Source organism: Dipodomys spectabilis, unplaced genomic scaffold (genome assembly GCF_019054845.1).
Source record: "Dipodomys spectabilis isolate Male_0828 unplaced genomic scaffold, ASM1905484v1 ptg000273l, whole genome shotgun sequence".
In the NCBI taxonomy this organism is placed as follows: domain Eukaryota; kingdom Metazoa; phylum Chordata; class Mammalia; order Rodentia; family Heteromyidae; genus Dipodomys; species Dipodomys spectabilis.
Window position 1 is genome coordinate 9,007,692 of NW_024870950.1, and position 226,613 is coordinate 9,234,304.

Here is a 226,613-nt window from a genome sequence, read left to right on the forward strand (position 1 = left end):
GCTCTCTACTGCTTGAGCCACTTCCGGTTTCCTGGTGGTTAACTGGAGATAAGAGTCTCACGGACTTTTCTGCTCAGTGTGGCTTTGAACCGCGATCCTCAGATTTCAGCTTCCTGAGTAGCTAGGATTACAGGCATGAGCCACTGATGCCCCGCCACTTTCAGCTTTTTCTGAGTCGTTTATTGGAGATAAAAATCTCTTGAACTTTCCTGCCAGGGCTGGCTTCGAACTGTGATCCTCAGATCTCAGCCTCCTGAATAGCTAGGATTACCATCAGTGCCCAGCTGTCTGTGACACTCTTATCTCCATTAAACTACTCAGAAAAAGCCAGAAGTAGTTGGGTGGCTCACGCCTGTAATGCTAGCTACTCAGGAGGCTGAGATCTGAGTATTACAGTTCAAAGCCAAACTGGGCAGGAAAGTCTGTAAGATTTATCTTCAAACACGAGGCCCTGGGTTCAATTCCTCAGGACCATATAAGCAGAAAAAGCTGGAAGTAGGGCTGTGGCTCAAGTGATAGAGCCCTAGCTTTGAGCTCAAGAGCTGAGGGATAGCCCCCAGGCCCAGAGTTCAGGCCCCACCCAGGGTCATTCATTTCCCTACCCCACCCCCAAAAAAAGTAAATAAACATTCCAAGAGCCAGGTGCTGGTTGATCACACTTGTAATCCTGGCTACACAAGAGACTGAGATCTGAAATCCCAGTTAAAAGTGAGAAGCCCCATTACCGACCAAAAAAAAAAAAAAAAAAAAAGCCAGTGAGGCTCTTATCTCCAATTAACCATCAAAAAGCCAGAAGTATGGGGGGAAAAACAGCAATCTAAGCAAGAGCAGAGCAGAAGGACCTGAGTTGAAGCTCTAGTACACACACACACACACACACACACACACACACACACACACACACACACACACACACACAAAGCCAGACACCAGTGACTCACACCTGTAATCTTAGCATTCAGGAGGCTGAGAGCTAAGAATTATGGTTCAAAACTAGCCTGGACACGAAAGTCCATGAGACTCTTATCTCCAATAAGCTACCAAGTAAAAGCTGGAAGTCATGCTGTGGCTCAAGTGGTAGAGTGCCAGTCTTGAACACAAAAAGTTTCAAGGGACAGTGCCCAGATCCTGAGTTCAAGCACCAGGACTGGCAAAAAGAAAGAGAGAAAGAAAGAAAGGAAGGAAGGAAGGAAAGGAAGAAAGAGAAAGGAAATATAAGGAAAAATCTAATTGATATTTACGTACACAACATTGAAGATTAAACTCTGCCTTCAAAACAAAATCATCGTTAACCTACACTTAGTATCTATGTTCAAGCAGTAAAGCATAGGAGGCCCTTACATAAAATTTGTGGTTTTCTCTTCATCCTGTTCTGCTCACTAATTTTTCACCTGTAGAAAGAAGAACTTTATCACATGTCAATCTACTTCCAGTCTTAACTTCTTCTGGTGCTGGGAATGTGGCTTAGTGGTGGAGTGCTTGCTAGCATGCATGAAGCACTGGGTTCAATTCCTCAGTACCACATAAACAGAAAAAGCCAGAAGTGGTGCTGTGGTTCAAGTGGTAGAGTGCTAACCTTGAGCAAAAGAAACTCAGGGACAGTATGCAGGCCCTGAATTCAAGCCCCAGGACTGGTAAAACACACACAGACACACACATAAACACACAACAAAAAACCAAATACAACAGTGCTATAAGAGAGCAGGAAAGAAATGTACTCTTATCTGACTAAGGTAAGCATAACCGCTTTGTACATCACCTTTATAATAATAATAACAAAATTTAATATAAATTGAAATAAAATTTAAAAATACAACAGTGACAAAACAAAAACAAAAGCAGGCATTAAATATAAGGTTTAAGCCGGGCACCAGTGGCTCACACCTGTAACCGTAGCTACTCAGGAGGCTGAGATTTGAGGATTGCAGTTCAAAGCCAGCTGGGGCAAGGAAAGTCCATGAGACTCTTACCTCCAATTAACCACCAGAAAACTAGAATGGCATTGTGGTAGAATTCTTGCCTTGAGCTGAAGAGCTCAGGGGGAGCACCCAGGCTCAGAGTTCAAGCCCCATGACGGACAAAAAAGAAATATAGGGCTGGGAAGGTGGCTCAGTGGTAGAATGATTGCCTTGCATGCATGAGGCCCTGGGTTTGATTCCTCAGCACCAGATGAGAAAAAAAGAAAAAAGCTGAAAAAAAGAAAAAGAAAAAGAAAAAAGCTGGAAGTGGTGCTGTGGCTCAAGTGGTAGAGCACTAGCCTTGAGCTGAAGAGCTGAGGGACAGCGCCCAGGCTCAGAGTTCAGGCCCCACGACCGAACCCTCCCCCCAAATATATATATATAACAATAAATGAATTTAATAAGTATATATAGTTTAATCAGTTATGTGAATAATTGCTTTGCACAAGACAATGCTTTGCAGACCTAAGCTTATATTTTGAACTGTTCGATTTTTATATTTTTCCATATTTGCTGGTGGTCAAACCCAAGGCCTTGTACTTGTAAATCAAGTTATCTACCACTCTTATCTCCATCTGAGGGAGTAGAGCCATATCCCGACCCTAAAAATAAGGTTTTGAACACTGGATTTTGGTAAGTGGTAGTAACCATGGAAATGTGTCTACAAAAGGTTAGCAAAGTCAGATAACATAATATGAGATACAAATGACAAAGAATATTGATAGTTTTCTTCTCGTTATTTTGGGAATCAAGAATCTAATTTTTCCTTTGAAAAAAATTTACATGGGCACAGATGACTCATGACTTTAATACTATCAGGAGACTGACATCAAGGATCAAAGTTTGAAGCCATTCTGAGCCGGAGACTATGAGAGTCTTTATCTCCAGTTAATCACCAAGAAGTCAAAAGTGGAGCCATGGCTAACCTGGAGCAGAAAAGCTCAAGGACAGAAATCTAGTTTTCCAATTTTTATTTTTATTTATTTATTTATTTATTTTGGGGGGGGGTCCGGTCGTGGGGCCTGAACTCTGGGCCTAGGCGCTGTCCCTCAGCTCTTCAGCTCAAGGCGCTCTACCACTTGAGCCACAGCGCCACTTCTGGCTTTTTTCTTTTTGCTTATGTGGTGCTGAGGAATCAAACCCAGGGCCTCAGGCATGTAAGGCAAGCGCTCTGCCACTGAACCACCTTCCCAGCTCCATAGTTTTCCTTTTTTTTTTTTTTTTGGTTGGTTGTGGGGCCTGAACTCTGGGCCTCAGCTCTTTAGCTCAAGGTTAGCATTCTACCATTTGAGCCACAGTACCACCTCCAGATTTTTCTGCTTATGTGGTGCTGAGGAATTGAACCCAGGGCCTCATGCATGTGAGGCAAGCACTCTACCACTGAGCCACCTTCCCAGCCTTAGTTTTCCTATTTTTATAACTCAATGATAAATGTCGATGTCTGTCTGAAAATACCAGATACTTTATATGTGACCTAGGAGTAGTTCTGAGAGGGGAAAAAAATCTCCAAGGGAGATTCAGAAGCCAAGTTCTAAATTGTGTTGCCATGAAAACTCGATCAGTTGTGTGGGTTGTCCATTGGTGAAACATATTGTAGGGTATCCAGCATAAACAGAACTTCTATCTTTTTCCTCCTTATGGTTTTGAAATGCTGGTACCGATGGCCTCACTTAACTACATCCCTCACTCCCGGATTGTTTTGGTTGATCGTGGGGCTCCCAGTACCTCAGCTCATTGCAAGCGCTCTACCACTTGAGCCACAGGACCACTTCCGGTTTTCTGGTGGTTCATTGGAGATGAGTGTCCCACGGACTTTCCTTGGGCTGGCTTTGAACCCTAATCCTCAGATCTCAGCCTCCTGAACAGCTAGGCTTACAGGCCTAAGCCATGGGCGCCCGGCTACCCGAATTCTTTACCAGATGGCTATAATCAACAACGTACACATATTAAAATCAAAACTTGGATAGGTGGCATATATTTGCCCAAACTTACATTCGGTAAGGCCAGACAAGCTTTGGCTTTACCAACGTTGCACGTAGCTGCGGGAAAACTACAATTCCCGTGTGCCTCTGCGGCAACATCGCGAGAATTTCCTTAAAAGCGGCGGCGGGAACGCGGAGCCAGCGGCTGTCTGGGCATTTGCTGGGGTCGGCGGCTGGGAGGATGGCGGACAGATTCAGTCCGGACAGCGAGCCCACTACACGCACCCTGCTACGGCGGGTGCTGGATACAGCGGACTCCCGCACCCCGCGGCGACGCCGGAGTGCTCAGGCTGGGTTTGTAGGGGCGCTGCTAGAATGACTGATGAGTGGGGTCTCCAATCCTGTTTGGAGAGAAATACTCTCTGGGAGGATCCGAGCCCCAGGCCCTGAGAACTGACCCAACTCCTAGCCCAGCTCAGCTTATCTGTGCCTCTAAATTTGGACGTGTGGAGGCAAAAGATCGGCATTGCGTCCTCTGGATTACTTAGCCCAAACTAGCCTAGGGTGTGGCCAGGTATCCACCCTGCCTCTGCAGGTGGCCCTACTTTCCCTTGCATAGTCAGTTCTACTTGCCCTGTGGCTTCTGACTTACGTGGAAAAAGCGTTAGGAAGCTGTCTACAAAGAAGTCAGGAAACAGAAACTGGAAAGGTGCTTTGCTTAGGAAGCAGGACTTGGTTCTGATGTTTCTGGTAGAGGTGAACTCATGGGGCAAAAGGCGCAGAAGTTGGCATCTGCCAGCCTGGTACAGTGTAGTCCTTTTCCTTATAGAGGAATGGCAAGTCATTTATCGTTGGTTTTAGACCTATGAGTGATGGAGCTGTGCTCAGGGAACCTGTAACCTGTACATGGTTTTGAGAGGAATTGGACTGGATAAATGGACTGACAAAAAATTCTTAAATATCCTTCTTGGATTATATGGAGGTGTGGAATGGATACTCTTCCATTTTTTTTCTTCTATTATGTGGCAAACTTTTATTTTTATTCTTTTGTTGTTGGTGGTCGTGGAGCTTGAACTCAGGGTCTGAGCATTTTTTTTTTTTTTTTTGGGTCCGGTCGTGGGGCCTGAACTCTGGGCCTGGGTGCTGTCCCTCAGCTCTTCAGCTCAAGGCTAGTGCTCTACCACTTGAGCCACAGCACCACTTCCAGCTTTTTTTCTTTTTGCTTATGTGGTACTGAGGAATCGAACCTAGGGCCTCAGGCATGCAAGGCAAGTGCTCTACCACTGAACCACCTTCCCAGCCTGTTCTGAGCATTTTTGCTGGTTAATTAGAGATAGCCTCACCAACTTTCCTGTCTAGTCTGGCTTCAAACTTTGATCCTCAGAGATCTCAGCCTTCTGAGTAAATACGAGCCACCAGTCCCTGGCTTACTTTTATTCTTTATGATTCTGGTCAACTCTGAAATTTTTCTCAGCCTCCATTTCTAATTAGATAGTTCCTCTCTTCTCATAATCCCTGTTGATCTAGGGCTGGGAAACAAGGAAAAGGAAGGCACAAGTTGTTTATGGGTTCCTGGCCCTGAGAGCAAAGGGCATTAGGCCAGAAATTCTGGTAAAGGCTTATATCTGCATCCCCTATCTCTTCACCCTCACTTTTTTATTTTTTTGGTTGGTTGTAGAGCTTGAACTCTGAGCCTGACACTGTCCCTCAGCTTTTCAGCTCAAGGCTAGTGTTCTATCACTTGAACCACAGCGCCACTTCTGGCTTTTTCTGTTTATGTGGTACTGAAGAATGGAACGTAGGGCCTCATGCATGGGAGGCAAGCACTCTACCTTTGAGCCACCTTCCCAGCTCTCACCCTCACTTTTGTTTTTTCTTTTTTGGTCAGTTGTGGGACTTGAACTCTGGGCTTGGGCACTGTCCCTTTGCTCTTCAGCTCAAGGTTAGCGCTCTATTGCTTGAGCCACAGCGCCACTTCCATTTTCTAGTGGTTTATTGGAGATAAGAGTAACTAGGATTACAGGCGTGAGCCACCGGCGCCCGGCCCTCACCCTCACTTTTTAAGAATCCTCAGATGAAAAAAAAGTTAAAGCAAAAAAAAAAAATTCTCAGATGCCATGCATTGGTGGCTCATACTGGTAAGCCTAGCTACTCACAATCTGAAGATTGTGGTTCAAAGCTAGCCCAAACAGGAAAGTTCATAATACTCATCCTCAATTAGCCACCTAAAACCAGAAGTCAAGCTGTGGCTCAAAGTGATAGAGCACTAGCCTTTAGCCAAAGAGCTCAGGGACAGTGCCCAGTCCTTGAGTGCAGGCCCCAGGACCAAAAAAAAGAATTCTCAGAGCTATTGGTCTTTATACAGTTCCCCGAAAACCCTGCTTGAAACACGTTCCTCTACAAGACGGAGGAGCCAAACAAAGACAACTGCCAGACAGCATTCCCATGGAGGCAGGGTAAGTGACCAGTCACGACCACTCTAGAATTCTACATAGGGTCCCGAGGTATGTTTCTGCTCTGGCTCCTACCTTGAAGGCAGAAGAACAGACTAGATTCATGGTGTTTTTACCCGTAGTCTATTGGCAGATTAGCCCATGTTCGAGCCAGTAAGAACCTGGAGGAACAGACACCTCGGACCCTGCTGAAGAATATCCTATTAACTGGTGAGCTCTGGTCTGCTAGTTAGGTGCTAGTTCAACACCAGTCCTATGGTAGTCTTCTCAGCTCCATCATCTTCCTGTTTCTGCAGCCCCAGAATCTTCCATCCTGATGCCAGAATCAGTGGTGAAGCCAGAACCAGCACTACAGGTGGTCCAGCCTTCCAGAAGGGAAAGCAGTCGGGGCAGGTGCACAGTGAACTCACTTATGAGCTACGTGTTGGACAGCTCTGGTCTGGGAGCTTCGTCAGGGGCCTAAATGGTTTCCTGGCCTGTCTGAGATAAACTGTGTCCTTACAGTCTGCAGCTGCAACTTCCTGAACTAGAGCCCTCCACAACACTAGCACCAAGTCTGCCAGCCCCTGGCAAGAGGAAGCAGAAGCTGAGATTGTCGTTGTTTCAACAAGAAGTAAATCAGGGGCTGCCTCTCCCTCAAGGTGAGGCATAGAACACTACCTGTTGCTGTCCTCTCTCTTCTGGTCTCTGGAGAGGTGGAAGATGCCCAAGAGAAGACTTTCATGGGCCTGGATAACTTACCATGATTTCTTCTTTTTTTATAACCTCTCACTGGTCACTGACAGATCCTGCAGGGAATGCTGATGCCTCATCACTTACCAGGTGCTATTACCTCTTTTGGGGGTTGATGGAACAGAGGTCTGGGAAGGGAGGAACTCACTGGGAGCCACACCAAAGAGATGAGATCCCCAGGATAGAAGGGGAATCCTTTGGCAAAAGTAGGCCTCAGGTACCTTACTTTCCTATGCTTCTTCCCTCACACCAGCTCCCTCAACCTGACATTTGCCACACCTCTTCAACCACAGTCAGTGAGGAGACCTGGTTTGGCCCGCAGACCTCCTACCCGAAGGGCTGTAGATATGGGTCTCTTGTTGCAAGATCTGCATGATAATTCCTTAGCCTTAGCTCCTCCAGGTAAGGTTGAAGTCTTCTCCATCCAACCTTTGGGGAAAACTATCCCCCTCCATGACAAAAAAGAGGTACAGCTGAGCCCAGGATTGTTCCTCTGTTGGTAGGGTCAAGGACAGCAGTCCGTACTTTTTTTTTTTTTTTTGTCAGTCGTGGGGCTTGAACTCTGGGCTTGGGCGCTGTCCCTGCACTCTTCAGCTCAAGGCTAATGCTCTACCACTTGAGCCACAGTGCCACTTCCGGTTTTCTAGTGGTTAATTGGAGATAAGAGTTTCACGGACTTTCCTGCCCAGGCTGGCTTTGAACCTCGATCCTCATATCTCAGCCTCCTGAGTAGCTAGGATTACAGGCGTGAGCCACCAGCGCCCGGCTAGCAGTCAGTACTTTAAGAAGTAGTTTCTGCTTTCTTTCCACAAGTGTCCCTGGCCTTAATGTCAGGTCTGTATCTTCTAGAACCTCATATTTTTGAGCTACAAAGCTGAGGTTAGTAGGAAAGGGGTGGAGTTTGGTGGCTAGGTTCATCATCAGCTAGCTAATTAGAATTGACCTGGGGGGCTGGGAAGGTGGCTCAGTGGTAGAGCGCTTGCCTTGCATGCCTGAGACCCTGGGTTCGATTCCTCAGCACCACATAAGCAAAAAAAAAAAAAAAAAAAAAGAATTGACCTGGGATCCTGATTGCAGAACACAAGTTCACCAGAGTAGGACAGTTCTGGGCAGGGGAGAAGTAGAGAGTAAAGGAATGGTAAATAGTTGGAGTGGGGATGAGAGGGAGAGCAAGCTGTAGAAATGCCAGGCCAAGGAGCAGGAAGGTAACATGGTCAGCTGTGGACAAGAGATAGATAAGTGCTGCCAGGCACCGGTGACTCACACCTGTAATCCTAGCTACTCAGGAGACTGAGATCTGAGGATCATGGTTCAAAGCTAGCCCGGGCAGGAAAGTCTGTGAGACGCTAACCTCCAATAAACCACTAGAAAACTTGAAGTAATGCTGTGGCTCAAGTGGTAGAGCCCTTGCTTTGAGGGATAGCACCCAGGCCCAGAGTTCAAGCCAACCAAAAAAGAGAGAGAGAGAGAGAAGTGGGGTTCAGAATCTTTCTCTGAAAGCCACAAAGGCAGGGCAGACCTGTAGAGCCCTCTATGTGGGCCCTAGAAACTCAGGGTTCAGCAGGTAGGCCTAGAATACACTGAGTTGCAGCCTGCTTTTCATCTCTAGGTGACAGTGTCAGAGCTGCTGTTGCTACTTTGCCAACGGATACAGTGTTGGAGGATACCCAGCCCTTCTCACAGCCCTTGGTTGGCCATTCTCCCAGTGTGTATCACTCCCGAGCCCACTCCTCTCACATTGGTACTGAAGATTCTGAGAGGGCTGCGGGTCATAGGACACACAGCATTGGGCCAGAGCTGCAGAACCACAGTGAGTATGTGGGGCAGGTGGTCTGGAGCCAAGGTTAGCTTAGGCAAGAGTTGGCACTGGTAGCTTTTCCTCCCAGATCCCATGTGTTTCCTAACTGGAATTCCTGGCTAGCAATTCCACTACCTAGAATCAGAATCAGTGTTGGGCCAAGAGGTTTCAAACCAGTTTCATGGTGCTGCCTCTGGCATGTTCTCTTCTCAGTGAGTGAGGCTGGCTTTACTTTGCCCTTCTCAGAGCTACAACCTTGGCCTGCTGCTTCTTCAGAGGTGTCAGAAGCAGAGAGATCCAAGGGGGCTGTGGAGGACAATGAGCCAGAAGGATCTATACAGAATGAAGACATTTCTGGCAGGCCAGGTAAAAGGCCCAGTGTAGGCATCAGCAGGTGGTTGGTGACTACTGTGTTAAGGCCCTGGCACATAGAAGGGGCTTGCCTGGGGATTGACTTGAGGATTGCTGGTATTAGTGGGGAAGAGAAACTCTGAAGAGCACTTGGTTGACTGGAGATGGGTAAAGCCCTTGACAAGGAGACTGGACCTGCATGGCTGACTGGGATGGTGAAACCTGGGTCCCCTGTGACCCTGCCTTTTCTCTACAGCAAGTCCAGAAATGGCCTCCAGCACCCCTGAGTTCCTCCAGGCCAAGCGATCCCGTCAGTTTCTTGAGCCAGCCCCAACACAGCCTGATGTTGCAGTGTAAGAACCCAGGATTCTGGGCCTCTTGGGAAGGGGGCTGCACTGAGGTTGACATTTGGCACTTTATGTCCCCCACGGATATGCAGATCACCCAGCACAGCAGCCTGAGCTGGGATACAGGGTGTTCCCCAATAACGTATTTGTCATCCTGAAGCCTACTTCCAGGGGCTTAGAGAAGGAAAAGGTATCTGGGTTAGTGTATAGTCAGAGAAGACTTCCTTGAGGATGATTAGTGGAATTGAGACAGGCAATGATAGATCCTAAAGGGGAGAGACTAGGCCAGGTGCTAAGGAAGAAGCAGAACTTCAATAGGGGCCTCCTCAAATATCAAGTCTACTTCTGCCCCCAGCTTGCCTCCAGAGCCTAAGGAGCCTGTACCAGCCAAACTTCCCCTCAGGCCCCGGACTGCTGGCCCCAGACGCCGTCAAGATCCTTACAAAGCTGGACTGAGCCACTATGCAAAACTCTTTAGTTTCTATGCCAAGATGCCCATAGAGAAGAAAGCTCTTGAGATGGTGGAGAAGTGGTGAGTGCATCTTGTACTCCTGGGTGGGTAGAGGAGCCTCTTAGGTTATGAACAGACTCATTCAGTTTGCTCTCCCTCAACCTCCATGGCAGCCTAGACAAGTATTTCCAGCACCTTTGCAATGATCTGGAGGTGTTTGCTGGTCATGCTGGCCGCAAGACTGTGACGCTAGAGGATTTGGAGCTGCTGATGCGACGGTAAGAGGGCAGAAAAGAGAAGCTGGGCAGGAGAGGGTGGAGGAGGGTGCTCATGCTAATGCTGGCTGCTCCTTTTTCTCTGCTGCAGGCAGGGTCTGGTCACTGAGCGAATCTCGTTGCATGTGCTTGTGGAGCGACACCTGCCCCTGGAGTACCGCCAGCTGCTCATCCCCTGTGCATTTGGCGGCAATTCTGTCTTCCCTGCTCAATGATGGCCAGGCCTCAACCTTTGCTCTGTCTGCACCAGGACCTTGTAATTCATATCGTTCTCCAGCTCTCTCCCCTCTTCCCTCTCCCCTAAGATCAATAAAGTATCACAAACAGAAATTCTGCTTTTTTGTACACGTCCTGGGGCCAGCCCAGATACCCCTTATCCCCCAGTCACTGACTTCCCAGCACAGCCTGGAATGAACAGTTTTATAATAAAAATGGAGTTATCACTGGAACACTCAGTGTTGCCCATCATGATCTAGCTTGTGGGCTCTGGCTCTCGAGGCCCCATGCGCTTGATGTCAGCAATGTGAAGTCGCTCCAGTACCTTCTGGAGCTCTACTGCACTGCTCTCTTCCTCTTCCTCCTCCTCCTCTTCCTTCTCTTTGTCCAAATCTGGCAGTTCTGACTCAGGAATCTGGAAGGCCTGGCTCAGATAGGCACTCAGTGTCTGTTTGTCTAGGCTGGGGTCAATGGTCATCAGGGCCTTTCGTAGCTTGGATAGTGTCACCTCCTGATTGCTGTCCCCCCCAAGGAAAGAGAGAGAGGCTTGAGCCCTCCAGTGCCCTCCTTTCTGCCCAGCTTGAGCAGTTTGTAGTGTCCAGCAGCATAGGTGGGCCTAAGATGCCACCCTGTGGGCAATTCAGTGATTGAGTGGGCCTGTGGGCTCCCAGGTAGGTCACTTACAGTTTCAGGCCCAGCTGCTGCTTTAGTTCCTGTAAGTATTCTTCCTTCTCAGCCATATACTGTTCCCACAGCTTTTGCACAAAGGGCTCACTCTGGCCCTCCTCACTCTGGAAGGGGCCACAAGGCAGGGTAAGGCCACATTGACTGGAGTCCAGTTAAGGTTAGGGTAAGGGTAGAGCAAGTTCCTGGGCCCCCATACCCACCTCCATAAACAAAAAAGGGTAATTTAACACATCTGCAATGTTGCCAACATGCCAGCCCCCTGCCTCCATCAGCTCCTGAATTGCATCGTCCTTTTTGAGGGGGAAGGTGGTCTTAAGAATGTTGCTGTGGAAGGAGACACAATAAGTCAACAGGAACCTGGTTGAGGGTGTCCACTCCTCTCTCCATCCCCTTTTGGGACGGGGAGAGGAAATCGCAACTAGTGTTCAGAAGGACTGAGCTCTGGGGCTTTCTTTTTCCCTGCATACCTGGGGGCCAGGCCAGTGGAGATGGTGGGCTGGAGTTTGGGATGGCCTGGACTGGCCTCTTACCTGAACTGCTCACTGGTTAGTAACCCTTCATTTTGACTGTCAGCATTCTTCATCTCCTTTTGCAGCTGGGCTACTGTATCCCTGTAGTTGGTATATACACTCTCGGACATCTACAGGGAAGGATGTATATTCACTAATGTGCTGCTTCCTGGATTAGTGGGTGCAGAGCTGGCCTATGCTGGGATTAGAGGTCCTTTTTGTCTCCTTAAGTGGAACAACCAGGGGCCAGGCTCACCTTGCCCATCAAGACTGCATAGAACTGACTCATGACCTCATTGGTACGGAAGAGCTTGATATTTTCAAAAATGGTGTAAGCCCAGGCTATGGCCTCACTGGGCCCAAAATGATGCTCCAAGAAACTGATGAAGAAATCTTGGAACTTCTTTTTCTGTAGGGAGAAATGCTTGGTCAGCTTGCCAGAGTTGGCTCTCCTTACTTCCTAATCCCTTGAGTTGACCCCCACATTCCCGAAGAACTCTGATCTGAAGGCCTTCCTAGACCAAAATGACTAGAGAGAGAGCTGACCTCATCTGTGAGCCGTTCCTTCCAGGCATCCTTGAGGAGTTTTACCACAAACTTTTTAGTTGGCTTCTTGTTCTCCACATTGCCTTCACACTGAAGGAAAACAGGGACATCTTCCCCATAGCCCTGGAAGGCAGAGTATCAGCTCTGTGTCCCCACCTCCAAACACAGAAGAACCCCAGGTGGTCTCCCCAAAAGCTTATCTCCTCATTCGCAAGGTCTGTGGGCTCTGGCTCTGGGTCTCTGCCTCCCACTCAGGGACTCCCCTACCAGACCCTGGAAGAAGTCTTTCTCTCGGAGCAGGCCCTCGCCAATTTCCTCCAGGAGTATATCCACCAGCTGGTCACTGTTCTTGCCCTCTGCCAGTATATGCCACCGTTCTGAGCCCCCAGCCACCACATCTGCAAGTGGGGAGAGGGAGCTAGAGTCCAGGCCAGGCCATTCAGTAAGCCCTGGATCCCCAATGGCAATAATTACTTTCACACTTGGTCCAGTCAGGTCGGGGTGTAGAGGTGCGTTGGATCTCTTGCAGCTCAGCTGAGAACTGGTCTCGCTCCTTCAGCGTCATCATGTGTGACTGCAGCAATAACTCATGTTCCTTGCACACCTCCTCATAGTCGGCTTTCAGGCTATCCAGCTGTAGGCAAGGTGGATGGATCCTGGCTACCCACTGGACTGATCCTGCCCTACCTACCATGTCTAGCTTAGCCTTGCCAGCCCACCAGCACCTGCTCTTGAAGATCCTTGTTGGTCTTCTCCTGCATTTCAAAATCTCTCCTTGGTACCACATCTCCAAAGTTGGCCTTCATGGTGTTGAGCTCCATCTGTATGCGGGTCAGGTCTTGCCGGGTCATCTTCAGAGCCAGTGTCAGCTTCACAGGGTCCTCCCCCCAGACGCCTGCCAGGGAGGCCAGCAGCCTATGTCAACCTGGCTCTGGAGCTTGTAGCCCAGCGCTGGGTTGAATAAGCTCTTGGGACACGCTCTCTGTGCTGAGTCTTCTCCACAGTACTACCAGCCTAGGCTTAAATAGAGAAGTCTAGGATATGTAATAACCACGTCAAAGAGGAGACAGTTCCTTCACCTTTCAGAAATGGTCCTGCTTAATGATCCTATGACTCTTAGTCCAGCTGAGAAGATCCCCAGCCCTGACTGGTGGCAGGGACATCTCCCACATGTGGGCACAGAATGAGTATTAGACATACTAAATGAGGCCGAGTTCTGGTTACTATAATCCTAGCTACACAGGAAGCTGAAATCTGAGGATCATGGTTCAAAGCCAGCCCAAGCAGGAAAGTCTGTGAGACTTTTATCTCCAACTAACCACTCAAAAACAGGAAGTGGTGCTGTGGCTCAAAAGTGATAGAGTGCTAGCCTTGAACAAAAGAACTCAAGGACATGGGCTGGGAAGGTGGCTCAGTGGTAGAGCGCTTGCCTTGCATGCATGAGGCCCTGGGTTCGATTCCTCAGCACCACATAAGCAAAAAGAAAAAAGCCAGAAGTGGCGCTGTGGCTCAAGTTGTAGAGTGCTAGCCTTGAGCTGAATAGCTGAGGGACAGCTCCTAGGCCCAGAGTTCAGGCCCCATGACTGAACCCCAGAAAAAAAAAGGAAATATTGAATAAACGGGGTCAATGATGAGAGTTGGACTTCTCTCCCATCCCTCAGAATAAGAGAAACTTGACTCTGGTTACCTGGAGACTGGGCTAGCGACATATCCTCCCGCTGGTACCGTAGCTCATTCAGGTCCCCAATGAGAATCTTTCGGGCATCTCTCTCACTGAGATAGTGCAAGTATTCTTCAGCTAAGCTCTTCCTCAGTTTGGATACCTGTTGCGAAGGTGGCTGTGTAGTTGGGGTCAGCTAGTCACTCCAGGGGTGGGATGAGGGCTGGGTGGTGCCCTTGGCTTAGTAACAGGAAAGGCAGAAGGAAAGTGGCCAGTCTTAGGAACCCAGCAAAGTGCCCAGGCTTTCCTCCGGGAATCTGCTAATACCAGGGCCACACTGAGTCTGTGCTGAGCCTCCCAAGCAGAGAAGAGGGTGATGGGAATATGAGCTCAGGGAGATGGAAGAGCTCTGTGTCATTCTAGGCAGAATGGAGAATGGAGTTAGGGGTTGCCTTAGTGCACAGGTGATCCCTGTGGTCACAGTGAAACAGGAATTCAGGAGCTGGCAGCATACCACTTTCATTTACCTCACTCTGCAATGAGATCTTCTCCTCATTCTTTTTGTCAATGAGTTTTAGCAAATTCATCTTCTCATTCTTCAATGTGGCGATTTCACTCTTCTCCTCAGCCCTCATAGCCAGGATCCTCTGGTTGCAGTCCTCATTCACAGTGACAAGCTTGGCCTTTAGGGGCTCTAGGGTCCGTATCTTGTCCCTTTGGTAGGCTAAGCAGGGATAAGTGGTAAAGTCCTTTTCCAGCCAGGGACAACAAACAGCCAGAAGACAGATGCTAAGGTTATGAGTGAATGGCTGTCAGTTATCAATTTCTTGTTCAAAGCCATGTCCCCTGCTTCAAGTCTTTCTGCACTTGTTTTGGGGGTCTGAAATCACAGCTATACCCTCACACTTATGCCTTTAGTCCTGAGCCCCAGCTTCTTCATACCTCCTGAACCTGCCAGGTGCTTATGCTCCTGGAATTGTTTCCTGTAAATACTACCTCTCTAGCTTTTACAATGGTGAGAGGGCATGGGGTACCCTGAGTGACCTTAAGGCCCAAGTTAGTAGCTGCCCCAGCTCTGCTATGGAGTCCCAGAAAAATCAGAAGAGACTCCTCTGTTGCCATTCCTATTTGGGCCCAGGAAAGAAGCTACCTTCTTACCCAGCATCAGCTCATATGCATTCTTGATGGAGGACAGCAATGGCTTATAGGTCTTGAAATCTTCTATGAAGAAGTCAAAGATTTCTCTGTAAGGCTGACCAGAAAAGGGAACCTGTCACCTCCTAGCCCATACCTGCCACCTTGAAGCTGTCAGGTAACCCATAGCAAAGGAATGCTCTGGGGATCACTTAGATATCATAGGTGCCATGGACTTTGGGGAGGGGGTTCTCTGAAGGGTTTCTGAGACCTGGAACACTATCATTGGCTAACTTTGCCACTGTCTGACCCTCTTCTCTGGCTGTATAAACAGCCAGCCTCTTGCTTTCTAGACCCCGTACCTCTCAGCAGCAGCACCCCCACTCCACTTCAAAGTCCCATGGGATCAGGAAATTGAAAATTCTAGCCTTGCATTCTGACCCTAAAGTAGAATTGTGGCCTCCTGTCTCCTTTGGACACAGGATGATTTTATCTTTTTTTCCTTTTGGAAGGGGTGCCTGGATATGGAGACTAGATTTGCATACACAAAAATCAGCAAGTGTTTGAGGCAGCATTGTTTGCTTCCCCAAAATTCAGCCCTATTACTTCCTACTGGACTGCCTTTAAGCTTCTGCTTCCTCACTGGTGAGGTATCTTCTGCTTGTAAGATTGTGCCCAGGGCCTGGCCCATGGACAGCTCAGTAAATGCTTCAGTCATGATCAGAAGTGAGAGATTCCCTGTTATCATCCTTGAGTCTCTCTCGGATAAACACCAGAATCTAGGATGCAGCTTCTTCCCTCCTTCTTTCCCTCCCTCCATTCTTCCCTACCTCCCTCCTTTCTTTCCTCCTTCTCTCTCCTCTTCTCTTTCCTTCCTTTGCCTCTGAACTGGTTCCTCAAGATTAGGGTTGTTATTACTAGGCTAGTGGGCTCTATTTGATTTTTGCTTTCCCAACTGCCAGATTCAGGCTCCATTTACTGATGTCTTTTTGTGTGTGCTTGCTGGTCCTGAGGCTTGAATTTAGGGGTTGGGTGCTGTCCTTGAAGTTTTGTTTTTTTTTTTTTTCTTTCCTCACAAGGTTAGTGCTCTATCACTTGAGCAGAGTTCCACTTCTGGCTTTTGGGGGTTACTTGGTGATAAGAATCTACTGGACTTTTCTACCAACGCTGAATTCAAACCACGATCCTCAGATCTTAGCCTCTTGAGTAGCTAGTATTACAGGTGTGATCCACAGGTACAAAGCTCTGATTCACTGATGTCTATGGAGCCAGCCTAGCAGCTGAAGGGACAGGAGAGAGCATCCAGTGTACATAATTTAGTGAAAAAAAAAACAAGATTCAGTATTTTTTTGTGGGGGAGGGAGTTGGTCGTGGGGTTTGAAGTTTGGGCCTGGGCACTGTCCCTGAGCTTTTTGGCTCAAGGCAAGTGCTACACCCCTTGAGCCACAGCACCACTTCTGGCTTTTTCTGTTTATGTGGTACTGAAAAATCAAACCCAGGGTTTCATGCATTCTAGGCAAGTAGTCTACCACTAAGCCACACATCCAGCCCTTTGGTAGTATTTTTGTTTGATTTTTGTGCTGGTACTGGGGCTTGAACTCAGGGCCTAGGTACTGTTCTTTAGCTTTTTTCAGTCAGGCATAGTGCTTTATCACTTAAGCCATATTCTACTTCTGGCTTTTTGCTGGCTATTTAGAGATAAGAATTTCATGGACTTTCTTGCCTAGGTTGGCTTTGAGTGATGATTCTCAGATCTCAGCCTCCTGAGTAGCTCAAACTTGGGAGCCATCTAAGACCTGGCTCACTGACCTTGTTATAGGATATGCTTTTCTTCAGGAGAGACCCAGATGAGCCAGATCCCTCAGAATGTCTAACCTGCTCAGTATCAGTGGGTGAGGTTTCTTCCTGCCCTCCCCCATATTTAATCTGTGACTCTGACCTGTAACCTCAGCTCCTGCGTGGAATCTGTGCCCAGGTCTAGCAGGAGAAGTTCTTTGCGTAGGTAGTTTTCTAGCTGCTCCAGGTACTTGGGTTTGGCTATGCCCAGGGGATGATGCTGCCAGCTATTGAAAAGAATGCAGGATGGGATGTCACCAGCACCCTTGGCCTGGGACATCACATACATCAACCCTATCTGCCTGGTATATCATTCACCATTAGACCAACCCTGTCTTACCTAGGTCGCTTCCGGTACTCATCGGAACAGGGCTTTTGATTCTGCAGAACAGTCTGGCCACTGGCGAATGTGGGCCATGGGGACAAGTGGCCACTCAGGGAGAACTGCCAGGGCTTCAAGGAGAGAATATGGTGTTACTATGGCAACATGACTCCCTCCTTCCTGATATTCCTACATCCTTCCTCCCACATTCCCATTTGTTTTCCCCACTACCATTCTCCTCTGATATTCTCTCTCTCTCTCTCTCTCTTTTTGGGGGGTCCAGTCATGGAGCCTGAACTCTGGGCCTGGTCCCTCAGCTCTTCTGCTCAAGGCTAGTGCTCTACCACTTGAGCCACAGCCCCACTTCTGGATTTTTTCTTTTTGCTTATGTGGTGCTGAGGAATCAAACCTAGGGCCTCATGCATGCAAGACAAGTGCTCTACCACTGAGCCACCTTCCCAGCCCCCTCTCTCAATCTTGACATGGTTTCTCACTATGTAGATTCTAGGTTGGCTTCAAACTTAAGATTCTCCCCTGAGGTTCTGGGATGACAGGATGACAGGTGTGTCTCATCAATCTTGGTTCATAATTAAGACTATGGTCCTTGAGTTAGGGCACATGGGTTAAAGCTCTTATCTCCCTTACTAACTGTGTGGTCATGGGTTTACTTCTCTGAGCCTCAGTCTCTGTATCCACCATCATGGAGCTAATGGTGGTCACCACTTTCCTATACTGAGGTGAGGTGCCATGACACTATGGCTCCTGCTTGGAACTCAATAAAAGTGAGCTATTCTCTTCTGTATTAAGTCAGTGAGTATTGAATACCTGTGCTGTGAAAACAGATATGAGTTACCAGAGAGCCTGGCCCTGGCCCCATGAAATAGTATGGCTAAAAACAGAGAGGAAGGCAGGCCCAGCCTCAAGCCTGGACTTACAAGACAGATGCAGACATGCAGCAGAGGGTGCTGTAAATCTTGAGAGAAGATTGGGCTATGCCACTGGGGGCAAAGGGAAGCAGGTGAGGAACCCCAGAAATGGAATTCATTTGGAACCTTGAGCAGGGGCAGGGGGCATGTAGTAATCTTTTCATGAAGTGCTCATGGCAGGGAGGCCAAATATAACCCTCTGGTCCAGAGCAGCCTTCTAAGTTTTATGTCTTTTTTTTTTTTTTGTGGTGGTGCCCCAGGGCCTCAAGTATGGTAGGTAAGCACTGTACTACTGTATACTGTATCACTTAACTACCTAGGGTTTTATTCAATCCAATCATTCACTTGTTCATCAAGCTCATCTGGGTCCTAGTGCTTATCAGATCCTTCTGGATTCTAAGGACATGTGGGAAGCTGGGGACAATGGGCATGAATTGATGATCACAAGTCAACATGAAATGAGTGAAGCCAGTGCAGGTTCATGGAGGTTGGGAGGCCCTCACTGGGATAGGCCAGGAAAGGTTGGTTCTGTAAGCGGTGGATAATGAGGCTAATGCAGCTGAAATAAAAGCAAGGGAGTAGGTGAGATCACTTAGGCAGTCTATAAGTGGTAGAAAGACACAAAGAATGCTTGGGTAGCATAAAGACTCCAGGATATAGATTTGAAGAGCTGTGAATTGGGGCTGACACCCAGGAAGAGCAGGTTGTCTGAGGTTCTGGTTTAGGCTAAGGCCTGGAACAAAGAGCCCAGGCAGCTACCCCAGAAGGAGTCAGAGCTGGAACAGCAGCAGTGTTGCTTTATTTCCTCCTCCTTCTCCTCCTCGTTTTCTTCTTCTTCTTCTTCTCCTCCTCCTCCTTCTTCTTCCTCTTTTGTGCCAGTATTAGGGTTTGAACTCAAGACTTGGGCACTGTTCCTGAGGTTTTCTGCTCAAGGCTAGCACCCTACCACTTGAGCCACACCTCCACTTCTGGCTTTTTGTTGATTAATTGGAGATGAGTCTGTCAGATTTGTCTGCCTGGACTAGCTTGCAATGGCAATCCTCTTGAGTAAAGATTACAGGCATGAGCCACTGGTGCCCAGCTAGCAGTAGCATTTCTAACAAGGGAAGTCCTCAAAGTCATACCATGCCTCTGGAAAAATTAGAAAATTTCTAAATGTTTAAGAACAGAACAGTGAGCTGAGTGCTGGTGGCTCATGCCTGTAATCCTAGCTACTCAGGAGGCTGAGATCTGAGGATTGTGGTTCAAAGCCAGCCTGGGCAGGAAAGTCTGTGAGACTCTTATCTCCAATAAACCACTAGAAAACCAGAAGTGGCATTGTAGCTCAAGAGGTAGAGCCCTCGGCTTGAGCTGAAGAGCTGAGGGATAGCACCCAGGCCCAGAGTTCAAGCCCCACGACAGACAAAAAAACAAAAAAAACAAAAAAAACAGAACAGTGTTATTCAGCCATGAAATAGTTACAAAGAAGCTCAAAATAAAAATACACTAACAGAAAAAAAAAAATACACTAACAGGGGCTGGGAAGGTGGCTCAGTGGTAGAGTGCTTGCCTTGCATTCATGAGGCCTTGAGTTTGATTGCTCAGCACCACATAAGCAGAAAAAGCTGGAAGTGGCACTGTGGCTCAAGTGGTAGAGTACTAGCCTTGAGCAGAAGGGCTGAGGGACAGCGCCCAGGCCTAGAGTTCAAGCCCCACAAGCAACAACAACAATAAAAAAATACATTAATGATATACCTATAAGAGTTAGACTTCTAAAAAAAATTTAAAGAAAGAGTTAAAGACTAAAATTAAGGAAGGAATATGGCAAGAAATGAAAAACAAGAAAAAATCATGGGCTGGGAAGGTGGCTCAGTGGTAGAGCGCTTGCCTTGCATGCCTGAGGCCCTGGGTTCAATTCCTCAGCACCACATAAGCAGAAAAAAAAAGCCGGAAGTGGCGCTGTGGCTCAAGTGGTAGAGCGCTAGCCTTGAGCTGAAGAGCTGAGGGACAGCGCCCAGGCCCAGAGTTCAGGCCCCACAACCGGAGCCCCCCCCCCAAAAAAAAAAAAAGAAAAAAGAAAAAAGTTATCAGAGATTATTATTCCCTAATGATAGGATCATGTATTATTACTTTTGTATAATTGCACATTTTCTACAATGAGCAAAGGACACCTTCAGATTGAAAAGAAAATTGAATTATTGAAAAAGTCTCATTTGTGCTCTGACCTCAACCTCCCATTCTCAGGAATGGAGAAACCAGGATGCCTGCCTGCCCCGGGTTCTTGTTCAGGCGAATGGTAAAAAGCTCTTCCAGTCTAATGGCAACTGGCTCTTAATGTGGAAAATGCCATCATTTTCTCAGACTGTTCTTGGCATGACTTTTTCTACTGCATCCTGCTAGTTTTGTACATGTTTTAACTCAATCGTGGGATCATTCATTACTTGTGAGATATTTATGGAAGGTACATATTTAGCTTAGTTGCTTGGCCCAGGGAAAACACCAGCCTTTTGAAAGGGCTCTGGGTTGACCTATCTCTGTACCTGTAGAATTTTTTTTTTTTTTTGTCGGTTCTGGGGCTTGAACTCTGGGCTTGGGCGCTGTCCCTCAGCTCTCCAGCTCAAGGCCAGTGCTCTACCGCTTGAGCCACAGTGCCACTTCCAGTTTTCTAGTGGAAATAAGAGTCTCACGGAGTTTTCTACCCGGGCTAGCTTTGAACCGTGATCCTCATATCTCAGCTTCCTGAGTAGCTAGGATTACAGGCATGAGCCACCAGTGCCCAGCTTGTACCTCCAGGATTGATGGCATCATATTTGGCACTCTTTATAGTCTCAGGTAGCACTCAATAAGTACTGTAGAATAAATAAGCTAGGTGTCAGTGAGTGACTCATGCCTGTGATCCTAGCTACTCAAGAGGCTGAGATATGAGGATCACAGTTCAAAGCCAGCCTGGCAGGAAAGTCTGTGGACTCTCATCTCCAAAAAACTTACTGCCACCACCCCTAGCCCCACAATAAAAAGGCCAAAATGGCACTGTGGTTCCAAGTGGTAGAGTGCTAGCCTTGAGCAAAAGCTCAGGGACAGTGTCCAGGTTCTAAGTTCAAGCTCCAGGGCTTGCATGCGTGCGCAAAAGAAGAAAGAAAGAAAGAAGGAAAGACAGAAAGGAAGGAAGGAAGGAAGGAAGGAAAACAGAAAAAAAGAAAAGAAAATATAGAGCTGGGCACTGACAGTCCACACCTGTAATCTTAGTTACTCAGGAGGCTGATATCTGAGAATTGCAGTTCAAAGCCAACCTGGGCAGGGAAGTCGAGACTTATCTCCAATGTAGTTACAACATAGCCGGTAGTGGAGCTGTGGCACAAATGATACAGCACTAGCCTTGAGCATAAAAACTCAGGGATAGCACTCAGACCCTGAGTTCAAGCCTCAGGACCAGCACAAAAAAGAAAAGAAAAATACAGGTGGGAAAAAAGATGAAAGAATTAGGCTGGGTGTTGGTGGCTCATGCCTGTAATCCTACTCAGGAGGCTGAGATCTGAGGACCGCAGTTCAAAGCCAGCTCAGGCAGAAAAAGCTCAGGCAGAAAAGTCCGTGAGACTCTTATCTCCAGAAAAACATTCAGAAAACTGGAAGTGGCGCTGTGGCTCAAGTGGTAGAGCGCTTGTCTTGAGCTGAAGAGCTGAGGGACAGCGCCCAGGCCCAGAGTTCAAGCCCCACGACCGACAAAAAAAAAAGATGAAAGAATTAGAGTTTAATACCCTCCTATCAAGATAAGCTACACCAAGTAGAGAAAGATGAAGAACGCTAATTTCAAGGGTAACATAATTGATGACAGGTGAACAGATTTATAACCAGATTGGATGGGTTGTGCCCTGTGCAGCCCCCTGCAGGTGAAAATGCAAAGGCAGCCACAGGGTGATGGCAGGAGAAACAGTGGCCCCTAGTGGTTAACCATGGCCATGCAGAAAAAGCCCAAATGAACCTGGCTGCAGGATCACAGAATTATGTGACCCCTGATGGGAGCAAGGAGTTGGACAGAGCCTGCCCTGCCAGGATGTGTTTCTACGGAGAATACATATTATTCTCTGGACAAGAAGTTTCCGTCCTCACCAAGTATATTATGACCCAATGTTCCCAACTTCACAAGAAACACACATCAGGAAAACCATCACATTGTCTATAGTGTTTCCACAGTAAATTGGAATTATAAATTTACTCAACTGTGTTTATTTTTGTTTTTCCTCTAAGATTTGGAAAGTATTTGTGGATTGGACTGTAGCAATCATAGCAACAAAGTGTGTGTGTGGGGGGGGTTGTAGCTCAGTGCTAAGTACTTGTGTACAGAGTGAGGCACTCTGATTCCTAGTATCAAAACAAAGAAAATCAAAACAAAAAGCAGGCTAGTGACAGGCTAGTCAAGTGGTTAGTGCCTGCCTAGTAAGCACAAAGCCCTGACTTCAAATCCCAGTACCACCCAAACAAACAAAACCCCACCAAAACAAAATATACTAAAAGTACTTAGAAGATAGTGCAATAGCTTTCTTTCTTGGGGGAAGAAAATGAAGTTGAGATAAGGTCTGGTTATGTAGCCTTGGCTAATCTTGAATTCTAGAGATATTTGTGCTTCAGCCTTCTGAGTTCTGAGGTTATAAGCACATAGCAACCTACCTCTGTGACAGTACTATTTTTATACAAAAATCTTAAGAGTGTGAATGGAGGAGGAACTCAGGGCAAACAACACAATAAAGAAATATCCCCTTCCTCTGCTTTCATACCCCTGCTTATTATGGTGCTTTTGACATGTATCAGTCTCAGCCAGGCACCTCTGGCTGACACTTAGCTCCTTAGGAGGTTGAAATCAGTGCCCCAAACAAAACATGTCAGCCACTGAAGGACCCTATTAGACATTACGGTCACAAAGAAAAAAAAGGTATAGTCACAGAATTGAAGGAACTTGGCAAAGCTGGTGTGATCATCCCAGCATCTACCACAGTGCCCACCATATGCCTGGCTGGATGAAGAAATGAAGTCCATTTCAGAATGATGAGGTGTAGTGAAGGGGGGTCTGAGGACAGCAGCTGTGTGTCTCTGCCTGAGGAGATCTGTGAAGGCTTTTTTGGAAACTAGTGTGCACTCCCTCTTCCCCAAAGCCTAGTAGGTACCTGTGAACTATATGCCCCTGATTGGGAAGAAGCCTCTTTGGTCAATTCAGGTAAATGGTTTTTTAGGGTTACAGACAGGGAAACAATTCCCAGAGCCTAATGTAGGGTTCCAAAAGGCGATTGTTACTAACCAGTGCCTTCCATTTCTGAGAATAATTACGTTTCTGGATAAATTTTGAGTCTCCATAAGGGGATTCATCATCTGAAGTGCCTTTTGAAGGTCTTGACTGTGATCTGCACAGAAAAGGAGAAACTGGTCATGCGTGACAGAGCCCAGAATAGGGAGAGCCTTTTCAACGATTGCAAAATCCAAAAGGCATGGCCTCTGTTCTCCTCAGGGTCAGGCTCTGGGTCTTCCCAGCACTGCTTCCAGATTCCCAGAGATGTTACCCAGCAAGCCCCTGGCTCTGAGCCCAATCCAATTTCATACATTCCCAGAAGCATTCTTCTCATCACATTAGTCTCACCAACTCCTACAGTAGCAGGAACCCAGAGAGTCCAGGCACTAGTGGCTCTCCCCTGTAATCTCGCCACTTAGGAGACTGAGATTTGAGGACCAATCATGGCTTGAAGACAGCATGGGCAGGAAAATCTTAAAGAGGGGCTGGGAATGTGGCTTAGTAGCAGAGTGATTGTCTAGCATGCATGAAACCCTGGGTTTGATTCCTCAGCACCACATAAACAGTAAAAGCCAGAGGTGGCAATGTGGTTTAAGTAGTTGTGCTAGCCTTGATCAAAAGAAGCTCAGAGACAGTGTTCAAGCCCTGAGTTCAAGCCCCAGGATTGGCAACAACAACAACAATCGTAAAGATTTTTCTTTTTTCTTCTTTTTTGCTGGTTATAGTGTTGTCCCTGAGCTCTTCAGCTCAACGCTAGCTCTACCACTTGGGCTACAGTGCCACTTCTGGTTTTCTGGTGGTTTATTGGAGATAAGAGTCTGCCTTGGCTGGCTTTGTACCACGATCCTCGGATCTCAGCCTCCCAAGTAGCTAGGATTACAGGATTGAGCTATCTATGCCAGACAATCTTAAAGATTCTTATCTCCAATTAGCCAACACACACAAAAAAAGAGAAGGAAATGGCTTAAGTGGTAGAGCACCAGCCTGAAGCAAAAGGGCTAAGCAGGAGGACCTGAGTTCAAGCCCCAGTGCAGGCAACCAACCAGACAGGTAAATTTTTTGCCCCTGATGGCTTTGAACCTTGAGCCTCAGCTCTCGGCCTCTTGAGTAGCTAGGATTATAGCCACTGAGCTCAAGCCTGGCCTTTTTTTTTGCTTTTGTGCTTGAACTTGGGGCCTGGTTGCTGTCCCTGAGTGAGCTCTTGTCCTCAAAGCTAGCACTCTACCATCAGCTACAGCTGCACTTCCGTTTTTTTGTTAGTTAATTGGAGATAAGAGTTCCTGCCCAGGCTGGCTTTGAACTGCAATCCTCAGATCTCAGCCTCCTGAGTAGCTAGGATTACAGGCATGAGTCACCAGTGTCTGGCGAGCCTGCCCTTTTGCTAGCACGTAACTCCATCCTCACTGGACTGACAACTGGGATTCTGATTCTGCATCACTGATTCTGTGGGATTGGAGCCTCAACACAAAGAACTGGAGGCCAATGAGCAGTGCAGAGATACTGACCAGGTGTCATCTCCCTTTCTGAAAGCGTACTTAAGCCCTTCTCTCCTCCCTCAGTTTTATCAACGCCTACCGCGGCTTGGAGAAGCTGTACAGACGCTGCTGCGCGTTATCCATGACCCTCTGGCAGGCAGGCGGCCAGCACTCGCAGAATGGGAAGCTGAGATAGTGTACAGCCTGTCGCCTTGGCAACTAAACTCCCAGCTACTCCTGCGGTGAAGGCGGGACCAGGGTTGTGCCACGCCCCTAGCCCCTCGCCTGCAGGCTGGGAAGAAGCCAAGTAGCAAAGATGTAGTGAAACACAGGAGCGGGATGCCCCGAGAGCCATTCTCTGCCGCAGATTTGGCATTAGCTTCAGAAATGAAGCAGGGGGATAAACTGAGGCCATGGAGGAGGGAGGTGAGCAGAGAATCCGGGGCCGTTTTGTCGGCGGGAGTTGTAGTTTTCGGTGTCTGAGAGTCTCCGCTGGATAGGCTTAGTGGCTAGTGGCTGTGAACTACATCTCCCGACGTGCCTTGCGGGTTGTCGTCGGTCCGCCTCTGGGGAGCTCTGCATTGTGGGATATTGAGTCTAAAATGTGGCAAGCTCAGCAATGTCCAAAGCGAGGTGCTGGACTCGGACTCGGTTTCCCTGCGGCCCCGGGAGGCTCGCGGGCCATTGGCTGAGTGGGGCGGATCTGGTCGCGCTCCTCCCCGCCCCCAGTGACACAATAGCAGCTCCCACCAAGATGGCGGCGGCGACGGCGGACCCGGGAGCAGGGAGCCCGCAGGCTGGGGACTCCTCCAGCGGGGGGGCTGGGGGCGGGCTGCCGTCCCCCGGGGATCAGGAGCTGAGCCGGCGCCTGCAGCGCCTGTACCCCGCGGTCAACCAGCACGAGACGCCATTGCCGCGTTCCTGGAGCCCCAAGGACAAGTACAACTACATCGGCCTCTCTCAGGGCAACCTCCGTGTCCACTACAAAGGTATCGACCCGTCTGGCCGCTGGGGGGACAAGTCCAGAGCGTCTGCTATGTTGTTTGGCCCCATTCCATCGCGTCCCTTGCCTTGTCTGAGTTTTCCGGTTTAGGCCTTAGCCCCCCTGTGAAGTGTTTAGAGTGGTGGAGCTGACCAGGCCGAGGGTTGACTGCCTTGCTTTGCCCTTCCCTGAGACACCCAATGGTCAGGAGAACTCCAACAGGTGTCCAAACTCTGTGCTGAGCTAACCCTTCTACTGTAGAGCCCCTCTGGGCTGGCTCTTTACCTCTGCTTAGTTTCAGGGATGTCTGCAAAAAGAGGTGATAACATCTTCCCACCATTAGTAAGACGTGAATGGACTGTCCTGCCTCCTAGTCATCCTATACTGGGCTGGGGTCGTGTGCTAAAGTTGTTGTTGAGAGTGTTATCCATGTTTGCCTCCCCCTTTCCCTGATCTCTCAGGTGGGCTGCCTGGGTTCTGAGGAGTCTGCCAGGAATGCTCAGTATCTTTTGCAAGCCCCCACTTTGCCTATACCCTGTTTTGTGATTATGAAGGGCAGTGGCTCAGGGAGGGCTATCTCAAGAGGAGGTGAGCCAGATGGGGGAGTTCTATGTGTTTACTCAGTTGTCCATTTATTCCTTGAGCTATAAGTGCTTAACCAAGGGAGGATGAAGTTGCCATGGAGCGGAGAAGAAAGAGGTTTCCATTTGCATTTACTTCTGCCGAAATTTGTTTCTTGTCCTTTCCCATTAGGTCATGGCAAAAATCACAAAGATGCAGCCTCAGTTCGAGCCACTCACCCCATACCCGCTGCCTGTGGTATTTATTACTTTGAGGTGAAGATCATCAGCAAAGGAAGAGATGGGTAAGCCCCTTTTTACTACCCTCTTTTCCCCACTCCCACACTGAGCTGTTCCCTGTGGTGAGAGTTTGAGGCTGCCTGTGATTGATATAACTCCTCTTTAAGGAGGGATATAGCTTGGTCTAAGCATTGGGCCTTGATAGAAAGTAGACACATTGTGGATAAATCAGGGACCCTTTTTTTTTTTAGTGATGTAAACAAATACTTCACAGATCAGAAACACAGATAACAGGTTTACATTATTAATTCAGTGTACAGAATGGGATTTCCCCTACTAGCCTGTGCTGTTCAAGACTTCCCCTTTTTTATACTCAAGGTCCTTTTTATGGCATTTAGTCATATAGAGTCTCTAGTAGGCTTCAAAGGGATAGTAGAATCTTTGCAGCATTCATCAAAGCTCTAGTGGCCACTGTCATCTCGGTAAACAACATAACATGGTCAGAATCAAGTGACCTTGTTGCTTATAAACTTGTTTTTCAGTCCAGGGACTTGAACACCAGTCTGACCAGCTTTTAGAAGGTCCTTATTAAAGTCAGCATAAGGGCAACGCCCTTCTTGAGGGTTATGTAAACAGACACTAAACATCAGAGTGAACATTTTTCACTCTCTTTTCCTTTTTTCTTCCAGTCATCCCTTTTTTCCAGTGATTGCAACAAAGGATGTGTTTAAGATATGAAATACCATGACTGTAACTGCTTTGGCAAAAGCTTTCTTCATTATATTTTAGGTATGGTATGAAAAGTTTGGCCATACTCAGTTCTTCTTTGATCTGAGTGTGTGTTTTTTAAGAATTTTGAGGAGTTTTTCTCTCCTAGGGACTGCTCCTCTTACAGTGTATGCAAAATACCTGATAAAGGGGTTGAACTTGGAGCAGAACTGCCAGAATCAGAAACTTCCCTGCCTTCTTTGTGTTGTTTTAACTCCTTTGCCTGGTAGGGCTCTGTGGGCTTGAGTACATCTTGTTTCTTCATCTGTACTGACAGCTGCTAGGGCCAACATCTAAGCTGCCATTAACCCTAGAATGTGATGAGTCTGAACTTCTTTTTTTTGTGTGTATGTGTGCTGGTCCCAGGGCTTGAACTCAGGTCATGGCTCTGTCCTGAGTTTTGTTTTGTTTTGTTTTTCTTTGTTGGTCATGGGACTTGAACTTTGCCTGGGCACTACCCCAGAGCTTTTTTTGTTGTTGTTGTTGGTCATGGGGCTTGAACTCAGAGCCTGGAGCTGTCCTTGAGTTCTTTTGCTCAAGGATAGGGATCTACCATTTTGAGCCACAGTGCCACTTAATGGCTTTTGTGTGTGTGCTTAATTGGAGATTAGAGTCTCACAGACTTTCCTGCCATGGCTGGCTATGAACCGCGATTCTCAGGTCTCAGCCTCCTGAGTAGCTAGGAACCAGTGCCCAGCACCTGAGCACTTTTGTCCAAGGCTAGTGCTCTACCACTTTGAGTCACAGGGCCACTTCCAGTTTTCTGGTGATTAATTGAAGATAAGAGTCTCATGGGCTTGCCCAGGCTGGCTTTGAATAGCAATCCTCAGATCTCCACCTCTTGAGTAGCTAGGATTACAGGTGTGAGCCTTTGTGCCTGGCTTATGATTCTGAAATTCTAATTGTGGAAAGCTGTTATATCTTTTACTTTCATCCCTATATAGTTCCTTTACAGACAGGATACATATTTAAGTTTCAGATAGGACTTTAAAGACTTAATAGTCCCTTTCTATGATATGATAGAAGAATATAATTTACTTGAGCTAGTGTAAATGAGAATGACTTCTTAAGGGCTAGGAAGGTGGCTCAGTGGTAGAGCGCTTGCCGTGCATGCATGAGGCCCTGGGTTCGATTCCTTGGCACTACATAAACAGAAAAAGCTGGAAATGGTGCTATGGCTCAAGTGGTAGGGTGCTAGCTTTGTGCTGAAGAGCTGAGGGACAGTGCCCAGGCCCAGAGCTCAAGCCCCATGACTGACAAAGTACAAAAAAACAAAAACAAAAAACCCCAAACACTCTATAATAGTTAGAAAGTTGGCCCAGATGTTGGTGCTCGAATCTCATATTGGTAAGAAAGCTGAGGGGCATTTCTTAAATGAGTAGGGAAGAAAATGGAGGTTTTCGTTATAAGTCTATATATATATATATATCAGCTGAGCTATTTAGAGACAAGAACAACTTTTCACAAGAGGAGTGTTTAAGAGCTCTGTATTTCTTTAACTGGCTTTTAATATTTAAGTGGATCTATCTGTGTCATGTTAGGTTGTCTGTATGTCTACAATGGCCTGCTTCAGCTGACCAGATAGTGAGTGTATTAATGGTTCTTCATGGCCACTTTATGGAATCTCTGAAAGCCTTTTCATGGTTAACATGTAGCCAGATGTTGATATGGGTCAGGGGTGTTTTTGTTGTTGTTGTTGTTTTATTTGTGCTGGTCCTGGGGCTTGAATTCAAGGCTTGGGTGCTATCTCTGTGCTCTTTTTGTTCAAGGCTAGTGCTCTACCATTTGAATCACAGCTCTACTTCTGGCTTTCTTGGGTGATCAGTTGGAGATAGGGGTCTCATGGACATTTCTACCAGGCCTAGCTTCCAACCGTGAGCCTCATATCTCAGCCTCCTGAGTAGCTAGGATTATAGACATGAGCCACTGGCACCAACTCAAGGGTGGTTCCCCCCTCCCCCCTTTTCACTTCTGGCTTTTTCTGTTAATGTGTTACTGAAGAATCGAACCCAGGGTTTCGAGCATGCTAGGCAAGCACTCTATCACTAAGCTACATTCCCAGCCCTGTCAAGGGTGGTTTTGAGGAAGCCAAAAGCAGTTACAGGCATTGACTGACTTGTTTCCTCTTTCCTGCCAGTGTTAAAATATATTTCTGACCCCAGTTTTGTTGATGATCCAAAGATTAATTGGTTCTGTAGTTTTCCTGTGTTGTCTCATTTAGCCTTACAGCATCTCTAGAAAATGGTTGGAATAAATGATGATGTACCTGTTTCGTGGGAGTGGCCTGAGTCTCTGAGATATTTGGTGGCCTGCTCTGGCTTCAGGGCTTAAAATGTTCAGTGGAATAGCTTAACCTACCCTATGTTCTTGCTTGATCCCAGATATATGTGTATATGCTGCTATTACTTTTCTCCATTGTGGCTACTATTGTATTCTTTTTCTGGGTTAAAGAAGGAACATCTTAGGTTCTTATAGGATCATAGTGTTAGGGGATAGAGCAGAAAGGGGTTCAGTGGGACTAGAGTGGGACTAGAGAAGTATGACAGTTATGTGCTGGGCTTGATCAATATATTTATTCATTGAATTTAAAGGGTTTTTGTTGTTGTTGTTGGTCATGGGGCTTGAACTCTGGGCCTAGGCAGTGTCTCTCAGTTCTTCAGCTCAAGGCTAGAGCTTTATCACTTGAGCCATAGTTACACTTCTGCTTTTCTGAGTGGTTTATTGGAGATAAGAGTCTCAGACTTTCCTGCCCGAGTTGGCTTTGAACCGAGATCCTCAGATCTCAGTCTCCTGAGTAGCTGGGATTATAGGCATGAACCACTGGTGCCCAGCTGAATATGTAGTTTTTCTGTAGATTGGTATATATCACCTTTGTAGAAGGTATTTATGAATCCACTTTTAGTGTTGTAGTTCTCCAGAAATGCCCCTGTTCTCACAACATCTTTTGTAGAAGAACACACTAAGCTACTCTGATCAGAAAGGTTTTATTTCAAGAGTTTATAGAGTATTTAGTTGTCCTTTCTTTGTTCCAGGCTGTGTGCCAGGTGCAGGAAAACAGAAGTCAAGCCAGCATAGGCCAGCCTTGTCCTCAGGGAGCCTGTGGCCTACTCAGTAACTGAGAATGGACCGAAAGGCTCTTTACAAGAGGAGGCAAAGCCTGAGCTTGCTTATGAGGAATGAGTAGGAGTTTCTTAGCAGATGGAACCTGTGGACTTATCAGTCTGAGGGGTAATTAGCTTCATGTCAGGGTGTTGGGCTTTTGGGTCTCTGCCCACGTGTTTGGGAGAACTCTGAAGGAGGGGCCATGTTTGAGCTCAGAGCTTGGCACAGACTTACTGCCTTCAGCTGTTTTTTGCCAAGTCACCAGAGCTATGAACCTTGGGAACAGGTCTGGTGGGGTGAGATGTGTGATTACTGTCAGTGGTGCCAGAAGGTAAGGGGTGATCTTTCCAAGAAACCAAGCAGGCTCTGAAGCTGAGGGTCTTTAGAGTAAGAGCAGCTTCCTCAGTCAGAATTCATGGACCTGTGAGTGTCCTGGCTCTTAGTGATGACACATGAAGGGTGTGGTTGGCCCAGCTGACAGATGCTCCAGTGTGACCCTCAAAATAGACTGTAATATCATCCCAGTGGCGGAGGCCTCCTGACATGTGATGAGTGGCTCTACCCAAGAACAGCAAGCCTAGACTAGAGTATTGGATGGTGTGGGGAGGGGTGGGGATTGTTCTTTGCAGCTAAGCCCTGAGCAGGAATCTCTGGCCATAGCCAACCAGCTCTTATTTGCTCCTGCTGCTGATTTCCTTTGGTCAGGCAGCGATGCCACCTATCCATTCATACTATATATCAGAATCAACATACATTATTTCGTCTTAGGTTGGGCTCCAAGAACAGACTTGATGCTGGTCTAGAGAGAAGAGAGATAAGCCTTTACTGGTAACCTCATAGGGGATCTAGCAAGGATCAGCCTCTGGTTCCTTTGCAGGGTAGCCCATAGCATAGACTTCCTTCTATACCCCCCAAGTTTGGGGAAAACATCATAGAAGAATTAGTGATGCTGAATAGAAAGAGAGTGTTTGAGATGACAAAGTGAGAAACAAATGCTTTCAGGCAGAAGATGGTGTTAAACATCCTGTGAAGGCACAGCTGGTCATGGCGGCACACCTGTAGTTCTGACTGCTCAGAACAGGAGTATCAGGTAAATCCAAGATTTTTGGGCTAGCCTAGGAAACAGTGAGACCCTGTCTCAAAAATATAATAATAGCACAAGGCCCTGAATTAAATCCCCAGGTCCCCTATCCCCTGTTCCCCTCCCCCCCCCCCAAAAAAAAAAAAAAGATATGGCCACTAGGGCACAAGGTAGGCAGGGGCCAGATTGAAAACCTCTTGTGTACTGTGGCCAAGGTGTATGTACTTTGTCCTGAGGGCAGTTGGAGTATACAGAGGTTATGGCTTGGAAAAAAGAGACTCTGCTGGTCTGGTTTACCATTCCAGTGTGGGCCAGGAGCTTTAGGTCCTTAACCCCGGGCATAGTTCTCACAGCTGTTGTCTTTTCCTCTTTCTACCATACGGGAGATGCAGGGGAGGGATGCTGAAGACTGGTAGGCAGGGAAGCTTCTCAGGTAAAGTGACTCTGTTTGTGTTAGAGTTCAGTATAGTTTGGCGTTACCACCTTTAATCTGAAAGTAACACTGTCCCATGTTCAGGAGTTTTCCTTCTTATGAGTCAGGATCACCCAAAGTGATTTTCCATAGAGTTTCAAAGAATCATTAAGTTCATTAAGATATCACCAGCTGCCAGGCACCGATGGCTCATGCCTATAATCCTAGCTACTCTGGAAGCTGAGATCTGAGAATCGTAGTTCATAGTTAGCTTGAGTAGACAAATCCAGGACACTCTCTTCCTTTTGTTTTGGTTGGCCATGAGGCTTGAACTCTGGGCCTGGGCGCTGTCCATCAGCTCTCCAGCTCAAGGAGAGCACTCTACCCCTTGAGCCACATGGCCCCTTCCAGTTTTCTGCTCAGACTGACTTTGAACCACAATCCTCAGATCTCAGCCTCCTGAGTAGCTAGGATTATAGGCATGAGCCACTGGCGCCTGGCTCTCGGGCACTCTTATCTGTCCATTAGCAAAAAAAAAAAAAGATGGAAGTGGTGCTGTGGCTCAAAGTATAGAACACTAACCTTGAGCAAAAGACCTCAGGGACAGTACCCCAGACTGAGTTCAAGCCCTATGACCGACAAGGAAAAAAAAGATCTCATCTGCCATGGTCCTGGTCTGGCCTAGAGAGTTACTGAGCCCAGGCCCTTACAGTCTAGAGACAACCCATGTCAGTCTCAGTGTTGTGAAAAAAGTTCATTGCTTATCTGTGGATTGCTGAAGGCTTTGTCCTGGCTGCCTGTCCTGAGAGGTAGGTGCTGTCCTTGCCCAAGGCAGGTACGGGGGTGGTTGAGCCCTGTTCTCCCTGACTGCCCCCCCCAGAGCTAGTGGCTGCTGACCTTTGGGCTGCGTCTCTCCCCAGATGACACATTCATTGTGCTGCTTCTGGAGACATGCTAATTGGACTCCAGAGCCTCCTGGGTTGTGGTGTGGCTTACTTGTGTTGAAGATTAAAGCTCTGGTCTAGTTTTGATACCCTGGGGTGTGGTATTGGCTGAGAGAACTAGAACCTGCATGCTGTCCACTCTTTGGCGAGGTCTCCCTATTCCCTGTAGGGAATTCCAGTTGTGAGCCCAGAGTGGGAAGTATGGCTGATTTTCGATATCTGATACCTTCCTTGGTCAAAGATTGGCCTATAGAGAAATTTCTATGAGTTTTCTAAGAAATTTCTAGATGCTACCTCCCCACCCCCATTTGTTTCTTCATTTTCTGGAATATTTTTATTTTCCTTAGATAGGTCACTATGTAGGAGAGATTCCCTTTTGAAAAGGAAACCAGAGCTCACCAGGTTGGAGCACTGAGATGAACTTAGTAACCCCAAGTGGTAGGTACCATGTGCCATTTCTTTTTTTTCTCTCCTTCCCCTTCCCCTTTCTACTCTCCTTCCCCTTCCCTCCCCTTTCTCTTCCCCTTCCCCTCTTCTTTCCTTCCCCTTCTCCCTTCCCCTCTCCTCCCCAACCCCCACTATTGGGATTTAAAGTCAGGTCTTCAGCTTGCTACGCAAGTGCTGTAGCACTTGAGTCACATCTCCAGCTCATCACATGCCATTTTTATTTGGGGGCCACTGGATAAGAATAAAGGGCCCTGGAGGGGAACCATCACTAAGAGAAGGATAGATGGCTGCATCTAAAAGATATCTCTCTGAAATTTTCTTCAAAGTACACATGGAACATTTTTGTAGTTCTGGGGTTGGGGTCTTGTTAATGAAATATGAAGTGAATATGTTGCAAGCAATAAAGCTGGATGACTTGGCCATGGAGCAGAGTCCAGCCCCTCTGACACCTTGGACTGGGTAGGGATGTGGGAAAAGGCTGAGGTCATCGTGTGTGTGTGTGTGTGTGTGTGTGTGTGTGTGTGTGTGTGTGTGTGTGCGTGCGTGCGTGTGCACATGTGTGTGCACGCACGCGCGCGCACCCACACCCCCCACACCCAGTGTCAAGTACTAGCCTTCATTTCAGACCTAAATGTCAGTTAGTGTTTTTCCTGAATGGTCCCTTTGGACCATTTTGTAGCCACTGTCCCAGAGTCCTCTCTGTTTTAGAGGCTGTTGATTTCTTTTATCTGGGGCAAGTTCTGATAGGAATAAGATTGCCAGCCTGCTAAGCCATGCCTGAGGTGTTAGATGTCAAGATGAAGCTGTCAGATGTGATTCTAACAGCTCCTTGAGGTCTAGGGAAGGGGGCCATGGTGACAGACTCTTTCATCTTTCATCTTTCCCCACAGACCCTAAGAACCAAGACCCATCTCCACTCCATAACTGAGGACCTTGTCTCTCTTCTTTTCTCTCCTCGTTATCACTTCCTGTCAGAGCCCTGTGGGTCTCGAGACCTCCCATTGATGGAGGTTAAATTAAAAATATTCAGGTCTTATAGCCATTAACTCATTTGTCTCACGCAACCATTATTAAAAGTGCCTATGGGTTTGCTAACCCATAAAATCCACTTTCTCTCCAAGAAGAAATCGATAGAAAGTAAAAAGAGCAGGGCTTGTGTTCTTCATTCTTCTCATTTGCTCTGTGCTAGTCGAGAGGGACTTCTTATTTCTGGCCCTGACAAGAGGCCAGAATACAGAATACTCTGATGCTTTCCATTCAGCTCTGTGCCAAGGCCCTACTTGTGTTATCAGGAAAGCCAGAGGAGGCTCATGCTGGCATGCATATCCATAGGGGTGTGACTCTGCATATGTCCTAATTATCTATAACATAAAATATGCAATTACACACATTTTAAGTGTGCAGTTTAGTGATACACATTTGTGGTGTTATGTGACTATCACCCTGTCTACTTCCAAGATGGTTCCATCACTCCAAACAGAAACTCTACTCACTAAGCAGTAACTTTGTTTCCTCTTCCTCCTAGCCTTTTATTTTTCCCCATTCTGTCTTTATGTATTTGCTTATTCTAGATAGCTTCTGCAAATGGCCTCCTACAATGTGTCCTTTTGTATCTGATTTGTTTCATGTAGGAACATTTTCAAGGATGTGTGTGTGTGTGTGTGTGTTTGTGTGTGTGTGTGTGTGTCTATGTCTATAGCTAGTACTGAGGCTTAAACTTAGGGCCTGTACACTGTCCTTTAGCTTTTTTTTTTTGCTCACATCTGGTGCTCTACCACTTGAGCTAAAGTTCTGCTTCTGGTTTTTAGTGACTACTTGGAGATAAAGAGTCTTTTTTTTTTTTTTTCTTGGGTCTGGTTGTGGGGCCTGAACTCTGGGCCTGGGTGCTGTCCCTCAGCTCTTCAGCTCAAGGCTAGCACTCTACCACTTGAGCCACAGCGCCACTTCCGGCTTTTTTTTTTTCTGCTTATGTGGTGATGAGGAATCAAACCCAGGGCCTCAAACATGCAAGTCGAGCGCTCTACCACTGAGCCACCTTCCCAGCCCGAGATAAAGAGTCGTACAGACTTTTCTACCTGGGCTGATTTCCAATCAAAATCCTCAGATCTTAACCTCCTGAGTAGCTAAGATTATCCTGATGCTTCTTGATATACAACACCTTTAATTTGGATAAAGTATAATTTTTTGATCTTTTGTTTTCATGATTTTGAAATCCACTGAACTACTGAGGTAGCTCAGTAGTAGAACTGGAAAAACAGAAGGAATCCAATGCTGCATCCAAGATCATGAATCTTCTAGTAATTTTATACTATTATATTTAGTTCATTAATCCATTTTGTGAGTTTTTTGTTTAGTTTTAAGGTCCTAGGGATTGAAGCTAGCATCTCATGCATGCTAACGAAGTGCTGTTACACTGAAAGATACCTACATCTCCTTGACTTAATTTTATATATAATTATGACTTAATTTTATAATATGAGGTATCACTTTTACTATTTTGTGTGTAGAAATACATTTGTAGCATCGCTCTTTGTTGAAGAGACTGCTTTTTTTCTCCTTTGAGAAAAAAAGTTTGTGTGTGTGTGTGTGAGAGAGAGAGAGAGAGAGAGATGGGGGAGTACTGGGATTTGAACTCAAGGCCTTGTGCTTGTAAGGCACTCTACCTCTTCAGTCACAACCTATGCTTGGTCTTGGCACTTTCATTAAAGCAATTTGGGTTTGTTTCTTGCCTTTACTTTTCATTTCATTGTTCTATATGTCTGCCTTATGCCATTAACACACTGTTTTGATTACTGTAGTTTTGTAGTACTGAAATCATGAAGTGTGAGTCATCCAACCTTGTTCTGTTTCTTCAAAAATTTTCTAGCTCCTTGGGGACCCTTGTAAGTCCATATGATTTTGGCAGTTGACTTTTTCATCCTTATGGGGGGCGAAGAATATTAAGAGTTCAAATTTAGGGCTTTGATCTCTCACCCTGAGGTTTTGTTTTCAGCTGGTGCTCTGGCATTTGAGCTATACCTCCACTTCTGGCTTTTTTGGTGGTTAATTGGAAATAAAAGTTATTTAGATTTGTCTGCTCAGCTACACATCCTATCCTGAGTAGCAAGGATTATAGGTCTGACCCACTGGTGCCCAGTTGGATTAAAAAAAATTCCAGTACTGGGGCTTGAACTCAGGGCCTAGGTGATGTCCCTTAGGTTTTTTGCTTAAGGCTGGTATCTACTACTTGAATCACAGTTCCACTTACAACTTTTTAGTTGTTAATTTGGAGATAGAAACTCACAAACTTTCCTGTCTAGACTGGCTTTGAACTTTCATCCTCACATCTCAGCTTCCTGAGTAGCTAGGATTAGAGGGGTGAGCCACTGGTACTCAGTGACCTTTTCAATTTGTATGAGAAAGGTTGTTGGAATTTTGGTAGGAATTCCATTTTTTTCTTCTATAGATCAGTTTGGAGAGTTTTGACATTTTTTTCTTTCTTTACCCTTTCTTTTTCTTTTTGAGAACAGGGTCTTATATGTGGTGTAAGTTGGCTTAGATTCACACTCATAATCAGTTTCTTGGATTTTCTGAGTAGTTTATTGGAGATGAATCTTATAGACTTTCTTGCCCAAGCTAGCTTTGAACTGTGATCTCAGATCTCAGCCTCCTGAGTAGCTAGGATTGTAGGTTGTGAGCCACTGGTGCTTGGCTTTGGTAATTTTATTTGTTTATTTATTATTATTGTGGTCTGTGGTGGGGCTTGAACTCTGGGCTTGGGCACTGTCCCTGCGCTCTTCAGCTCAAGGTTAGTGCTCTATCGCTTGAGCCACAGCACCACTTCTGGTTTTCTAGTGGTTTATTGGAGATAAGAGTCTCACGGACTTTCCTGCCTGGCTGGCTTTGAACTGTGATCCTCAATTCTCAGCCTCCTGAGTAGCTAGGATTACAGGCGTGAGCCACTGACACCCAGATTATTTGTTTATTTTTAAAGAAAAATTTCTCCCTTCTCTCCCTCCCCATATTTATTTGTTTATTGAAACAGAGTCTTACTGTATAGCCCAGGCTGGCCTCAAGGTCACAATGCTCCTGTCTCAGCCCTCCAGTTACTGGGAAGATAGATATGTGCCTTGGTGACTTTGGTTTGCCTCACACTGGGTTTTCATTTGTGTATAGCACATTTACAATATATACTGTACACATATTGATGTTATTTTGCTAAGAAATGTTTTGCTAAGCTGGGCACCAGTGGCTCATGCCTGTAATCCTAGCTACTTAGGAGGCTGAGATCTGAGGATTATGGTTCAAAGCCAGCCCAGGCAGGAAAGTCCGTGAGACTGTGCTGTGGCTCAAGTGGTAGAAAGCTGGCCTTGAGCTGAAGAGTGTGGGGACAGCGCCCAGGCCCAGATTTTAAGCCCCATGACTGACAAAAAAAAAACGAAACAAAACAAAGACCCAGAAATGTTTTGCTAAGAATTGAAGGCTGTAGGTCAGAGCTAGGAAGAAGTACAGGAGCACTTTAGTCTAACATCTCATCTTCTGATGGGCAACCTGAGATGAGGGGTTGAAATCCAAGACCTATGGTCCTGAATTAGACTGGAGTGTACAAGACCAACTTTTCAGAATCAGGGGTAGTATCTCTGAGCGCTACTGTGAAGTATTTTCTGTCACTTTAATACTCATCAGGTGCCTTCCTTCCAGAAGTAGGAAGGAAGCACCAGAACTCCTAGCTCTCAGGACTGGTGGGAAGTGGCAAAGAAGTAGGCTCCTCCCTCTAGCCTTGTACATGTCTGGAAGGTATGAAAGACAGATGGCCCCAGTTTCTAAGGTCCTATTCTTCACTACCAGGCCTGTCTGGATCACAGCAGACCTGTGCAGAGTCTGTCACATGGCAACAGGGTTTCCTGAGGATATGCTGTGGTTGTGATTGGGAGCACGAGGTGCCAAGTGAGTCTGGGTCTTACTTGCACTGTTCAGCAGAGATTTTGACTGTTTCAGCTGCTGCTTCTACTGTAGCCTGTGCCCTTCTGTCCTGGCTCAGAGAGCTGGGTGTACTGAGGAGCTGACTGAAAGCAACGTTCTCCCACTGTGATCCTACCACTCAAATGTTGCCTCGGATGATCCAGAGAGTCTGATGGGCACAGTTGGCACTAACTTTTTTTCTCCTAGATGCATGATAAAGCTGTGAACTCAAATCCCAGTACCACCAAAAAAAAAAAAAAAAAACAACCCAAAAAGCTAAAGTGATTTTTCTGTGAAAGTAATTCAGGGCTGGATATAATGGTACACATCTGTAGACCTTGCACATGGGGGGCTGAGGCAGGAGGGTTGTGAATTGGAAGTCAGCCTGGGCTACATAGTAGGGTCCTGTCTCAAAACAAAACAAAAAACTCATGCAATTAGTGTTAATTATAGAAAACTAGAAGAAAAAGAATCCAAGTTGAGTGTCTCCATGTGACTTGAGGCTCAGCAGACCGCTGCTTATCTGGTAGAAGGGGCAGGTGTGTGCTGGGCAGCCTGTGCGTCAGGAGTCACATCCATTCTTAAGGCAATGTGTGTGTGTGTGTGTGTGTGTGTGTGTGTGTGTGTGTCATTGCTACTAGTGCTTGCACTCAGGGCCTAGGCACTATCCCTGAGATTTTTTTTTTCTCTTATGACTAGCGCTCTACCACTTGAGCTACAGCCCCATTTTCTGGCTTTTTTGGTGCTTAATTGAAAATGAGTCATAGGACTTTACTGCCCAGGCTCTCTTCAAATTGTGATTCTTAGATATCAGTCTCTTGAGTAGCTAGTATTATAGATAGGAGCCACCAGCACACATCTTAAGGCAGTCCTCTTTTAGGGCCCTAGTTTGACCCTTTGCTGCTTGACAGTGGATGGTAGGACCTTCAGTGTGGACCTTTTGGGGTTGCCAATCACCTGCTTTTGGTGTTTGGCTGAGGGCCTTGGCTGCCTCCTTATGGATGGAACTATTCTTCCAAGTCACTGTCTGGTGGATTTCTACTTAGTGTGGCCTACACAATGCCTGCTTGCTGTCTGTCCTCTTTTCTATGGAGCCACACAGCTAACTAAGTGACTTTTCTTGTATCTCTAGCTTGCATTGTGGTTTTGGTAGTGAAGGGTAGAAACTGAGATGTTAAAGGATAACTCTTGGCTTTGCTGCATAAGGAGCTTATCTGTTCTTCCTTTATACTTCCTGACTGTCTCACCTGTCTGACAAGTGATATTTCCTCTTTTATGTTGCCCTTATATAGAAGAAGAATTAGAGGGCTGGGAGTGTGGCTTAGTGGTAGAGTGCTTGCCTAGCACGCATGAAGCCCTAGGTTTGATTACTCAGTGCTACATACATAGAAAAAGCCAGAAGTGGCACTATGGCCTAAGTGCTAGCCTGAGCAAAAGAAGCTCAGGGAAAGTACACAGGCCCTGAGTTCAAGCTCCAGGACTGGCCCCCAAAAAAAGATTAGAGCACTTACACTATGGGGGTAAGTACTTCCTCTTCAAGTCTCTTCAGATATATCCTGCTCCCTGAAAAGCAAGCCCAGAATTGAAGTGTTGGGGAGCTAATCTGCTCTATCTCTGTCCTGTCTTTTGCTTAGGAAATGGGAACCTTTGCTTCCTTCCTTCTTTCCAGATTGCTCCAAGGCAGCCTGTATCCTTTGTGTTCTTAGCATAGCCTGGCTCATTACCAACAAGGAAGTGAATACTCAGTTTCTTTTCCTTAGCAATCCCAGGTAAACAGGCATTTGTTTTTAGATGTACTAAGATTAGGCTTTTGAGAATGGACTACTTTACTAGATTCTACTGCTGGAAGAGCATACAATGCATAATACAGTGAGCAGTATAGTCCTTAGCCCTCCCTAAGCACCAGCCCAGTTACACCATTGTCTGAATCTGTAAGTGACGGTACTGAGGTGTCTCTGGACTTGTGGTAATTGCTGATGAAACAGACCAGGTGATGGACCATGGGCCCATGGTGCATTTGGGGATAGAGGTGAAATTTGAATCTGGGAATGTGCAGTATATTTACGCCTTGCAGGGATATTTCTCATCCAGATATTTATGTATGGCATCAATACTAGGGCTGGAACAGAACTGGGGAATTGGTGCCTCTGACTCCAGCTGAGCATCTTGGCTCTAAAATGTCCAAGTAGATCTCAGAGAATTGACCACTAGAGCCACAGTTCCACTTCCAGTTTTCTGGAAATAGGAGTCTCATGGACTTTCCTGCCCAGGCTGGCTTTGAGCTGCAATCTTCGGATCTCAGGTTCCTGAGTGTAGCTAGGATTACAGGCGTGTGCCACTGGCACCCAGCTCCTTGAGCTTTTTTGCTCAAGGTTAGCACTCTACCACTACACTTATGGCTTTTTTGGGTAGTTACTAGGAGGTAAGAGTTTCATGAGCTTTCCTGCCCAGGCTGGCTTCAAGATCCTTAGGTCTCAGCTTCCTGAGTAGCTAGGATTGCAAGTATGAGCCACCAACGTCCAGTTGTTTATTGTGTTGTAAAGTGAGCTTAGCTTTCTCAACATCACTGTGTCCCTGCTGCTCCTGGCCTTTTCTAACAGTTGTCATTCATTTTCCACAGGGATGATGGTAAAGTTCGGTTTTGCTTCTTCAATCCATTTCCCCCATATCAGCTATTTGGTCAACTGTGCCTTTGCTACACCTCTCTGTGGCTTCCCATTGACGTTCCATGAAGTTCAGACTCCTTCAGCTAGCATGTAGACTATGTGTTCACAGTTTCATTTCCTAACCCAGCTTTGGCTCTTTTTAGGTCTGCCCATCCTGTAACCCAGCCATACTGATCTCAGTTCTTCCACTGTGTGGCAGCTTCCTTGCATACTGCTGCTTCTGCATGGCACATACTTCTTTTATTCTCCCACCTCCTTCACCAGGTCTTAACTTTTACTTCCTCAGGGAACCCTTAGCTTTGAGGCAGTGAACCCTGGCTCTCTAGCTCACCCCTGACTTGACATTTTGGAGGACTGAATCCAGCACCCCACCCTCCTGTCCCTAGCACTGTTCTAACACAGAGACTCTCTGTGGAAAGCATGCATGACCTCTAGGGCTCTCTAAAGAGAAATTTACCACACCTGTTTTTACTGAATTACTCAACTTTAGCAAGGACCCACCAGCTCTGGAAAGCTCAGTCATTTCCAAGTGCCTCCTGAGATCACCAGACAAGTTGGTGTGAATCAGCTCCTCCTGTTGTACCTCTGGCTCTTTAGATATGAAGACCCTGCAGCATGGGTCCAGGAGAACCTGTTTTAAGTTTGAGTTTTTCATTCCTTTTCATCATATATATATATATTGTTTTTGTCAGTTATGGGGCCTGAACTCTGGGCCTGGGCACTGTCCCTGAGCTTTTCAGCTCAAGGCTAGCGCTCTACCACTTGAGCCATAGTGCCACTTCTGGCCTTTTCTGCTTATGTGGTGTTGAGGAATTGAACCCAGGGCCTCATACATGCAAAGCAAGCACTATACCACTGAGCCACCTTCCCAGCCCAAAGATACTGGCTTTTTTTTGGCCAGTTGTGGAGCCTGAACTCTGGGCCTGGGCGCTGTCCCTCAGCTCTTCAGCTCAAGGCTAGTGCTCTACTACTTGAGCCACAGCGCCACTTCCGGCTTTTTCTGCTTATGTGGTACTGAGGAATTGAACCCAGGGCCTCATCCATTCAAGGCAAGCACTTTACCACTGCGTCACCTTCCCAGCCCACTTTTTTTTTTAATCGGTCGTGGGGCTTGAACTCTGGTCCTAGGCACTGTCCCTGGTTTCTTCAGTTTAAGGCGAGTGCTCTACTTTGACCCACAGCACCATTTCCTATCACATTCTTGAGTATGGTATTTTACTATGGTTTTGCTTTGCATTTCCCTTATGATTAGTTGAATATCTTTTTATGTGCTTCTTGGCCATTTGTGTCTTTTTTTTGGTACTGGGGGTCGAACCCAGGATGTTGCACTTGCTAGGCAAGCACTTTGCCACTGAGCTACATCCCAGCCCTTCTTGGCCATTTGTATACCTTGGAAGTTTTCCTGTCAAGTCTTTTGCTCTTTTTGTTTGTTTGTTTATACTGGGGATGTGCAGGGCTTTGCACATGGTAGGCAAGTGCTCTACCACTTGAGTCACACCTCCAGACTTCTTTTGTGTGTGTGTGTGTGTTCTAGTACTGGGGCTTGAATTCAGAGCTTAAGCACCATCCCTTAGCTTTTCTTTTTTGCTCAATGCTGGCACTCTTCCACTTGAGCCACAGCTCTGCTTCTGGCTTTTTGGTGATTAACTGGGGAGATAAGAGTCTTATGGATTTTCCTGCCCAGTCTGGCTTTTGAACCCTAAACCTTAGATCTTAGCTTCCTGAGTAGCTAGGATTACAGTTGTGTATTACCAGCACCTGGCTGAACAGTAAGTTTGAGTTTTCATTTCTCTTGTCAATCACTACCTAGGATTAAAGTACTTAACTTTAGTTCTATCTTAAGAATAGATTTTACTTTTTTAGCTGGAGCAAGAAAGCCAGGAAGCTGGAAGTCATGATTTCAGTATATGGTACTCTGGCTAAAGCCAGTGGGGTCATGGTTATACACTACCTTGTATGTCTTTAGCTTCAAAACATTAAGAACTCTTTTCATGAGAAATCAAAATGTAAGGGCTTTCCAAGTGCAACTAGTATGTCAGAAGAGGCTGCATTCATTTTTTTTTTTCTTTGGGGGTCCAGTCTTGAGGCCTGAACTCTGGGTCTGGGCGCTGTCCCTTAGCTCTTTAGCTCAAGGCTAGCGCTCTACCATTTGAGCCACAGTGCCACTTCCGGCTTTTTTTTTTCCTTTTTGCTTATGTGGTGCTGAAGAATCGAACCCAGGGCCTCAGGCATGCAAGATAAGCGCTCTACCACTGAGCCACCTTCCCAGCCCTTTTACCATTTTTCTTGTCTTTTACCAAGAAATATTTGAGAAGGGAGATGGAATACTCATTTGATAACCAAAAATTTTGTCTGTGCTTTTTTTTGAAGGTACATGGGAATAGGACTCTCAGCTCAAGGAGTCAACATGAACAGACTTCCCGGTGAGTTTAAGAGAACTCTGTTCTCCTGGTCTCTCCTGTTCCATGAGAATCATGGTGGCAGCTCAGAGACTGAGGAGGATTTTATTTGCAGGGTACTTATATTAAGCCAAGTCACTGGAGAAAAGGATAGCAGTACAAACCATTTTGCAACTGCTGCTTCTCATTTCGAGGAGTCCATTGGCTGAGATGAAGGTTATTTGGGTTTTGGGAGTGTGATTGGTGGGCAGAGAGTAGTAGTGGCCTTAACTGTTTAGAGACTTTAATAATCTCTCTCTCAGGGCTGGGAATGTGGCTCAGTGGTAGAGTGCTTGCCTTGCATGCCTGAGGCCCTGGGTTCGATTCCTCAGCACTACATAAGCAGAAAAAGCCAGAAGTGGCGCTGTGGCTCAAGTGGTAGAGTGCTTGCCTTGAGCTGAAGAGCTGAGGGACAGTGCCCAGGCCCAGAGTTCAGGCCCACGACCGATAAAAAAAAAAATCTCTCTCTCTCTTTTTCTCTTTCTCTTGTGGTATTGATTTTAAACTCAGCACTTTGTAGGCAAGTACTCTACCACTTGAGCCATACCTCCAGCATAGTAATAACTTTTTGTTTGTTTGTTTGTTTTTTGGCCAGTTGTGGGGCTTGAACTCTGAGCCTGGGCACTGTCCCTCAGCTCTTCAGCTCAAGGCTAGCACTCTGCCACTTGAGCCACAGCACCACTTCTGGCTTTTTCTGCTTATGTGGTACTGAGGAATCGAACCCAGGGCCTCATGCATGCAAGGCAAGCACTCTACCACTGAGCCACCTTCCCAGCCCCTAACTTTTTTTTTTGGGTCTGAACTCTGGGCCTGGGCGCTGTCCCTCAGCTCTTCAGCTCAAGGCTAGCGCTCTACTACTTGAGCCACAGTGTCACTTCCGGTTTTTTTCTTTTTGCTTATGTGGTGCTGAGGAATTGAACCCAGGGCCTCAGGCATGCAAGGCAAGCGCTCTACCACTGAGCCAACTTCCCAGCCCCCTAACTTTGTTTTTTTGATTCAGAGCTTTGCTGTGTAGCCCAGACTAGTCTCAAACTCATGATCCTCTTATTTCTGTCTCCTGAGTGCTGGAATTACAAATCCTTTTAATTGTCAAATCCCTTTAATATTAACTTTAACTTTAGATGAGACGTTTGACAATTAATGTATCTCTAGGCTTGCTGGCCATACTAGAGCTTTAATTTTCTGCAGATGAATATTTCATTTGTGTCTGCTCATATAGTTGGCATAACTTTTTTTTTTTTTCCAATACTAGGGTTTGAACTCAGGACTCATGCTTGTGCAGCTTGCTTGCTTGACAAGCAACCAGCCTTGCTTTTTGCTGGTTATTGTGGACATAAAATCTAGCAAACTTTTCTAATTGAGATACCTTGAACCTCAGTCCTCCAGATCTCAGCCTTTTGAATAGTCAAAATTACATGTATGAGCTACTGATGCCTGTGCTGTGCTGGTTATTTTTGAGGTAGTCTCACTTTGGCCTGGGCAAGTGCCTTTGCAGTGAACTGCCTATTATACCTAACTTCTTCCATTGCGATAATGTCTCATGTACTTTTATCCTGGGCTGGCCTGGAACTGTGGTCCTCCTGATCTCAGTCTCCTAACATAGTTGAGGTGACTGATGTGTACCACTATGCCAGCTGTGGGTTGAGAAGGGTTCTTGCATAAATACCAAGAGGTCTTGAACTGCATTCCCTATATCTCAGCCTCCTAAGTAGCTAGAATGACAGGCATGAGCTACTGATGCTCAGCATTTGTTTGTTTTCTTATTATTTTAGTGCTAAAGATTAAACCTAGGGTCATGCATATGCTAGGTAAAGGTTCTTTCACTGAGGTATAGCCCAGCTAAGTTTGCTGTTTTTTTGTTTTTTTTTTTTGCTTCTGACATTTACAGAAGGACACTGATGTTTTATTAACATGTCTGAGCTTATAGTCCTCACATTTCTTAAAATTTATTCATTTATTTTTTGCCAGTCCTGGGGCTTGAACTCAGGGATTAGACACTGTCCCTGAGCTTCTTTTTGTTCAAGGTTAGTACTCCACCACTTGAGCCACAGCGCCACTTCCAGCCTTTTCTTTCTTTTTAAAAAAAATTTTTTTTTAACTAAATTTTTTTATTTTTAAGAAAGAGAAAGAAAGGAGAGAGAAAGAGAATGAGAGAGAGAGAGAGAGAGAGAGAGAGAGAGATTAGCCCATGGAGTATTCCAGCTCTTGGAGACACCCATACACAGTTACCTGATGTCTTTCATTGCTATCCCTTCCTGTCTTTATGTTTTTTTTGTTTTTGTCCATTGTGGGGCCTGAACACTGGGCCTGGGCGCTGTCCCTCAGCTCTTCAGCTCAAGACTAGCACCCTACCACTTGAGCCACAGCACCACTTCTTGCTTTTTCTGCTTATGTGGTGCTGAGGATTCGAACCTAGAACCTCATGCATGCAAGGCAAGCACTCTACCACTGAGCCACCTTCCCAGCCCACTTCCAGCTTTTTCTGTTTGTGTGGTACTGAGGAATTGATCCCAGGGCTTCATGCATCCTAGGCAAGCACTCTACCACTAAGCCACATTCCTAGCCCTAGTCCTCACATTTGGCTGGCATTTTGGATGTCAATAGAAATTTACCTTTAAAAAAAAAAATTATCCTGCCGGGCGCTGGTGGCTCACGCCTGTAATCCTAGCTACTCAGGAGGCTGAGATCTGAGGATCGCGGTTCAAAGCCAGCCCGGGCAGGAGAGACCGTGAGACTCCTATCTCCAATAAACCACCAGAAAACCGGAAGTGGCGCTGTAGCTCAAGTGGTAGAGCGCTCACTTTGAGCTGAAGAGCTGAGGGACAGCGCCCAGGCCCAGGATTCAAGCCCCACGACTGACAAAAAAAAAAAAAAATTATCCTATCAAACCTGTGTCAGAGGATATTACATTAGCATAGATTTTATTTAATATCAACCTTACTGAAAATTTAGTCTTCTAAGCCAGAAATTGCATATATCTGTTCACTTTTTGAAGTTTTACATTATATTTCAGTTTGACATCCTCCTGTCTCAGCCTCCTAAGTGCTGCAATTACAGTTGTATGCCACCACGCTCAACATCATTAATAGTTTCTTAGTTAGGTAGTTCATTTTTGTTTGGTGTTTGGTCATATTTTATCTTATCCTTCATTGTGGGTCAAAATCTTTTTTTTTTTTGGTTGGTTGTGGGGCTTGAACTCTGGGCTTGGGTGTTGTCCCTGCGCTCTTTAGCTCAAGGGGAGCGCTCTACTGCTTGAGCCACAGTACCACTTCGGTTTTCTAGTGGTTTATTGGAGATAAGAGTCTCATGGACAGTGGCGCTGTGGCTCAAGTGGTTGAGCACTCGCCTTGAGCTGAAGAGCGCAGGGACAGCACCCAAACCTAGAGTTCCACGGCCAACAGAAAGAGAAAATCAACTTTAAAAAAAAGGGAGAGGGGCTGGGAAGGTGGCTCAGTGGTAGAGTGCTTGCCTTGCATGCCTGAGGCCCTGGGTTTGATTCCTCAGCACCACATAAGCAAAAAGAAAAAAAAAAGCCAGAAGTGGCGCTGTGACTCAAGTGGTAGAGCGCTAGCCTTGAGCTGAAGAGCTGAGGGACAGTGCTCAGGCCCAGAGTTCAGGCCCCATGACCGACAAAAAACAAAAAAAAAAACAAAACAAAAAAAGAGTCTCATGGACTTTCCTGCCCTGGCTGCCTTTGAACCATGATCCTCAGATCTCAGCTTCCTGAATAGCTAGGATTATAGGCGTGAGTCACCGGCGCCTGGCTTCAAAATGTATTTTTGTATAAACTGTTCTGTTAATTTTTTTTTTTTTTTTTGGTGCTGGTTTTAGGGCTTGAACTCAGGACCTGGGTACTGTCCTTTAGCTTTTTTGCTCAAGGCTGATACTCTACTTCTTGAGTCACAGCTCCATTTCTGGCTTTTTGATAGTTAATTGGAAAGAAGAATCTTGAGGATATGTCTGTCTGGGCTGGCTTCAAACTGAGATCCTAAGATCTTGTCCTTCTATATAGCTAGAATTTTCTTTTTCTTCTGGTGCTGGTCCTAGGGCTTGAACTTAGGTCCTAGGTGCTATCTCTGAGCTTCTTTGCTCAAGACTAGTGCTGCACTACTTGAGCAACAACTTCACATCCAGTTTTTTTTTGGTAGTTAATGAGAGATAAAGAGTCTATCAGACTTTGCTGCCCAGGCTGGCTTTGAACCACAATCCCCAGATCTCAGCTTCCTGAATAACAGGCTTACAAGCATGAGCCACTAGCACCTGGTTCTTATTGTTTTGCAAAGAATGTTAAGCATATCACTGAACAATCACTCTAGATATTGTTGGAATTTGCACATCTACAGTAGGATTTCCTGGTTCCATTAGAAATTGTTAGGTCTGCCTGGGAGAATAGCCCCTCCCCCCCATTCCTCTTCACTGCCTGAAACCAGTAATCACCTGACTATACAGAAATGGGGTTCAGTGTATGTTTTTGGAGCAGGAGCTGCAGACTAAAGAGCAACAATCACTGAATGTGGAGAACGTGCTTCTCTCTTAGAGATGCAACCTGCTCTGAGTTGAAGAGGCAGCTTTTTCTTTCCAGACCCTTTCATTCTAGAAAATCTAAATCTCTAGTAAATGGCAAGGACCATTTGTGCCCTTGTCTGCGGGTCATCTGGAGCTGAATGTATAAATGAGGCCTAGCATACAGGAAGAATAGAGGTAAATAGAGTTTAATCCTCTCTGAGGAGGAGCCTGTGGACATCCAGGTATCAGTGAGGAGTTGCAGGCAAGTAAAAGAACTCAACAAGGGCCCAGTGTGGTGGTGGTGATGCACATTGGGAATCCAGCACATAAAAGTCTAAAGCAGAAGTATCACAAATTTCAGGCCCATTTGGGTAACATACTCCAATCCAGCTGGACTAAACAGTGAGGCCTTCTCAATAAATTAAAAAAAAAAAAATCATCATATCCCTCCTCCCTCCCCCAGTTAAAACATCAGCAGGTGTAAGAAATGAGACATGTAGGGGCTGGGAAGGTGGCTCAGTGGTAGAGCGCTTGCCTTGCATGCATGAGGCCCTGGGTTCGATTCCTCAGCACCACATAAACAGAAAAGCCCGGAAGTGGCACTGTGACTCATGTGGTAGAGCAGTAGCCTTGAGCTGAAGAGCTGAGGGACAGGGCCAAGGAGACAAAAAAAAAAGAAAGGAGACATGTAGGTGCACTGAGCCCATTGACTTGTGGGAAACATCTGTCCTGTTACCCTGGCAGCCAGCTGGATTGCTGAGTGGGGTTAGTTTCAGGCTGCTGCTTTAGCATTCAAAAGTGATGGCAGACAGCACTCTTTTCATCCTAGAAGAGGCTATAGAATGAAAAAAATCACCCTTGATCTGGGCCAGGGAAGCCCTGGGGTTAGCCCTGTGGGGTGGCCCTTCCAGTGTTACAAGGAAACTTGTCAGGGCAGGTACTGTCTCCTGGGATGTCTATCCTCTCTGGATCAAGCTTTGGTTGCAAACAGTAGCACTGGCAGTCCTACTGTGGATCCTTGTGTGAGCCTCCTGGAGGATTGTCACTAGGCAGTTGTTTTCTTTTCTTCATGGGAAACTTGGAAGGCTGCTTTCTGGCAGCATTATGGCAGAGTGAACAGTTTCTTTTCTGCTACCCAGGTACTTTGCTCCTGTTAGAGCTGTGGATGACCTAGTGCCCCTATGTTCCAGACTCTGTGCTGGATGCTTTACAGAGAACATCTCATTTCATCATAACCATATGGCCTTGGTAGTTGATTGTGTACCTGCTCTGTGTCAGGCACCAAGCCCAGCACAAGATAAACAGACTTAGCCCCAGTCCCTGTCCCTATAAACTTTTCCAGGTAGGAGAGACCTGTACTTTGTTAATAAACTTACCTGGGGTCCTATGCACTTTGGTCAGTTCCTTTACAGGACAGTAGAGAGTGCCATGAGAATGTTCTAGATTCAGGCTTTCCTGGGAAAGTGACATTTAGGCAGGATTCTGATGAGAGTCAGGTGAGGAATGATAGGATGACAGGAAGTAAGGGGAGGAATAATAGGGAGGAGGAAAGTTCTAAACAGAGTGAGGAACATTTGTGAGGAAGTAGAAAAGATCTGAAGCCAGGTGCCAGTGGTTCACTCCTGTAATCCTAGCCACTCAGGTGGCTGAGATCTGAGGATTGTGGTTCAAAGACAGCCTGGGCAGGAAAGTCCGTTCGACTCTGATCTCCAATTAACCACCAGAAAACCAGAAGTGGCGCTGTGGCTCAAGTGGTAGAATGTTCACCTTGCACTGAAGAGTTCAGGGACAGTGCCCAGGCCCAGAGTTCAAGCCCCTCAACTGACCAAAAAAAAAAAAAAAAAGATCTGAGTGCTGAGGTGCTGAGGGAGTGGATGCAGGCCAGTGGGGCTGCTCTGTGTGGCTGACAGGGCTTGGTGAGGAGAGTGTGGGTTTCCTCAGGTGTTTTGGTGGAACTACCTGGGAGGTTCAGACAGGAGTTTGCACACTACTGGGAAGGACAGAAGCAGATGCAAGAAGGCCAAGTTAGGACCTAGGCTACTAAAATGTAGTCCAGAAGAGCATGGAGTAACTTGGCCTAGAAAGACAAGAGAGGAGGGTGGAAATGACAAGGCCTCCTGGAGGTAATGTAGCTAGACTCAGTATCTTTAGGTTAGTGAGTGGTTGAACTATAAGCCACTGATGGTGTGCTGCCAGTTTTGCTGACCACTTCTTTCATGAATGCTTTTTTTGTGGTGGGTGCAGTGGTTCAGCTTCCAGCTGCTTGGTAGATGGAGATAGGAAAGGATAGTGGTTCAAGGCCAGACTAGGCAAACAGAGATATCCCATCTCAGTCAATGAGCTGGACATGGTAGTACAAGACCTTAAATACTCAGGAGGCCATATAGATGGTAGGATCTCCTATAAAAATAAAGCAAAAAAGGGGTGAGAATGTGGTTCAGGTAAGTAGAAGTACCTACCCTAAGAAACATAAGACTCTTGAGTTCAAACCACAGTACAGACCAAAAAAAAAAAAGACATGCTTTTATTAATAAAATGGCAATGTGGATGCCAAATGTCAGTGACATTAGGAGCAGAAGGGGCTAGAGAGTGTGACCTAGCAGCCCTTGTCTGAGTCAGCCAAGAAAGAGGTTAACTTAGAAAGCCCAGCTTTGGTCTTTCCAACTGCTACTGTTGAGAAACATTTGGTCTTTGGCTCTTAATTCTTCCTCTTTTGAACCCTTGGGAGAGAAGCTTGTGAGGGATGAGCTGGTCACATGTGGAAGGAAGCTACTTTTCTTACGGCCCTGATCCTGTCAAGTTTATGAAGCCAGACTGAACTGATACAGACTGTCTTGAGTCTCTTCCCCTTTCTCTCTGAGGTAAATGCTTCTCAACTGTAGAGGATTGTCTCTCTCTGCTGTCCTCCTTTTTCCTGGGCTCCTTGTTTCTCTGGTCCTTTTGAGTTCTTAATTGGAAGTGAATGGGAATGAAGATGGGAACATAGTACTTGGCTGCCTTGAAAACCTAGAGGTTCCCAGAGACTTTGGTATACAAATGGTAGGTTGAGCTTGGCTGGCCCTAACATGGTAGAGAAGGGACAGTCAAGGGGACCTCTGGCAGAAGAACTCTGCTTGCTCCAGTGATTTCACTCTACCTTAGCTATTTGCATAAGAGCCTGCGGTAAACCCTCTTGCCTTCAGGTTATTTTCCTGAAAAGGCCAGGTCCTCATGTGTGTACAGCCTTGTCATTCACTATCTCTTTGCCTTCCAAGTGAGCTGCTCTGAGAAATCTTTAGCCCTATTCATTATTCCATGGTTCTGCTGCTCTTTAATATGCCCCGTTCTTCATCCCTATTGCCATTTCCTCTCCCTTGGGCTGCTTCTGTGGTCATGATTGGTGTCTCCATCTCAGATTGCTTGTGTTTGCATTGTACTCTGCCCCTGACTCCATTGCCAGAGGACGGTTTCCTGTTCAGCCTCATCTCCAGGTACCTCTGCCCCTTGCACCCCATCATGGCTGTGTGAGTTGAGACTATTCCTTTGTCTCACTGTGCTTTATCAAGGTGATAGGCTTTGAGAAGCCACCTTTGGTCCTGGTACCTGTCTGAAGTCAGGTCTCTTGGCTGCAGCCTGCCTTCAACTTGGAGACTTCATTTGGAGCCCAGTTTCATCAAACTGATCTAACCCTGTGGTACTGACGACATAGGAAGAGGGACAATTCTGCTTTCTGGTTTTCTTTCTCTTGTTTTTAAGATTTTTGTTTGTTTTCTCTTAGTCCTGATGGAACCCCAAGGCCTCGCCCAACTAGTGTCCTGTTTCCAAATTGTATTCCCCCACTGCTTTGTTTTTTTAAATATGATTTTTTTTTTTTGAGTCATGGGGCTTGAACTCTGGGCCTGGGCGCTGTCCCTCAGATCTTCCGCTCAAGGCTAGCACTCTACCACTTGGGCCACAGCACTACTTCTGGTTTTCTGGTAGTTCATTGAAGATAAGAATCTCACACACTTTCCTGTCTGGGCTGGCTTTGAACCATGATCCTTAGATCTCAGCCTCCTGAGTAGGATTACAGGTGTGAGCTACTGGTGCCCGGCTTATCAGAAGTTTCAGTGGGAAGATGTGGAAGTTTTGTTTCCCTTTTCCAAGGTGTTCTTTGGCCTTAAGTGTGAAACCAAGGAACAGGTGTGGCCTCAAAGTAAGAATGTCAGAACCCTTGGCTAAATGACTCAGAATCAGGTCAGGATGATCTGCAGGCAGGTGACTGTACCTCAGCCTCACCCTTGTCTTGGTGAATTGGCACAGCATGGCAGAACAGGGCTGGACAGGGGCTGGGATCCCAGGGAAAGAGAGGTGGGGTTGTGATGGAGAATGGGATTTTCACTTCTCCCAAGCTGAGATGTTTACATCTTGCTCCTGTGTTTTATGCTTTAGAGCGAGACTCAGGGTCTGTTGATAAGAGGCTCACTTGTAGCAGAATTGGGTAGCTGGCATTCTCTTCCTTTCCTTTTTTTGTGTGGAAAGGCACAAGGTGTGGTAACCATTGCCTTGATTAGTACAGCCCTTCAAAGGAAAATCCTGGCTCACTGAGACAAACCTTCTTTGATTGAAGTTGTAGGAAGAGGACAGCTAGAAGAATCATAGTTGGGGATTGGGAGGACAGAAACTATCTCCTGAAGCCCCTGATACTGAAGCCTTGAGCTGAGGGAGCAAGAGGAGGGGTGAGAAAGGACTGTCTGCTTTCCTTTCATAGCATGGTAGAGATCAGGTGTGTATCTTTCCTGTTCTAGAGCCCACCTTACCAAGCCCACTCTGAGTGGGCTGTTAGGTGCCTAAGTCCAGCAGAAAATTACCTCTGTTAGGTGGATCACATTCTGCAAACAGATGATCCTTCACATCTGCACTTGCCATGAGAGAGGAACCACTGATAACAAAGATCATGGCAGAATACTAGGGTTCTGTGCCAGATTCAAGAGAGAGGGTGAATAAAGTACAGGATGTTGATTATCTTTCCTTTCTATCCTTTTTTTTTTTTTTTTTTGGTCCGGTCGTGGGGCCTGAGCTCTGGGCCTGGGCGCTGTCCCTCAGCTCTTCAGCTCAAGGCTAGCGTTCTACCACTTGAGCCACAGCGCCACTTCGGCTTTTTTCTTTTTGCTTATGTGGTGCTGAGGAATCGAACCCAGGGCCTCAGGCATGCAAGGCAAGCACTCTACCACGGAGCCACCTTCCCAGCCCTACAAAGGTTTTTTTTTTTGTTGTTGTTGTTGTTGTTTTGTCAGTCGTGGGGCCTGAACTTGGGGCCTGGGCGCTGTCCCTCAGCTCTTCAGCTCAAGGCTAGTGCTCTACCACTTGAGCCGCAGCACCACTTCCGGCTTTTTTCTTTTTGTTTATGTGGTGCTGAGGAATCAAACCCAGGGCCTCATGCATGCAAGGCAAGCACTCTACCACTGAGCCACCTCCCCAGCCCTTCTATCCTTCTAAGTGTGCAACATTTGCAGCAAAGTTGTCTGCCTGGAACAACTAGTAATACAGAGGTATTGAACAGCAGAAGTAGAGTAGTAGGTAGGTTTCTAGTAGTTTGGAAATGCTGTTTATTTATACTTGCAAACAGGGACTGCCCACTCTGTAGGCTGGGACCCTTGTTCATAGCTGATGAGCCCTGCCAGGTTGATAATTAATGCCAAGCTCTCTGTGAGCTTGTGGTTTTACTCCAGAATTTAGTGTTTCACAAGGGTCTGTCACGGTGCCACTTAGGCCTTCAATGAAGGAAGCCATCTTTTTCTCTAGCTGAGTGAATTGAACCCTCAGGGCCCCACTGGGTTTTTGTGTGTGGGTGTGTATGTCGGTCATGGGGCTTGAACTCTGGGCTTGGGCACTGTCTCCATGCTTTTCAGCTCAAGGTGAGTGCTCTACCGCTTGAGCCACAGTGCCACTTCCGGTTTTCTAGTGGTTTATTGGAGATAAGAGTCTCACGGACTTTCCTGCCTGGGCTGGCTTTAAATGTAACCCTCAAATCTCAGCCTCCTGAGTAGTTAGTATTACAGGCATGAGCCACTGGCGCCCCGCATAGGGTTTCTTTTTATTTCCATCCTCCTCTCCCAACAGAGCACTTGGGCACAAGCCTGGTATGACTGTAGGCCTGTGCAAACCTTTCAAGCCATTACCTGAGACTAGTAGAGAAAAGAAGCCATCTGGTTGTTGCCCTATGGGTCCAGTCCTATAGGTGCCTTGTGGAAGCCCTGTCTGGGAAAAGGATCAGCAAGGAGATTCTCTGAAGCCACTAGGCAGCTGCCTAGAACAGGGCACCCTAGAATAGAGCTACCATGTGCAAGAAATTGATGTTGCACATCAAAATGTGTGTGTGTGTGTGTGTGTGTGTGTGTGTGTGTGTGTGTGTGTGTGTGTGTGTGTGTGTTGGGGCTGGGGCTGAAACTCAGGTCCTCACGCTCTGACTGGGCTTTCTCACTCACAGCTAGTGCTATACCACTTGAGACATGTCTCCAGTTCCAACTTTTTTTGCTGGTTAATTGGAGATAAAGTGTCTTGGATTTGTCTGCCTGGGCTGGCATGGAGGTCCTCAGATCTCAGCTTCCTGAGTGGCTAGGATTAGATGTGAGCCACACAGGCTCCTGGCTATACCTGTTTCACAGGACAGTGTCATCCTTTTCCTTATTTCAGGGTGGGTGACAATGTAGGCAGATAGCTCTGCCAGATATGCCAGCTGCTGTATGAGCCTTGTCCTATCCAGACCCAGTTAAGACCTCTGGCCTCTCCTGGATATCAGGAATGACACGACATAACCTGCAGAAGGCTCCTTTCTATATAGTATAGGCTATGTCCTCCCCAATGCTTCAAAGCTCTGTGGCTTTAAGTAGATATCTGGATTCAGTGGAAAGGCCTGGGAGCCTGTGGGAAGGCATGGTGTCACTCCACCTGGTGTCAGCCCTGTTACCATTAACTACCCAAGAGGCAGTCTTTTTTCTTCTTTACTGTGACTTTTATTTTCTCAATTTCTTTTTCCTTTTGGTTAGTTGTGGAGCTTGAACTCTGGGCCTGGGCACTATCCTTGGGCTCTTCGGCTCAAGGCAAGCACTCTACCACTTGAGCCACAGCACCACTTCCATTTTTCTGGTGGTTATTTGGTCTTTTCTGCCTGGGCTGGCTTTGAACTGCGATCCTCAGATCTCAGCCTCCCGAGTAGCTAGGATTACAGGCCTGAGCCACCAGTGCCTGGCTTACATATTTTTTTAAAGTCACAAACACCTTTTAATCTTTATGATAGTCATCCTTATCTTAATCTACATCGCTTATTATTGTGACTTTCTTGAAGAGCCACTATTAAGAAAAAATCCTGTACCTAGAGTCCAGCCACCCTTTCTGCTGGCAGCTGCCAAAAGGTATAGCCTTAGGTTTGCCTTGAAAGCTCAGGATAATAGCACGAAGGTGCTGTGACAGGGGAACACTGTGACAAGATCATTCTCTGTTGTTTTTCAGCATCTGCTGAATGAAAAATCTCTCCTGATTTCCCATTGTTGAACTGCTCCAGGCAGTAGACCTTTTCAGTTTGTTTTTTTTTTAAAGATAGTTGGGATTATGGAGAAAGCATCTGTCTGAAGAGGTGTGGCTCAGCATGTTAAACAGCCCTGGCATAGTGTCCTCTGTGACATAGGGGGCTTTCCACAGCAGCCCCAGGCTCAGAAAGCCTCTTTGCTATCCAGCCACAGACTTTCCCCCTCCTTAGCTGGCCTTGAGGGTGACAATCTAATAGCCATTGGACATGGCCATTGAACTCTGCTAAGTGCTATAAGGACCAGGTGGCTTCCCCAGGAAACAAGGGCAAGGAAGAACAGATAGGTCAAGCTATTCATTGGATATAATTGGGAGAGGTGGATAATGACCAGCGTGGCCCAGGTCCACTCAGGTCATAGGGGTAACAACAGGAAGGTGCAGCACATCTAGGCGTCATAACTAAGTTGTTATTCAAGGTGGAGGAGACTAAAGTCCTGAATGAAGTTTAGCTAGGGAAACCCAGGAGCTAAGTGACAGAATTAGGATTTAAACTCAGAATGAGGCAGAAAGATCATGTGAGCCCATGAGTTTGAGACCAGCCTGGGCAAACTTCCATCTCAAAAAACAGAGGGGGCTGGGTGCCGGTAGCTCACACCTGTAATCCTAGCTACTCAGGAGGCTGAGATCTGAGAGCTGCAATTCAAAGCCAGCCCAGGCAGGAAAGTCTGTGAGACTCTTCAATTAACCACCAGAAAACTGGAAGTGGCACTTTGGCTCAAGTGATAGAGTGCTCACCTTGAGCTGAAGAGCTCAGGGACAGCACCCAGGCCCAGAGTTCAAGCCCCATGACCGACCAAACAACAACAACAACAAAAACAGGGACTGGGAAGGTGGCTCAGTGCTAAAGTGCTTGCCTTGCATGCATGAGGCCCTGGGTTCGATTCCTCAGCACCACATAAGTAGAAAAAGCAAGAAGTGGTGCTGTGGCTCAAGTGGTAGGGTGCTAGTCTTGAGCTGAAGAGCACAGGGACAGCAACCAGGCTCAGAGTTCAGGCCCCACGACCGATAAAACAAAAAAAACAACAAAAAGAAGGGCTGGGAACCTGGCTTCATTGTAGAGTGCTTGCCTAGCATGTATGAAGTCCTGGGTTCAATTCCTTAGTAACACATAAGCAGAAAAATCTGGAAGTGGAGCTGTGGCTCATGTGGTAGAGTGCTGGTCTTGAGCCAAAGGGGGTCAGAGACAGTGCTCAGGCCCTGAGTTCAAGCCCCAGGACTGGGGGGAAAAAACAAAGAAGAGGTGACTATGATTAAGTACGTTAGTACATGCATGGAAATATAACAGTAAAACTTCTTTGTGCAACTAATGTACTTTAATTAAAAAGAAAAAGAAACATAAAGTCTCTGATCCCTAAGTCCAGTGGTGAATAGATGACACTTATTGGGGAGATGGCTGGTTTGTATTCAAGTTAGCTTTGTGGGAAGTGGTGCTGTGGTTCAGTTGGTAGAGTACTAGTCTTGAGCACCAAGTGCCTCAGGGACAACACCCAGGCCCTGAGTTCAAACTCAACAACTGACCAAAAAAAAAAAAAAAAGAACCAGCTTTCTTTGGGGCTGGGAATGTGGCTTACTGGTAGAGTTCCTTGTTTAGCGTGCATGAAGCCCTTGGTTTGATTCCTCAGTACCACATAAACAGAAAAAGCTGGAAGTGGCACTGTGGCTCAAGTGATAGAGTGCTAGCCTTGAGCAAAAGAAGCTCAGGAACAGTGCCCCAGCCCTGAGTTCAAGCCCCAGGACTGGCATAAATAAATAAACCAATAAGGTAAGTTAGCTTTGTGGATGAGGCATGGGCTGGCCTCTTTGCTGGTCAGCCTTTGGTCAGCCATAGCCCAGGTCCCTTTTTAGGGTTTTGGTCTAACGTACTGATGATGTGGTCCAGCAGTAGAGCCCTCTCCACTCTTTTTTTTTTTGCCAGTTGTGGGGCCTGAACTCTGGGCCTGGGTGCTGTCCCTCAGCTCTTCAGCTCAAGGCACTTTATCACTTAAGCTACAGCGCTACTTCCGGCTTTTTCTGCTTATGTGGTGCTGAGGAATCACACCCAGGGCCTCATGCATGCAAGGCAAGCACTCTACCGCTGAGCCTCCTTCCCAACCCATCTCTCCACTCTTTTCTACTCCGGGACTGAGGCCCTGGATTTGTTCTGGCAAATGGGATGGTATGGGTAGGCTTCTAGGAAAAAATCATGTTGAAATCTGGGTGCTGGTGACTCACATCTATAATCTTAGCTACTCAGGAAGTTGAGTTTGAAACCAACCCAGGCAGGAAAGTTCGTGAAATTCTCTTTTTTTTTTTTTTGTCAGCTGTGGGGCTTGAACTCTGGGCCTGGGCACTGTCCCTCAGTTCTTAGCTCTTCAGCTCAAGGCTAGCTCTCTACCACTCTACCACAGCACCACTTCCAGTTTTCTGGTGGTTTATTGGAGGTAAGAGTCTCATGGACTTTCCTGCCTGGGCTGGCTTTGAACTGCGATCCTCAGATCTCAGCTCCTGGGTAGCTAGGATTACAGGCATGAGCCACCAGAGCCTGGGCTATGTTTGTGAATTTTTTTTTTTTTGGTTGTAACACTGGAACTGTGGTGAGCTTTTCAGCTCAAGGCTAGCGTTATACCACTTGAGCCACACCACCACTTCCGGCTTTTTCTACTTATGTGGTGCTGAGGAATTGAACCCAGGGCCTCATGCATGCAAGGCAAGCACTCTACCACTGAGCTACCTTCCCAGCCCTGTGAAATTCTTATCTCCAATTAACCACCAAAAAACTGAAAGAGGAGCTGTGGTTTGAGTGGTAGAGCACTAGCCTTGAGCTTAAAAAGCTCAGGGATAGTTCCCAGGCTCTAAAATTAAGCCCCAGGACTGGCACGGGTAAAACAAAAACATGTTGGAGTCTCCAGCACTCCCACAGGGAGTCTCCTACTTCTGGGTCACTTGTAACTAGGGGTGGTGTCTGGGAATGCCAAGATGATGAGCCATTTCCTCAGCCACCCTGTGCACTTCTATGCTGGATCTTCCCATCTGAATGATGATGCAGAGGAAGTGGGTGGTGCTGGAGCATCTGATCTAGGCTCTGTGGCCTCCTGCCTCCTGGCCCATACGTAGCGTAGCGTGGCTTCTCCTTGCATCATTAGCATCTGTGCCTGATGTGGCAGGGGATAGGCTTCTCTGTGTAGGTGTTTTGTCGCCTACCTATCAGTTCTCTTTGGGAATGACAAGGCCTAATCTCTTTGGAGAGGAAAGAATGTGAGTTGGGTGGCAATCTGTCGGGGTGTTGTCTCCATTGTGCAGTCCCAGCTATCCTTCTGAATCAGAGCCAGCTGACCCAGACAATAGTATCTGCCTGACTTGTTCTGGCCCTCATGTCCTGCTGCCCCTGGAGGCAGCTGTCTCTGGTCTTTTTTTTTTTTTTTTTTGGTTGTGGGGCTTGAACTCTGGGCCTGGGCACTGTCCTTCAGCTCTTCAGCTGAAGGCTAGCACTCTACCACTTGAGCCACAGCGCCAATTCTGTTTTTTTCTGCTTATGTGGTGCTGAGGAATCGAACCCAGGGCCTCAGGCATGCAAGGCAAGCACATTTCCACTGAGCCACCTTCCCAGCCCATGTCTCTGGTCTTATAGTGAGAGAGGTATGTCTCACTTGCAGACATATCTCCATTTTCACACCAGGCCCACCTAAAGAGGGATGAGTGCTCACACTGTTGTCTTCAGGGCTCAAATGGTGAAGTGGAGTGTCCCACCCACTATGAAGTGGGGGGATATGATGGTGGGGTGGTGGTGGTAGTATCCCTGCATAGCTGCAGAACCTTTTACTGGAAAGGACTTAGAACCATAGATTTCTCTCATGCTACTGGAGATATTCACATCCCTGGCCCTGTTTCATTAGTGAGAAAACTGTAAGCCAAAGAAATTCAATTCTGTCATAGCTTGGAAAAGAACACAGTTTTGCCCACACCTTGAGTCTAGAACTTGTACTCCAGAGCTATAAGATGATTACTTCAGGCCTCTACTGTAATTACAGCAGTAATAGGAAATGAATTCAGAACAGACCTAGGAACTGACTAGTGGTTAAAGAGGCCCAGTGAGAACCAGGCAGAAGAGAAAGAATATAAGCTGTATACTAGAGAGGACTGAGGAGTGTTTTGAAAACTTTAAAGGGGCAGGTATTGGGATTAGATCATGATGCATTGGTAAAAGGCTAGTAGACATCACTAACCTGTGGGTCTAGTTCTGAAAGGATCCCTAGAGTAACAAGTAGACTTTCTGAAGGACTCTCTTAGATTGAAATGGACAGTGGCTGTGCTGGCCATGTGAGTAATGGACTTGGCTTTGGGGAAAGAAGGCCGTGTTGGTGAAGTAGCCCTGAAGAGGCTCCTTACCAGTTTTCTGTCATCTGCTAGTAATGCTGGTTATAGCATTATAACCAGCAGGGTTGTGCTGTATTCTTCTAATAGTTTGCCACATTGTGGTCAGTTACCATGCATGCTTCATTTGTGGGGGAGTACTGTTGTGGCTCATGTGGCCCACAGATGTGGATCTTGAATCTCACTAATCTGGTGGACAAACGTGGGGCCATTAGGCACAATATGATCCAGACTTGAAAGGATGATTGTTATTGGTCCTCACTGGCTGCCCTTCATCTGTAGCTCTTCACAGACGAGAGGAATAGTGCTGCTGTCAGGAGCCAGAGCATTTACTGAGTTGATACCTAAGAAATGGACTTTTTTTTTTTTTGGTCGGTTGAGGGGCTTGAACTCTGGGCCTGGGCACTATCCCTCAGCTCTTCAGCTCAAGGCAATCGCTCTACCACTTGAGCCAGCCACAGTGCCATTTCTGGTTTTCTGAGTGGTTTATTTGCGATAAGACTCTCATGGACTTTTCCTGCCCAAGCTGGTTTTGAACCATAATCCTCATATCTCAGCCTCCTGAGTAGCTAGGATTAAAGGTGTGAGCCACCAGTACCTGGCAGAAATGGGCATTCTTGTACCCAGAAGAGCTGTTTACCTGAGGTCAAATGATCTGGGAACCCACCAGCTAGAGAAAGGCCTCTTCACTTTGGTCTGGTAAGCTTAGGAGTTGGGTTTATTTATGCTCAGAGCAGCACATTGTCCTCTAAGCCAGGTGGTTTCAGCATGTCTGGAAGATTGAGCATAGGCCTTGCTAAGCAGATATTCTACCACTTGAGCCATGTTTCCAATCCAGGCTTTGGTCCTTCTAAAGCCAGTCCTAATTCTCATTATAGTTTCCTTGTGGTGCTGAGAGAGTTGTAAGGAAAGAGCCACAGTTTCAACTTCATCCTAGATTTGTTTAACCAAGCGGTTGCTAGCTAAAAATACAGGAAAGTTAACCGGGTGCCAGTGGCTAACGCCTGTTACCTAGCTACTCAGGAGGCTGAGATCTGAGGATTGTGGTTCAAAGCCAGCCCGGACAGGAACATCCATGAGACTCTTATCTCCAATAAACCACTAGAATACTGTAAGTGGCGCTGTGGCTCAAGCGGTAGAGCTCTCGCCATGAGCTGAAGAGCTCAGAGACAGTGCCTAGGCCCAGAGTTCAAGCCCCACAACTGACCAAAAAAAAGAAAATAATAAGAGACAGGAAAGTTCAGGATCCTCAAGGCTTGGGATAAATGCTGTGACTTTAAGGAGCCATTTGCCTTCAACTCACTGGCCCACACTCAGGCAGAGCTTCTCTTTGGCCCTGTCTCTTCAGTCATGCCCTGGTTCCTTGTCAATCCTTGGCCCTGTTTTCTGTCTCTTCTCTCTGCTGCACCTCTGTGCCTATTGCCCCAACAGAGTGTAGCCTTGCTTTCTGAGGGCTTCAGGTCTCAAGTAGCTGGCTCTCTGACCTTTCTTCCCAGGAAAGACCATCTGGTTATGCTGGTTGTGACATGTGGAGTGTGTATCCCTTTGTCCGTAAACCATACATCTTCCTGAGCCTTGTTTAGTGGATTCACTGTATAAAACCATATCCGCTTCAGAGATCTTGCTGCTACTTTTAATAATTTCTGTGTTGCTTTTTTGTGTGTGCTGGTATTTAAACTTAAACTCAGGGCCTTGTGCTTTCACTAAATATTACAATTTTTGAGTTAAATTTTGATTTTTTTTTTTGGTCAGTTGTAGGGTTTGAACTCAGCCTGGGCGCTGTCCCTGTGCTCTTCAGTTCAAGGTGAGCGCTCTACCACTTGAGTCACAGTGCCACTTTCAAATATTCCTAATTTTTAATGCTATTGCAAATTAATTTCCAGGACTAGGGATTTTTTTTTTTTTTTGGTGCCAGTTCTAGGGCTTCAACCTGAGGCCTCCTACTCTCATTTGGCTTTTTTACTCAAGGCTGGTGATCTACCACTTGAACCACACCTCTGCTTCTGGATTTTTGCTGGTTAAGTGGAGACAAGAGTTAAATGGATGCCGGGCGGGTGCTGGTGGCTCACGCCTGTAATCCTAGCTACTCAGGAGGCTGAGATCTGAGGATCACGGTTCAAAGTCAGCCCGGGCACCTATCTCCAATAAACCACCAGAAAACCGGAAGTGGCGCTGCAGCTCAAGTGGTAGAGCGCTCACCTTGAGCTGAAGAGCTGAGGGACAGTGCCCACGCCCAGAGTTCAAGCCCCACGACCGACAAAAAAAAAAAAAAAAAGAGTTAAATGGATTTTTCTCCCTGGACTGGTTTTGAACCTCAATTGTCAGATTTCTGCCTCCTGAGCAGCTAGGATTACAGGCATAAGCCACCTACCCTGGCTTAAGGGCTGGAGATTTTTTTTTTTTTTTGTCGGTCGTGGGGCTTGAACTCTGGGCCTGGGCACTGTCCCTCAGCTCTGCAGCTCAAGGCGAGCACTCTACCACTTGAGCTACAGCGCCACTTCCGGTTTTCTGGTGGTTTATTGGAGATAGGAGTCTCACGGTCTCTCCTGCCCAGGCTGGCTTTGAACCACGCTCCTCAGATCTCAGCCTCCTGAGTAGCTAGGATTACAGGCGTGAGCCACCAGTGCCCGGCAGGGCTGGAGATTTTTATCTCACTGATACAGCACTTCTATAGTATGGGACAGGAATGAAAAGTTAGGGGAAAAGGGGGAGGGATGAAGAGTGGGGCTTCCCTGTGCTTCCATCTTTGATGGACCCAGGGCATTATCCAAACAGCTTTCCTAAGGAAATTTTAATTAGTGTGTTTAAAGTAGGCATGCTAGAGTTAATAGGATCACACTGTGAATGAGAGGTGGTCATAGTCTGACTGTGCAGTCCATGTAGGAGGTGGGGGTGTAGGTTATAGATATGTATAGTCTCCCTTAGGTAGTCACCAGGCAGAAGCAGTTGGATGGACCATGTGAAGGACTAGGGGAGCATGGAGTTGGTGCTTCTAGCCTGAGAACAAGATGAATTCTTAGGTCACATAAGTGATAAGAATACACTGTAGCACCCCAGGCAGGGGTCAAGGGCCCGCAGATAAGGACCTAGATTCTTTACTTCTGAGTGAATCTGCCATGATAGACTTCTGAGGTCAGTTCCAGCCCTCTCCCTGACTGCTTTCTAGTGAGTCCCTTCCAAGTTTTGGTTCCTGACTTGGCTGCTTAGACTTACTGCCTGGACTTATGGCCAGAATGTGCTTGATGTGTAGCAAGACACTCTATGAAGTGGCTGTGTGAGTGCTGACTTAGACTGTTGGAGAGGGAAGGTAAGGGGGGGGGGGTGGTTTCTGTGACTGACATGTTCCTCTCTCAATTACATCATTTCAGCTATTGCTGTTCTGTTCACCCACAGGTTGGGACAAACATTCTTATGGTTACCATGGTGATGACGGGCATTCCTTCTGCTCCTCTGGGACTGGCCAGCCATATGGTCCCACATTCACCACAGGAGATGTGATTGGCTGCTGTGTCAACCTCATCAATGGCACCTGCTTCTACACCAAGAATGGCCACAGTCTTGGTAGGTACATAGGAGACCTTGGAGGATCTGTCCTGTGGAACTACTTTAGTTGGTTCAAAGGCAGGCCTTGAAGTTAAACCAGTGTCACAGAGCCTCTGCTAAGTTCTGGGGAGCTACAGACATTTTTAGCCATTCAAACCCTTTTTTAGGTGAGTGGAGTGTAATAGAGGAGAGCAGAGAGGGTAGCCATTGTTGATCTGTCTAGTCACCAGGTTTAATAAGCCTGGGTGTTGAGAGTGCAGCAGTGCTCTGGTCATTGATCCTGGCTTGCCTGTGGCACTTGTTGGAGCAGGTATTAGATGAGAGGTGTAAGGATCCCATGTACATAGTTGATAGTAGTGGGTGCTTGCATTCCTATGCCCTGGCCAGATGTGGCCAAGGTGCTGGTTGTTGTGGAGTAGCAATGAGGGTTGCAGGACAGAAGGTGAAGGCAGGAATCAGATGGCCTGTTCATGGTTCATGGGCAGCAGCCTTGGCAGAATTACACTGAGGAAGTCTTTGAAATCAAGAGAGACAGGATGGAATAGAGAAAAGGCCAAAGGAAGGGACAGGTAGCCTGAAGTAACAATAGCTATGGATGTAGAAAGTGGGGTCAAACACAATAAAGGTCCAGGAGCAGCCTGGCAAGGCTTAGTGACAGATCAGGTGTGCTTTCAAGAAGGAAAGGAGCTGGGTGCCAGTAGCTCATACCTGTAATCCTAGCTACTCAGAAGGCTGAGATCTGAGGATTGTAGTTCAAAGCTGGTTCAAAATGGGCAGAAGAGTCCCCGTGAGATTCTTATCTCCAATTAACAACTCAAAAAACCATAAGTGGGACTGGGAATATGGCTTAGTGGTAGAGTGCATGCCTAACATGCATGAAACCCTGTTTGATTCCTCAGTACCACATAAACAGGAAAAACTGGAAGTGGTGCTGTGGCTCAAATAGTAGAGTGCTAGCCTTGAGCAAAAGAAGCTCAGAGACAGTGCCCACTCTAAATTCAAGCCCCAGGACTGGCAAACAAACAAACAAATACAGAAGAGGATTTATGGCTCATTTGGTAGTACACTAGCCTTGAGCACAAAGAGGCTCAGGCCCTGAGTTCAAGCCCCATGACTGACCAAAAAAAAAAAAAAAAAGGAAAGGCAGTCTGGGGACTGGTGGCTCACGCCTATAATCCTAGCTACTTAGGAGGCTGAGATTGAGGATCGAAGTTCAAAACTAGCCCAGGAAGGAATGTCTGTGAGGCTTTTATCTTAGAAAACTAGAAGTGGTACTATGGCTCAAAGTGGTAGAGCACTAGTCTTGAGCAAAAAGAGCTCAGGAACAGTACCCAGACCTCAAGTTCAAGCCCTTGACCAAGCCCCCCCCCCCCCCAAAAAAAAAAAAAAAAAGGCAAGAAGTGGCTGAATTAGTGGAACATAATACCAGAAGGAGTACAAGAGTATACCTATCAGCCTATGGAGAGGATGGGGCCTGAATGGTCCTTTGGAAGGCAGTGCTATCTAAGCACATGTAGAAACTTAGCATTAGAACTTGAATGAGGGACACTTTGATTCTTCTAATGCCTTGCCCTGGCAGGCACTGACTAGTATGTAGCCCCAAGGTAAATGCTTTAACTGTTGGGCTTACCAGCCTAGCCTTGCAGGGGTCTCTGGTTTGACCACACCCCTAGAATGATATAACAAAAAGAGGTGGCAGCACCCTGCCAGCTGTACCCTAAACCCTGCAGGAAAGAGCAGGGTATTTTCCTCCTCAGAGGCTTGTTTCTCCTGGTTTGGGGCAGTTGCACACCATAACTCAGAGCTGGCAGGAAAGGCCAGGGAGCTAGGTTGCTGAGAGTTTGGCTTGAACTCAGGGCTTTGTGCTCTAGCTTTTTGCTTAAAGCTGATATTAAAATACTTAGCCACACCTCCACTTCTGGCTTTTGCTGGTTAATTGGAGATAAGAGTCTCTTGGATTTGACTGCCCAAGTTGGCTTGAAACCACAGTTCTCATATCTCAGCCTCCTGAGGAGCTAGGATTACAGGTGTGAGCCAAAAAAAAGTACCTAGCCATAACCTAAAATTTGATAAGAATGTTTGAGTATGTTTTTATAAAGGTATTGATAAAATATTGGAAGGGGACAAGTCTAAGATTTGAGTTTGTTCAGGTAGACACCAGCCATTTATGAATCAGTTTTGTTAGCAAGAAACCTAAGTATGTGTGTAGGTTTTTTTATTTTGTTTTAATTTTCATCTGGTCCACAAGGATATTATTGAGACTTTACTAAAAAATAGATACAGCGTATCCCCTGCATTTTCTAGATCATGTAATGAAGCTGGAGTGGCAGATGCTTGCTGAATCTTCTCTTTCTTGTCCCTGTTTCCTTCTCATAAGCTACCTTATCAATAATGTGCTTCATACTCTAAGCCTGTCCTCTTTCGAGAGGCAGGATGGCCTTTCTTGCCTCTGCCCTTCCAGCTCCCTTCCTCTGTCACAGTACTCGCTTTGTGTGCCATTACTCAGTTGTCTGTGTCACGTGTCATCTCTTTCGCTGGATTTGGAAGCACTTTAAGGACCTCGCTTGCAGCTGTTTCTCCAGTCCTATTGACAAGGCTGGCTACTGAGAAGCCTCAGCATATACTTAGAAGAGGAATGAATGAGTAAATGGAGGCAGGAAACAAGTTGAGTTCACAGGTGGTTTGTGTGTTTTAAGCGTTATCACCCAGCACTGTGCTCTTACAGGGGTCCTCCATTCTCAGCCTCTATATCTGACCTTTGACCATCTGGTCCAGGTCTCTCTCTTTGTTTTGTTTTTTTTGTTTTTGTTTTTTTTTTGTTTTGTTTTGGTCAGTCGTGGGGCTTGAACTCAGGGCTTAGGCACTGTCCCTGAGCTCTTTTTGCTCAAAGCTAGTTGAGCCACAGCTCCACTTTTGGTTATCTGGTGGTTAATTGGAGATAAGAGTGTCATGGACTTTCCTGCTGCTACTGGCTTCAAACCCCAATCCTCAGATTTCAACCTCCTTAGTAGCTAGGATCACAGACATGAGCCACCAGCACCCTGCCTTTTTTTCCCCTCCCTCCCTTTCTCAACAGGCTCTCTAAGACATGAACCATACTCCAAGTCCTGGCCCAGGGCTCTTCATGTCAGTAAATTTGACTAGCCTTTGTTCTTGAATCTTGATATAGTCATTCTTCATGTGGGTCAACTTAGTTCTTGCTATTACAGTGGCTTTGCAAAGCTAACAGGGAGCTGGAGGAACACTGTTGTGCAGTGGTATGAGGAGGGAGTTCTTTTCTTATCTTGGAAGTACCTCAAGGCCTTGTTTTTCCTGAGTGCCATGTGGCAGCACTGGAAAGGCCTTAATATTCATTTTCTGCCCAGAAGTGTGACAGTTGCTTCACCCTGTGGCCCAACCACAGCTAACCTGGACCTAGACCTTATGATTTATGAAGCAGCTTTCACAGACTGTCTTGTGTTCTTTTTTCTTTCTTGAGGTGAAGGATAGGTGTTACCCCATTCTGCAGATGAACCCAGAGAAGTTGAGTAACTTATCAAAGGTTATACTACAAATAACTGATGGAGCTGGACTCCTTCCAGGGTTAAGTGAGCTTCCTCACTAAGCCCAGGAGTGAGCAAAATCCTGACCACTCTGAGATCGTTGAGGGCAGATTGGAGAGTTGCTGAGGGACTGCTTATCCTGCATGTGGGGTTCAGAAGTGACCTTGGGCGGTAAGGCCTTTGGGTTTATGATTTTCCCCTGTTAGGGAGCAGAGTAACTTAGCAAAAAAGTACATCATCTGTTTCTTGGTATTTCATCCATTAACAAGTATTAGAGGCAGTGTGCCTCTTCCAAGGCTTTTCTGAGAGAGCTATAGTCAGGCCTTATCTGTTTTTTTCTTGCTAGATTTCTGGTTCTTTTCTGGATGAAGGCTGGACTGGAGGAGTAGACTGGGGATTTCCAGGGGGTCAGCCAATTGAAGACCTTTCAGGCTCAGGAGCTCATCAGAGATGTAGACTTTATCTTAAAGGGCTATGAGGTGTTGGCAGAGGCTCCCATAGCCCTGCCCTTACATTATTTCTCAGTTTGCCAAACATGAGCATTTTGATGTATATTCTGAGGCTCTACTTCTTCCACTGACAAATCCAGCTTACAGCTCCTTAACCATAAGGACATCTGGACATCCAGCTCCTTCTCCTGGCAGGAGGTTTTTCAGGATACACAGGCCATTGTTGACTGGAGGGTGCCAACTTGGAGCCACTGAGGAATGAGTGTGGTCTATATATACACTGTCTCTACTTCTCTATCAGCGTAGCCATGACACTGGAGCATCAAACTCACACTAGAAATTCATTCAGATCCACCACTTCTGGCAGCTCTGTGACTGTTGGCAGTTCATTTAACCTGAAGCTTACTTTCCTTGTCTGTAAATTGGGATAAGAATGCCTGATCCCCAGAATTGGTATGAGGTAATGGATGACAGAGAGTCTAGCACCACAATTGGTTTTCCATAAACAGTGATTTGGTCAAGAGGAGCATCAGTCCTGAAGGGCCTGAAGAGGTAGATGTTTTAGTCTTTTCTAGTACATTTTCCTTGAGAGATTAGGGAGAGCTATGGATAGTTACCTAAGCATCTGACTTCCTCTCTGGGGCCTAAAACTGTCAGGCCAGGTACTTGGCCATTACACACCTGTAGTGGCAGAGGAGAGCAAGAGACTGGTCCTGTCTAGTGGCCTGATTACTGTTTCTTTCACCCCACAGGTATAGCCTTCACAGACCTACCGGTAAGTACCACCAGTGGGCCTGCCCCTTCCTGGGCTATTGGGGGCTGCCTGGGATGGGGTGTGGGAGTACCTGTAAGTGCACGGTGTGGAGTCTGACCCTTTCCTCAACCAGGGATGTGTGCTGTGCTGTCAGCTTGAGGGTACCAATGGGGGGTACCTGCTGGTCTTCCTCTCTCTCTCCAGCAGCAAGGCCTGGTCTTCCTCCACGACTCTTAGCAGGTGACAGAAATTTGTGGTATTTCCAAAAGCAGCTGTGGGGTGGGTAGGGTGGAAAGATGGTGGTGGAAGAGAGTAGCTCCATGGCTTAGCTGGCTGAGCCAGCTTCTTGTAGCTTACAGCCAGTGGGCTGGGTATAGAGGATAGGGAGCTATTTCTGAACTATTTTAGGAAGCCATTTCTTGAATGTGACCATCAGAAATCCCTGAGGCAACCCAAGGCCCTCAGGGATCTCCATTGCCGCCATGCTGGGTCCCCCGCAAAGCGAGAGAGAGAAGCCTTGTGGGGTTTCTCCTCTTTAAAAAGGATGGGGTTAGAGTTGCCAGGGCTTATAAGTTCGGGCTGTCTTTACCTCTTGTTGCCAGTACTTAACTATGAGTCACCAGGCACCATCTCATGCAGAGCCTCCACCCAGAATGCAGGGAGCCTGGCCTGACTGTATGTGCTCTGACTGGTTCTGGAAGGAAGGAAGGTTCACTGACTATGTTGGCTGCTGTGAGATCCTGGACACCCCATAATGCCCTAGGGAACATCTTTGTGATCTGAGGGAATCACAACCTATTACAGCATCCAGGGTCATGTTCAGATCTCCTGTGTATGGATTGGAATCCCTCTCATCCACCTGAAGACCCTAGAAGGGACCTAGACAAAGAAAGAAGGGTTAAGATAATTCTGACGCTGGTTGGGGAAGAATCTAGGTGTGGAGACATGACATGAAATGACTGGACATAAGTGAAAGCAGTATGCTGCCAAGTTCTAGAAAGTGTAGGAAATTACTGTCCCTGTGGGCAGTGATGGGTCAGAGAATGTTGCTGGAGGTGGTAGGCTTTGCCTGTGGTATAGAGGATGAGAGGGAAAGAAAGAAAGGAGAGCTCATAGAGGGTTGAATGAACCCAGCCTGCCAAGAAAAGGTACATGGTACTCATGAATGACATATGGTCTAAGAATGGGAAGGAAAGAGTAGACTGGGAGACCCTGGAAAGATGAGGTACAGTGACTTGGAGAAGGCAGTTAAGGCTCTAGGCAGTGGTGATGGGAGTCAGAGGAGGCACAAAGTAGAGTGACCTGTTTATGGTAGGGGAGAAAGTGTGGGGAGCCCCACATTTCATTGGCTGAGTGACCCCATCACTGGAAAGGCAAGAGTTTCTCACTTCCCGTTTACCAGCCTAGTACCACTCACCTAATCCTTTGTCTGCTCTTTTCTTCCCTCCTCTTTTGTTTCAATTCTGACCCTTCCTTCCCCCCTTCATGTAGCTCATTTTTTTGTATGTGTGTGGCCAACGAGTCCTTAGCCCTGGATCTTTCTGAGAGGAGCCATCATACATCCCTGCAGCCCACTTTCATGGACATGCCCGCAGGGTTGCTCAGCCTGCACTGCTGTGTCTTAGATAAGTTCTAGAAGGGACTGTTGGGCCTTGGGTACACAATGGCCTCTGATGCAAAGCAGGAGACTTCATATTGAGCCTTGCTTGCTTTTCTTTTGCTTTCTCCCTTTAAACTTCGGGGTATAGTATTTGGTAGGGAGGTGGGCCAAATGTAGCTTAGCTCTACCACCTCCTGTTTGGCAACTTTCTTCTAGCACTAGTGTTGGCTGGCAGGAGCCATGGAGGTAAAACAAGGCCCTGCTGCCCCTCAGGGCCTGACTGACATTCATTCTCCTCCTCAGGCCAACCTCTACCCCACCGTAGGCCTCCAGACACCTGGGGAGATTGTGGATGCCAACTTTGGGCAGCAGCCCTTCCTGTTCGACATTGAGGACTACATGCGGGAATGGCGTGCTAAGGTCCAGGGCACCGTCCACGGCTTCCCTATCAGCGCCCGGCTGGGTGAATGGCAGGCGGTGCTGCAGAAGTGAGTGTCAATCTCCCCCATCTGATGCTCGTGTAGGTTGCTTTTAGGAATTCTGTAGAGGACTGTGCTTCCTGGAAGCATTCCTAGGTGATTCAATGTTGCCTGCTTCCTTCTCAATGTGAGCTGCTGCTGGTTAAGCATTTGCCCCTCAGCCAGTGTTTTGAAGGCTTCTGTGTTTAACAGCAGTATCTGTGTTCCTCCCAGGCCTTTTTTGTGTGTGTGTGCTAGTCCTAGGGCTTGAACTCAGGGCCTGAACTCTTCTGGCTTTTTCTGAGTAGTTTATTGGAGATAAGAGTCACAGTGTTTCTTGCCTGGGCTGGCTTCAAACTGCTGTCTTCAGATCTCAACCTCCTGAATATCTAGGATTACTGGAATAGCCACCAGTGCCCAGCTGTCTCTCTCAGGTCATTTTGCAGGGGATGTTGTAGAACCCTTTGTAGTCTATTCCTCTGTGGATGCTATTTTCCACCATAGGAAGTATCTACTCACTCTGGCCTGAGGAAGTCATACCTGTAGTCAGACCACAGGTTAGTATTCTGGTAAGTCTTATGCATCCACATCAGTGGTGGCAAGAGGAGAGTTCCCTCAGACCAGCCTTGCCAGCTCCTTGACTGATTAATTCCCAGACTGTCCTGGAAGCTAGCATTACTGAGGCTCCCATAGAGGCCAGGTTTGAGGTTTTTCTTCAAGTAGCCAGCTGCAGTCCTAAGCGAGACAATGACCAGTACCCACTCTGCTAGGAAAGGGGGTGTTAACTTGGCTCCCGAGGGTGCGAAGGGCTTGGCTAGCCCTCATCTTTGCCCTGTAGAGATACCGGGGTGCCAGGGTTCCTTGTGTGAGATTGGGATGTACCCTGAGTTCTTTATGAAACTTTCCTTTTCTTGAGGAATTGTTATTAAGGCAACCCTGACTGAGGGCTAAGGCACAGGTAGATGGCCAGGCAGCCCAGGCACCTCTGGTTCCCAGCCCTCAGTGCAGATGAGAAATGTTTCTTCCCATGATCAGGATAGCACTACTTCCCATAGCAGGCTTGTGAGGAGGAATGATGGAGCTGCCTGGCCCCCATGTACGAGGGACGTACACCTTTAGATTTCAGGGTGCAGGTTCAGCACATGGATGTTTTTGTTTCTGTGTGTATCCATGTGCCTATATGTGTTCCTAGGCAGTATTTGCCAAAACTTGTATATAATTTGTGTTTTGTGGTTTCACATAGCTTTATTTAATAAATACTGGAAATGATTTTTAGGTTTTTAGGAGACAAATTTGCCACAAGCTTTTTGGCTAGCTTCCCCTGTTTGATATTTCCTTTTTCTCATTCTTTGTTTTTAATTTTTTTAATTTTGTGGTGCTGAGGATAGAACTCAGGGCCTCACACATGCTAGACAAGCACTGTACCACTGACCCACATCCCCAGTCCCTGCTTTCTTTCTTTCTTCCTTTCTTTCTCCCCCCCCTCCTCCTTATAGGTGACCCTTTCTTACATAAAAAAATTTCTCTAAGTAGAATTATTTTCATGATGACCTTTTAGGAAGTGGAATTCTTGGGACCAGAAAACTGCATTTTAGAGGCATCTAATAATGTTCAGCTGAACCATGTTTCTGTCAAAAAATTTCCCTTGTGTTTATAATAATAATAGTTATAATGATTACCCAGAGTGTACTATTATGTAGTATAATTTCATAATAAGAGATTTTGTTTATGGACTTTATGGCAGGTACTTTATTAGTATTTTCTCATTTACCCTTTAAAATATGAAGAGAAACATAGACAAACATCTAGGCCTTCCACAGTAGTCCTTGAAGCATTTGTTGAAAATGGCATCAGGCACATACATACCTAGTATTTACTCCTATTTTTGGGGGGAGGGGGGCTTGAACTCAGGGCCTGTGTGCTGTCCCTGAGCCTCTCTGTGCTCAAGGCCAGCCCTCTATCACTTTGAGACACAGCTCTACTTCTCGTTTTTGTGGTGGTTAATTGGAGATAAGAGTTTCACAGACTTTCCTGCCCGGGCTAGCTCTGAACTACAGTCCTCAGATCTCAGCCTCCTGAGTAGCTAGGATTATAGCTGTGAGCCACTAGCACCTGGCATATATACATCTGTTTACATCAGGCATGATGACTCATCTTTCTGCTCTCTACACGTACATATACTCTCATATGCATGCACACATATACCACTGCTCAGACAGCTTCAGGTGACATTTAATACCTACTGGACATGAAGTCCTTTTCCCAAAGATTGTGTTCCTGTTAGTCCTGCTGGTGTTTGTCCTTTTACAGCAAGATCACCCTGATATCTTCCCTTCTTGGGCCCTCCCTCTGTGGCGTATCATGGAATAACTTTGGTTCATGAATTAGCTGCCATCACTGTAGACCCAGTTCTACAAAAGGGCAGGATCCCTGGAGTATGGGCAGCCCTAGAGGAGCTCCTGTGTGTTTGGCAGGTATGCATACACCAGGCATGCTCTGTGTCTGGCAAGCTGCCATATACTTCTTGGCTGGTTGTCATTTCAGGAAGCCTTGGGTGAAACAATTGGCTGGCTCTAGGCTTGCTAGCATTTACCAGAAGACAGTTGCTCCTATGAGGTTTGGGGGCATCATGTCCCAGAGAACTGTAGACATTCCTCCAGCCTGTGAGCACAGATGTGACCAACCCCTTTCCCTGCCTTATTGGCATGAGAACTGAGGGAAATTTTCATTTTGTTCCAATCTTTTCAGTTCTGTGGGTATTGTAACCTCCAAGATGTATTTAGGGAAAACTGCATAGGGAAGTAGTCTGTTTCACCAAGAGGTCATGAGAAATATGGTTCTTGAGTGTCACCTCAAGCTCTTCCTTTCTTCTAGCATGGTCTCGTCTTACCTGGTGCATCATGGGTATTGTGCCACGGCCACGGCTTTTGCCCGAATGACTGAAACCCCGATTCAGGAAGAACAGGCGTCCATAAAGAACAGACAAAGTAAGGTTAATTCTCCACTACCCTTCTCTTTCACCTGTCCTTGATTCTAATCTCTGACTCATGCCAGCCCTGGTTAACATGTCAGGAGTCCAGTCCTCACCACTCTGGAGACTAGCCCAAGGCTAGTCCCAGACCCTGCTTTTGTTCCTCCTTCCAGACAGCACTGCCCACGTGAACAGCTAGAGGAAGGTGTCAGAGCAGCCTCATTAACCTCCACTCTGAAAGCCAGGTAGGGGTCTGGTCCTGGCACGGCTAGATCCTGTTCCTCTATGCCTGCTTCCTCCCTTCTGAGACCTGGATTCTACTCAGTCTCCTATTCATGGTCTTCCAGTAAGAGTGTTTGCGTCTTGTGATACTCATATCCTATCTTTCCAACTATTTATTCAACCTTGGAAGTTCTGCTTGTTCCTAGCCAAAGAGGACTTAATGGTCAGACAGAGCAAAGCTGATGCTCAGTGAAGATGACTCTCTTTTCTTCCTGCCCCTGGTCCTGCCATTTGCAGACAGCCTAGTTCTTTTTGGCCCAAACCAGCTTTCCTAGTATTCATATTGCCTGTGTACTGTGTGTTTGGTGCCCCTTAACTAAGGGAAGTGTTGGCCAGATATCAGAGCCTGTACAGGAGATGATAGGAAGAAGAAAGACAAGATGATATAAGTAAGTGGGTGTTTGTGGACATGTGTGTCTGAGTGCCTGACTGTGTGTCTCTCTTTATATGTGCATGTGTCTGTGTCTCCCAGAAAAACTGTGCTCAGCCAGACAGGTGGAAAGGGATCCCAGACTTGGGATCTATGGATGAAAGAGCCTCAGACCTAGAAGTCACTCCTAGTAAGATTCAGCAGGTCCCAGCACAAAACTGAGAGGGAATTATTAAGATGCTTGTGGCCCAGGAGGTGTTACCATCAGTGATACCAGTGTGCCGATGACCTCCTCTCCCAGCAAGGGAGCATACTGCAGCCCCTACAGATTGCCAGTGCAAGAGCCCTGGTCTAAATCAATGCACTCCCCTTGCCGCTCCCCTTCAGGACCTGGAGAAAGGGGAATGTTTGCAGAGAAGCCTTAGATCACTAGCTTCCTGGGTGTCTGTGTGAAGATCGTGCTGCCACAGCCAGGGTTTTCCCTTCAGTTCTGTCCCACAGGAATGAGCCTCCAAATTCCCTTTCTGTCTCTGGACTGCAAGGTCCCTTCATTTTCCTCTCTTTTTCTTTTTTTAATTTATTGTGAAAATACTGTACAGAGGGATTACAACTACATGGGCAAGGTAATAAGTACATTTCTTATCAAGCATTGTTGCCTCCTCCACCTCCTCCTTTGTTTCCCCTTCCCATCTCCTCCCCCCCCCCCGCACTTTCCTCTCTTTTTCTTGAGGACTCCTTGACACTTGGCAGAAACCATGCCCTGTTGTGGGCTTGAGCTGCCAGGTTCTCTCTTTAGCCTCTTCTGTGAGCATCTTCAGGCAGCAGGACACTCTGAACTATCTCACATGACTCTTGGCTGGCTTCTACCCTGTGGCTTGCCATGTCCCATATATATATGGCTATGAAGAAGATCTATGATCCTCACTTATGGCTGTGTTTTTGTTCTCTGCAGAGATCCAGAAGCTGGTGCTGGAAGGCCGGGTGGGTGAAGCCATTGAGACAACCCAGCACTTCTACCCTGGGCTGCTGGAGCACAACCCTAACCTGCTCTTCATGCTCAAGTAAGTTGGGTTTGTCAGTCCCACAGCCCAGCCCCTCTGCTGGTGGCATGAACCTATAGCCCGGGCCAGGCCCAGAGCTTCGCTGCTCTGCTCCCTCCACAGGTGCCGACAATTTGTGGAGATGGTGAATGGCACCGACAGTGAGGTCCGCAGCTTGAGCTCCCGAAGCCCCAAGTCCCAAGACAGCTATCCTGGCTCCCCCAGCCTCAGCCCCCGACATGGCCCCAGTAGTTCCCACATGCACAACACAGGTCAGCCACTCCCCAGAGGGCTCTGGGAAGAGCTGGTGTGGAGAAGAATGGCCACCCTACATGCTCTTCCCTACAGTGGGCTCAGGGCCGGCTGCTGGATTGGGGGGAAGGGAAAGGGACCACTGTGGCAACCCCTGGGTCCCGCTTGATGGCAAGCTGCCCCTCCTCCTCTGACCATCCCCGGCTTCTAGGAGCAGACAGTCCCAGCTGCAGCAATGGCGTCGCATCCACCAAGAGCAAACAGAACCACAGTAAATACCCCGCACCCAGCTCCTCCTCCTCGTCCTCGTCCTCCTCGTCCTCCTCCTCCCCGTCCTCCGTCAATTACTCCGAGTCCAACTCAACAGACTCTACCAAGTCCCAGCCCCACAGCAGTACCAGTAACCAGGAGACCAGGTGCCTGTCTTGCTACGCTTCCTCCACTCTGCTTTTGCTCTGTTGGGTCCACTGCAGTCTGTCCTTCAAGTGCTGTCCCCTGCACTTCACTTCTACCTCTATCATAGGTCTATGCCTGAAGTGCTAGCTGTGGTCAATTTTCTTGGCCCTGGCTTTCTTTGGAGGTGCTGACCCTGCCTGACTGTGGTTTCCTCTACGGGGACTTGTCTTCCAAAGAGGCTGGCCCTGCTATGGTATTTTATGAAGGAGTTATTATAGGATCTGGCTCCTGAGCAACCAGTCTGCAGACAGGGGATCTGAGCTGCAAACTACAGCTCCAGGTGGCTTGTATAGGTTCTCTGCATGTTCTAAGTTTTCTGAATTTGGCTCTCAACCAAGGCCACAGAGATGCCCAAGAGGCCCATGGTACTTAGTCATTAGGAATAATGAATATGTAGAAGAGACATGTCTGCTCACAGGAGAGCCAGGAAGAAAAAAATCACAGGAGCAACTGTAGAAGAATGGGAACCAAGTGACAATCCTCTGGAGATAGCTGTAGTAGGTGCCAAGTCCCTTGGAGCCTGGGAAGCTTGGTCTTTTCTTTCATGCTCCTGGCAGCCCCTGTTTATCTGCAGCCACCATAGCTAAAGACTAAATGGAGGCCCAGCCAGGCTGTTCCAACAACATCCCCTTGGCCAATTCCCCATTCTCACTTCATTTCTTCACAGTGATAGCGAAATGGAGATGGAAGCAGAACATTATCCCAATGGCATGCTGGAAACCATGTCCACACGCATTGTCAATGGTGCCTACAAACATGAGGACCTGCAGACAGATGAGTCTAGCATGGGTAAGTAAGGGCTGTGCCCCAGCATGACCCACCTGATGGCTACTGAGAGGGCAATACACAGTGCCTCTGAAGGGACTGGGATGGAAGCATTAAGCAGCTTTAGAAGCTCTAGTCAGACAAGGTCTACTACTTTCTGAGCCATTCATGGACGTGTTCCTGAAGTAGCTTCAAATGTGTAGTAAGACTCAGGCCTGCTGCCAAGAAACCAGAAGCCCTATGTTTGAGGCTGGAGAGAATTTGATGAGCACTGTACATCTGTGCAGGGTGGGAAGAGAGCAGCTTCCAGGTCCTGTCTGACCCTGGCCTGTGTGCTAGGTACACTTGAAAGCATCTGTGCTCTGGCTGCTCCCCTTATTCTCTGAGCCCTTGACTGCCAGAAGTTACAGCTTCTTAGGTCTTCCTAACTTTCTCTTCTCTTTCTTCCTATTGTGTTCTCTGCTGGCCTCTGGGTACAGATGATGGACATCCACGACGGCAGCTCTGTGGGGGCAACCAGGCTGCCACAGAGAGGATCATCCTGTTTGGCCGTGAGTTGCAAGCACTAAGTGAGCAGCTGGGCCGCGAGTATGGCAAGAATTTGGCCCACACAGAAATGTTACAGGTATAGAACGAGTCAGGCCCTCAACACAATGAGCAGGACCTCACTTGATTCTGGGGACCGGATGGCTTTGGCATATCCAGGGGCAGCAGCAATAGGGCGGAGTGGGCTCTATCAGGTCTTTTTTTTTTGTTCGTGGGGCTTGAACTGTGCACTGTCCCTGAGCTCTTTAGCTCCAGGCAAGTACTCTACCACTTGAGCCACAGTGCCACTTCTGGTTTTCTGGTGGTTAATTGGAGATAAGAGTCTCATGGACTTTCCTGCTTGGGTTGGCTTTGAACTCCTCAGATCTCAACCTCCTGAGTAACTAGGATTATAGGTATGAGCCACCTGCACCTTGCTGTGTCAGATCTTTAGTGGAAAGTGGGCGTCTGTGGTCTAGTAAGGGTGCAACCCTGCAGGCTACAGCCAGGTGTGTTGTTCTCTCCCTAGGCATTATGTTCTGTCCCCTCTAGAGGCATAGAGTATGTTTAATATGTGCCACAGTCCTCTTAAGAGTGATTTGTTCCTTAGGATGCCTTCAGCCTACTGGCGTACTCAGATCCCTGGAGCTGCCCAGTTGGCCAGCAGCTTGACCCCATCCAGAGAGAACCTGTATGCGCTGCTCTCAACAGCGCCATTTTAGGTGAGTATATCTAACCAAAGCAGATCCTGACACATGAGTGTCTAAGAGGCCCCTCCTTGCTCTCCCGGCAAAGAACAGTGAGATTGGCCCAGACCATCTCTGATGACTCACAGGGTTTCTGGGTTTCCAGGCCGAGCCTAAATCCTGACCTTCCCAACTGAGTTTGCTGCTAGATTATGACCATAAGAGAAAGCCAAGGTCCTCAGGTTGCTGTCAGGTACAGAGCCTACAGGGCCGTGGCCTGGTGGCTAGGATACTCACAAGAATTCTATTTCCCGGGCTGGGAAGGTGGCTCAGTGGTAGAGCGCTTGCCTTGCATGCCTGAGGCCCTGAGTTTGACTCCTCAGCACCATATAAGCAAAAAGAAAAAAAGCCGGAAGTGGCACTGTGGCTCAAGTGGTAGAGCGCTAGCCTTGAGCTGAAGAGCTGAGGGATAGCGCCCAGGCCTAGAGTTCAGGCCCCACGACTGGACCCAAAAAAAAAAATTCTATTTCCCCATTCCACCTATAAGGAACTTAGACCTGGCTCCAAACCCTGATTAGGGCAGTAACTGGTCCCTATATCTCCTCCACAGAGTCTCAGAACCTGCCAAAGCAGCCTCCTCTGATGCTCGCCCTGGGCCAGGCATCTGAATGTCTACGGCTCATGGCCCGAGCGGGCCTGGGATCTTGCTCCTTTGCCAGAGTTGATGACTACTTGCACTAGCTGACCATACTACTGGCTGGCCCCACCTGGCCCTCCTTCGGCTCCCAGGCTGGAGCAGCCCTGCCCTCCATATGCACCTGGCACAGGGACCTGGAAGCCATGGAAAGAGTCCATTCCTCCTGCCCAGCCTGCCTGCCCATCTTCCCTCCCTCCCTCCCTCTTTTCCTTCCTTCCTTCCTTCCTTCCTTCCTTCCTTCCTTCCTTCCTTCCTTCCTTCCTTCCTTCCTTCCTTCCTTTCTTCCTTTCTTCCTTCCCTCTTTCTTTCCTCATCTTGCTCCCTCTCTCTTTTCCTTACTCTCTCTTCCCTTTATGTGCAGAGGCCTGTGACACAGTATTGGCTGGTTACTCATGTAGCGCCTTCTCTTTTAAAGGAGCTTTTATTTTGAGGAGGGGTTGGGGTTTTTTTAATCTTTTTTCCTCCTGACTGAGCCACCAGTGTTTATCTCGGGAGAATTTGTGCTGAGCTGGTTTCTGCTAATTTAGTGATAAAACCTATCCAGGTTGGTGATAGCTTATTATTTTCATAAGTAAAAAAAGGAAAAAAAATAAATGAGATTATATATATATAAATATATATATATATTAAAAAAAAGAGACACAGTATTTATCGTAGCATTAGTGGTCCAGCACCTCTTGGGTGAGGCTGTCCAGACACTATGTGTTTTTATTTTAGTCCAACTCATTAAAAAAAAAAATATCATCTCTGTCACCTCAGCAAAGTGATTTATTTTAGGCTCCCTCTTTGTTGAGCCACAGGCCCAGCTGCCACACAGAGAAATTGCATTGACATTTGGGGTAGGGCAGGGGACTTGGTAGGCAGGGTCAGGCTAAGTTGCTTTGCAGCATCTCAGGAGATATTGGATATCCCTAAGTATGAGTGTTCCTAGGCCCCTGAGAGTTGGACTAAGCAGAGAGCTGCAAGGCCAGAAATCCAAAGAAGTGCTAAATTGGCCCAGGGCCATACAGCAAAGCAAGGAAGCAGAGGGTCCTTGGCCAGCACACTGTCTACCATTCTACCCTGCCTCTCACTACCTGCCTTGTCCCTCTTCTCTTCTCAATGTCCTGCCTTCACTTGTTATTAAGGTGGCCAAATAATTCATTTCTTCTCCATTGATTTCCTGAAAACTACCTGCCTTCAGACCAAGAGCTGCTGAGTGCCAGCCGCTAGGAGGAGCACTCATTCCCAGGAGAGAGGCTCTTGAGGACAGGGACTGCTCTCTTCCTGCTTGGGTCTTTTAACAGTCGCTGAACAGCTCTGATGGGATTGATGATGGTACCTCATGGAAGCAGATGCTGGTCCCTGGAGTAGATGTAACTTGACTGTGTACCTGGTTTTCTGCAGCTGTGCCAGGCTACTGTTTGCAGATTGGCCCAAGCCATTGTAGGGAAGAGGAAGGGACTGCTGCCACGCCACCCCCCCCCCCCAGCCCCCTATGAGCTTTACAAATGTCTTACCAGTTGTTTCAGATGATCCTTTCCAGCTGTTAGGCAAAAGTCCTGCTACCACTGGAAGGGCTGAGATGCTGCCAGGACTTGAGTGGCCATCTGTGGAGAAGACTGGCTGTCCAGGAGGAGAAACAAGGAGAGTCCTACACAGAGGAGCACCTGGAGGGGCTGGGATTACCATACCTGCTTCACAGTGTGGAGGACAGCCCACAAGTAGTTCTATAATGATTAGGGTCAGCCATGCAAAGCCAGAAGTTGAACTTAGAATTTCTGGACCTGGGCTGGTTGAGCATCTGCTCTGTAAGTGGACATGGGAGTGCCTGGTAAGGCCTAAGATACTTCCTCCCTACCAAGCCCACAGCTGGACAAAAACCAAACAATTTAGGTGAATTAGCTGCTGATGAGAGACCAGGACTCTGGCAGAGATCTTCCAGAATGTTGTCTTGGAGGATCATCCTATAGGCTATTTCTTTTTCTTAATCCTTGCCAGGGCTCCATCTGTCAGTCCATAAATCATGACCCATCAGGAGATGGGAAATTCATTGTGGAAAAACAAGCTGCAGCCTCAGAGATTGGAAACATCAGGCTGTTAAAATGGTCAGCCGGGGGGGCTGGAGGTACGGCTCATGTAATGAGGTCCTGTGTTTAAACTCCAGTTACCCCCCCCCCCCCACACACACACACACAAATAATCAGCCTGAGTCAGGTGCTGAAGGCTCACACCTATAATCCTAGCTACTTAAAGGCTAAAATCTGAGGATCAAGGTTTGAAGCCAGCCTGGGCAGGAAAGTCCATGAGACTTATCTCCAATTAACCCTCACACCACCACCAAAAAAAAAACCAACACCCTAAATTGGAGGTATGGCTCAACTGGTAGTGCTAGCCTTGAGCAAAAAAGCTCAGGAACAGCACCCAGGTCTTGAGTTCAAGTTCCAGGATTATGTGCCCACCCTCACCCACACACACATACACAAAGCCTAGCAGGATTGAGAGGTAAATCCAGAGGTATTTGCAATTACAGGAGTTTAGACAACATCTCCAATAATCTCTTACAAATAAGGGATCCAGGAGAATAAGTGACTTGTCTGAAGTCACACAGCAAATTAGTAGCTATATACAGGCAAAATAAGGACTAACCTTATTCCTAGTCCTGAGGCAAAATAACATATGAGCCCTGTAAGGGGTCAGGTTGGCATGGCTTCCAGTGGTGCCTGGTACTGGTACCTTCATGAGTGTGTCAGGGATGGGGATAGATGCCTTGACTTGAGTTGTGGAGTAGCTAAGAAAGGGCCCTGGAGGGCTCGGGACAGCTGTGTGCTGCATAGGGTTGGCTTGCACTCAGTACCCATGCCACCTCCCCGTTTTCTGTGCCTTATCTCACTGTTTCAGCTGAATTCAAGTTGTTTACTCTGTTCCTCTCTGGAGGGGCTCCCTGTCCCAGTTGGATAACTCACCTTTGGGACATAAGCCTTTGCCCCCACAAGCCATGGAGAGGTCAAAACCAAGCTGCTTGAGCTGGCTGTCTTTGCTGATAGTCCAGGCCCACCTGCAGGTAGAGGAGCCCCTTATGCACACCCAGACCGATCAGCCTATCAGCTTTCAGGAGCCCTGAGAGCACCTCAGAACAGCTCTGGTGAAGGGCTGGACCTAATCTATGGGGGCAGGAGGAAGACCTGGCACTGTTCAGTTATCCAGACCTGGGGGTGCAGCCTTCCCTACTCACCTTGCCTGTGGCACCAGATAGTTGCTCTCTCGAGAGTAGAAACTGGCAGACCACTCAAAGAAAGTCAAAACTCCCAATCCCTACCCACATGGGTCTGAGGCTGTGTGCAGGCCATCAGAACAGGGATACTACACGTAGAGGAGTGGGGACTACCTAGCCACCCAGCACCTTCCCGGCCCTTAAGCAAGCACAAAGAAGTTGAGACAGAGGACTGTTGGAGCTGAAAGGTTCCTTTGGTTGCTCACAACTCAGGTATGCACATAGTGTGGCAGCTGGACACCAGAGCCCTACTTGACCGCCAGGCACCTGGACCAATGGCCAGATGGTGGCTTCTGGCTGCCCAAGTACCCCGCTCCCTTGCAAAAGATTTCCTCCCATTATTAACTACAGCTGAAACAGAAATCCTTCACATTGGGCACACTGCTTCTGCCTTTGTCCTCGCTAGTTGGTATCTGGCATTAGCATGAAACTTAAGGGTTTGGGAGGGTCGAGAGAATTCTAACACAAAACATCCTATTAAAATTGTACTTGAGATGAGAAAAACTCCTGTTGTATTTTGACAGAATTATTTTTATTAAAATACACATCCATGAGCAGTCATGACTGTCTCGTCTCTGTTTCAAGTTTCTTGGAGGTTGGTGTGCTTTGTGTTGACACATCCTGTTCCAGAGAAATCAGGCCCTCAACTCGGCTCTAGAGTGCTCAGGCCCTGGTGCCTCTTAAGTACCTTTGAAACTTCGTGTTTGCAAGAGCCCAAAGAGGATAGGCACTGCAGCTACAGTTCTGTTCCTTGAAACAGCTTTCATATTAGACAAGGAAAACAGCAAATTCAGCCTCAAAAAGGTGAGCCACAGAATTTCCCATAAAAGTAAGATTTTTAAGGATGTAGTTATTTCTCAGTGTCTACAGGGAAATGGTTCCAGGAAACCTCCCATGTTCAAGTCCCTTATATACAAAATAGTATACTTCTATATACCTACAGACATCCTTTTATATACCGTTATCTCTATTATTCCCAGTACCTGAAAAATGCTTTGTAAGTAGTTATCCTATTGTTTAGGAAATATGACAAGAAAAAGTTATATTTGGCAGTTTTTTCCTCCTCTTTTTTCTTCGTGTGTGTGTGTGTGTGTGTGTGTGTGTGTGTGTGTTACACCAATCCTAGGCTTTGAACTCAAGGCCTGGGCGCTGTCCCTAAGCTGCTTTGCTCAAGGCTACGACTCTGCCACGTAAGCCACAACTCCAGACCAGCTGTTTACCATTTATTAACTAGGTGACCTCTTAGTTGAGATGTAGCTCAATGGTAAGGTATTAGGCCCTGAGTTCAATCCTCAGCACTGAAGGAAAAGAATGAAAAAGACCTCTCTCAGCTTGTTTCCCATCCTTTCAATGTAGCTTATTTGTGTATCCTGTGGAGGTAAGGGATGATTCAAGTTTGAGAGGTACTTGGAACTTAGAAACAAAGTACATGTGAGTACTCTTCCTTCATGATGTTCTCTGGTATGACTAATTCTGCCTCTCCTGGCCACATAAAACCAAGGAGTTAGCCAGGCACTGATGGCCATGCCTGCAATCCTAGCTACTTAGGGGGCTGAGATCTGAAGATCATGATTTAAAGCCAGCCCAGGTAGGAAGGAAAGTCTATGAGACTCTTATCTCCAGAAAACTGGAAGTGGTGGAGGGTTGGCCTTGAGCAAAAAGCTCAGGGACAACAGCAAGGCCTTGAGTTCAAGCCCCACAACTGACAAGAAAAAAAAAAAGGTTTTGTGCATAGGAGAGATAAAAATCCATCGTGCTGGTGTCTACCCAAAGGTGAGACTAGAAACAGATTGGATGCAAAGTAGGATGCTACTATAGTAGGCCACAAATAATAAGGCAAGTTAAATAAGAAAAACATTTTGGGGTGCCGCGCCCCCCGGGGGGATAAGATTTCAACAGACCTTGCTAAAATGCCATCTCAAATGGAACACGCCATGGAAACCATCATGGTTACATTTCACAAATATGCAGGGGATAAAGGCTACTTAGTAAAGGAAGACCTGAGAGTACTCATGGATAAGGAGTTCCCTGGATTTTTGGAAAACCAAAAAGATCCTCTGGCTGTGGACAAAATAATGAAGGACCTGGATCAGTGCCAAGATGGCAAAGTGGCTTCCAGAGCTGCTTTTCACTAATTGCAGGACTCACCATTGCATGCAATGACTACTTCGTAGTACACATGAAGCAGAAGGGAAAGAAGTAGATAGAATCCAGCACTTATTTCTGCCCACTGCATAAGAGTTCTGAAGGGTCAAGTAAGGGATCTACCCACAAAAGATTTTTTTGTTTTTGTTTTTGGGGGGGTCCAGTTGTGGGGCCTGAACTCTGGGCCTGGGCACTGTCCCTCAGCTCTTCAGTTCAAGGCTAGCACTCTACCATTTGGGCCACAGTGCCACTTCTGGCTTTTTTTTTTTTCGGCTTACGTGGTGCTGAGGAATCGAACCCAGGGCCTCATGCATGCAAGGCAAGTGCTCTACCACTGAGCCACCTTCCCAACCCGTCTACCCACAAAAGATTTTATGACAGATGAGGACCCTTAGGAAAAAGTACAAATAGCATCCAACTCCCATTTGACAAGCAGAGAAAGGAACGTTAATTAAATGCCAAATAAGCTTTTCATTTTTATATTGTTTGCATCCTCTTGCCCCTAACAATAAAGTTTTTTTTTATTAAAAAAAATTTTTTTGGCTCAAGGAATGTGATAATACTGAAGGTGAGAGACGAGACAAAGCAAACAGGCTTTGGTTGGAGTGAGTGACAGGATGCATAATGATGGCACAAAATGATACACAGAAGAAGCAGGTGGAGCTGGGAATATGGCTTAGGGATAGAGTGCTTGCCTAGCATGCATGAAACCCTGGGTTCAATTCCTCAGTACCACATAAGCAGAGAAGGCTGGAAGTGGGAGTGTGCCTCAAATGGTAGAGTGCTAGCCTTAAAGAGATTAGGGACAATGCCAGGTCCTGAGTTCAAGCCCCAGGGCTGGCCAAAAAGAGAAAGAAAAAGAAAAAGAAAGCAGCAGATGGTAGCTAAAAGTTACTGGGGTAGAGATGTTTGCTGAAGGACAGCATGTAGGATCATATCTCAAAGAGACCTGTAAATCAGGAAAACTATGTCTTGGATGTTTATAGTAAACATCACTATCTATTTGAAAATTCTGAACATCCTGTGTTAATGTGTTGCTTAACTACACTGATTTTTCTAAACTTTCATTACTACAGAATTTCACTTAGTAGCATCTTACAGAACTTTTTTTCTCCAGTCCTGGGAATTGAACCAAGGACCTTATACCTATAGTGTTCTACCTCTGATCTGTAGCTCACTTTACCCCTTACAAATCTCTTGAGAACTAGTGTAAAGAGTAAGGTATCATAGAGGAAGAACTAGAAATCCAGTAACATGATTTTTAAATAACCTGTCTTTGTTTTTGATGTTAAACAGTAAACAGTAGTGACTAAGAACTCAGTGATTACACATGCTATACTGGAGAGATTTCATTTTTAATTCATCTTTATGAAGATTTGGAACTCATTCCTTGTGTTTAAAGGGAATGTTTAATTGAGAAATAAACATTTGTGTATAAAATGCTAAAAAAAAAAAAAAAGTAAGGTATAAGATTAAGCACAGTAGTCCTGGAATAGGCTCATTTCCTCCAGACTAATGGAATCATTTTGCCTTTGACCCTGTCAAGGAATATTGGGCAATCAGAGATATCCTTGATAATCATAGCTGAGGTTGGGGTTGCTGCCGGCATTTCAAGGCCACAGTGATGATGCTAAATATCCCGTAGTGATTTCTCTACCCATGCCCAAAAAAGAATGATCAGATCCCAAATGTCAATATGGCTGCTTCTGAGAAATCCTGATTTTGGAAGTGTTGACAATGACCAGAAGTTATTAAACACAGGCACACTGACTCTGTTTTTTTTTTTTGGGGGGGGGGATTACAGGTGTGGGCCACCAGTGCACGGCTGCTGACATTAGTTTCAAGAGTGTTCCTCTGGGGGAAAAGAGAAGGTATGGGGTCCCGGTTGAATCATTTTATATACCTGTAAGACAAAAGAACAATGTAAGCCGGTCGCCAGTGGCTCACGCCAGTAATCCTAGCTACTCAGGAGCCTGAGGATTGAGGCTCAGAGCCACACCCCGGGGCAGGAAAAGTCCATGAGACTCTTATCTCCAGTAAACCACCAGAAAACCGGAAGTGGCTCTGTGGTTCAGGTGGTAGGGCGCTAGCCTTCAATTTTTTTTTTTTTTTTTTTTTTGTTGTTGTTGATTGTGGGGCTTGAACTCTGGGCCTGAGCCCTGTCCCTCAGCTCTTCATCTCAAGGTGAGCGCTCTACCAGTTGAGCCACAGCACCACTTCTGGTTTTCTGAGTGGTTTATTGGATATGAGAGTCTTTTTTTTTTTTTTTTTTTTTGAGTCCGGTCGGTCGTGGGGCCTGAACTCTGGGCCTGGGCGCTGGCCCTCAGCTCTTTAGCTCAAGGCTAGCGCTCTATCACTTGAGCCACAGCGCCACTTCCGGCTTTTTTCTTTTTGCTTATGTGGTGCTGAGGAATCGAACTCAGGGCCTCAGGCATGCAAGGCAAGCGCTGTACCACTGAGCCACCTTCCCAGCCCCGGAAATGAAAGTCTTACAGACTTTCCTGCCCGGGCTGGGTTTGAACTGTGATCCTAAGATCTCAGCCTCCTAAGTAGCTAGGATTATTGGCGTGAGCCACCAGCACCCAGCTAGCCTTGAGTTTAAGAGCTGAGGGATAGTGCCTAGGCCCAGAGTTCAAGCCCCACAACCTACAAAAAAAAATGTGTACCCTGTTGAACTTATTCTAGGAAGTGGGGAGGGAGGAGTCATAGAGGGATGGGTTTGATTTTTACATATAGTACAAATGTCCTTAAAAATTAAGAAACAAGAGCTAGGAATGTGGCTCAGTGGTAGAGTGCTTGCCTAGCATACATGAAGCCCTGGGTTCTATTCCTCAGTACCACATACACAGAAAAAGCCGGAAGTGGTACTGTGGCTCAAGTGGTAGAGTGCTAGCCTTGCGCAAAAAGCAGCTCAGTGACACAGCCCAGGTGAGAGGGAGAGGGAGGGAGAGAGAGAGAGACAGACAGACCTCTCAAGTTCAGATTGAAAGCAACTCCTGTCTCAAGCTCAAAGCAGGTGCAGTTCTACAGCTGGTCAGCAGATCACAGGCATAACTGCCTCAGGTCATCTGGCATGTTCTTGTCATCACTGGCTGCTGTGGAATGATAGCTGAGAGGCCCTCCTGATGCAGATGGGTGGGAGACTATGGGTCATTAGACAGTCAGACAAGCAGGGGCAGAGACTTTCCAGGCAGTAGTAACCTCCAATCCCAATTCCTACAGAGCCAGTTTCACAACAAGACCTAAGCTAGCACTGCTGAGCCCAAGGGCTGCTTTGTTACTAAATATATTTCTTTGGGAGAATACAGTAGGGCACTGAAGTCATAGTTTAGAAAACTGACATTTAAGGAACAGTCAAATAACATCCAGATTTCGAGTCGTCCAGACAGGCACCAGAGAATACACTAGTAATCAGTACACCAAACCCGGACCTGGTCTTTTACAAAGATAGGTCGTTGTGTCAACAAGACTTTTCTTCATTACCGGAAAACTCAAATCGACCACAGTTCTCAAGTGCCCATCTCAGCCTTGACGCCAATCGGTGAGCCAAGGCTGGGTCGGTTCGCCTCCCACCACGTCCGCCGCGGGAAGCCGAGGACCAGGACCACGCAGCCCAGCGACTTTAAGCCCCGCCTCCAATGGGGGAGCATGCGCAGCTCCTAGCGCTGGCCCCGCCCCGCGCGGATCCACCCCCCTCACAGAGCATGCGCCGTCCTCCCGCCGTCCCGCCCCTCCCTCCCAGAGCCCTGTGTTCCTTAGAAACCAGGCGGCGTGTTCCCGGTGTCAGCGCGCAAAAAATCTGGTCCCCGCGCATCCCCACCAGCCTCTTTCAAGACGGGCGGGTGGCGTCTGAGACCTGTCCGGACCCATGGTCTCCAGTGCGGCGCTGGACGGGCGATGCCAGCGTGCCAGGTGAGAGGCGGCCCGCAGCGGCGGGTGAGGGTGAAGGAGGGCATGGCGCTGCCGCGAGCGGGCGCCAGCCGGGCCTCCGCCGGTGCCCGAGGTCGGAGGCGTGGAGACTAAAAGCCAGGCTGGAAGGGGCCTGTGCTAAATTGCCAGCATGCGCCGTGAGTACCAGGGTCGCCTCGGGAATCGTTCTCCCCAGCCCAGAAGTAGATACACTGCGTTTGCTTATGGAATTTGGGATCTTGGAGGTCCTTGAACAGAAGCTCATCCCGTCTGTAATACAGATGCGGAAACCTAGGCTCCGCCGTCCTGGGCCCAGCAGACCCTCCTACCTGTGTGAGGAAGGGCCCTTTGTGAACGAGGATGTGAGGGGTGGAAGCCCGAGACAAAGGGCTCATGGGCTAGCTGGTCCATCCTCTTTCAGAATGAGATAGGACTTTCAGAGGGTAAATATTTATTTAAGGAACAGGTGTTAAAGTGACAAGTTGAAGAAGGGACATCCCAGAAGGGTTAGGTTGTCTCTGCCAGTCCCGAATGCCCTTTGGCCACGTCGTCCGTGGCCCTGGCCTACCTTTAAAGCTCAAGGAAGAAGCAGATGGACTTATGGAGACAAAAGGTGAAATAAAGGCTTCCTATTCACGGCTTATCACATTTGAATGGAGAGGGAAAAGAAGGTGGGGACATGAGGGTTTGTGAATGATAGGATGAAAAGTTTATGTTCCAAATTGGAACACAATTTATAAAACAGGACGGGAATTGAAAAGTTAAAAACTGCATAGGATTGACACCCAGAAATTTACAAACCATTGTATTTATGTTCATTGTTCTCACAGTGTCATGCTTAAGGCATAGCCTTGTCATGGCCTAGTGATTTATAGTGTATTCAGGCCTCCAGAGGAAGATTCTTGTGTATGATCCTTCAGGTGAAGGGAATAGTGTGTGTGTATACATGCATAGGTGCACACATATGTGCTGGTATTGAAGCTTGAACTCAGGGTCATGGGCACTATCCCTTAGCTTTATCTCACAAGGCTGGTGCTCTATCACTTGAGCTCTACTTCTGGCTTTTTTGGTGGTGGACAGACTTTCCTGTCCAGGTAGTCTTTGAACCTCAATCTTCAGCTTGCTGAGTAGCTAGAATTACAGGCATGAGCCCCAGACTTTAATTTTTTAATTAGCATAATCAGTTGTACAAGGTGAGGAGGTTTGTTTTTGGTATCTTCACACATGTATACAATGTATCCTAAGCATGGCTAGATTCCTTCTGAGAAGCTACATCAGAGAACAAAAAGGGTTTCAGATATTCATTTTTGACAACCTAAAAATATTACTGCCTTCAGGCTGGGAACTTAGACAATCTGTTTAGGCCAATGATGAAAATTTCTGCCAGGTAGTTCTGGTTGGAAAGTGCCCATTTTACAGATGAAGATTGTTATAAAGTGTTCATTGCTTACCTGATTGTCCCACTGTTTCTATGCGATGATTGATCTTGCTTTAATCTATTATTAACTTGTTATTTACAAAGAAAATTCCAGCTGGTATTGCATGCCTGTAATTCCAGTACTTAGAAGGCTAAGGTGAGCCTGAGCTACGTAGCAAGGTCCTGTCTCAAAAATTTGGAAAGGAAGAAAAAGAAAATTCAGATATATGATTTTAATAGTAATTTTAGAAATCAGTAGTGAAAGACTAAAGCCTATGGGCTGGGAATGTGGCTTAGTGGTAGAGTGCTTGCCTAGCATGTATGAAGCCCTAGGTTCAACTCCTCAGTACCACATACACAGAAAAAGCTGGAAGTGGTGTGGTGGCTCAAGTGGTAAAGCACTAGCCTTGAGCAAAAGAAGCTTAGGGACAGTGCCCATGCCCTGAGTTCAAGTCCCAGGTCTGGCAAGAAAAGAAAAGAATAAAGCCCACACCTCAAATAATAGCTTAAAAATTTGCAATCTGTGGGAGAGAAATGTGACTTTTTTTTTTGGAAAAAAAAAGTCCCTAAATCTAAGGACTGGAGTCAGGACTCCAGTGGTAGAGTGCCTGACTAGACACGTGAGACCTTGAATTCAAACACCAATACCACAGAAATGGTTTTTTTACTTCCTGATTCTACTAATCAAAGTCAGTTTGTTGGTAGTTTAATTTGTGTGTGTGTGTGTGTGTGTGTGTGTGTGTGTGTGTGTGTGTGTGTGTACTAGGGCTTGAACTTGAGGACTCTTTTGCTTGGCATTTTTGCTCAAGGCTGGCCCTCTACCACTTGAGCCACATCCCTACTTACTTCTCTTTTTTTTTTTCCCTGGGTAATTGAAATATATAGTCTCTTGGACTTAATCTGCTTGGCTATCTTTGCACCTCAATCCTCAAATCTCAGCCTCTTGAATACCGATGATTATAGGCTACTGTGCGTAGCTTGAAAAAACTAATATTCAGTGAATATTTACAGCATGTTTTCTTCCTCAGAGTAGTAAGCTATACTAAAAATTTGTTAATAGGTCAAATCAAGTTTAAGAAAGCTTTGTCTCGGCTGGCACCAATGGCTCATGCCTATAATCCTAGCTACTCAGGAGGCTGAAGTCTGAGGAACACAGTTCAAAGCCAGCCCAGGCAGGAAGTTCATGAGACTCTTAAGTCTGATAAACCACTAGAAAACCGGAAGTGGCACTGTGGCTCAAGTGGTAGAGGGCTCACCTTGAGCTGAAGAGCGTAGCGATAGCAGGACAAAAAAAAAAAAAGAAAGAAAGCTTTGTCTTAGATTGATAAGTCAATGTGATACTGTAATGATGGATATAGTGACTGCATTTCTTTTTACTTTTCTGATATATGTGGAATTATTTTATATAGGTACCTCAAGAGATACATTGAAGGGACTGGGAAGGTGGCCCAGTGGTAGAGTGCTTGTCTTGCATGCATGAGGCCCTGGGTTCGATTCCTCAGCACCACATAAGCAGAAAAAGCCGGAAGTGGTGCTGTGGCTCAAGTGGTAGAGTGCTAGCCTTGAGATGAAGAGCTGAGGGACAGCGCCCAGGCCCAGAGTTCCGACCCCATGACCAACAACAACAACAAGAAGATATATTGAAGCATTATCAGAAACTGTGTAATCTATGGGGAAAATCAGTACTGTCAATCAAGTTCTGTCAGGAAAGGTTAATGATCGAAAGCACTGTTGCTTTAGTATTGGTCCAGGTGGAAGTAGGACCAAGCTGCCAAAATCAAGGTAAGGTGGAAGGAGGAGTCACCCTCTGCCACACTAGATAGGAAGTGGTAGTACATTTTAAAAGTCACCCCAAAAGCAGGGCACCGGTGGCTCACGCCTGTAATCTTAGCTACTCAGGAGGCTGAGATCTGAGGATCATAGTTCAAAGCCAGCCCGGGCAGGAACCTCTGAGAGACTCTTTTTTTTGGGGGGGGGGTCCAGTGATGGGTCCTGAACTCTAGGCCTGGGCACTGCCCCTCGGCTCTTCAGCTCAAGGCTAGTGCTCTACCACTTGAGCCACAGCGCCACTTCTGGCTTTTTTCTTTTTGCTTATATAGTGCCAAGGAATCGAACCCAGGGCCTCATGCATGCAAGTCAAGCATTCTACCACTGAGCCACCTTCCCAGCCTTCCGAGAGACTCTTATCTCCAATAAACCACTAGAAAACGGGAAGTGGCGCTGTGGCTCAAGCAGGAGAGTACTAGCTTTGAGCTGAAGAGTGCAGGGACAGCGCTCAAGCCTAAAGTTCAAGCCCCCCGAGCAACCAAAACAAAAAAAGGCACCCCAAGTATTTTCTAGAGTCAGCTGTTGGAAAATGTCCTCTTCAAATGTGGCTGCAGTGTACCTCATAGATTTGGGTGCATTTTTCAAGCTCTACAATCAGAAAGGCACTTGTTTTCAGAGAAGAGTGGATTTATAGAGGACTCTCATAGTATCCCTAAATTACTATGACAACAAAACTTTGACCAATAATAACTTAGCATCCACTTCATTTTGGGAGCAACTAAGGACAGTTATCAAGTCTGACCTGCAATAAAGTAATCAACAGTGTTTGGCAAGCTAACCATGAGTGGAATTTATTAGCTTAACCAGTAAATGTTAACAAGATCTCCTTTCACTGAAATGATTTTCTAGTTTGACTAGAAAGAAGAATGAAGTGAGCATGCAGTATAATCTGATATAAGAAGTTGAGATACAGAGGTTGGTGTTCAGAAAACACTAGAATCAAACAGACTCCACTAACTTAGACATAGGAAAAATGCCTTTCTCCTGCGTGAAATGTCACTCTAGGAAATTTCTAGTAGTAGTCTGATTTTAGGATAGATATACAATTGAAGTTGGAAAACATTGAGGAAAAATATCAAATTGGACAGTTTGGTATTTTTGAGAATTTGTATGAAGTATAATAAAGAGGTATTACTTCTCTTGCATGCAAAAGTAGCAGTTTTGCATTAGTAAACATAAAAGGCAAAACCTCAGGGCTGAAGATGATAGAATGTTTAGTAGTATGTAAGGCCCTACGTTCAATCCCCAGCACCCACACACACACACACACACACACAATCCTTTTTGCGGGGTACCAGTGGCTCACACCTGTAATCCTAGCTACTCAGGAGGCTGAGATCTGAAGATTGCTGTTCAAAGCCAGCCTGGGCAGAAAAAGTCTGTGAGACTCATATCTCCAATAAACCACCAGAAACCCAGAAGTGGCGCTGTGGCTCAAGTGGTAGAGAGCTTGCCTTGAGCTGAAGAGCTGAGGGATAGCGTCCAGGCTCTGAGTTCAAGCCCTACAACCAACAAAAATAAAATAAAATAACCCTTCTTTTGGGAGTCTAAAAGCCTAATCACTTGAAAATTTAGGTATGTTTTTAAGAGTGGAAATGAAAGATTCTATAACTAAGCCTTCAAGTCACAAAAGTTAAGAGATGCTGTCATGTGGTGGCTCAGGCCTATAATTGTAGCTATTCAAGAGACAGAGATTGAGAGGATCACAGTTCAAGGGCAGCCTAGGCAAAACAGCAAGATCCCTCCACAAAAAAAGCTGGATATGGTGACATGTACTTATCATCCCATTGGCATAGGAGGTGTAAAATAGGAGGATCATAGTCCAGGCTAACCTGGACAAGGAAAGGAGATCCTACTTGAAAGATAAAGCGTAAAGGGCTGGGGGTATGGCTCTCGTAGTACAAGTGCAGTGTTCTGAGTTTAATCCTCCACTATGAGAGATACTGTGAAAAACAAAATTGCAAGACTTCCTTATATTTCTAACTCATAAATTGGACATTTGGTCAGAAATACAACCACTGAAATGCCATCTCATCAAACCAAGACAAAGAAAATGACAAAATTTCTATCTCTTGATGAAAAACACTTAGAAAATAAATATTAAATACACTAGTAGAGTTCCTGCTCTAAAAGAATTCAAGTAGTACCTTTGTTCTCTAGGTAACCAGTGATAAAATACTCTTGCAATGTGCAAGAGCTACTTCTGTCACATTTTCCTGTCTTTTACAGTGAGAGACTGAATACTGAATTCATGCTTCCTTTGTGGTATAACTGTTAGGATGTTTTTCCCAAACTGTCAGCTCTCAACTTCTTTTTCCTTTATAACTCCTTCCCCCTTTGTGCTGTTCTGGGGCTTGCAGTCAGGGCCCTGAACATTGTCCCTGAGCCTTTTTTGCTCAAAGTTAGTGCTCTACCACTTGAGCCACTTATGGCAGTGTGTGTGTGTGTGTGTGTGTGTGTGTGTGTGTGTGTGTGTGTGTGTGTGTGTGTGTGTGAGAGAGAGAGAGGGAGAGAGAGATTAATTAAGAGATAAGAGTCTCACAGGAAGTGGCGCTGTGGCTGAAGTGGTAGAGTGCTCACCTTGAGCTGAAGAGACAGGACAGCACCCTCCCTCCCTTCCTTCCTTCCTCTCTCTGCTAGGGATTTATCCCAGGGCTTCATCCATGCTAGGATGGTGCTATACCATTAAACTACATGCTAGGTCTTCTCTGGTGCTTATTGGTGGACAACATCTCCAAGCAGAGATGTTCCATGTGGTTAGTGATTTCTGAAGCCTCCTGGTGGCTCATGCTAGGAAATGAAATGATCTCTGAGAGGCCTCTTTAAGGGAGGCTCTGGGAATTGGGGACATGGTGTGTTTGTTCTGCCAAAGCATCCTCTGTTTGTCAGGGAAAAGGGGGATGGTAGAGAGACCAACTTCCTTTTGTTCTTTAGCTTTTTGCATTCATATTCCTGTGTCAAGAGTGCAGGAAGAAGCCTGGCACCGGTGGCTCACGCCTGTAATCCTAACTACTAAGGAGGCTGAGATGTGAGGATCACAGTTCAAAGCCAGCCCCTGCGGGAAAGTCCGTGAGACTCTGATCTCCAATTAACCACCAGAAAACCAGCAGTGGTGTTGTGGCTTAAGTGATAGAGCGCTCTCTCTGAGCTGAAGAGCTCAGGAACAGCGACAGACACACACACACACACACACACACACACACACACACACACACTACAGCCCCCCCCCCCCCCCCCACACACACACTACAGGCCGGGCGCTGGTGGCTCACGCCTGTAATCCTAGCTACTCAGGGGGCTAAGATCTGAGAATAGAGGTTCAAAGCCAGCCCGGGCAGGAAAGACCGTGAGACTCCTATCTCCAATAAACCACTAGAAAACTGGAAGTGGCGCTGTAGCTCAAGTGGTAGAGCGCTCGCCTTGAGCTAAAGAGCTGAGGGACAGCGCCCAGGCCCAGAGTTCAAGCCCCATGACTGACCAAAAAAAATACAGGAAGAGATAGATATAGTTTATATTTTGGAGCAGTGAGGGAAATTATTAACGATAGCATCCCTTATCTAATGTTAATTTCAAAATAAATATTTAAATAGCACTTTTATTTTTCTAGCCCATCCCTGGCTTAAGCCCTTGGCTAACTCTTGGTCATGGTATTTATTCTTTCAAAATTATTTTGTCTCTCCTTCAATGTTTAATACCCTTGGTATATTAAGATTGCCATTCAAAGAACTGTTTAAATGTATTTCTTTCCAAATTATATAGGAATGTTACCAAAATAGCTTGAAGTATGAATTTTCAGAGATTTATCTACCTGATACTTCAGAGACAGGACATCACTTAAAAACAATCCCAGAAAATTCGAAAATTCTCGAATGCATGGCTATTTTCCAGTAGGCACATCCTGTATATATAGCCATGTATTTTGTAGCTTGCCCCTTCATTACAGACTAATAAAGAAAACACTGGAGTAGTGTGACCACATCTGTCCTAAGATTACATTATTTTGCATTCCATACCAGAGATGATGAATAAATGTCATCACCTAGCTGGTAAGGAGATTTCTGCATATGAGGGGACTGGACATTTCCAGTTGTTGGAGAACTGCTTACTCTTTCCAGTGACAAACCACACATCACAGTTAGTTAAGAGAACTCCCATAATTGTTGTGTTACTGGGTCTCTAGGAATACCCTAGAGAAGAAAGGCAGATGGGTGACCCAAAGTGCCTTTTGCTGCAGTACAAAGAAAGAACATGGGGCTGGGAAGGTGGTTCAATGGTAGAGTGCTTGCCTTGCATGCATGAAGCCCTGGGTTTGATTCCTCAGCACCACATAAACAGAAAAGGCAGGAAGTAGTGCTGTGGCTCAAGTGGTAGAGCACTAGTTTTGAACTGAGGAGCTGAGGGACAGCACCCAGGCTGAGTTCAGGCCCACGACAAACAGACAAACAAATAAATCTGTTTTTTAAAAAAAGAAAGAACAGAACACTCCATATTATGATGAAACATATAAAGGAAATTTTTAGTCAATTAGATTTGACCATTATGGAACACTAATCAGCTAGGGTGGCTCAAGCCTATAATCTAACTACTTAGGCAGCAGAGATCAGGAAGATCAAGGTTCAAGGCCAAGTCTAGTAAGATGTTGGCAAGACTCCATCTCAACAAACAGGCATGGTGTCACAAACTGCCATTTACACAGGAGTCCTTTTCTTGCCCTGAGCAAGAAAAGTGAGACCCTATCTGAAAAATAACCTAAACCAAAAAGAGTTAGGCATGTGGCTCAAGTGGTCGAGTACTGTCTAGCAGGTGCAAGGCTTTGAGTTGAAAATCATTTCCACCAAAAATAAAAGTTAAAATTAAAACTACATCCTAGTTGGTCACCAATGGCTCACAGCTATAGTCCTAGCTACTCAGGAGGCTGAGGTCTGAGGATTAAAGTTCAAAGCCAGCTCAGACAGGAAAATCCATGAGACCCTTCAAAAAGCCATAAGTAGAGCTGTGGCTCAAGTGGTAGAGTGTTAAACTTGAGCACAAAAGCTCAGGTACAACACTCAGGCCTAGAATTCAAGTCCCAGGACCAGCAAAAACAAACAACAACAAACCTACATCATAACTTAAAACCAGGCTCTTCTTGGGGCAAAAGGTTAAAACCAAACTGTTTAACATACTTCTCTCTAGGGCTGGCTAGACATGTGCATCACAGATGAGTGTGTTTTTATACCAGTGTCTTAAAGGCAAAGCATTTGCCATGCCTGCCATAGGGAACAGCCTTTACCCATCTGCCATGAATCTTTTGTGTTCAGCTAGGCTATGGGAAGAAAAGGAAACAGTGAGCTTCAGGGATCTTATCTGTTTACTTTACTCCTGCATTCCCCAGGAGCTGGCATAATGCCTAATTCATTGTGGTGTTTAAAAATACTAGGGGCAGGGCCCTGGTGGCTCACACCTGTAATCCTAGATACTCAGGAGGCTGAGATCCCAGGGTCACCACGGTTTGAAGCCAGCCCAGACAAGAAATTCCAGGAGACTCTTATCTCTAATTAGCCACCCAAAAAACAAAAAAAGCCAGAAGTAGGGCTGTGGCTTAAGAGGTACAGCACTTGCCTAAAGCAAAAAAGCTCAGGCACAGCATGTAGGCCCAGAGGTCAAGCTCCAGGACCAGCACTCACACACAAAAATGCTAGGGAAAGAATAAGAAGGGGACTCTACTGACTGAATATTTTGCCTTTAGAGGAGGAGAAGCACAGGAGTTGGTTCATATTTGAGGGAGAGAGAAACTCTGGCTGAGAGTTGGAGAAGCTTGTAGGCACCCAGATAGGAACTTGGAAGTATGGAACTGGAGCAGGAGCCAGTTGTCAAGGCTGCAGATTGGTACAGTTGCTTACAGGGAGAGTAGGACTGAAGAGGGAATTCTCAGATTTCTGTCACTCTGGCCCTCATTATTATAGCAATATCAGAAAACTATGTTATTCTCTTTTTTGTTGTTGTTGTTCTTGTCAGTCGTGGGACCTGAACTCTGGGCCTGGGCACTGTCCCCCAGCTCTTCGGCTCAAGGCTAGCACTCTACCACTTGAGCCACAACACCACTTCCGGCTTTTTCTGCTTATGTGGTGCTGAGGAATTGGACCCAGGGCCTCATGCATGCAAGGCAAGCACTCTACCACTGAGCCACCTTCCCAGCCCTCTCATTGATTTTTTTGAGTCAGTGTGTCCTTAAGATTCCCAAGTGCCAAGATTTCAGCCTTGTGCCACTACACTCAGTTCATTACTTCTTTATGTTAGAAAACAGTAAATACCAATGGGGTATGGTGGCAAATGCCTGTAATTTGAGCATTTGGGAAGCAGAAGTAAGAGGATCATGAATGCGAGGCCAGTCTGGGCTACATCGGAAGTTCAAGGCTATCCTTGAACTACTTTCCAGACTCTGTCTCAGAAAAAAACAAATCTAATTACCTGACTCATGTAGTTGTACTCTCTCTGTACATCACCTCTATAATAACAATAAAGTAAATTAATTAAAAAGAATAACAATAAAAACAATGAAGATGTAATATAACAAACTGTTTGACCTACTCTTCTCAGCAGCTTTTTTTTTTTTTAATTTTTATTGTGAAAATACTGTACAGAGGGGTTACAATTACATGGGCAAGATAATGAGTACATTTCTTATCAAGCATTGTAGCCTCCTCCTTTGTTTCCCCTTCCCATCTGCAGCTTTTTTTTTTTGTCATGAGGCTTGAACTGTGGGCCTGGGTGCTGTCCCTGAGCTCTTCAACTCAAGGCAAGGGCTCTACCACTTGAGCCACAGCTCCACTTCTGGTTTTCTGGTGGTTAATTGGGCTGGCTTTGAACCACGATCCTCAGATCTCAGCCACCTGAGTAGCTAGGATTACAGGCATGAGCCATTGACACCCGGCTTCAGCAGAAGCTTTTTAAATCTAATCATGGTCCAGAAACTTCTGTGGGTATTAAATTTACTTCTCCTTTATGACCTAATTTAACTGACCTTTTTCAACCTTGGTTAGTTATAGGACAGGTCATTAAGCCTGTCACTTCTATTCCTCCTGGGGTATGTGTGGAGGCGAGTGGAATTGGGGACCTGATGCCTCTGCTCTGATTCCATGGTGCCTGCCCAGCACTTGCCTGCTTGTCAGCTCATAGAGCTGGAAGAGCAAGCACTTCTTTCTTTGTCTGGCTATTGTTTTTGCTTTCACTGAGAAGGCAGAAATATGTGACTCAATCAAGGATTCTGGGTATACCTTTTTGTTTTTGTTGGTCCTGGGGCTTGAACTCTGGCCTAGGCGTTGTTCCTGAGCTCTTCAGCTCAAGGAGAGCACTCTACCACTTGAGCCACAGTGCCACTTCCGGTTTTCTGGTGGTTAATTGGAGATTAGAGTCCCACAGACTTTCCTGCCCGAGCTGGCTTTGAACTATGATCCTCAGATCTCAGGCTTCTAAGTAGCTAGGATTACAGGCGTGAGCTACCAGCACCCAGCTTGCTGTGTACACTTCTAAATGAAACTAAACTTTTTTTCACTGAGCCTTTGAATTCTCAAAAGCCAGGCCCCAAATCCTATTATCATGTCATAATTCTAATTGGTAAAACTCACTTTTTTTTCATACTAGGGCTTGAACTCAGGGCCTTCCTAGGCAGGTGCTTTACCACTTGAGTCAAGTTCTTAGCCTTATCCCCCAACAGGAACATAAATGCAGGTGAAGAGTCATTCTCACCTCCATCAGAAAGCAGAGACCTATCTGGAAGCATGAAATGTTACCATTTCATGGTCTGAAGTGCAAGTTGGTTTGTGGGAGTTGTGACTGTACTGCATGCAGTCCCTTGGCCTAGAACTTGCCGTTCAGAGCTGTGAAGCTGTGCCTGCCCCTGGTTCTGGTTCTGATAATGAAATATGGTTGTCTTTGTCCTTTGGGCCCAGTTCTGTTATTTAGGTGATGCTAGCCTGTCTGCCACCGGGGCTAAATTCTGCCATATCAAAAGAACGAGAAGAAAGGCTGAGGGACAGTCAGACTCACTTTCCTAATTCATTCTTGGTATATAACTGTTGTTAAAGACCACATGGAAAGTATTCCTGCTCCTTTCCCAACTAGTTCCTGGGTTTTGCAAAATAAAAGGTTAACCGTTATATTGTTTCTTTTCATCCCTCCCCCACAGGGTTTGTGGATGCTAAACACAAACTCTACTATTGAGTTCTACCCCAACCCCTCCCCCCTTTTTAAAAAAAATCTCTTATGTCATGCTCAGGAATTATGCTGTGTTGTTACAGGTCACTTTGTAACTCAATGCTAGTTCAGGGTGCTCCTGCCTTAGGGCAATGCTCTGATGCTCTGCATATTATTAAGATAGCTTATCCTCCTCAAGTAGCTTATAGTCCAGATTTTAAACAATCAGTTATTTAAAGTTAGAAAGGGAAAGAAGAAATTAGGCAGGAGGAGCCTTCTGTCAGTGTGATCTCCACTGGAGCCTTGAACCTGAGTTGATTCTTTTCATTCTTGCCCTCATTCCTGTATTCATTCCTCAGCCATGTCTTAGCACCTATTCTGTATCAGGTGCCATACTTATTTCAGGATGCAGCAGCAGCAGCATGCGACAGAGCTGATACACTGGCCTCCTGACAGATAGATACTAGATAAGTGAAGCAGGGAACGTGCTGAGCTTCCGGAACGGCAAAGCTCAAGCTGTTGTGAGAAGAGTGGCAGAGCAGAACTACCTAACACAGCTGGGACACAGGCTCAGTGAGGAGGTGATGCTTCAGGGGAGACCTGGCAGTTCTGAGGAGTTAGCCCTCCATGGCTGACAAACAACAATGGGAGAGGAAAACAGTGAAGGCCAAAAACCCAACCTGCTTCGGGAGCACACCAAGGAATTTTGCTTTTATTCTAGGGACACTGCAAGGCTAGGGGAGGAAGCGATTAGAACCAGAAGAACCCGAACAGCGAATGAATTCAGGACATCAAGATGCGCAGGTGATGGGCATGGAGGCGGACTGGCTATAGAGAAGCAGGGAGGCCCCTCCGCAGCCTCAGGGCTCCCTGTGATCTGGTTACGTATGAGTCCAGTCACTTGTTTGATGTCAGCTGACCAGAGGAGAAGCATGACCAGAAGGGGATAAATCTCAGTGAAGACATCCTGCTGGTCTCTGAGGAAGTAAAAGACACCGGGTAGCAGCTTGTCTTCTTGATCCTAAAGCCATGATCATCTGATGCTTGTTTTTCTTCCCTGAATCATAAACCAGATTCTGCTCCAGACTTCTTATGCTAGTGACATAAGGAGGAGTCTCTTAATCATACTTTAATATATCCTATCCCTACTGAAGTATGTACATGTTCTTTTTTGGTTTTGTTTTGAGACTCAGGCTGACCTTGAACTCAGGAATCTTCTGTCTCTGCGTCCCAAGTCTTGGGATGTAGGCATTCACCACGACAACCAGCTCTATATACATACATATACACACACACACAGTATTGCTCGGTGTATGGGTCTTAGTTTATTGATGAACTATGCGAGGACATAGTTTGCAGGTCTGGGGTCTGAGTTTGCCCTTGCTAAGCAATCACTGAACTACTTGAGCCATGCTCTTAGCCCTTTGTGCTTTCATTATTTTTCAGATAGGGTCTCACATTTTTGCCCAGACAAGCCTTCAGCTACAATCCTCTTATCTATGCCTCCTGCATAGCAGGGATTATAAGCCTGTACCACTATACTCAGCTTATTTAGTAAGCCGGGGGAGAGCTCATTAACTTTTTGCCTGGGCTGGTCTTAAATTTTAATTGTCCCCATGTTTACTTCCTGAGTAGCTAGATACAACCATGAGTCACTTCATCCAGCCCATAAAATCTTATTTTTTTAAGCAACTATTTATTGAGCATTTACTATTTATCAGGCCTTGTTATAGGAATTATGATAGAGCAATGAACAAAATAGGCAAAAACAAAAACCCTCTGTTCCCAAGAAACATATATTCTAGCAGGAGAAATGGAGAAGATAATGGCATCATAAGCCTGTTTCTCTTATAAGACCATAATTAAACAGAGACCTGAAAAGAGCAATGGGGGGGGGGGGGGAGGGAGGAAAGAGTGGAAGGAGAGAACCAGACAAATAAATATCTACACAGTAGAGAGTTGCAAGTGCAAAGGCCCTGAGGCAGGAATACCTGGCATGTCTGAGATACATTGCAGTGAATCACTGTGGCTGGAATAGGATATGAGGTGAGAAAAGTAAAAAGAGGCTCGGAGGGGCATGCAGACATCATGTAGGGCCTTGTAGGTGAGTGGAAGAACTTTAGCTCTTACTCTAAGAAAGGCAGAAGCCTTTGAAAGGTTGAGCAAAGGAGTAGCTTGATCTGACATTCTAACTGAATCACCCACGGTGCTTTGTGGATTGGGGATGCAGCATGGGAAGAGGGGCAGGGAAGATGTTGAGACTAGTTCTGAGATGAAGCCTTTGTGGGAGGAAGACATTTGTGTGGCAGGGGAATCTCAGGATATTAGTTCTGGACACTTAAAAGTTTTGGAAGCCTATTAAACATCCAAATAGGGTTGCCAGATGATCATGTCTTTTTTTTTTTTTTTTTGGTCGGTCGTGGGGCTTGAACTCTGGGCCTGGGCGCTGTCCCTCAACTCTTCAGCTCAAGGCGAGCGCTCTACCACTTGAGCTACAGCGCCACTTCTGGTTTTCTGGTGGTTTATTGGAGATAGGAGTCTCACATTCTCTCCTGCCCGGGCTGGCTTTGAACCGCGATCCTCAGATCTCAGCCTCCTGAGTAGCTAGGATTACAGGTGTGAGCCACCAGCGCCCGGCGATCATGTCTTATACTAGTCTGGAACTCAAGAGATGACCTGGCTGATGATGTTGAGAATCCCCAGAGAATAGATAGTATTTAAGCCATGAGACTGAGGGGAATCACCAGGGAAATATAAATAGAAGAGAAATGTGTGAGAGCCTGAACCATGGTTATTACAGACATCATCTGGAGAAACTAGCAGAGGGGACTAAGAAATGGCCAGAGGCTGGGCTGGGAAGGTGGCTAGAGTGGTAGAGTGCTTGCCTTGCATGCATGAGGCCCTGGGTTTGATTCCTCAGCACCATATAAGCAGAAAAAGCCAGAAGTGGCACTGTGGCTCAGGTGTTAGAGCGCTAGCCTTGAGCTGAGGGGCAGTGCCCAGGCCTAGAGTTCAGTCCCCATGACTGGACAACAAAGAAAAAAGAAAGGTGACACCACTAAGCCACATTCCCAGCCCCTACTGAGGTCTATGTAGGTAGCCCACACTGGCATCTGACTTGGAGTCCTCCGGCCTCAGCCTCCCAGGAGGTGGGGTTGAAGCCACACCTAGTCTTATATGCTTTATTTCTTTACCAGAGTAGCAGTGTTAGGGCTTTTATCATAATTCAGCTGGGGTTGTGGGTAGTGTCTTTCTCACATAGAGAAACATACTTAAGTATGTTATAGATATATTATGTACTCATATACCACTTTAAGTAAGATTGATTTGTATTCTGCTGAATGTTCTGGTGGCACGCTATCCATTTCTTTTAGAGCACTTGTCTCAAATGTCATGATGTACTCGTGTGGTTGATTGTCTTCACCATGCAAGCAGAAGCTGTATCAGTTTGATTCACCAAAATATCTTGTACTTTGCCCTGCCTGGCCTGGCCTGGCCTGTAACAGGTGCTTGCCAACTATCTAATAGTGAATCATTTGCATAAATGACAAGTATCATTTTACACTTTTACATAAACACCTGAAACTCAGCCTATAATTAGCAGCTAATGTCACCATCTGTTTTAAAATTAGGTTGGAGGAGTACCTCACACACTAACCAGGGCTCAACCTCACCTCTGGCCAATGAGCTTATTTCATATTAGAATTCAGTTGCTAAAAGAGAAAAAAACACCTAATTCCCAGGAAAATCCCTAAGCAAGTTTCTGAACACTGAGCCACAGCACCACTGGTAGCTTTTTCTGTATAGTTGGATTTGATTCCTCAGCATCACATAAGCAGAAAAAGCAGGAAGTGGCGCTGTGGATCAAGTGGTAGAGCTCTAACCTTGAGCTGAATTGCTGAGGGACAGTGCCCAGGCCCAGAGTTCAAGCTCCATGACTGACAAAAGAAAAAAGAAAAAAAGTCAATCAATCAGTAAATTATATGTTATTCAAGTTTGTTTGTTCGTTTTTTTAAGAGTTTCATGGACTTTTCTGTCCAGGCTGGCTTTGAACTGTGATCCTCAAATCTCAGCCTACTGACTAGCTAGATTACAGGTATGAACCACCAGTGCCCAGCTTAAAGAGAGACTTTAAGTTCACACATATTAAGTTTGATTGTAGATCTAAATTTACATGTGGTACTAGGTTGTTCTATGCCACTAGATACAACTATTTATGTGATGCCTAGCCAAGCTCCAGTGGCACACACCTGTAATCCTAGCTACTCAGGAGGCAGAGATCTTCAGGACCACAGTTCAAAGCCAGCCCAGGCAGGAAAGTCTGAGAGACTCTAATCTCTAATAAACCACCAGAAAACTTGAAATGGTGCCCAGGCCCAGAGTTCAAGCCCCACGACCAACAACAACAACAACAAAGAGCATTTAAACAATGACTATAGCTATGGTGAGTCCTAAGCTAGACATCATAGCACTATGGCTCAGGGAACATAAGGCAAGACATGGAAATCTAGACAAACATTCTTCACAGTTTTAGAGTTTTTAGTTCATGAACAACTGGGTCTCGTTGGGCCTGTGATAGCACATCATGGCAGAGCAAAAACCACTTACCTGGGTAGGAAGCAAGAAAGAAAAAGAAGGGACTATGGCTCTACCATTTGACTCATGCTTCCCATTCCCAGCCTTTGTTTGTTTTGTTTAGTTTAGTTTTGTTTGTTTTTTATTTTTGCCAGTCATGGGGCCTGAACTTTGGTCCTGGGCACTGTCCCTCAGCTCTTCAGCTCAAGGCTAGCACTCTAACACTTGAGCTACAGCACCACTTCCGGTTTTTTCTGCTTATGTGATGCTGAGGAATCGAACCCAGGGCCTCATGCATGTGAGGCAAGCATTCTACCACTGAGCCACCTTCTTAGCCCCCGTTTTTGTTTTTTGAGACAGGATCTCTCTATGTAGCTTAGACTAGCTCCAGATTCTCCTGCTTTGACCTTTCAAGTGCTGAGTTTACAGTTGTCTACCACCATGCCAACAAACTGCCCAAAGGGCTTGAAAATATTCTGATATTCTAATTTTGTGATAGTGGCTTTTACTTTAGGGTTTTATTTCAGTTTGTTTTTGCCAGTCCTGGGGCTTGAATTCAGGGTCTAAGCTCTGACCCTGAGCCTCTCTGTGCTCAAAGCTAGTGCTCTACCACTTCAGTGAGCCACAGGGCCACTTCCAGCTTTTTTTTTTTTTTTTTGGGTCCGGTCGTGGGGCCTGAACTCTGGCCTTGGGCACTGTCCTTCAGCTCTTCAGCTCAAGGCTAGCGCTCTACCACTTGAGCCACAGCGCCACTTCCGGCTTTTTTCTTTTTGCTTATGTGGTGCTGAGGAATTGAACTCAGGGCCTCAGACATGCAAGGCAAGCGCTCTACCACTGAGCCACCTTCCTAGCCCCACTTCCAGCTTTTTCTGAGTAGTTTATTGGAGATAAGCATCTCACAGACTTTCTTGCCCAGGCTGGCTTTGAATCTCAATACTCAGATCTCAGTCTCCTGAGTAGCTAGACATGAGCCACTGGTGCCTGACTTAAATTTTAAGTTTTTTTTTTTTTTTTTTTTGTCGGTCGTGGGGCTTGAACTCTGGGCCTGGGCGCTGTCCCTCAGCTCTGCAGCTCAAAGCGAGCGCTCTACCACTTGAGCTACAGCGCCACTTCCGGTTTTCTGGTGGTTTATTGGAGATAGGAGTCTCACGTTCTCTCCTGCCCGGGCTGGCTTTGAACTGCAATCCTCAGATCTCAGCCTCCTGAGTAGCTAGGATTACAGGCGAGAGCCACCAGCGCCTGGCTTTAAATTTTAAGTTTTTGATCCTTCCCTAATTAAGTTTTAAATGTACAGTGAGAGAATCAGGGTTCGTTGTTTGCCATATGATAGCCAGTTGTTTCAATAGCATTTCTTAAAAAGTTTCTTTTGTCTACTGAATTGATTTAATGCTCTGGCTGAAAATCTATCAACTGCATTTATGTGGCTAGCAGAGTAAAGATAGTATTATGAGGCAGTGTGCTTTGTCTATAGAAATCCCTAACAACTTTTTTTTTTTAATGCCTGGCACTAAAAATATAAAGCTTATTTTGTAATTTTAGAAAAGCATAGTTACAGGATAAGTGTTACAGATACATTTTAAATAACTTGCATGGAACCACCCAGCCTCCATCCATCTGTAAATTTCTGAAGAACTGGATGCTTCTAACAGGATCGGATGGACACACTCCCAAAACAAGTAATAACACTTGAGAAAGCTTATAGATAATCAAAAGAATTGTGTGTGTCTGTTAGAGAGATTTGTTTTTAATATACTCATTCATTGGTTGATTCAGGGTGTGTAAAATATAATTTCTTTGGATGTGAACCATGTATTTTATATAGCTTTTCAACCCATTGAGCAAAAGGAGAAATGAAAGCTAATATAGTTTTCATTGTAATTACTTAACTGAGACATCTATCTAATACAAACAAAAAAGGAGGAGGAGGAGGAGGAGCAACAGCAGCAGCAGCTGAGAGCTAGTAGCTTGTGCTTGTAATCTACCTTTCAGGAGGCTGAGATCTAAGGCTCCTGGTTCAAAGCAAGCTTGGATAGAAATATCTGTGAGACACTTATCTACAATTAACCACTAGAATGGGAGAAGTGGAGCTGTGGCTCAAGTAATAGAGTCCTAGCCTTGAGTACCAAAGGTCACAGACCATGTCCAGGCTCTGAGTTCAAACCCCAGGACTGGCAACAAAGAGAGACAGAGAGACAGAAAGAGAGAGAGACTTTAGTTTCCTCATTTGTAAAGTGAAGATGTTGTAATAGTTACATAACATAATGCCAGTAAAGCACTTGGCACATAATATATAAAAGTTAGATATTACTGGCTTGAAGAAAGTAAGGATCATGAGCCCAGTGCTGGTGGCACACGCCTGTGATCCTAGCTACTCAGGTGGCCGAGATCTGAGGATCTCCGTTCAAAGCCAGCCCAGGCAGGAATGTCTGTGAGACTTTTTTTTTCCGTTGGTCCTGGGGCTTGAACTCTGGGCCTGGGCGCTGTCACTTAGTTCTTCAGCTTAAGGCAAGCACTCTACCACTTGAGTCACAGCGCCACTTCCAGTTTTCTGGTAGCTTATTGGAGATAAGAGTCTCACGGCCTAGCTTTGAACCGAGATCCTCAGATCTCAGCCTCCTGAGTAGCTAGGATTACAGGCGTGAGCACTGGCACCCGGCTGTGAGACTTTTATCTCCAATTAACCACCTGAAAACCAGAAGTGGCACTGTAGCTCAAGTGGTAGAACACTCATCTTGAGCTGAAGAGCTCAGGGACAGCGCCCAGGCCCAGTGTTCAAGTCTCACTACTGACAAAAACAAAAACAAAAAAGAAAAGATCATGAAAAAAAAATAGCCCAAGTGATCTCAACTAGTAAATAGCCATCTAAGTTACATCAAGTGAAATTGATTAGAAAAGTCCAAATACTAACCTTGAGTTAAAAAAAAAACTAACATAATTGGTAGCATTGTGTATGCGCGTGTGTGCATGCATGCACACATGTTCTTGCTGCTACTGGGGCTTCTACTGAAAGTCAAATGAAGGTCTTCAGCTTTTTTGCACATGACTAGGCTTCATTTTTAGCTTTTTGCTGGTTGTTTGGATATTAAGAGTCTCAGGAAGGTCCATGAGACTCTTTTTTTTTTTTTTTTGGTAGGTCGTGGGGCTTGAACTCTGGGCCTGGGCGCTGTCCCTCAGCTCTTCAGCTCAAGGCGAGTGCTCTACCACTTGAGCTACAGCGCCACTTCCGGTTTTCTGCTGGTTTATTGGAGATAAGAGTCTCAGGTCTCTCCTGCCAGGGCTGGCTTTGAACCATGATCCTCAGATCTCAGCCTCCTGAGTAGCTAGGATTACAGGCGTGAGCCACCAGCGCCTGGCTGTCCTTGAGACTCTTATCTCTAATAAACCACTCAGAAAAAAAACGGAAGTGGAACTTTGGCTCAGTGGTAGAGCACTAGCCTTGAGCAAAAAGAAGCTCAGGAACAGTGCCCAAGCCTTGAGTTCCAGCCCTAGGAGTGGCACAGAAAAATAAAAAAAGAGGGCTGGGAAGGTGGCTCAGTGGTAGAGCGCTTGCCTTGCATGCATGAGGCCCTGGGTTCGATTCCTCAGCACCACATAAGCAGAAAAAGCCGGAAGTGGTGCTGTGGCTCAAGTCCTAGCCTTGAGCTGAAGAGCTGGGGGACAGTGCCTAGGCCTAGAGTTCAGGCCCCTCAAACAACAAAATAAATAAATAAATAAATATTTAAAAAGAGAGACTCTCATGGAGTTGTCTGTGTGAGCCACGTGAGACTCTTATCTCCAGTAAACTACTCAAAAAAGCCGGAAGTGGCACTGTGGCTTAAGTGGTAGAGTGCTAGCCTTGAGCACAAAAAGGCTCAGGGACAGTGCCCAGGTCCTGAGTTCAAGCCCTAGTTCAAGACCTCAGTCAAGCAACACAGGTCTTGCCAGAAGCACATCCTGGAACGGAGAGAGAGAGAGCAGAGACTAAGTACCATGACCTTTCTTCCTCCTCTCAGATATCTTCCTGGGATTTCCTACTATACCCATAAGGAGGCTGGAAACCCTGGAGTCCAGGCCTTTAGCATTTGACCTTCAGACTCCTGAACCTGGTGGAGAGGATCCGAGAGGAAGACCTAAAGCACACAGCACCCCCACCTGCCAAAGTCTACCATCCTTCCATTAGAACTTGATGCCACTAGTTCAGGCTGCAACTCACCTTTCTAATACTTTGCATCTTTTTGCGTGTTCCCCCCACCATTCTGCTCCCTTTGTATGTGATACGATACATAAACTGTGTATGGTGGCACACATTTGTAATCCCAGCATTTGGAAAGCTGAGGCAGGATTGTGGGTTTAAGGCCAACCTGGTCTACATCGTGAGACCCTGTCTCAAAAACAAAAAAAGGTGGGCTGTGGATGTAGCTCAGTGGTAGCGTACATGTCATGAGGCTCTGGGTTCAATCTCCAGTATAAAAACACAAAAAACAAGATAGTGATTTACAGCGGAGTAAACAATGTGCTTTAAAATATTACCTCATTTAATCTTTTAAGTCCCCTAGGAAGTAGAGACAATTATCTTCACTTTGCAGATGTGGAAATGGACACACAGAATTATTAAAGACTTACCTAAGTTTACCCATGTGGGAAATAATGGAGGTAGAATTTGAACCCAAGCAAAATGGCTCCTGTTCCCTTCATGTAGCCTCTATCCTGTCTTCCTTTGCCATAACCAAGCATTGTTCACTCTTCGTCCTTGACCAGCATATGGTGAGGGCTGGGTTCATGGAGGTCTTTTGAGGTGTATGAAGGGTAAGGTACAGGGATTTAAGGTCAGAATAGGGAAATATTAGGGGTGAGAAAGAGTGGCCACTGAAGTAAACAAGGAAAACCAGCTGTGCCTGCTTGAGCAGGAAATACCTAATCATCAAGCCTGCCTAGCTTCATGCCATCTGGCTCTCTCAGGGTCAGCTGATGCCCTGTACAGGTGTGATGAAGCTGCTTTTGAGTCAGGGGAAGTAAAACAGAGGTTACTGACCATTCTAATCTGTTGTTTTACACAACTGATATTTAAACATGTGTATACCCAAATATAACTAGAGTCAGGAGGAATGCTGTATGAGAGGAAGACTTTCATTGGCATGGGTTACTAGTACCCTTGTATCTAGAGTAGATGATAGTGGCACTGAAGGCATATCTCAGTGGTAAAGGAATTACCTAGCATTGTGTAAAGCCCTGACTTCAAGTAATTCGCAGTTGTGTTCAGCTAAGAAGCAGCGATGTAGGATTAGAATCTAGATAACACTGATGCCTTCACTAGAGCATCTGTGCTCACCACTTCCCTTTACTGCTTCTTTGATCATGTGGCTTTTGTGGAGCTGCTAGAACAATAAAGCAGTACATATACATGAAGCTCTGCAGAGAAACTTGACTTGTGCTGCAGATCTGGAAGTCACTACACAAAAGAAGATCTTACAAAGGGGAGGGGCCTCAAGCTGTACTTGGATTGGGGACAGGAAACTGGTGGTGATGGAAGTTCAGGAACCTCAACGTTGGCCTGGGAGAAGAGTAGAAGAGACTTAAAGTGGCATTCAATAATGGCCAGAGTTGAGAATGTCAGAAAGGGGAAGATGTGTGTATGTAAAAGAATAGTTAAGTGATGCTTTTACAGAGGAATGTGTTGTCTCTGTTAAGCTCAGAAATGGGTTGACTGACCTGTGAGAGATACAAAGGAAGCATTCTATTATGTGCATACAAGTTGGTCAGCAAGTTCCCCCATTTGGGTTTAACTTGTTAAAAATTGTCAGTGCAGCCGGGCGCTGGTGGCTCATGCCTGTAATCCTAGCTACTCAGGAGGCTGAGATCTGAGGATCACGGTTCAAAGCCAGCCTGGGCAGGAAAGTGTCTGAGACTCTTATCTCCAATAAACCACTTGAAAACTGGAAGTGCAGCCATGGCTGAAGCAGTAGAGCACTTGCCTTGAGCTGAAGAGCTGAGGGACAGCACTCAGGCCCAGAGTTCAAACCCCATGACTGACAAAAAAAAAAAAAAATTGTCAGGGCTGGGAAGGTGGCTCAGTGGTATAGTGCTTGCCTAGCCTGCATAAAGCCCTAGGTTTGATTCCTCAGTACCACACAAACAGAAAAAGCAGGAAGTGACACTATGGCTCAAGTGGTAGAGTGCTAGCCTTGAGCAAAAGCTCAGGGACAGTACCTAGGCCCTGTGTTTAAGCCCCAGGATGATGATGATGATGATAATAATAATAATAAAAAGAAGAAGAAGAAGATTTAGAAGCACCTTAGAGTCCCCTAGTTTACCAATTATCTTTAAAAATCTGACTTCTGAAATTGTGCTTACTGCCCTGACAGTCTTCCTCCCTGCCACCCTCTCTTCCTTTCCCCTTCTTTTCTCCTTTGTTTTCTTTCTTTTCCTTCTCCTCTCTCTTCCTTTTTTCCTTCCTTTTTTTTTTTCCCTCCCATCCTCCCTCCCTCCCTTCCTTCCTTCCTTCCTTCCTTCCTCTGTTGCAAGGTTTAGCTCTTGAGGTCAGAGCCTCATGCCCTATTTGCTCATCATGGCTGGTACTCTACCATTGAGTCATACATCCAGTCCAGTGTATGCTACAAGATGCACTCACAATTTTTTTTTTTTTTTTTTGGGTGGGTTGTGGGGCCTGAACTCTGGGCCTGGGCGCTGTCCCTCAGCTCTTCAGCTCAAGGCTAGCGCTCTACCACTTGAGCCACAGCGCCACTTCCGGCTTTTTTTCTTTTTGCTTATGTGGTGCTGAGGAATCGAACCCAGGGCCTCATGCATGCAAGGCAAGCGCTCTACCACTGAGCCACCTTCCCAGCCCTCTCTGAGCTTCTTTTTGCACAAGGCTAGTACTCTACCACTTGAGCCACAGAACCACTTCTGGTTTTTTTCTGTGTATGTGGTACTGAGGAATCTAACCCAGGGTTTCATGCATGCTAGGCAAGCACTCTACCACTGAGCCACATTCCCAGCCTAGTGAATATTTTTATACAAAAAACAAAAACAAAAAACAAACAAAAAAAACTTTGAGCCTAAGCACCGGTGGCTCACACCTTTAGAGAACTTGTTGCTTATAATAAGCCAAGAAAGTGACCATAGCTAAAAGCGTGTCCTCCACTACTCACCAATGTATTGCTTGTCTTTCTAGGAGCCATGTTTGACCAGGACTTTGGGAAGGTCAGCTCCATGCCGGAGGCCCTTGTGAAGCGATGAGTTGGTGAGCTGAGGCCAGGATGAAGATGCTGCCAGGTGTGGGTGTATTTGGTACTGGCAGCTCGGCCCGGGTCTTGGTCCCACTGCTGAGGGCAGAAGGATTCACAGTGGAGGCCCTGTGGGGGAAGACGGAGGAGGAGGCAAAGCAGCTGGCTGAGGAGATGAACATCACCTTCTACACCAGCCGGACTGATGATGTCTTACTGCATCAAGATGTAGACCTGGTGTGCATCAACATCCCCCCTCCGCTCACCCGCCAGATATCTGTGAAGGCTCTAGGTATGTAAGTTGGATTGTGACAGGCACACTGTCCCTCTGGATAGTCCTCAGAGCCTCAGTGCTCTCCTCTGGGCCTGGGTATTCTTTCCTGGGCTGCGTTTGCAGGTGGTAGTACTATGGCCCATCTGCCACCCCTTAAGCAGAGCTCTGGAGGAGGAGAGTGGGTTGGAGAGTCTTACACCTACATTAGTAAATCCCTCAGCAAAAGCTGGGGTGGCCCACCAAGGGGCTGCAGATAATTGTATTTCAAGCAAAGTCAAGGCCTACCTCTGGGAATCAGCATTCCCTGGACACTGGGAAACTGCTGGTGATTGACACATTTGTTTTTCCCCATGGCGAGAGGCAGCACCACAGGAAGAAGAGGAGGTGGTGTAGCAGGCTGCTGTTTCCCATGCTTTGTCAGCCCTTGACTGTAGTGAGCACACGCCCTTCCTGCCAACCACAATCTTGTAGAGCCAGACGGCAGGAAAGGCGCTCTGATAGCATTGACTTTGCCCACAGGATCTGAGGTACAGCCTGCTGGTGTAGCCACTCCCACTGGGAACTGTGGGCTTAGAGACCTCTTGCGCCTCTACCCCGCTGCTGGGCCTAGCCTGCTAAGTAGTTCTGCAGTTCCTACTGGGCTTTTTCCTATCAACTGTGGACAGATTCTTTTCTTCATCCTATGCAAATCAGAATCTTATTTAGTAGGAAAAACAAACCAGTAAACATTTAGCCAGAAATTATTTTTTTAGGGCTTCCTGTGTGCCCAGACCTTCAAAGCTGTGCTGTATCACAGTCGTCCCTGCCTCTAGAATCCTAGAAGCCAGGTGAGGTGGTCCATATCTATAATCCCAGAACTCAGGAGGGTTGTGAGTTTAAGTCGAGGCTGTTGAGCCATGAGGTGGGGGGCATGCTTGTAATCCTAGCACTTCGGAGGCTAAGCCAGGATCTCAAGTTCAAGGCTACCCTGTCTCAAATGAAATAAATAGAAACACACAAGCTGAGTGACAGAAGACTTAAGTAACCATTCAAATATCATATAATCGGGGTTTGCCTTATTTTTGTTTTTGTGCTGGTTCTGGGCTTGAACTCAGGGCTTGCGTGCTATCCCTAAACTTTTGTGTTCAAGGCTAGCACTCTACCATTTTGAGCCACAGCTCCATTTCAAACTTTTTGGTAGTTAATTGGTGATGAGTCTCACAGAATTTTCTGCCTGGGCTAACTTTGAACTGTGATCTTCAGATCTCAGCTTCCTGAGTAGTTAGAATTACAGGCATGAGCCACTGGCACCCAGCTAACAAGTAATTGTTTTATATAAGGAATCAAGGATCTCAGAGGTAATCAGAGATCTCTGGGTCACGAACCTGTATGCCAGGAGACTACCACTCTTTCTGGCTGCTACCATGGCAGAAGCTCCAAGGCTGTACTGCTTATCTCTCCCTTGTTCTAAGGAAAAAAAGTCATAGAAGAGAATTTCTGTCACATTTGACCTAGTGGTTAGGGGAAGATTAATGTTGATTGAATCAAGTACGAACTTGAATACATCTGGCTGTCAACTTAGCCAAAAATTGTGGATGGTTTGTCTTTTCTGGAGAGCTCTCTAAAGATAGGTGACACTGGAAGGAGATAGTGGCTCCTAATTGAATTTAGAAAGTAGAATAAGCCAGTGCTTCAATGAAGAGTCGCTTCCATGGGAATCACCCAAGTCAGTGAATGTTGTGAATGTCGCTGGTGAGTGATGTGTTAGAGGCTTTCTGTGCCCTCCCTGAGTTTTAGTGTCTCCATGGAGACCATTTCTAAGCTATGCAGGAGAAAGAGGGAACCCTGGGATTCTCTGGCCGTGAGCCGGCTATTTTTAAATTTTTAGTCTAAGAAAACAGTATGTTTTGAGCTACTTGATAAAAACAGGAAAGAGCAGGGGTCACAGGGGCTTCTGGGGCTGTTGGTTTTCTCTTTTCATACCTACCTACTGTAAGTAGGAGGATATACATGAGCCCCAATTAACTAGCATCTGCTAGGCCTGGGTTTAATGCCAATACCCGTAAGAAAAGAGAGAAACTGAGGCCCAGGAATATTGAGGAATGATAACTTCTCAAGTCACAAAATGGAACATTGAATGTCCCTCTTCTTGCTATGTTGTTACCTCATTTCTGGGTCCATAAGAATTGTCTCTTGCCAGGTGCCAGTGGCTCACACCTGTCATCCTAGCCACTCAGGAGGCTGAGATCTGAGGATCACAATTCCAAACCAGCCCAGGCTGAGAGATTCTCCAATAAACTACCAGAAAGAGTTGGAAGTGTGCTGTGACTCAAGTGGTAGAGTGCTAGCCTTGAGTAAAAGAAGCTCAGGGACGGCACCTAGGCCCTGAGTTCAAGCCCCAGGACTGGAGGGAAAAAATTGTCTCTTGTCTTAATTCTTTTATTTTTTTTTCTGCATTTTGTTTGGTTGGTCTTGCAATGGCATCTAGGCTAGCCTCAAACTCATTAGTCTAGGCTGGCCTCCATCTGAAGATCTTTTTGCCCCAGAGTCTTGAGTTCTAAACTAGAGGCATGAATTACCACATCCTTTCTAAAATTAATTTTTAATTAATCCTACAGAGGTTTACTTGGCATCTCACAATTCTGTGGCATCTTGTTTTTCTGCCACTGCCTGACCATTTTCCCCATCTTCTATGTTTCAAATTCTATACTTAAAGCTTTCCCAGGAATTCCTTAAAGGAGAATAGAAGAATCCTTGGTACATTTTAATTCCCTATTCAATTCAGAAATAGTTTAGGAAAATGTATTTTAATGGGCAGAGTACTTCCATGTCTTTGCCACTGTTGAATCTGTCACTAAAAGATGATGCGCTATGGCTCAGCTCTTAGCATTTGTTTTCTTAGAAAAACAAATTTTCTCTTTCCCATGGGATATCATCCTAATAAAAGATCATTCCTCAAGCAGGCTGACCCAGATAATTTAATCCCAAGATCTCCAGTCCCTTCAGAAGCCTCCTGGTCTCAGGGCCAGACCAAATCCCTGCTGTCTGGTCTCATCCCACCAGTAATCTTCATCATATTTACTTGGAGTATGTTCCTATATTTATTTGTTTGATCATTTGAACCTATTAAGATTGTAAGCCCTTAGAAGGTTGAGCCCATGCCCAGTAGGGCCCCAGTTCTTGGCCAGTTCCTGGGGCTCTGGTTGGATAAGATATTCGTCAACTTGGGTCTGGGAAGGTGGCTCAGTGGTAGAGTGCTTGCCTTGCATGCATGAGGCCCTGGGTTCAATTCCTCAGCACCACATAAGCAGAAAAAGCCGGAAGGGGCACTGTGGCTCAAGTGGTAGAGTGCTAGCCTTGAACTGAAGAGCTGAGGGACAGCACCCAGACCCAGAGCTAGGCCCCACGACCGACAAAAAAAAGATATTTGCCAACTCGGGCTGGGAAGGTGGCTCAGTGGTAGAGCGCTTTGCCTTGCATGCCTGAGGCCCTGGGTTCAATTCCTCAGCACCACATAAGCAAAAAGAAAAAAGCCGGAAGTGGCGCTGTGGCTCAAGTGGTAGAGTGCTAGCCTTGAGCTGAAGAGCTGAGGGACAGCGCCCAGGCCCAGAGTTCAGGCCCCACGACTGGACCCCCCCCCCAAAAAAAAAAAAAGATATTTGCCAACTCTGTCCATACAGTAAGTCCAGTCTGCTGGTGGATTCAGGGAGCTAACATGGACCTGGGAAGGAGAGGAGATTGGGCTGTGGAAAAGAAGAATCTATTGCTTTCTTTTCTAGTATCCAAATCTTCTTCATTAGAACAGGGACTCCTGGGGCTGGGAATGTGGCTTAGTGGTAGAGTGCTTCCTAGCATGTATGAAGCCTTGGGTTTGATTCCTCAGCACCACAGAAACAGAAAAAGCCAAAAGTGCCACTGTGGCTCAAGTAGTAGAGTGCTAGCCTTGAGCAAAAGCAGCTCAGGGACAGTGCCCAGGCCCTGAATTCAAGCCCAGGACTGGTGAGGGGGCTGGAGGGCAAGGGGGAGAAGAACAGGGTCTTCCTGGACTTTATGTCTTATAAATATAAATATTAGTATTCTTTTTTTTTTTTTGGTCGGTTGTAGGGCTTGAACTCTGGGCTTGGGCGCTTTCTGTGTGTTCTTCAGCTCAAGGCGAGCGCTCTACCACTTGAATCACAACACCACTTCCGGTTTTCTAGTGGTTTATTGGAGATAAGAATCTCACAGAGTTTCCTGCACAGGTTGGCTTTGAACCTCGATCCTCAGATCTCAGCCTCCTGAGTAGCTAGATTACAGGCATGAGCCACCGGCGCCCGGCTTAAATATTAGTATTCTTCATGGGCTGCTTCTCCATTCTGCTGTGTGCAATCATTTTTCTAGTCCCTTCTGGATAAGAGTTTCCTACCTAGATCCTTCTGGGCCCAGCCTGTGAACCTGGCTGCCTGTAGGTGCTACTGAGGAACAAAGCATTGGTCTGCAGAGCCTGGAACAGTTCCTCTGGGCCTTGCTCAAGGGAGCATGTACTGAAGACAGGCTTGCAGCTTGAAACTCATCTACCCTCAGAAAATTTGAGCTAAAAAAGAACTTAAGGGACTGAGTGTGAAGCTCAGTGTTTAGTATGTTCAAAGCCTTGGGTTTGAACCCACAGAACTGAAGAACAAAAAAATTGAAAAACCACCTAAAGTTGTCCAGGATGCAAAAAGCAGCTTTCAGCTCCTGTAATCCTGGCAGGAAAGCTAAATGAGCTTATATGAAGATGTCTTTTAAGGCAACCCAAGTCTTCCTAAAGGTGACACAGTCTGTTCTGCTGGTTTCTGGGAGTCTGAGTGCCTTTGATGTCCATGCCGTAAGAATCCTGGTAGCCAGACATGGGGGGCCCATGCCTGTAATACCAGCTACTGCAGAGGCAGAAACAGGACAACCTCAATTCAAAGCCACCCAAGGCAAATTTAGCTTAAAACCCTATCTGAAAAACTAAAAGCAAAAGGATTTGGGGGTGTGGCTCAAATACTTACTGGTTAGCTCAAGGCCTTCAGAGAATCCACAGAACAGCCCTCCCAAAGGACTTCTAGGTACTGTGTTCAAAGGGTGTCTCACTAGGGCTGGGAAGGTGGCTCAGTGGTAGAGCGCTTGCCTTGCATGCCTGAGGCCCTGGGTTTGATTCCTCAGCACCACATACGCAAAAAGAAAAAAAGCCGGAAGTGGCGCTGTGGCTCAAGTGGTAGAGCGCTAGCCTTGAGCTGAAGAGCTGAGGGACAGCGCCCAGGCCCAGAGTTCAGGCCCCATGAACGGACCCAAAAAAAAAAAGGTGTCTCACTAGTCACGCTGCTCTCTCCTCTTGCAGCCCCCCCTTTTAAATTAGCATCGATTATTTGTGAAAATGAGTTTCCTTTTGACATGTACATATATTATACAATGTACCTTGATCAGACCCATCACCTTTGTTACTCTCCACTGTCTCCCCTTTCCCTTTCTTTTTTTTTTTTTTTTTGTCGGTCGTGGGGCTTGAACTCTGGGCCTGGGCGCTGTCCCTCAGCTCTTCAGCTCAAGGCGAGCGCTCTACCACTTGAGCTACAGCGCCACTTCCAGTTTTCTGGTGGTTTATTGGAGATAGGAGTCTCACGTTCTCTCCTGCCCGGGCTGGCTTTGAACCGTGATCCTCAGATCTCAGCTTCCTGAGTAGCTAGGATTACAGGCGTGAGCCACCAGCGCCCCGCTCCCTTTCCCTTTCTTAAACCAATCTGAACACGTGTCACTGTTCATTTTCACATAAAGTTTTTTGACTATATTCACACTCTTTCATCCTCTCTGTTTGCCCTCGGGCCTTTTGATCACTCACTTGTTGGACTCTGGTTGTAGAGAACAATCTGTGGGACCCTTAGATCTCCTCGGAGTTATGACTGGAATGCTAAGCCCGTCCTGTTAGCATGTAGGGCAATTATCTCACCACAAGCTGGTGATCCGATAAATGGGTAACAGTTGAACACATGTCCATGTGAATCTCCCCCTCTCCAGCCCTCGTGTTTTAATCAGGTCCTCCAGAGAAACTGAATCAATGAGACATTAAGAGAGAGAGAGGCTTATTTAAGATTTGTCCCACCAGGCTCCAGTGGCTCACGCCTGTAATCCTAGCCACTCAGGAGGCTGAGATCTGAGGATCAAGGTTCAAAGCCAGCCCCAGCAGGAAAGTCTGTGAGACTTATCTCCAATAAAACTGGAAGTGGTGCTGTGGCTCAAATGGCAGGGCGCTTGCCTTGAGCTGAAAAGCACAGGGACAGTGCCCCAGCCCAGAGTTCAAGCCCCACAACCGACCTAAAGAAAGAAAGAAAGAAGCTCTGGAATAGTGCCCAGGTCCTGAATTTAAGCCCCAGGACTGGCAAGTAGAGGTGTGGCTCAAGTGATAGAGCAAAGAAAGCTAAGAGATTGCACGTAGGCTCTGAGTTCCAGCCTCATTAGCAGCACTATAAGTAAGTAAATAAATATTTTTAAAATTTTTTGTTATTAAAGAAAGTGTGGGTGGAAGGAAAAGAAAAATAATGATTATAAAGATTCTGGCTCAGTGGTAGAACACTTGCCCAGCATTTGTTGAGGCCTGGGATAAATTCTCAGCTCTAGGGAAAACAAAGAAAAGAAAAAAAGAACTTAAGTCCTCTTTACCCAACCTATAACTTTCTCCAGTGCATTCATTGAGACTTTCCAGTCTATGCTGAGTCGCCCTTCCTCCTGGTCCATAGGAGACTCCTTCCTGGATCCATCCACCTTGGAAAAATTTCTTTTCAGCAGTTAAGATTTCCCACTGTGTCTCATTCATAGGCATCGGGAAGAATGTGGTCTGTGAGAAGGCCGCGACGTCGGTGGATGCATTCCGGATGGTGACAGCCTCGCGATACTACCCGCAGCTCATGAGCCTGGTGGGGAACGTGCTGCGCTTCCTGCCCGCCTTTGTGCGGATGAAGCAGCTGATCGCAGAGCACTATGTGGGCGCAGTGATGATCTGTGATGCCCGCATCTACTCGGGCAGCCTGCTCAGCCCCAGCTACGGCTGGATCTGCGATGAGCTCATGGGCGGCGGGGGCCTGCACACCATGGGCACCTACATCGTGGATCTGCTGACCCACCTGACTGGCCGGAGAGCTGAGAAGGTGCACGGGCTTCTCAAGACCTTCGTGCGGCAGAATGCTGCCATCCGGGGCATCCGGCATGTCACCAGCGATGACTTCTGCTTTTTCCAGATGCTCATGGGTGGGGGTGTGTGCAGCACAGTGACACTTAACTTCAACATGCCGGGTGCCTTTGTGCATGAGGTCATGGTGGTGGGCTCTGCAGGGCGCCTTGTGGCCCGGGGAGCTGACCTCTATGGGCAGAAGAACTCTGCCACACAGGAGGAGCTACTAGTGAGGGACTCGCTGGCCGTGGGTGCCGGGCTGCCTGAGCAGGGCCCCGAGGACGTCCCGCTGCTCTACCTGAAAGGCATGGTCTACATGGTGCAGGCCTTGCGTCAATCCTTCCAGGGCCAGGGCGACCGCCGCACCTGGGACCACACCCCTGTGTCCATGGCCGCCTCCTTCGAGGATGGGCTGTACATGCAGAGCGTGGTGGATGCGATCAAAAGGTCAAGTCGATCTGGGGAATGGGAGACTGTAGAGGTGCTGACGGAGGAGCCCGATGCCAACCAGAACCTGTGTGAGGCGCTTCAGCGGAACAACCTGTGAGCCCGAACACATGGGCTCCCTGCCTGCCCCCAGGGCACAGGGACCATCAGGGGTCAGGAGCTGGGATGGGGGGTGTGATTTTAGTAAAGACAGTGTGTTTCCTTTAATAAATCAGCATGGGCCAGGGCTGGAAGAAAATTGAAGGAGGCCCAGGTTAAACACCCCGTCTATCCACTCATCTCAGACTTGCAGGGCGGTGAGCCTTCCTGCTACCAGGGCTGGGTGGGTGAGCCCACTCTGTGTAGAGTGGAGCTGCTGCCAGGCCTCTTCATTGTTCTAGGGAGCAAAGCCTGCAAAAGTTTGGCCTAAGGGCTCTGATTTGTGGTCATACAGGATAAAAAAGCCCAGGCGGAGCCGGCTTGGCTGAGGCCTGAGGAGAAATGACAAGAAGCCTTGTTTCCATGCCCTTCTTGGGCTGGGGCATCTCAGGAAGAGTGAGGGCAACAAGTCACCCCTCAGGGATCCTCACCTGCCTTCCCATGTACCCAGACCCCAGGCCAAACCTTCCTGCAGAGAAGAGTGGGGCTTCTGTATTGAATGAGCTCTCAGGGGCTATTGACCTATGGAAGAGGGCCCCTGACTTGGCCAAGAGGAGATGGGGAGCTGTAGAACATCGGATAAATGTCAATAAATAAGTCAGAAAAGATGACATCGGGCTATGCGGTGGTTTGTTTGGTAGTTGGATTTCTTGAATAATAAAAGGTCGTTAATCACTGCAGATTGGCTTTCTCTTTCCTCAGGACTGTGTAGCAGCTCTACCACTGCCCACTGTCGGCTCTGGCCTCTCCCTCATGGCCAAGTCCCAGGAGTCCTCCAAAGAAGTATTTGCTTGAGGACAGGAGGCAAGGTTTCCTAATTTGCTATTTGGCAATTTAGGCAGATAAGGCAAAGCCTGGGGCTTGCTAGGCTGGAAATCTGGAGGGATCTGCTTTGTTTTTGTTTTGTTGTTATTTATGGGATTGAACTCAGGGCCTCTGGTTTCCTGAGGTGGCACTAGACCACGTGAGCCACACCCCTAGCCCTAGGGATTCTGTTCTTGAAACTATGGCTGCCTTCAAGAAATCCCTGAGAAGGGAGGAGCCTGAAGAGGAAGGGCCCCTGGCACTTTAGTGCAGGTTTGGCTGGCACTGCCTGACCCAGCCAGCCACCAGCCATACTTATTAACTAACTTGCGGATGAGGGCAGGGCCTAGGTGAGTGGACTGTTGAAACAGGACTCATCTGCCCCTTTGTTTCCCTTGCCTGCCTGCCTGCTGGATTGTGAACCTAGATGAACTCAATTCTTTTTCCTTCCCTCTCTTCCTCCCTCTTCCTACTCTTGGCTCTTTGCCAAAAGGCTCTTCCTCTTGGCATCCCTTACAAAAGTCACCAGGCCTGTTTTCCCATAGCATCCTGGTTTCAGACATTGTCTGAAATAATTTTATTGTGAGATAAAATAACAAAAGTTAATGTTGGAGTTTGCTTACAGTGTGCTGGACCCACATGGTAAATGCTTCATGCTTATTATGTGATTAATCTCCAAACCATTCTACTATTAATATGTCTATTTATATATATGTATATACATATACATTACTATTAATATATCTATTACTGGGGTGTAGCTGAGTACTCACACCTGTAATCCTAGCTACTCAGGAGGCTGAGATCTGAGGATCATGGTTCAAAGCTAGTCCAGGCAGAAAATGTCCATGAGACTCTTATCTCCAATTAACCAGCAAAAAGCTTAAAGTGGAGGTATGGCTCAAGTGGTGGAGTGCCAACTTGAACAAAATTGCCAAGCAAGAGCATAGGCCTTGAGTTCAAGTCCTAGACCAGCATACATGCACATACACGTGTGTACAGAGCCAAGGTGCCTGGTCAAGACCATCTGACTACGGTTCCTGACCTTGAACTGCCCTTATCCTAGTACTTGGGAATCCTTCTGAAAAGATGCCCTCTGAAGCTAGGAAGGGAACTAGAGAGTATTCACCCTAGGCAGGACATTAACAGTTAATAGTCTGTCCCTTGAGCCTGGAATGCTCAATTCAATTCCAGTTTGATCCTTCTGTGTTTTTTGTTTGTTTGTTTTGCTGGTCATGGGGACTGAACTCTGGGTCTGGGTGCTATCCCTCAGCTCAAGGCTAGCGCTCTACCACCTGAGCCACAGCGCCACTTCCAGCTTTTTCTGCTTATGTGGTGATGAGGAATCAAACCCAGGGCCTCATGTGTACAAGGCAAGCGCTCTACCACTGAGCCACCTTCCCAGCCCCCCTTCTGTGTTTTACACTCCTAAATTTGAGAGTGACTGAAAAAGCACAAGAGGTTCCTTCAGTGGAAAAGTCCTTCCTGCTAACTCAGTTGTACTGAGATTTTAGAAGATTGCTGGGGCAGATTGCTATTGGCCTAGTGTAGGATTATTTTTGAAACCCAGGGTCCTCTGAGAGTACCCCTGCCCCTGACATGATATCACCCCATACCCCTGAATCTTTGAACATGTGTCTCCCAGTGTCAGCTCTATGATGCTACAGTGAAAATGAAGAGAATTGGGCCTTGAAATGGCCCAGATGCCTGTGGATAATGGAACTGGGGTGTAACTGAGCATGGAACTAATTCCAAAGCTGTCCTGCAGCGCCCTCTCCTGGAAAAAGGCAGTAGTATCTTCCAGGACCTGTTTTCTAAATCTCCGGTGAAGTTTTTCAGGCCAGTAAAAACTGTAGATTTTTCCCTTTGAGACAGCAACCAGACAAGAACTTCTAATAGGGTAGGACTGTAGCTTAGTGGTAAAGTGTTTGCCACCCTCCCACTTGTGAACCTTCATGTTCCCTTGAATCATGCTGCCTAAGAATCCTCTCCCACTTAGAGTTGGCTTCTAGGAGTTGCAATGAGGTTCCTTTGTGTGATTCCTCCCATCCACCCTGCTTCTGTCCACATTTCTTACACTATCACCAAGGGAAGGTCAGTGCTGACCTTGTCTGCAACTCTAGCCCCAAAGACCAGTGAGAGGGCAGGCCATCCTTTAGGATTCAGGCATTGGCAGAACTTAAGTGAGAGCAAAGGTACCAGGGCCTCAGGATGTGGTCAATTGCAAGACTGTTTCTCTACAGGCCTCTGCTTCCCCAGTTGTAAATTGAGATCAATCTCAATCTAGCTCTGAAACAGCATCACCTGGAGTGGGCAAATCACTGCCCAGAAAAACCTGTAGGCAGAAAAGAACATGCTAACCACCCAGCTTGTCTGTAGTCTTTTAAAGTTTTTTGCTGGTGTTGGAACTTGTACTTGGCCTGGGTTCTACTCCTTAGCTTTTCTGTTCAAGGCTGGTGCTTTAACACCTGAGCCACAACTATATTTCTGGCCTTGTTTTTATGTGTATGCCAGTCTTGGAGTTTGAACTAAGGGCCTAGGCCCTGTCTCTGAGCTTCTTTTGCTCAAGACTAGCACTCTACTACTTGAGCCACAGGCTACACTTCTGCTTTTTTGGTAGCTTATTGGAGATAAAAGACTCATAGAGGGCTGGGAAGGTGGCTCAGTGATAGAGCGCTTGCCTTGCATGCTTGAGGCCCTGGGTTCGATTCCTCAGCACCACATAAGCAAGAAGAAAAAAAGCCAGAAGTGGCGCTGTGACTCAAGTGGTAGAGCACTAGCCTTGAGCTGAAGAGCTGAGGGACAGCATCCAGGCCCAGAGTTCAGGCCCCACGACCGGACCCCCCCCCAAAAAAAAAAAAAAAGACTCATAGACTTTCCTGCCCAGGCTGGCTTCAGCCTGCAATCCTCAAAACAGTCGTGAGCCACCTGCGTCCAGCGTTGCCTGTTGTTTTACCATGTCCAAGTGAACATCCAAGTGACCCCTCAAAGGAGAATGTGGCTCAGGGTGATGTCAGGAAAGGCACCATGCCTATTCTGCTTCTTTTCCCTGGGCCTGGCCACTCTGATGACCGTACAAGGCCATTATTCCAGGGGCCCTGCATATAGTTCCAACTACTCAGAGTTGGACTTGTCCTATCTGCAGCCTCCTCCATCCTTCACCTTGTTCTCCCTGCCTTGGTACCTTTGGTGAAGGCCATTACTAGGTAGATGTGTTGCAGGATATGTGACATTGAGGAATCCACAATCATGAAAACAGCTACAACCCACAGTGGTAATGGGATACAGATGCTACATTTTAACACAACAGTGGGTGCTGCATGACCCAGCAGGTAAAAGGTACCTGAGTTGTCAAAGGTACAGGTGCGCTAGCCAGGGAGAGGGGTGAAGGAAGGAAAGCATTTTAGGTAGGGAAAGCCCCATGTTTAGAAAAAAAGTAATACAAGGCATGGCTGGTTAGGGAGTCACAGGCAGCCATTAGGAAGTTCCAAGGCAGCAGAGACAAGAGGAGCAGGATGCTAGAGGGTCGGTGACCCATCAGGGGTGCAGGGGTGCATGTGGAAGGGTCACTGCATGGATCTGTGGGTGACCCCCACAGAGATGACATTATCCTGGGTCCTGAACATGGGATCTAAGGGGGTGGGTAGATTCACTGGTCTTGATGCAGATTCCCTAGTAGGAATGAGGAACAAAGGGCAGGATGTGGTCTGAGGTGAGGCCCAGCATTTTGGCTTGAACAGTTTGCATAGATATGATATGTGAGTCAAAACAGTCTGGGAGGAGAAATGATCTATTTAATGTGGAATACCTCAGGTTTGAAGTATTTGCAGAACACACAGAAGGATTTGTGTCCACAACAGCTAGCACTGCATGGCTCTTCCTAGAGACCCCTCAGGGCTGGCCACAGAGCTCCAAGGGATGCGCTCACTGATTTCCCTTCCCCCACCAACCGAGACACTGATATCCGGTCACCAGGAGCCTCTTGTGGGCAAGGCCTTATCTAACTGTGGTATGGCAATGAGTGGAAAACATTGTACAACTCTCATTCTCAGGACAAGCAAAAGAACTTTGAGGATCCTAAGTGTTGATCCCCTTGGGGTGAGACCAGAGGTAGGTCATTCATTCCCTAAAAGAGAGAGGGAGCAGGACCAAACATTTGCTTCCCATAGTCTTCTCTTTATCTCAAGTTCTTTCTCCTTATTTCCCCCTTCATCCCTTGCAGTTAGGCCATTTGACCCTCAGCCTCACCTGGGGAAACTAAATATGCAGAAAAGGCCTCATGCTTGCTTCATGCCCACTTTGGACTCAGAACTGGGATGGTACCCAGGAATCTGTTATTTGTCAAGGTCCTAACTTGGCCAATTGGTCTCAAACCTTGTATAGGTGAGTTCTCCACCCTTCTTCCCAGCCTCTTTTCACAATTTAGGCATCGTATTTGGGGAGACATGGTCTTAGAAAAGGAAATATTTATTTCTAGTGAGCTCAAGATCTCAAATAGGGGCAGAGGCCAAACTCCTGCTCCCCCTCCACCCCCCATCCACCTAATTGGCCTAGACCCATAGGCTACAGCCCTGGTTCCGGCCTGAGAGGAGGGAAGCCCCCTCTGTGTAGATGGTCACTTGTACTGAGGGGAGAGTGGGGGAACAAGGGGGGCAGCACAGACACTCAGCATCTTGTCAATGTCCACCTGGGTTAACTTATCCATCTCAGCCTTGAGGCTGCCACTCACCCTCAGGCTGGACAGACCCCCAGGCTCCTCTCCTCCAGTCTTTTCTCCCAGGGGAGGTACCAGGGGGGGAACAAGAGCTTGAGTAGGGGCCACTAACACATTGGGGCAGGAAGGCAAAGCAAGGCCTAAGCCCAGCTCACCTGCCATGGGCAGCAAGGCCTGAAGCTGCTCCACACCTGCCTCCTCAGGAACCAAGGCCAACTCTGACTCCGGCTCCACTTCAGTCTCCCCATCTCCCTCCCCTGCCTGGTTCAGCTCAGGGTTGCAGTAATTGATGTACTGGTACAGGGGTCGCAGGCGCTGGGCCTTTCCTGTAAGAACCCGTGGCAGAGCAAAGGCTGGAGCACCAGGCTGTACCCTATCAGGTTGAGCAGGTGGGGGAAGAAAGGAAGATCCAGGGACTGCCACTCACGCTCTAACCCCAAGGTCTCTGGGGGTGCAGATGCTGTGTTAGCTGCAACCGGGAGTACAGGAGCCCCCAGACTCTTGCGTTTCTTGGCTTTTTTGTGCTGTTTGGCTGATGGTGAGGGCTCCCTCTGGCTGCTCTCCTGTTCCTCCTTCTGCAGCCCCAGTGACAGTTCAGCTTCAACCCTAGGATGGAGTATGATGGCTAGGCCTTGGGAAGGGCTGGGCTGTCTAAGCCAGGGAGAAGAGGCTGGACGAGACAGCCTGAAAGCTCTGGCTCCTGTGCCTGGAGCCTAGGGATTAGCCCTGCCGTCCACCACCACAGGCTTAGAGAGCTATCCCTTTACTGGTCAGTAAAACCCAAGGCCCAGTAGGGGCCTAATGCTCCTGTAAGCTCAGTCCTCTGGAAGCTCCATCTCTCTTGGTGTTCCTACACCAGGGCTTTTGAGAAATAGGATTAGAGACTGATGGTAAGGGCAGAGCATGAGAATCTGTCCTGCCAGTGTTTACTATCTAGGGACTCCTGAGTCATGAAACCCTCCCTCTAGCCCTGCAATTCCTTCACTCTGAAAGCCCCCTCACTTGAAGGGTTTCCTCTTGGGCCCATGGCTGGGCCTGGGGGTGGAAGCCAAAGGCCTGGGGCCTCTCTCCTCTCCTGGTTCCGCCTTTGGACCAAGCCCCTCCTCCTCAGTCTTGAGACCTTCCTCCTGGAGCTCTGATTCACAGCTGTGCTCTGATGAACACTTGATTTCACCCGGGGTCCTGCAGGCATCCTGTGCTGGCACCAGGCACTTGTCTTCCATCACTGGACACTGGAGATGATACATACATAATCAGTCACTATAGCCCGGCAAAGGATATAGCAATCAGTCAATCATTGGATGCCCGCTAGCCCAGATAGAGCCCTCTCTGCCTGTAAGGCCTGGCCTGACAGGGAGTTAGATCACTCAGGGTTCAGGGTTCAGAGCTCCAATAAGTTAGCAGGCCTGGGTCACCTCAGGGTTCTCCACGACCTGGGCTGACCCCACGGTTGCCCCTTCCTGGGACCCTGGCTGTCTTTTGGCGCCGGTCGAGATCATGGCTATGCTGAGTTAGCTCATCCCTGGACAGTTGCTAGAAGAGGACTGGCCCAGAAGAAGCTTTACTAGTGGATTCTGTGTTGACAGGGGTTGCAGCTGAAAAGAGAAACTGGTGGTCGCTCCTCCAAACCATCAGCCAGAACTACAAGTCCCAGAAGTCTTTTCGAGATCATTGACTCCTGACCTCAGAGACGGAAGCCATTTGTTGCTTAGCAACAACAACTCCCGTCGGGTTGCAGCTGGCGGCAAAACTGCTGGAGTGAGATCTCCTGCCCCGGCGTTCTAGGGCGCGGGGGCGGGCGAACCCCTCCGAGGAGTGGGCGAGGATAAGGGTGGTGGAAGCAGTGGGCGCAGGCCGGGTTTCAGCGCCCGACGGGAGACAGGGCGGGGCTAGGAAAAGGGGGCACGGTCGGGCTGCGGAGTTCGAGCGGAGAGCGTGCGCGCGCGCGCGGGGCCGGGGAAGTGGGGCCGGGAGATGCCCCGCGCGACGGGCGGCGGTGCACCGTTGCAGGACGACAACCGCAGCATGTGCGAGGGCCCTTCCCGCATCTCGGGGCCCATCCCCCCAGACCCTACGCTCTGCCCTGGCTACTACAGGCGACCCGCCTCGGGTGAGTTGCTGGGGTGGGGTGGGGGAGCCCCCGCGGCGAGGCCGGAACCTTGTTCCCCCACTGAGCCTCCAATTTCTCTCCTTCCTGCCTCTCAGCCCAAGGACGCCTTGAGGGAAACGCGCTGAAGATGGACCTGCTGACTTTAGGCCGCGACCCAGACTTCAGCTCTACTCGTGGCCCCCGCACCAGGCCGGGAGCCCGAGAGATCCTGGAACGTGGCCAGCGCGGCGTGGGGGATGTGTTGCTGCAGCTAGGGGGCATCTCGCTCAGTCCAGGGGTCTCTTCCAAGAGTAAGTCCCCACCAGATGGGGCAGTGAGGCAGTTGGAAGTCAAAAGCCAAGATCAAAAGCGGTTATTCACGTATGTAATCCTAGCTACTCAGGGGGCTGAGATCTGAGGATTGCGCTGTTCCAAACTAACCAGGGCAGGGGAGTCCATGAGACTCTTATCCCCATTTAACCCACAAAAAGCCAGAAGTGGAGCTGAGGCTGTAATTATAGAGTACTAGCCTTGAGCACAAAAGTTCAGGGACAGCACTCAGACCCTGAATTCAAGTCCCAGGACACACACACACACACACACTTATTCCTTCTTTTTCTGCCCTGAGCATAGGCTTTATCTCTGTGTCTCTCAGTACCTCCAGTATAAAAGGAAAAGCAACTGTGCTCCTCTCAGAAGGTGACTGAAGGACTAAATGAGGTATTCTCCAGGAAGCTCTACCTTCAGGCATTCATGCGTCAGTGGAAGGTTTATTGCCCGCTGTGTGTCAAGCCAGAAGTGCTAGGAAAACAGAATTAAAGACAAACTTAGGCCACCATCAGTTCCTGGTGGAAGCAATAAACAAGTGAAGACAGGATCATTAATATTAAACTTTCCTATAAAAATGTAGAAAGTAATCAGGCGATACTTAGACATGAAAGGAAGGGAACAAGGTAATATGGTAGCTGTGTGTGTGTATTGTTGAACTTAGGTGAAGATGCCAGGGAGATCTTTTTATTGTTTCTGTGATTATGGGAATTAAACCCAAGGGCCTCACAGGGCAAACAACCTATCACTTTCTGGGAGCCCTTTCTGGGAAGTGAGCCTGTGTATGATCTAGTATAAGTTGTATTGCATAGGCCATATATGGGGCAAAGCCAGGCATCATTTTTTCCCCCAGGGAAGGATCCTAAAGACTATGAGAAGGAAAACCTGAGGCGAATCAAAGAAATTCAGAAGCGCTTCCGAGAGCAGGAACGCAACCGGGAACAGGGCCAGCCCAGGCCCCTGAAGGCACTGTGGCACTCACCCAAGTATGACAAGGTGGAGTCCCGAGTCAAGACCCGAATGCAGGTACCTCTCTTAGGAAGCCAACAGGCATTTATAACCCATTTATGGGGGAAAGGAAGGAGGAAATCACAAGAGGCTATAGTAACAAAAGGACTAAGAAGCTGGGCGCTGGTGGCTCACACATGTAATCCTAGCTACTCAGGAGGCTGAGATCTGAGGATCGAAGTTCAAAGCCAGCTCGGGCAGGAAAGTCCCTGAGACTCTTATTTCCAGTAAACCACCAGGAAACCAGAAGTGGTGCTGTGGCTCAAGTGGTAGAGTGCTAGCCTTGAGCTGAAGAGCTGAAGTACAGCACCCAAGCCCAGAGTTCAAGCCCCACAACCAACCAAAAAAAAAAAAAAGAAAGAAAAGAAAAAGGACTAGGAGACACTTGGCACTTCTGCAGAGGGATGTGGGATCCTTTTCAGAGGTGGTGATCACTGGGCCAATCCTGAGGAACAAATAAGAATTAGATAAAAGGAGAATGGAAGAGAATATTCCATTGAGATGGAACCTCCCTGGTAGAAGTTCTGAGGCCAGAGTGAGTATGGGTAGTAGGGATACTAGGTAAGTTCACTGAAAAGCATGAGGGAAGAAAATTATGAGCTATTTGTACCCATATCTGAGAGATGACCTAAATTATTTGTTAGCATTCTTTTTTGTTTTTTGTTTTTGTCTGTTGTGGGCCTTGAATTCATAGCCTGGGCACTGTTTCTGAGCTTTTTCACCCAAGGCTGGTACTCTACCACTTTTGAGCCACAGTGCCATTTATGGTCTTCTGGTGGTTAATTGGAGATAAGAGTCTCACAGACTCCTGCCTGGGCTGGCTTTGTACCAATATCCTCAGATCTCAGCCTCCTGAGTAGCTACGATTATAGATATGAGCCACCAGAGGCTGACTTTATTTTTATGTTTTATTTGTGGTGCTAAGCATGCCTTTTGCCATTGTGTCTTTTTTTTTTTTTTGTCTTCAGACAAGGTCTTACTATGTAGCATAGCCTCAAACTTGAGCCTCAGCCTCTGAGTGCTAGGATTACAGGCAAGTGGCACAATTCCTGACAACACTTATTTCTGAGGACAGCTAAGGAGGGTAGGGGTGGGATTATGGTGGTGACATTCTGTCTTGGGTAGTCACCATTTCTTTATCCAGAAACCCAGAAAAAGGATTTGGATTGAGAGAAAAGACAAGGTCACATGAGGCTATACTGAGGGAGAAGCATCCGTGGAATGCCCAGGGGGTGGGAATATGTCCAGGAAGCAGATGGACACTTAGGCCTGAATCTCAGGCATGAGACCAAGAAGTTATTGACAAGCAGGTTGAGACCAAAGAACAGCCCTCTGCGTTTGTGGACCTGGAGGCCAGTCCTTAGTGACCTTGGGGAACTAAAGCTAGGAGGCTTGGCTAAGAAGAGCAGTAGCTGGGCCAGAACTGAGGCTGGTAGAGAGGTGCTTTGTTTTCTTAAAAAATGTGAGAGATGCCAGGCGCCGGTGGCTCACTCCTTTAATCCTAGCTACTCAGGAGGCTGAGATGTGAGGATCACGGTTCAAAGCCAGCCCAGGCAGGAAAATCTGTGAGACTCTTATCTGCAATAAACCACTAGAAAAGCGGAAGTGGTGCTGTGGCTCAAGTGGGAGAGCACTCGCCTTTTTGCTGAAGTGCACAGGGACAGCGCCTAAGCCCAGAGTTCAAGCCCCACGACTGACAAAAAAAAAAAAAAAAAAGAGAGATGTGTGTTTAAATGTTGATGAGGAGAAGTGCTCCCAAATCCATAGGATTTAGGATAGAAAAGTCCTTAAAGGCAGGAGAGACAGAGAGGCATGGCCTTGAGGCTTGAGACCCAAACCTCAGCCTGATTCCTGTGCTGTACCCTGTCCTCCAGGAATCTGTCCAAACCTCTGTGCCACAGCCTGCCCACTTTCTGCGGGCACACTCCCGCTGTGGCCCTGGACTCCCGCCATCCCGTGTCCCTAGTCCCCAGCTCACTCTTCCAGGTCCCAAAGCAAAGGTGAGAAGACATTTGGGACTAGAAGGTGGTTGGGCAGGGATCCTGGGGGTTGGGGAGCATGGACAAAACACAACGCTGTCATGTCCCCTCCATTCTTGTTGTATCCTGCAGGGGCCAGACCTAGGTGTGGACTTCATTAGACACAATGCTCGAGCTGCCAAGAGGGCCCCCCGGCGCCATTCCCGCTCACTGCAAGTCCTCGCACAGGTTCTGGAGCAGAAACAGCAAGCCCAGGAACACTACAACACTACACAGAAGGGCCACGTGCCCCAGTAGTAGGTTCTATTGCCTGACAGTCAGGGAGAGGGGTGCTTGTAGTGGGAGCCGGTCTTTACCCTGGTGTCATCAACCCTGGGCTTGTGCATCTGCAGCTTGTTAGAACGCAGAGATCTATGGCGCCGGGAAGCTGAGGCCCGCCAGAATAACCAGCCAGACCCTGCCATGCCTCCTGGCCACACTCGCATGCCTGAGAGCCAGCGGCTGGAGACACTGAACAATCTTCTCCAGAGTGAGTACTTGGGCAGGGGTGTCTGGAGGGGAGCACTGGAGACCATTCACCCCTCCCAAGCACTCACTATTCCTGTAGGCCAGAGTCAGCTGCTACGTGAGCTGGTACTACTGCCTGCTGGCGCAGACTCACTAAGAGCCCAGAGTCACCGGGCTGAGCTGGACAGGAAGCTGGTGCAAATAGAAGAGGCCATCAAGATTTTTTCTCGACCCAAAGTGTTTGTGAAGATGGATACCTGAGCCTTTTGTGAGGGCAGTGACAAAGATCCATGCTGACGATCTCTACACAGAGCTGCACAGGGTAGGATCAAGCCCTACCAGGAGAAGTCAGAAGCAGTGGGATGTACAGTATCCTCAGAGTAATCTTTCCAGTTACCCATGGCTGCAGAAGGGCCATTCCAGCCTTTCAGCCTCTTTGTCAAAATTAAACTTTTTGCACACAATGGGGTTTGGTTCTATACAAGCTTTTCTTTATTTTGGTTGGTCATGGAGTATGAACTCGGTGCCTGGGCTCTATCCTTGAGCTCTTTTGCTTAGGGTTAGCGCACTACCACTTTGAACCACAGCTCCACTTCTGGTTCTCTTGTGGTTAATTAGAGAAAAGAGACTCAAGGACTTTTCTGCTTAGTCTGTTTTGAACTGCGATCCTCAGATCTCAGCCTCCTGAGTAGCTAGTATTACAGGCATGAGGCACTGGTGCCTGCCAAGCCTAGTGGCCCTTCTATTGCTTGATTATGGGAAAGTTGTCCCACTGCTCTGTCACTCCTGTCTTAAGGCAGAAAGCAGGTTTGTAGGATCAGGGAGGGGGCTGGAGCTGGAACACAGAAGGACCATCTCTGTATTTATAGAAAACTTTTAATGTTCCCCAAGTGAGCAAGCTAAAACCCCCTACCAAGAAGTCTTTCTGCCATGTTTCAGCAGCCTACAGTGACAAGAAACTACATCTTTGCCTGTCAGAGGCTGAAGCCACTACCATCTCCTCGAATGCCACTCCCCCAGACAGAGCTGGTCTGCTCCTGGCCATTCAGGGAAGGCAGAGAGCTACCAATACCAGGAAGTAGGCAGCCAGGTTGCAGGTCCCAGCATGGAGACCCCTGAGACAGCCCATTAGAACAGGAAGGGTGGCGATTCTCCATGACGAGGTCACTGGTGTCATCATCACTGTCCGCCTCAGCAGGCCCAGGCCCTGCAGATGGTGGCCTTGTTAGACGCCCAGATGCCCCTCGCACCACATTATTGCGCTGGTTGGCAGGCTTGACAGTGACAATGAGGTTATGGCTGTTGGCGACCATCATGTCTGTTACTTGGTCCAAAGTCTTGCCAGCCACCTCAATGCCATTAACCTCGAGGATCTCATCACTGACTGCCAGTAGCCCTGTACTCTCAGCCAGGCCCCCACGTACCAGGCGGGAGATGAAGATGCCTGGGACCCGCTCCAGGCCCTGGGGAGCCACACGCATGCTCATGCCATCTCGGATATAGAAGCCCAGGGGGCGGTCTGAACCATGCTTGTGCAGTCGCACCCGTCGATGGGTTTCAGGCAGTAGGTCCACATCTATGACTGAAGAGACCTGGCGGAAATCTTGGGGCAAGCTGATTAGCAAGGGTGGCCGGGTGCGTAGGGATGCCACTGGCCGCAGCAGGAGCCCTTTCTTACGCCGTTGCAGGGAGTTGGATGCAAAAGCCAGGCCGCTGGAGTCTGCTTCTGCAGTGAGGAGAATGCTGAGATCAGAGACTGTTGCCCCAGGGGGGCCCTTTACAGGGGTCAGCATTGCTATTTCCTGTCACTTGGAGGTCAGGCCAAGGGCAGGGACTGCAAAAAGTGCACCCTGGGGTGTGGATAACGCTGTAGACCTGCCCTGTCACCCTACCCCAAGCAAGCTCCACACTGTATCCCCCATTCTCACCCCGCTTCTGCACTAGTAGACGTAGTGGTGGGGGCCCGCTGGCCAGGGCCCGGTGCAGGCTGTCATCGTTGGTGAGGGGCAGCAAGTCACCATGAGCATCCGTATAACCAAGCAGCACGTCCAGGCCTGGGATCTGGTGTACCGCACGCAGCAACCTCGAGAACTCTTGGAAGCCACTCACCGAAGCGCGGGGCAGCGCAAAGCGTCGGAACTCAGCGTCAAACTGGAGATCCAGGGTTGGGGGAGACAGGGATTGTTTGGGCGAGAGAGAAGTCAGGACAGAGCCGGTGTCCCTTTCTCACCACTGGTCTGAGGGTGGCAGAGGTGGGAAAGAAAGGGCTGCTGCAAAAACTGCTGCAGCCTTAAGCCTAGACCTCAGCTTCAGTACAAGGGACGCTGTCCAAGGTCTTCCCCCCCTCCCCCCGCCCGCCCATACCCAAGCCACAGGAGACTGGAGACACGCAGTGGGGGAAGGAGAATGGAAGGAATGCTGCCAGAAAAACAGAATGGGACATAGAGGATGGAGGACAGAAAGAGGGATGGACACCAAGGAGCAGGGAAGGGAGAAAGAAGGAATTGGAAGCGCCGGGGGCCGGAGGAGCCCTTACTTTGCTCTTCACCTCGACGATGCTATCGGGACTGCGTGCTGGAGTCCGCTGCGGCCTGGCCATGGTGGGGACGGGCGGGCGGGGGCCCGTGCCCCAGGCAGCCCGCCGAGGCGCAGGTGCACAGCCTCGCCGGCCCGCTCGCGCCGCCCCGCCCCTGGCGGTAGCACTCGCCCCGCCCTTCCACCTCGACCATGACGTCACGGGGCCGCGACGCGGAGGAACGCGGAGTCCACGTTTCCTAGGAAACGGAGGTGGAGAAGAGTCTTCCTCTGCTCTTACGTCATTACGCTATAGCTCATGCGACCGGGAATCTGAGGGAGGAGGGGGACGACTCGGCCAATCGGAGGGTAGAATCAGGGAACTGTCAGTTATGCGCCGTTAGCTGTCATTTCCACTGGCTTTACGAGACCGCGTATTCTGTGGATGGGGAACGTCAGTATTGTTCTGAATCCCTCGGAGTCACACGACACTGGCGTGGTTTCGCGCCAACTCTCAGCCGCAGATGCCTTCTTCGCAGATGCCTTTCCTTCTGGGCCAGGCCTTGGCCCTTCCTTCCAGATGCTATAGGAGTCTTGAGCAACATCCCAGCAGCTGGGCTGCGGCTCCGAGACCTGACTCCAGCACACCGAGCAGAAACAGGCATTTCAATTTCTGACGGAAAGTCCTTCTGCGCACGCACGAGCGCGGTAGTGGGCGGGGCTTAGGCCTCAAGACCCGCCCCACCCCACGCGCTTCCTCTTCCGACTGGAGGCGGAGCCGCGGCGTCCGCGGGAAACCCTGCTCGTACGTCCCGCTTCGCCGCGGGAATGGCCAACTACGGGAGGCCGGTCCTGCGGCCCTGGATTCGAGAGCTGATCCTGGGCTCAGAAACACTCTCAAGCCCACGACCCGGGCAGCTGCTCAAGGTGAGTCTCCACTCGGGGCCCTGAGACGGGACTGGGCAAGTGTAGTAGATTGACGCCAGTCACCGCCTTCAGGTACTTTGGGACTCAGAGACGCCGGGCCCATCCAATGCCCCCGACTCCCCTGACACCGGAGCCATGCTGCTTGTATCTGACGGACTCTACAGCGTCAGATGTCTGGTGACGAGCGAGGCCCTGGACGCCTCAGACTGGTAAGAGAGGCGCCGCCGAACTCAACAGAAAGTTGAGCCTCGAGGTGGGCGGGCCCCGGAGAGTTAGGGAGGAGACTTGTGCTCCCCACATGTGGGGCTTGTGTTCAGTAGGGCCAAGCTATGAGGGTCATGTTCTCCGCCGTAGGGAGGAAAAGGAGTTCGGATTCTGCGGGAAAGAGGGCCAGTTGCTGCTATTGAAGGCCTGTGAGGTCCGCATCCAGGTCGCTGAGGGCGACGTGGTGAGTGGTGAAACTGGCTAGGGTGAGTTTCTGTGCCCGGGTTTTTCGTGACAAACTGTAAGCCTCTCTCCCTCCTCAACTCCTCCAGCCTTCAGAGTTTTACCTCCAGCTGGACCGCTTCACCATGCTGCCCACAGATCAACCCCGTGTACAGGTGACAGATTGGTAAGTGATGTCCCCAAAGGCAGGTCTGTGAAGCTCAGTAGCAGCGCTCAGGGTTGCCATGTTTGAAGTATGGGCTCTATCCTCCACCCAGTCCTGGCTGGCTGTAGCATAGACCTTTGGGTGAGAGGGCTTGGATCCTTAATAACACTGACTTCCTACCTCCTCTTCTCCACAGCAACCAGGACTCAGATGTACAGAAAAAGCTCTATGACTGCCTTGAGTGAGTCTGGGGTTGGGCTCTGAGTAGGATTCAAAGAGTGCCAAATCTGGGTAGACAGGCCTCAGAATTGCGCCTGAGACTTGTCTACTCTGCTTTTATAGGGATCACCTTTCAGAGTCCACTTCTTCCAGTGCAGGTACTGGTCAGGGTTGCCCAGTGATCCTCAGTTTTTTAGTCTCACCTCTCCTACCATCCTGTGCGTCCCAGTGAACACTTCCCACACTTCCTTCTCTTTGGGCTTCAGTCCGCTGCCTGGTCCCGTTCCCAGGCCTAACACTGTCTCAGCTTCTGGATGAAGTTCAAGAGGAACAGGAGCACCGGGGGGCGCTAGTACGCCTGGCTGAGAGCTGCCTGATGTTGAAAGGCCCTTGCCCAGCGCCCCCTCTCACCCAGTGGGCTGCCTCCCACTGCAATGCAATGGTCAGTCTGGGGTTTTCTTTGGCAGGTGTCAGGGTGAGGAGTTAGATGAGGGCCAAGTTGAGAGTTCATGTCCTGCAGGTAGAAGACATGTACACTGTCTCTGGTTTATTGCTGCACATTTCTGACAATGACCAACAAATTCTGAGATCTCTGGGTTCAAGCCAGAGGGCACAACAAGGTAAGAAAAAGGGCACAACAAGGTAAGGAAAAGTGGAGGGGTCAGAAGGGGTCTTTGGATTCCAACGCCCCCACTGTTGAGCCTCTCTAGAGTCACTGGTCCCTGAGCTCTGTAGAAATTGCTTATGCTCCTAATCTCCTGTCCTATAACCAGCTCTGTAGGAATTGTTTATGATCTTAATCTCCTGTCCATCCTCACCCAGTGGATGAGGAGCTGGTGCTCAGACTGTGAGTACTCACTGTCAGTCAGGTTCCTGGGCTACACAGTATGCTATGGAATGGTGTGGGAGTGAACATAGACCCTACCAACTCATATGAGCTCACAGGCCACTCAGCTGGTCTGGGCTGAGAGGGCTGTGCCCACAGTGAGTTCTCTTTTCTCTAGGAACTCCTACCTCACCCAGCCACATGCCACTGGAGGAAAGTGGTGCCAGCATCAGCCTTTTGCCTGCCCTGTCCTTGGTTACTCCAGAACTAGAGCAGGAAGACAGCTCCTCATCCCCACCAGCCAACTGCTCAGCCTCTAAAACCTTAACCCACAGCCCCCTACACCCCAGTTGTGTATCCGCTTCTTGTACTCCCACATTCTCACCCATTGGCCGTGCCCCTAGTCAACACCGGGCCTCTGTTACCAGAGCCCAGAAGCTGGAGTTCAAAGAAGTAGAGTTGTCCCCCAAAAATGGGCAGCGTCTTCCAAGGACCCCAGCCAAAGGCACCCAGGAGCCCTGCTCTGTCTGGGTGAGCATTTACTCTGCAATTGGAAGGGAGAAAGGGTAGGGCTTTGGATAGAGATGGGGCGAGGGGTGGGAGGGTGGAACATAGGCTTGGATGGGATTAGGGGTCCTTATTGGCTCCTCCAAATACCACCCCCATTCTAGGAGCCCCCAAAGAGACATCGTGATGGCTCTGCTTTCCAATATAAGTATGAGCCACCCTGTGCCTCCCTCCGTGCCCAAGTCCAAGCTGCCAGGTGTGTATCTAGGGCTGCCTATTTTGTTGATCATCAGCCTGGGGCAACCTTAATTCACAGACATGGTTTCTTCCCAGGCTCCCTCCTCAGCTTGTGGCCTGGGCTTTGCAGTACTTGACGGAACCACAGCCAGAGACCGAGCTAACTCAGGTGTGAGAGCTCCTACGAGTACATGAGGTGATGTAGCCACACAGGTGTATGCTGAGGTGTGGACAAACAATGCTCCCTACTCTCTGTTTCCTTCAAATTTTTTAATAAAATAATCTCATGCGGCAGGAGAGGATCAGGGATTGGGGCCGCCGCCTCTTTGGTCTGTGGCTGGGGAGGGTGGGCTCCGCTCAGGGCTTGAGGGCTCTGTGGGCTGTGGGAGCAGAGGCTCGGTTCCAAGACCAGATCCTGTGAAGGGAGAAAGGAAGGGTCAGGGCTGTACTGAGCAGTCCTGTACCCTCCCAGCTGGCCCTGGCCCCTTCTTACCTAGGCTTGGGGATGGGGGTGCCTCAAGTTTCGGCCTGCGCTTGAGGACTGGGGAGCGCTGCAGCCGCAGGGGCCGTTCTGAGGGACACAAAAATGGTTGCTGACTGTCTAGACCCAGCCTTTCCCCCCACCTTCAAGCCATGTAAAAGCGTGCACATGCTTTCCCATACTCTGTCCTCCCACCCTTGGCAAAGGTTGCGTTTCATGAGGTAGAGTTAGAGCTAGTAAGGAGAGCTTGCCAAACTCTTACACCCTGATTTCCCTAGTCTTCACGTCACTGTGGCCCCCTCCACCAGGAAGCACCAGGTAGGAAGCCCCAGAGCCCGCCCTCCCCCATTTTCTGCACTCAAGCACACGTGGAGGTATCTCCCTCACCAGCAGGGGCCTGGAGCTGGTCCTCATGCACAGACACTGCTCGTCGCCCTGCTGAGAGAGGCCGTGGCCTCAACTGGCCATCTAAGGGAGGCCAGGGTATCAGGGTCTGAGCCCAACAGCTGCTTTCCCCCAAGCCCTTGCCTCCCACCTTCAGGGTCCCCAGAGGAGCCGAGTTCCCAGCAGGGACTTTTCCAGTCCTCAGCCCATGATTGGGATAGGAGAGAGGGGTGCCTGCCTACCTTCATTCCTGGAGCCCAAGCAAGGGTCCTCTGGGAGGCCCAGGATGTCTGGAGAGGGGCTGCCTCTTCGGGGGCTTGGGCTAGGACAAGGAGAAGGGGGACCTGGACCATCCTGTTGGCCCCAACCTCGGCCTCTGAGCTCTGCGTTCAGTTGCTGCCCCAGTGTCTTCCAGGTGGTAGACTCAGGCCCATGGCCCCCTGCGCCAGGTCTGCATGAGGAGTCTGCGGGAAGGTAGGTGTTTTTCACAATCTGAGCCCAGCCTAGACATGGGTCTGAGCAATGGTCTGACCCCTTCCTGGCCCATCCCTGCAACTCCCCAACACACGCAGTGGCTCTCACTCACCAGCAGACACAGAGTGAGTGCGAGACTTGATTGAGATGGGAGGAGTCTCCGTGGAACTGTCCATAATGTCACCTGCAAGGGGGGGCTGGGGGCTCAGGCACCAGACCTTAGGGATGAAGGCAAGAAAAACCTGACCTCCCCCAGGAGAACACGTGCCTTGGAGACTACCTCGAAGGACACTAGCTCCCTGTAAATGGACTCTTACCCATGGTCCCACTTACCATCTGAGCCAGCTTTCTTGATTTCACCATCTTTGCTCTGTAAGAAAAAAGGCAGTCAAATCCAGGTCCTGCTCCCTTCATTCTAGTCTTGTCCTTTTCTTTGGGCCTTTGGTGATACTGGGGTTTGGACTCAGGACCTCTCTGTTGCTAGGCAGGCAGTCTTCCACTTGAGCCATGCCTCCAATGCCTTTTTGCCTTAGTCAGGGTCTTGCTTTATGAAGGGGCCAGCCTGGTCTACTTGTGCTTTTCTGTCGATGGGGATGGCAGGTGCATGCCACTGTGCCCAGTCACTGTGCTTTTCTTATAGCTAGGATAACATGTGCACCACCTTGCCCAGCCATTGGTTTGAGTCTCCATTTTTTTTTTTTCGGCTGGTTGTGGGGTTTGAACTCTGGGCCTAGGCGCTGTCACTCAGCTCTTCAGCTTAAGGGAATGCTCTACCACTTGAACCATGGAGCCAGTTCTGGTTTTCTGGTGGTTAATTAGAGATAAGAGTCTCACAAACTTTCCTGACCAGACTGGCTTTTGAACCATGATCCTCAGATCTCAGCCTCCTGAGTAGCTAGGATTACAGGCGAGTCACCAGCACCTGGTTGAGTCTCCGTTTTTTTTTTTTTTTGGTCCAGTAGTGGGGCCTGAACTCTGGGCCTGGGCGCTGTCCCTCAGCTCTTCAGCTCAAGGCTAGTGCTCTACCACTTGAGCCACAGCGCCACTTCTGGCTTTTTTCTTTTTGCTTATGCGGTGCTGAGGAATCGAACCCAGGGCCTCATGCATGCAAGGCAAGCGCTCTACCACTGAGCCATCTTCCTAGCCGAGTCTCCATTTTTTTAATGCCTAGTCTGGCCCCAAAATTTGATCTTCCCATCTTTGCATCCCAAGTAGCTATGACTGTAGTCATCAGCCACTGCACTCAGCATAGCTATCGTTCTTACAACACAGCTACACATGCTGAGAAAAACTAAGGCAAACCTAGTTCTTACTCCCAGATCTCAAAAGACTGGATGGCAAGCAGTTGGCACACAGAAATAGTATATGTTTGTAAATACATGAAGTGACCTCTTTGGTTCTGGGATTTTTGTTTGAAACAGAGTATTATATCTCAGGATGGCCTTAAACTTGTAATCTTGCCCAACCTCTTAAAGTTGGTAGTACAGGTTCATTACTACCTGTAGTACTTGTCTAGATAATATTTCTTAATTCTGTCATGTAATTTCCATTCTTTTTTTCTTTTCTTTTTTTTTTTTTTTTTTTTTGGTTGGTGTGGGGCTTGAACTCTGGGCCTAGGCACTGTACCTCAGCTCTTCAGCTCAAGGCTAATACTCTACCACTTGAGCCACAGCACCACTTCCAACTTTTTCTGTTTATGTGGTGCTGAGGAATCGAACCCAGGGCTTCATGCATGCAAGGCAAGTACTCTACCACTGAGCAACCTTCCCTGCTCCCATTTGTTTCTAAATTCAGGCTGCACTGTATTTCATATATATTCTACATGAAAAACTTTGTTTTTTTGATTGGTGGTGGGGCTTGAATTCAGGGTCTTGGTGCTGTCGCTGAGTTTTTTCCCTTTGAGCCACAGCACTAATTCTGGTGTTTTTGTTCTTTTGTTTAGTCGGTCATGGGGCCTGAACTTTGGTCCTGGGCACTGTCTCTCAGCTCTTCAGCTCAAGGCTAGCGCCCTACCACTTGAGCCACAGTGCCACTTCCGGCTTTTTCTGCTTATGTGGTGCTGAGGAATCGAATTCAGGGCCTCATGCACGCCAGGCAAGCACTCTACCACTGAGCCAACTTCCTAGCCCCTTTCTGGTGTTTAATTGGAGATAACAGTCTCGTGATTTCCGTGCCTGGGCTGGCTTCAAACTGCATTCGATCCTCAGATCTCAGCCTCCTGAATATCTAGGATTACAGGAGTGAGCCATCAGCACCCAGACATGAAAAGCAATTAAGTGGATGGTACATAAGGCTCTACTGGTTTTGTACTAGCACTAGGCCTTGTGCTTTTTTGATTAGCTTTTCTGCCCAAGGCTGACATTTCTACCACTTGAGGCACATCTCCACTTCTGGCTTTTTGCTAGCTACTTGGAGATTCTCGAGTCTTGGGGATTCATCTGCGTAGACTAGCTTCAAACCATGATCCTCCAATCTCCGCTTCCTGAGTAGCCAGGATTACATACATGAGGCACCAGCACCACCAGCTAGGGCTGTGTGTCTTAACAGGGCAGTTATAGAAGAGAGTCAAGGAAGGCTCAGGAAGCACTGCAGGAATGGCTGAACAGGAACCTGGTATAACCCAAAATACTGCAGGCAGGGCCCCATGAAAGAAGAGCTACTGCTCTTCCAGTCCAAGGTGACTGGAACCAAAGCCAATTAGGACCTTGGAGCAGGGTTAGGAGCCTAGACAGTCTCCAAAGAAAGCTCCCGGAGGACTTGCTGTTTCAAATACAGATGACAAGGTGAGATTTCTGTTACATATGCAGAGAAAGTTCTTTCCCAGAGAAGCACCCTTCTAGTAAGAAGTCCCAGTGACCTAGGTCAGGGCAGAAGCTGAAAGGGAAGAAAGTTCAATCACTGTTTTTCAGAGAAGAGTGGAACTGACAATTACATCTATTTATGTCATGAGTCTCCTCCATCCTGGTCACAGATGTCACCCACATGCCACCTGCCCCCTCGCTTCACACTTACTCCCCAACTCACTTGCTTTCTCTTGCCTTCGGTGCCCCCGCTGCCCCGGCTTACACCGATCCTCTGCAGCATCACTTGTACCCGCTGTTCGAAGGATGGGGCCAGTTCTGTGTCTCCTCGCTCAAGGGGCCGCCGCTGGGGACAGAGATGCTTAAATCAGGAGAAAGCCCACTGCCTTCTGATCCAGAAAAGCCCACACTCTAGTGCCAGGCCTCACCCTGTCAGGTCTGGCACCCAGTGTTGCTGCTTCCTCTTCAGCAGGCAGTAGAATCATGGAGTAGGCCTTGCTTTCTCGTGTGTAGCGTGGCCGGCTCCTGCGGGCGGGGTCAGGACTGCTGGTGCCCCCCTCGGCTCCTCCAGACTCATCACCACGGCCAGGACGGGGTGGTGGCCGCAGCAAGTCCCCGAGTGTGGTTTTTCTGGCACGAGCAGCTGCCCCAGGGCTGGTCTCTAGATCAGGCCGTGGACCCCTTGTTGAACGAGGCTTCTTAAAGGCAAAAAGGGTGCCCAGCTTCTTGCGAAGTGTTCGGGGAACAGGAGTGGCACCCCCTTCAGTGGCTGGGTCTTCCTCAGGGGCCCAGCTGTGGGGATGATCATCAGTGAGTACGGCAGTCCACTGGCATCCCTCCCTCCCCTGCCCTCTGGAACTGCCCCTCACTCACAGGGAATCCTGCTGGATCAGCCTTTTGGAGAAGAATTCCTCCACACCTTCATCCACACGGGCACTGAGCCCATTCCCTTCTTGAGGCAGGGCTGGGGGCACCTAGAAGACCACGAGAGGTCAGGGCTGGAGGCAGCTGTGGTGGCTGCTGTTACCCAGCATCGAGCCTGTTTATGCTTCATCCTGAAGCTTGGACCCGTCCTCCCGCTGTCCAGTGTGGGGCAGAGGTTCTGGCTTTTACACATTCCCTCCAGCTGCCCACCTTGGCACACACACCCAGTTTACACCCATTCTTGTCTCACAGAATATCCTATGTCCTGAACCACCTGGCCACTGCCAAGCTAGCACTCCCGGATGTGTGACCCCTGGATCACACATTCCCACTTGCCACCCCATCCGCTCCCAACAGTTCCTGCAGTACCCTCACCCCCACCCCCACCCCACCCGGCAGGCCTGCTGCCGGCTTAGTGGCGCCGGCTGCTGCGTCAGATCCTCGGGGGGCCTTGGCAGGCTCCTCCTCGCTTCATGCCAGTGCCCACTGCCCCTACCAGCACCCCCCCCCCCACCCCGGTTCCCCACACCTCCACCCGCCAGACATGCAGCAGACTCAGGATTGTTCCAGAGGCCTGGCATCTTCCAGTAACCCAGGGGGAGGGAGGGCAACACCTCTCTCCCACATCCACCGGGGTGGTGGGCCACTCCGAGGCGGAGTCCTACACGCAGGCACATCTCGAAGGCCCCGCATGGGCATGGCCTAAGGTGCGGGTGGCCAGGGAAAAGCCAGGACACTACGGTGGCCATGCCACCAAGTGGCCTTGGGGCCCCACAATTCGCCTCTCTGCCCGCCATCATTCCTGAGGAGCGACCGGGTCACCCACGACCCCAAGTCCAGGAGTCCCGGCGTGGGGGGAGGGCGCTCACCTGGGGGCCCCCCGGCGGCGGGCGGTGGTGGTGCTGGCGGCGTGGCCGCGGCCGGGCACGGGTCGGATGGCGCAGGGGCTGTCCGGACGGTGGCAGGTCCATGCGAGGCAGCGGGCCGGCCGGAGGTCCGGGGGCGGCGGGGCTCGGAGAGCCGCGCGCGGACGGCCCCGCCTGCGGCTCCGCATCTTCCCCGGGAGCCGCCAGCTCGGGGCCCCGCTCCGCTTCTTCAGCAGCACCTGAGGCGGGGGCAGGAGAAGAGCAGGAAGCGCCGAGCCCGGGGAGGTGGAAGCGGAGGCGCTAGGGCGGCGGGGGACCCGCCCAGGGCGCGGGGAGGGGCCCGGCGACGCCGCCCGCCCCTCCCCCGCTGCCGCTGTCCGTGGTGCTGAGCGCGGCCGCGAGTGCGCGCGGCGCCAAGCATGCGCGTCCCGGGGCTGGGAAAAGAGGAGGGGGAGGCAGGGGAGAAGTGTCCTGGCCTTGATCGACTCAGGTACCACCGGATGCTGACCGCAGCAGACCCCAGCTTTGCCAGTTGCATCGGGTCTTGCCCGGCCTGGCCCATGCAGGAGTTTAGGGAGAACCCGGGACAGGCCAAATGAGTGTCTAAACGCGCCCAGGTCTAGAGGAGTTCTGCCCATTTAGGTAAACTTCCCAGGGGCCCGGACTTACTGTGGAGGAAAGGGACTAGGTGAAGACAGTGGCTGGCCTCAGGCCATTTCCCAGAGGGACTGTCATCCTGGTGGGAAAGGAACGACCTCAGTTAGATTGGGCAGAGGTGAACTGCTTCTTCTTCTTCTTCTTCTTCGTCTTTTTTTTTTTTGGTTGTTGGTGGGCTTGAACTCGGCCTGGGCGCTATCCCTGAGCTTTTTTCACTCAAGGCAAGTGCTCTTCCACTTTGAGCCACGGCACCATGGTTTTCTGGTGATTAATTAGAAATAAAAGTCTCATAGACTTTCCTGCCTGGGCTGGCTTTGAACCTTGATTCTCAGATCTCAGTCTCCTGAGTAGCTAGGATAACAGGGATGAGCCACCAGCGCCCAGCTCTGAGGAACTATTTCTCATTTCCCATTCCCCAAAGCAAGAGAGAAGATTTGAAGTTTTAGACTTGGAATTGTGGGACCACTTATACCTTCCTTTCTTTCTCTTCCTTCTTCTCCAGGAAAAAAAGACCTTCCAATTCCCCAGGTCCAAAGGGGCTAAGCTCTCCACTCACCGCCGGCCGGGTAGGGGGCATCATTACTGGTGCTTGCTTAGCCAGACTCTCCACCTGCAATATAAGGCCGCACAAAGATGTACCCCTGGGCTACCTGACCCCAGAAGATATTGGAGGGTCCATGCAAGGCAGATGGCCAGGTCAGTGTGTGTGTGTGTGTGTGTGTGTGTGTGTGTGTGTGTGTGTGTGTGTGTGTGCGCGCGCGCGCACGCGCATAGCTGGTTCCCCCTCCTCACCAGTTGATCCCGGGCTGCACTCAGACCCACCAGAGCCTGAGCCACAATGCTCTCTGCCAGGGTCCCTGTGATGGACAGCCTCATGTCCCTGAGGGCAGTAGAGGCAATGTTAGTGTGATGGCTCTGCCTAGCCTTGTCCAGCCCAGCCCCACCCAGCCTACTTGAGCCTGGTGAAGGCATCTTGTAGAAGTTGCTCTGGAAGCAGTTCTGGGAGGCCACTTGAGACCACCAGGACCTTTTCTAGCTGCTCTCTCCAGCCGGGTTCCTGTAGCATCCGTGAGCAGAGGCTCTTGGTTGTGTCCAGTGTGGCCTGAGTGAAGTTCTGGACAAAGATTACAGTATGGTGAGCATGTGGCTAGGACCACGGCACCTTAGCTTGAGACTAGAAGCCCCTACAGAGAGTATCACAGACTTCTATAGGATGGGGGTCAAGTCTACATATGGAGGTGGAGTTGGGGATATAAGCATCATCTTACCTGGATGTCCTGACAGCAGATCTCACCCACCTGTTCCAGGAGGCTGTCCAGCTTTTGCTGGAGCTGCCAGTGATGGCTTGGGGAACTCCCAGCCTCATATAAAATTGGAAGAATCTGAGGGCCAAGGAGGAGAGGGTTGCAAGTTCACAGGTGACTAAGAGGGGAGAGGTCCTCCCAGTGAGAGAGGGAGTGCTCACGCTGAGAGAGAAGTTGGCATTCTGAATGGCATCCTCAGCTTGGTGCACGGCAGCTTCACCCTGGGGCCCAGCCCCACAGCCCAGCAGCTCCACATGCTCCTGAACCGACTGACACAATTCATTCACTTCCTGAGGAGGACATCAGGGATCAGTCCCAGTTTTCTCCCACTCTCTCTGATTCTGCCTGTCTCTTCCCAGGGTCTCTGACAGGATGGGTAAAGTCCTGAAGCCCCACAGTCAGGCCAGCTGTTTAGGAACCCTGTTTGTTCAAGAAGGGGAGAACAGTACCTCTTCCTTTTGGTCATTTTAGGGACTTGATACTTTCTAAGTACCCAGACCAGGAAGAAAAGAATATGTCTATGTATTATATATATATATATATATATATATATATATACATACATACACAATAACATACACATACAGATAGTGAACATGAATGTAGTTGTGAGACTGGGAAGATGAGAAAGAGGAAGAGGAAAAGACAGTGATGGAAGACAAATAATATTGAAAAATAAATCTATATATGAAGAGACAATAAAGGAAAGTCATTGAAAGCTGTTGAACAATATGAAGATAGGGGAATCAGGAAAGAGAGAGCAATAGATAAGCTTAATTTGACTAAATGATAACATATGTTCATGGGAATTATCATGGTGAAACCCTTTTACATTAATATATGTGAACAAAAGCATAACTAGAGGGGCTGGGAAGGTGGCTCAGTGGTAGAGCGCTTGCCTTGCATGCCTGAGGCCCTCGGTTCGATTCCTCAGCACTACATAAACAGAAAAAGCTGGAAGTGGGGCTGAGGCTCAAGTGGTAGAGTGCTAGTCTACAACTGAAGAGCTGAGGGACAGTGCCCAGGCCCAGAGTTCAGGCTCCACATGGACAAAAAAAAAAAAAAAAAAAAGCATAACTAGAAAGTAAAACAAGCCATGTTAAGGGCTGGCACCAGTGGGGAGAGAGAGAGGCAATGGCAGAGGTGAATGAAGTTGAGTGTGGTTCAAGAACTTCAAGAATAGTGAAACTTGTAGAAATTTTAATTAGAAACCAGGCCTGCTCGGTCTGGCTTTGAACCCTGATCCTCAGATCTTAGCCTCCTGAGTAGCTAGGATTACAGGTGTGAGCCACCGGCACCCCCCCCCCCCCCCACACACACACTCTGACAATGCATGGAGGCTCATACTTGTAGTCCCAGCTCAGAGGTAAGAGGATTGAGATTCAAGTAAAAAGTAAAAAGTTTAGGGAGACCCCTCCATCTCAACAAAGAAGCCAGGATTGGTGGTACATGCCTCTATTCTAGGTACATGGGAAAAGGATAGAGGTTTGAGGCTAGGCTGCCCCAGATAAAAACATAAGATCATCTGAAAAATAATTAAAACCTAAAAGGCCTAGGGGAATGGATTGAATGGTAGAGGTCCTGAGTTCAATCTCTAATAAACAAAAAATAGTAAAAGCTGTCTACTGTTCAAATAGTGGATTTGGGGGTGGGGAGCTAGGATCCATAGAGATGAACCTAGGAAGCAAAGGTTGGTTGGGGTGAGGAGTGAATGCTTGAGAAACAGTCCAGGGGAGGGAGCAAAGAGGACTGCGAGGACCGCAATGAGGCCAGGAGGAACTTGGAAGAACACTTAAATCTTTGCTCACACACGTGATGACTGTGGGCATCAGGGAAATTGGGTTCCGGACTAGAGAAATGAATTTGGAAGAGATGCTCACTTGGAGAGGTACAGTGAATAAAACCTCCACAGCAGGTGTGGATCTAGCTGTCTGGGCTCTGAAATTTAGAAAAGTGGGAACAGGGATGGGAATGTGGCTTAGTGATCGAGTGCTTGGCTAGCACATATGAGGCCCTGGGTGTGATTCCTCAGTATCACATAAACAAGCAAGCAAACAAAAAGTCAGAAGTGGTGCTGTGGTTCAAGTGGTAGAGCACTAGCCTTGAGCCAAAGAAACTCAGGGACAGTGCCCAGGCCCTGAGTTCCAAGCCCCAGCACTGGAGAAAACAGTAGAGGGAGGTCATGTCAGGGGGGGCCTCCTGGCTACACAAGAGGACAGCAGAGAGAGGAGAAATGGGAATGGGAAATCAGAGATGAGGCTACAATTTGGAAGGTCTGTTTTTTTGTTTTCTGTTTTTGTCGGTCGTGGGGCTTGAACCCTGGGCCTGGGCACTGTCCCTCAGCTCTTCAGCTCAAGGCTAGCACTCTACCACTTGAGCCAAAACGCTACTTTCAGTTTTTTTGAGTGGTTTATTGGAGATAAAGAGTCTCACAGACTTTTGTTCCCTGGCTGGCTTTGAACCGTGATCCTCTGATCTCAGCCTCCTGAGTAGCTAGGATTACAGGTGTGAGCCATTGGCGCCCGGCCAATTTGGAAGATTGAAAACACTTCCTTTTTATTAGGAGGGCCCGATAACAAGCTTGAAAGTAAAGCAGCCCATGGTGCTATCTGGGGAGCTATTTTAGGTGCAGCTGGTGGTCTGCGGTCCAAAGTCAGGGAATTGTCTAGCAGAGACCTCAGAGATGTTAGTCTCAACTCTCCAAGTCTCCCTGGGTACTCAAAGTTGGGGAGAGGTAACACTGACCTGTTCTAATCGGTCGGAGACCAGACCTAAAGGTTCAAGGTGGGATGTACGATTTGAGGAGACAGGGTCTGTGCGGTTGTTCCTCAAGAGGCAGGCTTGGATCTGGGGGCAAAGGATATTGAGAACTGGCAGGGGGCAGAGCCACAATGGAGGGAAGGGCAGGGGAGGAGGTGGCCCTCACTTGATTTACTGCACGTGCTGTCAATTCTGGGCGGCTGCGCTGTGCCTGGGTCACGTCCATCAGTGGCAGAGGCATGGACTTCAGGCTGTGGTTCTGTTCCAGGGCCTGAGCCACATCCAGCAGGCCCACAGCAGATGTGTGGTTCCGGTCCCAGATCACAGACCTAAGCGAGATGGGCCTTGAGTCCCCAAGAAGCCCCCTCCAGACTCCACCCAATCCACTGACCTAATGCATTTGTTCAGCTGCACTGCCTGCTCCTTCAACTCTGCCTTCCACTCCTATTGGTCCCCGATGACCCCGCCCATCCCTTTGATGACCCAGCCCACCGGAGCCTAGTGTTGACTCGCAGTGCTTTGGCTAGCATCTTGGCTCCTGCATCCCCCATGGCGTTGCCACTGATATCCAGAGCTGTCAAGTTCGGATTGGTGCCCAGAGCCTGGAGCAGGACGCTGGCGCCCAGCTTCAGCCGTGACTCAGCCACAGATAGGGATTGCAGAGGCTGGGGTTAAGACAAAGGTTAGCAAGGAGGGCAGGTCACAGGGTTGGAGGAAGCAAGAGTGAGAAAAAGCCAAAAGTGTCTATTGCTTCAGGGCCCCACAAGGTCCTGTGAACTCACACAGTCATCATCCTGCATAAGCTGGACGATCCGGTGCAGGACGTCATCTAAGGTCTCCCTGCGGGCAAGGACTGCTGTTGAAGGCAGGGGACCAGGGTGGGTAGGGTGCTATCTGGGAGGATGAGGGATGAGTTGGGGGCTCACTTGCACCGGACGTTGAAGTTCCTTCCAAGTGCCACATGTTTCAGGGATCGACTCCTCCCAATGGCCAGCACCAGAGTCACCATGTCTGAGCCGAAACCTGAGGGGTGGGGAGTGGCTAGGGCGATGCCCAAAGCAGAGGCTGTAGTAGCTGGGTGGGGATTAGCAATTGGGTGGATAATGGGAGGATGGACTCCCTGGTGGCCTCACCATTATCCGCCAGATCCAAGGAACTCACAGCACCTGCGTCGCACACTAAGTCTTGTATCACCTGCGCACCCGCTGAGCGCAGCTAGAGTGGAGGTAGGCCACACAGGTCACGATGGGGAGGGGCAGGTAGTGAACAGGCCGGCTCCCTCCCCCACCCCCACTACTTCCAATGTGCGGGCACACCAACTCACACTTAGAACACAGCACTCACCTCACAAGCACTGAGGTCCAAGTGTAGGTTGCAGATGTGTGTGTTGAGTGCGAGGCCATCTAACAGGGCCCTGAGGAAGAATGTCATGGGAGGTGGTGGGAACTGGGAAGGAGGGCCCCATGGTGCCACCAAATACCACAAAAGTCAGGACCAGGACTTAGAGGAGGTTGTGAGTGAGAGAGGAATGGGGTGAGGCCCCAGAGAACCTCAAGGTGGTGGCCACACCTGTGGGTACATGGCCAGGCCAGGGGTAAGGAGACTCACCTGAGTGCATCAGAAGGCAACTTGCAGCCTGCCAGGCTCAGGTGCTGAAGCATCCCTGCCTGGCTGAGGAAAAGCTTCAGCGCAGCAGGCTGGGCCCGGGACTTCCTAGGGTGGAAAGCAGGAGGAAGGATTGAAGCACAGGCCTTTCTCAGCAGCCTCCCCAGCTCTGGCAGTCCCAGTCGCCCTTACATGCGGGAGAAGATGTTCCTTGAAGCGTCCAGGTGGGTGAGGCTGGCACAACAGCCACAGGACAGTGCCGCAAAGAGCTGTGGGAAGAGGGTGCTGGCTACATCTGCAGAGCCCTTACTGGTTTTTTTTTTTTTGGAGAGGGGGTCCAGTTGTGGGGCCTGAACTCTGGGCCTGGGTGCTGTCCCTCAGCTCTTCAGCACTCTACCACTTGAGCCACAGAGCCACTTCCGGCTTTTTTCTTTTTGCTTATGTGGTGCTGAGGAATCGAACCCAGGGCCTCAGGCATGCAAGGCAAGCGCTCTACCACTGAGCCACCTTCCCAGCCCCGCCCTTTCTGTTCTATAAGGCCACCCTGTCTAGGCTAACAACCTCCCACCAGCTAGTCCCCCACCCCCACTCTTGACCAGCATCTTACCATGTCCAAAGCGGTGTCAGTTCCTGCAAGATTCAGGAACGCCAGAACATTAGGATGGCTCAGGAAACTATAGAGACCCTGGTGGGAGGATGAGGGCTTTGAGGAGTTAGGAATCGTCTTAGTGCTTTGGGTCACTCCAGTCTCAGATCCTGAAGACCACCACTCACCCCACTGTCCTCAGAGGCTCCCAGAGCCCCAGGATTCCCAGAAATGTCCAGGTGGGTCAAAGTAGAGTCAAAGGCAGCATTGGTGGCCAGTGCCTGGCCCAGAGCCCGCATTCCTGGAGTTGGACGAGGTCGTGTCTCAATAATCCGGCAGACCCCTTATCCCCTCTCTACACTATTATCACCCAGCTCACCTCGTGGAGTCAACCCTGTCTGTGCTAGGTTGAGTTTCCTCAAAGCTCCTGGACGACATACTAGGTGTCTGCTAAGTGCAGCCATACCTGGGGATGGGGAAGCTCTGTAAGACTCGTCTCTTCCACCTAGCTGCCTTTCTCAATCCCCAGGCTCAGCCGTATTATACCTCTGTCATCCAGCAGATTTCCAGCCAGGCTAAGCTCCCGCAACCCAGAGTTGGAGTGTCTTGTCAATATCTGAGCCAGTCTCCGGACAAAATCTCTGAGGACCAAGACCCCAGGCATGATACTCTGATCCTGGCTTTCCCAAGTGCTCCCCAGATCACTAGCCCCCAATCCCAAGCCCCACCCTTCCCTCATAGGCCCTCTTCACCCTCTCAGTCCACAGGTTTCCAGCACCAACTCCTCCAGGTGGGACGACTGACTCATCATGTGCAGAATCTGTTCTGAGACCTCGAGGCTCTGAGACCAGAAGGCCATGACTCTCAGCAGGTTGTACCTTGGCCCTCACGCCCTTAGCCCTCCCTGAACTCTACCTCACCAGCTTCATGTCCACACAGGAAAGGCGCCGGAACCATCGATTGTAGGACAGGGCAGCCACACTCAAAGCCAGATCCCTGGGTGGTGGGCAGAGCAGGGGGACAGCTCAGGGCCTCAGGCCAGATCTTAGGCCCAGCATTCCCTCCTTGGAGGCCAAGGCCAAGAAGCATGAATGTAAGAGTCCTCCTATCCTCCCAATTCTGGCAGGCCTCGCACCGGCTGCTAAGGTGGCTGAAATCTCCCAGGCAGAAATGGCGGCAGCCCTGACGATGGTAGATGGTGTCTATATCCTGGGTGGAGAAAAAAAGCGTTCATAGCTAGTGTGGAGCCATGAAGGATAAAGAGGCACAACACACATGGGAACCAGATGTCTCCAGAGTCTCCCAGAAAAGTTCCTACTCTTACCCACTGAATCTCCTCTTGGAAAGGGAAGCCATTGTAGTCACACAGAGCCTCATATGTCTTCAAGAAGCCACCTGGGGAGGTGCCAGGGATATGATGGAGGGAAAAACAAAAAGCGGAAGTTGGAAGATCAGACTAAATAGTGGCCGTGATCCAAGTGGCTTTGCTTAGCTTGGGAGCCCTCCCAACTCTAAGGGCCTTACCGCAGGGACTGCTGGGTGCTGTGGGCTCTGAGGAATTGCTTCTCTCCAGCCGAGCCAGCATTGAAGGAGGGGTGGGCTTTCGGAAAAGCTTCCTGGGGATGGAATAAAGGAGAAGGGGCAAGGGATTTCTAGAACTTCAGTGCTCCTTTGGAGTGCTTCCTGCTTCCCGCTTCCTTCCACCCCTTGAAGTAGCCAGGGCTCACCCAAGGGTCGAGTGAGGGAAGGCTTTTTTGATAGCAGCAGCTACATGTTGGGCCAGCTGTTCCACGGCAGCCACACCAGGAAACTCCAAGACCAGGTCAGGTAGGGACTCTAGCTCAAAAGTAACCTGGGGAGAGGAGAGTTGTTGGGCTTTGGCTCCATGTGTAGGGTCTGGTTTCCCTTCTAGAGCTCCATGTGTAGGAGGATGAAGACTAAACCATCCTATGGGTAAAGGTGGGGTACCACGTCTCACCTGTGGAGGTGTCTCCTGAAGCACCATGGCCTGGACTTCCAGATAGCTGAATGTACAGTCCACCTAGATTGCAACCAAGCCCCCGAGCCTCACCCTCATGGAAACCCAGGGCTTTTTGTTGTTGTTGTTGAGACATGGCTTCTCTATGTAGCCTAGGCTGCGTCCGTCAGTGGTGGAATTACAGATCTACACCATCACACTGGCCTACGAGTTCAGTTTTTGTGCAGCCTGAAGTCTAGAGCCAGCCCAACTCAGATTCCCCTTCCTGTCTGCTGCTGGGAGCCCAGAAGAGAAAGGAAACCCCCTGCAGATGGAGCCCCTTGCTAAGGAAGATGCTGGAGAGTAAAAGGTGAGGAGGAAATGGGGTGGGTGAGCAGGCCCTGGGACTCACCCTCAGTGGGAGGCAAGTGTGCAGCAGGTAGGCCCTCCATCTCAGCAGGGCCTGGGGGAGACACAGTCTGACACTCCAGACAAAGCAAGAGGCTTTGGGCTGGGCCCTCACCACCCCGCCCTTTGGGGTCTGCTCCTGCCCACCATACCAAGACATGACTTTGCTCAGCACCCTGCTGAGGTAGCCAGGTTTTAAGCAGCAGCTCCACCTCTTTGGGCCACAGGAATCTGGTGATCTCACCTGAGGAAGGACAAGCTGCTGGGAATTTGGGCCCATAAGGGCCATTCCTTGCCTACTGTCTGTGCCAGGAAAGCTGTGAGGTAGCAGGAGCCATAGGTTAGCCAGGAAGTAGATGGGGGTGAGGGGTTCTAGGCCACAGGAAGAGTAAAGAAAAGCTTTGATGAGAACTCCGGGATGCTGAGCCAACCTCTAAGGTTTGGGGCCCGTGCTGTCTCCTCACAGTCAAATGGGCAGAATGGGCTTGGGCTTACCTCGGAGCTCACTGGATATGTCGTCCGGGTTCTGGGCCATAGAATTGGCCAGGCCCGGATGGCCTAACGAGCTAGGGCGGGAAGGAGCAGCCAGCAAGGCCCCCACACACAGGAAGCTTGGCAGAGGGCCTCACGGCAGCCACCTGCTCCTCTAGCAGCGGAAAGTACACGCAGCTTCCTGCCTGCCACCCTCCTGGGCCCGGCCCCTCCCTGCCACAGCCTCTTGGGCCAAGATCTCGCCTGGGCTCAGCTCAGGTTTGTGGGAGGAAGGAGAGTCTTAGTTGCCCACCCACCCTATCATGCAGGAGCTCTTCTGCCAGCGTACATACGGAGGTGAAGAGGGGTAGGGGAGTAGGGTGGGGGCCACTCATCTTGTATGCCGCTCCCTACTTTCATCCCGCCCCGCAGGGTCTGCCGTGAACACCAGGGGGCGCCGTCCGCTTGGGGAATCCCAGCGGCCCACCCCTCCCGCGGCCAGGCTAGCGAATCGGGCAGGGGCCCAGCGGAGGGAGGGGCACAGTGGAGCACAGGTCCTGTCCTGTTCTGAATCTAGGTTCCATGACTTCGGCAGGGACTGAGTGCTGACCCTGAGCCTCTTTGTGCTAAAGGTTAGTTCTCTACCACTTGAGCCACAGCACAACTTTTGGCTTTTTCTGAGTAGTTTGAGTTTCATGGATTTTTCCCCAGCTGTGTCTCCTTAGTAGCTAGGATTACAGCTGTGAGCCATCAGTACCCAGCTTCAGTTTTTTTTTTTGTTTTTTTTTGGTCGGTCATGGCAGCTTGCACTCTGGGCTTTGGTGCTGTCCCTGAGCTCTTCAGCTCAAGGTGAGTGCGCTACCACTTGAGCCACAGTACCACTTCTGGTTTTCTGGAGATAAAGAGACTTTCCTGTCTGGGTTGGCTTTGAACTGTGATCCTCCGATCTTAGCCTCCTGACTATCGAGGATTTCAGACATGAGCCACCAGCGCCTGGCTTCAGATCCTTTTTGTAAGCAGGAGCTATTAACTTATTAAGAGTGTCGTTCCTGAGCTGGGAAAGTGCCTCAGTGGTAGAGCTTGCCTTGCATGCCTGAGGCCCTGGGTTCGATTCCTCAGCACCACATAAGCAAAAAGAAAAAAGCTGGAAGTGGCGCTGTGGCTCAAGTGGTAGAGCGCTAGCCTTGAGCTGAAGAGCTGAGGGACAGCGCCCAGGCCCAGAGTTCAGGCCCTACGACTGGACCCGTGTCGCTTCAAGGACTTTTTCTTTTTTTTGGGAGGGGGGGAGAGAGGGCGGTGGTGGTTCTGGGTCTTACACTTAGGGATTGGGTACTGTCCCTAAGATTTTGGGCTCAAGGATAGTGCTCTACCACTTGAACCACTCAAAATTTTTTTTTATTGTAGTTAACTAGAGATAAGTCCCCTGTACTTTCTAGCTCAGGATGGCTTCAAACCATAATCCTCAGATCTCAGCTTCTTTAAACTAGGATTATAGGCGTGAGCCAATGGCACCCAGCTTGCTCTAAGGATTTTATGTTTAAGAGAGTGTCCACAGTAATAGTATCTTAACACTGAGCAGAGGCATTTGCAAAATCAATCACAGCAACCCTAGGATTGGACTTCAGAGGACCCTGAAGTTCAAGAACAGCAGCAACAATAGGAAGGTCAGGTCAGCCCTTGTACCAAGTGAGCACTTGCGGCAGGCAAGAGCCACTAAGGCAACCAGGATCTACATGGAGATTGGGACTGGTGTGTGGGACAGTCAGACACCTTTTCTGATAGTGATCAGGAAAGTAGTGACAAAACCTTAACTAGCCTCAGATCTTACAATAACTCCTTCACTGAAGTGAAGCCTTCAGCTTGTTCTGGACAGCACACCACACTGGGCACTAGGATGCTGAAGCTCCCAATAAGAATCAGCCCTGCTGTCTGAGAAGTACAGGGTGAGGGGTGGTTTTAAGAGAGGATCCTGACCAAAAACCCAAGAAGGCTAAGGTGCCTGCTGGGCAATAAAAAGGGCTAAATGCCTGCAGAGGTGTGGAAGATAAAGAAAAATAAAATAAAAATGTATGCTGGTACTGGGGCTTGAAGTCAGGGTCTGCATGCTGTCTGACGTTTTTTGCTCAATGCTGGCACTCTTATCACTTGAACCATAGCTCCATTTTTTTTTTTTTTTTGGTGGTTAACTGGAGACAAGAGTCTCATGGACTTTGCTGTGCAGGCTGGCTTTGAATCAACATCCTCAGGTCTCAATCTCCCAAGTAGCTAGGATTAAAGGTTAGTTACCAGAGCCTCGCAAATTACTTTACTCAAGTCCTGTGGTTTAAAAATGAGGAAGGGAGCTGCAAACTGGTTCAGGAACTTGCTGCTCAAAGTTCAGTGGAGGAATTCAAGTGATAACTGGCCTCTGTGGAAGGATATATGGGCTATATGGATATATGGGCTGTATAAAAATGAATCACTTCCCAGCTTCCATTATGTTACTTCTCTTGCCCCCACACTAGCCAAAACAAATCCACTTTCAAACAATTTGAATATACACAAATAGAAACAAACTACATTGAAGATGCAGATAAATATAGCTTCACTGTTCTGCAGATTTACTTCTTTTAGAAAAGGATGTACCCATCTCAACAATTCTGGTAGGGGAGTTAGCCCATGGGTGGGATGAAGAATTTGTGTTCTTACAGCCTGAGGTTTACTAACATTCATTCAAATCTACAAGATTTTTTATTTTTATTTATTTTTGGTACTGGTCCTAGGGCTTGAAATCGGGGCCTGAGCTTTTATGCTCAAGCCTAGTGCTTTTACCATTTGAACAAAAGTCCCACTGTGCCTTTTTTGGTAGTTACTGGAGATAAGAGTCTCATGGACTTTGCTGTCTATGCTGGCTTCGAACCATGATCCTCAGATTTTGTCATGCTGGACCCAAATCTCTGCTCCCATGAGCCTGGGTGACCCTAAGCCCTCTGAGCCAAGATTCCAAGAACACAGTTTCTCACCCAGCTCTTTCTATTCAAGGCAGCTCTGGGGCACTTCATTCTGTACATGGGGCATACATTCCTAAGGTGGTTCGTGGAAGTTGGCAGTGGTCCGCTCACTTGCCTCTTATTCACATACACACTTTTGGGAAGTTAAAAGTTGCAGCAAGCAGGTTGCATCCAATATCCTGTCATCTGCCAAACTATCTCATCTACTGCAAAAGAAGTATGTTAGGGATAGAGAATGCCTGAGAAGAGGAGGTCTGAGCAACCTGGAGCCATGCACAGGCCCCCTTGGGCTCCCAGCAGGCAGGAATCATGCCAGATGGAGTCTTAAGCGTGCCTGTTAATCCGTTATGATTTATTAGCTGTACAGCAGTAGATCCTCCTCCTCCCCAGCTTTCAACCCCATTACATATTTTATTACAGGTCTCATGTTGGCGTCCTAAAATAATGAAAAATATCACACAGTACAGCTAAGTACAAAATGCATCAACCTAGAGTCTGATAGCTAACTGATGGCTCTCTTAAAAGCAATACACAGAAGAGAAAAGTGTTTGAAATCAGTAAGACTGAGGCTCTCTAAAAAACACATTTTAAACATGTGACAGTTCATGTGCAAGAATCACTTTTTAAGTTGGTTTTGCTTCACATTATTATAATTTTTTTTTTTTTTCAGATCCAAAGTTTAAATTACTGACCTAGTAAAATTTTCTGGCCCAGCATTTCTGGGCTGCTGTGACCCATTCATAATCACCCTTCTGGCTTTAACAGAAGATTTATAAAATACAACATTTAGCTACAAATAGAGCAAAGAAAATGTTGATGGGAAATCATAAAGTTAATTGTACAAGGTTCAAATGCTGGCTCCATGGGCTGAAAATCACCTCCACATGGGTATCCATCACTAGCAGACAGCAGTCTGGGTGCTTTTCTGCTACATGATTGTGATCCAATTCCTGGTCAACATTTACACACCACCGAGTCCGTGGTAACTTAATTTGCAAGTAATTAAATGCTGGGTTTTCTTACACTGCACTTTTTTTTTCAATCTCTTAATTAATGGAAAAGATTAAAATGTAAAAAAGTTATTTACAAGCTTGACCATACCAGAGACTTTGCCAAGAAAGAGGCAAAGCTTTCAGGACAGGAACTGATCATAGCATGCCATACTACTGGTGTGCAGCTGGCTCCGAGCAAAGGGAGTCAGGGAAAAGCAAAAGCAAAAAACAGGTTAAAAGTCTAAGTCCTTCCCAAGTCTGCATTTACAATTAAAAACTCTCTTGGGAAGAAGACTATAGAACTCTGGGAAACCCGTGGCCATTCTGGAGTGGTTTACTAAATCAAGAGAGAGGGCTCAATGTCTGTTTCCATCTCAGAAAACTAGTTAGGCATCAACACTGTCCTCAACACTTCACAGTAAACCCTCAGGAACTCAGGACATTCCATGATTTGCTAACATCAAACAGCAAGTTCTAGTTAAATCACATTTTTCTAACATCATCCTTGAAGTTTTCGTTCTCGGTATGTTTGGTAAAATGGGTGTAAAATGATGCTTTTCCCAAAGCCAAAAGAAGAAAAGGAGAAAAATTAAAATTTAGGCCGTTTAAACACAGCCTAGAACAGTCCTGGAGACAAGTAAGGCCCCGTTATCACCGGTCCATCATGCTGAGGATCATCTCAGGTGTGAGGTCTCCATTAGGGGCATCTGTGGCAGCTGGCTGGGCCTCCTCTTCCTCCCCTTCTGCAGGCTCAGCATCTGGCTCTTTTTTGACTTCAACTATAATGTTCTCAATTGCACCTGTATTCTGGTCTTCAACCTGAATGATGGCTGTTGCTGGCAAAGCAAAGCAAAGACAAAACAAACAGTACATTAAAGACCCCAGAGACTACAAGGGTCTTTTCAGATACGACAGTGAATAAGACAGTTAGCAATAAAGGAAACCCTTAGAGGTGATAAGGATAAAGTCAACGAAAGATCACCTTAAACACCTAAAATGTAGACATACATTAAAATAGAGCCCTAATACTTAGAAATTGCCAAAGGACAAAATGCTGACATTCATCCTCATATACCTCCCAACTTACATTTTGAAATCCTTACTTTTCCTTCATAGTGTGTGAAACAATTAAAACTAAATCAGAAGAAAAAACCCCCCCACAAAATAGCACATGATCTGGAACTATGAATACTTTAGAATGTATGATGTAGGTAACTTTTTTGTTTGTTTTTGGTTGGTTGGGGGCTTGAACTCAGCGCCTGGGTGCTGGCCTTGAATCTCTTTGTGCTCAAAGCTAGTGCTCTAACCCTCTAAACCACAGCACCACTTCTGTTTTTCTGATGGTTAATTGGAGATGGGTCTCACAGACTTTCCTGCCCCAGCTGGCTTCGAACTACAATCCTCAGATCTCAGCCTCCTGAGTTGCTAGGATTACAGATGTGAGCCACCAGTGCCTGGGGCTAGGTGACATTTTTAATTCTACAGCTCTTCCACACCTCTACACTGGGTGAGGGCCATTTTCCTGCTAGTTTGGTCACTCGAACATTGTGTAGGTGAAATGAGAGGGCTATATGACCTATTAATCTTTTTTTTCCCCATGATAGACATTTAAACACAGGGCTGAGGAGAATATACAAAATATGGAAAAAAAAAAAAAAGATGAACTGTAGGTGTGGCTTAAAGTGGTAGGGTACTTAGCTAGCAAGTGTGAGGCCCTGATTTCAAACCCTAGAACTGCCATACAAAAAAAAAAAAAAGCCGGGTGCTGGTGGCTCATGGCTATAATCCTAGCTCTTCAGATAGATGAGATCTGAAGATTGAGGTTCAAAGCCAGACAGACTGGACAAGTCCATGAGATTCTTATTTACAATTAACTAGCAAAAAGCCAAGCAAGAGTGTGAGGCTCTGAGTGAGCCCCAGTTACTGGCACAAAACTTCTCAAAATGAAATAGCCACTCCTAAAGAGATTAAGGAGACATTTCACACCTGGTGGTGTAAAGTGGCAGGGAAACATTTCCTCTGGGTCTTTTTATAGAACAGGAGGCCAACACTTGACTCTATGGTTCTGAACTTCTTCAGAGGGACAACATCAGACAAATTATTTTATCCTTGAAAATTTGGCTCTTTTATGTTCATTCCCATATCAACCCTGCCAAACTCGCCCACATTAACAATACCCATCTTGTAGAACATAAGTACTCTTCTACTCTGGACATTTTCTTCTTGAAATTAACAAGCTTGTAGAGACTTCCTCATATGTTCTTCAGTAAGAACTTCTAAAAAGTAATTTCCTGAGAGTTTATTCCCATTCTGACCTAACTTGTTTTCATGGCTTAGTTCCCACCTCCCTGAGAACACAGACCCGCCTGGCTCCCTCACAAGTTGGAGATGCAAGAGCAGAGGCAAGCAACTTACGCTGGTTCTGTTTGGGCTGGTTGGTTCTGCCAGGGGGTCTTCCTCTCCGCTTCTTGGCAGGTGGTGGGGCTGGGGTCACAGGTTGAGGCTCTGGCTCTGGTTCAATTTCTACCGCAGGTTCCTCATCATCCTCATTGTCATCCAGATCTGGCTCAGCATTTTCTTCTCATGGAAATGAGGAGGAACAGGTAGTAGGGCAAGGTGAGTAGTGGAAGAAAAAGAAAAAAGAGAATCATATGTCTGTGAAGTCTCATTACACATTTATTTCCTTTACTAAGTAAAGCTCCTTTAGTGAGCTAAGATTTTTCTGTCTTTTGAAGGATCATCTATCCTTATCTGGTGCATGTGATACAAAATGTTTAACGTCCCATACCTCTGCTGGGCACTGGTGGCTTACGCCTGTAATCCTAGCTACTCAGGAGGTTGAAAGCCAGCCCGGGCAGGAAAGTCCGTGAGACTCTTATCTCCAATGAACCACCAGGAAACCAGAAGTGGCGCTGTGGCTCAAATGGCAGAGAATCATCTTGTGCTGAAGACTGTAGGGACAGTGCCCAGGCCCATAGTTCAAGCCCACAACTAACCAAAAAGAAAAGTCCGTATTATACCTCTAACTCAAGCACAGTCTTTGGGATTTTCTGTTGGTTTAATTTTCTGCTCAGTAAAAATATTTTTGCTCTGTAGTTAAAAAAGAAAAGCCAGTAAAAAACATGCATTTGCAGCAGGTACCCATAGCATAGACTTGTAATCCTAACTACTGAGGAAGCTAAAACCTAGAGAATCATGGTTAAAAGCCAGCCTGAGCAGGAAAGTCTGAGTGACATTATCTCTAATTGCAAAAAGCTAGGTTGGAGGCATAGCTCAAATGGTAAAGCACCAGACATGAGCAAAACAAAAGCTTGCCAGCCAGGGGTAGGGAAGGTGGCTCAGTGGTAGAGCGCTTGCCCTGCATGCATGAGGCCCTGGGTTCAATTCCTCAGCACCACATAAGCAAAAAGAAAAAAGCCGGAAGTGGCGCTGTGGCACAAGTGGTAGAGTGCTAGCCTTGAGCTGAAGAGCTGAGGGACAGCGCCCAGGCCCAGAGTTCAGGCCCCAAGACCGCCCCCGCCCCCCCCCCCAAAAAAGCTTGCCAGCCAGGCACCAATGGTTCACACTTGTTATCCTGGCTACTGAGGAGGCTGAAATCTGAGGATCCCAGTTTGAAGCCAGCCCAAGCAGGAAAGTCCTTGAGACTCTTTTATCTCCAATTAACAAGCAAAAAAGTCAAAAGTGGAGGTATGGCTTAAATGGTGGAGCAAGTTAAGTGGGGGAAAACAAACAAAAAACAGGCAAGAACACAAGGCCCTGAGTTAAAGCCCCAATATTCACAAGAACACACACACACACACACACACACACACACACACACACACACACACACACACACACACACACACACACACACACACGTACGTTTCTAGCTATCAGCACTGATATACGGTAAACAGATACTATAATAGTTAGGCAAATCAACTAAAATGCTATTAAATGTTTTTCCCACTATTATCTCAGATCATTGTTTCAAATTCTTGCTTTTTTGGTGCTGGTCCTAGGACTTGGACTCAGGGCTGGGTACTGTTGCTGAGCTTCTTTTGCTCAAGGCTAGTACTCTACCACTTGAGCCACAGCTCTACTTCTAATTTTTTTTTCAAGTAGTTTATTGGAGATAATAGTCTTATGGACTTTTCTGCCTTGCCTGGCTTTGAAACAAGATCCTTAGATCTCAGCCTCTTGAAAGTTGCAAGGATTACAGGTATGTTTCAAATTCTTGGGAGGCAAGTCCATCTTCTTCTTCTTCTTTTTTTTTTTGCCAGTCCTAGGACTTGAACTCAGGGCTTGGGCACTGTCCCTGAGCTTCTTTTGCTCAAGGCTAACACTCTACCACTTGAACCACAGCATCACTTCTGGCTTTTTCTGTTTATGTGATACTGAGGAAACGAACCCAGGGCTTCATGAATACTAGGCAAGCACTCTACCACTTAGTCACATTCCCAGCCCAATTCCATCTTTTATTAGCTATATACAACTACAAAATAGTGTTCAAGCTGAAAATAAAAATGTCTCCTTTACTATGTAAGGATAAAGCAAGATACTAAGCCTGACCCTTGGAAATCTGCTCATACCTGGTTGGGTAGGAGTGTGTGCGTGTGTCTATCTGTGTGAGAGGGAAAACCAATGAGCAGTCTTGAGATAAAAAGCTAAGGTCCTGAGTTTAATCCCTAGGAACCCCTCACCAAAAAAAGTTCTTTTGAGACTATTACTGAATTTTTCTTTTGCTTTTTTGCCAGTTCTGGGGCTTGAACTCAGGGCCTGAGCACTGTTCCTGAGCTTCTTTTGCTCAAGGTTAGCATGCTACCACTTGAGCCACATCGCCACTTTCGGCTTTTCCTGTTTATTTGGTACTGAGCAATTGAACCGAGGGCTTCATGCATGCTAGGCAAGCACTCTACCACTAAGCCACATTGCCAGCCATGATTTTTTACATCGAAGGTCTCAAAACTTAATTATCAGTTTCAATGGGTTAATTTATAGACCCACTGATTCTAATATCTGAACAAAGGGAGAGAACTGCTAAAGAGAATACTGACAAACAGCCAGATAATACAGGTTTGAGTCCCAGATCTGTTTTGGGTTCACAGCCTGTGTGTGTGTGGGGGGGGGAAGGGGGGGACAGAGTGGGGGGAGTTGCTACATGAACTAAGACCCTCTCTCCCTTTCTTTGAATAATCTACACAGCAATCCCAACCCAATTAATAGTGACTTGAGAATCATGCTCAGGAAATTACACTTTACACAAGCACTTTTTGTATGTGTATGTGCCAGTCCTGGGTACTGTCCCTGAGCTTCTTTTTGCTTAAGGTTAGTGTTCTAGCTCTTGAGCCACAGATTCACTTTCAGCTTTATTTTTTTTATCTTTTATTTTTTTGTCGGTTGTGGGGCTTGAATCTGGGCCTGAGCGCTGTTCCTCAGCTCTTCAGCTCAAGGCTAGCGCTCTACCACTTGAGCTACAGCACCACGTCCGGTTTTCTGGTGGTTTATTGGAGGTAAGAGTCTCACGGACTTTCCTGCCTGGGTTGGCTTTGAACCCTGATCCTCAGATCTCAGCCTCCTGAGTAGCTAGGATTACAGCCATGAGCCACTGGAGCCTGGCTGCACAAGCTATCTTTTTTTTTTTTTTTTTTTTAAATTTTTTTGGTCCATCGTGGGGCTTGAACTCTGGGCCTGGGTGCTGTCCCTCAGCTCTTCAGCTCAAGGCGAGCGCTCTACCACTTGAGCTACAGCGCCACTTCCAGTTTTCTAGTGGTTTATTGGAGATAGGAGTCTCATGGTCTTTGCTACCTGGGCTGGCTGTGAACCGCGATCCTCAGATCTCAGCCTCCTGAGTAGCTAGGATTACAGGCGTGAACCACCAGCGCCCGGCTGCACAAGCTATCTTAAAACAAACATTTTCTCTGGAACAAAATGTTTAAACTTACAAAATCTGTGAGAAAATACCTTATTTTCAGGACAAAATGCCTCTGTTATCAAATGACTGAAATCCTTAGACACAGGGAACTCACTGGTAGGTGGTAGTGTGTAAAAAACAAGGTGCTTCTGAACTGAATTTATTTAAGCTCTCTATTGCCTAAGTTGGCCCAATGCCTAGAAGACTTAACAAATTCAGTTAGAACTAGGGAGGGGGCACAAAAAGAAGGTTGACAGGGTCAAAAGATTACTGGCTTAGTGATATTTTAGAAGAAAAGCCTTGAAAATAGCAGTACAATTTGCTGATGGCCAATAGGCAGAACTTCCTGGATGGGACAAGTAAGATTTGGGGCCTTTGTCAGCAGCGGGATGCATGGAGTCCATACTGATTTCCTCGTTCTGGGGGCATAAAAAAACACTAGGTACAAGGGTACAAACAAACCAGTAGTGCAAAAAGACAAAAGGAAGAAGTGTAGAAATTGATTAGGAACCATCAATAATCTCTTTAACCTAAAGAGACTTCTGGAAATGTGCAATTAGGAAGTGAAGCTGACCATGCTGAAGATGAACCATAGCTAGAAACAAGGCAGTACTAGGGGAAGAAAGGGCTTGGAGCACAGTAGCAGGAGTTTCTGCAAAAAAAAGTACAGGGAATCCCAAAGATCAAGGTCACTGCAAGCACTGGTAATATCTGGGGTCTGACTGACATTACTTGGTATCTCCCAACAGTTCACTGCAATAATTTCTTAGCCAAATCAAGAGATCCCACAAAGACCTGTAGTAAAGGCTAGTGTGCTTTTGTAGATTTTCTAACTTAAAAGGGCAGCAAAAGGGCTGGGATATAGCTCAATGAAAGGTCAAGTGCAATCTCTGTGCACTACCACCATCAAAAGTTGTTTTGTTTTGTTCCAGGTCTAGGGCTTGAACTGAGGGTCTGGGCACTATCCCAGAGCCTTTTTACTAAAAGCTAGTGCTCTACCACTTGAACCACAGCTCCACTTCTGATATGTTTGGTGCTCAGCTGGAGATAAGAGACTCATAAACAACGTTCATGCCCAGGTTAGATTTGAACCATGATCTTCAGATCTTAGCCTTTGGAGTAGCTAGGATTGTAGGCATTGACCTCCAACACCTAGCTCAAAATTAAAAAAAAAATTTTACTTTTTGAGCCGGATGCCGGTGGCTCACACCTGTAATCCTAGTTATTCAGGAGGCTGAGATCTGAGGATCATGGTTCAAAGCCAGCCCGGGCAAGGAAAGTCTGTGAAACTCTTATCTCCAATAAACTACTAGAAAACCGGGAATGGCACTGTGGCTCAAGCAGTAGAGCGCTTGCCTTGAGCTGAAGAGCTGAGGGACAGCGCCCCAGCCGAGTTCAAGCCCCACGACTGACCAAAAAAAAAAATTACTTTTTGTTATGGCCAGTAGCTTAACATTCAAGATCCATCTGACTCAGCCTCAAGTCTAGGAATGCTGGGTGCCAGTGACTCACTGTAATCGTAGCTACTAAGGAGGCTGAGGTTTGAAGATCGCAGTTTGAAGCTGGCCCAGGCTTTAAAAAGTCTGTTGGAGGGGCTGGGAAGGTGGCTCAGTGGTAGAGCGCTTGCCTTGCATGCCTGAGGCCCTGGGTTCGATTCCTCGGCACTACATAAGCAAAAAGAAAAAAGCCGGAAGTGGCGCTGGGGCTCAAGTGGTAGAGCGCTAGCCTTGAGCTGAAGAGCTGAGGGACAGCGCCCAGGCCCAGAGTTCAGGCCCCACGACCGGACCCAAAAAAAAAAAAAAAAAAAAAAGTCTGTTGGACTTATTATCTCCAATTACTCAAAAAGCCAAAAATGGAGCTTGGACTCAAGTGGCAGAGTATTAGCCTTGAAAAAAAGGACCTGATTTGAAGCCCCAGGGTTAGTGTGCACATGTACACACACAGATGACAGACGCATGCACGCATACAAATTCTTTTTGCAGGTATAAGCTACTATGCCTGAATTTCATCATTCTTCTTTTTTGGGTGGGGGGAGAGGGTTGGTACTGGGATGCTTATTGGGCAGGTACTCAATTGCTGGTCTATACCTCCAACCTCTGATTTTTTATTTTTTTGTTGGTTGTGGGGCTGGAACTCTGGGCCTGGGCTCTGTCCCTGAGCTCTTCAGCTCAAAGCTAGTGCTCTACCACTTGAGCCACAGTGCTACTTCCAGTTTTTTAGTGGCTTATTGGAGGTAAGAGTCTCATGGACTTTTCTGCCTTGGGCTGGCTTTGAACCGTGATCCTCAGATCTCATCCTCCCAAGAAGCTAGGATTACAGGTGTGAGCCATCAGCGCCTGGCTGATTTACTTTATTCTTATGCTTACCAGACAATAATATTTTGCCAGAGAAGTACTCAAAATTGAAGGTCTTAAAAACATTTTTTTAAGTTAGAGCTTTCAATGAGCAAGTTTTACAATAAATCACAGAGTGATGGAAGTTCTCGAATTGGATTACTTTCCAAAAATTCTATCCTCTCCCACTATTATCATTTTTTGTGCATGCCAGTACTGGGACTTTAACTCAGGGTTTTGAGCTCTCATTCAGGTTTCTTTGTTCACAGCTGATGCAATACTGTTTTATCCACAACTATAAATAAGCTTTTTGCTGGTTAACTAGTGATAGGAGTCTCACTGACTTCTGCCTGGACTGGCTTCAAACTGCAATCCTCTAACTCTCAGCTTCCTGAGTAGGTAGGATTTATAAGCATCTACCACAGGGCCTGATTCTCATTACATTATTTTTACTAACCAGCAATTCAAAAGACTAAATGAGGGCTAGGGGTAGTGGCTCAAGTGGTAGAGGATCTGCCTAGCAAATTCAAGGGCCCAAGATCAAATCTTAGTACTGAGAAAACCAAGAAAGAAAACGAAAAGTCCTTAGCTGAATTAGGCACCACCATTCCCCAAAACAGAGCTTTCTATGACCTTTTCGATCAAAAATTTCAGGCATATCTGACTAGAAAAGCAATTATCACACCACAGAGAACTAATGAGAGAGCAAAAAAGGTGGTTAAATGATAGGTGCAAAGATTAAGGTAGGAAGAACATGTGGCTGGCCTTCAATGATTTCATCAAGTACCTCAAGGCTAGGCTGACAAACACAGTCAAGATACTTAAGCAACTACCTTGATGTCCATTACAGTCTGCTCAAATCTGGACCACATGTAAAATAACATGGGAAAGAAACTCTGCTAGCCTTGGACTATCGCTAATTTGAAAAAGTAAATACAATAACATTAATCCAGGAAATAAATTAGCTGCTGTTGTAAATGCACATTAGGAAGATTAGAATTAAACAAGTTAAGAGTGATTTGGCCACCACTATATCTCACACACTTATCCATTGGAATTGGGTTCCAAAATCTGCCACACATAACTAAATCAATAAATAAGCCACCCATAAGCAGTAGAGGACCTGCCTAGCAATAAGTTCAATACTGGAAAAAGAAAAAAGCCACTTACCACTATCAGAGGAATCTTCTTTTTTAGAACGCATCTTTCTTTTTCTTCCACGTTTACTCTTCTTTGTTTCTCCTCCATTTTCTCCTTCTACACCATCTGGACCAGCACAATTATCAGCATGTCTTGCCATGGTATTCTGACAAAAGGAATAACTATTGTTTTACACTACTAAAAAAGCTTAAGATCAAATTGGAATTTCTAGCTTTTCTAATGAAATCAAAATCTTGGGAATCCATATTTAAGCCTGAAAGTTCTGTTATCTACCTGAGCTTTCTCCTGTCATTCAGAGGTCTCAATCCAGAGAAAGAAGAGAAGATCCAGAGAAAGAAGAGAGATTAACCCTCAGAAGATAAAGCTAGGTCCTCTAAGGGGAGGCTAAGCAGCCAGCAGAGCTGGCTAAAACAGCAACACGGAAGACCTAAGACAGACTTAAACTAGATAGAGGTGGAATGAAGTACAGGTTTTAATCCAAAGACAATTCCTTCATACATTAAACTACTCAAAGATAGTGCTGTTCCCAGAAGTGGAAGGTTCACACATGGACTGAACACCTCCAGATGGGGATGATGGACCCTTTCCAAATGATAAAGTTTCACTACATTTGTAACCTAGGAGGAAAAAAAGCCTTTCTCTGTAGTGGAAGACCAAGAATGTGATATTAAGAATATGGGGAAGGGAAAAAAAAAAAAGAATATGGGGAAGTGGGTCTAGGAAGTTGGCTCAGTGGTAAAGCGCTTGCCTTGCATGCCTGAGGCTCTGGGTTCGATTCCTCAGCACCACATAAGCAAAAAGAAAAAAGCCAGAAGTGGTGCTGTGGCTCAAGTGGTAGAGCGCTAGCCTTGAGCTGAAGAGCTGAGGGACAGTGCCCAGGCCCAGAGTTCAGGCCCCATGACCAGACCCCCCCGCCCCACTGACTCTTACCCGACGAGTAAATGTTTTCCCACACTTAGAACAGACAAAGGCCGCAGGGACGAAGTTAGGGTCATGGTAGCGCTTGAAATGCATATCGAGGAGCTGTTTCTGGCGGAAGGTCTTGTCGCAGTGACTGCAGGCGTAAGGCTTTTCCCCAGTATGGGTGCGCTTGTGCATGATCATGTGCCTCTCCTGAAAACAGAGACAACAGGAAAGAGGCCCCAGGGCCTGGTTACAGGGCCACCATCCCAGCTGCTGTGCATGTGGCCTTTCCCTTACAACAGGGGCTAACCTGACACTGCTTGTTGACATGATAAAGTTATCTTTTACAAGAATTCAAAACTGCTTCCATAAATTCTAGCACAAAGAAATCTGTTCACCTCTAGTGGGCTGTTTCTCTTAAGTCTGAACATGTCACAGAACCAGATTATGTTCTTCCCTCAAAAACTCTAACACGGTTTTGAGAAAGAAGTATAGTCAGTCTTAGGACTGGGTAAATCTGACTGAATTAAACACCAGCTGAAGACCCAGATACAACTGACAAGGAACCTTTGATTTTGGTGAAGGCCCTCATAAACCAATTTGAAAGTATTTTTCTTAGAAGTAGTCACTGTACTAGGTATATAAAAACCCTCTGAGAATACCCGACATGGATAGGGCAGGCATTAATGGCCTTGTAACTATGACAGTTCCTACCTGTCTACAAGCATAATCACACTGGTCACACTTAAAGCGCTTCTCGTTCTTGTGTGATTTCTGATGCTGAATGAGGGCGTAACGCTCATGAAACACAGCATCGCAGTAACGGCATTTCTTGCCTTGCTCAATATAGGAATGCTGCTTCCGCAAGTGGACACCTGAGAGCAAAATATAAAAAGCCAAGCTGAACTTTTGAAAACACAAACAAGCATTGCAACAAATTACTCCTACATTTATTCTACTTAAATTATTCTGTGGGCTGGCTGAGGTTGTGTAAGTTCAGCAGTCTAGCACTTAGCATCAAAAAGAGAGAGAAAGCAATTAAATTAGGTAGGTGGGAGAAGATGGCAGGCTGGACAAGAAGGCTGGCAAAGGATTTAGAAGAAGTTGAAGGGTAAACAAAGGAGGAGGCTGCAATACTTGGTAAGAAATGTACGCATTATCCTGCCCATGTCATTGTAACCCCTCTGTACAGTATGTTCTCAAATAGAAGTAAAGACCTGATGAGAAACCCAAGAAGTGAAGCCAGGAAGAGTTACTGACTATGGAAGAGATGCATGTCAGGGAAATCTACTGAAATTAGTGTGTGTGTGTGTGTGTGTGTGTGTGAGTGTGTGAATTGTGGAAAAAGATGAAGACTAAGCTGTGTGTGTCTATTTTGATGGGAAAGTGTGGAATAGTTATAGAGCTTTAGTTTCACATGTTGAATTTACAATTGCAGTGTTATTGAAGTAGAGATGATTATAGCAATGGATAAATGGCTATAAAGGAAATCTAACTCAAAGATCTGAAACAGGAAGAAGCCAAGAGCCAGTGACTCATGCCTGTGGATCCTAGCTACGCAGGAGGCTGGGATCTGAGGATTGCAGTTGGAAGCCAGACTGGTACAAAGTCCACAAGACTCTTTTATCTCCAATTAAGCACCAAAATTGAAGCTGTGGCTCAAGTGGTAGAGTGCTAATCCTGGACAGAGCCTAGGCTCTGAGTTCAAATTCCAGGATTGGTGCATATATGCACACACGTGCATACGTGCGCACATGTACGCATGTGTACACACACGTACACACACACACACAAACCTAGCCAGGTGCTGGTGGCTCACACCTGTAATCTAGCTATACTCAGAAGGTTGAGATCTGAGGATTATGGTTCAAAGCCAGCCCAGGCAGGAAAGTCTATGAGACTCTTATCTCCAATTAACTGCCAGAAAACTGGAAATGGCAGTGTGGCTCACAGTGGTAGAGTGCTAGCCTTCAGTGAAAAAGCTTAGGGAGGAGCAGAGCCCAGACTTTGAGTTCAAACCCTACAAACAAACCCAATCTCTCTCCTCCCTCCAACAAAAAAAATCTGAAATAGGAACATCAATTTTGTTTGGGGGCTTGAATGAGATTATGGAGCTGATGAGATCACAAAGGCAAATGTTAAAAGGAAAAAGGAAGTCTATGGATTAGGCTTTAAAAACAAAAATCTAAGTCAGGTATAATGGCTCAAGGATACAATGCTAGCTACTTGGGAGGTGGAGAATGGGAGATCAGTTTAGGCAAAAAGATTCTCAAAAATAAGTCAGGCACCAGTGGCTCACAATTGTAATCCTAGCTACTCAGGAGGCTGAGATCTGAGAATCACAATTCAATGCCAGCCCAAACAGGAAAGTCTATGAGATTCATCTCCAACTAACCACCAAAAAGCTGGAAGCAGCGCTGTGGCTCAAAGTGGTAGAGTGCCAGCCTTGAGCAAAAAAGGTCAGGGATAGCACCCAGGCTTTGAGTTCAAGCTTCACGACCAACAAAAAATATGTATCTATTATTTCCAAAAGGCCATCTCAACCAAGGACTGGGCAGAATCAATGGCTCTTTCCACCTTCATTATACTTTGTTTTTCATTTGCCTTTAGTAAATCTACTTACCCAAGTCACTTTTTCGGGCTATGACAGTGTCACAGTGGGGACAATGAAATTTGGCCACATTTTCTGTGTGCTTCTGTAAAATGTGCATCTTCATGGTACCACTTTGGGTAAACCGAGCATGACAAATATAACATTCATAAGGTTTTTCCCCTTAAAAGGAAATACAGAATAAACAAATTAAATGAATATTATGATTCAGTTGGGAGTAACTAATGTGGCAGACAGATATACTGGGCCATAGAAACTCTAAGGTTCTACTTAGTAAGTCTGAGACTTATTCTGTATGTCAAGCTCAAGCCTATCTTCAGAGATGACAAACCCTAAACTTCTGCTGTCTAGCTTTTCTACATAATCTTCCATGTAAAAAGATAATTTCCATGGCAAGGCCAATCTTTGGGAGAGACTAATGAAGGACTTCCAACTTTTTCTTGTCTTTAAGTATTTTTTTCCTTTTTCTTTCATGCAATGTAGACCAGACTGCTCTCAAAGTCGATACTGTAGTCTTAGGCTGGCCTCAGACTCCTGAGTCTCTTGCCTCAGCATTCCATATGTGGAATTACAATCATGTGCCACCATATACAGCATCTCAACCAAGGACTGGGCACAGTGGAGTGTACCTGTTGTCCCACTCACCAGGGAAGCACAATGGCTAGGTGCAGTGCATGTGACTACACTTTAACAAAAAAGACTAGAGTTAAAAACTCTAGATTTAAAATTATGCATTCAGAGGCTAAGCCAGAGCCTTTGTTAAGTCTTCCATTCAGGTACGCAATGACTGTATGTGGTGACTCACAGGCTATTATAGGATCATTGAAAAGAGCTCACTAATACCAGGAGGGGAGAAATCCTACCTGAATGTGTTCTCATATGTCTTTTCAGCTTGTATGTGTCCCTGCTGGCATAACTGCACAAACTGCACTGGAACGGGCGCTCTCCAGTATGAGAGCGAATGTGACGTTTTAATTTGCTGACCTGTAATATGAAAGCAATCAAACCTCTTATGCTTCTGTTAACAGACTGCTAGCATGAGCACTATAGATTAGATACAAATGCTTACTTGATTAGTTTTAGGGCACTTCAGGTAGGAAAAGTCTAAAAGATAATGACTAGGAAGGGTAAGCCCTCAGTTTAAACCCCAGTACCATGAGCACACAAAAAAGGATTAATTACTATTGGTAATTGCTTTAAGTGTGTGATAAGGTATGTGCTTTTCTCTTTACTATTTTACTTTTGTGTGTGTGTGTTTGTGTGTGGTGCTGGTGATCAAACTCAGGGCCTCATGCATGCTTGGTAAACACTCTACCACTGAGCTACATCTCTAGTAGTTAAAAGATGTAGCTGTTTTAAAGTTTGTTTGAAACTTTCCATAATCATATGTAAATCATTCATGCCTACTTATTTTCTCCAACACCAAGTGCATGTTTTTTAATTGTCCCACTCTCTTTTTTATCATTAGCATTTTTTAGCAGGCTAGGATCTAGGCATGGATAGCACCTGTTCCAAAGTGACTTTCAAACTTGGAGTACTCAGTAACTTGATTTTTTTTTTGGGGGGGGGGGGGGGAGTGTGGGAGGGAAGGGGGTCTGGGGACTTGAACTTGGCCTGGGTGCTGTCCCTAAGCTCAAGGCTAGTGCTCTACTACTTTGAGCCACAGAGCCACTTCTGGTTTTCTGATGGTACCTGAGGATAAAAGTCTCATGGACTTTTCTTTTTTGCTGATCCTAGTGCTTGGGCACTGTCCCTGAGCCTCTTTGTTCTCAAGGCTGTCACTCTACCACTTGAGCCACAGTGCCACTTCTGGCGTTTTTGAGTTTATTGGAAATAAAGAGTATCATGGACACTTTTCTGTCCAGGCTGGCTTCAAACTGTGATCCTTAGATCTCAGCCTCCTGAGCAGCTAGGATTACAGGTGTGAGCCTCTGCCTCTTTCATGGACTTTTCTGCCCACGTTGGCTTTGAACCGTGATCCTCAGATCTCAGTCTCCTGAGTGCTGGTGTGAATCACCAGTATCTAGCTTGAAATTTAAGTTGCTCTGATTTTATGAAAAACAAAAAAATTTCAGCATTTACGTTTTACACACTAAAATTTCACACTTGTTAAGTTAGTAACTATCCCAACAGCATTACTGAGCTGTTCTCTTTCTCTCTTGCAATGTTGGGAAGTGAACACTGGGCCTTGCATATGTTAGGCAAGCACCTCTATAGCTTCCAAATTTTTCTTAGCTAACCATTTACATTTACTCTTCCAGACAAAAATCTGCAGTAGTCCTGGGGCATTAACTCAGGGGCTCTTGCCCTCCATTGGCTTTTCTACTCAAAGTTGGTGCTCTACCACTTGAGCTACACTTTTACTTTTGGCTTTTTGCTGAGTTTTAAAAATAAAAGTCTCACAGATTTTCCTAATAAGGCTGGCTTTGAACCATGACCCTCAGATCTGATTTTCTTTCTTTTTTTTTAAAAATCTTTTAAAATGTTTATTATCTTCTAGTAGTTGTACAAAGGAGTTTCAATTCAACATAGAGGACTTTGAGAACTTTTATGTAAGCTATTCTTAATCACCTTCAATTTTTTTGAGAAGAGTAAATAAACATGTTTGCTCTATAAAAAAAAAGTGATATTAATCATCAAGATATTGATATTAATCAATTCATATATTGACATGTTGAATTGATTTTCTTTAGTAGTGCCAGATTACAGGTCTACCATGAAAGATACCAACAAGGAACTTGACACTCACTTCTACACTGGCATAATCACACATGGAACACTTAAATGGCTTCTCATGGGTATGTTTGTAACGACGATGCCGCACTAATTCTCCACTGGTCACAAAGGCCATGTCACAGTCTGGGCACTTGTGAGGACGAGTACCTAGATAGAGAAAAGGACAACAGAACAAGATCAAAGGCATAGTTAATAATACAGAATTCAAAGTATAGCACACAACTGTTGCCTAAGATAAGAATTCAGTCATCCTATCAACTCTGCCTTAAACCAAGACTAGTTCTACAAGATATGGGAAGGCCTAGCTAAATTTACAACACAGGATGTAAGAACACACCAAACTTTTTTGCTTACTATCTAATTTGAATCTGCTACCTTTGAATACAAAACCCCTTTTTGCCCCTATTTTGTATCCGATCACTATGGATTAAAAGTTGATAAAAACTCAGGCTGAGGGGCTGGGAAGGTGGCTCAGTGGTAGAGCGCTTACCTTGCATGCCTGAGGCCCTGGGTTCGATTCCTCAGCACCACATAAGCAAAAAGAAAAAAAGCCAGAAGTGGCGCTGTGGCTCAAGTGGTAGAGCGCTAGCCTTGAGCTGAAGAGCTGAGGGACAGTGCCTGAGCGCTTGCCTTGCATGCCAGAGGCCCTGAGTTCGATTCCTCAGCACCACATAAGAAAAAAGAAAAAAGCTGGAAGTGGCGTTGTGGCTTAAGCCCCACGACCAGACCCAAAAAAACCAAAAACAAACAAAAAAAACGACCGGACCTCCCCCCCCCCCAAAAAAAAAACAAACCTCAGGCTGAGGTTTGGGAAGGTAGCTCAGTGGTAGAGTGCTTGTCTTGCATGCATGAAGCCCTGGATTCAATTCCTCAGCACCACATAAGCAGAAAAAGCCGGAAGTGGTGCTGTGGCTCAAGTGGTACAGTGCTAGCCTTGAGCTGAAGAGCTGAGGGACAGTTCCTAGGACCAGAGTTCACGCCCCACAACCGGGTGGGGGCGGGGGACGAAGGGTGGGAGATGGGGGATGGGGGGGGGGAGGGGGGAGCCAGGCGCTGGTGGCTCACACCTGTAATCCTCACTACTCAGGAGGCTGAGATCTGAGAATCGAGGTTCAAAGCCAACATGGTCAGGAAAGTCCATGAGACTCCTATCTCCAATAAACCATCAGAAAACCGGAAGTGGTGCTGTGGCTCAAGTGGTAGAGTGCTAGCCTTGAGCTGAAGAGCTGAGGGACAATGCCTAGCCCCAGAGTTCAATGCCCATTACTCTCCCAAAAAAAACCCAAAACCCAAAAATTCAGGCTGATGATGTGTCTCAAGTGGTAGAGGCCCTGCCTAGGATTCAAAAGGCCTGAATTCAAACCTCAGTACTATTACTACCACATACATATATCGCAGTTTGAAGCCAGACCAGGGAGGAAAATCTGTAATACAACTCTTGTCTACAAGTAACCACCAGAAAACTGGAGGTGGAGCTGTGGCTCAAAGTGGTAAAGTGCTAGCCTTGAGCAGAGGTCAGGGACAGTGCTCAGACCCTGAGTTCAAGCTCAATAGGCAAAAAACCAAAACCAAACCAAACAAAAAAAAACACACAAAACTAAAAATCAAAAACAGAATGGAAGTAAATCCAGGTGCTTGTGGCTTTATGCCCACAATCCTATCTATTCAGGAGGCTGAGATCTGAGGATTTCATAGTTCAGAGCCAGCCTGGATAAGGAAAACCTGTGAGACTCTTTTATCTCCAATTAACCACCATAAAGCTGAAAGTGGGGATATAGCTCAAGTGGTAGAGCATTAGCCTTGAGCACAAAAGCTTAGGGATAGTGCCCAGGCTCTTAGTCCAAGCTGCAGGACTAGGACAAAAAGAAAAAGAAAAAGGAAAAAAAAAAAAGGAAGTACAAGTGTAACAATGTAAATGAATAGGTCCAGTCATGTGCAGAAATATTTCCTAAGAGGATGGGAAGAATTCTAGAGAGTTAAGTATAAATAGAAAATGACAGTAAGGCTGGGCACCGGTGGCTCATGCCTGTAAATCCTAGCTACTCAGGAGGCTGAGATCTGAGGATCACGGTTCAAAGCCAGTCTAGGCAGGAAAAGTCCGTGAGACTCATCTCCAATAAAAAACACTAGAAAATGGGAAGTGGCACTGTGGCTCAAGCGGTAAAGCGCTTGCCTTGAGCTGAAGAGTGCAAGGACAGTGCCCAAGCCCAGGGTTCAAGCCCCACGACCGACCAAAAAAAAAAAAAAAGACAGTAAGAAATTCTAAGGAAGGAATATTCATTTGTTCATTCACCTTCCTTCTTCAGTACTACTAAAGGTGTAGGAGGGTGTGAAGGGTAGTTCTTCTGTGGTAAGTGTACATTATGGAGGTAAGGATAAGTAAAACAATTAGTTGTATTCATTTGTTAGGACAGGTAAGCTGAAAAATAATTTTTGGTATTATTTACTCTAGTACTTCCCAGGGGGAAGAGGTTTGCCTCTGGTAGAAGTAAGCATGTCATGACATTAATGAAGTAGACACTGCTGTGGAGGTTTTCCACCAGGCTGCACTATATAACCACTGTCTCTCTGCCCAAGATCCATGCTCATTCAGTCATCTCTCATTTATTACATCTTGACATAGGCAAGAGCTTCTCTTACACAACTGCATTTAGAAAATGAAAAGATAAGCCTGGCTCACTCCTGTAATCCTAGCTACTCAGGAGGCTGAGATTTGAGTTGGTGAGACTCATCTCCAATTAACCATCAGAAAACCGGAAGTGGCCCTGTGGGTCAAAGTGGTAGAGAATTAGCCTTGAGCTGAAGAACTCGGGGATAGCACTCAAGCCCAGAGTTCAAGCCCCATGACTGACAAAAAGAAAAAAAGAAAAAAAAAAATTGTTCCCCACTATAAACTGGCACTCTGTGTATATATGTGATTCCTTCCTTTAGGTCATACTAGAATTTAAATTCAGGATCTTGCACTTGCCAGGCTGCTGTACTATTTGAGCCACACCTCTAGCCCTGTGTCAATCTCTTGCAGGCTTAGTTACTAGATGGATGAACTTCTACCTAATCAGCTCTGGGACCAGAAAGAACCAACTTCTCATTTGCAAAGCTAAAGTCTAGAACAGGAGACTGTCTACATTAAGGCACACTCATGTTGACATATCCTATCATAGGGCCAGCTTTTAGTCATATGTCCAATATATTTTCAACGTTTCAAACCAGTTCACCAAGCTAATATTAGAATATCTGAACAACTTATTAAAGTATATATGACACCTGGACAAATGAATGGTTTTACACTTGCTTGGTTTATGGTGTTAGCAATTGAGCCCAGTGCCTCACATATGCGACATTAAACGTTCTGCCACTGTTGTTCTTTTGTTTTTGAGATAGGGTGTGGGGATTGAACCTAGGAAAGTACCCTACCATTTGAATTATACCCCTACCCCTTGAACATTCAAATTGCCTAAAAAATATTTTTAAACCTTACATTCTCCAATTATTTATTACTCAAGGTTTTAATTCAATTTCTGTTCATCCTCATAGTGCCTGACAATTGTTATGTGGAACTTTTTGGACTTATCTGTAATTACTGTATAAACCTCAGTAACACAACGGTCAGATTTCTAGGAATTATTCCAAATAACAACCAGATAGCCTTTTTTTCTGGTTCATCTCCTTTAAATCATTTGGATTATTTTCCACTAAGCATTTTCTTTTGGTGCCAAAACTGTGGATTGAACTCCAGGCCTCATACTCTTGCTTGGCTTTCTTGTTTACAATTGGCATTCTACCACTTGAATGCTTTTGCTGGTTAAAGTCTCAGACTTTTCTGCCTGGGCTGGTTTTAAACCCCAGTCCTCTAACTCTCAGCCTCTTCCCCCCACACCCCCATTGTTTAAGGAATTTTATTAAAGCAAGAATTTTATAATCCAAATTATATTTCCTTGCACAGTTATTAATTCTGTTACTTAGAACTGACATCCTGAGCTATTACACAGTAAAGAATTAGAAAATTAAAGAAAGGAATGCTTTAAATTTTTGTTTGCTGAAAATTCTTTTTCCCAGGTCTAACATTGTTTTATATTCTACTATTTTTTGTAGTTTTTTTGTTGATTTTAAATCAAGTAATCTAGGACTAGCACTGTTTGCTAGATCTGGCATCTGCTCGGTACATAAGGTTCAGTTTTCTTTCCTTTTTTAAATTATTTTATATTTTACAATTTTATTTCCATTATATTTAGGTTTTTCGATGTTTAGATATTTTTCTTTGGTGAAGCATGAGTTTCTTTTCATGGTCTCTGATCAATTTTTTAACAGTTGGAACACCAGTGGCACTGTTAACTGCTTTCTGGGCAGCCTCTTAGCTTGGTGTGCATGTAGTACAGCTACAGCTTCATCAACCTTAGAACTCAGAGACTCAAGACTCAGCCTCTTGAGTAATTAGGATTATAGCCATGAGCCACAAGTTATTTGGCTTCCACTAAGTTTTCTTGACATTCACCTATAACTAAGTCCATATGCTTATTTTTTTAAAAAAAATTGGAAGCCCGGCGCCAGTGGCTCATGCCTACAATCCTAGCTACTCAGGAGGCTGAGATCTGAGGATCGAGGTTCAAAGCCAGCCCGTGCAGCAAAGTCCGTGAGACTCTTCTTTCCAACAAACCACTTGAAAACTGGAAGTGGCGCTATAGCTCAAGAGGTAGAGCACTTGCCTTGAGCAGAAGAGCACAGGGGCAGCGCTCAAGCCCCATGACCAACCAAAAAAAAGAAAAGATTGGGGCTGGGAAGGTGGCTCAATGATAAAATGCTTGCCTTGCATGTATGAGGCCCTGAGTTGGATTCCTCAGCACCACATAAGCAGAAAAAGCCGGAAGTGGCAAGCTGTGGCTCAAGTGGTAGAGCGCTAGCCTTGAGCTGAGGGACCGCTTATGTCCAGAGTTCAAGCCCCACGACCGGAAAAAAAAAAAAAAAAATCAAATTAAGATTACAAAAAAGGCACAAAAACCCTCCAGAAATATTCCTTTAGCTTTCTCCCTGTAATCAACGTGGATAATTGAAACCCAACTTTATATTACAGTCTTCACATTGTCATACAGCACCTGTGTGTGTGTTAAGGTGATTCCTCAGGAGGGTGACTGTTCTAAATGCCCTGCCACAGAGATGGCATTTATGTGGTCTTTCATCAGTGTGGCTTTTCATGTGACGATCCAAATTTGAACGCCGTGGACATGTATAACTGCACAGCTCACACTGGAATGTCTTCTTTACACCTATATGCAAAAGAAAACACTTGCTATAGGGTTTCAATGTACTTAGGTTGGCACAAACTTTAATTTCTACAAATATATTTCATTGGTTTTTGTAACTAAAGCCAATGTAACTCATGTAAGTTGAAATTATGTCATTGCACTAACAGATTTACTTCTCTTTAGAACTTAATAACTTGAAAAATAAAGTTAATATAACAAAGTAACTTGTATGTGAACAGCTGTATCATTAGTTCAAAATACTTTTAAGACTACTACTTTACCTTTTTTTTTAATTTTTGTTGGTTTGGGAGGCTTCATATTACCAACCACTTTCTCTGCATTAACTTCTGACAGCAGGCCTTCCTGCTGCTCTTCTTCAAAATCATAGACAGACACATCCACATCTTTGCCCTCCTCTGTGTAACGCAGTTTGCTCTTTTTGGTTTTCTTTGTTTTTTTGGCTGGTGGCTGATAGTCTGGGTCTTTCTGCCAGCTTGGATCTTCCTGAGGTGGAAGTTCACCTTGCTCTAGTGTCTCCACCTCTCCATTGGCCCCCACTTTCACCACCTGAAACCCTTCAGGCAAAGGTAATGTGTGACATATCATGGGTTCACTTTCTGCAAGGCCCTCTTTAGACACTTCATTTTCATAAGCCCCCTGAAGTTCTTCTACCGAAGTGGTAGCAACAGGTACAGTCACAGGAACAGGTACTTGAACAAGCTGAAGCTCTCCTATATTAATGGGCTGTTCCTCCATATTTACAACTTGCAAGGTTATGATTTGTGTATCGTCCACTGCAGCCTCCGCTTCGGGAGCCACCGTACCCTCCATTACTTCAGTCTTCATTTGAAGAAGGGTAGGATCCAGCTGTTCCATCATTACCATCTGTACACTGCTGTTGACATCCTGTACCACCTCACCCCCATCTGTCTGGTTCTGGGGTAGGTGGCAAGCATCTTCTTCCTGGCCACCTTCCCGGCGTCGCTGGTAAGTCTTTCTCTCCTTTCCTTTAATGAAAGTTTCAGACTCTTCCACAATGGCTTCGACTGCCTCACCTTCCATTTCCCCTTCCTTTATTAAGGAAGAACATAAGATTGTTATTTAAGATAAAGCTTGACTAAATGTAAACTTACATTTTAAAACAAAAAAAGATCCCTGATGAATGAATTAAGAATCAATAATTGTTCAAAAGAACATCATGTGCCTCCTGATGAACGATAAAGAAAGTCTGTAACTGCTGGGCACACCAGTGGCTCACACTCAAGAGGCTGAGATCAAGAGGATCACTGTTTAAAGCCAGCCTGGGCAAGAAGGTCTGAGATTCCATCTACAAAGTAACCAGAAAAAGTAGGGCTGGAGGTATGATCTAAGTGGTAGAGCACAAGCCTACTGAACACTAACCCTGAGTTCAAGCCCCAATATCACCAAAACAATACAAAAAACCTGTAACTGATTAGTCGCCAGATCCAATTTCCAATTAATAGCAAACTGATGATAGAGGATGTTAAAGCACATTGCAGAAATAATAGACAAATCTGGTCTAAGGGAAATATAGCAGGATTGAGTTTCTTTTGCAAATCAATGGGGAAAAATAAGGGAAAGAAAGACTGAAGTGAAAACCTACAGACTGAAAGAGCTCAATGTGGGATGACTTTCAGGGGCTTTTGGCAGGGTCTGGAGACACTTTTGGTTATTACTGGCCAGAATGTCACTACTGACATCAGGTGGACAGAGGTAATATGAAATAGAGGTTAATATGAAATATCCTACAATGCTCAGGTTAGTCTTCCACCACAAAGAATTGTCAGAGATAGGTGTGTGTAATACAGTGGATTACCAAATATAATCTAAGAAATTGGAAGGCTGAGGCAAGAAGGGGGTGCAGCACAGGACAGTCTGGGATACATAGTAAGATTCAGTTTCAAATCAACAACAACAAAAGGCTATTAGACAAATAGGAAGTTCAACTCTAAATATTTGATTAAATTATATAAAAGAATTATTAATTAGTTTAAATCTTATACATCCAGGGAGATGAAAGGATAACAATTTTCAGTTATAGCAATGGTTTTTTTCCAGTTGGTTTCATCTGTTTTCTAACAAGTGAGGATGTGGAAACTGGGTGGGTCATGATTGGAGGGCAGCCCCAATGAAACGTATACAAGACCTCGTCTCAACCAATAGCTGAGTATGGTGATGCCTACCTGTCATACCAGCTAGGAGAGAGGCTAAGATTGGGACCATCGAAGTTCAAGGCCAGCCCAGACAAAAAGTTCATGACTCCATCTCAGCAGAAAAGGCTAGGCATGGTGGTGCATGCCTGTCATGCCTGCTGCAGCAGAAAGCATAAATAGGAGAATGGCAGTCCAGGTCCACCTGGGCAAAAAGCAATATCCTATTTAAAAAATAGCCAGACCTGAAACCCAAACCCAAACCAACCCACCTTCCCAAAAAAGAACAGGCATGGCTCAAGCAGTAGAGCACCTGCCAAGCAAGCTGGAAGCCCTGAGATCAAACTCCAGTTATCACTAAAAAACAAAAACAAAACAACATGGAGACTAAACCTAGTAAGAACGTACTGCATACTTGAAAAAACATTGAGAGATTTTACATGTTCTCACCTCAAATTATGTAAATTAAGTTTGACCTAGTCATTCTACAACATATACAACATATTTCAAATTATGCTGTATACAATTAAAAGTTAAATAAGCCAGTACTGGTAGGTCACACCTGTAATCTAAACTTGTCAGGAGACTGAGATCTGAGAATTAAAGTTCAAAGATAATTGGACATAAAGTCCATGACTCTTATCTCCAATTAACTATCCAAAAGCTGCAAGTGAAGGTGTAGCTCAAGTGGTTGAGAACCAGCTTTGAGCAAAAAAGCCAAGAACTTGAGGCCTTGAGTTCAAGCCTCAGTACCATTGTGTGCACGCACACGCACGCGCACACACATTGGTTAATTAAAAGAATAAATCTCAGGTCTGGGAATGTGGTTCAATGTTAGAGCAATTACCTAACAATTGTGAATCTTCTGGGTTAAATTTCTAGAAACACAAAACAAAGCCAGATGCAGTGGCCCATGCACATAGTACTAGTTACTCAGGAGGCTGAGATCTGAAGATTTAGGTTTGATGTCAGCCAGGGGCAGAAAGTCTGTGAAACGCTTACCTCCTTAAAAACTTAAAAAAAAACAAAACAAAAAACCCAGAAGTTGAGCTGTGGCTCAAGTGGTAGAGTGCCAGCCTTGAGTGAAGAAATTAAGGTGATATCACCCCGGTTCTTAGTTCAAGCCCTAGAACCTGAACACAAAAAGCAAAACAAAAAACAATGTACCCTCTTATATGTATTACCTTTAAAGTATAAGTAGAAAGCCCTACTGGATTTTTGTTTGTTTTTATGGTCTTGAGACTGTTTCCCTGTTTTTTGGGTTTTTTTGCCAGGCTTGAACTAAAGGCCTGAGTGCTGTCTGTGAGCTTCTTTTTGTTCAAGACTAGTGCTCTACCACTTGAGCCACAGGATCCACTTCAGGATGTTTCTGAGTAGTTTGTTAGAGATAAGAGTCAAACTTTCCTGTCCAGGCTAGCTTCAAATTGCAATCCTCAGATTTCAGCTTCCTGAGTAGCTAGGATGATAGGTTTGAGCCACCAGGCCCCCAGAATGCTTTCCTTTTCTTTCTTTTTTTTTTTTAATTGATTTTAGCCGGGCACCAGTGGGTCATGCCTGTAATCCTAGCTACTCAGGAGGCTGAGATCTGAGGATCACAGTTCAAAGCCAGCCCAGGCAAAAAAAAAAAAAGTCCATGAGACTCCTATCTCCAATGAACCACTTGAAAACCTGAAGTACTGCTGTGGTTCAAGTGGTAGAGGGCTCGCCTTGAGCTGAAGAGTGCAGGGAAAGCACCCAGGCCCAGAGTTCAAGCCTCATGACCAACAAAAATAAATAAATAAATTTATTTTATGGTGCTGGGAACTGGCTACTCTGCCAGTCTTGCACATTGCCTTTTTTTCTTTTTTTTTTGGTCAGTCTTAGGGCCTGAACTCTGGGCCTGGGCACTGTCCCTGAGTTCTTCAACTCAAGGTACCACTTGAGGCCATAGCACCACTTCCGGCTTTTTCTGCTTATGTGGTGCTGAGGAATTGAACCAGGGCTTCGTTCAGGCAAGGCCAGCACTCTACCACTGAGCCACTTTTCCAGCCCCTGCTTTGCTGCTTTTAAGATAAATTCTACCATTCTGTCATATTGCTTTTAAAAATTTTTGAGTCAGACTGGTGACTTATACCTGTAATTTTAGGTACTCAGTAGGCTGAGATCTAAGGATTGGAATTCAAAGCCAGCCGGGGCAGGAAAGTCCATGAGATTCTTTTCTTTTCTTTTTTTGGGTCCGGTCGTGGGGCCTGAACTCTGGGCCTGGGCGCTGTCCCTCAGCTCTTCAGCTCAAGGTGAGCGCTCTACCACTTGAGCCACAGCGCCACTTCCGGCTTTTTTTCTTTTTGCTTATGTGGTGCTGAGGAATCGAACCCAGGGCCTCAGGCATGCAAGGCAAGCGCTCTACCACTGAGCCACCTCCCCAGCCCCATGAGATTCTTATCTACAATAACCACCAGAAAACTGGAAGTGGCACAGTGGTAGAGTGCTCACCTTGAGCTGAAGAGCTCAGGGCCAACACCCAGGCCGAGTTCAATCTCCATAGCCGACCAAAAAAACAAAACAAAACAAAACAACAAAAAAAACCTGCACACTTGATGACTCATATCTATAATTTTAGCTACTCAGGAGGGTAAGATCTGAAGATCAAGTCTCAAAAGCAGCCCAGGTAGATAAATCTATGACTCTTATCTCCAATTAATTAACAAAAAGCCAGAAGTGGAGCCATGGCTCAAGTGAAGGAGTACCACCATTGGTGAAAGGCTGAGCAGAGCTTGAGCTCTGATTTCAAGCCCCAGCACTGGTATGTGCATGTGTGTGCATACATATACACACATTTATGAAGCTACAATTTATATATATAAAAGTTACACTTATGTATATACTTTTTTTTTCTTGTGCCATTTTCTACTGTCTCTACTGCCCCAGGCCCTGGGGCATTAGGTATGTTCCTAAAACCTGACTCTACCACTTTAGCTACAGCATACACTTCTATCTTTTTGCTGATAAGGAGAGAAGAAAGAATCTCTCGGCCCTTCCTGAGCTGACTTGTAACTAGGATCCTTAGATCTCAGCCTCCGGAGTAACTAGGATTACAGGCATGAACAATCAGTGCCTGGCTTATTTATGTACATTTTGATGAATTTAGACATATACACACACCTCTGATACCATTAACCACAATCAAGGTACAAAACATCACCATTACTTGTATAGTAAGACTGTCTTAAAAGAAATTTCAAAAACAGGGGCTGTGAAGGTGACTCAGTGGTAGAGCGCTTGCCTTGCACACATGCGGCCCTGAGTTCGATTCCTCAGCATCACATAAGCAAAAAGAAAAAAGCCAGAAGTGGCGCTGTGGCTCAAGTGGTAGAGTGCTAGCCTTGAGCTGAAGAGCTGAGGGACAGCGCTCAGGCCCAGAGTTCAGGCCCCATGACCGGACCAAAAAAAAAAAAAAAAAGGAAATTTCAAAAACAAAACCTTTATAATTCTCACAAACAGGTTACATTAAGTTCTATTGATGGAGAGAAACTCTCAATTCAGGCCTACATTATAATTAGTTGTATTTGATCTGCTTGGTGTTTTCCTGCCTTATTTTTATGAGAATATGAACATATGCCTCCCCTAAAGCAAGGTAATCTGCAAATTTAAGTGACAAGCTTTAGATTTGTTCCAGGTTGGTAGGTTTTTAACAGAGAGATATTTGGGCAGCATTATGGAAAAAATAAGTTAAACATCCACAGTATAATACTCAATTCTATGCATCCCGAACATTCAGTTTCTTCTCAATAGCAGTTTCCTTCGAACTATATACCCATAGATACCAAGGGTCTACAGTATTGCTGTGATTTTTCTATCATGAGAGCTGTCCTCTTAATTTCACTGATACTAGATTAGAAACTACATTATATAGATCTTCAGTAGTTACCCATTTTCCCTAAGTGAAATTTTATATACATTGATTAACAACTGTATTTCTCCCAGCAGTTTTTTTTCTTTGAAGAATTCTTGTTGTGTAGTATAAGCTGGTAAAATTGCTATCCTGCCTCAGCTTCCTGAGAGCTAAGACTACAGGTGTATACTATTATGCCTTAGACCTGGAAGTTTTTTTAGTCAGTTGTGGGGCTTTAACTCAGGGCCTGCACTGTTCCTGAGCTCTTTTGCTCAAGGCCAGTGCTCTACCGCTTGACCCACAGCACCACTTCAGTTTTCTGGTGATTAATTGGAGATAAGAGTCTCATGACTTTCCTGCCCAGGCTGGTTTCTAACCATGATCCTCAGACCTCAGTTTCCCGAGTAGCTAGAATTACAGGCATGAGCCACCAGCACCCAGCTGACCAGTTTTTAAACCTTGGAGCCAGAGTCAGACTTTCAATCCAGACTCTAACAGCAATGTTTGTAGCTCTCATACAGCTTCCAATGTTATATCAGCAACTTAACATTAGCCTATCTTTTTTTGTTTGTTTTTGGTCCGGTCGTGGGGCCTGAACTCTGGGCCTGGGCGCTGTCCCTCAGCTCTTCAGCTCAAGGCTAGCGCTCTACCACTTGAGCCACAGCGCCACTTCCGGCTTTTTTCTTATGTGGTGCTGAGGAATCGAACCCAGGGCCTCTGGCATGCAAGGCAAGCATAATCTACCACTGGAGCACCTTCCCAGCCCCTCTTTTTTTCTTATGAGACCATCAGTTCCCTGGTGATCAAACAATATCAAGTGAATTTTACTTAAAAAATAAAAGTTCCAAAGCCGGGTGCTGGTTTCTCACACCTGTAATCCTAGCTACTCAGGAGGCTGAGATCTGAGGATCGCGGTTCAAAGCCAGCCTGGGCAGGAGAGACCGTGAGACTCCTATCTCCAATAAACCACCAGAAAACCGGAAGTGGCGCTGTAGCTCAAGTGGTAGAGTGCTCGCCTTGACCTGAAGAGCTGAGGGACAGCGCTCAGGCCCAGAGTTCAAGCTCCACGACTGACCAAAAAAATAAATAAATAAATAAAATGAAAGTTCCAAATGGATACATACTTAATAAATGCTAACCAAACTGAATATAAAACAGAAAACAGAAAATAACTCAACTAATTCATAGTTTCTAGCTATTAAATTTAAGGAGTACCAAAAGTACTCAAATATTCAAAGAGTAAATTGTGAGCAGTCATCTAATTCAAGCAAAAATTACAAATGTGTGTATATACATATACATATGTATAAATATAAATAATCTTAAATGAAAAGGTAAAATACTTTATATTCTTGGTTTAGTCTCAAACTAAGGGTTTTTTAAGTGCCAGTCCTGGACTTTAATTCAGTCCCTGAGATTCTTTGCTTAAGGCTAGCACTCCGAGACCACCAGCCACAGCTCCACTTTTGGCTCTTTTTTTTTTTTTCTGTGCAGGTCCTGGTGCTGTCCTTAAGCTTTTGTGTTCAAGGCCAGTGCTCTACCAATTTTGAGTTATAGCACCATTTCCAGCTTTTTAGTAGTTAAATAGAAACAGGAGTCTCGTGGTCTCTCATGCCTGGGCTGGCTTTAAACTGTGATCCTCAGATCTCAGCATTCTGAATAGCTAGGATTATGAGTGTGAGCTTGCCAACACCTGGCCACTTCTATCTTTTTTTTGGTGGTTAATTGGAAGTAAGAGTGTTTTGGACTTCCTGCCTGGACTGGCTTCGAACTGTAATTCTCAGATCTCAGTATCCAGAGCAGCTAGGATTACAGGCATGAGCCACCCGTGCCTACCTTCTTCAACTAAATAAAAATTTATTTAAAGGGCTGAGAAGGTGGCTTAATGGTTCAGTGCTTGCCTCGCATGCATGAGGCCCTGGGTTTGATTCCTTAGCATCATATAAACAGAAAAGGCCAGAAGTGGCACTGTGGCAAGTGGTAGAGTGCTAGCCTTGAGCTGAAGAGCTGAGGAACAGAGCCCAGGCCCAGAGTTCAAGCCCCATGACCGACCAAAAAATAAAAAATTATTTAAAGTACAGCTGGGTGCCTGCCTGTATTCCTAGCTACTCAGGAAGCTAAGACCTGGAGAATCATCATAGTTTCAAATTAGCACAGGCAGAAAAGTTCCTGTGAGATTCTTAACTCCAACTGACAAGTAAAAAACTGTGGCTCAAAGTTGTAGAGCCCTAGTCCTGAGTAAAAGAGCACAGGACAGTGTCCAGGCCCTGACTTCAAGCCCTATGACAAAAAAAAGAAAGAAAGAAAGAAACAAATGCCCAAGATACATGAAAATTACCATACACTCAGGTATTAATGCAGTAGCTTCTATTTTTTATAGAAACATCACATATGAAGTAGCAAGCAAGTACCCTCTCCCAGATACTACTTAGAAATCTCACAAGAAGGGCTGGGAAGGTGGCTCAGTGGTAGAGCGCTTGCCTTGCATGCTCGAGGCCCTGGGTTCGATTCCTCAGCACCACATAAGCAAAAAGAAAAAAGCTGGAAGTGGCGCTGTGGCTCAAGTGGTAGAGCGCTAGCCTTGAGCTGAAGAGCTGAGGGACAGTGCCCAGGCCCAGAGTTCAGGCCCCACGACCGGACCCCTCAAAAAAAAAAATCTCACAAGAAGTGGATCCCTTAACCTAGCTTTCTCCAGGAGCGAGTCTCTTCTGAATCAATAACTAACCCAATAGGTTAGACCAAGCCCTGTCTCTCCACTCCCAGGGGATTTCACTCTTAGCTGCTTTACTCTTGCAAACAGCTCCAATCCATCGGTCTCCTCACTTCCTTTTCCTGCTTTCAAATTGTTAGTTCCTCCACCACTACTACCCCTGATTCTCAGGCATTCATTCTCATTTGTGTTAGCCTTACCTTCTAGGTTTCGTCAAATCTCTTTTGTTTGGACTGCTATCACTAAAAGTTTATTTTTACTTCAGGGACACAACTTTTCTCTTCAAAACTATCAGTCTTTTTTTTTTTTTGGGTCCGGTCATGGGGCCTGAACTCTGGGCCTGGGTGCTGTCCCTCAGCTTTTCAGCTCAAGGCTAGCACTCTACCACTTGAGCCACAGCACCATTTCCGGCTTTTTTCTTTTTGCTTATGTGGTGCTGAGGAATCGAACCCAGGGCCTCGGGCATGCAAGGCAAGCGCTCTACCACTGAGCCACCTTCCCAGCCCAAAACTATCAGTCTTATTCATAGAAATCTGAAAAAGGCAGCATATAAAAGATATAAATAACATTCACAATTCTTACTCTAAAGATAATCATTTACCAAGCACAGGATCATGTCTGTAATCAAACTATTCCAGAGGCTGAGATCTGAGGATCATGGTTACAAGCCAGTCTCACCTCCTTAGTTAACCAACAAAAAGCCAGAAGTGGAGATGTAGCACAAGTGGTAGAGTGCCAGCCTTGTATGGAAAAAGCTAAGGACAATGATGGAGATTGAACCCAGGGGCTTCAAGGTCGCTATACCACGTGATCTATGTCTCCACCCCTTTTATGAGTAATTTTGCTCCTTTTTTTTGTCTTTTCTTTTTTGATACTGGAGATTGAACCCAGGACACTGCATTTCCTAGGCAAAGGCTTTGCCCCTGAGCTATATCCCAGGCCTAGTTTTGCTCTCTTAAGAAAGATTCCACTTAAAGCCAGGCATTGATGGTCCACACCTCTAATCCTAGCTACTCAGGAGACTCAGATCAGAGAATCCTAGTTCAAAGCCAGATGGGGCAGGAAAGTCTGTGAGACTCATCTCCAATTAACCACCAGAAAAATCAAAAGTGGAGCCATGGCTCAACTAGGTATCTTTGAGCAAAAACACTCAGGTAGAGTGCCTAGACTGAGTTCAAGCCCCATAATGCACAAAAAAAAAAAAAAAAAAGAAAGAAAGAAAGAAAGAAAAGACCCCATTCTCTCCTTAGCCTGGCCCACAAGCAGCATTCATCACAATCACCTTAACCAACCCAAAAGCCTTTTCTCTTTATCCAGTTTCTCTAAAAATAAAATTCATCTTCCTTTATCCTGAGCTTCTCTCATCCCTTGAATGCTGCCTGTCCCAGGTCTTTTCTCTTGTTGCTGAAGGCCCTTCCATCTCTGCCACCCTCTCCCACCTCCCCCAACATAACAAGGGTCTTGTTCCTTTCATTGTAGCTACTATTTGTGCTAGGTTTTTTTTTTTTTCCCTTCCAGTCCTGAGGCTTGAACTCAGGACCTGAGTGCTGTCCCTGAGCTTTGTGCTGAAGGGCTATTGCTCTACCAATTGAGCCACAACTTCAATTTTGGCTATTTTTGTAGTTAACTGGAATTAAGAGTCTCTCGGGCTTTCCTGCCTAGGCTAGCTTGGAACTGGGATCCTCAGATCTCAGCCTCTTGAGTAGCTAGGATTACAGGCATGAGCAACTGGTACCTGGCTTAGGTTTCTTTTTAAACTTATTTTTCTTTATTACTAGATAGTCGTGCAAAGGTTACAATCCCATAAGTCAGGTTATGAGTACAATGCTTTTATTTATTTAGTACAATGTGCCTTAATTAATGTCACTTCTTCCATTGTTCTCCCCCATTTTTTCCTTCCCATCCCTATTTCAGGTTATGTAGTTTATAATGTACAATGGCTATAATGAGTACATTACTCTTTATCCCTCCAGTCACATGCCACTCTTTTGTCTCCCTCCAAAATATATTTCCATTTCCTGGTATTTATTTTGATAGATACATTAGTTGTTCAGAGGAGTTACACCTTTTGGATTCCTACCCCCCGCCCCCCAAAGTATACCATCCTTTAGTCAGTTTGTGTGTATATGCACAGAACCCTGTATAGGTTATCATGCATGTATGCATTTTAGATCTAGCTTCCACATGAGAGAAAACATGTGCCACTTGTCTGAGACTCACTTCACTTAACATTATTTTCTCTAGGTTCATCTATTTCCCTGCAAATGGCACATTCTAATGGATGAGTAAATTTTCTTTTCTTTTTTTGGGTCCGGTCGTGGGGCCTGCACTCTGGGCCTGGGCGCTGTCCCTCAGCTCTTCAGCTCAAGGCTAGCGCTCTACCACTTGAGCCACAGCGCCACTTCCGGCTTTTTTCTTTTTGCTTATGTGGTGCTGAGGAATCAAACCCAGGGCCTCATGCATGCAAGGCAAGCGCTCTACCACTGAGCCACCTTCCCAGCCCTGGATGAGTAAATTTTCATTGTATATATGTACCACAATTTCTTGATCCACTCAAGATGTAGGATATCTGGGCTGTTCCTACAACTTTTCTATTGAGAGTAGGGTGTCAATGAACATAAATGTTGCACTAGTTTTTTTCACTTTAAATTTCTCTACTATAGGGGTCTTTCTATCTCACATTTGCAATCCTAGTTTCACTGCCTGAATCTCTCCATATGGATGCTTGCCTGTCACTTTCCCCTCAAAAGTATAGTCAACAAATAAAGACACCAGGACTCTAGTCTCTAATCCATCCAGCTACAATGGTACTTCGGGGGTGGAGGGTGTAGTGTGCTGTTTGAAATCGAAACCTTGTGCTCACTCAACTTGCTGGTTTGGCTGGCATTGTCCCTCAGCTCTTCAGCTCAAGGCTAGCACTCTACCACTTGAGCCACAGTGCCACTTCCCACCTTTTCTGCTTATTTGGTGCTGAGGAATTGAACCCAAGGCCTCATGCATACAAGGCAAGTACTCTACCGTTGAGCCACCTTCCCAGCTCTGCCACCAGCTTTGATCTCTATCCTTAGGAAATCTGCTGGACCAACCATCCCCCTTTTCTTTCCTCAGTTTCTCTGCCAGTTCTATATGGTTTAAAAGAACTCCCAATTTAAAATGTCCCTTAGCCTGATTTCAGTGTAACACATGTAGAGATGATGTTGTACTACCTCCAATCCTTTTCTTCTCTTCCATTCCTAATTACCAATTCATGTACCCCAATGTTCTATTGTATTGAACTAGTACTCGAGGCCAGCAATGGCACTTGTTTGGTCAATTCAAAGGAGATCCCTCTATCCTAACCTTGACTTCTTTGTAGAAATCAGCAATTCTATCCTTGGTATACCCTAAGCTTTGGTAAACAAGGGAAACTTGTATTCCCTACAGAACTGCTCTCACTGAATTTTGTTTTGGTATCATATTCTTGGCTTACAGTAAAGGATATGTGGGTTCAGTTTATTTGGAAAAGCTTTGTTTCAGGCCACCAGTACAAGTGGAGAGGGCTAACAAAAGAGGGGAAATAAAGATGAATATGGTAAAAATAGTTTGTTTGCCATATGTGAAAATAGAACTCTGAAACCAGGAGAAACTGTTTTAAGAAAGGGGAGTAGAACTTGGTGCCAGTGTTTTACTCCTAGAGGCCTAAAATCCAAACTAGTTAGGAGGCAGAGTTTGGGAAGATTGTACTTCAAGGCCAGCCCAGGCAAAAGTTCATGAGAGCTCATCTCAGTTAATAAATAGTTGGACATGGTGAACCTTGTCTGTCATCCCTACAATGAGGGAAGTTTAAAGTAGGTGGGTCACAATCCAGGCAGCCTGGGCAAAAATTTGAGATTCTATTAAAAAAATAACTAAAGCATAAAAGGTTAGCATGTGGCTCAAGTGGGAGAGCACCTATCAGGCAAGCACAAGGCTCTGAATCCAAAACCCCAGTATCACACCTAAAAAAAAGTATCTATGACAACACATTAAACACCTTTATTACATAAACAAATGTAAAATTTTTAAGAACAAGATTCATGTCAAAGAAAACTCTAGGCAAAAAGAGATTGAAAAAGATGATTCAAATTACAAATGACAGAGCTCAGTGGCAGTGCCTACTTAGTGTGTGAGGTCATGGTTCCACCCTCAGCATAAAAAGTAAAAAAAAAAAAAAAAAGCATGGCAAACAACATCTCCCCAAATTTTATACAAAATAGCTAAAGAAAACAAATGGACAAGTGGAACACTGCTAAGTCTGTTCAAGATACTTTGCAATATTGGTCACAGTGTAATGAAACCAGCATAGTGCTCCTGGAAGGAACAGATTACATGAATCTTTAAAATTTAAAAATATTCAAATTGTGTTATGGTATTTTTTATTATTGCTTTTATTTCTTTTTGCTGATCCTGGGGCTTGAATTCAAAGCCTAGGCACTGTCCCTGAACCTCTTTGCGCTAAAGGTTAGCACTCTACCACTTGAGCCACAGCACCACTTCTGGCTTTTCCTGAGTAGTTTATTGGAGATAAGAGTCACGGTCTGGGGCTAGGAAGGTGGCTCAGTGGTAGAGTGCTTGCCTTGCATGCATGAGGCCCTGGTTCAATTCCTCAACACTACATAAGCAGAAAATGCCAGAAGTGGCGCTGTGGCTCAAGTGGTAGAGTGAGCTAAAGAGCTGAGGGACAGTGCCCAGGCCCAGAGTTCAGACCCCATGACCTGCCAAAAAAAAAAAGAGTCACAGTCTATTCTGCCTGGGCTGGCTTCTAACTGCAATTCTCAAATCTCAACCTCCTGAGTAGCTAGGATTATAGGCATGAGCCTCCAGTGCCCAGCCTGGGTGCTGTCTCTGAGGTTTGTTTTATTTCAAGGTCAGTGCTTTAACACTTGAGCCACAGTTCTACTTCCAGAATGGCATTCTGGTGGTTAATTGGAAATAAGAATCTCATGAACTGCGTTTGAACTGTGATTCTCAGACCTTAGCCTCCTGAGTAGCTAAGATTACAGGTATGAGCCACCAGTGTGTGACTGTGCTATGGTACTTAGACTTTAGGATCACCAGGATAATTGCAACCTTTCCCTCCAAATATTTCTAATTTGTAGCTGGTTAAATCCATGGGTGTTAGAACCCGTATTTATGTAGGGTAGATGATGGTTACTATGGGGAAAATGTTCTTTCTGTGGTGTGTGTGTGTATTTTAAAGGGAGGGTAAGGAAGTTCTGTGGTGGGTGTGTGTTGTGTGTGTGTGTGTGTGTGTGTGTGTGTGTGTGTGTGTGTGTGTGTCCTAGCTATTCAAGAGGTTGAGATCTGAGGATCTGAGGATCATGGTTCAAAGCTAGCTTGAGCAGAAAAGTTCCTGAGACTCGTATATCTAATCACTAGAAAACCAGAAGTGGGGCTGTGGCTCAAGTGGTAGAGTGCTACACTTGAGCTGAAGTGCTCAGAATCAGTGCCCGGGCCCAGAGTTCAAGCCCCATGACCAACAAAAAAATAAAAAATAAAGGGAGGGTAAGGAATTAGTAGACAGTAAGAGTCAAAAGATCTGAATTCCAATTTCAGGTTCTTCTAACTAGCAGTGTGACCTGGGATATGATAAACTTCTTTCTGTGCCCTGGTCCTTTTATATATAAAAAGAGAATGATGACATCTAATGCACTTATATGATGCCTGCTTTGGTGCTTTTTTTTTTTTTTTATAATTGTACAGGCCATACCAGAAAGCAGTCAACACATTTCAGATGTGAACAATGACATGAAACCTTAGATAAGTTTCCTAACAAAAATAGTTTCTCTAGGGGCTGAGGACCTCTCTTAATTTTGAGAGACTAGCAATTTCAAGGCCCTGAATAATCAGACCAGTTACAAAAAGACAGACTTCTCTAAAAAAAAAAAAAAACAAAAACCAAAACTCCTGGGTTTCTAGCGGAAGAAGGTAGCAATACCTGACAGAACTTTTGTTTGTTTGTTTGTGGGCCTGAACTCTGGGGCCTGGGTGCTGTCCCTCAGCTCTTCAGCCACAGCACCACTTTTTTTTTTTCTGCTTATATGGTGCTGAGGAATCGAACCCAAGGCCTCTTGTATGCAAGGCAAGCACTCTACCACTGAGCCACCTTCCCAGCCCTACCTGACAGAACTTTATGACTAACGGAAGCCAGAACATATGAATCTACCAACCAAGGGAGAGCAGAATGGAGGAGACATGGTGTACCAATGTTTGAGGGAAGTAGTCTACCATTTTAGGATCCTGTTCAATTTTAAGTGAATTCATAGCATAAGATGAATAAAGACAAAACAAAACAATAACACAAACAGAACAAGGCTGGGAAGGTTTAGTCAGGGCCCAACATTTGGGTTTAGTCCCTATCACTGTAAACAAAAAAACAAACAATGACAACAAAAAACCCAAAACCACTCTCAGACTGGTCTTTCTTACTCTGCATGACATAGTAATGCCAGACCAAACTGTCCTAAAATGAGGCTCAAAAATCTATCAAGTCAGACATGATACCTATTGTCCCAACTAATCAGGGATGGGCCAGGAAGATCACTTGAATCTAAGAGTTTGGGGCCAGCCAAGGCAACACAGGGAGACTCTCTCTCTCTCTCCCACCTAATCTTTTTAAAAAACAGAGTTGAATGTGGCAGCTGGCCTGTAATTATAATACTTGGGAGTCTTAGGTAGGAGGACTGGGAGTTTGAAGCCAGTCTGGGCTACATAGGGAAGCTGTCACAAACAAACAAACAATTCATGATGGTTGGTGTTTACTGAATCAAGTCAAAACTCTTTGGCTTCGCTCCCAGAGCTCTGTACAGCTTGTTCCTATTCCTTCTACCCACTCAATGTCACCTCTGAATACTCTCTGATGGGCATCTCTACACCAGTATCATACTCCTTGTCTTGTCACCTCCCAGCTATATCAGTCTTTTCAATCTTTACTAGGGCAGACTGACCTGAAGATTTTTGGTTTTGCTTTGTTTTTACAGTAGCATAATGTTCTATATCTGTGCCTTTTTCACAACAGACTATTAGCTTTTTTAGGGCAGGAATTAAACTCTTTTTTGGTCAGTTGTGTGGCCTGAACTCTGGGCCTAGGTGCTGTCCCTCAGCAATTCAGCTCAAGGCTAGCACTCTGCCACTTCTGGCTTTTTCTGTTTATGTGGTGCTGAGGAATCGAATCCAGGGTCTCATGCATGGGAGGCAAGCACTCTACCACTGAGCCACCTTCCCAGCCCCAGGAATTAAAACTTTTTTCTTCTTCTTCGGGGGGAGGATGGGATGGGAAGGGGAAACAAAGGAGGAGGCTACAATGCTTGATAAGAAATGTACTCAATCATCTTGCCCATGTAATTGTAACCCCTCTGTACAGTATTTTCACAATTAAAAACAAAAAAAACTTTTTTCTTTTGGATCCTCTACAACAACAACAGATTTAAAACAATGTTAAGTAAATAGTAGATACCCCAATAACATTTTCTTTTTCTTTTTGGGTCCGGTCGTGGGGCCTGAACTCTGGGCCTGGGCGCTGTCCCTCAGCTCTTCAGCTCAAGGCTAGCGCTCTACCACTTGAGCCCCAGCACCACTTCCGGCTTTTTTCTTTTTGTTTATGTGGTGCTGAGGAATCAAACCCAGGGCCTCATGCATGCAAGGCAAGCGCTATACCACTGAGACCTTCCCAGCCCCCCAATATATAAATCTTCCTTGTATAGGACAAGTAAAAGAAGGGAACGTAGAAAACTGAAACACTATATGCTTAATGAAAGCTTAACTATTAAATTTATTTTCCCTACTGCACTATTTATTTCATTTTCTCTTTAACAATAGAAAAACAAAACATTTTTGGAGACAGGGTCTTGCTATGTAGTTCAGGCTAGCCTTGAACTTTCAATTCTCCAGCTTCAGGTTCTTGAGTGGTGGGATTATACTGGCGTGTGCCACTAAGTCTGGTTCTATGTCTTTTTTTTGTTGTTGTTGGTCGTGGGGCTTGAACTCTGGGACTGGGCTCTGTCCCTCAGCTCTTCAGCTTAAGGCTAACCCTCTACCACTTGAGCCACAGTGCCACTTCCAGTTTTCTGGTAGTTGATTGGAGAGAAGATCCTCACGGACTTTCTTGCCCCGGCTGGCTTTGAACCGAGATCCTCAGATCTCAGCCTCCTGAGTAGCTAGGATTACAGGCATAATCCTAGCCACCAAAGCCCGGCTCTATGTCATTTTTTAAAAAGAAAATGTCCTAATACAATTATAGATTATATTTAAAAACAAAATAATCTGTCACATAAAATAGATGCTAACTGTGAGTACACCTATCATTGTATGGTTATGTGACAATCTGACAAACCATTCTCAAAAGAGAACTATCAAAATAACCTCTATTCATTATTGCAGGGTTTTGTCATTTAGAGATATTGGTTATTGTATAATGGACAAATATTTGCTAAAAACAAAACAAAAAAAACCCCTCCAGTTTATTTCCTGAAGAGCAGGAGACTGTGTACATTATCTTGCTAAGAAATTGCAGCCCCAAGTTTCCATGCACTTCCATAGCCACTCTGAAAGTCTAAAATGAAAGTCACTAAAAACAGGTCTAAACTGTGCTTTTCTTTTTTTCTAAATCTTTATTTTTATTTTTGCAGGACTGCAGATTGAGCTCAGAGCATCTCAATTGCTAGGCAAGTGCTATACTACTTGGGCATCTCAACCTAGCCTCCTACTTTTAAAATTACACAAATGTTGCCAGGTGTCTATAGCTCATGCCTATAATCCTAGCTACTTAGGAAGAATGAATGGTGTTGGAAAGCCTAGTCTAGTACCATTTCAAAATATTCATTTACTTATTTTGTACCAGTCTTGGGGCTTTTGTGTACTTTAATCATGTTCGCCACACAGTATATTTTTTTTGACAGTATTGAGATCTGAACTCAAGGCCATGTACTTGCTAGGAAGGTGCTCTACCACTTAAGCTATATTCTCAGTCCTTCCTTCCCTTCTTTCCTGCTGTGACTTACCCCTCAACTTCCTTTAAAACAAAAGTCCTGGGTTGGGAAGGTGGCTCAGTGGTAGAGTGCTTGCCTTGCATGCATGAGGCTCTGGGTTCCATTCCTCAGCACCACATAAGCAGAAAAAGCTGGAAGTGGTGCTGTGGCTCAAGTGGTAGAGTGCTAGCCTTGAGCAGAAGAGCTCAGGGACAGCGCCCAGGCTAAGTTCAGACTGACAAAAAAAAAAAAAAGGTTCTAACAGCTCATTTGCAAGTTAATATGTTAGGAATAAGGTTGCTGTATACCAGCAAATAGAGCACATAAAGAATACAGGCAACAGAGGCAACCTCCAACTGGTACAGTGGCTTACTGTGGCACTGTTCACTACCAGATAAGCTTTGAATTCCCCACAGGGCTCAGTTCTCACAGAGCTCATCTGGCAGAGAAACCATCAAAACAAATAGCAGCTATCTAGTGTGACTCTAACAGGGGTTAACATACTTCTCATCACCCTGGAACAGAAGAAAGCAACTTACTTAGAAAAAAGGAAGGTTTAAAGGAGAAGAATTGCTAAAACAATCTTTTTTGGGGGTGGGGGGGTCCGATCGTGGTGCCTGAACTCTTGGCTTGGGCGCTGTCCCTCAGCTCTTCAGCTCAAGGCTAGCGCTCTAGCACTTGAGCCACAGTGCCACTTCCGGCTTTTTTCTTTTTGCTTATGTGGTGCTGAAGAATCGAACCCAGGGCCTCATGCATGCAGGGCAAGAGCTCTACCACTGAGCCACCTTCCCAGCCCCTGTTAAAACAATCTTAAAGGATGAAATAGCCTTTATCAGGCAAGCTACTAGACAGAAGCATTCTAGCAGAAGGATTCTATATGAGAACACTGGTTTATATATAAATGAAAATTTCTATATAAGACATTCAATGTACCCAATTGAAGTTATGCTAAATCATCTCAAATTTACTACTGTGATCTGGTTTCAGAGGGCAAGTTCTAGCCCTTCATTAAGGACAGTTTATTTATTTCATTTATTCAACATTTATACACAAAATAGAATAAAATGATTATCTGGAAGTCAATGATGGAGTTTCATACCAAGTATTTGCTAGGTCCTGAGCACATGCTGTCCTTCTCTGCACGCTGAAGCCTAGATGATACTTTTGCTGGCATAAAGCAACCTAATGTGTCACTTCTTCATGTATTTTCCCAAGGTGACTATGTCAGCGACAACTAGATGCCTTTCCACTCTACTCCATACCCACCCCTGGAAGCAGCTCAGAGTTATAACACCTTTGGAACATCCCTTAGTCTTTCACCACTTGATATATGAAAAGGCTGAGTATCTATGGCAAATTTATTACTTTGAATAAATATATTACACAATATGAGAAATTACATACACAATGTAAATATGCATACATACAACTAGAACTTCTAAGGATTGGTGGGTGGACACTTCCTGGGCATCACTCCTTAGAACTAGTTTGTATCAGAATGGCTAGTGAGCTTCAAAAAATATATAGATAACTAGCCAAATGCTAATGATTCATGCCTATAATTCTCAAGAGGCTGAAATCTGGGGATTGTGGTTCAAAGCCAGCCTGTGCAGACAAACTGGAGAGACTCATGTCTAATTAAACATCAAAAGGCCAGAAGTAGAGCTGTGGATCAAGTGGTAAAGTGCTATTCTTTTTTTTTTAATTTTTTTATTGGGATTAGGTGATTACATAAATTTCACAGTATTATGGGACAGTGATACTTAAAAGTCACAAACACATTTTAACCTTTACAGGGCAAATTGTTATTATCATGGTCTAAAAGTTTGTGAATTCCATAAACTATGATAACTACTTCCAAATCAGGTGATATGTACATTCCTTTCCTTTTGCTTAGTGTAAGCTGTTCCCACCTTCCCTCTAAAGTGCTATTCTTTTTGTTAGTTGTGGGGCTTGAACTCTGAGCTTGGGCACTGTCCCTCAGCTCTTCGGCTCAAGGCCAGCGCACCACCACTTGAGGCACAACGCCACTTCCAGCTTTTTCTATTTATGTGGTGCTGAGGAATCGAACCAGTGCGCCTCATGCATGCGAGGCAAGCTCTCTATCACTGAGCCACCTTCCCAGCCTAAAGTGCTATTCTTGAGTACAAAATCTCAAGGACAATATCTAAGCCCTACTTCAAGTCTAGGATTGGCACCAAAAAAAAAAAAGAAAAAGAAAAAAGAAAATAAGAAGCAGCAGGAGCAGCTGGGCATCAGTGGCTCACACCTATAATCCTAGCTACTCAGGAGGCTGAGATCTAAGGATTGTGGTTTGAAGCCAGCCTATGCAGGCAAGTCCCCGAGGCTCTTATCTCCAATAAACTACTGAGAAATGACCAGAAGTGGAGCTATGGCTCAAGTGGTAGAGTGCTAGCCTTGAGTAAAAGAAGCTTAGGAACAACACCCAATCCCTGAGTTCAAGCCCCAAGACCATTTAAAAACAAAACAAAAAATCATATAGCCAGGAATGATGGTACAGGCTTTTAATTCTAACATGTGGAGGCAGGGAGAATGTCAAGTTTGTAGGAGACTGTTTTGAAAACAAAAAACAAAAAGGGTCTCCAAGTAATCCTCATACAAAATTGCTGTTGACCATGCTCTGGAAGTGACTGACCGAGTATGCAAAAGTTAATGCAGTCTAAATATAGATCCACATAATCTTCTGTGTAAAAATTTTTTGGCTGGGTGCCAGTGGCTCACGGCTGTAATCCTAGCAACTCAGGAGGCTGAGATCTGAGGATCACAGATCAAAGCCATCCCGGGCAGGAAAGTCCATGAAACTTTTATCTCCAACTAAACACCAGAAAAATGGAAGTGGTGCTGTAACTCAAGTGGTAGAGTGCTAGACATGAGCTGAAGAACTCAGGGCCAGCGCCCAGACCCAGATTTCAAGCCCCAAGACCAGTAAAAAGATAAATTAAAAAAAAATAATTTTTGTTCATTTTTCAAATAAAATCTGTAGTCTATCATTACGTTTCTTAAAGAAAAAGTCATTAAGTTTCACTTCTATGTACAACCAATATTAAATGATTTTTTTCCCCCCAGAGACCAGAGCTTGAGCTCAGGGGCTCCGATTCTTGCTTTGCTTTCCTGCTTACAGTTGGCACCCTGCCAGTTGAACCACAACTCATCTTTTTGTTAGTTCATCTTTTTGTTGGTTGTGGGGCTGAAGTCTGGGCCTAGCCACTGTCCCTCAGCTCTTCAGCTCAAGGCTAGGGCTCTACCACTTGAGCCATAGCATCACTTCTGGTTTTTCTGGTGGTTTATTGGAGATAGAGTCTCACAGACTTTCCTGCCTAGCTGGCTTTGAACCGTGATCCTCAGATCTCAACCTCCTGAGTAGCTAGGATTACAGGTGTGATCCACCAGTACTGGGCTTAGTTCATCTTTTTGTTAGTTAACTGGAGATAAAGTCTCAGGGACTTTTCTAGCAGAGTGACTTTGAACCTAGATCCTACCCTTCATCTCACAGCCTCCTGGGTAGCAAGAATTACAAGGTAAGTCACCAACACTTGGCTTCAATGATTTCTTAGGTAGGAAGACAAAGTTCAAGGTATGACAGAAGGGAAAAAGGAGAGGTCTCCTTTAAGATTAAATGAAAAACTAGTAGCTTACTCTCAACAATGTACATCTGTACCAAATAGCAAAATGGTAATAAATGGCAACAATGTATTTGACAATCTAAAAAAAAGGAAAAAAGATACAGTTACTACATCAGTACCAGCTACTATATTCTTAGCCAGAAGAAACAAAAGTAATCCAAAATACAGCCAAGCATGGGTAGTTCATGCCTGTCATCCTTGGCTACTTGGAAGGCTGATAGGGAGAATTGTGATTCAAGGCTACCTAGGATAGAAAAATTTCTAGAATCCCTTCTTATACAATAGCTAGAAGTAGTGACCCATGTCTAATCATCCTATACCAAGAAGCCTAAAATATAGGTAGATTGAGGTATAGGCACATGCCTAGGCAGGATGCAATATTCTATTCAAATATTAACGAAAGCAAAAAGGACTGGGTATGTGGCTCAAGTGGAAGTTTTTAAGTTTAAACAATAAAAAAAACAAAATTTGAAGAGCTGAGGGACAGCGCCCAAGCCCAGAGTTCAAGCCCCACAATCAACCAAAAAAAAAAAAAAAAAGCAGCAAAATTTTACTTTGAACTAAAATGAAAATTACTAAAACAAGTAATTTATTTATTTTATTATTATTATTTTTTTTTTGTCAGTCATGGGGCTTAAATTTGGGTCTGAGCGCTGTCCCTCAGCTCTTCAGCTCAAGGCTAGCACTCTACCACTGAGCCCCAGTGCCATTTCCAGTTTATTGGAGGTAAGAGTCTCTCGGACTTTCCTTGCCTGGGCTGGCTTTGAACCTCGATCCTTAGATCTCAGACTCCTGAGTAGCTAGAATTATAGGTGTAAGGCACCAGTGCCTGGCTAAAAGAAGTAATTTATTAACTTGCTTATTTCTTAGTAGTAATAGAAACAAGATTGGGGACTTGGCTCAAATGGTGGAATGTATGGCTAACAATCAGGAGACCTTGAGTTTAATCCCAAATAATGTTATAAGGATGTGGGTGGGTGGGGGGAAGGGAGGAATATAGAAGTGAGTCACATGTGGTGGTGTTTGCTTGTAATTCTAGCAGTAGGGAGGCTGAAGGAAGATTGATTTCAAGGCAAGTTTAGGCTATAGAACAAAATCCTGTCTCAAAAACTGTCTCATTAGGGCCGGGAAGGTGGCTCAGTGGTAGAGCGCTTACCTTGCATGCATGAGGCCCTGGGTTCGATTCCTCAGCACCACATAAGCGAAAAGAAAAAAGCCGGAAGTGGCGCTGTGGCTCAAGTGGTAGAGCCCCACGACCGGACACCCCCCCCCCAAAAGTCTCATTATCTTGAAAATGAACTGTACAAATTGTGAGTGGGAACAGGAAGGAAAAACTGGGAAAGAGTGGAGGAAGGGGTGATATATACCCAAAAAGAAATGTACTAATTACCTGACTTATGAAATAGTAATCCACCCCTCTGAACATAATCTTTTTTTTTTTTTTTGTCAGTTATGGGGCATGAACTCAGCCTTGGCACTGTCCCTCAGCTCTTCAGCTCAAGGCTAGCACTCTACCACTTGAGCCACAGCGCCATTTCTGGCATTTTCTGTTTATGTGGTGCTAAGAAATCGAACCCAGGACCTCATGCATGCAAGGCAAGCACTCTACCACTGAGCTATCTTCCCAGCCCCTGAACATCATCTTTATAATAACAATTTAAAAAAAAAATTCAGGGCTGGGGATATGGCTTAGTGGTAGAGTGCTTGCTAGCGTGAATAACACCATGGGTTCAATTCCTTAGTACCCATATAAACAGAAAAAGCCAGAACTGGTGCTGTGGCTCAAGTGGTAGAGTGGTAGCCTTGAACAAAAGCAGCTCAAGGACAGTGCCCAGGCCCTGAGGTCAAGCCCCAGGAGTGGCAAAAACAAAACAAAACACCCCCCACACCCCATCCCCACAAAAAAAAAAAGGTTGTATCTCAAACTCAGGCACCAGTGGCTTACACCTGTAATCCTAGCTACTCAGGAAAATCCTTGAGACTCTTATCTCCAATAAACCATCAGAAAATTGGAAGTAGTGCTGCGGCTCAAGTGGTAACGCTAGCCTTGAGTTGAAGAGCTGAGGGACAATGTCTAGGCCCAGAGTTCAAGCCCCATGACCACCCCTACCTCCCAAAATGAAAGACTGTTTCAGGAATCTGTGCCTCACACCTGTAATCCTAGTTATTCATGAAGTTGAGATCTGAGGATCCAGGCTCAAAACTAGCCCAAGCAAGAAAATTCTTGAGACTCTTATCTCCAAAAAAGCCAGAAGTGGAACTGTGGCTCAAGTGGAGAATACCAGGCTTAAGTGACAAAGCTAAGGAATAAATACCTTGAGATCAAACTTCAATATAGTCCTAGACATGCATACATGTGTGTACATGTACATGTGCACAAGTGCACCCATGAAAACACACACACACACACACACACACACACACAGAATTACAGGAGTCATAGGTCTCTAGCTTTGGATTTAGTATTTGACTGGAATTGGAAGGAAAACTAACACAAACCAATATAAACTGTTAATTAAGATTGAGTTAATTTTAATCCCAGCTACTTGAGGAGCAAAAATTGTACCAGTCTATCCAAAAAGTTATCAAACTTCACCTCAATAAATAAGCCAGGCATAGTAATGCATGTGTTTAACCCCAGCTACAGGAGCATAATCCAGATTATATCTGAAAAAATAACATAAAGCAAAAATGACAGGAAAAGATGAGTTAAAATTTGACATTTGTTTCCCAAATTGTTTTACAGAATTTCATTTTTAAGGTTTTAGACCAACCAGACTCTGATAGTTCCTTTTTTTCTTTTAAATTATATCATCAGAATGGTCTTTATAACAACACTTCTAATCTGGTCTAGTCATCTACCAATTGTCATGTACACTCCAGTTAATTGTTATTATACAGGTAATGTTCAGAGGGATAGGTTACTGTTTCCTAAGTCAGGTAATTAGTACATTTCCTTTTGGATAATATCACCCCTTTCTCCACTCTTTCCCAGTTTTTCCCTCCTGTTCCCACCCACAACCTGTTGGGTTTTTGTTGTTTTTTTTGGGGGGTCCGTTGTGGGGCCTGAACTCTGGACCTGGGAGCACTGTCCCTCAGCTCTTCAGCTCAAGGCTAGTGCTCTACCACTTGAGCCACAATGCTACTTCCACCTTTTTTTCTACTTATGTGGTGCTGAGGAATCAAACCCAGGGCCTCATGCATGCAAGGCAAGCACTCTACCACTGAGCCACCTTCCCAGTCCCTCCACCCACAAGTTGTCCAGTTCATTTTCAAGACAATGAGACACATTTTTTCTGACAAACACTTACGCAAGCAATAAATACCAACTTCTATATCTCAGTAGACTACAACAGGGACAAACTAAGAAACTGTTTAATGGCTCAAAAGTATTTTTTCCCGTGTTTCTCCTGTGGTACCTTTAGAAAGAAGAATTCCAATCCCAGGTATTCACACCTCATTTTGTTGAAGATAAGTATGTGCCAGAAAATCATAGCTTGCATTCCACTAGTTAAATATAATTGTATGTAACTATATCTATGACACACACACACACACACACACACACACACACACACTCTCATTGGGAGGGGGCAGTAGCTAGGTTTGAAATTGCTAGGTGGGCGCTCCACTACTTGAACCAAGCCTCTAGACCTAAATATTACAATATTTTAATTTCTTCCAGTTATTCACTATCCCCTAAGTTTAGAAGCTCCCCAAATAAGTTAGTTTATCCTGTGGATTCACTGTCTGGGAATATAAACAGATAAGCTAGACATGATAATTCCTTTTTTTCCCCTTGTGCTGGTACTGAGGCTTGAACTCAGGGCCTGGGTGCTGCTCATTAGCTTTTTCTGCTCAAGGGTAACACTCTACCACTTGAGTCACAGCTTGACTCTTAAAAAGTCATCAGGCGCCCCAGGTAGGGTGGGTACCAGTGGCTCACGCCTGTAATCCTAGCTACTCAGGAGGCTGAGATTGGAGGATCGCAGTTCAAAGCCAGCCCGGGCAGGAAAGTCTATGAGACTCTTACCTCCAATAAACCAGTAGAAAAGTGGTGCTGTGGCTCAAGCAGTAGAGCGCTTGCTCTACTGATTGATATATATATATATATCAGGCACCAGTGGTTTACACCTATAATCCTAGTTACCAGGAGGCTGGCTGGTAAGGGTCATGGTTCAAAGCTTGCTGGGACATGGGCTGGGAAGGTGGCTCAGTGGTAGAGCGCTTGCCTTGCATGTATGAGGCCCTGGGTTCGATTCCTCAGCACCACATAAGCAAAAAAAAAAAAGAAAAGAAAAGAAAAAAGCCGGAAGTGGTGCTGTGACTCAAGTGGTAGAGCGTAGCCTTGAGCTGAAGAGCTGAGGGACAGCGCCCAGGCCCAGAGTTCAGGCCCCACGACCGGACCCAAAAACAAAAACAAACAAAGCTTGCTGGGACAGCAGACTCCTATTTCCAATTAACTCCCAAAAAAGCCAGAAGTGGAGTTGTAGCTCAAGTAGTAGAGCCCTATCCTGAAGCAAAAAATATCTGGGATTGTGTCCAGACCCTGAGTTCAAGTCCTAGAACTGGAACACACACACATTAAAAAAGTGATCAAGGGGCTGGGAAGGTGGCTCAGTGGTAGAGCACTTGCCTTGCATGCATGAGGCCCTGGGTTCGATTCCTTAGCACCACATAAGCAGAAAAAAAAAAGCCGAAGTGGCATTGTGGCTCAAGTGGTAGAGCTAGCCTTGAGCTGAAGAGCTGAGGGACAGCGTTCAGGCCCAGAGTTCAGGCCCACGACTGGACCCAAAAAATAAAAATAAACACAATAAACACAATGGAATTCTATGCCTCCATCAGAAAGAATGACATTGCCCCATTTGTTAGGAAATGGAAAAACTTGGAAAAAATTATATTAAGTGAAGTAAGCCAGGCCCAAAGAAACGTAGGTCCCATGGTTTCCCTTATTTGTAATATCTAGTATATGTATGAGTCAAGCGGAAAAGGTCAGATAATGTGATGTCAGGAAAATGAACCCTTAGATGTGTATTTTAATGTTTTTTTTCTTTCATGCATGTGTTTCTAACACATTTATAAGATTATCTCTTTGTTGCTTTGTATGTCCCTCCCCCACAGTATAACCCCTGCTTTCACTATATTTGATGTCAGTATAACTTGTGGAGGAGATGGGGAAAAACCAGTTGTTTAAGGATACAGGTGGACCTGTTGCAACAATGAGAAGTACAAGTTGTCATGTCCAAAACGAGCTTTACAACGTTGGTGGTGGTGGTGGTGGTGGGGGGGGGGGGGACGAGAAGGATTGGGATTAGGGGGGGAGGGGGCAGGCTGGGAAGGGATGTGAAGGGTAAACAAAGGAGGAGTTGCAATGCTTGGTAAGAAATGTACGCATTATCCTGCCCATGTAACTGTAACTCCTCTGTACAGTATGTTCACAAATAAAATTAAATTAAAAAAAAAATAAATAAAAAAGTGATCAACATATTTCAAAGATCTCATTTCCCAAACTATTAAGTCTAAATTTCTTACTAGTTCTTCAAATCAGTATCATTACTCTTTTCAGGATCTTATTAGTACAGCAGACTTTGTTCTTTCCATCTAGCAAGATACCAAGTTTGCTCATTTGTAGAACAGAAGCTTAAAGAATAATAGAGCTCTCATTCCTCCTTCTTTCTCCCTCTACATTTACTTCTAGCACAGCTTCTAAGAAAAACTCTAGTAGTCACTTAGATGATTCATTTATATACGCTTAGCTAATTTTAGCATTTGAAAAATTTGCCTCCACATTCCTTTTTGCCATTATACAATTTCAATTATTTTCACTTTTTTTTTTAAGGGATAAAAAGATGTGCCTTGTATAAGCCTGAAGAGAAACCACTTCCATAGCTGCCCCTTACCCCCAGCTGAGGACCAAACTCAGGGCCTTGTACTTAAAAGGCAAGTACTCTTCCACTGAGCCAAATCCCCAACCCAGAGAAAAAACTTTCAATATCTATACCTACTTAATTACTTCAAGATCCTAAAGTAAGCCAGGTGCTAGTGACTCACGTCTTAATCCTAGCTGCTCAGAAGGCTGAGATCTAAGGACCGAGTTTCAAAGCTAGCCCTGAGACTTTATTTTGTTGGTCATGGGGCCTGAACTCTGGGCCTGGGCGCTGTCCCTCAACTATTCAGCTCAAGGCTAGTGCTCTACCACTTGAGCCACAGCACCACTTCCACCTTTTTGTTCCTGCTAATGTGGTGTTGAGGAATGTAACCGAGGGCCTCCTGCATGTAAGGCAAGCATTCTACCACTAAGCCACCTTCCCAGCCCTAGCCCTGAGACCAGAGGTGGAGCTGTGGCTCAAAGTAGTAGAGCTCTACCCTTGAGCAAAAGAGCTCATGGACAGAGCCCAGGCCCCGAGTTCAAGTCCCATAACTGACCAAAAAAAAAAAAAGATTCCCAAAACAGAGCAGACTCCAACATTTATTAGGACTGTTTCAAGTTCTCATTATACTTTATAGCAGAAAATTATCAGCTAAATTGACTAGCTCGAATTAAGACAATTTTTATCCAGAATATTAATTTCTCCAAAAACAGCATTCCTTCTGTTCCTCATTAAAATTACAAATTGCCATAGGCCATAGACATTTCAGGTCATCTGCCAATAGTCAAAATACACAATTCAAAATTTTCTACAGAAAAACAGCCACAACTTCTTGGGAGTTTTCCTACACACACAATCAGATTGGAATTTAATCTGTTACATACATTATTGTTCACCTGAAGAACACACTGAGGTTGGTCTTATTTTTCTCTCCGAAACAGGGACTGTAGAATTAGACAGGTTAAGTAATCTGTCCAATATCACTCAGCTAGTTTGTGACACTGCACAGTTTCAAACCCAGAACTCTGACTTTAAAGCTGTATAGCTCTCAATCACCCAATAACCTCTATCTCCTATACCCAAGAACTACCCATAAAATCCTCTAGTCCAGGAGTTTCATTATTCCCATTTTTTTTTAGAGCAAGAAATGAAAATAGCAATTACCGCTCCGTGGCTGCAAAGTTGGTTTGAGGAAGGAAAATAGAACCAGCTACGAAGTCCCTGGTCAGCAGTCCGTCTACTAGTGCATCTTGTTTTTTGTCTCTAGATCCACAATCATTCTAAAAAGAAAAAGAAATAATTGTATGAAATATGAATTTCACAAAAATGCACCATGCAGCATGGAATAAAATGAGAGCAAACTAAAGATTTGATGTAATTGATAAATAAATAATTAGTTGGGTTCTGGTGTTACAGGCCTGTAATCTCAACACTCAGGAGGCTGGCAAGTTTGAGGGTACCTGCAACAACAAAAAAGTTTGCAAAGAATTTAGTATATAAAATACTAAGAGGAGCTGGGCGCCGATGGCTCACACCTGTAATCCTACTACTCAGGAGACTGAGATTTGAGGATCATGGTTCAAAGCCAGCCTACACAGGAAAGTCTATGAAATTCTCATCTCCAATTAACCACCTGAAATCCAGAAGTGGCCCTGAGGCTCAAGTGGTAGAGGGATTGCCTTGAGATGAAGAGCTCAGGGACAGTGCCCAGGCCCAGAGTTCAAGTCCCATGACCTACCAAAAAAAAAAAAAAAACTAAGAGGAAATTCATCTCACAATTAACTAGTCAACAAAAAAAGATGATTATTCTTTCTCAGACCAAGCTAAATAAAGTCTCTTATGTTGATAGGCAGCTTATAACACAAAAGAGGATTTGTATATTTGATCCAAGAAGCTTTTTTTTTTTTGCTGGTCCTAGGGCTTGAGTACTGCCCCTGAGACTCTGTGCTCAAAGTTAGTTCTGTACCAGTTGAGCTATAGCACTACTTCTGGCTTTTTCTGAGTGGTTTATTGGAATTAAGAGTCTCAAGGAGACTTTTTCTGCCCAGGCTGGCTTCAAACCACGATCCTCAGATCTCAGCCTCCTGATTAACTAGGATTACAGGTGTGAGTAACCAGCACAAGGCTTTTTTTTTGGGGGGGGGGGGGGGATGGGGAGGTGTCAATCATGGGGATTGCACTCTGGGCCTGGGGGCTGTCCTTCAGCTCTTCAGCTTAAGGATAGCCCTCTACTACTTGAGCCACAGCATCACTTCCGGTTTTTTGGTGGTTTATTGGAAATAAGAGTCTCATGAACTTTCCTGCCCAGGCTGGCTTTGAACCATGATCCTCAGATCTCAGCTTCCTGAGTAGCTAGAATTACAGATGTGAGCCACTAGTTTGTTTCTTTCTTTCTTTGTTTGGGTTATTTTGAGTCAAAGTTTATGTAGTCTGGGCTGGCCTGAAACTTGAGATCCTCCTGCTTCAGCCTCCTGAGTGCTGATGCCTGGCTTGTGTATTGATTGGTGTCCATGTATCACTAGATACTTCAATGGGAAGAGAATTTTATGCCATTGAAAGTTCTTTTTTTTTTTTTTTTTTTTTTGGGTCGGTCGTGGGGCTTGAACTCTGGGCCTGGGCGCTGTCCTTCAGCAATTCAGCTCAAGGGGAGCGCTCTACCACTTAAGCTACAGCGCCACTTCCAGCCATTGAAAGTTCTAAGGGTGGGCCAAAATAAATATCAAGTATAAAAAATTATATGAATGCCGGGCGCCGGTGCTCATGCCTGAGAATCGCGGTTCAAAGCCAGCCCGGGCACGAAAGACCGTGAGACTCCTATCTCCAATAAACCACTAGAAAACCGGAAGTGGCGCTGTAGCTCAAGTGGTAGAGCGCTCACCTTGAGCTGAAGAGCTGAGGGACAGCGCCCAGGCCCAGAGTACAAGCCCCACGACAGACAAAAAAAAAAAAAAAAAATCAAAACCCTTGAGATATGTCAGCTGCCTATATCCAGTGACCTATCTCTGAACTCACACATGATATCACAGAAAGAACACACAAAGATACTGGCAGGGATGATTTGAAGATAAAAATACTGGCAGGGATGAAACAAAGATAGTAACTAAAGTTTTTTTTTGTTTTTGTTTTTTTTGGGGGGGGGTCAGTCATGGACCTTGAACTCAGGGTCCAGGTGCTGTCCCTGAGCTTCTTTGCTCAAGGCTAGTACTCTATACTTTGATACACAGAGTCACTTCCAGTTTTCTGGTGGTTAATTGGAGATAAGAGTCTCATGGACTTTCCTGTCTGAGCTGGCTTTGAACCATGACCCTCAGATCTCAGCCTCCTGAGTAGCTAGGTTTACAGGTGTGAGCAACTGATGCCCAGCAATTTTGCATCTTGTGGGATCTTTTACAACTTTAAGTAAATAAGCAGAATTTTCTTATGTAGGCAAAATTCTTGCAATCTTACTCCTACAACTATTTAAACAAGTAGAGTCTTTGGGTTTCCCTGATATAACCCATTTATCCCAAATTTATTTTCTCTAGGTTTAGCTTTCCACTAAAAACAAAGTATTGGGGCTGGGAATGTGGCTTAGTGGTAGAGTGCCCGCCCAGCATAAACAGAAAAAGCCAGAAGTGGCACTGTGGCTTGAGTGGTAAAGTGCTAGCTTTGAGAAGAAAAAGCTCGGGGACAGTGCCCAGGCCCTGAGTTCAAGTATCAGGACTGACAAAACAACAACAACAAAATAAGCAAAAAACCCAAAGATAATTACTGGCATACAGACCCCAAAGAATAGCAACTGTGTTGGATAAGGTCTACACTATTAAGTCATCATAATGCGTAAGACTAAGAAACTGCCAGGTGCTGGTGGCTCACATCTATAATTCTAGCTACTCAAGCAGACTGAGATCAGAGAATCAAGGTTTGATGCCAATCCAAGTAGGAAAGCCTATGAAACTCTTACCTCCAATTAACTACCCAAAACCAGAAGTGGAGGTATGGCTCAAATAGAGGTATGGCTCAAGTGGTAGAGCCAGTACTAGCCTTGAGCAGAAAAAGCTGAGTAAGAGTGCAAGGGTCCTGAGTTCAAGCTCTAGTACTAGTACAAACAAAACCACATATAGAACAGCAGACTCTATAAAAGCAACACAGGATTTGCAGAGCATAATTCTAACCTGGGAAAACAAGCATTACTCTTGGCTCAATTACAAACTTGCTGCATTTTAATTTTTAAATCTCTGTGGACTTTATCTTAAACCTGCCACTTGTCACTCAGAAGTTTGAAAGATTGAAAACATAAAATAATGCAATGAGTTACATAAGTGGATTATTTATCAATTAAAAGTAGTTCTAGAGGGAGGGAACAAGTGGGAAAGAGGGAACAGCTGATGCTATGCAAAACAAAAGAAATGTACATATCACCCAACATAAAAGAAATAACTGTATCGCAAAGCTCACAGAACTCAAATGTTACAGACTGTGGTAGACAATTTGCTCCAGGAAAGTTAGAATGTGTTTGTGACTTTAACTGAGCATCACTATCTCATAATACTGTGAAATTTGGGAAATTATGTAACCACTTAAACACAATAAAAAATAAAAAATAAATAAAAAGTAGTTCTAGTCCCAAGCCTAACACTTCATTAATACTGCCACATTTAGTTGCTTTTTACTTGGGAGAGGGAAGAGCAGGAACTCCTGTAGTATACACACACACACACACACACACACACACACACACACACACACACGGATGAGGGAGCTGAAAGTATAAGTTCAGTAGTAAAGCAAAAGTCATGAGTTTAAACCTAGCACCACAAAAAATAAAAGTTGCATAAATAAGGTTCTAATGTGGCTCCTGAGAAATTGGCCTAACCCTAATTTCAGTTAAAAAAAAAAAAAAAGGATGTTCAAAAAGATGTATACGGAAGCAGATCATTATCAGGATTTACAGGTTGAGATTACATTACAGTGGAGAACTTTACCTCATAAATTAACATAGCTTTTCTTTCTTAAAAATATCAAAACAGCTGGGTACTGTGGCTCACACCTGTAATCCTAGCTACTCAGAAGGATGAGGTCTGAGGATGGCAGTTCAAAGTCAGCCTGGGCAGGAAAGTCCGTAAGACGCTCATCTCCAATTAACCGCTAAAAAAGCCGGATGTGAAGCTGTGGCTCAAGGTAGAGGTAGACTTGTGCAAAAAGCTCAGGGACAGGGCTGGGAAGGTGGCTCAGTGGTAGAGCGCTTGCCTTGCATGCCTGAGGCCCTGGGTTCGATTCCTCAGCACCACATAAGCAAAAAGAAAAAAGCCAGAAGTGGCGCTGTGGCTCAAGTGGTAGAGCGCTAGCCTCGAGCTGAGGGACAGCGCCCAGGCCCAGAGTGCAGGCCCCACGACTGGACCCCCCCCCCATAAAAAAAAGCTCAGGGACAGCACTCAGGTCCAGAGTTCAAACCTCAGATCCGGCACATACACACAAAGTCGTAGCAGTGCTAGGTGTGGCTCAAGTAGTATAGCAGATGCATAGTAAGCATGAGGCCTAGACTTCAAACCAGTGTGTGTGGAGCTAACCCAGCCTTTTTTTTTTTTTTTTTTAAACTAAGGAGTTGATATATTGTACTATCCTGTACCATACAAAGGTAGTATGTTTGGAGGAGGGGAACTAAACTTCGACAATTCAACATAGGAAGCTTTTTAATGATGCAGGACGGCTTACTGACAGTAAAATTTAAATACATGCCCTAATTTAATTTCTTTTCCTGTCTATAGGAAACATGGAATCCTCACTTTCCGAGTTGATCTGAACTCAAAGAAAGTAGGAAAACTCTGTATTCGAATGTTTACTAATGTCGAACAGGAGAAATGCAGGAAGTCGGCTAGCTATTAGAGTAGTTACATTAGGCGTAGATATTTATAAACCATCTGCAATGACCCAGGATTCAATTACAACACCAACCCTCACATTTCAGCGTACGGGCAAATTACCAGTTGAGTCAAGAATAAATTCATTCTGTCCTACTGGCGCTTTAGATCAGGTTGCACAATCTCGAAGGCTGAAACTGCCTATGCCTAGCCCTAGAGCATCAGGTACTAAGTATACGAAGTTTAGCGCCAGGACAATTAAAAACCGGAGGCCGACTCAAGGGTCGTCTCGATCAAAATAACCAGCCTAGAACTCCCGAATTCAGATGGTCACGTCACTTGAGATCAGAGCGAAATTGTTTCAGTCCCTTTGAGATCACTGAATGTACACAGGCTGTTACTTCTCCAAGGAGGTTAAGAGAGTGGAAGCCTGGCAGAAGAAATGCTACTTGAGGCGGAACTCGGCTTTTCTGCCAACTATGGGGTCGGCACGAAGTCCGCTCGCGCGCGGAGCCTTGGCGCGAGTTTGGGGGCGCAGCGGGGCCCGGCGGGGGCGGCGAGCGCACGTTCCCCCGCCCGCTCGGGCGGCGTCGAGGCGCGAATAGCTCAGCCAGCCTTGCAGAGGGAGCTCTCGGCAGCTCTGGGGTCCCTGTGCTCGCAGCCGCAGCAGCGCCGCCTGCGCCACTCGGCGGAGACGGAGACCAGCGGCGACGACGCGCGGACTGGGAGCGACCGCGGAGCAGCCGAGCGGCTGGGGAAGCACTCGGAGCAACCAGGTAGGTTCCGGGACTGGGTGGATGGGTATCCCGAGACGCATCAACAGGGGCCCGGACACCCACAGGGCTCTGGGACTCAGTTGCGTGCCCGGCCGCGGGAGGGTCTGAACTCTTAAACGAGTAGCGAGCAAGGAAGCCGGAGCGCGGAGACCGAGTCTCGGCTGAGGCCACCCGCCGCGGGAGGGGCGGAGGGCAGAGGGCGGGCCGCGGCAGGGCGATCAGCCGGGCCAAGTGCCGGCCTCGAGGGCAGAGACAAAGGAAGGAAAATGGAGTCGCCGGGCGCGCGGGCCTCCGCCGCCGCCGCCGCCGCCGCCGCCCGAGGCCTAGCGTGCGGCCAGGAGGCCTAGCGAGCGGGTGTGGAGTGGGGCGGCCGGGCCGCGGCGGCGGCGGCGGGCAATGGCGGCGGCCGCGCCGCAGCAGGGACGGTAGAGGGAGACAAACACCCCCCGGCGGCGGCGCTGGCGCCGGGCTACAGCCAGCGCCGACCGGAGCGGCCCCATCGTGACACCTAGAGGCGGCCCGCGAAACCTCCTCCACCCTGGGCCCCCTTACCTCCGCGCCACACCCCCCGCGGCGCCCGTTCCGCCGCCGCTCCACCGCTCCGGCCACCCGGCGTCCCCGGCCGGCTCTGCGCGCCCGCACCGGCTACTGCTGCCGCCACTGCCGCCAAAGAAGCAGCTCCGCGCACGGTTTAATCGCTCCACAAGCTCGGACACAAAATGGCGGCGGTGCGGTGCAGTGCGCCTGCGTCGGCGCTGCCGGGGCCGCGGGTGCTGATAAGGGAAGGGACGGGTGGGGGGGCCGGCCGGGCGGCGAGTGGAGGGCGGGGGAGGAAAGGTGAGGGGAGGGGTTGGCGCAGGGCAGCATGGGAGGCGGCCCCGGGCGCCAACTTTCAAAAGCAGGCGCGATGGCGTCACGGGACGCACCGCGAGTCGCGTCGTCACGCCGCACGCGCCCTCCCGCGCCCTCGCCCGGTCGCGCGTGGACTTCGCTGGCGTGGTGGCGTCCGGTCTTCCGTTGGGTGGGGCTTCCTGGGTGGGGACCGTCGTCTCGGGGCCGTCTCGGATTCCTGCCTGTTTGACCTGGTTCCCAAACTGCTCTCTCCGGCCCTCTAAACCCCTTAGGAGTTGGAGGAGTGGGGGTGGCTAGAGGAAGCGCGCGCGGGGCCGTCTGTGGGACATGGGCGGCTCCTAGGCCCGGCCCCGCCCAGTCTCCGCCCTACTGGGACCCGCCCGTCAACCGCGGCTCAGTGGCCTGCCACCGAGTGAGGCCCAGCGGGCATCTGTGCGTTGCTGTTTCTCGTATGGAGTCCAGTGCCCTCGAGTGACAGCAAGAAGGGCTGTGTTTGCCTAGAGGCTTCTGAAGATCTCACTCCCTAGAAAAAGAGTCTTCTGAAATCGGGTCAGAGGGAACCAGGGCCTACTCTGGGAGTTCCCAGGCGACTTCAGCCTGGAGAGAGAGCAGAAGACCGCTTGAGTCTTGTGCACTACAGTCACCTTTAGCGGAAAGGACTTTTGAGTATTGGACGCCGTGTAGTTTCTGTTTTAAAACCTGCCTTTCTCATTTCTCGTCTTTGCCCGGGAGCTGTTAAGTTCCCGGTGGGTGGAGTCCTTTGGCTCCTCCCCCTCCCCTGGAAGTGCCTGCGGACCCCGCCCAGCCAGACCTTGAAGTTAACGGGGCCGATTGCCAGGTGTTGTGGTGGCTCCCGGAGTGTCTTTTAGTGTTTTTCTTTTCTTTTTTTCTTTTTTTTTTTTTTTTTTTTTTTTTTTACCGTAATTCGGTTTAATCCTCAACTCCCTTTCGTTAGACTCATTCAGCGTCAATGGAGATGCTTTTCCTCTATTCAGCTGATTGTTCTTGTGAGAATATTGGCCCAATATTGATATACTGAGGTCTTTTACCCTCAAAGGAAAGAGAAATCTGTTTTCGAAAATGTAAAATCTCTAGAATTGTAGGTGCTGGTAACTCAATGAGAAGTTTTTAAACTCGGTGACTGGATTCAACCATAGTGTGGTCTGTCAGCATATGATCCTTGACTTGAAGAAAAGGAAATTCTAAGAGCAAGTCAGTTGTGGAATCCCAGGGCAGAGGATTCTGGTAGTGGGGAGGCTTCAGCTGGCCAAGGGGTTGAGAGTTCTGATCTTGGACCAGAGACGTAGCTAGTGTTGGATGACTGGAGAATGTCTTTGGTGATCTTGGACAGATTCAGGTGGGTCAGACAAGGATGTTAATCTAACTAGAATGGGATTAAAAAATGAGCAGAAACACGAGAAAATAGAGACAGTACATGTAGGCAACTTGAGAGAAGTTTTTCAGTGAGGTAAGCACAGAAATTTAGGGATAGTCAAAAAGGATGTGAGGTGTTGTGAAGGGTTTTTGCCTCTTCCATGCTAGGGATTAAACCAAAGACCTTGTGATGCTAAGTAAGTTCTTACTACTGAGCTCCATGAGCTCCAGAGATATTTTAAGACAGTAGGTTTTTTGAGCTCCCCTTTCCTCCCCTCCTACCCCACCAGTCCTAGAGCCTGAACTCCAGGCCTGGGCACTATCCCTGAGCTTTTTTCTCAAGGCTAGTGATGTACCACTTGGACCACAGCTTCACTTCTGGCTTTTAGTCATTAATTAGCAATAGAAGTCTCACAGATTTTACTGCCTGGCTGGCTTTGAACCACAATCTTCAGATCAGTCTCCTGAGTAGCTAGGAATACAGGTGTTAGTCAGCAACTAGCATCTTGAGTAGGTTTCTGCACTGTTGGGAGTGATGTAATAGGGAAGAAAGATGGATGACACAGGAGAGACGTTTACTTAACCTCTAAAGGATAGAAGGGGGTTGGGAAGGTGGCTCAGTGGTAGAGCACTTGCCTTGCATGCATGAGGCCCTGGGTTCGATTCCTCAGCACCACATAAGCAGAAAAAATAGCTGGAAGTGGTGCTGTGGCTCAAGTGGTAGAGTGCTAGCCTTGAGCTGAAGAGCTGAGGGACAGTGCCCAGGCCCAGAGTTCAGGCCCCACGACTGGACCCCCCAAAAATAATAATAGATAAAAAATAAAGGATATAAGGAAATGGGAGAAGAGACCTTGGACAGGATGCTTCCTCTAATAATAAGGCTATCAGATGGATACAAATGCAAGAGAAAGAGAAAACAAGTCCTTTGTAGGGGCACTGAGTACCCATTTCATGGTTTATGATTGTGATCTTCAGTTTAAAGTTAATCTAGAGCCGGGCGCTGGTGGCTCATGCCTGTAACCCTAGCTACTCAGGAGGCTGAGATCTGAGGATCGTGGTTCAAAGCCAGCCCGGGCAGGAGAGACCGTGAGACTCCTATCTCCAATAAACCACCAAAAAACCGGAAGTGGCGCTGTAGCTTAAGTGGTAGAGCGCTTGCCTTGAGCTGAAGAGCTGAGGGACAGTACCCAGGCCCAGAGTTCAAGCCCCACGGCCGACCAAAAAATAAAAATAAAATAAATAAATAAATAAAGTTAATCTAGATGGCTCAGTGGGTATGTATGTTTTCCATTAACATTGAGCTACTTAAGTACAGATATAACATGACCCAAGTTTTCTCCTCATTCCAGTTGTTTCCCTAGATGAGATACTATTCTAGAAATGTGTGCAGTATTTGGAAAATTTACATATGACCTCCCTTTTTTTTTTGCTGGACATGGGGCCTGGACTGTGGGCCTGGGCGCTGTCCCTCAGCTCTTCAGCTCAAGGCTAGCACTCTACCACTTGAGCCACAGAGCCGCTTCCGGCTTTTTTCTTTTTGCTTATGTGGTGCTGAGGAATTGAACCCAGGGCCTCAGGCATGCCAGGCAAGTGCTCTACCACTGAGCCACCTTCCCAGCCCATCCCCATTTTTTCTAGAAGCAAAATTATCCCATTTGTCTTTTTTTTTTTTTTTGGTCGGTCATGGGGCTTGAACTCTGGGCTTGGGCGTTGTCACTCAGCTCTTCAGTTCAAGGCTAGCGCGCTACCACTTGAGCTATAGCGCCACTTCCGGTTTTCTGTTGATTTATTGGAGATAAGAGTTTCACGGGCTTTCCTGCCCAGGCTGGCTTTGAACCAAGATCCTCAGATCTCAGCCTCCTGAGTAGCTAGGATTACAGGCATGAGCCACCAGCGCCTGGCTCCCATTTGTCTTTTATGTACAAATGTTAGGTCTCAAGTATAAAGATAAGGTGGATTTTAAAAAATTACCAAACATACTTCTAGGATATTTGTGTTTTGCATTCTCTTTGCTAAAAAGAATAGAGCCTGGTACACTTTAGAACTTAGATAACAATAATAATGCTGACTTGGGTTGGGAATGTGGCTTAGTCATAGAGTGCTTGCCTAGCATGCATGGTTCGATTCCTCAGTACCACATAAACACAACAATCCAGAAGTAGTGCTGTGGCTCAAGTGATAGAGTGCTAGCCTTGAGCAAAAGAAGCTCAAGGACAGTGCCCAAGCCCTGAGTTCAAATCCACGACCGGCAAAAAATAAAAAAATAATGCTGAATTGCATTTGAATATTTTATTTACGGGTTGGGGATGGAGCTTAATGGTAAAGTGACAGCTTAGCATGCACAAGGACCTGGGTTTGATCCTAAGTAGTCCAATTAAAAATAAATCTGTCACCAGACACCAGTGGCTCACTCCTGTAATCCTAGCTACTCAGGAGTCTGAGATGGCTGAGATCTGAGGATCACAGTTCAAAGCCAGCCCAGGCAGAAAAGTCTCCATTAGACTTATAATCTCCAGTAAACCACTCAAAAACAGGAAGTGGTGCTATGGTTCAAGTGGTAGAGTGCTAGCCTTGAGTACAAAGAGGCTCAGAGCTAGCACCCAGGCCCTGAGTTCAAGCCCTACATCGACAAAAATAAATCTGTGACTCAAAGCTCTATCTCAGCTTCTTGGGAAGTTGAGGTTAGGGGTATCACAACTTGAGAGAAGCCTAGGCAAAAAGATTTCAAAACTCGAACCAATTTTTTTTTTAAAGCTGGATATGGTTGGAAAATGCAAGAGTATGTGGCTCTCAGCCTGGTCATAAATGTAAGACCCTATTTGAAAACAAAAGCAAAAACAAGATGGGATATGTCTCAAGTGGTAAAGTGTTTTATCTCAAATCATCTTAAGAATAACCTATAAGAATATCTCTTTTAACGTGGGCAAATATAATGTAGTGTCTTTGAAGAGAAACAAACCTCAACCGTATTTACCCAGTGTATGAACTATATTTACAACAGTTTGACCTCTGAGGCATGTTAGAGCTAGGAATGGGGTCCAAGCGGCCTTTGGAATCTGCTTTCTAAAGATGAAGTGCTGACCTAAATGGGCTAAGAAAAAGCTAAAAATCACTAGGAAGGAAAAAAAGGATGTCTTTCTTTTTCTTATAGGAAATCCTTATATATTCTACTTTGTGTAATCATCTCCAAGAATCAAAGAATGAAAAGCCATTTTAAAAAAGAATATTTCAGGGGCTGGGAAGGTGGCTCAGTGGTAGAGCGCTTGCCTTGCATGCATGGGGCCCTGGGTTCGATTCCTCAGCACCACATGAGCAAAAAGAAAAAAGCCGGAAGTGGCGCTGTGGCTCTAGTGGTAGAGTGCTAGCCTTGAGCTGAAGAGCTGAGGGACAGCGCCCAGGCCCAGAGTTCAGGCCCCATGACCGGACCCCAAAAAAAAAAAAAAAAAAAAAATATTTCAGGCTGAAAAGAAACAAACAGTGTTTGGTGCATGTGGCTCATGCCTCTAACCCTAGCTACTCAGGAGGCTGAGATCTGAGGATCATAGGTCAAAGTCAGCCCAGGTAGAAAAGTACCCCTGAGACTTTTATCTCCAATTAACCACCAGAAAACTGGAAGTGGCCCTGTGGCCCAAAGTGGTAGTGTGTTAGCCTTAAGTGAAAAGGCTTAGGGACAGCATGCAGACTCTGAGTTCAAGCCCTACAGCTGGCAAGAAAAAAACAAAAAACAAAACTGAGAGGGGATGGTACTATGATGAGAGCCATTGAAACAGTTCAGATAGTAAACATAGGAACTAGGAATGTAGCTCAGTGGTAGAGCAATTAATTGCCTAGCACGGATGTAGCCATGAGTTTGATGCCTAGAACTGAAAAATAAGGTGAATTTGTTCCTAAATAAGCTACTTAAGAAAAATGAGAGCCCATTCTGTGATTTGTTTCAGTCAGGTGCTGGTGGTTCATGCTTGTAATCCTAGCTACTTAAGAGACTGAGATTTGAGGATTGAGGTTCAAAGCCAGCCCAGGCAGGAAGGTCTGTGAGACTCTTATTTTCAACTAACCAGCAAAAATTCAAAAATGGAGCTTTGGATCAAATGGTAGAGTGCCATCCTTGAGTGAAAAAGCCAAGTGAAGGCATGAGGTCCTGAGTTCAAGTCCCAGTACTGTCATGAAAAAGAAAAGGAAGGGGGCTGGGAAGGTGGCTCAGTGGTAGAGCGCTTGCCTTGCATGCCCGAGGCCCTGGGTTCGATTCCTCAGCACCACATAAGCAAAAAGAAAAAAGCCAGAAGTGGCGCTGTGGCTCAAGTGGTAGAGTGCTAGCCTTGAGCTGAAGAGCTGAGGGACAGCACCCAGGCCCAGAGTTCAGGCCCCACGATCGGACCCAAAAACACACACACACACACACACACAAAATAAACAAAAACAAAAAAAAGTCGAGGGGCTGGGAAGGTGGCTCAGTGGTAGAGTGCTTGCCTTGCATGCATGAGGCCCTGAGTTCAATTCCTCAGCACCCCATAAGCAAAAAGAAAAAAGCCGGGAGTGGTGCTGTGGCTCAAGTGGTAGAGTGCTAGCCTTGAGCTGAAGAGCTGAGGGACAGCGCCCAGGCCCAGAGTTTAGGCCCCACGATCGGACCCAAACACACACACACACACACACACACACACACACACACAAAATAAACAAAAACAAAAGAAAAAAGTCGAGGGGCTGGGAAGGTGGCTCAGTGGTAGAGCACTTGCCTTGCATGCATGAGGCCCTGAGTTCAATTCCTCAGCACCCCATAAGCAAAAAGAAAAAAGCCGGGAGTGGTGCTGTGGCTCAAGTGGTAGAGTGCTAGCCTTGAGCTGAAGAGTTGAGGGACAGCGCCCAGGCCCAGAGTTCAGGCCCCATGACCGGACCGGAAAAAAAAAAAGAAAAAAGCCGAAGTGGCGTTGTGGCTCAAGTGGTAGAGCACTAGCTTTGAGCTGAAGTGCTGAGGGACAGCGCCCAAGCCCAGAGTTCAGGCCCCATGACCAGACCCCCCCCAAAAAAAAGAAAAGGAAGGATAATTTCAGATGCTTGTCCTAAGAAGGAATAAAGGTTTGCTCTTTTTCCCTCCCTCCCATACACACACACAAATACATGTTTGTATGTGCATGTGTGTGTGTGTGTATATATATATATATATATATATGAACTATAAACTAGTCCTTAGCTTCACAGACAAGACCAGAAACCTAAAATGGTTTATATCCTAAGAGCAGATTCCTCAAGAGTCAGGTGCTGCATAGCTTGATGGATAATCAGAATGCTGCTTTACTGGCAAGTGGACCAGTACCCTCATGCTGGCAAAAGGCATGCTGTTGGTCTGGGTGTGTTGTAGTTAAGTGATTAGAGCACTTGCCTAACATGAGAGAGGCTTTAGGTTCAATACCCAGTACTGGGGGTGGGGGTGGGGAGAGAGAATTGTTATTTTCCTATAGGTGAACAATCTGAGAAGGCAGATTACTAAAAAGCTTTTGCTGAACCATTAATTAAATTAAAATGTTAGTTATATAACTTAAACATTTACTATCACCTTGTCTGGATGAAGGAGTCAGATTGTCTTGGATTCAGGTCTTGTCTTAGCTTCTTAGTATCTCTATGATCTTAAGTAAATTAGGTAGCAACTCATGTATAGATGTCTAAATATGAATAAGTGTATTTGACAGTGATTAGGATTATAAAAGAAAAAACAAAGCTTCTGGCATAACTGTAGGTACCGTAATTATATAATCAATGTAAACTATTGTTATTTATTTTTGGCTTTCCTATCCTTACTCCCAACTTCACCTTCTAATGTATTTCATCATTCTTGATTCATTTAGAGAATCAGTTACTTTTTTTTTGGGGGGGGGGTCCTGGGGCTTGAACTCAAGGCCAGAGTGCTGTCCCTGAGCTTATTTTTATTCAAGGCTAGCACTCTACCACCGGAGCCACCATGCCACTTCTGGCTTTTTCTGAGTAGTTTATTGGAGATAAGAGCCTCCTGAACTTTCCTGCCCTGCCCAGCGTGGCTTAGAACCACAATCCTCCAGTTTCACCCTCCTGAGTAGCTAGGATTATAGGTGTGAGCCATTGGTACCTAGCAGAATCAGTTACATATTCTCTTTATTTATTTTAATTTGTTTTGTTTGGTGCTGGTGGTGGGGCTTGAACTCAGGGCCTTGTGCTCTTGCTTAGCATTTTCACTCAAGGCTGGCACCCTACCAGTTGAGGCACAGAGGCACACCTTCAAACTGTGATCCTCAAATCTCAGCATCCTAAGTCTAGGATTACAGGCATGAGCTATTAGCGCTTAGTCAAACTTAGTTAAGTTTGACTAGGATTTCCCTGGCCTTGGAAACCTTTCTTTCCTTCTTGTGCTGTGTTTCTCCAAATGGCTGTATTTCTAAGAGTTTTCTTGATTCTCTTACCTTCCTATTTTTGTAGTACTGGGGTTTGCTCCAAACTCACATGATTTGTTTGGTTGGCTGGCGCTCTACCACTTGAGCCATGCTTCCAGCCCAGCATTTTATGGTTATTTTGGAAAGGGAGTCTCTGAGTCTTTTCTGCCTCAGCTGGGTTTTTTTTTTGTTTTTTTTTTTTGTTTTACCTTTTTTTTGGTGAAAAAACTGTACAGAGGGGTTACAATTACATGGGCAAGATAATGAGTACACTTCTTATCAAGCATTGTAGCCTCCTCCTTTGTTTCCCCTTCCCATCCCTTCCAAGCCTCCCCCCACTCCACCTCAGCTGGTTTTGAACTATGGTCTTCCATATCTTAGCCTCTTGACTAGCTGTGGAATATAGGTGTGAACCATTGGGGCCTAGCAACCCTTTTTTTTTTTTTGGTCCGGTCGTGGGGCCTGAACTCTGGGCCTGGGTGCTGTCCCTCAGCTCTTCAGCTCAAGGCTAGCGCTCTACCACTTGAGCCACAGCACCACTTCCGGCTTTTTTCTTACATGGTGCTGAGGAATCGAACCCAGGGCCTCTGGCATGCAAGGCAAGCGCTCTACCACTGAGCCACCTTCCCAGCCCCTAGCAACCCCTTTTTATAATTCCATATAAATCTTGCAGTAGTTGTGATCATTTACATGTTTTGTTTTTTAGACCTTCTATACCAAAGAATCAACAAATGGAGGAAAATGTGTTTTCTACATAATCAATGGGAAGAATCTAAACTTCAGTGTAAGGCCTAAAGTTATACATAAATACTCCTGTTCTTTAAAGGACAAATGTGAGATATCCAGTTTAGCAAATATCTTCTTCTTTGTCTTCATTTTTGTCTTCTTCTCCTTTCTTCTTCTTTCTTTTTCTTCTTCCTGGAGATTGAACTCAGGGCCTTGTACATGCTAGATAAACATTCTACCTCTGAGCTACAGCTACACCCTAGTGCAGTACATATTTATTGGATTCCCTAGTGTATGTAGCTTTAGGGATGAATATTTAAAGATGATTTAAGATGTGTTAACTAGTAAAAGTGGTTAAGAAAAATAGTGGAAGGATATTTGTAACAGGAAGAAATGAACTCACAGAAGGAACAAATCATTCTCTAGTAGTATCTCATCTCAGCTGAATCTAAAGTATTGCCAAGGCATCACGAGACAAGATAAAGGCATGTAAGGTAAAGAGCAATCCATGACGAAGGGCATAAAATTATTTAAGAGTTTGAGGACAACAGATCATCCCACATCACTGGGCTAGGAGTAGAATAGGGACACTAAACTTTATAAAATGTTTGGAAAGTTTTCAGTGTCTACTGATATCAACTGCCAAGACCAACCACTTGCTCCTAACATTTAAAGACTTCCACATCGTAGCTTGTCCAGACCACAGGAATTTTTTTCCTTATTAATGTCTGCTTTCTTTAGACCCTTATGAAAGCTATATTTGTCTTTCACATTTCAGCTCAAATGACTTTTAAAGTTTTAAAGATTTTACCTAGAACTATATCCTATGCTTAGGAAGCAGGATAATTTTTGTTTTCATCTGCATTTTCCAAGCATGCATTGATTATACTTCAGTAATTCATCACATCTGTACATTTTTTCCTTCTTTTGTGCCAGTCCTGGGGCTTGAACTCAGGGCCTAGGCCCTATCCCTGAGCTTTTGTGCTCAAGGCCTGTGCTCTATCACTTTGAGCCACAGTGCCATTTCTGGCCTTTTGGTAGTTAGTTGGAGATAAGCATCTCATGAACTTTTCTGTCCAGGCTGGCTTTGAGATCCTCAGATCTCAATCTCTTGAGTAGCTAGGATTATACTCACGGATGACTACAGAAATATATTTTTAATTTTTGCAAGATACCTTCATGTTTGCCTTTTCAAATCATATCCACAGTTCTATTTGATAAGCCAGGCCCAGTTTTGTACTGAATTCAAGAAATAAACCTGGAGTAGTGGCATTTGCCTATATTCTCAGAATTCAGGAGGAGACAGGAAAATTATGAGTTCAAGGCCTGTCCGTAAGGCTACAAAGTGAGTTCTAGGATAGCTTAGGCTATACAACATGACTGTCTCAAATTTCCTTTTTTTTTTTTGGTTGGTCGTGGGGCCTGAACTCTGGGCCTGGTCTCTGTCCCTCAGCTCTTCAGCTCAAGGCTAGTGCTCTACCACTTGAGCCACAGCACCCACTTCCTGCTTTTTCTGCTTATGTGGTGCTGAGGAATCAAACCCAGGACCTCATGCATGCAAGGCAAGCACTGTACCACTGAGCCACCTTCCCAGCCTGACTGTCTCAAATTTCTGAAAGTGATAAAAATGAAGTCCTCCTCTAATATAAGCTAATAAACATAACAAATATAAACTAATTAAAAGTGCTGAAAAGGAGGGAAGGGAGGGAGGGAGGGAGGGGTTGCTCAGTATCCTCACACAATACTTGGCTATGTCCCCCTCCCTCCCTCCCTCCTTCCCTCCGTTCTTTCCTTTCTCCCTTCTTTCCTTCCTTCCCTCCTTCCTTCCTTTCTTGATTTCTTATTTGAGATGAAGTCTTGTTATATTACCCCAGTTAAATCTTGAACTAGACTCCAGTGGTTCTTCTACCACAGACTTCTAAGTGCTGAAATTATAAGTGTACTCAACTCAACATTTTTATTTTTATAGCAGTTCTCTGGAGGTGATGCTTCACCTCTAAGCCTACCTTGAATGGAGGAGAGAGAACTAGCAGATGAGTTCTAGGCCCCCCTACTTCCTGTTTCCTGTCACTCTTTTGTTTTTAATATTGGGAAATAAACACAGAGCCTCAAGTATGTTAAGCATGTGTGCTTCTCTTGAACCATACCCTTCCAGTCCCCTACTTCTTCAAATTCTATGTGATTTTTTTTAGGGGAATAAAAAGATTTGTCCCTAAATCAAGTTGATGTCAATTGCTTCAATTCAAAGGGCTTTAGTGGTAGAAATTTAAGGCAATTTGGACAGCCGATTACAGTGGTATTTGAATGATGACTAGTTAAATCTATTGTAAGTGTGTACTGACAAACTACTCAGGACCGAGGTTTATGCTTTAGGCTAGGTAATAATGGAGAAGAATGATGTCCCTAGGGGGAAATGTTTTGAATTTCCAGATTTCTCCATTGAATATGTTATACTTTTATCCTCAAAATGCTTTCGGGTTGCTTTTGAAATAAGACAAAACCATCCTGTGAGGAATTAGATATAGGGAGCCAAAAGTAGACAGGTTTTATCTCATCAAAAGACATTTTTTGACCACTTACTATGACTACTCACCAAGTAGGTGGCCTTGAGTACCAGGGCTAAAAGGGAAATGCAGTTGGGTGGTACACACCTGTTATCCCAGCACTCAGGGGATGGGAGGATAAAATGTTCAAGGACAGTCTGAGCTACTTAGGGAGACCTTGTCTTCAACATGAGGGGAAAAATGAGAGAGAAAAAGATGCTATCTGATCAAATGCTGTCTGGCCCTATGCCAGATGCACTGAATTTGAACCACTAGGGAAGTTCTGAGGTGATCCTTAGAACTAGGTAAATTGGAAAGACCTAACCTGATTTTATGTGTAAGAACTATCCACAGTAGGCAAATCACAGAGACAGAAAATAGATTAGTAGTTGTCTGGGACTGGGAATAGGGTGGAGGAAAATGCAAGGGCCTTGGGAATAATAGCTAAGAGATGCGATTTCATTTTATATTAATCTTACTTTATTAAATTTTTGTATTAACTTTAGATGTGCAAAGGGATTTCAATGCAATTTTTTCCATTGATGAAAATATGCCAAAATTGTAGTGATAGCTATACAACTTTATGAATATGTTAAAAGCCATTCAATTTTATTTATTTATTTGCCATGCTAGTGATCGAATCCAGGGCTTCGTACCTGCTAAGCAAGCACTGTACCACACAACTACATCCCAACTCTTGTTTTGTTTTTTGTTTATTTGTTTTTGGTGGTACTTGGGTTTACACTTAGGATCTCAATTTTTCTTTTTTTTGGGGGGGGGGTTCGGTCGTGGGGCCTGAACTCTGGGCCTGGGTGCTGTCCCTCAGCTTTTCAGCTCAAGGCTAGCGCTCTACCACTTGAGCCACAGCACCACTTCCAGCTTTTTTCTTTTTATGTGGTGCTGAGGAATCGAACCCAGGGCCTCGAGCATGCAAGGCAAGCACTCTACCACTGAGCCACCTTCCCAGCCCAGGATCTCAATTTTTCTAGACTGAATTTTACCACTTGACAACACCCCCCCAGCTCCACAGCCCTTGGATTTTTGAAACAGGGTATGGCTGTTAGCTTGGACTGGCCTTGAACTCACAATCCTCCTCCCTCAACATCCTGAGTGTTGGATACGAATGCATAATAGATCTTAATTATGCACCTTTTTTTTTTGTTGTAATGGGGCTTGAATTTAGGGCCTTGGCGTTGTCCCTAAGCTCTTTTGCTTAAGGCTAGCACTCTACTACTTTAAGCCACAGTTCTACTTCTGGTCTTCTGGTGGTTAATTGGAAATAAAGAGTCTCACAGGGCTGGGATTTAACTCAGTAGCAAAGCACTTCCCTAGCAAGTACAACATCCTGGGTTCAATCCCCAGTACCAAAAAAGAAAAGACACACACACAAAAAAAAGGTGTTTCACAAATTTTCTGTCTGGGCTGGCTTTGAAAAGATATCTTTAGATCTCACTCAGCTTTTTGAGTAGCTGGGATTATAGGTATGCGCCACCAGCACACAACTAATTATACCTTTTTTTTTTTTTTTTTTTTCCAGTCCTGGGGCTTGAACTCAGGACCTGGGCACTGTCTCTGAACTTGTTTTACTTAAGGGTATCACTTGAGCCATGGCACCATTTCTGGCTTTTTCTGTTTATGTGGTAGTGAGGAATTGAACACAGGACTTCATGCATGCTAGGCAAGCACTCTACCACTAAACCACATTCCTAGCCCATAATTATGTACTTGTAAATGGTTGAGTTATTTAATATGTGAACTCTCAATAGGGCTGTTTAAAATGCCCAGTCATAGAAGTACATACCTGTAATCTCAGCTACTTGAGAGGTAGATATCAGAAGTATGGTTCAAGGCCAGACCAGGCAAAAAGTTAGTAAGAGCCAGGCACCAGTGTCTCACCCCTGTAATCCTAGCTACTCAGGAGGCTGAGATCTGAGAATCACATTCAAAGTCAGCCCAGCAGTAAAGTCTATGAGACTCTTCAAGACTATGAATCTCTCTCTCTCTTTCTCTCTCTCTCTCTCTGTCACACACAAGCTGGACATGATGGGACATTTCATGTCTAGTTAGGAGGTGTAAGTAGGAGGATCTTGGTCTGAGGCTGGCCCCTGGCAAAACCACAAAACCCTCTCTGGAAAAAAAAAAAACAAAAAACCTAAAGTTGAAAAGGGTAGGGGGCATGGCTCAAGTGTCATTATGAATGATCGCAATAGGACATTTTAAAGCTGGGGGTACAGATGAAAGTCACATTCATATACATGGCTGGGGTTCAGCAAATTGTACCCACACACCAGGCACAGAAACACACAAGGAAGGCACCCCCGCTGTGTGGGCGAAACAAAGAAGCAGTCCTCTCCTTGTGTGCCAGCCCATCTGCTTCTTTGCCTTTACAAACATGTCTTTTTTTTCTTTTTTGTTTTTTTTTTTTTTAGGTTCTCTACAGCTTTGAAAACATGAGGAAGAAGAATGAGAATTAAGAGGAAAGGTAAGATTGGAAGAGGGCAAGAGAAGGGAAACTGAAGGAAGCTCCAGCAACCAACAATAAATTGTATTCTGGACCACATTAGCCTGGCTTTTTTTTTTTTTTTTTAACAGTATGTACATATCAGTTTCCTTTAGGCAAAGCCCTGAAGATGATGACTAACGCATAGCTGTGGCTTCAATGGATGCCAATGATAGGGCACTTCTCAATATCATAGACCTTAGAGGCCTACTTCCATCTGTCCCTTCACCAAGGCAGGCATGGGCTTCAGGGGACAACTGGGCACAGACTTTTTTTACTTGAGTACCTTTACTTCTGATAATAGTATCTATCTTCTATCACCTGGGCAACTGGTTCCTAACTGTCCTAAGTTCAAGGCAACAGGAACAGGTAACTACCCAACCTGTATAACAGCAGGGCAGGAGGTAGAGTTGTGGGGCAGCTTTGCCTTGTGAGAGAGACCTCTGGAGAGAGGTGTAGTTATAAAAGGATTCTCCCTGCCCTCTACCATCTGACAGATCAGGGTCCCTGGGCAAAGTAGGCCAAGGCACAGAGAAAGGTCTCTCTCTCTCTTTTGTTGTACTAAGTATGCTAGTTCTTCACCTGGCTGTGCTAGAGCTGAATACTAGGCTCTGGCTTTAGCACCCTATTTGTGGAAGACGGGAATTCTGTTCCTTTTCAGCACTAGAGAGCATGGATCTTCAGTGATGGCTCCAGTGAACCCTGTCTGGGATGATGATATTTTTCCATCCCTGCCCTATCCTGAGCTATGAGTATGTGCTGGCCCATTCACCCCATCTGTACTTTCCCAGGACCTGGTCAACACCAATGTCCACTTCCTCTTTTTCTACCACCTGGGCTACCAGTAGGCCTCTTGTCCACAAGATTCAGTTTCTGAGGGGCACCTAGTGGTGGTTCTGGAATTGCAACTTTCTTGCAAGAGCCCATGGCCAAGGCCCAAGCTGTGGCCAGATTTGGGTGCTGGCTTGGTTTCTACCATTTGATTGCCTTAATCTACTCCATGCCATCCCAGGTAAGCTGAGCTAAGCTGCACAGTCAGTCCTGCCTAAGTTGCCCTTCATAGTTAAGAGCCAGGTGCCAGTGGCTCACGCCTGTAATCCTAGCTACTCAGGAGGCTGAGATCTGAGAATTTCAGTTTAAAGCCAGCCCGGGCAAAGAAAGTCCCTGAGACTCATCTCCAATTAACCACCAGAAAACTGGAAGTGGCACTGTGGCTTAGGTGGCAGAGTGCTCACTTTGAGCTGAAGAGCTGAGGGACAGTGCCCAGGCCCAGAGTTCAAGCCCTACGACAAACAAAAAAAAAGGGGGAGCACAAAGTTAGGTCAACGTGATGGCTGTCTGCCTGTCACTACCCCATACCCCATGTCTGTAGTGAGCCACCTGCATCTACTCACAGGTGTTTCCTGTATGCTTTCCTGTTGCTGTGGTTTTTTTGTTTTTTTTTTTTTTTTGGTCGTTTATTTTGTTTTTCTTCTGCTCAGTGTGGCTTCCCCAGCAGGTGGTTAACGCACTAGCCAAACCTCTTTACACAGCCTTAAAGCACTAGGGGGATAGGGCTCCACAGAGATTTGGGTTATCCCTATCCCCTGGGACAGTTGGCACCTCGTTAGCTCTTCCTGAGTACAGGTACACACGCACTCCCTGCGACACCTCTGTGTACTTGCTGTCCCACTGCTGTGCTACTACCACAGTCCTGGGACACCAGAGTAGACTCAGAGAGTAAGCAAGGTCCTGCCTATACACTCTCTCTTCTGGATCATGGACATTTTGTTGGGAGAGGGGAAGAGCAGTCTGTTTCTCTAGCCCTTCCTCAGGCCCTTCTTAGAATAAG

At 46.5% G+C, this 226,613-nt stretch overlaps 10 protein-coding genes and 1 pseudogene across 26 annotated transcripts; 6 read left to right on the forward strand and 5 right to left on the reverse strand.

Annotated features, from left to right (window-relative positions):
* The first annotated feature begins 4,073 nt into the window (after positions 1-4,073).
* Cenpt (centromere protein T) lies at positions 4,074-10,610 on the forward strand. 2 transcript variants are annotated; one of them, XM_042700980.1, is made up of 13 exons: positions 4,074-4,234; positions 6,246-6,336; positions 6,456-6,543; positions 6,630-6,726; positions 6,838-6,974; positions 7,119-7,155; positions 7,319-7,467; positions 8,675-8,875; positions 9,077-9,229; positions 9,471-9,567; positions 9,917-10,093; positions 10,186-10,290; positions 10,379-10,610. In XM_042700980.1, the coding sequence occupies exons 1-13, from the start codon at positions 4,122-4,124 to the stop codon at positions 10,500-10,502; spliced, it is 1,569 nt and encodes a 522-aa protein (XP_042556914.1). In that variant the 5' UTR covers positions 4,074-4,121; the 3' UTR covers positions 10,503-10,610. The 2 variants fall into 2 exon arrangements, with proteins under 2 accessions (XP_042556914.1, XP_042556915.1); XM_042700981.1 differs by having other exon boundaries at positions 9,110-9,229.
* Positions 10,611-10,693: 83 nt separating this feature from the next.
* Tsnaxip1 (translin associated factor X interacting protein 1) lies at positions 10,694-24,999 on the reverse strand. The gene is made up of 16 exons (XM_042700610.1): positions 24,956-24,999; positions 23,393-23,495; positions 17,216-17,328; positions 16,979-17,102; positions 15,064-15,157; positions 14,433-14,629; positions 13,933-14,068; positions 12,971-13,140; positions 12,720-12,879; positions 12,513-12,643; positions 12,246-12,368; positions 11,956-12,108; positions 11,721-11,830; positions 11,391-11,514; positions 11,188-11,294; positions 10,694-11,021 (listed from the first exon to the last, which is right to left on the reverse strand). Exons 1-16 carry the CDS (start codon positions 24,997-24,999, stop codon positions 10,760-10,762), a joined length of 2,151 nt encoding a protein of 716 aa, XP_042556544.1. The 3' UTR covers positions 10,694-10,759.
* A 586-nt stretch (positions 25,000-25,585) lies between these two features.
* On the forward strand, positions 25,586-78,458 carry Ranbp10 (RAN binding protein 10). The gene is made up of 14 exons (XM_042700595.1): positions 25,586-25,844; positions 26,591-26,702; positions 43,369-43,421; positions 63,231-63,398; positions 68,124-68,146; positions 70,029-70,213; positions 73,058-73,170; positions 74,759-74,867; positions 74,970-75,118; positions 75,310-75,514; positions 76,222-76,343; positions 76,799-76,944; positions 77,455-77,566; positions 78,141-78,458. Exons 1-14 carry the CDS (start codon positions 25,610-25,612, stop codon positions 78,269-78,271), a joined length of 1,863 nt encoding a protein of 620 aa, XP_042556529.1. The 5' UTR covers positions 25,586-25,609; the 3' UTR covers positions 78,272-78,458.
* Positions 78,459-83,351: 4,893 nt separating this feature from the next.
* On the forward strand, positions 83,352-83,724 carry LOC122126048 (annotated as a pseudogene).
* Positions 83,725-87,360: 3,636 nt separating this feature from the next.
* Positions 87,361-119,348, forward strand: Gfod2 (glucose-fructose oxidoreductase domain containing 2). The gene is made up of 3 exons (XM_042700597.1): positions 87,361-87,537; positions 110,679-111,022; positions 117,797-119,348. The coding sequence occupies exons 2-3, from the start codon at positions 110,764-110,766 to the stop codon at positions 118,693-118,695; spliced, it is 1,158 nt and encodes a 385-aa protein (XP_042556531.1). The 5' UTR covers positions 87,361-87,537; positions 110,679-110,763; the 3' UTR covers positions 118,696-119,348.
* A 4,804-nt stretch (positions 119,349-124,152) lies between these two features.
* On the reverse strand, positions 124,153-125,750 carry CUNH16orf86 (chromosome unknown C16orf86 homolog). 2 transcript variants are annotated; one of them, XM_042700976.1, is made up of 4 exons: positions 125,667-125,750; positions 125,254-125,483; positions 124,679-124,857; positions 124,153-124,577 (listed from the first exon to the last, which is right to left on the reverse strand). In XM_042700976.1, the coding sequence occupies exons 1-4, from the start codon at positions 125,748-125,750 to the stop codon at positions 124,153-124,155; spliced, it is 918 nt and encodes a 305-aa protein (XP_042556910.1). The 2 variants fall into 2 exon arrangements, with proteins under 2 accessions (XP_042556910.1, XP_042556909.1); XM_042700975.1 differs by having other exon boundaries at positions 124,153-124,604.
* Positions 125,751-125,948: 198 nt separating this feature from the next.
* Enkd1 (enkurin domain containing 1) lies at positions 125,949-130,629 on the forward strand. 3 transcript variants are annotated; one of them, XM_042700971.1, is made up of 8 exons: positions 125,949-126,009; positions 126,262-126,361; positions 126,457-126,651; positions 127,521-127,693; positions 129,550-129,675; positions 129,787-129,950; positions 130,047-130,183; positions 130,262-130,629. In XM_042700971.1, the coding sequence occupies exons 2-8, from the start codon at positions 126,277-126,279 to the stop codon at positions 130,420-130,422; spliced, it is 1,041 nt and encodes a 346-aa protein (XP_042556905.1). In that variant the 5' UTR covers positions 125,949-126,009; positions 126,262-126,276; the 3' UTR covers positions 130,423-130,629. The 3 variants fall into 3 exon arrangements, with proteins under 3 accessions (XP_042556905.1, XP_042556904.1, XP_042556906.1); XM_042700970.1 differs by having other exon boundaries at positions 125,984-126,361; XM_042700972.1 differs by lacking the exon at positions 129,550-129,675 and having other exon boundaries at positions 125,984-126,361.
* A 393-nt stretch (positions 130,630-131,022) lies between these two features.
* Pard6a (par-6 family cell polarity regulator alpha) lies at positions 131,023-133,328 on the reverse strand. Its single transcript, XM_042700973.1, has 3 exons — positions 132,698-133,328; positions 132,090-132,312; positions 131,023-131,887 (listed from the first exon to the last, which is right to left on the reverse strand). The coding sequence occupies exons 1-3, from the start codon at positions 132,758-132,760 to the stop codon at positions 131,136-131,138; spliced, it is 1,038 nt and encodes a 345-aa protein (XP_042556907.1). The 5' UTR covers positions 132,761-133,328; the 3' UTR covers positions 131,023-131,135.
* A 93-nt stretch (positions 133,329-133,421) lies between these two features.
* Positions 133,422-136,256, forward strand: Acd (ACD shelterin complex subunit and telomerase recruitment factor). Of its 3 annotated transcripts, none has more exons than XM_042700787.1 (11): positions 133,422-133,602; positions 133,675-133,811; positions 133,957-134,050; positions 134,139-134,215; positions 134,391-134,435; positions 134,537-134,571; positions 134,680-134,855; positions 134,934-135,033; positions 135,418-135,770; positions 135,911-136,002; positions 136,080-136,256. In XM_042700787.1, exons 1-11 carry the CDS (start codon positions 133,504-133,506, stop codon positions 136,156-136,158), a joined length of 1,287 nt encoding a protein of 428 aa, XP_042556721.1. In that variant the 5' UTR covers positions 133,422-133,503; the 3' UTR covers positions 136,159-136,256. The 3 variants fall into 3 exon arrangements, with proteins under 3 accessions (XP_042556721.1, XP_042556723.1, XP_042556724.1); XM_042700789.1 differs by having other exon boundaries at positions 134,704-134,855; positions 136,080-136,255; XM_042700790.1 differs by lacking the exons at positions 133,422-133,602; positions 133,675-133,811; positions 133,957-134,050; positions 134,139-134,215; positions 134,680-134,855 and having other exon boundaries at positions 134,405-134,435.
* On the reverse strand, positions 136,239-151,897 carry Carmil2 (capping protein regulator and myosin 1 linker 2). Of its 8 annotated transcripts, none has more exons than XM_042700782.1 (39): positions 151,686-151,897; positions 151,343-151,434; positions 151,195-151,245; positions 150,804-150,866; positions 150,553-150,677; positions 150,350-150,441; positions 150,150-150,220; positions 149,961-150,034; positions 149,746-149,821; positions 149,578-149,666; positions 149,372-149,466; positions 149,205-149,291; positions 149,014-149,126; positions 148,847-148,924; positions 148,432-148,508; positions 148,243-148,347; positions 147,979-148,048; positions 147,768-147,849; positions 147,561-147,657; positions 147,417-147,474; positions 147,127-147,299; positions 146,801-146,963; positions 146,620-146,721; positions 144,036-144,164; positions 143,839-143,952; positions 143,524-143,684; positions 143,363-143,450; positions 143,043-143,180; positions 142,583-142,649; positions 141,917-142,152; positions 140,997-141,097; positions 140,552-140,915; positions 140,347-140,469; positions 137,656-137,692; positions 137,435-137,506; positions 137,091-137,312; positions 136,852-136,902; positions 136,477-136,554; positions 136,239-136,398 (listed from the first exon to the last, which is right to left on the reverse strand). In XM_042700782.1, the coding sequence occupies exons 1-39, from the start codon at positions 151,723-151,725 to the stop codon at positions 136,286-136,288; spliced, it is 4,167 nt and encodes a 1,388-aa protein (XP_042556716.1). In that variant the 5' UTR covers positions 151,726-151,897; the 3' UTR covers positions 136,239-136,285. The 8 variants fall into 8 exon arrangements, with proteins under 8 accessions (XP_042556716.1, XP_042556714.1, XP_042556720.1 ...); XM_042700780.1 differs by having other exon boundaries at positions 136,852-136,932; positions 143,869-143,952; positions 151,686-151,896; XM_042700786.1 differs by having other exon boundaries at positions 136,852-136,932; positions 143,127-143,180; positions 143,393-143,450; positions 151,686-151,896.
* A 3,085-nt stretch (positions 151,898-154,982) lies between these two features.
* Positions 154,983-211,167, reverse strand: Ctcf (CCCTC-binding factor). 4 transcript variants are annotated; one of them, XM_042700640.1, is made up of 12 exons: positions 210,942-211,167; positions 204,938-205,036; positions 176,805-177,594; positions 176,374-176,544; positions 171,297-171,430; positions 169,411-169,531; positions 168,560-168,709; positions 166,651-166,811; positions 165,964-166,146; positions 165,043-165,178; positions 158,059-158,223; positions 154,983-156,479 (listed from the first exon to the last, which is right to left on the reverse strand). In XM_042700640.1, the coding sequence occupies exons 3-12, from the start codon at positions 177,583-177,585 to the stop codon at positions 156,295-156,297; spliced, it is 2,187 nt and encodes a 728-aa protein (XP_042556574.1). In that variant the 5' UTR covers positions 177,586-177,594; positions 204,938-205,036; positions 210,942-211,167; the 3' UTR covers positions 154,983-156,294. The 4 variants fall into 4 exon arrangements, with proteins under 4 accessions (XP_042556574.1, XP_042556573.1, XP_042556576.1 ...); XM_042700639.1 differs by having other exon boundaries at positions 204,938-205,053; XM_042700642.1 differs by having other exon boundaries at positions 158,059-158,220; positions 204,938-205,053; positions 210,942-211,166.
* Positions 211,168-226,613: the final 15,446 nt, after the last annotated feature.

Bases quoted from the DNA above. Each gene is read 5' to 3' on its own strand.
- CUNH16orf86 (XM_042700975.1), bottom strand. From the start codon at position 125,750: ATGATCTCGACCGGCGCCAAAAGACAGCCAGGGTCCCAGGAAGGGGCA. The intron at 125,484-125,666 runs GTGACCCAGGCC...TATCATCTCCAG, and splicing joins AGGTCGTGGAGAACCCTGAG to TGTCCAGTGATGGAAGACAA. The intron at 124,858-125,253 runs GTGAGGGGGCTT...ACTCCATCCTAG, and splicing joins CCCAAGAGGAAACCCTTCAA to GGTTGAAGCTGAACTGTCAC.
- Cenpt (XM_042700980.1), top strand. From the start codon at position 4,122: ATGGCGGACAGATTCAGTCCGGACAGCGAGCCCACTACACGCACCCTG. The intron at 6,975-7,118 runs GTGAGGCATAGA...GGTCACTGACAG, and splicing joins GGGGCTGCCTCTCCCTCAAG to ATCCTGCAGGGAATGCTGAT. The intron at 7,468-8,674 runs GTAAGGTTGAAG...TTTCATCTCTAG, and splicing joins CTTAGCCTTAGCTCCTCCAG to GTGACAGTGTCAGAGCTGCT.
- Pard6a (XM_042700973.1), bottom strand. From the start codon at position 132,760: ATGGCCAGGCCGCAGCGGACTCCAGCACGCAGTCCCGATAGCATCGTC. The intron at 132,313-132,697 runs GTAAGGGCTCCT...CTGGATCTCCAG, and splicing joins TCGTCGAGGTGAAGAGCAAA to TTTGACGCTGAGTTCCGACG. The intron at 131,888-132,089 runs GTGAGAATGGGG...TCCTCACTGCAG, and splicing joins TCTACTAGTGCAGAAGCGGG to AAGCAGACTCCAGCGGCCTG.
- Carmil2 (XM_042700779.1), bottom strand. From the start codon at position 151,725: ATGGCCCAGAACCCGGACGACATATCCAGTGAGCTCCGAG. The intron at 149,127-149,204 runs GTGAGCTGGGTG...GTCCAACTCCAG, and splicing joins GACAGGGTTGACTCCACGAG to GAATGCGGGCTCTGGGCCAG. The intron at 147,475-147,560 runs GTGAGCCCCCAA...CCTTGCCCGCAG, and splicing joins AACTTCAACGTCCGGTGCAA to GGAGACCTTAGATGACGTCC.
- Acd (XM_042700787.1), top strand. From the start codon at position 133,504: ATGGCCAACTACGGGAGGCCGGTCCTGCGGCCCTGGATTCGAGAGCTG. The intron at 134,572-134,679 runs GTACTGGTCAGG...TTTGGGCTTCAG, and splicing joins GTCCACTTCTTCCAGTGCAG to TCCGCTGCCTGGTCCCGTTC. The intron at 135,034-135,417 runs GTAAGAAAAAGG...TCTTTTCTCTAG, and splicing joins AAGCCAGAGGGCACAACAAG to GAACTCCTACCTCACCCAGC.
- Enkd1 (XM_042700970.1), top strand. From the start codon at position 126,226: ATGCCCCGCGCGACGGGCGGCGGTGCACCGTTGCAGGACGACAACCGC. The intron at 127,694-129,549 runs GTACCTCTCTTA...CCTGTCCTCCAG, and splicing joins GAGTCAAGACCCGAATGCAG to GAATCTGTCCAAACCTCTGT. The intron at 129,676-129,786 runs GTGAGAAGACAT...TGTATCCTGCAG, and splicing joins TTCCAGGTCCCAAAGCAAAG to GGGCCAGACCTAGGTGTGGA.
- Ranbp10 (XM_042700595.1), top strand. From the start codon at position 25,610: ATGGCGGCGGCGACGGCGGACCCGGGAGCAGGGAGCCCGCAGGCTGGG. The intron at 25,845-26,590 runs GTATCGACCCGT...CTTTCCCATTAG, and splicing joins CCTCCGTGTCCACTACAAAG to GTCATGGCAAAAATCACAAA. The intron at 76,344-76,798 runs GTAAGTAAGGGC...CTCTGGGTACAG, and splicing joins GACAGATGAGTCTAGCATGG to ATGATGGACATCCACGACGG.
- Gfod2 (XM_042700597.1), top strand. From the start codon at position 110,764: ATGAAGATGCTGCCAGGTGTGGGTGTATTTGGTACTGGCAGCTCGGCC. The intron at 111,023-117,796 runs GTATGTAAGTTG...TCTCATTCATAG, and splicing joins GATATCTGTGAAGGCTCTAG to GCATCGGGAAGAATGTGGTC.
- Tsnaxip1 (XM_042700610.1), bottom strand. From the start codon at position 24,999: ATGGATAACGCGCAGCAGCGTCTGTACAGCTTCTCCAAGCCGCG. The intron at 14,630-15,063 runs GTAAGAAGGTAG...ATCCCTGCTTAG, and splicing joins TGCATATGAGCTGATGCTGG to CCTACCAAAGGGACAAGATA. The intron at 14,069-14,432 runs GTAAATGAAAGT...CCTTCGCAACAG, and splicing joins AGATCTCATTGCAGAGTGAG to GTATCCAAACTGAGGAAGAG.
- Ctcf (XM_042700640.1), bottom strand. From the start codon at position 177,585: ATGGAAGGTGAGGCAGTCGAAGCCATTGTGGAAGAGTCTGAAACTTTC. The intron at 176,545-176,804 runs GTAAAGTAGTAG...TTTTGCATATAG, and splicing joins AACAAAAATTAAAAAAAAAG to GTGTAAAGAAGACATTCCAG. The intron at 168,710-169,410 runs GTAGGATTTCTC...TTTCCTTTTAAG, and splicing joins ACATATGAGAACACATTCAG to GGGAAAAACCTTATGAATGT.